Source organism: Mustelus asterias, unplaced genomic scaffold, assembly GCF_964213995.1.
Source record: "Mustelus asterias unplaced genomic scaffold, sMusAst1.hap1.1 HAP1_SCAFFOLD_523, whole genome shotgun sequence".
Taxonomy (NCBI): domain Eukaryota; kingdom Metazoa; phylum Chordata; class Chondrichthyes; order Carcharhiniformes; family Triakidae; genus Mustelus; species Mustelus asterias.
Genome location: NW_027590474.1, coordinates 54,806 through 314,955, shown reverse-complemented (window position 1 = coordinate 314,955; position 260,150 = coordinate 54,806). Strand labels below are relative to the sequence as shown.

Here is a 260,150-nt window from a genome sequence, read left to right as displayed (position 1 = left end):
TCGCCTTCTGCCAATCAACGCTCGTTAAGACTGAGAAATGGCATCGGGCCTGCTGGAGTTCGCAGAGATGCATTTCCCATTGACACCTGATCCCAAAAATTCTGGTCTATAGCTTTTCCCCAACCATTGCGTTCCTCATATTCTAATCCCTTGTGTGGGCATCCTCTCCATTGTGCTGCTTGAGTCATAGTCACAGTAACTTCCTTCCTAAAACTCTCTGCCTCCCCCGCCTTCCTTTTGGCAAATGTTCTCAAGATCCATCTCCATGACACACTTCTTATTCTTAATTTCTCTTTCCCTGACTATCAATTCATGTTCCATTTCTTGTACAGTATGGAACCCTGGGGTATCTGTTCATGCTTAAAGAAGGGTTTATTTATTGAACAGCAATAGGAAAGATATTTAAATAGCAACCACTGGCATGTGCAAAGGGAATGAAGTGAGACAGTAAATAGATTATTGTGACTAGAAGTAATGTTCGCAGCAAATTTCATTTAGCTCTTGCTGTTTGATCATTTGCATGGTTACTTTGAACATTTGAAACAAGACAATGGATAGATAATTCATCTTGTGGTTCCTACTGATGCTATAAAAAGCAAGTGGGGCGGCACGGTGGCACAGTGGTTAGCTCTGCTGCCTTAGAGCGCCAGGGACCCGGTTTCGATTCCCGGCTTGGGTCACTGTCTGGTGGAGTTTGCACGTTCTCCCCGTGTCTGCGTGGGTTTCCTCCGGGTGCCCCGGTTTCCTCCCACAGTCTGAAAGACGTGCTGGTTAGGTGCATTGACCTAACAGGCGCCAGAGTGTGGCGACTAGGGGAATTTCATAGTAACTTCATTGCTGTAGCCTTACTTGTGACTAATAAATTAACTTTAACTTTTAGATAGCAGCGCTTTCTATTCAAAGGACACTTCTGTTTTTTGTTAGAACAAAATCATAAATCATAAAGAATCATAAAAACCCTACAGTACAGAAAGAGGCCATTTGCCCATTGAGTCTGCACCGACCACAATCCCACCCAGGCCCTACCCCCATATCCCTACATATTTTACCCACTAATCCCTCTAACCTACGCATCTCAGGACACTAAGGGGCAATTTTAGCATGGCCAATCAACCTAACCCGCACATCTTTGGACTGTGGGAGGAAACCGGAGCATCCGGAGGAAACCCACGCAGACACGAGGAGAATGTGCAAACTGCACACAAACAGTGACCCGAGCTGTGAAGCAGCAGTGCTAACCACTGTGCTACCATGCCGCCCATTTGTGCTACCGTGCAAAGGGGGAGAAAATAATGGATGTTCTAAGAGAGCCTTTGTTGTTTTCATGAAATGATCAATCTCTCTTGGCATGTAGATCCCTCTCAGCTGGAATCTTTCCTTCCAAAAGAGAAAATGCTGGAAAATCTCAGCAGGTCTGGCAGCATCTGTAAGGAGTGAAAAGAGCTGATGTTTCGAGTCCAGATGACCCTTTGTCAAAGCTGAAAGGCATAGAAAGTGGGAGATATTTATACTGCAGGGTGAGGGAATGAAAGACGAGTCACAGCCACAAAAATAAGGGGAAAGGTTGCTCATGCCAGCCCATAGAGAGAATAGAAGGTGTGAATGGCCAAACGGCAGAGAAGCTGAAATCAGAGGGTAAACGTTGACAGATGAAGACATGGGGGGAGGGGAGAGATGGGTGGGAGAGAGGGAAAGTTGATAAAAAGGGGGAAAAGAGAAGCAAAGGGGGAGAAAAGGTTATAAAAGGGGGGATTAAATAAGGGGAAAAGAGTGGGGGTTAAGAAAAATAAGAAAAGACAATAAAGAAATAAAAGGTAGAGAACAGTTAAACATTAAATAAAATGAAAACAAAGTGGTCGAGGTGGGGTAGAGCGAATCAACTGAAGTTGTTGAATTGGATGTTGAGACTGGAAGGCTGTATTGTGCCCAGCCAGAAGATGAGATGCTGTTCCTCCAGTTTGCATTGAGTTTCACTGGAAGCTTCTGTCCCACCCCCCCCCCCCCCCCCCCACTCTTTCACCCTATTTTATCCCCCCCGCCTTTTCTTACCTTTTCTCCCCTTTTGCTTCACTTTTCCCCCCTTTTCTCAATTTTACCTCTCTCTCACCCATCTCCCCCCTCCCCCCACTTCTTCATCTGTCACCGCTTACCCTCTGATTTCAGCTTCTCTGCCGCTTGGCCATTCACACCTTCTATTCTCCCCATGGACTGCCATTAGCAGCCTTTCCCCTTGTTTTTTGTGCCGATGACATATTTCATTCCCTCACCCTGCAGTATAAATATCTCCCACTTTCTCTGCCTTTCAGCTTCGACAAAGTGTCATCTGGACTCGAAACGGCAGCTCTTTTCTCTCCTTACAGATGCTGCCAGACCTGCTGAGATTTTCCAGCGTTTTCTCTTTTGGTTATGATTCCAGCATCTGCAGCAATTTGCTTTTAATCCCCTTTCCTTTATATGTGCTCAGATCAAATAGCAGGGGCAGGATTTTACTATTTGAGATGGAGTCAAGTGCGACATTAATTTTGGTTGCAATGGCCAATTAGTAGCCAGAGAACAGGCTTGCCATCCAACGAAGGATGGCGCTGAAGGAACGGGTAATGGAGAGAGAGAGAGAGCACCTCCATCTCAAGGCCCCTGGTCAATACTTTCAAAATATTCTAAATGTAAAATGGCCGCACTGTGGAAGAGAAACCACAACCAGTTGTCAGAAAGTGTACAGGGACTGTTAGAGTGGAGTTGTCCTGAGTATTTTTCTGAATCCCTCTCACCATGATGGAGAAGTGCCTATCTGCTGCCACTCACATTTTCATTGCTGGGTATTTTAATTCCATTACATGAAGGGTGTTGGCTGAATTAACTGTTGTGCAATATTCAGTACTCACTTACTTACAACTTTTAAAAAAAACATTCACAGGCTATTAAACCAATTGGGTGTGGCTTTGCGAAAGTAGTTGGTGTATCGGAACACTTTTGACATATACAAGTTGGTCCCCTATCCTTTCTTTGTTTCAGTCCTTTCACCCACGATGAAGATTCACATTAGGCATTGCTAATACAACAGAATCGTAGAATCCCTGCAGTGCAGGAGGAGGCCATTCTGCCCACAACTAATTCTACAGTACACCCCAAGGACCTCTGTTCATGCACCCTCTTTAAAATTGTACAGGAAGTTCCTATTTTAAACTGTCTCATCGAGCATATTAGTGTCACCGATATGATTGTGTCAGTATGCGCACTTAGCGCTGGGCCTTTTGCTTTAGTGGCTGTTGAGTCAGTCACAACACAACACTTGTGATCCAATCTGCGCCATTTTGGAATGGCCTTTCCTGTTTCCCGAGACTCTCTCCCACTGGCCAAGACTCTCTCCTGGTCCCAGAGACACCCGATGGCGGAGATTACCTTTCGCTTCCTAATCTCACTTTCTTTCTCTTGTTGACTCTCTCACACTGCTTCCCTCCACCCCCGATCCTTCCACGCCTAGCTCCACCTGTTTCCTCGTTCACTTCCTCCCTATTGCTGTCCCTGTCTGAACCTTCACTCATTGCGAGGGTTTGAGAGAGGAAGTTGTTAGTGGGAGAGTCAGGCAGGGAAGCAGCAAGTGAGGGAGACTGTCAGACTGCAAGAGATAAGTAAGTTTAAGTTTCTTCATTAGTGTCAACATTACATTAACACTGCAGAACATTGCAGTTACTGTGAAAATCCCCTAGTAGCCACACTCTGACACCTGTTCGGGTGCACTGAGGGAGAATTTAGCATGGCCAATGCACCTAACCAGCACGTCTTTTGGACTGTGGGAGGAAACTGGAGCACCCGGAGGAAACCCAAGCAGACACAAGGAGAATGTGCAAATTCCACACAGACAGTGACCCAAGATGGGAATTGAACCCGGGTCTCTGGTGCTGTGAGGCAGCAGTGCTAACCACTGTGCCAATAAGTAGAAGAAGCAAGCAATATTTTTATATTTTAAAATTTATATTCTAAAATTTATTTCATTCACAAGTATCAGAATTTAGGTTTGTACAGTATTTCAATTTAAGAGTGCAATGTTTTTATTTTTCAGTGATGGGAAAGGTCTTACAGAACATAACTACAGCAATGGGAAAATTTGATTCACACAAAGTTGTTACACCCGAAATTTCTTTTTGTTCATTTCTATTACTCGCTTTCTCAAATCAGTTCTTTCTGCAAAATATTAGTGGGGTTATGCTTAAGTATATGAGCATCACCTCACTCAATAGAATGGTTCAAATCAGGCATCAGCATTTGCAATGGAAATATCTAATCCACATATAAAGTTGTTTCACTTGAAGTTTATTCTTATTGGTTTCTATTACCCACTTTTTCGAATCAGTTTTTCCTTCAAGGTATTAGTGAGGTTTTACCGAGAATATCAGCATCATTTCATTCAATAGAATGGTTCAAATCAGGCTTCAGCAGAGCTGACAATATAAGCAAACAAAGACAGAAAATGCTGGAGAAACGCAGCAGGTCTGGCAACAACTGTGGAGAGAGAATAGAACCAACGTTTCGAGTCTGGATGACCCTTCGTCAGAGCTGAAGGGAAGGAAAATCGGACAAGGTTTATGCTATGAAACCATAAGACTATAACACCATAAGACATAGGAGCAGAATTAGGCCATTCAGCCCATCGAGTCTGCTCTGCCATTCAATCATGGCTGATATTTTTCTCATCGCCATGAAGGTGCGTGGGGGGGAAGCTGTAATTGGTCAAAGGGATTGTGAATGATGATGATGAAGGCTGGGAAAGGTGCTAAAAGTGTCCATTAGGTGATCAGAATGTGTGAATGGCCGAACAAAGGTACAGATCATTGGGGAACTGCCTGAAGAATGTGACAATTGACCCTGGTGGGAAGGCGTTTGGGGGAGGGGGAGGTTGGAGACTAGATGGTGAGTGAATGCAAACATACAAATTCAGACCAGGAGTAGGCTCTTCAGCCCCTTTGACCCTGCTCTGCCATTTAATAAGATCATGGCTGATCTGATTGTGGTCTCCCCTCCACATTCCTGCCCGATTTCCTCTGACTCCCTTGTTAGCCAAGTGTTTATCTACCCCTGCCTTTAAAAAAAATCAATGACCCTGCCTCAATTGTCTCTGAGAAGAGAGTTCCAAAAACTCACAACCCTCTCTGAGGTAAAAAAATTCTGCTCATCTCCATCTTAAATGGCCGACCCCTTATTTTTAAACTATGTTCCCAGTTCAATCCACATGCTCTTCATCCACCACATGGGATGTGAAGATATTAGATGCCACCTTTAAATGATCACCTTCACGTAACACCTCTCAATGCCTCACAGGGCCAGGGATCCCGGGTTCTATTCCCAGCTTGGGTCACTGTCTGTGTGGAGTTTGCACATTCTCCCCATGTCTAAGTGGGTTTCCTCTGGGTGCTCTGGTTTCCTTCCACAGTCCAAAGATGTGCAGGTGAGGTGGATTGGCCATGCTAAATTGCCCCTTGGTGTCAGTGGATCTAGCTAGGGTAAAGGCATGGGGTTATGGGTATAGGGCCTGGGTGGGATTGTAGTCGGTGTAGACATGATGGACCGAATGGCCTCCTTCTGCACTGTACCTTGCTTTGATTCTATGACAGCACCCACGAATTTGAAGAGACTCTTTTTATATTTTAGGAGATTCAATTAGGTCAAAGCTTATTTGATCGATTGGCCACTTTAAACATAGATAATAATACTTACTACTCTACGGGCCATAAAAATAGGAATATATATATTTATTAAACAGGAGACACTGGAATAATAAGTTCAAAACTTAACACTGAACTGAACTTATTTTTTTACAAAATAAAACCATCGAGTTTTAAATCAGTTTGTTGTCTCTCAAAAGAGTGAAATCTACTTTGGTCAGGGAAATTGTGAAGGGGAGAGGTATTTAAAATAGTTCTCAGAAAATATTGAAAATAAAGTGTTCTCGCTTAGTCATTCCAAATGTGGAACTTTGTCATATTGATGGGTGACCACTACTGAAACATGAAATAGTTTGAGTGCGAGAACCAGATTTTATATCAGCATAATCTATTCCCATACTTCCACCCCCCATTTCTCTTCATATTATTTCAAATTTGGACATTTTCTATTGCACATTTTTCTCCTGAGCATTCTGAATCACACCTGCTGATGTTTCATTCAAAGATGAAATATTTTCTGGTATTACGATAATCAAAAGTGAGCATGGCACTTGAAACTACTCTCCAAACTGCATGGCCTGGGGCTCGACTCCTGTGACTGGATCCTAGACTTCCTAACCCACAGATCGCAATCAGCAAGGATAGGCAGCAACATCGCCTCCATGATTATCCTCAACACCGGTGCCCCACAAGGCTGTGTCCTCTGCCCGCTACTATACTCCTTACACACCTATGACTGTGCGGCCTAATTCCCCTCCAACTCAATTTTCAATTTTGCTGATGACACCACTGTGGTGGGTCGGATCTCAAACAATGACGAGACGGAGCACAGGAAAGAGATAGGGAATCTGATGAATTGGTGCGATGACAATAATCTCTCCCTCAATGTCAACAAAACAAAACAAAATAGTCATTGACTTCAGGAAGCATAAGGGAAGACATGCTCCTGTATGCATCAACAGGGATGAAGTGGAAATGGTCAAGAGTTTCAAGTTTTGAGGTGCCCAGATCACCAACAAACTGTCCTGGTACCTCCATGCCAACGCTATAGTAAAGAAGGCCAACCAGCACCTCTACTTTCTCAGGAAATGTGGCATGTCTGCTATGATTCTCACCAACTTTTACAGATGCACCATAGAAAGCATTCTTTCTGGTTGTATCACAGCTTGGTATGGCTCCTGCTCTGTCCAAGACCGCAAAAAACTACCAAGGGTCTTGAATGAAGCCCAGTCCATCACGCAAGCTAGCCATCCATCCATTGACTCTGTCTACACTTCCCGCTGCCTCTGAACAGCAGTCAGCATAATTAAGGACCCGACGCACCCCGAACATTCTCTCTTCCACCTTCTTCTGTCGGGAAAAAGATACAGAAGTCTGAAGTCATGTGCCAACCGACTCAAGAACAGCTTCTTCCCTGCTGCCATCAGGCTTTTGAATGGCCCTATCTTATGTTAAGTTGATCTTTCTCGACACCCTAGCTATGACTGTAACATGACCTTCTGCATCCTCTCCTTTCCTTCTCTATGACCGTATGCTTTGTCTGTATAGCAAGCAAGAAACAATACTTTTCACTGTATATTAATACACGCTTCAATAATAAATCAAATCAAATCAAGGAGTGGCTTCTCCTGAACATATTAGGATTCCTAATCCTCTGCTCTTGGCTACATAGCTCAAAATCTGATTGACTCTATTGACTGGATACATGACATTGATTGGTGCATTGAGTCTCCGACCCCTTAATTTCAACTTCAGTCTTAGCTTGTACAACATTGATGCATTTTTTTCCTTCTTCACTTTTGATTTCTTCACACAGAATTTTACACAGTGCTGTTAAATTTAATCTGCCACAATGGCAGTGTGGTTAGCACTGCTGCCTCACAGTGCCAGGGAACTGGGTTCAATTCTGGCCTTGGCTGAGTGTCTTTGTGGAGTTTGACGGTCAAAATGTCATATCTCGGGCATCTTGGTGTCCTTGCTGAGCAACATCCACGCTGTCAATGCCAGGGTGACGGGGGCAGGACCAGGTTGGCACTGCCAGGAGCTCAATAGACAGAACCTATATAGTCCATTGGGGGTGACCCCATATTACAGAATCACAGGATACTACAGTGCAGAAGAGGCCCTTCGGCAAGATCAAGTCTGCACCGATGCATGAAAGGCCCTGAACTGCCCACCCAATCCCACTTGCCAGCACTTGGCCAAAGCCTTGAATATTATGGCGTGCCAAGTACTCATCCAGGTACATTTTAAAGGATGTGAGGCATCCCGCCTCCACCACCCTCCCAGGCAGTGCATTCCAGACCGTCACCACCCTCTGGGTAAAAAATGGTTTTCAAATCCCCCTAAACCTCCCACCCCTCACTTTTAACTCGCGTCCCCTCGTAACTGACCCTTCAACTAAGGGGAACAGCTGCTGCCTATTCACCCTGTCCATGCCCCTCATAATCTTGAGCACCTCAGTCAGGTCACCCCTCAGTCTTCTCTACTCCAGAGAAAACAACCCAAGCCTATCCAACCTCTCTTTATAAGTTAAATATTCCATCCCAGGCAACGTCCTGGTGAATCTCCTTTGCACCCTTTCCACATCCTTCCTATAATGTGGCAACCAGAACTGCGCACAATACTCCAGCTGTGGCCTCACCAAAGTTCTATACAATTCCATCATGACCTCTCTGCTTTTGTGATCTATACCCCGATTGATAAAGGCGAATGTTCCATATGCCTTTTTCACTACCCGATTAACCTGTTGTTGTGCCTTCAGAGATCTATTGTAATGTCTCTCTTGTGGGGGTGGGATGAGGCCTCTGCCTGGGGGGACGGGGGCGGGTGATAGGAAGAAAATCCGCTCCTTTTCATGCTTGTGTGATGCCGGTGGGGGTTGCAGGGCTGGGAGGGGGGGCGGGGACAGTGGGGGGGGGGGGGGGGGAGACGGGACACCCATACCCCGTACATTTAGCGTTTGGGGGAGGATTGTCCCTCACTGGTTAAGGGATTAAGTATTGGGGGTGCTCCCCTGTTTGTCGGGGTCACCATTTCCATGGGGGGTGGGGAGAAAAGCCCCATGCTCGGCTTGCCGGACAAGTTCCCCGTTGGGGATTTCTTTCCCAACAGAAGATGGTGGAGTCTCACCTCGGCAGCCCTACCAGCACCAGCAGGAAACGGGAAAAACTCTGGTTTTCCCGTTGGTCAGAGCACTTCGTTTTATTCTGAAGAATCACAGCCCATGTGAGAGAAAAGCATCGTTGAATATCAAAGAACAAATTAAATTATTTTGCCTTCAGAAATTCCTTCTTACAATTACAGATGCTTAGTTGCTTGGATTACTTGGTGAGGAATAACATTATGTGGGGAGTAAATACTTTGACCAAAACCCTTGTTCACGACTGGGATTCCCCGGTGTCGCTGAAAGTGATTGGAGTTTTGGCTGAAACACTAAATTCTCCGTTCTTCCTTCCAGTGAGGCGGGCCATGGATAAGATCGGAGAGTCCTGCCCTCTGCAAAAACTAGTCTCGAGTTGGCCACTGCATATCTGGACAAAACCTCAGCTGAATGTAAACCAGATTGCGTTGGAAGATAACCAAAAAACTGCATTGGACGTCATCTTTGTTTGACACAGCATGACAAGTTGGGTGGCAGTGTAGAAGATGTTTCTGCTGAACCAGGACAGGAAAACTAGAGGATCTGATTGCCAGATAAGGAAACCACAAACCACGCAGCTTAAAGGGACTCGCATAAAACACTCAAGAAGCGTTTAACCTTTTTGTGAATCCAAATTTGCAAATAACATTGTGATGGAAGCAACACACCACTTTTCTCATTCACAAACATTAAGATACTTGCCAAGCAAGTTTTCACATTATTCACACGACTCTGAAAACTAGTCTAGCCCAAGGACAGCTAATCATAGAATCCCCATAGTGCAGCAGAAGCCAGTCGAGTCTGCACCAGCTCTCTGACAGAGCGGTTGGAAGTCTACCACCTCGCCCGCCATGGAATCGGCGCAGGCGAGGGTCCGACAATGGACATCTCCATTGACCTCGGCAGGAATTTCCGGTCTCACCCGAGCGAGGCCATAAAATCCCATCCATAATCTTACCCAAGGCCCCCTCCCCCGCCCTATCCCCATAACCCCACACATTTACCATGGCTAATCCATCTAACCTACACATCTTGGGACGCGAAGGGGCAATTTAAAATGGCTAATCCACCTAACCTGTCGAGTTTCAGACTGTGGGAGGAAACCAGAGCACCCGGAGGAAACCTATGCAGACACGGGGAGAATGTGCAAACTCCACACAGTCACCCAAAGTTGGAATTGAACCCGGGTTTCTGGCACTGTGAGGCAGCAGTGCTAACCACTGTGCCACCATGCTCTCCATTAGTCTATGGGAGATAGACCACAACTTCACAAAATAATAGGCAGATGCAAATACAGCCATCTAAAAACTAACTATAATGTTTCTGATTGAACAGCCATAAGTAAGTTCAGGGGAAAGTGATCTGTACCGCCCTTGAACATGGACCTGACAGGCGATAACAAATGGATTGCATAATTATATTAATCCTTCCATTTAACATTCAAACTTCTTGCACATGCGTTCTTTTAATGTTGCTCTATTCGAGCATTTTCTTCTGCCTCTAATGTAATTGGAGCAAACCAAGTTGTGATTCAAGGGATTCATCAATCAGAATTCAAATCTAAACAAGCAAGTTTGGGGCAGCATGTTGGTACAGTGGTTAGCACTGTTGCCTCACAGCGCCAGGAACCCAGGTTCGATTCCCGGTTTGGGTCACTGTCTGTGTGGAGTTTGCACATTTTCCCCGTGTCTGCATGGGTTTCCTCTCTCAGTCCAAAGATGTGTGGGTTAGGTGGATTGGCCATGCTAAATTGCCCCTTAGTGTCAGGGGGACTAGCTGGGTAAATGCATGGGGTTATGGGGATGGGGCCTGGGTGGGATTGTGGTCAGTGCAGACTTTAATGGGCCGAATGGCCTCCTCCTGCACTGTAGGATTCTATGATTCAGGCATGTTTGTATCAATGAATGTATTCTTTCATGAGATGCAAGTGTTTCTGGCCTGGCCAACATTTGTTACCAATCACTAATTGCCCGCGAACTGACATTTCAGAGGGCAGTTAAGGGTCAACCACAATACCCGCAGTCACAGGTAGGTCATCCCAGGAAAGATGCCCTTCCTTGAAGGACATTTGTGAACCCGGTGCCTTTTTAATGACAATTGACGATAGCTTCAGGCTCACTATTCGTGGGACTATCTTTCACTTCCAGATTTTAACAAACGTTTTTAAATTCCACCTGTTGCTGTGGTTCAGCCTCAGAGCAGAGGCCTAGACGTCTAGATTATCAGTCGGGTAAGATTACCACTATCCCAACCTCTCTGCTGATGGTATGTGAGGCGTTTGACACTATTGACCAACGTAATTTACTCCTGAAGCAATTTCAGCCTCGGTATTCAGGGATGTAAAATCACAGGATCGTAGAATCCCTACAGTGCAGAAAGGGGCCAATCAGCATTGAATCTGCACCAACTCAGCATCTCACCTGAATTAACCTATAGATACCATAAGCAAGTCTGTATACTAATACGTGTGACAATAATAAATCAAATCAAAAATTAAAGAATTCAAATGATCTAGCCAGGAAACAAGAACATGAGTTGGTCTTAGCATTGTTGGCAAGACAGGAAAACGATTTGGGGACAATAATTGTAATGAAAACTTGATTGTTAACTTAAACAAGGATTCCATTTTAAAACCAAGTATCCAGTTGACATGAGGCCAGCAACAATGTTAGCAACAAGCTAGGAGGCATCTTGAGCATACTGAAATTTATGGTGGAATTATACTTAGATCCAAGACCACATGTTGGCAATGTCACATACTGGTTGGATTATGCATTTGTAATGAGGGTGAAACTTTCATAGTTTGCCGTCATTACTCAAACTGACAGCAACTTTCAAAGTCTGCACATGTACAGAATAACATGGAAATCCAGGGGCTGCTGTCTGTCATTCTACACTTCTGCACAGAGTACTGAGGCACCCCCATTCTGCTATCAGCAGGGAGTCTCTTGAAAGCGTAAGAATGTGCACTCTTGAGCTATTAGTCTTGCTATTAAAAGCTTGAAAAATTGCATCTTGGTGGATGAGATATAATTGGGTTTTTAATCATAGAACCTCGACAATGCAGAAGGAGACCATTTGGCCCATTGAGTCTGCACTGACTCTCCAAAAGAGCTACTTACCCAGACTCAACCTCCCCTCCATATTCCTGCAACCCTGTGCATTTACCATGGCTAATCCCCCTAACCTACATATCTTTGGACACTAAAGGGCAATTTAGCTTGGCCAACCCACCTAACCCACACATTGTTGGACTGTGGGAGGAAACCGGAGCATCCGGAGGAAATCCACGCAGACACGGGGAGAACGTGAAAACTCCACACTGATGGTCACTTAAGCCTGAAATCGAACCAGGTTCCCTGGCGCAATGAGACAGCACTGCTAACCACTGTGCCACCTTGCTGCCCTCAGAGACTATGGGTGGAATTTTCCCTTCCCACCCACCACAGGAATCATAGTGGGCAGGATAGAAAATTCGGCAGACCATGCAAAGGTCCATTGACCTCGGGCAGGAATTTCCGGAGTTGGGGTGAGCGCGGCCGGAAAATCCCGCCCTCTGTGAACATTGTTTTTATTCATTCGTGGAACATGGGCATCGTTGGCTGGCCAGCATTTATTGTCCATTCCTTGTTGCTCTTGGAGGGCAGTTGAGAGTCAACCAGATTGCTGTGGCTCTGGAGTCACATGTAGGCCAGACCAGGTAAGGATGGCAGATTTCCTTCCTTAAAGGACATTGGTGAACCAGATGGGTTTTTTCCGGCAATTGACAATGGCTTCACGGTCATCCGTAGATTCTTAATTCCAGATATTTTTTATTGAATTCAAATTCCACCACCTGCCATAGCGGGATTCGAACCTGGATCCCCAGAACATTAGCTGAGTTTCTGGAGTAATAGCGACAATACCACTGGGCCATCGTCTCCCCTTATACATTGCAGTATACCACTGGTATATGAGATAACATTCAAAGCAGACATAGACTGCAGCTTTACAAGGTTATTTTTGAGGCTGGGAAATCTATCAAGAAAATGTTCTTAGTCATTTCAGCTTTTGCTATTCCCCTGCTTCAGCAAATTGAACAAAATCAGTAAGTACTCAACCGTGAGACTTCTACGCGGTTGACTGGGTCTCTCTCTTGAATAACCTTTGAGCATAACCATGGCAATTTTAAGAATACCCAATTCTATTATTTCTACGGTCCGCAAAACGCCGCATTCCTGGCAGGTGCCCACCAGTCACAGAAGTCCTCAAACGTAACTGCAAACGCCGTCACACTCCTTCATAGGACCATCCAGGCATGGACAAGGCCGCAGAAGAGAGGCAGTGAGGTAGAGCAACCATGTCGAGAATCGGACATACATCAGTGACTGCAAATGCTCCCAGGAACAGACCAAGTTAAGGAGTGGAACCTTTTTTTTCAAAAACGTTTTTTTGCCCCCAGTCAGAATTAGTGGCTCCCGATTGGACACAGGAATGTAGATATTTTATCATAGATCATTTTTAGATAAAATCATGGATTATTTGGGATAATTATGTCAAATTCATCATAAGTTTGTGAATTATTAAGGGATGATAATACAGATTTAAAAACATTACTGCTCTCCTTAAATATTGACAAAATGTATCAGTGGCTGAAAATGTTGGCACTTCATTTAAGGTCTGTAGGGTCTACGAGAATATTCGTTGTTGTAAAGGCTATTTGGTGTTTCACGGAGAGGTCCGGTGGATTGTATGGTTAAACATAAACCATTTATTGTTAATCTATAACTATGTACATGTTCAAGATAATGCCCCGCAAGGGAAGTCTCCATGTTGGCTCCTTCCAGACTCTTCTTCACAGTCTACTATTACATGACTCGCCACATCACTATGTGGATAGTACTGTTTTCCAGTCGTAATCCTCCCTCTGCCAAACACCCCTCTATTATAGTCCCCTAACACTCTCACCCGTCCATTAGGTTTTGCACAAGTGCTACATTTCTTGTTCTTGTGAACCACCTCTCCCATCTGTACCTACAATCATGGATGGCCAAAGCATTGTCCCTTGACCCAATGTCAGCACTCTTGCTTCTTGCGCCAGAAGATCATGGGTTCAAAGACAACTCCGAAGACTTAAGCACATACTTCAGACTGACACCTCAGTTCAATACTGAGGGTAAACTGCACTGTTGGAAGCACTGTCTTTTGAATGAAATGTTAAACCAAGGTCCTGTAATGGCCCTGGCAGGTAGATGGAGAAGGTCCATGTCAATGTTGAAGAGCATTCTGGTCAATGTTCACCCCACCCCACGCACGACAAACATAAAAATCTGGGCATTATACCTGTTTGTGGGTTGTGATTTTTCACAACTGGTTATCACTTTTAAGATGTGGAGATGCCGGCGTTGGACTGGGGTAAGCACAGTAAGAAGTCTAACAACACCAGGTTAAAGTCCCACCTGCCGTGGGACAACCTGCTGGACTTTAACCTGGTGCTGGGAGACTTCTTACTATTACTTTTAGCCAAGGACATTTTCAGTTTTGTCCGTTGTGTGACCCGTTGCGAGCGCGGATGGAAAATCTTGGGTGGGATTTTCCAGTCGCGTGTGCCTCAAGGCCGGAAATTCCCGCCCGAGCTCAACGGATCTTTACATGGTCCGCCAAATTTTCAGTCTCACCCACTACGATTCCCGTGGCAGGTGGGACAGGAAATTTTTAGCCTTGGTGTTCTAGCCAAGACTCAACTGTGGCACCGGAAAATCCCAGCCGCAAACAATGACGGCAGATTTTGGCCATTATGTTGGTTATAAAGAAAGTGCGTCGGGACATCCTAGGGTCATGAATATCAGATGCAGGTTCTTTGCTCTTTAGATCTCAGATGTCATGCCATCAGGGGAGGAGGTGGCGCAGTGATATTGTCGCTGAACGAGTAATCCAGAACCAGGGTAATGTTCCATGGACTGGGGTTCGAATCCCACCATGGCAGATGGTGACATTTGAATTCAATAAAAATCTGGAATTAAAGGTCTAATGGTGACCATGAAATCATTGTCGACTGTCATAAAACCCCATCTGGTTCACTAATGGGAAGAAATCTGTTGTCCTTACCCGGTCTAGCATACATGTGACACCAGATCCACAGCAATATAGTTGACTCCCAAATGCCCTTAGGCAATAAATGTTGTATAAATATTACATATGTAATAGAGTGCCCTTTATTCTGCCCCATTATACTCCAATCATCAAAGAGCAACTCTTACTCGGCTAGTAAAACACTTAACTTTCTCACATCTCCTTGAGTCTGCCTTGTCAATGCCCAATAGTGTGAGCTGCTTGCAACAACGCAAAACCTTGATTCAGGTTTTCCAAATCTAGATCCATTTTTTCTGCACAAGCTCAAATGATGTTTGCAGCAGGCAAGTTACAAAGTCTAGAAGCACAGCATCCTGGACTAGATTCAACCCAAAGTTCTGAGCTAAATATACAGCATTCACCAAAAACAAAAGCACTTCAGAGAAATGGGTGGGAGCATCTGAATATTGGAACTAGACCCAACATCGTGAACTGTTCACAGGCCAGACACATCCTGTTATGTTCCAGTCCCTTTCTTTATTTCACTGTCATGAACCACAAGTACACTAACTGGACCAGTGTTTTGAATCTAGGCTGAAAAGATGCTCTGTATTCATTTAAGCTTTGGACTCCTCGAAGACTCCCACCACACCCCATGCCAGCCGCAGTCCAACAGGGCTACAGGTAAACGCTATTTTATTCAATGGCTCCAGGGGTCGGCCCATGGTGGATGCCGGGTGAGGTTTTTTGTTATTTGTTCATGGGATGTGGGCGTCGCTGGCTGGGCCAGCATTTATTGCCCATCCCTGAGGGAATTTGGGAGTTAACCACATTGCTGTGGATCTGATGTAACATGTATGCCAAACCGGGTAAGGACAACAGATTTCCTTCCCATCAGTGAACCAGATGGGGTTTTGCAACAATCCACAATGGTTTCAAGGTCATCATTAGACCTTTAATTCCAGATTTTTTATTGAATTCAAATTTCACCATTTGCCATGGTGGGATTCAAACCCGGGTCCACAGAGCATTACCCTGGGTCTGGATTACTCGTCCAGCGACAATATCACTCTGCCACCGCCTCTCCTGTTGGCATGACATGTGTAATGGCAGCGAAAAGGAGATACATTGAGGCATGGGTTGGCACTAAATTGGCATAAGGGCTATAAAGGGCCACAGGGGGTGGTCATAGGGGCATAGGCTGGCTTGTAAGGTATGAGGGATAATGTGGGGTGGGTGGAGGGCATAAGGTGGCATAAGGTGGCATGGATTGGGCATTGGGAGGGGTGGTGAGATAGTAAGTAGTCTCACAACACCAGGTTAAAGTTCGACAGGTTTATTTGGTAGCTCGAGCTTTCGGCGCACTGCCCCTTCATCAGTCCAACCCCAGTCCAACACCAGCAACTCCACGTTATGAGGATAGAGCGGGCAACAGACCTGGGTAAGGTACTTTGAAAGAGAGAGTCAGGATTCCAAGATTCTAATTAGGCCAAATGACCTATTTCTGTGCAATACTCAGTGTGACTCAATGAACCAGGGTAACAGTGTTGGAAAGTGATTTGAGCACGACAAGACAAAATGAAATGGACAACAATTTGTGCAGAAACAAGAATCAATTCCAATCAGATGAATTTTGAGGTTGATGTTCCAACATTAGTTAGGAACGACAACAATGGGTGTTTACCAATTAAATCCTTTGCATAGATGTATGATAAATGATGGTAATTCACAATAACCTTCTCAGCTTAGAAGGTATTAGAAGCTCAGCATCTCAATGAAGTAAATACATTAAGAGAAGAAAGCAGGATCACAATTGAGTTTTTAAACAGTACGTGACAATTTAAGTCAATCCCCCTGATCAACTATAAAAGCTGCAACTAATGCAGGCAGAGTATTGAAATTATTGTAGCTATTACCTGATCAGACTCAAAGTTGAGGTCTTTACATTTCCCCTTCATCCACTGAATCCCTCCGTTTCCAGTCACAACGATGGTCGTAAAGATATCCTCTCCTGAAGGTCCGCATACCGGCTCCTTCACTTCAAAATACTCCGAGAAAAAGGCCGGCTGCAGCGTCTCCATGTTAATCAAATACTTCAGCTTCAGATCTCGAGCGCTTGCGTTGCACTGGCTGAATTGCTGGATAAACCTGTAGAATCTATAGCGAATCCGCTTCCTGGTTACAAAGTGGTAATTTTGGATCTGCAGGCGAATATTTATCGGCAGCAACGACTTGTAACTAAAATTGAAAAAACAACATTACTGACACGGGTGGGAACCATTTTAAGATCGAAATCTGCTGCAAAATCTTTTTGTCAGTTCAAATGGGTTATGGTTAATAGAACATAGAACAGTATAGCACAGAACAGGCCCTTCGGCCCACGATGTTGTGCCGAGCTTTATCTGAAACCATGATCAAGCTATCCCACTCCCTATCATCCTGGTGTGCTCCATGTGCCTATCCAATAACCGCTTAAATGTTCCTAAAGTGTCTGACTCCACTATCACTGCAGGCAGTCCATTCCACACCCCAACCACTCTCTGCGTAAAGAACCTACCTCTGATACCCTTCCTAAATCTCCCACCACGAACCCTATAGTTATGCCCCCTTGTAATAGCTCCATCCATCTGAGGAAATAGTCTTTGAACTTTCACTCTATCTATCCCCTTCATCATTTTATAAACCTCTATTAAGTCTCCCCTCAGTAGAAAATAAACAAAAGGCACAGTGGTTAGCACTGCTGCCTCGCAGCGCCAGGGACCTGGGTTCGATTCCCAGCTTGGGTCATTGCCTATGCAGGGTCTGCACGATCTCCCTGGGTCTGCACAGGTTTCCTCTGAGTGCTCCGGTTTCCTCCCACAGTCCGAAAGACATGCTGGTTAGGTGGGATTGGCCACTCTAAATTGCTCCTTAGCGTCCCAAGAATAGTAATTCACAGTGGCGGTGGCATAGTGGTATTGTTACTAGACTGGTAATCCAGAGACCCAGGGCAAAATCTGGAGACCCAGGTTCAAGTCTGACCACGACAGATGGTCAAATTCTCCCTTCCGAACAGGCGACGAGGGGATTTTCACAGTAAATTCATTGCAGTGCTAATGTAAGCCTACTTGTGACACTAACTCTCTTTCTTCCCTCAGGCCCAAAGAAACTCATCACAGTGCAGGATAGGAACGTAACTGCGAAAGCCACAAGCTCGGCAGATTTGTAGTGGCAGCTTATTGGTAGCATTTTTTGCTTCCAAGTCAGAAGGTGCACAGTTCAAACCCTGCTCTGGACAGTGCAACTGAGCACGGACCAGATTGGAGCTCTGCCTTGCAATTCAGGGTTGACATCCTGTGGGATCCTCATACCCAGTGGATGTGGGCGCAACACTTCTCGCTCCCCCGCCCGCCCCCCCCCCCCCCCCCCCCCCGCCGCCCCCCGTCCCGCCATCCCCCAACCTCACCCCTCACAATAAGAGTTCACAATTAATCTCTCCATCCATATAGACTAACCATACAATCACTATGGTTATGACCATGGAAGGATTGTTCCGATTGTGGCCTCCGAGATTAAATAACGCTGGAGGTCCTTCACACTACTCTCTAGGGAGAGTGTGAAGCGAGTGTGAGGGAGAGTGGTACATGCGTTTGACAATGCCTTGTCAGGCTGCTGAAGTGAGAAGATTTTTTAAAAAACTTGTAAGCAACACTTTCAAAATTCACAGAGATTTCTGCACATTCTCAACAAACACAAATCCTATGGCCCTTTCTTTTCTTAGGTATCTGAATACTTCATAAATGAGGGAGACGGGAAAATGATAACATTTCTCTAAGCTCTTTCCCGATGGACCTTTCCCAGCTGAAGTTTTTGCCAGATACTTTTTGAAAGTCACGAGTGAATCTGTTTCCATCAGCCTTTCAGGTACTTCATTTCAGATTATAACACTAACGTCAACTATAATTTATATAATTCTGGCACCTAAAACACCACATGGCACTTCACAAAAGCATTACAGAACAATATATGGTGCCAATCCACACAAGGAGATATTTGGTCGGATGTCAAGAAGTTTGGTCAAAGAGGAATATTCTGTGGACTGTCTTAAGGAGGAAAGTGAGGCAGTGTGCTATAGGTGGAATTCTCAAGTCAGGGCCCTAGGGGACAAAGCACAACCAGCAATGGTCAAACAATTAACATCAGGGATACTCAAAAGACCAGAATTAGAGGAGTGCTGATATCCGGAAGGTATGGCGGGGGGGGGAGAAATTAGAGAGACAGTATGGGGCAAGGCCATGAAGAAATTCAATGATGATGCTTAACTGGGAGCCAGTGCAGGTCAGTGAGCACATGGGGGTGAACATAAGAACATAAGAACTCGGAGCAGGAGTAGGCTATCTGGCTCCTCAAGCCTGCTCTGCCATTCAATAAGATCATGGTTGATCTTTTCGTGGACTCAGTTCCACTTAACCGCCCACTCACCATAACCCTTAATTCCTTTACCATAACCCTTAATTCCTTTACTGTTCAAAAATGTATTTATCCTCGACTTAAAAACATTCAATGAGGTAGCCTCAACTGCTTCACTGGGCAGGGAATTCCACAGATTCACAACCGTTTGGGTGAAGAAGTTCCTCCTCAACTCAGTGCTAAATCTGCTCCCCCCCTTATTTTGAGGCCATGTCCCCGAGTTCTAGTTTCATAGGGGATTACAATTTGATGCAAATTATGACATAGACTATAGGTTTTTGGATGACATGGCAGGTAGAACGAGAGACACCAGCCTGGTGTGCTCGAATAATCAGGTCTAGAGGTAATAATGGATTGACTGAGGGTTTCAGCAGCAGATGAGCAGAGACAGGATGCCTATTTGTTCTTGCATACAAACTAGTCTTTGCTTGATTGATAGTGCATCAATTTTATTCGCAAAAGATTTGGAGCACACCCATGCTGATGAACTGGTCCGGCGACTGAGGCAGGGGGGTTGGGAGCAGTCACCTTTATACCTGGACCAGGGGGGTAGGGGTCTCGGGCAGGGCCGGCAGGGGCATGCCCAGGCATATCACATACACACAGGCAATAAGCTTAACAGTGGTTTACCACACCTCTTGCCTCCCCAAAGCCTGTCCACCATCTGCCAAGCACAAGTCAGGAGTGTGATGGAAAACTCCTCATTTTCCTGGATGAGTGCAACTCCAACAACACTCAAGAAGCTCAGCACTAACCAACATGAACAGCCTGCTTGATTTGTCAGGCCATCCACGACCTTCAACATTCATTCCCTTTAACACTGATGTGGCACGGCTGCATCACCATCTATAAGTTGCACCACAGAAACACATCAAGGCTTCTTCAACAGCATCTTCCTAATCCACAATCTCCAGCACAGGCTGCCATCCCTACAGCCACTCCTTTCCCAACCCATGAATACCAACTACCTCCGCTCCTTCTCCCCACCCCTCACATACCCCACACTCCAACACTACTGTCAACCCCCACAACCGGCCACTGTCTTTTCCATCCAACCAACGTCGAGCAGTTGCCAGCTCTTTCTCCTACTGACGAGCACAAGACCGCCCCACTCCCTGCCAGTTATCCATTTCTCGGCTGCCATTTCCCATCTGATGAGCAGACAGCTTGTCAATCTGGTTAGGTGTAGGGTGGAGAACCAGCACAAACGGTTTAAAAGATTGGCATTTCCTTCTTTCTCATCCAAACCTCCTGCCACCATCAATACCTTCCCTCCCAACACGTCTCCCCATTAACATTAGGCCCCATGCCTCTATTTACAAAGCCAAGGAACCCATACGACTTTTTAATAGCTTTCTCAATTTGTTCTTCCAGCATCAAAGACTTGTGCACATACACCCCAGCTTTGTTTCCTCCCACATCCTCTTTAAAATCGTACCATTGATAGAGAACTCCCTCTTTCTTCTGACCAAGATGAACCACTTTATACTTCTCTCCATAAAATCTCACCTGATAACTGCCTGCACATTTCACCAGCTCTGCCTCCGCACTGGTTACTACATTTCTGAATTGCACATAATCTTCAAACCTTGAACATAGTTGCATAGTGGACAGTGAAGAAGGTTGTCTCGAATTGCAATGGGATCGTGATCAAATGGGCCAGGGGGCTGTTGAATGGAGGGTGGAGTTTAATTTAGATAAATGCGAGATGATGCATTTTGTTAGATCGAACCAGGGCAGGACTAATTAATTTAATGGTAGACTGTTGGGGACAGTTTTAGAAGAAGGAGATCTAGGGGTACAGGTTCATAGCTCCTTGAAAGTGGAGTCACAGGCGGACAGAGTGGTGAAGAAGGCATTCGGCATGCTTGGTTTAATTGGCCAGAACATTGAATACAGGAGTTGGGACGTCTTGTTGAAGTTGTACAAGACTTTGATAAGGCCACACTTGGAACACCGTGTACAGTTCTGGTCACCCTATTATAGAAAGGATATTATTAAACTAGAAAGCGTGCAGGAAAGATTTACTAGGATGCTACTGGGACTTGATGGTTTGAGTTATAAGGAGAGCCTGGATAGACTGGGACTTTTTTCCCTGGAGCATAGGAGGCTTAGGGATGATCTTATTGAGATGTATAAAATAATGAAGGACATAGATCAGGTAGACAGGCAACATCTTTTCCCAAATGTAGGGGAGTCTAAAACTAGAGGGCATACGTTTAAGGTGAGAGGGGAGAGATACAAAAGGGTACAGAGGGGCAATTCTTTCACTCAGGGGGTGGTGAGTGGCTGGAACGAGCTGCCAGAGGCAGTAGTAGAGGCAGGTACAATTTTGTCTTTTAAAAAGTGTTTAGACAGTTACATAAGTTACATGGATATGGGCCAAACGTGGGCAATTGGGGCTAGCTTATTGGTTAAAAAAAAGGGCAGCATGGACAAGTGAGGCTGAAGGGCCTGTTTCCATGCTGTAACCTTCTATGACTCTATGAACGAAGTAAGAAGACTCACAACACCAGGCCCTGTGTACGCCAGTCAAGGTAACTACTATGCATTCATGAGAACAGTGGTCCATACACCAATTCCTGGGGGCCATCACTGTCTACTTCCCTCCGGTCTGTAAAACAACCATTCATCTCTACACTCTATCCTTCTGTCCCTTAGCTAATGTGTCATCCACAGAGCTGCTGCTCCTTTAATCCTATAGCCACCGTTTATTCTTTGAAACAAGCTAATTCAATGCACCTTCCATTATTGACAGGTGTTCGGGGGAAAAGAGTGCTGTTTGCACTGACCCGTTCCTGTCCATAGCAGATTAATGGTAAACTTTAGTCGGTCCTTCTTTATCTGTATCCATCTTGTGATTATTGGGAATGAAATCCAAGTAACATCTTATTTGATCACATGCCCATCGTAATTGCAAAGAGTTCAAGTGACTTCTAAGTTTAACCACCACGGAATCACAACTTTTTCCTGAACACAAGTTATTGATCTCTGATCTCCTGCCTGCAAAATTAGTTGAGGAAAAATGTATTTTGCGGCATGAATGGCGAGGAGCTAGAATGCATTGTCTGAGGTTGTGGCGGAGCCAGATTCAATCATGGCTTTTGAAAGGACATCATATCATTACCCAAAGAGAAAAATAAAATGCAGTCCAAAGGGGAAAGGTGAGACTAGGTGATTTGTTTGCACAGCAAGTTGAGCTGAATGGCCTCCTCCTGTGTTTGACTAATCTATTTTCCAATTCCATAATTCTTTGCAAGGTTAACGGGAATGGGAGTTACAATGGGAATGGGAGTTACAATGGGAATGGGAGTTACAATGGGAATGGAAAGCAATTAAAAATCTTTGCCTTCTTACCTGTTTGAGTGATAGATGTCCGCAGGAGATTGGTCCTTCTCCTTTGCCATTCTCATTATATCGAGCACTGCCATACCAAGACATTCCTCTTGCGTTTCATGTGTAACTGGCACTTTAATCCATCCATTAATGAAGTCATCACGCCACTGTGAAAGAAAAGCTGTAATTAGATGCTCACCCTTCACTGCGTCATCTGGTTTCAACAAATCACAGAACCTTTACAGTGCAGGAGGAGGCCATTCGGCCCATCGAGTCTGCACTGCCACGCTGGAAGAGCATTCTTCCAAGTCCCACTCCCCTGCCATATCCCCGTAACCTTGCACATGCACCTGTCATATATCAATGGGGACGAAGTAGAAAGGGTCGAGAGCTTCAAGTTTTTAGGTGTCCAGATCACCAACAGCCTATCCTAGTCCCCCAATGTCGACACTATAGTTAAGAAAGCCCACCAAAGCCTCTACTTTCTCAGAAGATTAAGGAAATTTGGCATGTCTGCTATGACTCTCACCAACTTTTACAGATGGACCATAGAAAGCATTCTTTCCGGTTGTTTCACAGCTTGGTATGGCTCCTGCTCTGTTCAAGACCGCAAAAAACTACAAAGGGTTTTGAATGAAGCCCAGTCCATCACCAGCAAACCAGCCTCCCATCCACTGTCTACACTTCCCGCTCTCTCGGCAAAGCAGCCAGCATAATTAAGGACCCCATGCACCCTGGACATACTCTCTTCCACCTTATTCTGTTGGGAAAAGGGTGCAAAAGTCTGAGGTCACGTACCAACAGATTCAAAAACAGCTTCTTCCCAGCTGTCATCAGACATTTGAATGGACCTACCTCGCATTAAGTTGAGCTTTCTCTACACCCTAGCTATGACTGTAACATTACATTCTGCACTCTCTCCTTTCCCTCCTTATGAACGATATGCTTTGTCTGTATAATGTGCAAGAAAGTACTTTTCACTGTATACCAATACATATGACAATAACAAATTAAATCAAAGCAAACAAGTTGCTCCCACGCCAAAGCAATTAGTTGGCCAACACTCCATCCTTTCCTCTTGAAAAGCAAAACAACTCATTAGGTAACTGAATGATGTTTAACTGGCAGTCAAACAGCCCTCCCATCTTTTCAATGTTTCCATCCGGTAAAGAGAAATGTTCAAAGAAAATGACAAAAAAGAAACAATCTTTTTTAATTTATCAGCTGGCACAGTGGTTAGCACTGCTGCCTCACAGCACCAGGGACCCGGGTTCAAGTGCGAGCTTGGAGTCCGTACGTTCTCCCCATGGATTTCCTTTGGGTGCACCGGTTTCCTCACACACTCCAAAGATGTGCAGGTTAGGTGGATTGGCCATGCTAACTTGCTCCCTCAGTGTCTCAAGATATGTAGCTTAGGGGGATTGGCGGGGTAAATCCGTGTGGTCACTGAGATAGGGCCTAGGTAAGATTCTCTATCAGAGAGTCGGTGCAGGCCCGATGGGCTGAATGGTGTCCTTCTGTACTGTCGGAATTCTATGAAGTTCCCAATGATTTTCTCCAGCAGTGTCCTGGAGATTGATCTTTAGTTCCTGGCTGCTTTTTGTTTTTTTTAAATCAAATTGTTTAAAAATTGGCTGAGAGGGCATTTTCTAGTTGAGGCACTCACTTTCTCATCTTTACTACAGCCAGGTGCTTTCCTGAAGCTAGAAGGACTCTGACTGGCTCGCCAGCTTTGACAGTCCATTCTCTGTCCTTAAGTGAACTGGGAACTTGTCTCTGAGCCAATTAAGGGAGCTGCCAGGTCAAAATTCCAACCAGTGACTGCTTTCCCTCGAGTGGAGAAAGTGAGTGGCAGGGGTAATTTGGGACCCCAATCCTTGCTACATTCTCTAAAACGAAGTGTTAGTACCTCCATTAGCCTTTCCTCCATCTACCAGCCAATATTGGCTGGGAAAATGCAACAGAAGCAAAATAAGCCAGTCCCTATATATATTGCCATTGACTCAGCTGCAATCCAGGCAAGAGGCATTGCAGGGGGCAGTGGGTAAATGTGGATTGAGGATCGGGAGATTGAGAGCTGAGGAAAGAGGTTAAGGGGAACTAGAGGTCAAAGTTCCTGGGATTGTGATGCCAATTATGGATTAAAAAAAGTGGGTGACGTTTACAGTTGTTCTTCCCAGGGACCAAAGTGAAGCATGCACTTCATGAAGGTATTACAATTCCCTCAAATATATACGCAATGTATAAGTTCTTTTACATCTATATACAAAGGTTAAATGCCAGCTTCCGATGTGGTAAAGAACATCTCTTGTTTAGTCTTGCCAAACATAGTGTGGGTCATTCTTCCAGTCAGGTGTTGCTGTGCTGATGGGCAGAGGGGTTACAGATTGGAAGGGCCTTCCACCGGGCCCAGGAAAGGCCAGAACTCCCCACTTCCCATCAGAAGCCTGAGCATGGAAACCTGCCGGGTCGGTCACTTGACGTCAGCCCGTCCTGCAGCTGCTTGAATACCAGCGATGGTGGGATGAGGCCCTTAAGTGGGCACAAATTGTCAGGGCCACAGTTGGCCCACTGGTGCCCCATGCCACACCTGCCGTTGGTATAACTGTGAGGGGAGGGGAGAGGGGGGCGGGGGGGGGGGTGTGTGGTGGGTAGACGGGTGACAGGCAGGCCGGCCACTGGATCGATTGTGGGGCCCCCACCCTCCAAACTCTGCTGTGGGGAGTATTAAATCCAGCCCATCATCAGTGACTGAGGAAATGGGTTTGGTAACATGTAAGATGCAAAAAATTATTAAAACTTGGAATTTATTTTTGTCATAGTGTGAGGCAGTAAATCTAATGAATAAGCGAAGTGGGGGGAGACATAGGACTATAAAGGGGGTGTGGTAACATGGAATAAGTTTTGAATTGTTCCAGCGAGGAGAAAGCACAAACATTATGAGCTGAATCCTTGCTGTAAGTTTATATTGTTAATTTGAGGGTCATTATTGTTTAGTTAAAAGGAATCGCTGTGTACAAAATTGTATTGGCACAATGAAAATGTATACCCCCTGTCTTAAATACAGTTACTCATCAATATATCAAGATTTCCCTCGGTGTAAACCAAATAGAACCAGCCCTACATTTATCTTTCAAACTGAACATTGTCTGAACTACATTATCTCCATGACAGGACAGGTCAGATTTCTACTGATGTATACAATTTCAACTTCTGTGGTGTAATACGAATCCATTAATTTATTCAAAGGTCATTCCTTCTTTAATAGCATCACTTAGCTGTACAAATGTAAAGGGATGACTCAATCTCGGGGCTTAATACAAAGGTTTATCACATTACACAGTTAAACCATTTATAAGCTGTGTATGAACATCAGGTCAACACTTGCTCTACGTACATCAATGCAGTAAATCTAAGCTCCAACACCTCTTTTGTCGTCCGGAATGCTACTAAAGTGAAAATCACTGGCTGAAAACATGTCACAGATTGTACCTGAGCAAAAAGATATGTCATAATAGTATCATCGATAAAAGGGCTCTCTGCACCCTTGGTAACACCATAGCGGTAGGCTCTATTATTCCCAGGACTATACCAGTGCGGAAAGTAGAATCTGTGGAGATAATATAAGAAGGGTTAGTTTTGCAATTTGATTAAATTTTTCATCAATATAGTCTCCAGACCATCAAGTAAATCTAACTGCATACAAAATGTGTGGGTTAGGTTGATTGGCCATGCTAAATTGCCCCTTAATGTCAGGGGAATTAGCAGGGTAAATACGTGGGGTTACAAAGATAGGGTGGAACTGCTGTTGGTGCAGATTTGATGGGCTGAATGGCCGCAATGTGCTGTAGGGATTCTGTGATTCTATGAACACCCCTTCAGCACAAAAGGATCTTTCCCTTTACTCAGCTTCCTTCTGATCTGTGAGCATCTCGCATCTAAACAAGAGAAACTGAATGGTTCCAAAATTTGTAACATGGTCCCCACTGCTTGTGGCAAATCTGGTGATGTGCTCACAACTCATGGTGGCCAGTAAGATACAGTGGTGTATTCCCACATAGCAACGAGACTGGAGAAACATGGCCATCGTTCTAAACATTCTGTAGGAATGGATCCTGCTGAAGAAAGTAGTGAGAGCTGGGACATCTTGTTGCAGTTGAACAAGACATTAGAAAGGCCACACTTGAAATACTGGGTACTGTTCTGGTCACCTTATTATAGAAGGGATATTATTAAACAAGAAAGAGTGCAGAAAAGATTTACTCGGATGCTACCAGGACTTGATGGTTTGAGATATAAGGAGAGGCTGGATGGACTGGGACTTTTTTCCCTGGAGCGTAGGAGACTTCGGGGTGATCTTATAGAAGTCTATAAAATAATGAGGGGCACAGATCAGCAAGATAGTCAACATCTTTTCCCAAAGGTAGGGAAGTCTAAAACTAGAGGGCATAGGTTTAAGGTGAGAGGGGAGAGATACAAAAAGGTCCAGAGGGGCATTTTTTTCACACAGAGGGGTGGTGAGTGTCTGGAACGAGCTACCAGAAGCAGTAGTGGAGGCGGGTACAATTTTGTCTTTTAAAAAGCATTTAGACAATGACATGGGGAAGATGGGTACAGAGGGATATGGACCAAATGCGGGCAATTGGGGCTTGCTTAGTGGTAAAAACTGCGCGGCATGGACAAATTGGGTCGAAGGACCTGTTTCCATGCTGTAAACCCTTTTCGCTTTGACAAAGAGTCATCTGGACTCGAAACATCAGCTCTTTTCTCTCCTTACGGATGCTACCAGACCTGCTGAGATTTTCCAGCATTTTCTCTTTTGGTTTCAGATTCCAACATCCACAGTATTTTGCTTTTATCGAACAATTGGTCAAGACTGAGGGCAGGATTTTCTGGCCGCGCTCACTCCAAAAGCCGGAAAACCCCGCCCAAGGTCAATGGACCTTTGTATGGTCCATGTCCAACCCACTACGATTCATGTGGCGGGCGGAATGGGAAAATTCCACCCTGAAAGAGCAAACACATTTTCATTTATCTAGCGTTTTCATGTCCTTAGCCTGTGACCAAGCAATTTGCAACCAATGAAATGCTTTGAAGGGCATTATCATTGTCATGAGGGCAGGATCAGCAAAGTTGCACAAACAGGAATGTAATAGATAACCAGTTAATCTACTTGAGTGGGGTTGGTTGAGGGATAAATGTTGATCAAAACACAGGGAGTTCCACTGCTCTGCCACGGGTAATGCCCCGGGATCTTATGTGCTCACCCGAGATGACAGATGGGCTACATTTTAATATTTCTGTTGAAAGACAGGGGTTTCCATTTGATTGAGCTGGTTAGTTTATAGTGCAACTTTCCTGATATCAGTGCCGCTAATATTAATTGAAGAATCCTGCTTTAGACACTATGAAGGAGGCTTTGTGGTTTTTGAGTATATTAATAGCAAGTCTCTATTAACAACTCATAAATATGTACATATATATGGTAGAGCAGTGGTCTCCAACCTTCTTAAGCACAAGATCATGTTTAGCATTAAAATGCAGCACGAGACCTACTCTTAATTTGACTTTACTAAAACCTCCCAATTAACAGACTTTGTATCCTTTTTCTCTTGAACCAAAATCACTCCAACCCCTCCTGTTCCATTATTCTTGCCAGTCTACCTGTTCTGTAGCAAGGGGAATTATTTGCCATTTGTATCTAAGAATAATCAGTGTACCCTCAACACTTAGTGCGCAAGTACAGATGTCACAATCTGAGAGTGCTGTGAAGTTTGGGACGTAGTTTGAGCTGGCCAGTCTCATACAGTCCATCTGTGAGACAAGTGCGATACTTGGACTTGATGATTTTCATCTGGGAAAAGCCACCCCACAGAGGTATGTGGAACCAAAGTAGGCCGTCACATCGAGTGCACAGGATGTCAGAGAGGGTACTTCTCTTTGTTTACAAGTCATCAAAAGTCTTCGTACCTTGAACGTATTTTCAGCTCTATGTCATTCTGCATGGTGATTATTTCCAGGTCAAGTCCACTGCTTTATTCGCACACCTGCTCAAAATGTGCTGTCAGTTCTCCAATGTCCACTTGAGGGAAAGCATTTGAGGCAAACATAATAATTTGTTCCATCTTGTCTAACTCCTGAAATCGTGTGTTGAATTCCTTTTCAAATTTGTTCAGGTGGTCACAGGATTTGTTTGACGGGAACCCTTTCTGTTTGACCTGGTGTTGAACTTTCTCCAGATTTGGGAAGTGTTCAGTAATTTGCTTCTTTAACTGGAAGGAGTGCACCCCCACTTTTCAACTTGAACGCATTTACTGCACTGATCATGTGTGACAAGTCTCTCTCCCTCCCCTCTAGTTCATGGTTCGGCTCATTTGATTTTGCACTTGCCCGTTAGAAATGCCAAGTCTAACAATCGCAAATAGAATCCTACAGTGCAAAGGGAAGCCATTCAGTCCATCGAGACTGCATTGACTGCAATCCCACCCAGGCCCTATCCCCATAATCCCATGCATTTACCCTAGATAGTCCCCCTGACACTAAGGAACAATTGAGCATGGCCAATCCACCTAACCCGCACATCTTTGGACATGATCTGACAGCTCGCTGTACATCGAATTTCTTGATTTGAGAAAGGTGACAATTTCAAGGAACAGATCTAAAAATCTCTGGAGGACTTTTCCTCAACTTAACCACCTCAGATCCTCATGAAGGAACTACAGGTGGCATCAAGCTCATTGAATAATGATGGTGCAGAGCTCTCGCATATTGAGTTGACGTTCTTGACCAAACCCATAATTCCATGAGATAACTTTGCTCACTAACCCTTGTTGGTGGATAACAATGGTGATTAACAAAGGAGGGACATTCAGGATCATTTGGCAAAGTGCAACAAAGGCTGCATTGACACCTGGCATTGACGGTGCACTATGAGTTGTGATTGAAACCAGTTTCTTAATCGGAATGTTTTTCTCAGTCACATGCCTTTAACATTTGTTTTAGACATTCTCGCCTCTTGTCCTATCTTAAGTGGCAAAAGAGAGAGGAAGTTCTCCTTTGTTGTCGAGTCTTTGAATGTCATGAGAGCGAAAACAAGAAGCTGGGCTGGATCCATCATGTCTACTGACTCATCAAACTAAAGTGAGAAACATTCATAGCCTGATAAGTCTTGGTGTATTTGCTGAGACACATCCTTAGACAAGGGGCGGCACGGTAGCACAGTGGCTAGCACTGCTGCTTCACAGCTCCAGGGACCTGGGTTCGATTCCCGGCTTGGGTCACTGTCTGTGTGGAGTTTGCACATTCTCCTCGTGTCTGCGTGGGTTTCCTCCGGGTGCTCCGGTTTCCTCCCACAGTCCAAAGATGTGCTGGTTAGGTTGATTGGCCATGCTAAGAAATTGCCCCTTAGTGTCCTGGGATGCGTAGATTAGAGGGATTAGCGGGTAAAATATGTAGGGATAAGGGGGTAGGGCCTGGGTGGGATTGTGGTCAGTGCAGGCTCGATGGGCCAAATGGCCTCTTTCTGTACTGTAGGGTTTCTATGATTTCTATGACAACAAAGCCACTTCTGGCTACTGTTAAAGTATCAAGCGGCATGCTCTTGATGGCAGTCATAATCTCGTCTTTGTTTGTAAAGTCTTTGAACAAGATGTCGGCAGCAACCATCAGAGCCCCCTTGATAACTTCGCCATCAATGAACGGTTTCTTATTTTTTGCCAGCAGATGGCTGATGTGGAAAGATTCCTCATTGCGAGCCTTGCCTTTAGCCACAGGTTTTGAAAGAGTGACTGTTGAGCTTGCAACTTTCTCTTCAACTCCCCAACTTTCTTTGTCCAAATGGCACTGTTTAAAGGGAAATTTTCCAGACATTTTGCATGCATTGTCCTGTGATGCCATTCCAAGTTACATCTTTCACTCAAGACTATGAATGGTCTTCCCTTTGACATTCGTAAAAAAAGCTCACTTTGCCATCCCTGGTGTAAATGGCAGGTTTTTGCCCTCTTCGAGGTCCCTGGCTCCTCACTTCTCATTTTGTCTTTGATCAGCTTAGTCCATATTTTGGTGCCTGCGGTTCGGCAATCAATGAGCTGGTTCACAGCCAATGACAATCAAATTTCCAAGACTCAAGGATCGACCTTCAATCGCGACTGACTATTTGAAGAGAACTGTGGGAGGGGCGCAGGTACGGAGCCGACACCATCCTCAGCCTTCGCCCTTCTCTAGACTGACCCTGACTCCAGGTCATGCGTCTCCTCACATCACTGTGTGGTCGGTACTGTATTGAGCCCCACAGTAACCCAGATGCTGCTACTGATAATGATTACCAACTTTTAAGTACAAATTGCATTTAGTGCAACTCGTGTTTCAGTCGTATGATCAGTCGAAAGCCCTGCCCACAGAATTCTCCACACATTTACAAAGTGTGAACTCTTCACCAGTGGGAGTTCTGTCTAATTGTGCGCATTTCTAAGCCTTTGAAGAGACTTTGAATATTATGCTGGATCTTTTTGGCACAAGCTCACTAATAGACAATTTCTGAAAGACTTTGAATGAATTATTTGATTTGATTTATTATTGTCATACTTATTAGTATACAGTGAAAAGTATTATTTCTTGCACACTATACAGACAAAACATATCGTACATAGAGAAGAAAGGAGAGAGTGCAGAATGTAGTTTTACGGTCATAGCTAGGGTGCAGAGAAAGATCAGCTTAATGTGAGGTAGGTCCATTCAAAAGTCTGATGGCAGCAGGGAGGAAGCTGTTCTTGAGTCGGTTGGTACGTATGCTCAGATTTTTGTATATTTTTCCTGACGGAAGAAGGTGGAAGGGAGTATGTCCGGGGTGCACGGGGTCCTTGAATTATGCTGGCTGCTTTTCTGAGGCAGCGGGAAGTGTAGACAGAGTCAGTTGGTAGGAGGCTGGTTTGCGTGATGGACTGGGCTTCGTTCACAACCCTTTGCAGTTTCTTGCGATCTTGGGCAGAGCAGCAGCCATACCAAGCTGCGATACAACCAGAAAGAATGCTTTCTATAGAGCATCTGTAAAAGATGGTGAGAGTCATAGTGGACATACCAAATTTCCTTACTCTTCTGGGAAAGTTTTCAAAACTTTGCTGAGGAACTGTCTAATCATATTGCACGAGGAGGTGCTTCAAAGTTAAATATGTTTCGTTTTGTGGAAAGAGAGACAAAGAATTAACGTTTTGAGTGTCTGCGGCCAATAAAATGCTTTGTTCATTTTCAGTTTTGATTTCGGATTTCCAGCATCAGTGTTATTTTGATTCTGGGTGTTCAATTTTGCAGAAGCAATCCATGTGTCATGGCTTTGCTCAGTGAGGAATTGATGTCATTGTCTTCAGAGGGCTTAAAAATACGTTGCTTTCAGTTGCCTTTCTCTCTATCAATGCCATACAGACATTGACAGCATGTATGATTCATACATTCCAGATATACATCAGGCAACAAAAGGAAAACTTTAACCGTTTCACGCAAAGGGACTTGCATGCCAAGGCAGTTTAAGGATTGAAAGCAATAGTGATAAAACCTGCTGGGTTTTTCCGGCATTCTCTGTTTTTATTTCCATTCAAGAGGTGATTTGCTGAAAGAAGTATCTTGTGAACTCACTCTGCGTTGTGCTGTTTCAAATTTTTTCGCCAATGCTTTTACAGATGCACCATAGAAAGCATCCTTTCCGGATGTATCACAGCTTGGTGTGGCTCCTGTTCTGACCAAGACCGCAGGAAACTACAAAGGGCTGTGAACGTAGCCCAGTCCATCACGCAACCAGTCTCCCATCCATTGATTCCATCTACAATTCCCACTGCCTCGGAATAGCAGCCAACATAATCAAGGAACCCGGACATTCTCTCCTCCTCCTTCTTCCATCGGAAAAAAGATAAAAAAGATTGGAAGCACGTATCAACCGACTTAAGAACAGCTTCTTTCCTGCTGCCATCAGACTTTTGAGTGGTCCTATCACCTATCAAGCTGATCTTCTTCTTTACCCTGCCTGTAACTGGAACACCATATTCTGCACCCTATCCTTTTCCCCGATGTACTCTATGAACGGTATGTTTTGCCTGTATAGTGTGCAAGAAACAATACTTTTCGCTGTATCCCAGTGTACGTGACAATAATAAATCAAATCAAAATATCCTTTTGCTTCTATGGGCCGTAACTTCCAACTCATGTTGAAAAGTGACGGCCCTCAGGAATTAGGAGAATGGAAAACTCGGAGCTGCTGGGGACCTGCATCGAAAGGCAGCGAGTGGGTCCATGGGATGGTCGGGGGTGGGGGTGGGGGTGGGGTTCAGGTCAGATCCACAAGTCGAGGTGGGGTCTGTGAATGGAGGCCGTGGGGAGGGGGAGAGGAGGTGGGGGGAGTCCGTGGTCTTGGCATTTAACTTTTCTTCTCACTGTTTCCGAGCAACTATTAGCATAACACTAGCTAGAACCAGAACCATCTGAAGTTTACCATTAAATCACATTTTCGGATGGTTTTCAGCTTGAGCCAATTGACCAGAGGAAGTTTGCACTTCTGGACAATTGTCGTGCAAACCCTTACCTGCGAAGTTCTGAGGAAGATTTCTCACTGCATCTTTAGGGTAACCCCCAAGTCAAATGCTGGGGAACTTGGAAGTCAGGGCCTGATATATTATTTTATCTGCATTCAAATCTGGACAGAATGATTAATCTATGTCCACTTGCCTAATGCTGTTTGGTACTTTTGGTTGACTGACTTCAAAGGAGAAAATGGTGGGTATCTTGCACTAAAATCCTGGAACACCCTCACAAACAACACTCCTAGGGTGAACTTTGGACTAAGTATGGTGGTGGGCAGGAAAATCTGCATCTATTCCATCAGTTGCAATAGAATATTTTCACACCCAATCCTGCACTTCTCGCCTCATTAAGTACACATCAACTTCGTATCACAGGCCGGAGGTCCGTGATTTGCCTACCCCGCCCTGGCTTAAGCAGGAGCTATCATAGAATCCTGCAGTGCAGAAGGAGGTCATCTGGCCCATCGAGACTGCACTGACCACAATCCCACCTGTGCCCTATCCTCATAACCCCATGCATTTACCCTAGCTAGTCCCCCTGACAGCAAGGGGCAATTTAGCATGGCCAATCCACATCTTTGGATGGTTGGAAAGAAACTGGAGCACCCGGTTTCCACGCAGACACGGGGAGAATGTGCAAAGTCCACACAGACAGTGACCCAAGCCGGGAATCGAACCCGGGTCCCTGGCGCTGTGAGGCAGCAGTGCTAACTACTGTGCCACCATGCCGTCCAATTTTTGTCATATTTAAACCACACCCGTACACTGCTTTCTGTCTACAGAGTAAGAAGTTTAACAACACCAGGTTAAAGTCCAACAGGTTTATTTGGTAGCAAAAGCCACACAAGCTTTCGGAGCTCCAAGCCCCTTCTTCAGGTGAGTGCAGACTCACCTGAAGAAGGGGCTTGGAGCTCCGAAAGCTTGTGTGGCTTTTGCTACCAAATAAACCTGTTGGACTTTAACCTGGTGTTGTTAAACTTCTTACTGTGTTTACCCCAGTCCAACGCCGGCATCTCCACATCATGACTTCTGTCTACAGCCCAGGAAATCAGCGTGATCTTTTGATCTAATGTGGGGACATGAATCCCGACGCTGCCTTGATAACGAGCATTCATGATATTTAAATATATCCAAGTTGCATTCCCAATATGACACAGAGGGAAATGTCCACCGCCATTGAAGTCCGGACCAGACTATTTTCACGTCGATGTAGACCTAACTGTTGCGCTTCCGTGATACTTCCCCCCTCCTGTCCACCATTACACCAGCGGAAATGCCCATCCTTAGGGTGCACCTACACACACTGATGGTAGCAGTTCAAGAAGGCAGCTCACTGTCCCCTTCTTAAGGGCAATTAAGGACGAGTAATAAACACTGGCCTTCCCAGAGGCACTCACATTCCATGAACACGTACAATTTATTACAAACAAGGTTAGTTATTAAAACAGTGTATAACCTCTATCCAATGGAGGTTCCCAACATTAGTAGCAGCATCCACTTTGGGCCTCAGCTGAAGCACTGTATCCAGTTCAGGACACCACTCTTTAGGAAAGATGGCAAGCCTTTGAAGAGGGCATCATGGATTGACTAGAATGGTCCCTGGGATGAAGGACTTCACTTATGTGGAGGGATTGGAGAAGCTGGGATTGTTTGTCTGATAGCAGAGAAAGTTAAAAAGAGATAACCTCTATCCAATGGAGGTACTCAAAATTATCCGGATGCTTAATTAAATGAATAAAGGAAAACAGATTCCATTGGGAGGTTTGAAAACTAGAGGACAAATATCTTGGGTAATTGGCAAAAGAACCAGAGGCAAGATAAGGAGAAAAAAAACTTTCTGCAGTAAGTTCTCATGAGATAGAAGATGCTTCCTGAATGGATGGTGGAAGTGGATTCAGTAATAATTTTCTAAACATAGTTGGCAATATACTTGGGAGAGGAAACATTTGCTAGGTTATGGGGGAAGAGATAGGTAGTAATACAAGCTGGATAGCTCTTAGAAAGAGCTGGCAAATGGCCCCCATTACTTTTTATAGAATCATAGAATTCTACACTGCAGAAGGAGGCCATTCGGCCCATCGAGTCTGCACTGACCACAATCCCACCCAGGCCCTATCCTCATAACCCCATGCATTTACCCTAGTTAGTCCCCCTGATATTAAGGGGCAATTTAGCATGGCCAATCACCGCACATCTTTGGACTGTGGGGGGAGGCCGGAACACCCGGAAGAAACCCACGCAGACACGGAGAGAATGTGCAAACTCCACACAGACAGTGACCCAAGCCGGGAATCGAACTTGGGTCTCTGGCGCTGTGAGGCAGCAGTGCTAACCACTGTGCCATTGTCCTGCCCTTTTTATATGCTGGACCCAAGGTTCCATTAAAAGTTAAAGTTACTGAATGACCCAGGTAACAAGAATGGGGTCACTTGTTATCAGCAGTACAACACATAATTGAATATGTTTGAGATAAAGTTGGGTTAAATATTAGCACTCCTTCAGATGTAGCCCACATCATACAATCAAGTTCTTCTTTAGGGTTTAGTCAGTGATTGAACATGTTTGGTGTTGCAAAATCAGTGACAAAGAGTTTTCACAAGAAAAGCTCCTGTCTTTGTTTTTACAGAGGAAGACGCGATTTCTCGACTATTGATATTAACGCTTGGACATTTCAACCTACCTCAGTCGAAAAATAATGGATTCCTCGGCTGAGTCAGTCACAACGAAGACGTGGTTTGGCGGATACCAAGAGCGTTCTGTCTCATTCATCAGAGCAAAAAGGGTATAGTGCACTGGCGGAATACCTATTGAACCAAAGGCATATAAGGTTAGCACAAGGAAAATCGGAGCCTCAACTTTTAAATAGTTTTTTTGTTTTAACGATTGCTATATTCGGCCAGCATGAGAACTGTAAAATTACTGATACACTGAAAGGAATTTTCCGTCCGCTCTCACCCCAAGACCAGAAAATCCCACCCGAGATCAACAGACCTTTGCATGGTCGATGTCCCACTTGCTATGAAGGTGGACAGGACAGGAAAATTCCACTCTCTGAGCGTTATTTTTAAATTGCAATTATCTGTCATCTCTGACATTATGATTGTGTGCATCCCCACAAATATTATTATTTCATGCCAATCTAAGAATGACCTGTGAACTTCAAGGTGTGTGAATACCAGACCGGTGAACATTGTAGTATAGAATGTACTTTACACCAAACCAAATACTGACAGGTAGAGTCCCAGATATATATACATACACACACGCAGGCACACGGACACATGCAGATGCACGCCGGCACATGGACAGACATAGGCGCACATGCAGGCACACGCACGCACATGCAGGCACACGCACACACATGCAGGCACACGCACACACATGCAGGCACACGCACACACATGCAGGCACACGCACACACATGCAGGCACACGCACACACATGCAGGCACACGCACACACATGCAGGCACACCATTTATTGTTGCTAAATTACAGCAGTTGAGGGCAAATCAAACTGCACATTAGTACTTCATGCATTTACACGCACAAAGACACAATGACTCCAACTTAAACATTTCTCCACCCATAAATTTTAAGCCTGCTTCATGCGCGGAACCATGGTTAGAAATTTGGCAAAGGATTGGAGGAGAATGATATGGCTCGGTGGCACAGTGCCTCACAGCGCCAGGGACCCAGGTTCAATTCCGGCCTCGGGTCACTGTCTGTGTGGAGTTTGCACATTCTCCCTGTGTCTGCATGGGTTTCCTTCGGGTGCTCCGGTTTCCTCCCACAGTCCAAAGATTTTGATTTGATTTATTACTGTCACATGTATTGGTATACAGTGAAAAGTATTGTTTCTTGCGCGCTATACAGACAAAGCATACCGTTCATAGAGAAGGAAACTAGAGAGTGCAGAATGTAGTGTTACAGTCCTAGCTAGGGTGCAGAGAAAGATCAACTTAATGCAAGGTAAGCCCACTCAAAAGTCTGACAGCAGCAGGGAAGAAGCTGTTCTTGAGTCGGTTGGTACGCGACCTCAGACTTTTGTATCTTTTTTCCGACGAAAGAAGGTGGAAGACAGAATGTCCGGGGTGTGTGGGGTCCTTAATTGGGGTCCTTAATTTTTAAAAAAGATGTGCCGCTTAGGTTGATTGGCCATGCCAAATTGACCCTAGTGTCAGGGGGATTAGCAGGGTAAATATGTGGGGTCACGGGAATATTGCCTGGCTGGATTGTGGTCAGTACAGAATCGATGGGACGAAAGGCCTCCTTCTGTACTGTAGGGATTCTATGAATTGCCCCTCCCCCTACAAACCAAAAATATATCTGCATATCAAAACATGAAACGCCGCTCTCGACTGATTAACAAAAATGACAGGCTGCTCAAAGCAGAGACCTAGCTGGCTTCGGCCCCAAGTTCTGTTGATAGTCATATCTTAGCTGGGCAGTCAGATATGGTACCGAACAGAATGTGGAAGAAAGTACAATGTTAATGGTGGGAGAAGAAGTAAAGAAGACCTCATGGCTACAGTTATTGTGGAACAACTGAACCACAAACTACACTGGCAGCATACTACAGGGATGGGCATGAAGTTCTCTCGGTTTGAGCACAAAACCGTTCTTATTAAAAAGAGGAATCACAGCGAGATAAATAGGTTTAAAATTGCAGCGTACATTTTCCTCATGTGCTCATTTCAAACGATTATAAGCAAGAATTACCCTGTCTGCAGCCTCATTGCACTAATTAAATAGCCACAACACTTCCCCTGCCTACATGAAGCTCGGTACTTTGGAAGAAATGTCTTCTTGGCACGTTATTACTTGGCATAGATCCAGGAAGAGCACCACAACTGGCTAAAAAACTCCCCTCTGAAATACTACGCTTAAAATACATCCTCCATCTTTCTTGCGTCTTCAAATTGGCTCACGAAAAATAGACAGGAAATAAAAACATCAAAGCTTGACCCATCAAGCTAACTCCACAGTTACTATCAGGCTAATCACCTTCTTATGCGCTCTATGATTTAATCAAAGAATCATAGAATCCCTACAGTGCAGAAGGAGGCCATTCGGCCCATCAAACCTGCACCGACAACAATCCCACCCAGGCCCTATCCCGGTAACCCCACATATTTACCCCACTAATCCCCCTGACACTAAGGGGCAACTTAGCATGGTCAATCCACCTCACCTGTGCACTTTGGACTGTGGGAGGAAACCAGAGCACCCAGGGAAAACCCACATAGAATGTGCAAACTCCACACTGACAGTCATCTGAGGCCAAAATTGAACCTGGGTCCCTGGCGCTGTGAGGCAGCAGTGCTAACCAATGTGTCACCCATTAATTTTATTTTTGATTTGATTTATTATTATCACATGTATTATTATACAGTGAAAAGTATTGCTTATTGCGCACGATACAGATAAAGCATACCGTCCATCGAGAAGGGAAGGAGAGAGTGGAGAATGTAGTGTTACAGTTATAGCTAGGGTGTACAGAAAGATCAACTTAATGCGACGTAGGTCCATTCAAAAGGGATTCAGCAGGGAAGATGCTGTTCTTGAGTCGGTTGGTATGTGGCCTCAGACTTTTGTATCTTTTTCACAATGGAAGAAGGTGAAAGAGAGAATGTCCAGGATGCATGGATTTTAATTTTACTGGCTGCTTTTCCAAGGCAGTGGGAAGTGTAGACAGAGTCAATGGATGAGAGGCTGGTTTGCGTGATGCATTGGGCTACATTCACGACCTTTTGTAGTTTCTTGCAGTCTTGGTCAGAGCAGGAGCCATACCAAGCTGTGATACAACCAGAAAGAATGCTTTCTATGGTGCATCTGTAAAAGTTGGTGAGAGATGATGTTAAGCTTGAAGCAGAATGCATGTCATTGGCTGAGAGCCTGAAACACTACTAATATAGGGATTAAGATAACGTGCAGCACACGGAAGCTGCTTTCTCTTCGAAAAGTTTGTGCTTTCAACACTTTGGATGTGGGTCACTCAGGCAAGAAACATGAATCCACAAGCTCAAGTCAACCCATCCTTGGAAAGCCACAGGCAGCAACCTATTGATTGCTAAACTAAATCGAGATATGAGGGGCATTTTAGTTTGAAGCATAAATTAGAGGTTATGCTGAGATGACCTCTCCCTTTACACCATCAAAATATTATCAGTACCACGAAATGTGGGTGGCACGGTAGCACAGTGGTTAGGTGGGTGGCACGGTAGCACAGTGGTTAGCACTGCTGCTTCACAGCTCCATGGACCTGGGTTCGATTCCTGGCTTGGGTCACTGTCTGTGTGGAGTTTGCACATTCTCCTCGTGCCTGCGTGGGTTTCCTCTGGGTGCTCCGGTTTCCTCCCACAGTCCAAAGATGTGCGGGTTAGGTTGATTGGCCATGCTAAAATTGCCTCTTAGTGTCCTGAGATGCGTAGGTTCGAGGGATTAGCAGGTACATATGTAGGGATAGGAGGGTAGGGCCTGGATGGGATTGTGGTCAGTGCAGACTCGATGGGCCAAATGGCCCCTTTTGGCACTGTAGGGTTTCTATGATTCTGTGAAATAAAAGAATAATAAAGTTAGGATTGCTCAACATGGTGGGAAATCTCGATCCTCCAAACCTCTGATTCAAATCCAACGCATCTGGCAAGAAGGTTGTTGGGTCTGATTCCCAAACTGCAGCCTGACTCATTTTACACTCATTAACTTCAGCTTATACTTCAAGTGCACAGTGGCACAATGGTTAGCACTGATGCCTCACAGCGCCAGGGACCCTGGTTCAATTCCCAGCTTGGGTCACTCTCTGTGCAGTGTCTGCACATTCGCCCCGTGTCTGCATGGGTTTCCTCCTACAGTCCTAAAGACGTGCTGGTTAGGTGCATTGGCCATGCTAAATTCTCCTTTAGTGTAACCGAGCAGGCGCCGGAGTGTGGCGATTAGGGGATTTTCACAGTAACTTCATTGCAGTGTTAATGTAAGCCTACGTGTGAGACAAATAAGTAAACTAAACTGAACTGAACTAAAGTGTGTAGAAGTGTAAATCAGACATCTGACACCGTCCCACTCCAATTTCATCAGTTGGATCAGGGTAAAATCAAGGCCCCTGTCGGATAGCAGAATACAATAGGCAGAATTATACATTCCCTGCTGCAGGAAGGAGTGCGCAAATTCTTCAGATGGCCTTCCCATTGCACTGCCTTCTTCCCGACCTCTCCACAATTTCAGGGTGGCGGTCATAATTGCGTGGAGCAGGCCGGTTAGAACAGGAGTTGTTTCCCTTCCCACCAGTGTTTAGGACTTACTAATTCAACAGTTTTCTTTTTCTTGCAAGAGGGCATTAAAAAGAGGCAGTAACATAATAAACCAAAACTGTATTTCAAAACTTGGAGGAGGTGGAATCCAAGCACTGAGGCAACAATGTGAAATATTTTATAGTGGTTTCTGTTCCCAAATTTCCAAAGTGCCAGTAATTGCGCAATAGACAGTTGATTGTTAAACATGGGTATGGAATGAGTGAGTTAGTCATCTTGGATTAATCTGCCTCCAAGGTCCATTTGTAGATCACTGGGTTTAGCAAGGGAAAGAGACGACAGCAGAAAACAAGGGACCAAATTGCCATGTATTCTGTCAGGAGAGGAAAGAGTATTGTGTAATATCGATGCCTCATGCACAATGATAAGCCTCCAACATTGAGGATGCATGGCAACGTTCTCTTGGGTACTAGGTTTGGGAAAGGCAGAAAGGAGTTGACCAAGAATACTGTGCAAGTTGAGGATTGGCTGACAACATGCACAGGAAGTAGCAATTATATCGCTTTCAGCATTTACAGAACCATTTTATCGACACGCTTTCACCCCGCCTGCCTTTTTTCTGCATCCTGGCAGCCTGATTGGATGGGAGGGTTATTCTCCCACGTAATTAAGGCCCCAATCCGGGGAAAATCACTGCCAGTTCCGCCTTCAGGACAAGAGACCAGTTTGTGACCAGGAATTGAACCTACCTCCCATTTCCCGTCTCCCACGTGAAACATCAAGTGCTAGGTTTTCATTTGTCAGGGAATCCAAAACGGAAGGACATAAATAAAGGATAATCCCTTAAACAAAATTCCAGTAGGGAATTCAGGAGAAGCTTCTTTACTCTGAGAGTAGCGAGAATGTGCAATTAACTACCACATGGAAGTGGTTGAGTTGTTTTGGCGGCACGGTGGCACAGTGGTTAGCATTGCTGCCTCACAGCGTCAGGGACCCAGGCTCAATTCTTGGCTTTGGTCACTGTCTGTGTGGAGTCTGCACCTTCTCCCCGTGTCTGCGTGGGTTTCCTCCAGCTGCTCCGGTTTCCTCCCATAGTCCAAACATGTGCAGGTTAGGTTGACTGGCCGTACTAAATTGCACCTTAGTGCCAGAGGAAATAGCAGGGTTGATGCGTCAGGTGAAGGGATAGGGCCCGGGTTGGATTGCTGTCTCTGCAGACTCAATGGGCTGAATGGCCTCTTTCTGCACTGTCGGGGTTCTATGATCTACTAGATTAATAGAAGGAGAAGCTAGGTGGGAGTAAAGGAATGAAAGAACAGGTGGATAGGTTAAGATGAGGCAGCTTTTGTCCACCATGAAGACTGATGTGCACCTATTAAACCAAGCGGCCTGTTTGCATACTGTACAATTCTATGTAAAATTTGCTTAAGAGTAGGGGGCGGGGGTGTGTGGGTCAAACAAAAGTTTGAGTAACCAACCATACTCGGAACTTCTGCTTCAACCCAAAATAAACTGACTGCTGCAGAAGGTATATATCCGCTAAATATTCTCAGATCATACGAATGATCTGAATCTGTGCAACCTCATTGTCCGTAACAGTGAAAGGAGGCACTCAAGTAACTTCCACCAGCAAATATCTAACTGTTTACTGAATCATTGAACTCCTCCACTTGTGACCCGACCAATTCTTTATATCTAATTTTTTACCTAGTCCAAAAAGCCTTTGCTCAAATCAACCATCTTCAAACTTTTGGGGGGTTTTCAACCTCTTCTGGGGCTTTTCTGGTTCTATACTTAATCATATTATTCACACCGTAACAGGAAGTTTAATGGCCTCTTGTCAGTTTAAAACTGAGGAGTATGAAGGGAGTCGTGAGCAAAATTATCATGTTGTCAGAAAAATATTCAATATTTCAGTCGGTGGCAGTCAGAGTGCATGCATTAAAAAATTCACACATCCTCTCCTCTTTGGGACTGTAGTGATTGATAATACAGCAGTCCAAAGCATTGCACATTCAAATCCATGTTCACGTTACCCATCTCATCCAAGCAATGCTGTACACACAGCTGTAATGTCGATCCACGCTGCTGTTGTGTGTCAATCCCTAATGTTGCATATTGGCCATAGTTTATTTTAGATGAGATGATTTATTCAGGGGTGGCACGGTGGCACAGTGTTGCCTCAGTGCCAGGGACCCGGGTTCAATTACCAGTTTGGATCACTGTCTGTGCGGAATCTGCACGTTCTCCCTGTGTCGGCATGAATTTTCTCCTGGTGCTCCGGTTTCCTCCCATAGTCCAAAAGATGTGCTGGTTAGATGCAATGGCCATGCTAAATTCTCCCTCACTGTACCCGAACAGACGCCGGAAAGGGAGTTTTCACAGTAACTTCATTGCAGTGTTAATGTAAGCCTAAATGTGACATTAATAAATAAACTTTAAACTTTATCTTTGCCTGAGGCTTTGCTTTCTCTACAGCGTCATTTGGATTTTAAAAAATTTATTTATTACTCACAAGTAGGCTTACATTCACACTGCAATGAAGTTACTGCAAAAATCCCCTAGTTGCCACACTCCGGCGGCACCTGTTCGGGTACACTGAGGGAGAATTTAGCATGGCCAATTCATCTAACCTGAGCATCTTTGGGCGGAAACAGACGGGGAGAATGTGCAGACTCCACACAGACAGTGACCCAAGCCGGGAATCGAACCCGGGTCCCTGGCGCTGTGAGGCAGCAGTGCTAACCACCGTGCCACCTTGCGATCTCTTGGTGATGTTGTTGATCCACGGCAGCCCATACCGGTGGCTGCCTTTGTGTGGACAGGTTGCCAGCCCTCTAACGTGAGGACGCAAAAAACTCTCCCCCGCCAAATCCAGCAGCTTACCACAAGAGGCCTCTAAAAAACACTGCAACGCACTTCCAGAGACTTTGCAAAAGCTGAAGTTATTGAGAAAGTGGACTCGCTATCATAGGGAGTGGTCGAGGCACATTGTGTAGATGCAGTTAAGGGGATATTAGATAAGCAGATGAGGGAGAAGGGAATAGATGGTTGCAATGGCAGGTTTAGATTATAAACAACGGGAGGAGGCTCAACTGGGAGCATCCACACCAGCATGGGCTGATTGATGTGATCTGGTTGATTATTGTCACATGTATTAACATACAGTGAAAAGTGTGGTTTCTTGCGCGTCATACAGACAAAGCATATCGTTCATAGAGAAGGCAACGAGAGAGTGCTGAATGTGGTGTTACAGTCATAGCTAGGGTGTAGAGAAAGATCAGCTTAATGCTGAATGGATTTTTGAAGTCCAATCAAAAGTCTGACAACAGCAGGGAAGAAGCTGTTCTTGAGTCGGTTGGTACGTGTCCTCAGACTTTTGTATCTTTTTCCTGAAGGAAGAAGGTGGAAGAGAGTATGTCCGGGGTGCATGGGGTCCTTAATTATGCTGGTTGCTTTGCCGAGGCAGTGGGAAGTGTAGGCAAAGTCAATGGATGGGAGGCTGGTTTGCGTGATGGATTAGGCTACATTCATGACCTTTTGTAGTTCCTTGCGGTCTTGGGCCGAGCAGGAGCCATACCAAGCTATGATACAACCAAAAAGAATGCTTTCTATGGTGTATGTGTAAATGTTGGTGAGAGTCGTAGCTGACATGCCAAATTTCCTTAGTCTTCTGAGAAAGTAGAGGCGTTGGTGGGCTTTCTTAACTATAGTGTCGGCATGGGGGGACCAGGACAGGTAGTTGGTGATCTGGACACCTAAAAACTTGAAGCTCTCGACCCTTTCTACTTCGTCCCCGTTGATGTAGACAGGGGCATGTTCTTCTTTACGCTTCCTGAAGTCGATGACAATCTCTTTCATTTTATCGACATTGAGGGAGAAATTATTGTTGCCGCACCAGTTCACCAGATTCTCTATCTCATTCCTGTACTCTGTCTCATCATTGTTTGAGATCTGACCCACTACGGTTGTGTCGTCAGCAAACTTGAAAATCGAATTGGAGGGGAATTTGGCCGCACAGTCATAGGTGCATAAGGAGGCTGAGAACACAGCCTTGTGGGGCACCGGTGTTGAGGATGATCGTGGAGGAGGTGTTGTTGCCTATCCTTACTAATTGTGGTCTGAGAGTTAGGAAGTTCAGGATCCAGTCACAGAGGGAAGTGCTGAGGCCCAGGACACGGAGTTTGGAAATGAGTTTCATGGGAATAATGGTGTTGAAGGCTGAGCTGTAGTCAATAAATAGGAGTCTGACGTAGCTGTCCTTGTTATCTAGGTGTTCCAGGGTTGAGTGCAGGGCCTGGGAAATGGCGTCTGCTGTGGACCTGTTGCGGCGGTAGGCAAACTGCAGTGGATCCAGGTAGTCCGGGAGGCTGGAATTGATTTGTGCCGTGACTAATCTTTCGAAGCACTTCATAATGCTGGATGTCAGAGCCACCAGCTGATAGTCATTAAGGCACGCTGCTTGGTTTTTCTTAGGTACCGGGATGATGGTTGGGTCGAAACAGCTGTTTTATGCTAAATATCAAATGTCTGTATCCCTACGTAAATCCCCTGCCTTGCACGTTGGGAGCCATATTCTTTAACTAATACTCATGCTGGGCCCCTCTCGCAGTTGAACGGATCTGCACGGTCCAAGTTAGGAATTAGATCGTCAAATCAGTTCGTGCCACTGTTTGATATCTTAACGGCAGCATGTGCAGGACTTCCATCGCACAGAGGGGACAGCCAGATGAGTGCCTTTCACAGCATGAGATACTAACTAGTCATCACCAGAAGCAGCTGGAGGTTCTGTACCCGTCTGAGGAGGATTCGATTTGGATACCTTCAGTAAGTTGGACCAGAAGGCAAGCTTCTGTCCTTGTACATGAATCACAAAAGTTGGTTTGCAGGTGCAGCATGTAACTAAGGCGGCAAATAGAATTTTGTCCTTCATTGCTAGAGGGATGGAGTTTAAAAATAGGGAGGTTATGTCGCAGCTGTACAAGGTGCTAGCAAGACTACATCTGGAGTACTATGTACAGTTTTGGTCTCCTTACTTGAGAAAGGATATACTGGCACTGGAGGGGGTGCAGAGGAGATTCACTGGGTTGATTCCAGATTTGAGGGGGTCGGCTTATGAGGAGACACCGAGTGGGCTATACTCATTGGAATTCAGAAGAATGACGGAAGACCTTATAGAAACATATTAGATTATGAAGGGAATAGATAAGATAGAAGCAGGGAGGTTGTTCCACTGGCAGGTGAAACTAGAACTAGGGGGCATGGCCTCAAAATAAGGCAGAGCAGATTTAGGATTGAGTTGAGGAGGAACTTCTTCACCCAAAGGATTGTGAATCTGTGGAATTCCTTGCCTAGTGAAGCAATTGAGGCTACATCATTGAATGTTTTTAAGGCAAGGATGGATACATTTTTGAACAGTAAAGAAATTAAAGGTTATGGTGACCGGGCTGGTAAGTGGAGCTGAGTCCACAAAAAGATCAGCCATGATCTTACTGGCAAGAGAGGCCAGATGTTCTTATGTTCTTCTCTGAAATTCAGGTAGAGGACCCAAAGATTGAGCCACCTTCTCTTTAAAAACATTGTCAGATTATGTTTCAAACTTTAGAGAGAGATTAAACTAAGGCTAGTGAGTTGGCTGGACAACATTTAAACGTGGCACAGCATGTGATGAAAACTGATCATAGTTTTGTTAGTGGGAAGAAAGTAGTAGTATTATTACCAGTGGTAGGTGAACCATTAAAAGCAAGGTTTAGCAGGCCTTATAAAATTGAAAGAAAATTGAGTGAGGTGAATTATTTAATAAGAATGCCAGATGCTCAAATGGTACTTTGATAGGGAAGGAAAGCATAAGGGGGATGTGTTGGTTGTTACAGAGTGGGGTCTAGTCTGGCTTCCTAATCTAGCTTAGGGTTCTGGTCCAGCACCCAAACATTATCTACCCAGCAGTTACATATGAAAAAAACTCCAATGAATTTGTTAAACATGATTTCTCTTTCATAAAACGACACTGACTCTGCCTAATCTTTTTATTATTTTCCAGGTGCCCCTGTTAACACATTCTTATTTATAGACTCAAGTGTCATCCAGTTGACTGATGTGAGGCTAACTGGCTTTGTGTTTCTGATTTCTTTCTTCCCCTCTGGCCTCCTTTCTCGAAGAGCGGTGTTATACTTTCGGCTTCTCAATCCACTAGGGATTTTGGAAGATCGCAATGAGTCCATCCACTAAATCTGCAACTACCTCATTTAGAATCTTAGAATGTAGGCCACCAGGCCCAGGAGATCCCCATTAATTCATCCAGTACTTTTTCTTTACTAATACTAATACTCCACTGGCTTTAAACTTCTCTGGCATGCTTTTCATATCTTCTACTATAAAGACAGACACAAAGGCCTCACACACCACTGAGATATTCCAGTACTGCTGAAAGTCAGTGGACCATTGGCTGGCCCAAGGCACCTTCCACAGCGGGTCCCTCCCTGGCAGAGCAGAAACTTCCAACCAAAATATCTCCATCATTTTCTTGTCCTCCATCATAATTTCTCCTATCCCATATTTTAAGAGTCCATGTCTACTTTCTCTGTTCTCTTCCTCATTACAGACTTGTAAAAAGCTCTTACAATCTGTTTTTATATTTCTTGCTGGTTTAGTCTTACCTTTTCTTTAACTTTTTTTTATTTAGTCACAGATGCATCCATTTTCCTACTATATTTTTGTTTATCAACGAATGTACACTCACTGGAATATTTCTAAAAATGTTCATCTGTGGTCATATTTTTAATCTCGGTTTCCAATCTATTTTAACCCATTCGCCCCACATACTAATGCATTGACTTTATTCATTTTCAATAGTCTAGTTTTGGACTTGTGTGCCTCACTCTCGAACTTAAAACTCTATCATTATGATCACTCTTTCCCAGGTGACCTTTATTATGGAATTACTAATTGGCCTTGTTTTATTACACACAATAAGATTAAAAGTATCCTCATTCCTGGTTTGTTGCACAATGTACAGTTCGAGGAAACTGTTTTGAATGTGTTCCATGCATTCCATACAGAACGGAACAGTAGCAGTGAAAAATTCACACAAAACTCCGCAATTCTGCGATTGTTGAATTGTTTGTAGAGTTGTCTTGTTCTTCTAAATTGATCAATGCCTTTCAACAGCATACCACAGTTGAGTCACAATGTGGAATCTCAAAACATAAGGGGAGATGGTGGCATAGTGGTAACATCACTGGACAGTAATCCAGAGACTGGGGCTCATGCTTCGGAGGTATGGGGTTCAAATCTCACCATTGCAGCTGGTGGAATTGGAATGTGGTCAATAACAAGTCAGTGATGGTGACCATGAAATGATTATAGCTTTTCATCAAAACCCATCTGGTTCACTCATATCCTTTAGGGAAGGAAATCTGCCGTCCTTACCCGGTCTGGCCTACATGTGACTCCAGAGCCACAGCAATGTGGCTGACTCTTAAATGCCCTCTGAAATGGCGTACCAACCCTCTCAGCTCAAGGGCAGTCAGGGAGGGCAACAAATTCTGGTCTTGCCAGCGACACTCAGATCCAATGAGAGAATTTTTAAAATTACAGGTCAGCATTTATGAATCAAATGAACCAAAGGAAATATCAAAAGGTGCAATTTCCTAACCCAGTGTCGCTTCCACTGCTCGCAGCATCGTTGGGAGAAATTTAATGTTGGCATTGAGAATTTCATCCATCAGCTGGCGAATTGGCAGGAAACCCATGTTGCCTTCACTGGGGAAGTCGCAACCCAATTAAGTGCCCATTAGACACTTAACCAGTCAGCCCCATGCCTTCTCTGAGAGCAAGGGCCAGCAGCTTTCCATTGCTCAGGTGCAGTGGCTGCTGGTATCCACCAGAGGCCCAGGATCAAGGAGGGGCCCAATCCACAGCTGAGTAAGGGCAGGATGGTGATTGCAGAGAGGGGTTGTTAATGTAAAGGGGGAAAGCCAGGGTGGTCAAAAGAAAGGCCCGGGGTACCATTCTCAGTGGGTCGCCCTTTCCCTTCCTAGTGCTGGATTCCTCAAACTGGCACTGAACACCTTCTAAAGAATCCACCCTCCACCCCTGCACCACCCCACTCCCTCCCCCCCCACAAACTAATCCAATCGGGTTTGTTTATTGAGCTCCCCACATGGGGATGGCCCTGCCTGCCCAGAGCTGAATGCCATGAATTGCCCACTTAAGGTCATCAAATAGCATTCAGGCAAGGAGGCTGTCCACAAATTTTCCCGATCTGGGTTTCACCGGCCAGAGGTGGGGAGGCAGCAGGATAAACACCCTGTGCTCTCCTGCCTAATGAAATGCTCCCCCAGCACACATCGCCCCCCCCCCCCCCCCCCGCCCCCTAACTTGCCACCGGCATTAAATTCCACCTATTGATTGAAAGCAACCTGATCCGTTTTCAACTCGGACACAGCCATAGTCCCTTGAAACAAGTAGGGGGAATACCTTTCTCCATTCCCTCGCCATACCTAACTTTAAGGTACAGAAAGGTGAGGATAAGACAATTTAGGTTAAGAACTGATTTACTGTTCCTCTCTGACGGGTGGTTGCCTCATGAGTAGCGGAGGGTGAGGCCAGAAAGGAGGCTTCATCATCTTCAGAAATTACCTGGCATGGCAATAATCACAAATCGGGAAAACACCAAGAAAGTACCTCAGCTCATGCTGTAAAAATATTGCTCATTCAACCACTGGTTGAGGTGACTAAGATCCTTGCAAAACCTATCTCAATGTGACCATGATAACAGAAGGAACAGAGAGAGCGAAAATCAGAAAGATAATGACGTCATTGTGATCTTCTCGGTTTGCTATCTCCGCTACCCCCTCCCCCCCAGAAGTTTAAAGTTTATTTATTAATGTCACAAGTAGGCTTACATTAACACTACACTGAAGTTACTGTGAAAATCCCCACTCTGGCACCTGTTCGGTTACACTGAGGGAGAATTTAGCATGGCCAATGCACCTAACCAGCACGTCTCTCGGACTGTGGGAGGAAACCGGAGCACCCGGAGAAAACCCACGCCGACACGGAGAGAAGGTACAGACTCCGCACAGACAATGACCCAAGGCCAGGAATCAAACCCGGGTCCTTGGGCGCTGTGAGGCAGCAATGCTACCCACTGTGCCATGAGGCTGGGATTAAAACTGGATTAAAAATATACGGATGATACACACTGAAAGAAAATAAATTGTACAGATGATTTTAGGAAAGGAATTGCCTTCATACGCACAGACAATTTTGTTTCGGAAGCAGGGAGAAATCTTAACCAACTAATTGCCAGCTTTTTCTCAGTCAAAACGTGTAGTGCAATACTTGATCAACTCATAATCAGGAACAGCTGAAGATCACGACAGTGCACATCAAATGCAAACATTCAGATAGTCACAGAACAACATTCGAAGAAAGATCTAAACATCATGAAAGTAAAACCAAGTGCTGTAAACCAATACAATCTGATAAGAAAGTCACCGCTGGGTTGTAAAATGTGGAGTTTTATAAATTGTCGAACATTACAAGGTTTCTCAGAGTATATTCCAGAAACTATTGCAGCAATTCAAAACAGGAAAACAAAATGCAAACACCCATTGTTGAGAATAATAGGCTTGCCCTCACATAGCAAAAGATATGGGCCCAAATCGGAAGGCCCCAATTTTATCATACCACATTCAATTAGCCGATCTAAAGTTTTAAGTTGAAGTTAGTGTCACAAGTCGGCTAACATTAACACTGCAATGAAGTTACTATGAATATCCCCTAGTCACCACACTCCAGTGCTGTTTGGGTACACTGAGGGAGAATTTAGCATGGCCAATGCACCTAACCAGCACGTCTTTGGACTGTGGGAGGAAACCGGAGCACCCGGAGGAAACCCACACAGACACGGGGAGAACGTACAAACTCCACACAGACAGTGACCCAAGCCGGGAATCGAACCCGGGTCCCTGCTGCTGGGAGGCAGCAGCGCTAACCACTGCGCCACCGTGCAGCCCTCCCGTCTATCAGCACCTGGTTAGCCTGAGACATGAAAACCACCCATTTGAACATATCGGAGAGTTTCTGGAAGCATGCCATCACAAGGAGTCCATTTTCTTTTTAATATATGGAGGGGGTTGGGGGGGGGCGGTGGTGGTCAGAAGGGAGAGAAAGAGGAAAGGGGAGAAAATTAGTAAGAGACAGAAAGAAAATAATCAACTCCCACCAGTTTCATTTAGAACCGTTTCCCATGAGAAACGACACAATCGTTTCCTTGAAGCTATTAAAATCTGCACTTTCCATTCCCTTTTTACATCAACACAACCAAGAGTATCAGATTTTGGGGAACCTCTGGTGTGCACCATCCTGTCAGGCTAACATGTTTGGAACGGGAAATCACCAGAAACCGAAGTAAAAGAAATCACTGGACAAAATCTCATGAAGGCAATGGGGATCTCGGTCGCTGGCTTACGAGTTGACGAGAGCCCTCCATCACCTCTTTTCGGGTAGGCCCACTACCTCATTTGTCACTCAGGCACTTGACAGGATAGCTGCGGATCTTTCCCTGGAATTAAGGATCCAGAGCCGTGGAAGGACGGGGGTTAGGAGGCCTGCGGGCCAAAATTTGGTGGCCAGAGACTGGTAGCTCAACTGACAGGTGGCGCCACTGAGGAAGCGGTGGCTACTGCTGGCATGACACCCACCTGAGGCCGACCTGAGTCACTGTGATCCAGACCACAGGTAATTGATATGGGGGTGAGGGAATGCAGGGGCCTCAATGGGCCCTTCCCTACCTGACGCTGGGTCTCTTGATCAGGTACTGAATGTCTTTGAACAAGGGACCCTCGCCAGGAGCCCACAGGCAACCCCGCACTGCCTTGTTTGTCATGCAGTAAGAAGTCTCACAACACCAGGTTAAAGTCCAACAGGTTTATTTGGTAGCAAATACCATAAGCTTTCGGAGCACTGCTCCTTCGTCAGATGGAGTGGAAATGTGCTCTCAAACAGTGCACAGACACAGAAATCAAGTTACAGAATACTGATTGTTTGTCATGCTACAGCCAAGATTAGGCCCCAGTAGAGTCCCTGGCCTGCCATTGGTGTTACCCCAAAGGCTATATAACCGATCATGAACTTGCAGATAGTGAGGAACATTGTCTGATAGGCTGGAAATTTGGGCAAAGAAATGGCAGATGGAGTTCAATCCAGATAAATGTGAAGTGATGCATTTTGGTAGAACTAACGTAGGGGGGAGCTATACGATAAATGGCAGAACCATAAAGGGTGTAGATACGCAGAGGGACCTGGGGTGTGCAAGTCCACAGATCCTTGAAGGTGACGTCACAGGTGGAGAAGGTGGTGAAGAAGGCATATGGCATGCTTGCCTTTATAGGACGGGGCATAGAGTATAAAAGTTGGGGTCTGATGTTGCGGTTGTATAGAACGTTGGTTCGGCCGCATTTGGAATACTGCGTCCAGTTCTGGTCGCCACACTACCAGAAGGACGTGGAGGCTTTGGAGAGAGTGCAGAGGAGGTTTACCAGGATGCTGCCTGGTATGGAAGGGCTTAGTTATGAGGAGAGACTGGGTAAACTGGGGTTGTTCTCATGGGAAGACGGAGGATGAGGGGTGACCTAATAGAAGTGTATAAAATTATGAAAGGCATAGATAGGGTGAACGGTGGGGAGCTTTTTCCCAGGTCGGTGGTGATGTTCACGAGGGGTCATAGGTTCAAGGTGGGGGAGCGGGGGGGGGGGGGGGGGGGAGGTTTAACACAGATATCAGAAGGACGTATTTTACACAGAGGGTGGTGGGGGCCTGGAATGAGCTGCCGGGCAAGGTGGTGGAGGCAGACACACTGGGAACGTTTAAGACTTATCTAGATAGCCACATGAACGGAGTGGGAATGGAGGGATACAAAAGAATGGTCTAGTTTGGACCAGGGAGCGGCGCGGGCTTGGAGGGCCGAAGGGCCTGTTCCTGTGCTGTATTGTTCTTTGTTCTATCATCATTTGGTACTTCTTATATTCCACATTACAACAAATAATATTTGTTAATATGCAAAAGATCTTCGTAAAATCGCAATGTGAACACTATCATGAAATAAATGTCATTACTCAATGCCAAAGTGACTTTTTTTTTTAAACACATTGCATTTTGCTCTATTAAATCCTTGAGATATTTCAAGGCCTCTCATAATCAGCAGATTATTTTGGAACTGTAGTATCGATTCAGCACAACAGTGCTAACCACAGAAGCGGTTAGCACTGCTGCCTCACAGTGCCAGAGAACCAGGTTTGATTCCCGGTTTGGGTCACTATCTGTGTGGAGTTTGCACATTCTTCATGTGTCTGCGTGGGTTTCCTCCGGGTGCTCCAGTTTGCTCCCACAGTCTGAAAGACGTGCTGGTTAGGTGCATTGGCCGTGCTAAATTCTCCCTCGGTGTACCCGAACAGGCTCAGGAGTGTGGCAACTACGGGATTTTCACAGTAACTTTATTGCAGTGTTAATGTAAGCCCATTTGTGACACTAATAAATAAATAAAAATTCCTTGCAGCTAATTAGTACACATCAGGATCCCACAAACAACAATGATATGAATGACAGGCTGTTGTAAACATGACTATTTTATGTAGTGCCTTTTGAGGGAGGAATGGAGGCCGGGGATTTGGACAACTCCTGACCTTTCCCTATCGGATCTTTGAACATCACATGAGCGGGCAGCCCAGGCCTTGGTTTAATGAAGGATGGCAGCTCTGGTGAGATGTCACTCCCTCAGCCCTGCAGCCTCGATTCTGGATTCCGGTCCAGGACTGGGACTTATACCATGCAATCTCCAACTCGGACTGAGCCTAGCGATCACCCCAAAACATCAGCTTCAGTGGCCGGAATTCTCCGATCTCGCACGCCCCGTCACCGCTGTCAAAGAGAAAGGAGAATTTGACGCTGGATTCACTGCAGCGGGATCGGAGAATCGCAGCCGCGGGCAAGTTCAGGGAATTCCAGCCAATATCTCTGCTAAAATATTGCACTAGAAATTTTATCTTTAATTTCTTTGCTTCACTTTTCATTACTTTCATCCCACCATTGTTTTTATCAAGATGTTACTGGACCTGCTCTCACCACAGATGCAATTTTCCTTGATGAAGTACTCACCATACTAATTATTTTTTTAAATTCTTCCTTAGGATGTGGGCTTCACTGACAGGGACAGAATTTGTTGCCCATCCTAATTGTCCCTTGAACTGAGTGGCTTGCTAGGCCAGAGGGCAGTTATCACTGTGGGTCTGAAGTTACACGTAGGCCCGATCAGGTAAGGATGGCAGATTTTCTTCTCTACAGGGGATTAGTGAACCAGATGGGCTTCTACAACAATCAGTCATGGTTTCATGGTCACCATTACTGAAACTTGCTTCTTTTACATTTCAGGTTTATTAATTGAATTTCAATTCCATTAGCTGCTGTGGTGGGATTTTAACCCATTTCACAGTGGTTAGCACTGCTGCCTCACAGCACCAAGGATCCAGGTTCAATTCCAGCAGCAGGTAACTGGGTAGAGTTTGCATGTTAGAATCATAGACACACAGTGCAGAAGGAGGCCATTCGGCCCATCGAGGCTGCACCGACAAAATCCCACCCAGGCCCTATCCCCGTAACCCCACATATTTACCCTGCTACTCTCTCTAACCTATGTATCCCCGGATACTGAGGGGTAATTTAGCATGGTCAATCAACCTAACCTGCACATCTTTGGACTGTGGGAGGAAACCGGAGCACCCGGAGGAAACCCACGCAGGCACGGGGAGAATGAGCAAACTCCACACGGACAGTGACCCAAGCCAGGAATTGAACCCGGGTCCCTGGAGCTGTGAGGCAGCATTGCTAACCACTGTGCCACCCCAATGTTCTCCCACTGGTCCGGTTTTCTCCCACAGTCCAAAGATGTGCAGGTTAGGTGGGTTGGCCATGCGAAAATTGCCTCTTGTCAGTTGGATGAGCAAGGTAAATATGTGGGGCTACGGGGATAAGGCCTGGGTGGGATTGTTGCCAGTGCAGCTTGTTGGGCGAATGGCCCCTTTCTGAAACGTAGGGATTCTATGATTTGATGACCCTATGAACATTAAGATAAAAGCAAAATACTGCAACTGCTGGATGAAGGGTCATCTAGACTCAGAACTATTCTCTCTCCACAGATGCTGTCAGACCTGCTGACATTTTACAGCATTATCTGCTTATGTTCCCAGAACATTAATCTGCACTTATGGATTTCTAGTCCAGTGACATTCCTACCATCCACCACCTCCCCATGGTGTAAGTTCACAATTAAATAGCCACTATCTGTTACTTTACTGGCTTGCATTGCTAACCAACTGATTGATCTGATAAAATTGCTAGAATTTTGCATGTTTCACCATTTGGAAGTCACAGCTCCAGTAACGTCTCAAAGCTGTCACACATCCAACAAAAGCAGTGCATCTACCATCATTGGCCAAAGTCCAACAAAACTTATCCAATGAGAGGATCTGAGCATGAACAGTAAGGGTAATCTGCTGGCATTTTATCCTTCAGCTGATATATGCCTTAATCACATCTCTAAAAACAATTTAGGTCAAGTTCCTTTAGGACAGAGATATGAACAACTTAAAATGTCACAATGATTGTTTCCAATGGAAAATCCTTGCCAAACAATGGGTGGCCAGCAAGTGTGATGGCACAGAAATGAGCACTGATGGAGGGGGGTTAGTCTTTGGGATTCAATAAATTTATGTAAGGCTGAGTTAGATAGATTATTGATGGATAAGGGAGTCAAGGGTGATGGGGTGAAGAAGGGGATTCCTAACCAGCTAACAAAGATTCATAGGCAGAATGCAGTCTTCAAGAGGACAGGGGATCAGTAAAGGGTTAAATGATTATTAGGCAGGCTAACACAAACAGCTTACACATATGTGAATGCCGTAAATGAATCAGAATAAGTTGTTATGATTTTTAAAAACATACATACTAATGTTTTAAATGTATTTTAATATATTGTTCATTTTGGTCAAAGTTACCGAAAGGCATGGTGGTAAATGACATTATTTTAAAGCCAAATGTCTGGGAACTGGTTAGTCAGCATTAGTCTTATGAGGAGAATTCCTATGAGGGCACATATTCTGCAACATTAATGAATAGATGCATTCACTGCCCAGACACAAGGATAGATATGCCCCTGGATGCAGGAACACATGTCTACTCAACATGGCAGTGAGCCGGTTGGAACATCCATTTTGATCTTGCGGTAGTGTTTACTGTTACCAGGCAACAGGGATATACTGAGAGCCAAGAAGGGAGACTACATCCGTATTAACTTGGCAACTGTGATATCACCATGCTATTAAGTATCATATGGTTGGCTGAGGTACTTGACAGAGGTTTGTATTTATGTATGACTGTTAAATGAAATTAATTTTAAGCTAATGAAAGGCTGAACTATTGATTAGAAAAAAGTATAATTGATCTGTATTTAACTATGTATTTTAGATCTTTTGCAGAGGTTCTGTCACTCTATTCATAGACCTATTTAACCCTCTGGAAGTCTCCAGTCGGCTGTACATTTGTCTTGTTTTGTTCTATGTTTTATGTTAAATACATTTTGTTATGTCTATTGCACAGAGATATTTGCCTTGCGTGTTTTGAATTTTCTATGTTAAGACACAATTGGCCCTCTTGAAATTTCCCCACAACATGGGGGTAGACAGGAAACTGGAGTTGAGACCACAACCAGTTGAGCCATGATTGTATTGAATGCTGCAGCAGGTTCAAAAGGGCCGAATGGCTAACTCATCCTCCTAATTCCTACGTTTCTAACATTCACATCGCATGATTGCCGGGCATTGATCATCTCCAAACAAAAAGAGAGTATCTAACCATCACCGCTTGACAATGGCATCACCATCACGAAACTCCCCCTAGTCAACGTCTTGGCAGAAACATAACTGAACCAGTCATAGAAATACACTGTGTTGTCACATGAAGAGGAAGAACCTGCACGGTTGAGGGAGAAAAGGGGGAAGTCTCACAAAGCAACCTTCTCGTTCGGAGAGCCAGTACAGGCATGCTGGGCTGAATGGCTTCCTTCTCTGCTGTAACGAGTCTGTGACCACCAGGACAGATTAGTGGCTAGGAATGCTGTGGTGACTTGCTCACCGCTTGGTTCCCTAAAGCCTCGCCACCAACTAACGACAAGGCCCAACTACTTGCCGGGATGAGTGCTACTCCAACAACACTTGAGAAGCTGAACGCCATCCAGGGTAAAGCAGCCTGCTTGGTCCATACCCCATCCTCCACCTTAAAAATTCACTTCTTCCACCACTGGCATACAACAAAGATACTGCAAAGCTTTCTCTGACAGCACAGCCAAACCCGCAACCTCTACCACCTCAAAAGACAAAGGCAGTAAATGCATGAGAACACCATGACTTTTTAAGTTTAAAGTTTATTTATTAATGTCACAAGTAGGCTTACATTAACACTGCAATGAAGTGACTGTGAAAATCCCCTAGTCACCACACTCCGGCGCCTGTTCAGGTACACTGAGGGAGAATTTAGCATGGACAATGAACCTAACTGGCACGTCGTTTGGACTGCAGAAGGAAACCAGAGTACCCGGTTGGTTGTGCACCCACGAGATATTGAAGCTGAGCCCGATTCTGTCCTCAGGAGATGTCAGCACCTCCCTTTTCTGGGAAGGGGTTGCTAATCTAGAGCTGGAACTTGGGTTTTGATACCTTTTTTTAAGCTCCTTTCCCTAGAGCCCAGAATCACATAGGTTGCCAATGATAGCAAGGCCTATTTGAATCATTGTGCACAGCGGTGGAAAGTGGGATTTCATGGCTGAATGATGCAAGCACTCATTCTCTGAATCATTGCAAAGGTTTTGAGCCTCTGCTGTCTGGTCTTCACAGAAGTGCTTAGTTCTAATGAACCAATGGTTCATAGCACATGCCAGAAACATGTACAGTAAGGGCCCTACAGAAAGAGAAACATTCATCCCTAATTGCTGTGGTTTACCAGCCACTCCAGTCCCATGCCAAAGGTTGACTCTTAAATGTCATTGGTGTGATGAATCACACACACGTTAAAATAGTATATATTTCTTGGAATCGGGATGTTGCTAGCTAAGCCTGCATTTGTTTCCCATCACTAATTGCCCTACAGAAGATGGTGGTTAGTCCTCTTCTTGAACTTCTGCAGTCCATCTGGGTGGAGGTACACCCACAGTGCTGTAGGGAAAATAAGTGCAAGGTTTTTAACCCAGTGACAGTGAAGGAACCGTAATATAATTCCTAGTCAGGATGGTGCGTGGCTTGGAGGGGGATTTGGAATATGAGTGGTACGGTGGCACAATGGTTAGCACTGCTGCCTCACAGTTCCAGGGACCCAGGTTCGATTCCCGGCTTGGGTCACTGTCTGTGTGGAGTTTGCACGTACTCCCCGTGCCTGCGTGGGTTTCCTCCGGGTGCTCTGGTTTCCTCCCACAGTTTGAAAGACGTGTTGGTTAGATGCATTGACCCGAACAGGCGCCGGATTATGGTGACTAGGGAAATTTCACAGTAATTTCATTGCTGTGTTAATATAAGCCTACTTGTGATGAATAAAAATAAACTTCAAACAATTTCTGGATTCAGGTTCGAAGAACGACTGTTTTGGCTGGACATACAGGGGTGCCCCTCATAATGACAAGTCAAGCTCTAAAACATTACCATCTTTAGAACAAACACACAAGGGAGAGACTTGCAAGAACAGAAGGAAGAAAAACAAATAGATACAGGGGCCTTGGGTCCAAAGGCAAATTCTTCAACACAAATCTTTTGGTTCACTTAATTTAATTACTCATATGTTTATTTTAACCACGTTCAAACTCGCACTCCTCAGAAGTCAAGGCTTGTTTTCTTCAGAGTTTCTCCTCCCCTCACCGAACACTCTTGTTATGCTTTGTGAAATTGTGAATAAATGTTACAGCTGCAGCGCAGAATAGCTGAGGAGCAGGCTTTCTCTCGGTGGCTACTCTCTTTAGATCGAGTCGACCTGACCAAAGCTAGCAGACTTTCTCAAAAGGTAATGACAGCCCCCAAGCTGTGAACAATTACTAAGCTGCTGACATTGTGTGTTGTGCTTGGATTGAGCATTATGGCTACCGCTGCTGATCAAGTGTTATCTCAGAAACTGCTGAGCCCCTGGAGCGGCACGGTGGCACAGTGGTTAGCACAGCTGCCTCACAGCGCCAGGGACCCGGGTTCAATTCCCGGCTTGGGTCACTGTGCAGATTCTGCATGTTCTCCCCGTGTCTACATGGGTTTCCTCCCGGTGCGCCGGTTTCCTCCTACAGTCTGAAAGACGTGCTGGTTAGGTGCATTGGCCATGCTAAATTCACCCTCGGTGTACCCGAACAAGGGCTGGATTGTGGTGAATAGGGGATTTTCACAGTAACTTCACTGCAGTGTTAATGTAAGCCTACTTGTGACACTAATAAATAAACTTTAATATATATACCAGGATCACGCAACATGGTTGACCATCCCTTACATTAAAGGACTCAAAACATTTGAGATTTTCACTGTTGCTAGACCAAGGGTGACCCTTTGTAATAAGTCCTCAGAGGCAGAAGTCCCTTCACCAGAATTCCTTTATTTAAAGATCCAACAACACTATACAGTGTGCTCTCACTAAGCAGTCTCCATCCGGAGTCCCAGAGGAACTGACACTTCTGTTTAAGTACAGAGCATGGGGCTCTGGACCAAGGGACTTCATAGTCAAGCAGGCCAACTTCAATTGCCTGATTAAAGTCATTACACCCAAAACAAGGAGATTAGGGATCACGTTGGGTCGAGGGCTTCCTTTACAGAACAAATCAGGCAGAACTGAGCAGTCAGAAATTAAAAAAAGCTGGGAGAACTCTGCAGCACCTTTAGAGAGAAACAGAGTTAATGTCTCATGGGAATTCTAACAAAAGGTCACTCAGCCAGAAATGTTGGCTGGAATTTCCCAGCCCCTCCACCAGCAGGATCTTCCGGTCCCGTCAAAGACGACGGAGATTTGAATGGCTTGCTGCATCTGCCGTGGGGGTACTGGAAAATCTCAACCATTAACTCCATTCCTTTCACAGATGCTGAATGAGGTGAATAGTTTTTCCAATGCTTTTTTTTGTGTTTTTATTTCAGATTTCCCATGCCTGGAGTATTTTGCTTCCGCAGTAGTCCGGAACGTTACAGATGGGAAAGGTTAAGCTTCAATCCTTGCTCTGTGCTTAATGAGCTAGATATATGATGGTAGGAACTGATAGTTGTTGGAACTGTACCGGCTTGGGAGAGGACAAAGTAATTAAACTGGCCAAGTGACCTTTAGACCCTTTGTTCACATAAATGAAGGCTGCGGGGTGACTTGACTGAGGTGTACAAGATTAAGAGGGGAAGGGATAGAGTGGACGGGATAAGACTGTTTCCCTTGATGGAGAATTCTAGAACCAGGGGCATAGATTCAAGATAAGTGGGAGTAGGTGTGGAGGGGACATGAGGAAGAACTTTGTTACGCAGAGGGTGGTGGGTGTCTGAAATTCGCTGCCCAAGTCAGTGGTGGAGGCAAAGACCCTAAACTCTTTTAAAAAGTACCTGAATCTGCACCTTAAATGCTGTAAGCTACAGGGCTATGGGCTGTGTGCAGGAAGGTGGGATAAGAGCACCTGGGTACCCTCGTGCTGTCATGGACAAGATGGGCCGAATGGCCTCCTTCTGTGTTGTAGCCTTTCTAAAAGATCTAGGGAGAAAAAGTTACCTTTGATTTTTTTTAAACAAACTTTTACTCCCACACGAAGGAAAAGGCATTGAGAGGAAACGTGGTGAACTTGCTCAGTGGGAGTTGTTTTCCCCCACAGACTAAATAGGCGTTTGGCTTGGCTAGTTAATCAAATGAACACCCATTGTGTTGCAATATCCTTTGAACACATTCTGTAAACGAAGGGAGATAAAAAGAGAAACAGTCACGCAGAGGGGTTTTTTGAAACAGGAAAACAATGAGGCCAGGCAGACAACGTGAAAATGAAAACCATGAGATCAGTCGCTGAGGGGAAGAAGTTGGGGAATGTCAGAAAATACCAATGATTAGAAAAAGCCAACATGCTTTAATCAATCGTTTACAGATTGTGTTCAAAGGATATTGCAACACAATGGGTGTTCATTTGATTAATTAGCCAAGCCAAACGCCTATTTAGTCTGTGGGGGAAAACAACTCCCACTGAGCAAGTTCACCACAGTTTTCCTCTCAGAGACTTTTCCTTCGTGTGGGAGTAAAAGTTTGTTTAAAAAAAATCAAAGGTAACAGCTGGCAAAGTGTGTTCTTCACTTAATATATTGTCAAGGAAAGATAATTTGTTTGGATGGACCAAATTCATTAAGTGAGCCTGGCCATAATGCCCGTTCGTACGTGCACCTTATTGTGTCATGAACATAAGGAATAGGAGCAGGAGTAAGTCATTCTTTCCCTCAAGCCCATCATTCAAAGAAATCATGATCTCCTACCTCAACTGGGGCAGCACGGTGGCACCGAGTTAGCACTGCAGCCTCACAGCACCAGGGACTGGGATTCAATTCCCAGCCTGGGTCAGTGTCTATGCCGGGTCTGCACTTTCTACGTGCATTTCCTCTGGATGCTCCGGTTTCCTCCCACAGTCCGAAAGACGTGCTGTTTAGGTGCACTGTTCATGCTAAATTCTCCCCGAGTGTACCTGAACAGGCACCGGAGTGTGGCGACGAGGGGATTTTCACAGTGTTAATGTAAGCCTACTTTTGATTTGATTTATTATTGTCACATGTATTAGCATACCGTGAAAAGTATTGTTTCTTGCGTGCTATACAGACAGAGCATACTATTCATAGAGAAGGAAAGGAGAGAGTGTAGAATGTAGTGTTACAGTCATAGCTAAAGTGTAGAGAAAGATCAACTTAATGCGACGTAGGTCCATTCAAACGCCTGATGACAGCAGGGAAGAAGCTGTTCTTGAGTCGGTTGGTACGTGACCCCAGACGTTTGTATCTTTTTCCCAAAGGAAGAAAGTGGAAGAGAGAACGTCCAGGGTGCATGGGGTCCTTGACCAAGGTAGCAGGAAGTATAGACAGAGTCAATGGATGGGAGGCCGGTTTGCATGATGGACTGGGCTACATTCACAACCTTTTGTAGTTCCTTGTGGTCTTGGGCAGAGCAGGAGCCATGCCAAGCTGTGATATAGCCAGAAAGAATGCTTTCTATGGTCCATCTGTAAACGTTGGTGAGAGTCGTAACCGACATGCCAAATTTCCTTAGTCTTCTGAGAAAGTAGAGGCGTTGGTGGGCTTTCTTAACTATAGTGACTGCATGAGGGGACCAGGACAGGTTGTTGGTGATCTGGACACCTAAAAACTTGAAGCTCTCGACCCTTTCTACTTCATCTCTGTTGATGTAGACAGGGGCATGTTCTCCTTTACGTTTCCTGAAGTCGATGACAATCTCCTCCATTTTGTTGACATCGAGGGAGAGATTATTGTTGCCGCACCAGTTCACCAGATTCTCATTCCTGTACTCTGTCTCATCATTGTTTGAGATCCGACTACGGTGGTGTCGTCGGCAAACTTGGCGACAGTCATAGGTGTATAAGGAGTATAGTAGGGGGCTAGTAAATAAACTAAAAAAAACCCACAATTTTCCAACACTATCCCCGTAACTTTTAGTGTCTTTTATATGGCAAGATGTGTCACAACACCAGGTTAAAAGGTTAAAAGTCCACCAGGTTCATTTGGAATCACGAGCTTTTAGAAAGAAACATAGAAACCCTACAGTACAGAAAGAGGCCATTCGGCCCATCGAGTCTGCACCGACCACAAACCCACCCAGGCCCTACCCCCATATCCCTACATATTTACCCATTAATCCTTCTAACCTATGCATCTCAGGACACTAAGGGCAATTTTTAGCATGGCCAATCAACCTAACCCGCACATCTTTGGACTGTGGGAGGAAACCGGAGCACCCGGAGGAAACCCACGCAGACACGAGGAGATTGCAAACTCCACACAGACAGTGACCCAAGCCGGGAATCGAACCCAGGTCCCAGGAGCTGTGAAGCAGCAGTGCTAACCACTGTACTACCGTGCCGCCCTTTTGGAGCGTTGCTCTTTCATCAGGTGAGTGTAGAGTATGTGAGTCTTTAATATGTGGAGATCTATTGAGTTCCGTCTTGAACAGAGTCAGCAGCTGAGCCTCCGCAGCCCTCTGGGGCGGAGAATTCCAAAGATTCACCATCTTCCTCATGAGGAAACACCTCCTCAAGTTCTTCCTAAATGGTTGCCATTTCAGTCAAAATGGTTTGCTCCTTATTCAGAGACTGTGTCCGCTGGTTCAAAACCACCACCCCTAGGCCAGTGGAAACATCCATCCTTCCATCTACCTTGTCAAGCCCTGTAAGAATTTTGTAAGTTTGTATGAGATCACTTCCCATTTTTCAAAACTCAAGGAGGTCTGAACAAGTCACACTTAGCCTCAACTCACCGAGTTGCTAGTTAGTTTCCAGAGAGGTTGTAAATGTGTCACAGACTCAAAATAAGCACTGAGTTCAGGTCACAATGGAGTACACCTGTTAACCCTTCAAACCATGCCATTATAAGAAGTGATAAAGGGCAGAATCAACACACGCCAGACAACAAATACACTCTGATCACTCACAAAAACAACCAATGCTCCTTCTTGAAGTAACATAAAAATTGTAACACAATTCATATTGAAAATATGAACTTTTAAAAAAATGACTGATAAAGAACCGCAGAACAGACTTGTACTTTCATGACATTAAAGCATCAATGACATCATGGATACAAAATTGGCTAAGAGACAGAAAGTGCCGGTGAACGGTTGTTATTCAGATTGAAGGCAAGTTAGTGTTATAGAAACTAGAAGCAGGAGTAGGCTATTCAGCCCTTCTAACCTACTCTGCCATTCATTTTGATCATGGCTGATCATCGAATTCAATATCCTGATCCCCCCTTTCCCCCTTGATCCCTTTAGCCCCAAGAGCTATATCTAATTTCTTCTTGAAATCAGACGTTTTGGCCTCAACTGCATTCTGCGGTCGTGCATTCCATATATTCACCACCCTCTGGGTGAAGAAATTTCTCCTCACATCAGTTCTAAAAGGTTTATCCCTTATCCTCAAACTATGACCCCTAGTTCTGGACTCACCCAACATTGGGAACGTTCTCTCTGAATCTACCCTGTCTAACCCTGTTAGAATTTTATACTTTTCTATGAGATCCCCTTTCACCCTTCTAAACTCCAGTGAATGTAATCTTAACCGACTTAGTCTGTCCTTAGACATGCCCTGGTATTAGGACCTCTGGACCAGATTCTGGGCCAATGTTTTGTTTGTTTGTTCCATTATCACTCCCGTTGCACTTTGCTTCATGGTATCTTTGTCGTGTACTCTCTCCTGCTCTCTGACCTACCCCTGATCTCCCTCTTTGTTCTACTCCTCTTGCCCCCTTTTTCAATAATGTAAAAAACCATCACATTTCTACCTCTCTTCAGTTCTGAAGAAGCGTGATATTGACTCAAAACATCCACTGGAATTTTACTGTCCCACCCACCACAGGAATCGGAGTGAGGGAGGGGAGGAACGTGGAAAGGTCCATTGACCTCGGGCAGGATTTTACGGTTTTGGGACAAGCGAGACCATAAAATCCCACCCATCAACTCTGTTTCTCTCTCCACAGATGCTGCCAGACCTGCTGAGTTTTTCCAGCATTTCCCGTTTTTATTTCAGATTCCCAGCATCTGCAGTATTTTGCTTTTATTTGAGAGCTAATAAGTGTTGTTCAATTTTCTGAAGGAATTTTATGGAGAAGATGGGGAAAACGTACTTTTTGGTGGCAAAAGAATCAACAACCAGATAACACATATTTAAATGGGTGGCACGGTGGCTCAATGGTTAGCACTGCTCCTCATAGCACCAGGGACCTGGGTTCGATTCCAGCCTTGGGTGACTGTCGACATGGGTTTCCTCTGAGTGTTCCGGTTTCCTCCCACACTCCAAAGATGTGCAGATTAGGTGGATTTGCAATGCTAAATTGTACCTTAAGTGTCCAAAGATGTGTTGGTTAGAGGAATTAGTGAGGTAAATATGTGGGATAAAAGGAATAGGGCTCTATTTTTCGATGGGCCAAATGGCCTCCTTCTGCACTGTGGGGATTCTGTGCTTCTAAGATAATTGGCGCAATACACAGAGAAGAAATTTTTTCTGGTAGCAAGTTGTTGCAATCTGGAAAGTTCTGCGTGAGAGAGCGGTGAAAGCAGATCAAAACTAACTAAAAGATCAAAAAGGATAAACTCGAAAAAGGATTGTAGGGCTATAGGTAAACCGACTCAAGAACAGCTTCTTCCCTGCTGCTGTCAGACTTTTGAATGGACTTACCTTGCATTAAATTGATCTTTCTCTATACCCTAGCCATGACTGTAACACCACATTCTGCACTCCCTCGTTTCCTTCTCTCTGAACGGTATGTTTTGTCTGTATAGCGCGCAGGAAACAACACTTTTCACTGTATGTTAATACATGTGACACTAATAAATCAAATCAAAGGGCAATGTGGTGGACAAATTGGCCAGGTTTTTCAAAGAGTTTGCACAATCATGATAGACCAAAAGGTCTTCCACCGTGCTACATCATTCTATGAAAAATAAAATAAGTGGAGCAGGCCACCAAACATAACAATTCATTAGGGTCACATGTGGGATGAAATAACTTGGTTATGAAGATACACTACTAAAGTTGAACTAATCAATCTGAGACAAGAGCTAAGGTTAACATTTCATCCAATCCAAAAGATGGCGCCTCCCACAATACAGCATTTCTTCAGCACTGCACTTAGACATCAGTCCAGATATGCTTCTGACTCCATTACAGAACTTGAATTTAGAACCCCCTAACTCAGAAGAATTCTACAACATTGGCATTTAATTAAAAGTAAATCCGTAAAAGTCATCAACAGGTTGCTCTAATACAAAACGCAGTGTAATACACAGAGAAGTTTTAGATAAATTGATAATCTTTAAAACGGAGGTACAATATATATTGGGGAAGCAAGGGTATTAAAGACATGGAATGAAGGCAAGAAACCGAGGTTAAAAAATACCAGCACACAAACAACAAAAGCAGAAAATGCTGGAAAATCTCAGCAGGTCTGACAGCATCTGAGGAGAGAGAACAGAGCCAATGTTTCGAGTCTGCATGACCCTTCGAACAGTCATCCTGACTCAAAACATTAGCTCAGTTCTCTCTCCACCAATGCTGTCAGACCTGCTGAGATTTTCCAGCATTTTCTGTTTCTGTTTCAGATTCCAGCATTCGCAGTATTTTGCTTTAATCTGACAATCTGTACCTGGACACAACCAGGGACTACCTCCCTTCTTTAGTGACTCAAAAGACTTAACCTCCGGTATTTTGACTCTTTCTACTTAACAATCAAGAGAAAGTATCAGCATTTTTAGAGAACCTTTCACACCCTTACAAATCAACATACTCATTATTTTGTAAGCATTCTTGACAGCGAATCTTCTGTGTAGCAGTGTCCCACAAGCAGCAGTGAGTCAATGAGTTAATAGTTTACTAATTGGTGGTGTTGGTCGAGGGAAAGGAATCTTGTAATTAAAAACAAAATTGTTGGAATGTTTCGAGACCATATGATTCATCTTCAGAAGGATACTCCCTGCTTTGCTTTGAAAAAGGCGATGGCATATTTTTGGCATGTCTGTAATGTCCAATTTATTGCTGTCATGCAAACACAAGATCTTTTGATTTGATTTATTATTGTCACATGTATTAACATACAGTGAAAAGTATTGTTTCTTACGCGATATACAGACAAAACATCTTTTTCTCCATTGAATCTCAGTGTTCAGGTGAGTTGCCTTTGAAAAGGTGGGTCTTTGTCTCAAATCCTACATGCAGTCCATGTAGCAGAGGTCCTCCCATAATGCTAAATAGAGGCTTGCAGAAAATTGACTCTGTGACGATGAAAGAAAGGTGATTCACGCACTAGTCAAGACAGCACTCTCTCCTCCTTATGGGTGGTAAAGGTTGTATGTTTGGGAAGTGTTGCCACAGAAACATTGGCAATTTGCTGCCATGCCTTCAATCAATAGCACACACTGTCACCTATGTTGTGAGGTTTTGATTTGATTTATTATTGCCACATGTATTAACATGCAGTGAAAAGTATTGTTCCTTACGCGCTATACAGACAAAGCATACCGTTCATAGAGAAGGAAACGAGAGAGTGCAGAATGTAGTGTTACAGTCATAGCTAGGATGTAGAGAAAGATCAACTTAATGCAAGGTAAGTCCATTCAAAAGTCTGACAACAACAGGGAAGAAGCTGTTCTTGAGTTAGTTGGTACATGACCTCAGACTTTTGTATCTTTTTCCCGATGCAAGAAGGTGGAAGAGAGAATGCCCAGGGTGCGTGGGGTCCTTAATTATGCTGGCTGCTTTGCCGAGGCAGCGGGAAGTTTAGACAGAGTCAATGGATGGGAGGCTGGTTTGCGTGATGGATTGGGCTACATTCAAGACCTTTTGTAGTTCCTTGCGGTCTTGGGCAGAGCAGGAGCCATACCAAGCTGTGATACAAGAAAGAATGCTTTCTATGGTGCATCTGTAAAAGTTGATGAGAGTCGTAGCTGACATGCCAAATTTCCTTAGCCTTCTGAGAAAGTAAAGGCTTTGGTGGGCTTTCTTAACTATACTGTTGGCATGGGGGGCCAGGACAGGTTGTTGGTGATCTGGACACCTAAAAACTTGAAGCTCTTGACCCTTTCTACTTCGTCCCCGTTGATGTAGACAGGGGCATGTTCTCCTTTACTTTTCCTGAAGTCGATGACAATCTCCTTAGTTTTGTTGACATTGGGGGAGAGATTATTGTTGCCGCACCAGTCCACCAGATTCTCTATCTCATTCCTGTACTCTGTCTCATCGTGTTTGAGATCCGACCCATTATGGTGGTGTCGTCAGCAAACTTGAAAATCAAACTGGAGGGGAATTTGGCCACACAGTCATATGTATATAAGGAGTATAGTAAGGGGCTGAGGACACAGTCTTGTGGGGCACCGGTGTTGAGGATGATCGTGAAGGAGGTGTTGTTGGTTATCCTTACTGATTGTGGTCTGTGAGTTAAGAAGTTCAGGATCCAGTTGCAGAGGGAGGTGCCGAGGCCCAGGCCATGGAGTTTGGAGATGAGTTTCATGGGAATAATAGTGTTGAAGGCTGAGCTGTAGTCAACAAATAGGAATCTGACATAGGTGTCCTTGTTATCTAGGGTGTTCCAGAGTTGAGTGCAGGGCCAGGGAAATGATATTTACTGTGGACCTGTTGCGGCGATAGACAAACTGTAGTGGATCCAGATAGTCCGGGAGGCTGGAATTGATTTGCGCCATTCGAAGCACTTCATAATGAAATTGTTTGAACCAGCAGGTGAAGTGTTGACCTTGAAGGTGCTTTCTCCTGGTGTCAGTTTTTTTGAATGTTGTTGTAACTGCGCCATCCAGACCAGGGGAAAATGCTTTACATACGTCACGGGTGAATTTTCCAGTCCTGGCCACCATGGGAATCGTTGCGGGCAGGATGGAAAATTCGGCATACCATTTAAAGGTCCATTGACCTTGGGTAGGAATATTCAATCTGGGGAGAGCATAACCAGAAAATCCTGCCGCATATTCTTGATGTTGGGAGAAATTTTTGGCTTATAGAAAGTGGTTACTAAATGTCCAACCTCTGACCTGATCCAACTGCCGTGGCATTAATGTGGCTAGCCATTTGAGTCTCTGACCAAGATGACACCCAGCATATTTATAGTAGAGAACTTTGTGAAAATAAGCTCTTGAATATCAAGGAAATTGGTTAGGCTCCTTCTTGTCAGAGAGAGTCGTTGCACAGTAGTGTGAATGTTACTTGTTTATTTCCCAGAGCACGGTGGCGAGCATTGCTGCCTCACAGTGCCAGGGACCCGGGTTCAATTCCAGCCTTGGGACACTGTCCGTGTAGAATATGTATGTTCTCCCCGTGTCTGCGTGGGTTTCCTCCGGGTGCTTCACTTTCCACCCACACTACAAAGATGTGCGGGTTAGGTTGATTGGCCATGCTAAATTGCCCCTTAGTGTCAAGGGAACTAGCAGGGTAAAAATGTGGGGTTACTGGGTGGAATTGTTGTCAGTGCTGAATGGGCTGAATGGCCTGCTTCTGCACTGTAGGGATTCTATGATTTTTTATGATTAACATCGAATCTTGACACACACTAAGCCTTGAATAAAGTAATATTGGATATATTTCTGCAGATTATAGCAACTGATTCAGTTCAGATTTCTACAGAATACATGGAAAATTTCTCCATTAATGATGCAATTTTGGAACTCAGGCAGGTCAAGGTCCTGCAACCACATTTTAAATCATATTAAGCAAAAATATTTAGCTGTATAGTGCGCAGCTTTGTTCCTGAACATCTCAAATACAAAGCATTCATTTATGCCACATTAACTCTCTACTTCAGTGAATCTGGCTCAGTCACATCATAGCAATGTTTTCTGAGGCAAGGCAAACATTACAATGTTTTGGGCATCTTGCCTCTCTCTCTCAAAATATTGCTTTCACTGCCTCTGCACCTCAGAACTAACAAATTTCGTGGGGAGTTATGGCATCAAAAAAATTTATGCTGTTCTTTCGAAACACACTCTAGGATGTGATGAGTAAAGTGAGGATGTAGTTGTAGGCTTGGTGAGTGGGAACAGTGGATGTGGCTTAAGTTGAACTTTCAGAAGACTTTCGACAAAGTCCAAAATAAGAGATTAGCGCGTAAAATTGAAGCGCATGGGATTGGAGGTAGTGTATTAAAATGGATAAAAAACTGATTGGTGGACAGGAAACGAAGGGTAGGGTTTTATGGCCTTGCTCATTCCAAAACAGTAAAATCCCACCCAAGGTCAACAGACCTTTCCATGGTCCGCCCCTCGCCCACTTTCATTCCCGTGGTGGGCGGGCCAAAGAGCAGGGATAAACTGATCTTTTTCCAAAAGGCAGGCAGTGACTAATGGGGTATCACAGGGATCAGTGCTGAGATCCCATATATATATATAGATGATTTCGATGAGGGAACTAAATGGAATATCTCCAAATTTGCAGATGACACACAGTTGGGTGGGAGGGTGAACTGTGAGGAGGATACAGAGATCCCCTTCAGTGTGATTTGGACAAATTGAATGAGTGGGTAAATGAATGGCAGATGCTGGTTGCTTTGCCGAGGCAGCGGGAAGTGTAGACAGAGTCAATGGATGGGAGGCTGGTTTGCGGGGACTGGGCAACATTCACGACCTTCTGTAGTTCGTTGCGAGCTTGGGCTGAGCAGGAGCCAAACCAAGCTGTGATACAACCAGAAAGAATGCCTTCTATGGTGCATCTGTAAAGGTTGGTGAGAGTCGTAGCTGACATGCCAAATTTCCTTAGTCTTCTGGGAAAGTAGAGGCGTTGGTGGGCGTTGGTTGTGCAATTGCTGATGTGGCTCTGAACCACACATACCCCCAGCATTTTGAAGTTAAAATTCAGGCTTAGGCTAAATTAACTGAATTAATGCAGGATGGGATTAAGCCAAATTTAGGAAAAGGAAACAAATCATTCACAAAACCCTGTCCAACTCATGCCAAAAGAAAACCTGATACAATAAAAGCAAAGAAAGAGCTCACAAGCACATGCAGTCAAAATATCAAATGGATGCTCACCGCAGGCTTTGGCAGCTGCTATGCAGATCTCTTCTGCCACATACTCATCTGGGGGAAACGTGAGGCTGTTGTTATCTGGCTTGCCAGGAGTGGGATAAAGTTTTACCCGCAGTCCCATTCCAGGCTGCTTGGGTGCTCTTGAGCTTTGATGTAGATCTCCATTCTGGAGTTGGATTGATCCGGTGTCCATGTCGGTTACTGTAATGCAGGCCATCATTTTGCAACGGTGTATAAATTTTCTTCCTCACCTCACAACTACAGAGCAAACAAAAAATGAAATAAAGGCAAATTACAATCCAACAAAAAAAGCAGGGGCTTTTAAAACTTTAAAACATTCCCTGGCAGATGTTTCAGCTGGCTGACAGGGTGGGAAACTGGCAAAGAACAAAGAACAGTACAGCACAGGAACAGGCCCTTCGGCCCTCCAAGCCTGCGCCGATCATGATGCTTGCCTAAACTAAAACCGTATGCACTTACGGAGTCCATATCCTTCCATTCCCATCCTATTCATGTATTGGTCTAGTTGCCCCTTAAATGCCGCTATCGTACCTGCTCCCACCACCTCCCCAGGCAGTGCGTTCCAGACATTCACCACCCTCTGTGTAAAAGATTTACCTCACACATCTCCTCTAAACTTTCCCCGTGCACTTTAAACCTATGTCCCCTAGTACTTGACTTTTCTACCCGAGGAAAGAGCATTTGACTATTCACTCTGTCCATGCCAGAGGTCCATAACCTCTGTTAGGGCACCCCTGAACCTCTGTCGTTCCAGTGAGAACAAAATGAGTTTATCCAACCTCTCCTCATAGCTAAAAGCATTGCAGAGCCACTGAAATGAATTAAGGAGCGGCACAGTGGCACAGTAGTTAGCATTACTGCTGCATAGCGACAGAGACCCGGTTCAATTCTGGCCTTGGGTCACAGTCTGTGTGGAGTTTGCACGTTCCCTCCCCCCCTGCCCTATGCTAAATAGTGTCAGGGGGACTAGCAGGGTAAATACGTGATGTTACGGGGATAGGGCCTGGGTGGGATTGTTGTCGGTGCAGACTCGATGGGCCAGGTGGCCTCCTCCTGCACTGTAGGGATTCTGTGAAAGCAGGTTGATTCTGTAATGGGTGGCTGACCACAACAGTATTCTGCCCAGACAGCAAGTTGAAAATCCACCTCTGTTCTCACACATTAAGCAGAGTTTGACGGCCCCACACCTGACCTTTGTCAAGCTGGAGGTGCTTGGCCAGTAATGCAAATGTAACATCAGGCCCGATATTTGAATTCAGCCCCCTCAGGCTGTAGGTCAAATATTGTGTTGTCGACTGGAATTCATCAGTTGACCTTATAAATATTCACACAATATTGGACTTGCTATCGATAACCACTTGGACCAAGAGTATGGAGCCTATGTCTGATTAAGCCACATTTAATGTCATTGGCATTTTTCCACAAGGTTCTCCTCTGACTTTCACTCATTAAACAGCAACAATACTTCAGTTCCTGTCACATCAACAGGAAATGGCCCAGATGCCAAGTTCTCAAATGGGTCCTTGCCAATAATCAAGCATACCAGTAGCGACATGCACTGCAATCACTTCCACATTCTACCCACTCTCTAAATAGAGAGATTTCTCCCAAATTAGGTATTTGATGCTTTGCTTGTATTTGCAATTGAGTAGAGTTTTACAAATATTTGTTTATTTAGCTACTCTTATTGCTCCTTCACAGATCATTGTCCTGGAACATCCCTGCTCCAGAACCAATTTTTCTTGATGTTACTAGCCGGTCTAATTGCTTGTCTCAGAGAATACTAATAACAATAACAGAGTTGAATTTTGCCACAAAAGTCAAAGAACAAAGAAAATTACAGCACAGGAATAAGCCCTTTGGCACTCCAAGCCTGCACCGACCATGCTGCCCATCTGAACTAAAACCCCCTACCCTTCCGGGCACCGTATTACTCTATTCCCATCCTATTCATGTATTTGTCCAGACGCCCCTTAAAAGTTACTATCGTATCTACTTCCACTACATCCCCCAGCAGCGAGTTCCAGGTACCCACCATTCTCGGTGTAAAACACTTGGCTCGTACATCCCCTTTAAACCTTGCCCCTCGCACCTTAAACCTATTCTCCCAAGTAATTGAGTCTTCCACCCTGGGAAAAAGCTTCTGACTATCCATTCTGTCCATGCCCCTCATAATCTTGCAGACTTCTATCAGGTCGCCCCTCAACCTCCGTCATTCCAGTGAGAACAAACCAAGTTTCTCCAATCTCTCCTCATAACTAATGCCCTCCATACCAGGCAACATCCAGATAAATATTTTCTGTACCCACATTACGAACAGAGGCACTTCCTGATAAAAAAAATTCCACTCAAAGATAGCAGTGGAGAGTAAATAATCCTGCAAATTTTACAAATATGTTTTCTTTGGGAAGAACAGATCATATCCGATCATAGAAATCATAGAATCATAGAAATCATAGAAACCCTACAGTGCAGAAGGAGGCCATTCGGCCCATCGAGTCTGCACCGACCACAATCCCACCCAGGCCCTACCCCCACATATTTTACCCGCTAATCCCTCTAATCTACGCATCCCAGGACTCTAAGGGGCAATTTTTAACCTGGCCAATCAACCTAACCCGCACATCTTTGGACTGTGGGAGGAAACCGGAGCACCCGGAGGAAACCCACGCAGGCACGAGGAGAATGTGCAAACTCCACACAGACAGTGACCCGAGCCAGGAATCGAACCCGGGACCCTGGAGCTGTGAAGCAGCAGTGCTAACCACTGTGCTACCATGCCGCCTTGTGTGTTCTGTATTCTCATTTCCCAAATTTTCTCTACTAACCGTGAAGGCAGCTGGCAACCCTGCCGTAGCTCTCCCACATTGCAGTTTTCTTGCCAGACAGCCCTACATAACAAATGTTAGCATGCTTTTACAGCCAGTTCAATGTCACAAATTGATCTACTTCAGGAAATCCCCAAAGGTGGGCACTATGAGTAGGAATCTATCACCAGCTATTGCATCCCACAGCACAAAGGGCAGCACGGTGGCACAGTGGTTAGCATTGCTGCCTCGTAGTGCCAGGGACCCAAGTTAGATTCCCAGCTTGGATCACTGTCTGTGCAGAGTCTGCACGTTCTTCCCGTGTCTGCATGCATTTCCTCCGGGTGCTCCGGTTTCCTCCCACAGTCTGAAAGACGTGCTGGTTAAGTGCATTGGCCGTGCTAAATTCTCCCTCAGTGTACCCAAACAAGCGCCGCGGTGTGGCGACTGAGAGATTTTCACAGTAACTTCATTGCAATGTTAATGTAAGCCTACTTGTGACACTAATAAATAAACTGTAAAGCTTTAGAAACATAGAGAAAAGGAGCAGGATTCGGCCAGTTGGCCCTTCCGAGCCTGCTCTGCCATTCAACCTGATCATGGCTGATTCTCTATCTCAAATGATGTGGAGATGCCGGCGTTGGACTGGGGTAAACACAGTAAGAAGTCTCACAACACCAGGTTAAAGTCCAACAGGTTTATTTGGTAGCATAAGCCACTAGCTTTCAAAGCGCTGCTCCTTCATCAGGTGAGTGGGAGTTCTGTTCACAAACAGGGCACATAAAGACACAAACTCAATTTACAAAATAATAGTTGGAATGCAAGTTTTTACAGGTAATCAAGTCTTAAAGGTACAGACAATGTGAGTGGAGAGAGGGTTAAGCTATCAGTCTCTGCCAAGTTCCACACACATGAGGACGGCCTCAACCAGGATCTTGGCTTCATGTCACACTATCTGTAACCCCCACGACTTGCCTGGGCTTGCAAAATCTCACTGACTGTTCTGGCTGGAGACGATACACATCTCTTTAACCTGTGCTTAACCCTCTCTGTTTTGGGGTCTCTGTCCGACCCCAAAAACCTAACCAGTCCACAGAAGGTATGTTTAGGTTGATGGCATTTTGTGTGTAGAAGTGCGCTTTGGTTATTTTTTAAAAACTCTTGGGTGGCACGGTGACAAGGTGGTTAGCGCTGCTGCCTCACAGCGCCAGGGACACGGGTTCCATTCCCGGCTTGGGTGACTGTCTGTGTGGAGTTTGCACGTTCTCCCCGTGTCTGCGTGGGTTTTCCCTGGTGCTCCGCGTTTCCTCACACAGTCTGAAAGACGTGCTGGTTAGGTGCATTGACCCGAACAGGCGCCAGAGTGTGGCAACTGGGGGAATTTCACAGTAACTTCATTGCAGTGTTAATGCCAGTCTTACTTGTGACTAATAAATAAACTTTACTTTAAACCTGTTGTTTTGTGCCAGTTTGTCCAGGAAATTAATGTGTGTTTCCTTGCGTGTTACGGTTTCAAGTTTAATGGAAGGTTAATGATTATTAAGGACATTAATGAACTCTTCTAATTATTCTGCCATGCGAGTCCAAATGCCCTATGTGGCAAGAGAAATACAGAAAGTAATGTTACAGAATGACTGAATCACCTTATAAAGGAGTTAGTGAGAACTGAAAAAGAGCCACCAAAAACCCAAAAATAGCCCCCCTGAAAATGATTAGCCCTCGAAAGTCCCACCCAGCCTCTCTCATATGGGAATGGGAATTCAGCCCTTATGGTTGCAAGACAATAATTTTCAGGCTGCCACACTGATTTGACATTCAAAAATGAAAATGAGATCGATTTCTTTCAGATAAAATAGTGCACAAGTAATTTGAGGCATCAAAGTAAAATACTGCGGATGCTGGAATCTGAAACAAAAACAGAAAATGCTGGAAAATCTCAGCAGGTCTGGCAGCATCTGTGGGGAGAGAATAGAGCCAACGTTTTGAGTCTGGATGACCCTTCGTCAGAGCTCGTTTGAAGCATGCTGTGTAAGTGTGCAACGTTTGGAAGGAAGAAAAGAAACTCTGGACCTTTGGTTCCCAAAGTGCTCTACTATTTGGGTTTCCTGATCCTACATCTGCCTCCTTTGTAGACTAACTGATTGGAGAATGATTGCAATGATCCATCAACAACTCCATCATCATTTTATCGTGTGACGATCAGAATGGTAGAAGGTGACAGAGATGGCTCCAAGTATTCTTTTGTCCGGCATTTCCTATGATTACATAATCCATTTATTCAAAGAACAAAGGAAATTACAGCACAGGAACAGGCCCTTCGGCCCTCCAAGCCTGCACCGACCATGCTGCCCGACTTAACTAAAAACCCCCACCATTCCGGGGACCATATCCCTCTAATCCCATCCTATTCATGTACTTGTCAAGACGCCCCTTAGAAGTCACTGCCGTATCCGCTTCCACTACCTCCCCCTGCAACGAGTTCCAGGCACCCACTACTCTCTGTGTAAAAAATCTGCCTCGTACATCTCCTTTAAACCTTGCGCCCCTCGCACCTTAAACCTATGCCCCCTAGTAATTGACTCTTCCACCCTGGGAAAAAGCTTCTGACTATCCACTCTGTCCATGCCTCTCATAATCTTGTAGACTTCTATCAGGTCTCCCCTCAACCTCTGTCGCTCAAATGAGAACAAACCAAGTTTCTCCAACCTCTCCTCATAGCTAATGCCCTCCATACCAGGCAACATCCTGGTAAATCTTTTCTGTACTTTCTCCAAAGGATCCACATCCTTCTGGTAGTGTGGCGACCAGAATTGAACACTATATTCCAAGTGCAGCCTCACTAAGGTTCTATAAAGCTGCAACATGACTTGCCAATTTTTAAACTCAATGCCAGGGCTGATGAAGTCAAGCATGCCGCAGGTGTTTCAAGTTGGGGCACCTTGCAGATAACATCAGTGTGGTTCGTGGAGCAGAGTGATGCCTTCAAGCCGATATCCGATTTTGACATGAGCCATGAAGTAAGGAGGAAGGATAATTCCTTACCACATTGTTTTCACTCGAGCTAAATTTCAGGTTTTAGGGTGTCTGAACTGGTTCCATGGCTGAAATATTTCATGATGTGAAAATGCCGGCGTTGGACTGGGGTAAGCACAGTAAGAAGTCTTACAACACCAGGTTAAAGTCCAACAGGTTTATTTAGTAGCAAATACCATAAGCTTTCGGAGCACTGCTCCTTCGTCAGATGGAGTGGGAATGTGCTCTCAAACAGTGCACAGACACAGAAATCAAGTTACAGAATACTAATTAGAATGCGAATCTCTACAGCCAGCCAGTTCTTAAAGGTACAGACAATGTGGGTGGAGGGAGCATTCAACACAGGTTAAAGAGATGTGTATTGTCTCCAGACAGAACAGCTAGTGAGATTCTACAAGCCCAGGAGGCAAGCTGTGGAGGTTACTGATAATGTGACATAAATCCAACATCCCGGTTTAGGCCGTCCTCATGTGTGCGGAACTTGGCTATCAGTTTCTGCTCAGCGACTCTGCGCTGTCGTGTGTCGTGAAGGCCGCCTTGGAGAATGCTTACCTGAAGATCCAAGGCTGAATGCCTGTGACTGCTGAAGTGCTCCCCCACAGGAAGAGAACAGTCTTGCCTGGTGATTGTCGAGCGTTGTTCATTCATCCGTTGTCGTAGCGTCTGCATGGTTTCCCCAATGTACCATGCCTCGGGACCACAATATCTTCACCTTCAACAACCAGTTCTTCATCCAGACACACGGAACAGCCATGGGGACAAAATTCGCACCTCAATATGCCAACATCTTCATGCACAGGTTCGGACAAGAGTTCTTCACCTCACAGGACCTTCAACCGATGCTATACACTAGATACATCGATGACATTTTCTTCCTTTGGACTCATGGTGAACAATCACTGAAACAACTATATGATGACATCAACAAGTTCCATCCCACCATCAGACTCACCATGGACTGCTCTCCGGAATCGGTTGCATTCTTGGACACACGCATCTCCATTAAGGACGGTCACCTCAGCACCTCACTGTACCGCAAGCCCACGGATAACCTCATGATGCTCCACTTCTCCAGCTTCCACCCTAAACACGTTAAAGAAGCCATCCCCTACGGACAAGCCCTCCGTATACACAGGATCTGCTCGGATGAGGAGGATTGCAACAGACACCTCCAGACGCTGAAAGGTGCCCTCATAAGAACAGGATATGGCGCTCGACTCATCGATCAACAGTTCCGACGCGCCACAGCGAAAAACCGCACCGACCTCCTCAGAAGACAAACACGGGACACGGTGGACAGAGTACCCTGTGAAATATTTCAGGAATTGCAGATCTTACGATGAGCAACATAAGATCACCCTCCAGATGGTATTATGTTTGCACCATGCATTACCGGCAAAGCAAGTAGGATAACTGTGTGCAATATATAAACAGTAACCATGCTGGATTAATGCTTCGTGACTCAAGGGTGTTTGTATATTGCACACAGTTATCCTACTTCACTCATAAAAGTTAAAGAGCAAGCCCACCAAATGCAATTAATTCCAATACATTCTTTTTCATTTTACTCTTCCTTTTCATTTCTGTCCCTGCTTTTTTCCCCTCTCTCTTAATCAACTTGCAATATGGCAATCTTTAATTTTACTCTCATTTATCTAATTCCCTCTTTAACCCTTTGCTCGGTTCCTTTCTGTGTCCTTTTGCTTCACCGCTTAGAGATAGATCATTGGTCACAAACGTCTTCAGGTCAACATTGACATTGCTGCGTTCTTATAATTTTGCCTTGCCGGCAACGCATGGTGCAAACATAATACCATCTGGAGGGTGAGCTTATGTTGCTCATCGTAAGATCTGCCATTCCTGAAATTTTTCAGCCATGGAATCAGTTCAGTCACCCTAAAACCTGAAATTTAGCTCGAGTAAAAACAATGTGGTAAGCAATTGTCCTTCCTCCTTACTTCATGGTTCATGTCAAAATCGGACATCAGTTTGAAGGCATCACTTCTGCTTCACCAACCACACTGATGTTATCTGCAAGGTGCCCCAACTTGAAACACCAGTGAATGGTGGTGTATAGTTATGTATTTGGAATGGGTGTGAGGATCACATAGAACCCCAGTGAGAAGAAGCAATCCTGTCACCGTATAACAATCATTATTGATTATTTAATGAATTAAAGACAAAATACACAGGAATGGGACTACAATACCCTACGACAATTAGGTCCCTGAATCACTAAACACACACACAATATGTAGAAATTACCCCAAAATATATCTATGATCCCTGAATTCCTTAAGACTTCCCTCTTCCCAAACATCACCCAAATTAAATAAATCTACAAGTCAAATCCAGGTTATAGTTACTACACAATACAGGGTTGAGGATCAAGTATGGGAAACATCTTTTCCTGGTCCAGCAAAGATACTTTACTGCCTTTATGGAAATTTCCGAACTGCCTTGGCTCTAAGACTCAGATGTGGGCCTCGCCTTCCAGCTGGGAGTTGTAGATTGGCCTCTGAGGCAGTTAGATGTAAACTGGGCTGCTTGCTTCTGAAGGTGCTGGCACTTATACCATGTTTCCTCTTTGATTCTTCCTGCTGTGCATTTGGATGTCTGCACCGCTCAAATTCCTTGCCTCTAGAAATTAGCATGTGTCTACCTCCATTGATCTCTCGGTCATCTAGGTAAGCTGTTTCCAAACAATCGGGTGATTTGCGCCTGGTTCTGTCTAGATGCCTGCTAATCCCGTTACTGGGAAAGTCACATCACACATGCCTTTGGAATGCTGGCTATTGATGTCGCTGGGCAGAACTCTGCCTGCTGCTGGGCAGATCGCATTCTATCATCCCTTGCTAAATTCTTGTTACTGCTGTTACAGATCCATGACACACTACAGTACTGCCAAATCTTCCATATGCATCCACCATGGTCTAAGACATTTTAAAATACTGCTCTGTCATCCAACACATAAATGAATACATCATTCTGCTTCCTACCTCCTTTTGGAATTATGACTGACAGAATAACCACCGGGAAAGGATTTGTTTCGGAACCTCCTTTACAAGAGGCAGGGTCCAAGGTGAGAGGGGGAAAGTTTAAGGGTTATGTGCAGGGGAAGTTTTTCACGCAGAGGTGTGGGTGCTTGGAGCGCGCTGCCAGAGGAGATGATGGAACATTAGCAACATTTAAGAGGCATCTGGACAGGTACATGAACAGGGAGGGAATAGAGGAATACAGTCCGAGTGAGAGATTTTTTTTTAGTTTAGTTAGAGCATCATGATCGGTATGGATTCGGAGGGCCGAAGGGCCTGTTCCTGTGCTGTACTTTTCTTTTTTCTCTGCGCTCTCCTATACAGACCAACTTGTCACTGCTTGACACAGGTAGTCAGCATTTCATGGGCACTCTCTGCATTAACACACTCGGTCATTAAAAAAAATAACTCCACTCTTGGCCTCCTGTCATCACGTCTTGGCTTCAAAGACGTCACTAGCTTACAAATTCTATTTAATGTTTTCTCCCCGTGCTGCCAAAAAGTCCCATTTATTTGCTGATTCCAGTGATACTATTAAAGTTCACTGGTGTAGGTCAAATATTAAAAGAGTAATCGAAACTGCTCACGCAGACTGCAGGAAGCCAGCAAAGGCAATGAGATCCAGGTCAGGGTTCTCGGTTGCTCACACCTCCTATGCCAACCCAGGCAAGTAGAACCGCTCTCTTTTTAAGTATTTTTTATGAAAAAAGTTTGCCTTTGAAATCTGGGCCCCTCTCAGTCTCACTTGAGGTAGATACAATATTTTGGGCTTCCTTAATGCCTCTCAATCTCATTTGGGTGGTTAGAACTGTTTGGTAAGGCAGCAAGGGTCAACATTGTCTTAACTTCCCCCAACCAGTCTGCAATGTTTCTTACTACAGAGTAACTCCATGATTGCTTTCTTCATCTGGCAGCACAGCGGTTAGCACTGCTGCCTCAGAGCGCCAGGGACCCGATTCCCGGCTTGGGTCACTGCCTGTGTGGAGTTTGCACATTCTCCCGGTATGGGTTTCCTCCGGGTGCTCCGGTTTCCTCCCACAATCCGAAAAATGTGCTGGTCAGATGGATTGGCCATGCTAACTTCTCCCTCAGTGTACCCAAACAGGCGCCAGAGTGTGGCGACTAGGGGACTTTCACAGTAACTTTATTGCAGTGTTAATGTAAGCCTACTTGTGACTAATAAATAAATAAACTTTTTACGTTCGCATTGCAGATGGTTGAAAATGATTGGAATCTGCTTGTTTGTAATAAAACATGTTCATGTTGACTTATTCCACGTGCTTCTGTGGTTACTTAAATTTGCCTTCATTTTTCTTTAAGCATGGCGTCATTGCTGACTGTGATCCACTTCATCATTACATTTTCAATTTTGGCATCATCTCTCTGATGCATGGGACTTTGGAGAGGGTCCAAAGGAGGTTCACGAGAGTGAGCACGGGAATGAAAGGCTTGACGTATGAGGAGCATCTGAGGACTCTGGGTCTGTACTTGATGGAGTTTAGAAGGATGATAGAGGGGGTGTCTCATCGAAACTTACAGAAGGCCTGTATAGAACGGACGTGGAGAGGATGTCTCCATTAGTAGGAGAGACTAGGCACAGCCTCAGAGTAAAGTGACAACGCTTTAGATCCAAGATGAAGAGGAATTTCTTCAGCCAGAGGTTGGTGAATCTGTGGAATTCATAACCGCAGAAGGCTGTGGAGGCCAGGTCATTGAGTGTATTTAAGACAGAGATAAATAGGTCTTTGATTGCTCAGGGGATCAAAGGTTATGGGGAAAAGGCAGGAAAATAGAGTTGAGAAATGTATCAGCCATGATTGAATGGCGGAGCAGACTCAATGGGCCGAATGGCCTAATTCTGCTCCTATATCTTATGGTTTTACTGTACAGTCACACTCACTTCATTCTCTCCAGCTGTTGAAAATTATTGTGGAAGATTGGCTGATAGGCTTGAGTGCCTTTTGGGTAGATTTGTTCTTTATGTCACCCTTCTATGACATGGAGCCAACATAACACATTAGTTGCATGCATCATTTGTCCCATTCCCAAATTTGGGCGCCAAGTACTATTCTGTATAAACACTGAAGAAATGTCTTGATACACATCAAACTCAGTTCTCTTTCAGAATATTACAGAGATTCACTGTACACAAACAATAGGATAATTTACGCAGAAACAGCAGATAGCACCTTATCTGCCAACATTTCTTTGTGTTGTCATTCCACATTATTACAAATGAAAAAAAAGATGCACTCTAGATGCAAGGAGTGAAAGCAACAACCTTCAAAAGATTAAGCAACAATGTGAAACAACATAATTATAGCATGATGACAGGAAACTTAGAAATCAACCTTTAATGTCACAAGATAACCACAGACATATTGAACTGTTTAAAGGAGACTTGTTTTAAACACAATACAAGAAAAGACAATGACCAAAACTGGCTTCCACGAGTCACCTGATGTCTGATACTGTAAAGCTGACCACTTCTATGTAAAAGTTCCGACATTAATTACATTCTAACTTGTTGCATTGAATTTCACACCTGCAGGGGTGTCAAGGTCCACTTCAAGGGAACTATTTTGAAAGGAAGGCATTAAAAGTGCTAGGTGCTGCACTTTGATCAACTGTAGTTCTATAAAGACAATGGAAACTGTTAACCAGCCAGAGTGACATCACACATTCAAAACTCCCTCCGGAGTACAAAATAACCTGATCTCCTGTTGATTTTGATCTCAAATGGTTCAAAACTTTTGGAGATTAAAAGATCAAAGAATGGGAAACCAGGAAACCACCTAACTTCAAATAGCTGCAAAGCTCAACAATCTATGCCTCAAATCAAAGGACTTAAGTTTTAAGTTTAAATTTATTGATTAGGGTCACAAGTAGGCTTACATTAATACTGCAATGAAGTTACTGTGAAAATCCCCCAGTCGCCACACTCCGGCGCCTGTTCGGTTACAGTGAGGGAGAATTTAGCACAGCCAATGCACCTAACCAGCACGTCTTTTGGACTGTGGGAGGAAACTGGAGCACCTGGAGCAAACCCAAACAGACACGAGAGGGCGGCACGGTTGCATAGTGGTTAGCACTGCTGCTTCACAGTACCAGGGATCCGGGTTCAATTCCCAGCTTGGGTCACTGTCTGTGTGGAGTTTGCACGTTCTCCCCGTGTCTGCGTGGGTCCCCTCCAGGTGTTCCGGTTTCCTCCCACATTCTGAAAGTGCTGGTTAGGTGCATTGACCCGAACAGGCGCTGGACTGTGGCGACTAGGGGAATTTCACAGATACTTCATTGCAGTGTTAATGTAAGCCTTACTTGTGACTAATAAATAAATTACTCACAGACACTGACCCAAGCCGGAAATCGAACCTGGATCCCTGGCGCTGCGAGGCAGCAGTGTTAACCACTGTGCCACCTTGCTTTTAACAAGTCAGATACTTATTAAAACTTTTTATTGAACCCTAACTCTCTTACCTCTGAGTATGTGTTGTCAGGTCTTCATTATTTTTTTCTCAGCTTTAGTTACAAATAAACTTACACTTTTATTGACTCAACTTGGTTTGATTGCTCCTTATTATAAATAAATACATTTGGATTGGAAAAGGCATCTACAAGGAAAATACATTTTAAAACCATTGTTGCGACAATCTGAGTAGGTTGAAATGAAGGGGAGCCCAGCTCATTCCTCCTCACCTGCTCATAATAATTGGGTGATTGGGTTACCTGCCATGAAAGTTATTGTTGTATACAGACAGGCTTAGTATGAAATACATTTATTTAACTGAGCAACATTAGCCTGTTCAACAGCGTACAGGAAATTCTTAGGAATACCTATTAGACCATGGTGTTACTCTTTATGGACATTACAACAGTCTATAAAGGAGGAAACGATAACCAGATGTATCTGTTGAGTAATGTAATTTGTCGGTTCATGATTGATGGTGAATAAATTGGTTAATATCAGCTTTGGGGCTGAAACAGGTGACAGAATTCCTTGTTGAACATACATGCTGAATGTTAATATAATGGAATATAAAACACCCCAAATAGGCGTTCTTCCAAATAATGTTCTGAAAGGTACCAAAAAACAAACTTAAGATAGTTTTCCAATACAATGAATGAATGCGTCAAGAAGTGCAAAGCAAGTGAGAAGACGACTTGTTTCAATGTTTAATAAAACAGTGCAGTTCCTGTTCCCATTGCTCCCTGTCCTATTTGGTCAAATGAAAATGGTACTCGTTCTTTTATTTAAAATTAATAAAAGAACCTTTAATCCTCAAGTTCTTTCAAATGAAAAGCAAAATTGGTGCAAGCTTCAGTCAGAAGTCGTGGGGTGGCACAGTGGTTGGCACTGCTGCCTCACAGCGCCAGGGACTCGGGTTTGATTCCCGGCTTGGGTCACTGTGCCTGTGCGGGTTTTCTCCGGGTGCTCCGGTTTCCTCCCACAGTCTGAAAGACGTGCTGGTTAGGTGCATTGGCCATGCTAAATTCTCCCTCAGTGTACCCGAACAGCTGTCGGAGTGTGGTGACTAGGGGATTTTCACAGTAACTACATTGCAGTATTAATGTAAGCCTACTGGTGACACTAATAAATAAACTTTTAAACTTAAAAATCTGATGTGGAATTAAGGAATGAAAAAGAAAACTGAAAAAAATGTAGCTTTGCCAGAACACAATAAACCTATCACGTTCCATATGTTTTCAGCCAGAAATAGAAAGCTTATAAAAAAGAACAACTTAAAAGACTGCTCACAAAGAGCGACACTCACGCTGGCCAATACCAAGTTACTCCATTCCAATTCGAGTACCAGTTTGTAGGCTGGCTTTTCCACCCGTTTTATCGGTTACTGTAGACATCCCACCATAAAGTTGGAGAGGTACAGACCAACTGCTATGCTCAAACAGGAGAGAACTTGGTTCAGTGATCAGGTCTGTCTTCACATGCTGGAGGAAAACAGCATGTGCTAAAACCACAGTAAACAACCAACCCTCTCCTCGTATCAGCCTACAACATTCATCTTGAAGAGATTAGCGAGCTCATACAGCAGTTCCCCCTCCCTTCTTTTAACAACCATCCTCTCAAACTGGACAGTGCATTCTTCAAGCATGTTTTTAACCACATTTTAACCTCACTTCTCTTTGTGAGCAATCAGAAACTGATGTTAAAACAGGAACGACATTTCGAAAGTACCTCACTGCCTGTGAAATGCTTTTGGGAGCTCGGAGGATGAGAAGGGCACTATATAAATGCAAGTTCTTTCTCCCCACCCCCTAAAATGTGTTGTGCATTTTGGTGCATCGCAATGCTCAGTCCTGCAAAGTACATCATATTTCCAATGTATTCTTACATTTGTTACAGCTCTATATTCTGGAGCAAAAAAGTGCAGGTTCTTCTGTTCCTCTCGACATGTTTTCAAATGGTTGTTAATTGTATCAGGTGCGACGGACCCAATTTTTATAAGACCATTATGCTGGATGAATCCAGGGGCGGCACGGTAGCACAGTGGTTAGCACTGCTGCTTCACAGCTCCAGGGACCTGGGTTCGATCCCCGGCTTGGGTCACTGTCTGTGTGGAGTTTGCACATTCTCCTCGTGTCTGCGTGGGTTTCCTCCGGGTGCTCCGGTTTCCTCCCACAGTCCAAAGATGTGCGGGTTAGGTCAATTGGCCATGCTAAAATTGCCCCTCAGTGTTCTGGGATGCGTAAATTAGAGGGATTAGCGGGTAAAATATGTAGGGATATGGGGGTAGGGCCTGGGTGGGATTGTGGTCGGTGCAGACTCGATGGGCCGAATGGCCTCTTTCTGTACTGTAGGGTTTCTATGATTTCTATGAATAAGGCAAGGATATAGAGCCACAGATACTTGTGCCTGGGAGTGTTTGCTCTTGACTGCCTGTCATTGGGTATTCATATTAATAATATGAACTTGGGAAACGTGGCCATCGTGTTCAATGGAGGAATGCATATGCAGAAGCATTAAAAACAGCACAAGGTAGGATTCATTATTAGATCACTGCAGTTTGGATTTACTTTTTGGTTTTGTGGGTACTTAAACTGCAATTTCAAAACTTCAACCTATTTAACACTTCGATTTTAACATTCTTCATGAAACGTCAAATCAAATTTTATATCGGTTTGTTTCCTCATTTTTCGCAATTCCTCACTGATTCCTTTCGAGGTCTGGTATCATGGCTGCTGGTAGTACAGGTTTTGAACCTGGGACTTTAGGTCTGACGGTGATAGTAATGCACTGTAGACTGCCTTTAGCTACTAGAATGGTCCCATATCGATCATCTATTGAAATATTTTGCATTTGTGGGCAAGACTTGTGAATCCTTTGTTCTACACCGCTGTGGTTCTGAAAGGAAGAGTTTCAGAGGCAGAAGGCGCAATATTCCAAAACCGACCGCCGCTGAAGCCAAGATGTGCACATCTTGCTTTGCGGAAACAGAGGCAGCCTGCCATTGGCCGGCAGCAAGATCTTCCAGCCCCACCGCTGCCAGCGGGCTTTCCCGTCATTTGCACCCTCCACCACCGGGGAACCCGTGGAGGGGGCTTACCGTTGATGATCCCATTGTAAAATCCCACCCGTAGGCCGGAATTCTCTGGCCATTCACGCCCTGTTGTCACTGCAAGTGAGGATGGAGAATTTGGAACTCAGCCAAATTTTCATTCCCTGCAGCAGGAGCAGAGAATCCCGCTGGCGTAAACAGCCAGAAAATTCTAGCCATAGTGTCTGAACAGTAACTATCTATTTTTCAAACATAACCATGTACAGATATTCAAGACAGTCAACTTCTTCAAACCAAGCCATGAGCTTCCTCGATTCTGATTACTACCACACTACTACTAGTTGTGTGGCTCCCTTAATATCACCATTTGGAGGGTACTCTTTCACCTGGCTCACATGAACGATTTGAATCTTGAAGATCCTAATACTACATTCTCTTGCCAAGTTCTATCCAAATATATTTAGATTTACATTCTACCCCTTCTCTCCACCAAGTCTCTGCCTTCATAAGGAAGGTTTCACGACCTCTCCTTGATTGTGATGATATGAAGTTTGGGGGATTGGTAACCTCAACACTGGATTTTCTTGTTCTGACTTGTCTGCTCTTCAGCAGAAGTTGCAGCATTTGTTGTTTGAGATTGAACACTTAATCCTTTTCTCCCTCTCCTTGCTGTTGTCCTTTTCCTTAGTAATAGTTTCCCTTTTGTGGTTAGATGTTACAGGTTTATCCCTTTCTTCACCTTGGCTCTGCATCCTATCCTTGTTCATCGAACTGTGCCGATTCTTTTGAACAATTCCATCTGCCATGCTTTACCTTCAGACTCCTGAGGTTTTGGGGAATCCTATATTGTGGTCACTAGAGATGAGGAAGGCATTTGATTAACGTCTTGCTGTCTTCTCTCCAATTGCAGTAACTCCAATGTAGTGGTAAGGTCAGTATCCAGTAACATCGACAAGGTGGATATCATCTGATTGGGCCTTGTTTCTGGTTCTGAAACCATTCAGTTATTTACATCCTGGGCTACCAGTTCTGGTGAATGGATCAATATGGATGCACTTACTAAGGGGTCAGTATAGAAGGTGAATGCAGGATGGTACCAGCGTTTCCTATCACCTGCGTTTCGATTTGACTGATGATTTGCTGAATGATAAAATCACACTCGGGTATTCATTGAACCAACTCGTCCATTTCCTCTTGCAGGTTGAAGAATGTTACCTTCAACTGTTTAGAAAGGAGCCAGATTATCTACCTCAGCAAAGAAAGAAATGGTCTTAAAAAATCTCCACTGAAGTCCCAGTACTAGGTCATCAGTACCAGAATCATACAATCCCTACAATGCAGAAGGCGGCCATTCGGCCCACTGAGCCTGCACCGACAACAACCCCAGCCAGTGCTTCTTCAGAAGGAACTGTTCAAAATGCAGCTCATGAAAATACAACAAAACTTACTCCAACTTATAAATCAAAGAAAGGGTTTAATAAAGAAACATCATTACTCCAAACTTGGGGCCTCGCCCTGGGCCACTCCAAGCTCCCCACGATTCTGCATAGTTCCTTATTCATAGTGAATCAGCTGGTCAGCTGACTATTACATTATTCTGTAATTGGTTCCATGGTTTACTGGGGTCAGCTGACCCTTACATCTTGTTCCCATTGGTCACATTACATCCAATACAAAGTTGTCACCGATTACATTCTAACACCCAGCCCCTATTTCCGTAACCCCACATATTTACCCTATTAATCACGCTAACCTACACATCTTGGGACACTAAGGGTAAATTTAGCATGGCCAATCAACCTAACTCGCACATCTTTGGACCGTGGAGGAAACCAGAACACCCGGAGGAAACCCACGCAGACACAAGGAGAATGTGAAAACTCCACACAAACAGTCACCCAAGGCCAGAATTGAACCCACGTCCCTGGCGCTGAAGGCAGAAGTGCTAACCACTGTGCCGCCCTGTCCGTGTTGGACAGTTTGGTGGTCTACCACTTGTTATATACTCAATGACTGCCTGTTCTTTGACATCTTCTGGGCAGCACAGTGGTTACCACTGCTGCCTCAAGCGCCAGGGACCTTGGTTCGATTCTAGCCTTGGGTGATTGTGTGGAGTTTGCATGTTCTCCCCAGTGTCTGCATGGGTTTCCTCCGGGTGCTCCGGTTTCCTCCCACAGTCCAAAAATCTGTAGGTTAGGTGGATTAGTCATGAGAAATGTGCAGGATTATGGGAATAGCAGGGAATGGAGGGCCTGGGTAGGATGCTCTTTCAGAGAGTCGGTGCAGACTTGATGGGCCAAATGGCCTCTTCGTGCACTGCAGGGATTCTTTGGTTCTGCTCCTTTGATGAGGTTGGGGGCAACACTGGCATCTTGGCTCAGGAGAGAAAATTCCTGATTATCACAGAGCATCTCCAGTATCTACTGTTCCTGTGTTGGAGCAATTCTATAAGTGTGTCTTGTTATGGTAAAATCAAAGTGATGGACACAAAATGGTTATCTGGCACACAAAATGGACACTGGGAAGGGACATTGAGAGGCACTGACTTTGGGCACAGACAGTTACACAAAGAGTTAAAACTTATAGTGTCTAAATTGCTGCAGGAAACTGGTCAGACCTTGAGGCACCTTAAGACTTGAGATAAGAGCAGACCCAGAACAATGAGTTTGATAACAAGATCAGCCACTGACGGGGACATAAATGCATAAATGTAACGAGATCAGCCACTGATGGGGGCATAAATACATCAATGTATATATCGAAACCAGTCATTGATAGAGGACATAACTGCATAAATGTATCCACTCTATCTACAATGATGTGTTAACTGTCCATGTCCGTACCTGTCTGCTTGTAACAATGTGTTAACTGTCGATCTACTCAGATGTGTTAACGGCTAATATCCGTACTGCCTATTGTCTAAAAAGCATAAGAGATGCTCAACTACCAATGTGTAGTTGAGAAGGTAGCTGCCAAGTACTGCGGAGTACCAGTGCTTTCTCCCAAAGCTTTGTCCGAAATAAAACTGTTTTGGTGAACCTCCGAGTCTGACTCTGAAGTGGTAAATTTCCCACAACAGTCTATAAGTGGGAGATTGATCCGTCCCGGGACATACAGTGCTGAGTCTGCTGTCCGCAGCCAGAGGTTGGCGAGCCACAGTTCTCTATCAAACAGGACTGTCACACTTGCTCCTGTGTCCAATTTAAAATTGGTAACGTACCCATTAACACATATGTCAGCATTCCGGTAGGTATATCTGGGGTCTCTGAACGCGTCTAGGAAACATTGTCCTTGGTGTGACTCTTCCATTTTGTAACCCTCTGTATGTTGCGAGTTTTCAAACTGTACATTTTCCCAAAGTTTCCCAGACTTGTATATTGGATGCATTCTGCCATGCTTGCAATACACTGTTCGCACCCGTGAGGCTTTTTGACACCACAGTGCTGATATAGCTTGCTGCCATCTTGAATTTTAATTACATACAATCTTCTTTGCCCTGGAGTGTCTTTTGCATTTTGTTGTTTAATAAACTGAACAGACATGGTTGGTGTTCTGCAACACATCTTCCCTTTCTCAATATAGCTCGATTTTGTTGACGGAACTCAAATTAGCGACCATTTGTAAAACCTTCTCCAAAGTGAAATCTTTGGATTGAAGCTGGTCAGAAAGGGTAGCGTTTGTTACCCCAACTACTATGTGATCTCCTATTGGCACTCAGACTGAATATTATCGCAGTCACAGCCTTCAAACAAATGATACAATTTTTAAAAATTTATTCATAGGAAATTGGCATCGCTGGCTGGCCAGCATTTATTGCCCATCCCTAGTTGCCCCAGAACAGTTGAAAGTCAACCATATTATTGTGGTTCTGGAGTCACACGTAGGCCAGACCAGGTAAGGACGGCAGATTTCCTTTCCTGAAGGGCATTACTGAATCAGATGGGTTTTTCCGACAATCAACAACGGTTTCATGGTCATAAGTAGATTCTTAATTATAGGTTTGTTTAAAGTTCCACCATCTGCCATGACGGGATTCAAACCCGGGTCCCCAAAACATTAGCTGAGTTTCTGGATTAACAGTCTTGCGATAATACCACTACGCCATTGCCTCCCCAAATTACTGATGAAGATGTCGCCAGGGCTTGTAGACCCTTCAATTAAACCGCTCTTTCCAAAATGTTTTTACTTTATAGGACGTGGTCTTTTGAAATTTGTCAGATGATTCATTAATGTCTGTTCACGCTATCACATTGTCAGCAACTGCACCAATCGAATACAATGTTCTCTTAACTTGCTTAGCCTCTGATTGATTATTCCAATTCCATGGGTGGGATTTTTCCATCACGGGAATTGTAGCGGGTGGGACATGGACCATGCAAAGGTCCGTTGACCTCGGGTGGGATTTTCCGTCATTGGGGTGAGTGCGGCCGGAAAATCCCATTCCACATCTTAAAAATCTCCTCTTCCACAATGTCCAGTTCTGTGTCTCATCTGTCCATCTGTCCAAATTGTTCTGGGAAAGTACATTTTTAATCCTTTGCTCTTCTCAGCGCAGGAGATCTTTGCTTCACTTTTTTTTTTGAATGGTGTTGCCGTATTCATGTTTTCCTGAGCTGATCAGATACCTGTCATACTTACCGACCCATTTCAAACCTTCTCCGAATCTCAGGAAAAATAGTTAAAATAATTATGAAGGTCAGTTAGTTACATCGGTGTGGCTGGGGTAATCGAAATTAGTTGCCGATTCTTCTTCCCGTTGGGCACCTATGGGCAGCACGGTGGTTAGCATTGCTGCCTCGCAGCACCAGGGACCTGGGTTCAATCCTGGCCTCGGGCTGTGTGGAGTTTGCACCTTCTCCCCTTGTCCGCGTGGGTTTCCTTTGAGTGCTCTAGTTTCCTCCCACAGTCCAAAGATGTGCGGGTTAGGTTGATTGGCAATGCTAAATTCACGTTAGTGTCAGGGGGGTTAGCAGGGTAAATATGTGGGGTTACGGGAATAGGGCCTGAGTGGGATTGTGGTCGGTGACTACTTGATGGGCCAAATGGCCATGTTCTGCTTTGTAGGGATTCTATGATTTTTGTTCACCACGTGGTTGCCACACACGACACTCCAAATCACAGTCTTGATAATCTTTTTAAGATCATTACGTATTTCTAGGCTGAATGATTCGACGGCCAGAATTTTCCAGCCATTCTCGCCGGCAGGATCTTTGGTCCCGCCTCTGGTGAACTCCTGCCGCGTGTTTCCCAGCGAAGGAGATGCATAAAACGGGAAGGCTTGTTGGCAGCGCCGCCAGCCAACAGCAGGCCACCTCCGCAGCCATGGAACACACCACAGGGCCTTGCGGAAAGTCCCGCTCTATGTGTTTGGAGAATGTCACTGCTACTCCAGCCCTGATTTCTTTATAACAGCAACCATCTTCTGACAGGATGTTGCTCAGGTACTCAGCAGCTGTTGACTATTTATCTTGATCTCTGCTTTCCTACCATGATTTCATCCAAGCTTCATAATTTCATTGTTTGTACATTTGTTTTCATTCTGTAAGCGTTCAGCACTGTATCTGGAGATTTTCTGCCTTGCTGGTCACCTACAAATGTTGTGGCACAGTGGTTAGCACTACTGCCTCACAGCGCCAGGGACCCGATTCGATTCCTAGCTTGGGTCACTGTCTGTGTGGAGTTTGCACATTCTCCCTGTGTTTGCGTGGGTTTCCTCCAAATGCTCTGGTTCCGTCCCACACTCCAAAGATGTGTGATTTCGGTTAATTGGTCATTCTAAATTGCCCCTTAGTGTCAGGGGGATTCACAGGGTAAATGCATGGGGTTACGGGGATAAGGCCTGGGTGGGATTTTGTCAGTGCGGGCTTGATGGACCGAGTGGCCTCCTTCTGCACTGTAGTAACTCTATGATTCTAAATCTCATTACCTTCACTCTTTATACTTCATCCCGTGATTATTTTATCCAGGCTTGCATATCCTGGCACAGCATAACAATGGTGATAGTCGATCCCCTTGTCCCACACCCAATTAGACCAGTTTCAATTTCACCAAATACAACCACAGAATCCCCACAGAGCAGTAACAGGCCATTCAGCCCATTGAGTCTGCACCCACTCTCCAAAAGACCATGCTACCCAAGCCCTGCCCTTGACTCTATCCCCATAAACCCTGGAGAAGTAACATGGCTAATCCCCCTAACCTGCGCATCTTTGGACACTATTGGGCAATTTAGCATGGCCAACCCACCCAACCTGCACATTTTTGGAGTGTGGGAGGAAACCAGAGCACCTGGAGGAAACCCATCCAGACACAGAGAGAATGTGCAAACTTCACACAGACAAGTGTCGGAATTGAACCTGGGTCCCTGGCACTGTGAGGCAGCAGTGCTAACCACTGTGCCACCAAGTCGCTGTGGCACAGTAGTTAGCACTATTAATTAAATACTTGCCTGATTGCAATTTTTTTTTCTAGTGTACAGAACTGAAATCTTTTTAAATTTCTCCAGTCTACTCTGATCACCTCTGGGCACTTTGAACAGTGTCACCTGATCAAAAGCTTTTTCGTAATTCACACAGCAAGTGTACAATTCGTGCTAGTATTCTGAACTCCTTTCATCATTGTCATTGCTTCTCTACTTCCACAACCTGAGACTGCAATAGTCACAGCCAACATAACGACCAAGCCCAAAACGGCACAGACCACATGAGTTTGGTCACATCTGTCAATTACATGGGGCGGCATGGTAGCACAGTGGTTAGCACTGCTGCTTCACAGCTCCAGGGTCCCGGGTTCGATTCCTGGCTCGGGTCACTGTCTGTATGGAGTTTGCACATTCTCCTCGTGTCTGCGTGGGTTTCCTCCGGGTGCTCCGGTTTCCTCCCACAGTCCAAAGATGTGCGGGTTAGGTTGATTGGCCAGGTTAAAAATTGCCCCTTAGAATCCTAAGATGCGTAGGTTAGAGGGATTAGCGGGTAAATATGTGGAGGTAGGGCCTGGATGGGATTGTGGTCGGTGCAGACTCGATGAGCCGAATGGCCTCCTTCTGCACTGTAAGGTTTCTATGATTCTATGATTCTACATCATTACGCACAGAAAGACATTAATCGAACAGAAAACTTCCTATTTGATGTCTGTTTAGATTTCATCAAATTATCTTGTGGAGCTAACAGACATCTGATAGTCGTCACAAAGATGTAACAACTCGATTGCACTGGGGCACTGAAAAAAATGAACGGCATTCTTCAGTGTCACTCAGAGTGACCCGACAGAGCGTCAGAGCAGATTGGTTCTGCTAGCGTAAAGGTTGTCTATCTTAAAAGGTTTAATTGATGCTAACTCTGTGAGGTGACCAAACTTCAATGGTCCACAGGATACAGCTCTTTAGTGGACAATCTATCAACACGATAAGTATACATCCTCTCCCTCCATGGCTCGTCACCTTGGCATGGGGGAGGGGCTGATGGGCTCCAATGACCCTTTGAGCTCCTTGCTCCTGATATGGCAGCAAGGTTGGGGTTGAGGTGCCAGACAAAATGCAATCCAAAAATGTTCTCAACAGCAGGACAAGCAAATTAAGGTTGTTTTGGGGTGAGTGTGGCCAGAAAATCCCACCTCCCTGACCGCAAAAGCAGAGTATGTAGCGCCAAAGCGGTCCCGGTCAACTTGGTGACCAAATTCTGACCACCAACCCGTCAAGGTCACGTGGACAACAACCGCATCCAAAGAGGCCAGGGTGGCACAGTGGCTAGCACTGCTGCCTCACAGCGCCAGGGAGCCGGGTTCAATTCCTGCCTTGGGTCACTTGTGTGTGTGGAGTTTGCATGTTCTCCCCTGTCTTCGTGGGTTTCATCTGGGTGCTCAGGTTTCCTCCCACAGTCCAAAGATGTGCGGGTTAGGTGGATTGGCCATGCTAATTAACCCTAGAGTCAGGGGAATTAGCAGGGTAAATAAGAGGGGTTACAGGAATAGGGCCTGGGTGGGATTTTGGTCGGTGCGGACCAAATGGGCCGAATGGCCTCCTTCTGCACTGAAGGGATTCTAAACAAAGTTATGAGCAGGTTTCTAGCAGCATTCACTTGCCGAGTTTTTCATTATTTATCTTTATTGTCCCACAATGCAAAGCAGATAGGCACAGTATTAAAAAACAAGAACAGCAACAACATCAGACCATACACATTATATTTCTGACAAGTCTTCTAAAAATCACTGCATTTTCAGCATTCACAACAAAATCAGGCGAAGGATTCCAAGTATCAATAACGCTGTGTGAAAAAAGTTACGAATATCAAGACGTGGGCCAAATCTCTGCAGTTTACACTGATGACTATGCAAAATATCATCATTGAGAGTAAAGAACTTGAGATAGTGAGGCCATGGCCAGGATTTTACGACCTCGCTCGGGCGAGGCTCGTAAAATCCCACCCCAGGCCAACGGAGAATTCTGTTCTGCGATCCGCGCCCACCCTGATTCCGGGGCAGGTGTGCCAGCAAAATTCTGGCCCATGGTGGCACGGTAGCACAGTGGTTAGCACTGCTGCTTCACAGCTCCAGGGTCCCGGGTTCGATTCCCGGCTCGGGTCACTGTCTGTGTGGAGTTTGCACATTCTCCTCGTGTCTGCGTGGGTTTCCTCCGGGTGCTCCGGTTTCCTCCCACAGTCCAAAGATGTGCGGGTTAGGTTGATTGGCCAGGTTAAAAATTGCCCCTTAGAATCCTGAGATGTGTAGGTTAGAGGGATTAGCGGGTAAATATGTGGGGGTAGGTCCTGGGTGGGATTGTGGTCGGTGCAGACTCGATGGGCCGAATGGCCTCCTTCTGCACTGTAGGGTTTCTATGATGATTTCTATGTTCTATGTATCAAGTTACAAAATTCAACTGAATCAAAAATCAGTCTTCTCTTCTTCAAAGATTGTGATCCAAGAGTACTCAAACGCCACTGATAAGGTATTCCCTCATGCATTCCACTTTCCTGGTAAAGGTAAGTTGTGTGGTGATGGGGACAGGGCTTTGAGCCTGAGCGTCCCTGGCCAAGAATCTGGCCACCACATTTCCACTCCATCTGACGAAGGAGCAGCGCTCCGAAAGCTAATGGTATTTGCTACCAAATAAACCTGTTGGACTTTAACCTGGTGTTGTTAAAACTCTTACAAGAATCTGTACGCAGGCGACAGATGCGCAAAGGTCAGTGGACACCAGTCTTGGGACAGTCATATCTTTGGGTAGGAGCATCAGTGACTGAGCTGTCCTCTTCTACATGCCCTCTGCTGAGCCAAATGTTGGGGGATGGGACGGGGGAACAGGAGGCGGGGGAGAAGCAAGAAAAGATGCCCCAGAAATAGACCACTTCACCTTCTCCTGGCGGGGAACATCACCTCTGCAGGACGGCAATCTTTGCAATCGAAGAAAGAAAACTTTACTAATAAATAAAAACAGAAAATTCTGGAAAAACTCAGCAAGAGTTGCAGCAGTTGCCGACAGAGTAACTTGATTACTATTCCAAGTCCATATGACTCTTATGCTGAAGAGGATACGGGGCAGCACAGTGGTTAGCACTGCTGCCTCACAGCTCCAGGGACCTGGGTTCAATTCCCGGCTTGGGTCACTGTCTGTGTGGAGTTTGCATGTTCTCCCCGTGTCTGCGTGGGTTTCCTCCGGGTGCCTTGGTTTCTTCCCAAGGTCCAAAAATGTGAGTTAGGTGGATTATCCATGCTAAATTGCTCCTTAGTGTCAGGTGGATTAATAGGGTAAATATGTGGGGGTTATGGGGATAGGGCCCAGGTGAGATTGTTGTCTGTGCAGGCTCGGTGGGCCAAATGGTCTCCTTCTGCACTTGTAGGTATTCTATGATACGGGCTCAAAACATTCACTGTGTTTCCCTGTCCGCAAACACCACCACTCTTGAGTTTTTCCAACATTTTGTGTTTTCATTTCAGACTTCCAGCATCTGCAGTATTCCACTTATATTTTAAGAGAAAGCTTTAAATGTTCTAAGTTGGAACGTTAGAACCCTCCTGGATAATCTCAAGTGTGTATTGATGGTGCACATGGTTTCCACTGTGCCCTGCTTCTTGAATGTTGGAGGAGTTGCACTCATCCAGGCAAGTAGAGAATATTCCATCACGCTCCTGGAATTGCACCTTGCAAATGGTGGACAGGCTTTGGGAAGTCAGGAGATGAGTTACTCACTACAGGATTCCCAGGCTCTGATCTGCTCTTGTAGCCACAGCATTTGTGTGGTTTGTCTGGTTAAATCTCTGGTCAATGGTAAGCCGCAGGATGTGAGTGGTGGGGATTCAGCAATAGCACTGCTGTTGAATATCAAAGGGTGATGGTTAGCTTCTCTCTTGTTGGAGATGGCTATTGGCTGGCATTTGTACAATGCATGTATAGCTTACCACACTTCAACTCAAGCCTAAATGTGGCTCAGGTTTGCTGCATATGACACATACTGCTTCAGTATCTGAGGAACCGAGAATATGCAATGCAGCAAATAACCCCACTTCTGACCTTATGATGGTGAGAAGGTCACTGATCAATCAGCTGCTGGTTGTTGGGCCTAGGACACTACCCTGAGAAACTGCTGAAACCATGTCATGGGGCTGATTGGCCTCCAACAATCACAATAGTCCTCCTTTGTGCTAGGCATGACTCCAATCAGCGGAGAGTTTCACCCTGGATTCCCAGTGACTTCAATTGTGCTCGGGCTCCTTGATGCCACCCTCAGCCAAAATGCTACCTTGATGTCAAGGGCATCCACTCTCACCTCACCCCTTGAATTCAGCTCTTTTTGTCCACTTTGGACCAAGATTGTAATGAGGTCTGGAGCCAAGTGGTCCTGGCAGAACCAAAACTGAGCATCAGTTATTGCTGCGTTAGTGCCACTTGATAGCACTGTCGGCAATCGCTCCCATCACTCCTGGCACGCTCTCCTGCACTTCTCATTGAACCAGGGTTGGTTCCCTGGTTTGATGGTAATTATGGAGTAAAATATATTCTGGAACCTTTTTCCTACATTACAGCACTGACTATACTTCACTACAAGTACTTGGGAAGTCCCGAGGATGTGAAAGGCACTATATAAATGCACATTTTCCCTTTTTATCTATTGAAAGGAATCCAATATCATAGAATAGAAACCCTACAGTACAGAAAGAGGCCATTCGGCCCATCGAGTCTGCACCGACCACAATCCCACCCAGGCCCTACCCCCATATCCCTATATATTTTACCCACTAATCCCTCTAACCTACACATCTCAGGACACTAAGGGCAATTTTTAGCATGGCCAATCAACCTAACCCGCACATCTTTGGACTGTGGGAGGAAACCGGAGCACCCGGAGGAAACCCATGCAGACACGAGGAGAATGTGCAAACTCCCCACAGACAGTGACCCAAGCCGGGAATCGAACCCAGGTCCCTGGAGCTGTGAAGCAGCAGTGCTAACCACTGTGCTACGGTGCCGCCCAGGTAAGTAGTCTGGTGCTGACGGGTAAATCTACATTTTATAGACAGGGCACTTGTAAATTCAAAAGCAAATAATTCATTTTATCAAAAGCTTGGACATGCTGGCTGTGCTTAGAGGGTAATTATGTCTGAAAAATGAACTGAATAGCTCTTGCGCGCAGGTGGTACAATTTTACTTATGCTGTCTGCGAAAGTGATCATAAAATTTTACCATGTCATGTAAATAATAGGTTACATTGCAAAATTAATATTCATCTATTATTTGATGTTTATGTCAAGCATTCTTTTTATCCCAGTACACTAGCCCACTTCTGGAAGATAAAACCAAGGATTAAAGCAACAATTTCAACCCTACACTCAAAATATGGGCAATAACCCAAAACTCTCTTTCCTTTGTCAGCCTGCAGGGCTGCTTTTTAGTGTATTGTCAGCTCTATGCTGCCCCAAAGTAATATGAACAATATAGTTCCTCTATGGGCTCCATTCTTGTTGCTAAATAGTGTAAAATTAATAGTACACCTGCACTATTAATTTTTCTGTCACTTCACCTGAAGATTCCCTGTGCCACCGTTAATCGGGCAAGATGTATAAAGCACATTTATTTGCAGTTGACAACTTTTAAAAGCGCATTCCACGCACGACACTGGCACAGTGCTTAGCATTGCTGCCTCACAGCGTCAGGAACCCAGGTTCAATTCCGACCTTGGGTCACTATCTGTGTGGAGTTTAAACCTTCTCCCCGTGTCTGCTGGAGAATGGGGTTGAGAAGCTTGTCAGCCATGGCGAAGCAGACTTGATGGGCTGAATGGCCTAATTCTACTCAGATATCTTATGATCTCCTCCGGGCGCTCCGGTTTCCTCCCACAGTCCAAAGATGTGCAGGTTAGGTGGATTAGCCATTGAATATGCACAGCCTTATGGGAATAGATGCTCTTTCGGGGAGTTGGTGTAAACCCGATGGGCTGAATGGCCTCCTTCTGAACCATGTTGATTCTAAATTGCCTCTCACTGTCCCAAGATATTTAGGTTAGATGAATTAGCCAAGGGAAATGTGTGGGGTTACCGGGATAGTGTCAGGAAAAAGACCGGGGAAAGATACTCTGTCAGAGAGTTGGTGCAGACTCGAAGGGCCAAATGGCCTCTTCTGCACTGCAGGGATTCTATGGACACAGCAGCATACAGGTGCTGCAATTTCATGCCAATATTTATTTGAGACATTGCGCAATACGTTATATTCACTTTATACAGGTCACTATGTAATATATAAAGAGTTTTCAAGGGGTTAAGCAGTCTTTATTAACTGAGAAATGGTTAACGACTGAAACTCAATAATGGTGGGACATAGGTCGATGTTTTTCTATCTGATGCAGGGACAGTGGTGAAAGGGACTCTTGTGGATATCAGCGGAGGCTCCAGAGCCCCACTAACTTCAAAAAAAGTGTAATTCACCAAATGGAAACTAGGGTGGTACAGTGGTTAGCACTTCTGCCTCACAGCCCCAGGGACCGGGTGCAATTCCCAGCTTGGATCACTGTCTGTGTGGAGTTTGCACATTCCCCCTGCGTGGGTTTCCTCCGAGTACTCCGGCTTCCTCCCACAGTCCAAAGATGTGCGGGTTAGGTGGATTTAGCCATGCTAAATTGCCCCTTTAGTGTCAGGGGGGACCAGCTAGGGTAAATGCATGGGGTTGTGGGGATAGGGCGTGGCTGGGATTGTAGTCGGTGCAGACTCAATGGGCTGAATAGCCTCTTTCTGCACTGTAGGGATTCTATGATTCTTGTTCTCAGTAGAGGAAAAGCATTACATTCTTTTAGAAAAAAATGCATTCGGCAACCTAAGTAAATCACTGGGACCTCATGAAATGCGGCATGATCCACAGGGCTCAGTTTGAAAGCTTATGTTACCCCTAATTCCACACAGCAGACTTTTCTGTTGAAACAGCACGGATTTATTACAGGGGAACTGTATCGTGCACACAATGCTCTGCAACTTAACTGCTGCTTTAAATCATTTCAGAATATTCAGTCAGGAAATGTATAACTTCCCGATTTGTCATCGCAGCGCAGTGGTGAAACAACACTTGGTTTTCGGTTGCCGATGGACCAGTTAGTGCCTTTACTACCCTCCGCTACACTCCGTGGTAAAGTCGGGAATGCAATCACCCTGTTCCCCAGAAGTAAGCCCGGCACAGAGCATAAGCTTGCAACACTCCTGAGATAGAGGACAGGCACAAGGTCCGTGTCTGAACAGAGATGGGTTTGAAAATACTGAACTAAACTTGTGCACATACCTTTTCTTAACCGAATCATTGCTGCAGGACTGAGGTACGAAGCATGTCGCCTCTGACAAACAAATCTCGAGCAGTCACGTCGTTCACAACTCCCCTGCTGCCAACGCACTCATTCGCAGTTGGCCACTGAAGTGCCCGTCCATTTTACACAGCGGCAGATTTTTTTGCGGGGGGAGGGAAATTGTTACAAACAATTTTTTTATGCTGCACTGACAGGTTAAGACACGAGTGTGACGAACCTCTGCTGCTCACAGGAAGACTGCCCTTCATTCACATCCTGACAGGAAACTTTCAGTGTGAAGGCTCCTCCCAAGTCATTCAGGGTTACATGGTGGAACTATGCTTCAAGGCACATGCTGCATTCAGCATTTTACTATGAGACAGAAAACTATACTCCTTATTTTTGAGCTCTTAGGGGTGCTCATGGGGAACCAGACAATGAACTTTAAGGTTTGGCGCTACATGGAAGCAATGTAAGGCTTGTAATTTTCTTCAGCCCTGCAGCACTTGCTCAAGTAACAAGTTACTAGTATTGCCTGCATAACACAGTGGACGGGATTCTCCGTGCTCCCGTACTGTGTTTCTTGGTGGTGGTGACAAGATGGGATCTTCATCAAATTCACCAAATGGAAACTAGGGTGGTACAGTGGTTAGCACTTCTGCCTCACAGCCCCAGGGACCGGGTGCAATTCCCAGCTTGGATCACTATCTGTGTGGAGTTTGCACATTCCCCCTGCGTGGGTTTCCTCCGGGTACTCCGGCTTCCTCCCACAGTCCAAAGATGTGCGGGTTAGGTGGATTTAGCCATGCTAAATTGCCCCTTAGTGTCAGGGGGACTAGCTAGGGTAAATGCATGGGGTTGTGGGGATAGGGCGTGGCTGGAATTGTAGTCAGTGCAGGCTCAATGGGCTGAATAGCCTCCTTCTGCACTGTAGGGATTCTATGATTCTTGTTCTCACTAGAGGAAAAGCATTACATTCCATGCACCACCCTCTGCCAGGAAACCTACAGCGGGGCTTCACCACTGGTGGGACTGGAAGATCCCGCCGCCGAGAACAGTCGGAATATTCCAGCCAGTAAGAGTGCTGAAGTCCCTCCACAGCCTCGCACCCCACCCACCCTCGTAATCTTGAGTTCCAGAGCACACCAAGAATTCTGCGTTCTGTCAACTCTGGCCCCTCGTGCATTCCCCACTCCCTCTGTATAGGTTCCGAGATAACGCCGGAGCGTGACGACTTCTTGCAAGCTTTGTCCTGCATAGCCTCTAACTCTATCTCATTCTATGCTTTTAAAACTCTACTCTAACTACTATAAGCTCTCTAACAATGCTCTTTCTCTACAGCCTAGCTATGACTGTAACACTAGATTTTGCACCCCCTCCTTTCCTTCTCTATGAACAGGATGCTTTGTCTGTATAGTGCGCAAGAAACACTACTTTTCATTGTAAACAAATACATGTGATAATAATAAATCAAATCAAATCAAAAGTCCTACCACTGGAAGATGTAGCAAACATCTGGTAGGAACCTTACCTCTTTAATTTCCCAAACCCACTAAACCTCTACATCCCTCCATTTACCGTCAAGAACCTCGTTCAAAAACTATTTCTCTGAACAAGCTCTTAGCCACCCTTTCTAATACCCTCTCTTTGATTTGGTGTCTATTTTCAATGCTAATGGTTCTCTGAAGCATCTTGGGATGTTATCCTATTTTAAGGGCACTATATAATTTACAAGATTTTAACTACACTTTGTTGGTTGTTAAGCACTTCAGGGTGTCCTGAAGTTATGGAAGGTGCGATGCAATTATTTATTTAAATAAAGAGGTTTGTTGATGACTAGACTTCAAAGTAACCCATTGGCAATTGAGTGGCTGTGAAAGTCCTGAGGATTTAATGCGCTGACATACAATTGCAATTGTTCCTTCCTCCACATGCTTCTTAAAACAGACGGAGCAACAGGAACATTGAGACAAGCAATGAAATATGGAAACCTGTACACACTCCATTTCTTCCTGATCAGAAGGACAACAGGGGAGATGGTAAAAAGTGAACTGATCTGAAAGAGAGAAAGACTTTCTCGGGAATTTTACCGTCCTGCCCATCATGGAATCGGAACGGGCGAGGGACAGACAATGGAAATGTCCGTTGACCTCAGGCAGGATTTTATGGTTTCAGTTCGAGCGAGGCCATAAGATCTCGCCTGGGTGGGAGAACAGTTAAAATCCAGCAGGAGAATTTCCTGTCATTGTCAAACTTCACCAACACTTTAGGACAGGCAGCTAAGCAGCCTGCTCAAAGCTAGTGGGGTCCTCCTCTAAATATGCAGATCTAAGTCCAATATGACAATCAGGCCCAGATTGCAATTTTAACTCCATCTGAAGTGGAAAGGCCGCTTAGCATCTTGTGGGATAGCCACTAAGCTCTGTAGACAAATGGCATAGTGATTAGCACTGCTGCCTTACATTGCCAGGGACCTGTGTTCAATTCTGGCCTGGAGTGACTGTCTGTGTAGAGTTTGCACATTCTCCCCGTGGTTGCGTAGGTTTCCTCCCAGTGCTCCGGTTCCCTCCCAAACTCCAATGATGTGCACTTTAGGTGGATTGGCCATAGTAAATTGCCCCTTAGTATCAGGGGGATTAGCAGGGTAAATACGTGGAGTTCTGGGGATAGGGTCTGGGTGTGATTGTTGTTGGTGCAGGCTCAATGGGCTAAATGACCTCCTTCTGCACTGTAGGGATTCTTTTCTATTCAAATCAAAGGTGAAATGTTTAAGGCAAGCGAAGCAAAGCTTTATATGGCTGACTGAAAGATAAAATACAAAGTTAGTGTATTTTCTACCCAACTAGCTACTATTGCTCTGCTTTGGTTTACCTGGTTAATGTTTGTGCCAGTTAATGCATGCCACTGTTCCTGTCTGTCCAACACCCTCGGGTTCTGTACGCATCAAAAACGTTCCTCTTCTCTGCAAGCTATAGCCGATAAAATTTCAGCATCATGATTTTCTGAGGCCAAGATAAACCTTCTAAACAATTAAATATGCAAGTGAAGAAACATTTTGGCCATAAAGGATTGGACGTTTTGCCGCTCGTTTATAAAATAGTTCTCGATCTTTGCAAAGCTGACAGTTACTCCAGCAGTCATCGTTATCTGTGCCATTATCTCCATAACGTCACCAGACTCTGTCCTGACATTAGCTCATTCACTGTCGAAACACTTAACTGTGCCAATGTTACCTCCAGGCTTGGCAACCCCGATGCACTCCTGGCCAACCTCCTGTTTTCTGCCTTGTGCAAACTTGAACTCGTCCAAAACTCTGTTGCAATGTCTTAATGTGGGCGGCACGGTGGCACAGCGGTTAGCACTGCTGCCTCACAGCGCCAGCAACCTGGGTTCAATTCCAGCCTCAGATGACTGCCTGTGTGGAGTTTGCACATTCTCCCTGTGTCTGCGTGGGTTTTCTCTGGGTGCTCCGGTTTCCTCCCACAGTCCAAAGATGTGCAAGTTAGGTGCATTGGCCACGCTAAATTGCTCCTTAGTGTCAGGAGGACTAGCTAGGGTAAATGCATGGGGTTATGGGGATAGGGCCTGAGTGGTTTGTGGTCAGTGCAGACGATGGGCCAAATGGATTCCTTCTGCACTGTATGATTCTATGATTAACTTGTACCAAGTTCTGTTTACCCCATACCCCTGTGCTTGCTAATTTCACTAGGTCTCAATTTTAAAGTTCTCATCTTGGTGTTTGAATAAGCACCTAAATGAATTTATGAAGGCTTTATCAAATGACTTCGCACCACGCTCCAGCCACTGGTCGGCCAACACATTCACCCTTGTGACGCACTGCCTTCCTATCCCAATTGGAAAGCAACAGACTCATTTACCTAAACTGATGATGCTTAATTTGTCAACCAGTCTTTATCTCTCATTTTTATATCTGGTAAACAGAAAATCTCATGGAAAATGACAAAAGAAACCGTGTTTTTAATGCCCCTGTGATTTTTCTCCAGAGTTTCACACGGGAGTGTCCTGGAGATTGGTCTTCAATTCCTGGAACAGTCAGGTCAATCCAGGAGCACTGGCAGCGCTCCTCCATGACCTCGCTCCTCCCTGTCTCTACAACCTCCTACTGTCCTGAAGTGCTCTGGGGCCGGATCTCCACTAAATGCGTGAAATAACTCCTCAGAGGCTGGGGCCCCTTTACCAGATTCCTTTTATTTACAAACTTATCTCCACTGCTAAGTGTGCTTCAGGTACAAAATCGGAATCTGGAATGTCAGTAGCTCTGACATTCCTCCTAATATTCACAGGTGAGACTCCCCGATTGGGCAGGTAATCATTATCTCAATCAGGGAGCTCATACTCCAAGAGGCCCACCTCATGGGCCTTGTTGAGGTAGACACGAATACTTCCCCCACTCTTTTTGCACCATCCTTGGCAGCCATGTCTTGCAGCACTTAAAATGTGGAGCATTCTCTCTAACCATCTCAGTCTTTACACACATTGTCCTTTGAGACCATTCTCAAAACTTGCAGCTTTGGCCAAATGTTTAGATACCTGTCTTAATTATCACACTTTTTGGCTGAGTGTCTTATCCCAATATGTCGCTGCTTAGCACCTCGGTACATGTTCCTCTATTAACTGTGCTTTATAAATGATCTGTATTGTTGATGGTTTTCTTTGCCATGGTTAAGGTAAGCAAGAGCAGAATGAAGCTCTATTTACAGTAGGTTGGGGAAGAGAAGGCTATTATCTGGTCTGGATTCAGGAATGGTGCTAAGCTCTTAAAAGGGATCCTGCAACACTGCTTACGCCTTCCTAGCTCAACAGTAAGTTGGAGGATCTGATGCTTTCTGGAGGAGAAGTTTGCAGCCGAGACTGGGGTCTAGTGCCTGGCTTTCCTCTCTAGTGATTTAAAGTTTATTCATCAGTGTCACAAGTAGGCTAACATTACATGCAATGAAATTACTGTAAAAATCCCCTGGTCGCCACTCTCCAGTTTGCGTACACTGAGGGGGAATTTAGCTTGGCCAATGCACCTAACTAGCACGTCTTTCGGACTGTTGGAAGAAGCTGGAGCACCCAGAGGAAACCCACGCAGACATGGGGAGAACGTGCAAACTCCACACAGTGACCCAAGCTGGGAATCGAATCTGGGTCCCTGGCGCTGTGAGGCAGCAGTGCTAACCACTGTGCCATAGGTAAGATTTCAGCGCGTTTTTCTTTTACAAAGCTCCTCTTATTTTCTACTTTTCTCTCCTTTCTACCGTCTTTTTTGATTCATTTCCCCATCTTCTTATGTATTGATTTTTTTTTGTTTATTGTCTTTACAAAGGAGGGATTTGGGGACGTGGCCATGTAAGGAACGGGTTTGGAGTACGGAAAAGGCAGATTGACAGGGGAAGTAGGTGGGCACAGAAGAAGCAAAACAGCAAAATAAAACTGCACAATAATTGCCTAAAATCCATCACTGGTTGAACGCGGGGCACAACCTGGTTCCTTAAGTGGCCACACTTTGAGATCCCTCCTTCGTAAAGGCAATAAACCAAAAAATCAGTCTGTAGGAAGACGGGGAAGTGAATCAAAAAACACAGCGGAAAAGAAAGAAAAATGGGCAATAAACAACAGACGTTCACTGTAATAGATCAAAACTCAAGGGAACTCAAGTTCTAATACTTGGGAAGGAGGAAAAACAAATCCCAAGCCACATAGGACAGGTGGGGTTTACAAAGGAAGGGCAGCATTAGAGGCTGAAACAGATTTCTATGTATGAGGACGATAATCTCTGATGCAATTGCATAATTTTGAAGTGTTATGTTATAAATGTTATTTATATGGCTATATATTCAGCTGAAAATTCAATATATTGCCATATAAAAGCTGAAAGTTGAAAGAAAAAGTCTTTTGGATACACTGAACGCAATGGTCACAATCTTCCCGATTGGCTCAGGTGAGAAATTCAGTGCGAAGCTTGTAGGTGCACAAGCTGACTTTTCTGGTCATATGAAATGACGCTCTGTCCAATTTCAAAAGGGAAGCAAGATCCACACAGTCAGCTGGAGAGGCAGGGCCGATGAAAGCCAGCAACGCTGGGAATCCCAAGTCTCCCGAGTGTAAAAGCCCATCACGAGCCCCACAGAGAAGGGTAATCCTTCCCCCACGGCCACCCACCCTTCACAGTTATATGGAACCAGCCACCCCTCACACGCAGTTGGGGATCCTCTCCCCCCTCTCATGGATAAGGGGAACCTCTACACTGGAGCTCTGCAGAGAACCCCCTGGCAGTGTTCCCTGGCGGTGCTCGGGGGCAGTGCCAGAGGGCACTGCCAAAGTGTCAAGGGGCAATATCCAGGCATATCTTTCACCACCGAGAGGCGATATACCTACCTGTGCGCCCCTGACGTGGTCACATGTGTGGTTTTCAGTTTTGAAAACTACAGTGATTCGCACCAGCATGGCGTCTGGTCGGCTGGGCGGGAAGTTACGAAGAGGGCTGAAGTAGCCTCATCAAGCCTGCTAAAATAAAACTAATTTATGCTTTATGCCAATCAGGCTCACGGCCTTCTTGGACGTGAGCCTCATTATATAACTGGGGAGGATTCTGGGATCTCGCTGGTGCAAATCCTGTTTTTGGCCTCTCGTGAGATTTAGCAGCCATTATGGGATTTGTACCAGCAGCTAACGGGGCCATTAGATGGCGGCCAATCAATTCAGTGAATGAGTTAGTTGAAATTCTATGCATTTGGAAGAGGCATCTTCCTTGTGGGATCTAAGTTATAACTAATCTGTTACAAATAAGATGATTATTTTATCTCGTGAAAACAAAGCATGACATTTGATTTCTTTTTCCCTGACATGGACTGATTTAATGTGCCACCCACATGTGACGCACTATATGTAAAGATGATTACATAGATATGGGTCATTACATACATGTTGAACAAATGAGTCAGAGTAAGAATGTCAAACCAATTCAATAAATTATTATAACAACTGTAAAGTCCTTTTTGGCAAATATTAAGGTTCAGGATTAGAATGTTGTGTTAACAAAATTACGCATGCGGAGCTTCCATCTAGTTTTCTGATGATACATCTGCATTTGAATGGAATGCAAGTTCAGACCGATCAGAAATTGGATGTCAAATTATGATGCTCTTTTTAAAAAAAAATCTTGTGCTAGATTCTTGTCACTATGCTGCATATTATTCAAAACTGAAGCGAAGAGATGGCTTTGATTCTGGAGTTGAGAGGGTCGGCTTTTGAGGTGAGACTGAGTAGACTGGGGCTATACTCATTGGAATTCAGAAGAATGAGGGGAGATCTTGTAGAAACCTATCACATTACGAAGGGAACAGATAAGAGAGAAGCAGGGAGGTTGTTTCCACTGGCGGGTGAAACTAGAATGAGGGGGCATGGCCTCAAAATAAGGGGTTTAGGACTGAGTTGAGGAACTACTTCTTCACCCAAAGGGTTGTCAATCTGTGGAATTCCCTGCCCAGTGAAGCAGTTGAGGCTACCTCATTGAATGTTTTTAAAGCAAGGATAGATAAATTTCCGAACAGTAAAGGAATTATGGGTTATGGTGAGCGGGCGGGTAAGTGGAGCTGAGTCCACGAAAAGACCAGACATGATCTTATTGAATGGCGGAGCAGGCTCGAGGGGCCAGATGGCCTACTCCAGCTCCTAGTTCTTATGTTTCATGAAATATCAAATGCAGCGATCCCAAAATTGGAACGCTTATATTCACGGAGAGAGAGGACCTAAATTAACACAAAATGCTTTCTTTAAAAAGAAACTTGACAGTCGAAAAACTGCAAGTGAACTGATTAATCTCCAAAAAAACCTGTTAAGAACATCTCTTTACGCACACTTACCCAAGTCCCAAACTTTTATTATAACATCTGCGATCCTGAATCATAGAATCATAGAATAAAATCATAGAATCCCTTCAATGCAGAAGGCGGCCATTTGACCCATTGAATCTGCACCAACTCTCCAACAGAGAATCCCACCCAGGCCCTATCACCATAACCCCACATATTTACCCTGCTAATTCTCCTATCCTGCACCTCTTTGGACACTAAGGGGCAATTTAGCATGGCTAATCCACCTAACCTGCACATCTTCTGGGGGGGAAACTGGAGCATCCAGAGGAAACCCAAGCAGGCACGTGGAAAACGTGCAGACTTCACACAGTCACTCAAGGCCAGAATTGAACCCGGCTCTTTGGTGCTGTGGGCAGTAGTCCTAACCAGTGTGCCACCATGTTGTCTGTTTGAGTATCGCTAAATTAGATTAAATAATTGTGCGATTGACCTGGTTTCGATTCCCGGCTTGGATCACGGTCTCTGTGGAGTTTGCACATTCTCCCCGTGTCTGCGTGGGTTTCCTCCGGGTGCTCTGGTTTCCTCACGCAGCCCAAAGATATGCAGGTTAGGTGCATTGGCTATGCTAAATTGCCCCTTAGTGTCCCGGAATGCACAGGTTAGAGGGATTATTGAGGTAAATGTGGGGTTACAGGGATAGGGCCTAGGTGGGACTGTTGTTGGTGCAGTCTCGATGGGCCGAATGGGCTCCTTCTACACTGCAGGGTTTCTATGATTCTATGAAGTACCCATAAATTAATAAATGCAATACTTCTGACTTCAAGGCGTAATAAATAAATGTTGTTTTTTTAATATATTCCAAACAATTTATTATAAAATATGTTTGCAGAAGTCGATCTGCTTTTCAGATTGACTCAAAGGATGAATAGGGGAAGACTGTATCCTCTGATTGGGGAAGTCCGTGCTGAAGATTCATCAAATTAAAATGACATTTGTTTTGGTTCACCGTTCGTTCACGAAGAGACATCTTCTAAGGGTAAAATGGACAAACAGCGGAAGCAGAAAACAATGCAATAAGATAGTTCGGCAGCGAGATTAGCTTTCAATCACTCTTGCACAGGGCAAGCAGAGCAGGCAAAGGCACGGCGGCCTGAATGGCCTCTCGGATTCTTACTTCAATTTGAGTCAAAAGCTCATGGCACCAGATTCTGATTATCGATTAGAAATAAAGGTCACAAAGTGTCATAGATTATTTGTCATGAAGATAAATTAAAAACAAATGGAAACAGGATTGAGACACATTTAGTGTTCGACCACCATGGTTGCACTCTGATTCTGATTATTACCTTGTGAGGTTAACGTTATTTTTCTACTCAACTTCAAAATGAAGACAAAAATTCCTCCAACAGATCCTTTTGGGAGCAATTATCCACTGAGCTATTGACAGGAGAACTTTCACATCAGTCTTTAGTGTGAGAGGTGACCAACAGTTGAATTCTTTTAGTAATTAGAAATGGAACTGCTATATTCACATGACCTTGCCAGGAAGGGGGAGTTGAATACATAGCATTGCCCACTGGGCACCCTGGCACTGATCAGCGATTCCGTCCTTAATCTACACCCATTTCCTCAACATTTGTTAATCCTTTGAGTATTTCATCATCAGCGTCAAAATGTCTGTATTATCACTCTTTATCTTTTCAGTGCCACCTCTGTATTTTCAGTGTTTGTTGAAACATTGGCCTGAATTCTCCCGGTCTCATACGCCCCACCATTGCTGCCAGCGAGAATGGAGAATTTGGCACTCAGCCAATTTCCATGCACTACAGCAGGACTGGAGAATCCTAGCCGCGGACGAGGTTGGAACATTCTAGCCATCATCTTGGCCCAAGTTAAAAAGCGTTTCTAAAATGGTCTGTCATGAAATAACTAAAGGGGTTTTTTGGTGATCCTATTCAGTTATTATATTTTCTATTGAAACTGTTTTGATTCTGTTGTTGTTCTCGTAAGAAGAGCGCTCAATGAGTCAGGTGGTTCAGTTCATAGTGTCAATCGTGCTTTTCTATTTGCGCAATGTGTTGAAGGTGGCTCTTTTTTTCCACTTTATGGCATCACAATGTTCATACACCTCTACTGTCAATATCATATTGTGTGTCTGACTCATAATTGTGAGGAGGATGATAGATGAAAGGCTTTTTATGGTCTCTTTCTTGCAGCACTGGTTCTTCTTGCTTTCTGTCACTGTCAACTTTTTTACTCAAGTCGTTTTATCTCCCCTGGTTTTGTATACCATCTGTCAATTTCCCTTACCAAGTACAAACATACAATGTCTCAGAACATTACTTACATGAAACAAATATAATGTGTGAAAAAAAAAGCAAAAGCAACATGAAAGAAAGTCAGGGATTTATGACAGAATTTGTCACATTATGTTTGTAATGTATGGCTAAGTTGGTTAAAGTGCATCTCAGTTACGATGTCAGTGGGGACACAAGTGTAGGCAACACCAAGGGATCCACTGTTCGCATGCCAAAAACCCTCCTGGTTGCTGTGGATGTTAATGCCCCTTTGACATATCCTTTGGTCCAAGGAATCATCCGCATCAAGTTTGTTTTCCTCAAGAGATCCAATTATGGAGCACCGGACTCGCATGGTTTCTTCCCTATATTTCCCAGTAAATCGTTTGCACTGGCTTACCCTCCACTACCTCACCATCATGAACTCTGGTCAGCACCAGGGCTTCAATCTTGGCTCTCCACTATTCCCCAACGACAAGAGAAGGAACATAAGACCATAAGACACAGGAGCATAAGATACAGGAGCATAAGACCATAAGGTAAAAAACAGAATTAGGCCATTTGGCCCATCGAGTCTGCTCTGCCATTCAATCACGACTGATATGATTCTCATCCCCATTCTCCCTCTGCCTTCTCCTCATAACCCTTGATCCCCTTATTAAGAACCTATCTATCTCTGTCTTAAAGACACTCAATGACCTGGCCTCCACAAGCCTCTGTGGCAATGAGTTCCACAGATTCACCAGCCTCTGGCTGAAGAAATTCCTCCTCATCTCAGTTTCAAAGGAGCGTCCCTTCACTCGGTGGTTGTGCCCTCGAGTTCTAGTCTCTCCCACGAGTGGAAACATCCTCTCCAAGTCCACTCTATCTAGGGCTCTCAGTATCCTGTAATTTACAATTAGATTCCCCCCATCATCCTTCTAAACTCCACCGAGTATAGACCCAGACCCCTCAACCGCTCCTCCTATGACAAACTCTTCATTCCTGGGATCATTCTTGTGAACCTCCTTTGGACTCCCCCCAAGGCCAGTACATACTTCTTTAGGTATGGGGCCCAAACTGAGCCCTAAGCATGAAGTCTACTTTGTGCTGATGATATCCAATTTTACCTGTCCACCACTACTGCGCTCGCTGCCATGACTGTTATTGCGCTGTCTAAAATCAAGCCATGGCTCAGCCAGAACATATTAGCAAGATTGAAGCCATCCCATTCAACGCCCACCAGAATCACTTCACCTTCATCCCTATCCCATCCTTTCGAGCTCACACTAAAGGTGTGGAATTTTAATATTCTTTTGAACACCAAGCTACATTTCGAATCCCTGATTCAGGTCCTGCAGTACGGCTGGAAAGAAAGGAAGTGGCTTTCGTGATCATAGGACATCCCAAACTGCTATTCAGAATGAATGAACTAGATTCATACCTGGAACAGGTAGACTGTCTTATGAAGAAAGGTTGGACAGGCTGGACTAGTATCCACCAGAGTTTAGAAGAGTAAGAGGTGACTTGATTGAAACAGAAAAGATCCTGAGGGGGCTTGACAGGGTGGATGTGAAAATTGTTTCCTCTTGCAAGCGAACACAGAACTCAAAGTCATTGCTTCAAAGTAAGGGGTCATCCATTTAAGACAGGGATGAGGGAAACTTATTTCTCTCAGAGAGTTTGTAATATCTTTAAGGCAGAAGTAGATAGATTCTTGATAAAAGAAAGGGATGGTAAGTAACCAGAAATGTAAAGTAAAGTTAAAGTTTATTTATGAGTGTCACAAGTAGGCTTACGTTAACATTGCAATGAAGTTACTGTGAAAATTCCCTAGTCGCCACATTCCAGCGCCTGTTCGGATACACTGAGGGAGAACTTAGCATGGTCAATGCACCTAACCAGCACGTCTTTCAGACTGTGGGAGCAAACTCAGTGAAAATAATTACCTGTTTAAAGCTCTCATTGCTCATTTCCTTGCAATTGACTCAAAGGAGGAATGATTTCATAGAATTCTTACAGTGCAGAAGGAGGCCATTTGGCCCATCTAATCTGCACCAACTCTCTGATAGAGCATCCTACCTAGCCCTATCCCCATAACGCCACATATTTACCCCACTAATTCCCCTAATTTACACATCCTGAGACAAGAAGAGGCAATTTACCCATTAACCTAACCTGCAGAGCTTTGGGCTGTGGGAGGAAACCGGAGCACCCGGAGGAAACCAACAGAGACACGGGGAGAACATGCAAACTCCACACAGTCACCCAAGGCCGGAATTGAACCCGGGTCCTTGGTTTCGTGAGGCAGCAGTGGTAACCACTATGCCACCCCAATTAATGAAAGATCACTCAATATTAATTGATGCTTAAAAATATGATGCAAGTTGAGTATTACAAATCGACAATTATAATTGGGGCGACATGGTGGCACAGTATTCAGCACTGCTGCCTCACAGCGCCAGGGACCCGGGTTCAATTCCGGCCTCGGGTGGCTGCACGTTCTCCCTCTGTCTCTGTGGGTTTCCTCCGAATGCTCTGGTTTCCTCCCAGTCCAAAGATGAACAGATAAGGTTGATTGGCCATGTTAAATTGGCCCTTAAATGTCAGGGAGATTAGGAGGGTAAATATCTGGGGTTATGGGGATAGGGCCTAGTGGGATTGTTGTCAGTGTAGGCTCGATGGGCCAAATGGACTCCTTCTGCACTATAGGATTCTATGATCAAGCACTAGAGTGGTAGAGGTGAATTAGGCTTCAATCCCAGCTAATAGTTCTGGGTGTGGATAATATAGTTAATTGACCCATGTGGGGAATAGTATAGCAAATTCTATGGTGTGCTCAAATCAGATTAAACTGTTTAGCATATCCGCATAAGAAAGAAAGAATTATTAAGTGAATCAGCCCTTGGATTGTTGGAAAGTGCAGGGAAATTCCATGATCCCCAGCTTGTTTGAGAGAAACTTTCCATCTCATTACATTTTTTACACCTACTCAAATGTCAGGAGCAGCCTTATCACAATATTAAGACTAAATTAGAAAGAGAAAAATATATTTTTTAAGCTTTAAATGTAATGCTTTCCTCTCCGATTCTCATAACTGTTGTCATTTAACCAATTTTTCCCCACTTACCAAATTGTATCTGTTTTAACTCTTTTTAAAAAATATATATATACATACATAAATAATTTAAAATCTGGAATGCCCTCGCTTTCAGTTTCCATGATCCATCTTGTAGGTCGAGGCAGCTTGCAGAAAAAAATAAAGTTTGAGGTCAGTAGCTGTAGCTAAGTAGAAGCGTGTCATGGGGCGGCATGGTAGCACAGTGGTTAGCACTGCTGCTTCACAGCTCCAGGGACCCGGGTTAGATTTCCAGCTTGGGTCACTGTCTGTGTGGAGTTTGCACGTTCTCCCCGTGTCTGCGTGGGTTTCCTCCCACAGTCCAAAGATGTGCGGGTTAGGTTAATTGGCCATGCTAAATTGCCCATTGGTGTCCTGGGATGCGTAGGTTAGAGGGAGTGGCGGGGTAAATATGTGGGGTTATTGTCAGTACAGACTCGATGGGCTGAATGGCCTACTGCTGCATTGTGGGGATTCTATGGATTTTATTCTCTGGAAGCTAAAAAATATGAAGACAAACATGGCTGCTTCGGAGGTGATCTGATTCAGCTCGGAGGAGTAAAAATGCAATAAATCAGGATTCTCACGGGAACTTCATTGCAGTGTCAATGTAAGCCTACTTGTGACACTAATAAATAAACTTTAAAGAAGTGATACGCACGTAAAGCAAGGGAACATGAAGTGAGGTGCACGCTGATTGCACATGATGTTGAGTGTGACAGCCTGTGCGTCCAATTAAGCGAAATATTTATTTTTAATTACTTGAAGTTGATGACAGTTCTATTTATTTATAAATGATTGAGCATTTTCTATAACTTGTTATTCAGCGTGTATTAAATTTATTTAATCTTATTCAAAGGTCGGAGTTAGTGAACAAGCCCGATTTTAATCTCGCGGCCCACAGAAATGAAGGAGGGCCACTCATGTGGCCCACACACTAGCCTAGGTTGCCCATCACTGGGCTAAAGTCTAACCAATACAAATGAATCTCAAATAGGCTAAAGAAAACACTAATTGATGGTGCAGAGGTTGCTCCAGAGCACTTTATGAAATCCAGTTGGACAGTACAATGGATTTACGCTGCATATGGCCAAAATGCAGTTGCCTACCCTCCTGGATTGGCCTGGAGTCTCCAATCACTGAAGTGTAATCTTCAAAACATTGCTGCAAGCAACTAGTATTAAAAATAAATGGTGCATTTTTTCCCCATTTGCTTTCCACACTTCTGCTTACTAGTTAGAGATGAGGTAAAGTAGGTTACTTCAGCTGAGAGTCAAGAATCCTCCGACATGATAACTGATGTTAATGTTTTCATTAAATTGTTCAGACACACAGGTGAAGGCTGTTGTTTAATTAAATACTTTGAGCACTTATAAAGAGAGGCTGCTAGATACGTTTTATTCAGAGATTTATTCTGTTACTGTAATAAGTCTTCCGAGGCAGAAGTCCCTTCACCAAAATCCCTTTATTTACAATTCCAATAGCAGGACACAGAGGTTATCAGTCAGCAGTCTACCTTCGGGAGTGCCAGAGGAACTGACATTCCCGGTTAAATATAAGGAAAAGCCTCCCTGATTGGCCTATCAATTGACTCCTTAACCAGGGAGTTCATATTCCAATAGGCCAACTTCAATGGCCTGATTGAAGTCATTACAGTTACAGTGCCCTTTAAGGTCTTATCATTTTAATGTGATTTGTTAATTTGTCCACCAGTTTATTGTTGATCTTAAGAGAGAATAAAATGAGACTATTGATACTCTGGGTTCCGACATATGTAACGCTACATTCTCCAAATAAGCCAACTATCAAGAAAAGTATTTGTGATTAGTTTCATACTTCACCAACTGGTTTAGGATCAGCTTGATAAGGAAAATAAGGAACATGATAAGGAACTTTCACCCTGGTGTGAACTGGAAGGTACAATTGGATACAGGTTGTCACGTACTGAAACCTCGAAGAAAAATGTTAAGGTGTTCTGAATGATCCGCCAAAATCTTCACACTCTGTTCAACTTTGATTAGTTTTGAAAGAACAACTGTTTGGCAGGTATGTCCAGGCTGTGGTACTTGCACAACCTTAATCAACAACAAAGAAAAATCCCCATGCACCTCTTAGCCTTTCCACTTGTTTTTGTGGCTATGACTCATCTTTCATTCCCCTGCCCTGCAGTGTAAATATCTCCCACTTTCTCTGCCTTTCAGCTTTAACAAAGGGACTGGACTCGAAACATCAGCTCTTTTCTCTCCTTACAGATGCTGCCAGGCCTGCTGAGATTTTCCAGCATTTTCTCCTCTGGTTTCAGATTCCAGCATCCGCAGCAATTTGCTTTTATAATGAAAAATCCCCCTTCGTTTCTGACCCAGCAAGGGAATTTTTCTTTTCCCCCACAGAAGCCAAAGAGATGTTTGGATGCAGGTGAAACTAAAATGTATTTTAAAATTTACACCGGGACTTTGGTAAAACTTAATAAATGGACTTCATCTCATGTGAAAAGCGCTACACTATACAAAACCGTGTCACAAAAGCTGACAGTTAACAGGGCTACACAGACAGTCTTATAGCCTGCCGATGAACTATTTAAAGCAAATATTACGTTAACAATTTCAATATTTATTTATAACCGGTCACTGTGCATTGCAACTTCATTTAAGAATTTCTGCTCTTCCTGCCAACATTGCTTCAAAGGCCAACTCTTTTTGTTCCTCTTTTAAAACCTTGATCTTCGCAGCTGTAGCACAGATCAGCATAAAATCAGGAGATCTGTACATGCTAAAAGTTAATTCAATCGTTTAAGTGCTCCTGTTAACTGCTTGAAGAACAGATACTTCCCCTGCTCCACCATCTCACAAACAAAAATAATCATGTTTTATGCCATTAAATCACTTAATCAATAACGGTCGTAACACAAACACAAAGTGTGGGCTTGTAACCTATCACCCGTGCAACACACTTTTGAACCTTTACAATTTCACCCAGATTGTAGAAATAACCTTGCGAATATATTTCATAGAATCCCTACAGTGCAGAAGGAGACCATTCGGCCCATCGAGTCTGCACTGATAACAATCCTACCCAGGCTCTATCCCCTTGACCCCACACATTTATGCTGCTAATCTCCCTGACACTATGGCCAATCCAGCTAACCCGCACATCTTTGGACTGTGGGAGGAAACCGGAGTAAACCCACATAGACAAGGGAGAACATGCAAACTCCATACAGACAGGGCGGCACGGTAGCACAGTGGTTAGCACTGCTGCTTCACAGCTCCAGGGACCTGGGTTCGATTCCCGGCTTAGGTCACTGTCTGTGTGGAGTTTGTGAGTTCTTTCCGTGTCTGCGTGAGTTTCCTCCGGGTGCTCCGGTTTCCTCCCACAGTGTGAAAGACGTGCTGGTGAGGTGCATTGGCCATTCTAAATTCTCCCTCAGTGTACCCGAACAGGCGCCGGAGTGTGGCGGCTAGGGGATTTTCACAGTAACTTCATCGTGTCTGCGTGGGTTTCCTCCGGGTGCTCCGGTTTCCTCCCACATTCCAAAGATGTGCGGGTTAGGTTGATTGGCCATGCTTAAATTGCCCCTTAGTGTCCTGAGATGCGTAGATTAGAGGGATTAGTGGGTAAAATATGTAGGGATATGGGGGTAGGGCCCGGGTGGGATTGTGGTCGGTGCAGACTCGATGGGCCGAATGGCCTCTTTCTGTACTGTAGGGTTTCTATGATTCTAAAAGACAGTGACCCAAGGCCGGAATTGAATCCCTGGCGCTGTGAGGCAGCAGTGCTAACCATTGTGCCATCCCGCCACCCCATTTCACGGCTATTTGTCTGGAAGTTGGGAGTTGATCCAAGTAGGGGTGCAAAATCGTTACATTATTTTACAATTGCACCCATTTCTAAGTGGAAAATATGGTTAACTTTAAGGGGCTTTACCTAGGCACTCTTAACGCAGAAGGATTCTTTCTCACTCACCTCCCCAGGACGTCCGCCCAGATATTTGCTTAACAAGTGTGGTCAAGTGTTAAGCAGCAGGAAACCGCAGTTCACGTGTTAATGGTAACGCAGCACTAACAAAGACAACTCAGAAGATGTAATGTCTTCAGTGTTTTTCTACAAAGTCTCGCTTTAAACACTATAAAAACACCAGAATACAAAAATAAACTCTACTGAGATTGCTTTTCAACACCAGCACTTACATTCTGCTGCTTTCACGGTTTGCGAAATGCAGACAGTGCAAATTTCACAGCGAAACACCAATTTGGTGGATTAAGATAAAGGGACCAAATGCAAACAATGTACCATGCTGGCTCTGAAATTTGAACCACCTTGCAACAAACAAATAGGAACAGCTGTGGATAATTTAAAGTGGGATTATGTACTAATAGCTCCCAGGCAAAGGCCAGTGATATGGCAGTGAGATATGGGTATGGAGAGCACAGATTATATTGTGACCGGCCCAGTAAGGACATAACACAAGTTGTTGTGTAACATGCATTAGCAACACACCATGACCTCAATATATTTGGAAAAAATAACTGCAACTCTAATCTGGTTCAAGACCACTCTTTCAAAATGTTCTGCCTCCTGAATCCAATTCTTTTGGTCAACGGGATCCCAACTCTGGCTCACCTGAAGAAGGGGCTTGCAGCTCCGAAAGCTTGTGTGGCTTTTGCTACCAAATAAACCTGTTGGACTTTAATCTGGTGTTGTTAAACTTCTTCCCAGGAATACAAACATCTTGAGATTGTGATCTGTTAGATTTAGACCTGGTTCAGGATTCTCTTCAGGTTAACATGCAGGTTCAGTTGGGAGTTAGGAAGGAAAATTCAATGTTAGTGTTCATTTCTAGAGGGCTAGAATACAAGAGCAGGGATGTACTGCTGAGGCTGTATAAGGCCCTGGTCAGACCCGATTTGGAATACTGTGAGCAGTTTTGGGCCCCAGACCTAAAGGAAGGATGTGCTGGCCTTGGAGGAGGTCCAGAGGAGGTTCATAAGAACGATCCCTGGAATGAAGGGTCTGTCATGTAAGGAGAGGTTGAGGAGTCTGGGTCTATACTCGATGGAGTTTAGAAGGATGACGGGGGGATCTAATTGAAAATTACAGAATACTGAGAGGCCTAGATAGAGTGGACTTGGAGAGGTTGTTTCTACTCGTGGGAGAGACTGGAACTCGAGGGCACAACCTCAGAGTGAAGGGACGGTCCTTTAAAACTGAGATGCGGAGGAATTTCTTCAGCCAGAGGGTGATGAATCTGTGGAACTCTTTGCCAAAGAGGGCAGTGGAGGCCAGGTCATTGAGTGGCTTTAAGACTCAGATAGATAGGTCCTTGATCAATAAGGGGACCAAGGGTTACGGGGAGAAAGCAGGAAAATGGGGATGAGATTATCAACCATGATCGAATAGCGGAGCAGACTCGTTGGGCCGAATGGCCTAATTCTGCTCCTACATCTTATGTCTTATTCCTAGCAGTTAACAGTTCAAAGCTTGTCATCTCGGCACGGTAGCACAGTGGTTAGCACTGTTGCTTCACAGCTCCAGGGTCCCAGGTTCGATTCCCGGCTCGGGTCACTGTCTGTGTGGAGTTTGCACATTCTCCTCGTGTCTGCGTGGGTTTCCTCCGGGTGCTCCGGTTTCCTCCCACAGTCCAAAGATGTGCGGGTTAGGTTGATTGGCCAGGTTAAAAATTGCCCCTTAGAGTCCTGGGATGCGTAGATTAGCGGGTAAAATATGTGGGGGTAGGGCCTGGGTGGGATTGTGGTCGGTGCAGACTCGATGGGCCGAATGGCCTCCTTCTGCGCTGTAGGGTTTCTATGATTTCTATGATTATCTCTCTAACGTCTGCTACTTCCCACTCACCCCCCGCCTCCGCCGCCCCCCCCCCCCCCAAACAACCAGCCAACTATTTTGTGTTGCGTCTGATTCCCCATGTGTTTGTTTTAACTTAATTTAGTTTCTTTCAGCCCTTCTTCCATATGTGCCTCTTCAAGCCTTACTTCATTTGACCATATCAATGTATCTGGTTTCCTCCTCCTTCATGTATTTACCTAGCTTCCCCTTAAATATATAAATGTTATTTACTTCCTCGATCCAAGTTACGCATTCAAACCAATTTCTCCCGAATTCCTTATGAGGTTTATATTAAGCTCATAACCCCTGGTTTGGTACTTTCCAAAAGTGGAAGCATCCGAGTGAACCCTACCACAATGTCAAAGAATTTGATCTCACCTTGGCTTTTCCATACAAAGGAGCCCCAATCTGTTATCACAACTTCTCAGTTGTATCATTCCCAAAACATTTTTGCATCTTCTCCAGTGCCTCTATATCCTCTGTATAGAGGGCAGAATAGCACTCCAAGCATAGCCGAAGTTTTGTACAGGTTTAACATAAAAACTTTTCTGTAATGTTTGGAACTATTTATGCTTATTTATGGGCAGCACAGTGGCACGGTGGTTAGCAGTGCTGTCTCATGGTGCCAGGGACCTGGGTTCAATTCCCGGCTTGAGTCACTGTCTGTGTTCAGTCCAACCCCAGTGTTTACCCCAGTCCAACGCCAGCATCTCCACATCATGTGTTCAGTCTGCACATTCTCCCCGTGCCTGTGTGGGTTTACATAAGAACATAAGAAATAGGAGCAGGAGTAGGCCATGTGGCCCTTCGAGCCTGCCCCGCCATTCAACAAGATCATGGCTGATCTGAAGCGAATCAGTTCCACTTACCCGCCTGCTCCCCATAACCCCTAATTCCCTTATCGATCAGAAAACTATCTACCCGTGATTTAAACATATTCAACGAGGAAGCCTCCACCACTTCAATGGGCAGAGAATTCCAGAGATTCACCACCCTCTGAGAGAAGAAGTTCCCCCTCAACTCTGTTCTGAACCGGCCCCCCCTTATTTTGAGGCTGTGCCCTCTAGTTCTGGTTTCCCTTCTAAGTGGAAAGAATCTCTCCACCTCTACCCTATCCAGCCCCTTCATTATCTTATATGTCTCTATAGGATCACCCCTCATCCTTCTAAACTCCAACGAGTACAGACCCAATCTGTTTAATCTCTTCTCATAAGCCACACCCCTCATCTCCGGTATCAACCTGGTGAACCTTCTCTGCACTCCCTCCAAGGCCAATATATCCTTTCGCAATTAAGGGGACCAAAACTGCACACACTACTCCAGTTGCGGCCTCACCAGTGCCTTGTACAGTTGCAGCAAGACCTCCCTACTTTTATATTCTATCCCCCTCGCGATAAAGGCCAACATTCCATTTGCCTTCTTGATCACCTGCTGCACCTGCAGACTGAGTTTTTGCGATTCGTGCACAAGGACCCCCAGGTCCCTCTGCACAGTCGCGCGATGTAATTTTTCTCCATTTAAATAATATTCCAATTTACTATTATTTCTTCCAAAGTGGATAACCTCACATTTGCTAACGTTATATTCCATCTGCCAGATCCTCGCCCACTCGCTCAGCCTATCCAAATCTCTCTGCAGACTTTCCGCGTCCTCCACGCAATTCGCTTTCCCACTCACCTTCGTGTCATCAGCAAACTTGAATACCCTCCATTCAGTCCCCTCCTCCAGATCATCTATGTAAATGGTAAACAATTGAGGCCCCAGCACCGATCCCTGCGGCACGCCACTGGTCACCAACTGCCAACCAGAAAAGCACCCATTTATCCCAACTCTCTGCTTCCTGTTTGATAGCCAATCCCCAATCCACGCCAACACCTTACCCCTAACTCCGTGTACCCCAATCTTCTGCAGCAACCTTTTGTGAGGCACCTTATCGAACGCCTTCTGGAAATCTAAAACCACCACATCCACCGGTTCCCCTCTGTCAACCGCACTAGTGACATCTTCATAAAAGTCCAGTAGATTCGTCAAACACGACTTTCCCTTCATGAATCCATGCTGCGTCTGCTTGATCGAACCATTCTTATTCAGGTGCTCTGTTATTTCCTCTTTAATAATGGACTCCAGCATCTTCCCAACTACGGATTTCTTCCGGGTCCTCCAATTTCCTTCAACAGTCTGGAAGACGTGCTGGTTAGGTACATTGGCCATGCTAAATTTGCCCTCAGTATACCCAAACAGGCACCGGAGTGTGGCAACTAGGGGATTTTCACAGTAACTTCACTGCACTGGTAATGTAAGCCTACTTGTGGCCAATAAATAAACTTTAAACTTAAGCAACTAGCATTACAACCCAAACAAACAGGGCTATAAACCTTAAGAAAATATATTACTCATTCATTATGTTAGCCTCATTAAGTGGTCACTTACTTAACAAGACTTGCTTAACACGTCTGTGGAACTATTCCAAAAATACCAGAGGATATATCTCCATCTGACTCAGAAGAAATTCCAAGGAAACACATTTTGCAGAACCTCCTCCGGCTCCCCCACTGCAACTCTCACCCCCGAGTCAGAAAACGTGAGAGCAACTGGGATGAATTCGTTCCAGTGAAACCACAAGTGGCATCATCAATTCCCTCACGCCCCACACACTGTACAAAATGCTCGCCACAATAGAACCTTACGCCTGACGCCGTGTTACAGCCTGGAGCAGTACAGTGCCCACACTTTGGCCAAAGAGTGTTGGTACGACGCCATAACACTGAATCCTCACTCAGATCCACAGACCAAAGCACAAATGCAAAAATGTAATTAAACCTTACTGCAGCAAATATGAAAATCATCAAAGAGAGAAAAACAAGCGGTTGGATTTTCCTGTCCTTGATAAATTTACTGGCCAATTTTCCAACTCTTTTAATGACATCCAGTTTCTGCACCCACCAACGTTTCTTAGTTCTTGATAGTGCCCACATTCAATGTAATGGTTCAATCGTGTAGGTAGTTTGGTGGAATTACCAACCACCCACATTAGTTTGAAGAGCCAAGCAAACTTTCATTGGTGACTGATTTATGGCTATGTTGAATATTCGTTTGATAACTGTTTCTCTTCTTTCATTTTATCATGGGGTGGCACAGTGGTCGTCACTGCTGCCTCATAGCGCCAGGGACCCGGGTTCGATTCCCGGCTTGGGTCACTGTCTGTGTGGAGTTTGTAAGTTCTTCCCGTGTCTGTGTGGGTTTCCTCCGGGTGCTCCAGCTTCCTCCCGCAGTGTGAAAGATGTGCTGGTGAGGTGCATTGGCCATGCTAAATTCTCCCTCAGTGTACCCGAACAGACGCCGGAGTGTGGCGGCTAGGGGATTTTCACAGTAACACAATCGCAGTCTTAATGTAAGCCCACTTGTGACATTAATAAATAAACTTTTTCACGGGTACGCTGAATGATATCCGTGTTGTTATGCATGACTACAACTCTGTAAAGACATGGAATAATACATTCTCCTCCCCACGCCATATTGAAAGACCCTAATGCAGCCATAAATGGTTTAAAAACAAGTGCTCAGCAGTGGGACGCACATACCTGGTATACCCATTACCTTAAACTGCTGGAAAACTTAGATCTTTTTTGAAATAAACTCAATTAGAAAATAAATTCCACTTACCCCACGAGCCTCTACAGATCCACAGAACACGCGAGATGATTCTACCCCGTAGATCTGAAATTGGAAAAATGTAAATGTTCACTCAAATGCGACTGTGCCCACAACCCAAATAAAATGACCAAAACCGTGATATACTTAGCTGTGCTTTAAATAAAAAGTTTACCATAAAAATGTAAATTAAAATTTCAATCTGTTGGCAAGACTACCATTCAACCACAACCTTAAGATTCACAGAAATGCAACAACTTGATCTGTTCTTAAAACTGTGACGCCAGTTTTGCGTCTTCTCGGCCTAAACCAGGCTTTCCAGATGGTCACAGTATGAAGTCTCTCAACACCAGGTTAAAGTCCAACAGGTTATTTGGAATCACGAGCTTTCGGAGCGCTGCTCCTTCATCAGGTGAGTGGCCCACTCACCTGATGAAGGAGCAGCGCTCCGAAAGCTCGTGATTCCAGATAGACCTGTTGGACTTTAACCTGGAGTTGAGAGACTTCATACTGTGACCACCCCAGCCCAACGCCGACATCTCCGCACCATTGTTTCCAGATGATGGAAGCAACCTGGCGAAGGTGGGATTTTCCCCATGGCTTCCTTTCATGGCTGCCTTTTCTGGAGTTCAGATGATGATTTTGCCGCACTCTCTTTGTCCTGCCAACATTTTCCACGCATCATCTCCCAGTTGTTGGACTCTCCACTAGCTGTTCCTGCCACCGTCTGTTTTCAGCATTGTGGCTCTTGGGGGGGGCTGTTCATGAGCTGGACTGACAGGTACTCGAGGAGGCAAGGCAGTTGGTAAACTTTCCCTCTTAATGAACATTACACTAACGGTGTACAACATTGGAATCTGCAAATTCACAATTGAAGTTGCTCTATTACCAATCCCTATCACGGAGGGCCTGGGGTTGGAAGAGATGACAGATAGGGAGAGGTAGAGGCCACAGAGGGTTTTGAAAACAAGGACGCAAATTTTCAAATAACATTGATTTTAGGTAAACGGCATGGATTTAAGGCGAGGGGCAAGGGATTTGAGGACCATCTTTTTCACCCCGAGGGGTGTATCTGGAACTCATTGCATGAAAGGGTGGTAGTGACGGGGACTCTCAAAGCATTTAAGAAGCATTTAGACCAGAGAGTCATAGAATCCCGACTGTGCAGAAGGAAGCCATTCAGTCCATCGAGCCTGCATTGACAACAATCCCACCCAGACCCTATTCTCTTATTTACCCTGCTAATCCCCCTAACACTCAGGGGCAACTTAACACCTAACCCCACACATCTTTGGACTGTGGCAGGAGACCAGAGCATCTGGAAGAAATCCACACAGACAGGGGGAGAACATGCAAACTCCACACAGTCACCCAAGGCTGAAATCGAACCCAGATCCCTGGCGATGTGAGGCAGTAGTGCTAACCACTGTGCCACCATGCTACCCATAAGCACTTGAAACACCATCACATACAAGGTTAAGTACCAATGGAAAATGGGTTTACAATAGATGGAAGCTTGATGGCCGGCACAGACACGATAGACCAAAGGGCCTCTTTCTGTGCTGTAAAATTCTATGACTATGACATTGCTTGACTGTCAACCAATGCAGGTCAGCAAGTGCAGAGGTGATAGGAATATCACAGGTCCAGATAGGAGGACCTCTAATCTGAGAGTTGGATCCCATTCAGTCTGACCACAACTGCAGTGTCTAGCAACAAGGCAGCAGTCAAAGATAAAGCTCCAGTTGTCGGAATCTGAAGCAAAAAACGAAAAGCATTGAGGGAAAGTACAAACATTTGTTTATGTAGTGAGAGAGAGAGAGAGAGTGACTTTTGTTTAAATAGCCTCTTTCACAATCTCAGGATATCCGTGACTGTCTTGCAGCCAAATGTCAAGGAGACATTATCAGCAAAACAACATCCAAACTAACGCTGATTATTTAAAGCAGATTAACACGGACACCTGTGCTGACTATCTCCCGACCATTCTATAAGAGTTCAGCAGTAACGTTTTTAAACATGTGCAAAGGTCCATCCCCCATCTTGGCATCATTGGAAAGCTCAAAAAGCAAACACCAGCTACCAATATCGAAACGCAGAATACTGCGGATGCTGGATGTCTGAATTATAAAACAGAAAATGACTGGAAATACTCAGCAGGTCAGGCAGCATCGGTGGAGATTTCATCAGAACTCAAAATGCGAGCGATCTAATGGGTTTTGGGTGAGGCAAGGGCAAAAGGAAGGTCTGTCATAGGATGGAAGTCAAGAGAGACTGAATGACAAAATAGTCTTCGAGGGCAAAGACATAATAAGAGAGGGGGGACATTTCCACCCCATTTGTATTCATTTAAATACACTTAGCGGACTAGCCCCACGTGAGGAATTCTCCCCTTGCCAGCTGACATCACATGGGCAGGATTCACAAAAACTCTGCACAATCGGAGACCTGGCAAACTGTCCCTGCTGGGTGCGCAAAAGTAAGTACAGTCCCCCGAGGGGAGAGGTTCATGCTCAGGCAGTACCCTGGCACTGCCAGGCGGCACTGTCCATGGTGGGAGGGGAGGTTCAGGTCAGTGGGGGAGATCCCCCGGGAGAGGAGGGGTTCCCTTGTCTATGAGGTGGTGAAGGTTCCCTGACGGAGAGCGGGGGTGGGGTGTATCCCTGTCTATGTGGGAGAGGATCCCTTTCATTTTATTTCTCCCTTCATGTTTGTTTCTTTCAAATTGGGGCACTGATTAAAAACGGCACATCAATGTGTCAGGGCCCGTGGTTGCTGGCAGGGTGGTTCACACAGAGCCTGTCCCACCAGTATGATCACCCCCCACATTTCCATTTTTTTCCGATGTGTTTGCAAAGCTGGCGGGAAAAGCCAGGAAGCCAATCGACGGGGCTGCCCTCTGCTTTTCCTGCGCAAGTCGACACACAAAGAAAAACATGGTAAAATTCCAGCCAAAGATGATGGGGTGTGGAAAGGATAACTCTGTTTCTCTCCACAGATGCTGCCTGATCTGCTGAGTATTTCCAACATTTTCTGGTCTTATTTCAACTGTTGAACGCGCATTTCATAAAATCATAGAATCCCTACAGTACAGAAGGAAGCCATTCGGCCCATCGAACCTGCACCGACAACCATCCCACCCTATCCCCATAACCCCACATATACTTAGCCTGTTAATCCCCCTGAAACTAGGATCAATTTAACATGGCCAATCAATCTAACCTTTGGATTGTGAGAGAAACCGGAGCACCCAGAGGAAACACACACGGGGAGAATGTGCAAACTCCACACAGACAATGACCCAAGCCGGGGATCGAACCAGGATCCCTGGCACTGTGAGGCAGCAGTGCTAACCACTGTGCCACCGTGCCACCCCAAATTTCAAAAGGCATAATGAAGAAGTTCCCGGAGTTTTATTGGGCGTTAGGAATTGAGACATTATTCATTTGTGGGACGTGCTGACCTGTCGCCCAGTCTATTTCATTTGTCCCTGCCAACTAGTCTCATCCTATCCAAGAAGTGAGCAATAAAGAATACCGACAAGATAGCTCTTGCACTCTCTGACTAATCCTCAGGTCAGCAAACCTCTCAAAATTGCACTGATGCTCAAGAAAACCAGAGTCAATGAGCGGGAAGTGGTTAGCCACAGAAGCCATTGGAGGTAGGCAACTCCAACAGGTCCAAAAATGAGTCATGACCTGCGCTCAGAAAAATAAGAGTCAAAACTCTTTACGCAGTTTCCTGAAACCAAAATAAGCGTAGTCAAAAAAAGACCAGAAGCAAAATACTGTGGATATCTGAAATAAAAACAGCAAAGGCGGAATATACTCAGCAAGTCTGACAGCACCTGTAGAGGGAGAGAGAAAGAGTCAAAGGGAAACTAACACTTTTAAGTTGGTCATAATGTTGAAAAAAGGTCAACCTGAAACATTAATTCTCCCTCCACAGATGCTGCCTGACCAGCTGAGGATTTTGAACATTTATTGTTACGTAGAAACATAGAAGATAGAAGCAGGAGGAGGCCATTTGGCCCTTCGAGCCTGCTCCATTATTTATTCCGATCATGGCTGATCATCCAACTCAAAAGCCTAATCCTGCTTTTTCCCCATAACCTTTGATCCCATTCGCCCCAAGTGCTATATCCAGCCGCCTCTTGAATACATTCAATGTTTTGGCATCAACTACTTCCTGTGGTAATGAATTCCACAGGCTCACCACTCTTTGGGTGAAGAAATGTCTCCTCACCACTGTCATAAATGGTCTACCCTGAAATCCTCAGATTGTGACCCCTGGTTCTGGACTCCCCCACCATCGGGAATATCCTCCCTGCATCTACCCTGTCCAGTCCTGTTAGAATTTTATAAGTCTCTATGAGATCCCCCCTTCATTCATCTAAACTCCAGTGAAAGCAATCCTAACCTAGTCAATCTCTCCTCATACATCAGTCCCTCCATCCCTGGAATCAGCCTGGTAAACCTTCACTGCACTCGCTCGAGAGCAAGAACATTCTTCCTCAGAACAGGAGACCAAAACTGCACACAATACTCTAGGTGTGGCCTCACCAAGACCCTGTATAGTTGCAACAACACATCCCTACTCCTGTACTCGAAACCTCTCGCAATGAAGGCCAACATGCCATTTGCCTTCTTTACCACCTGCTGCACCTGCATGCTTACCTTCAGTGACTGGTGCACAAGGACATCCAGGTCCTGCTGCACACTCCTCTCTCCCAAATTCTGATGGTTTTAAAATGAGAACAGATTATGACCTGAATGGCTGTCGTAATCTGTTCTCACTTCAAAACCATCAGAATTTGATTCTAATGGAATTTCTGGACACTGGTAGAGCCTTATAAAGATTTTCCCCCAGACAGTTCAAAAGTTCATAGAGTCATATTGAAATTTTGAGAAAATAGTCATCATTCACCTGCAAACCTGGATAAGAGAATGTTGTCAATAGCAAGTACACCCACTTGCCTACTCTTGATTGAGGGGGTAGGAAGTTTAAGGTTAACAGGATCTGTCATTTTAGACAATTATATGAAGGATGCATACACACGATGGCACACGTTGCCATTGCTGCAACTTAAGATGAAGAATTTGGCACTCAGCCAAATCTCCGTTCACTGCAGCAGGAGCAGAGAGTCCCACTGGTGCGAACAGCCGAAAGTTCCAGCCCACATGTCGGCTGTTAGCACAGTGCGACCAGTTTTCTAAGTCACCACAATGATAGCGATTGCGATGCTTGTATCTGGAGTCGGGGCTCAATCTAATACTGGAGGGAAGTCTTGATTTAGATTCACTTCTGGGTAACACTGCTTCACTCTCGAAATGTAACCATAGATTCCAGTCTCAAGAAATGATCGAGTCCGTACAACCTTTTGATCTCAAAAGTGTAACGAAATGGGCAGGAACAAAGGGCATAAATCAAAATGTAAAAACTGATTACATTCCTCCAGGACAAGGATGATGATTAAATAGTTAATAAACAGTTAAGGTGAGAGCAGAAAAAAAAAGGAAAAGAAAAATCAGAATTAAGTATTTTTCAGACAATGTGTAAACATAAAGTGACATTAGAAGGCTCAAAGAACCCAGTTGTGTAAGGAGAAAAGTTAAGCACATTGCACCAAGTCTTCCAATATTCTCAGAAGACTAAGGAAATTTGGTATGTCAACTACAACTCTCACCAACTTTTACAGATGCACGATAGAAAGCATTCTTTCTGGTTGTTTCACAGCTTGGCATGGCTCCTGCTCTGCCCAAGGCCGCAAGAAACTACAAAAGGTCGTGAATGTAGCCCAATCCATCACGCAAACCAGTCTTCCACCCACTGACTCTGTCTGCACTTCCCGCTGCCTTGGCAAAGCAGCCAGCATAATTAAGGACCCCATGCACCCCATACATTCTCTCTTCCACCTTCTTCTGTCGGGAAAAAGATACAAAAGTCTGGGGTCACATACCAACCGACACAAGAACAGCTTCTTCTCTGCTGCCATCAGACTTTTGAATGGACTTCCCTTGCATTACTTTGTCTTTCTCTACACCCTAGCCATGACTGTAACACTACATTCTGCACTCTCTCGTTTCCTTCTCTCTATGAACGGTATGCTTTGTCTGTATAGCGTGCAAGAAACAATACTTTTCATTGCATGCTAATACGTGACAATAATAAATCAAATCAAATCAAAGGAAACATAGGCCCTGAAATTACACCATTGAATAAAACTATCGAGAGTTGAATGAGACTGCATGAAATTTCTCTCCTCATCATGGCGGCGATGCTGCCTGTGTAAAATTATTGGTGAACATCTCCACTAAAATTACATAGGGAGGAATTTCATACAAACACACTGTGCAAACACACAATCACAGCATAATTGTAGGCCACAGTGCAAATGTGAAATACTTGCAAAATGTTGCAGGCAGGTCAACAAGCAAGGGTCAAAGCTGAATTCAATTCATAGCACAAAAAAGATTGCACAATCACAGCAGACTATACGAGTTGAAATTGCAGCTCCTTAAATGGAGAAACAATATTTGCATTTAAAATTTTCAATTTCAACCAGAAGCTCAAGATTGCTGATCGCTATTTTGTTATTCTCACATGATACACTTTCATGGGCTGTGGGCTTCACTGGCAAAGCCCAGCATTTGTTGCCATCCCTAATTGTCCTTGAATTGAATATTTAAAGTTTAATTTTTAAAGTTTACTTATTAGTGTCACAAATAGGCTTACATTGACACTGCAATGAAGCTACTGTGAACATCCCCTGGTCCCACACTCCGGCGCCTGTTTGGGTAAACTGAGGGAGAATTTAGCATGGCCAATGCACCTAATCAGCGCATCTTTCGGACTGTGGGAGGAAACCAGCGCACCTGGAAGGAACCTACACAGACCCAAGGAAAACATGTAGCCCCCACAGAGAGAGTTACCCAAGCCGGGAATCAAACCCAGGTCCCTGGCACTGTGAGGCAGCAGTGCTAACCACTGTGCCACCGTGAATATTTCAGAGGGCAATTGAGAGTCAATGATATTGCTATGGCTCTGGAGCCACATGTAGGCCAGACCAGGTAAGAACGGCAGATTTCTTTCCCTAAAGGACATTAGTGAATCAGATGGGCCTTTACAACAATCGATAAGAGTTTCACGGTTACCATTACTGATGTTAGTTCTGTACTCCCAGATGAGGCTTTACAACAAAGAGAGTTTCATGGCCACTATTACTGAGACGAGTTTAATACTCCAGATTTATTAATTGAATTTAAATTCTACCAGCTGCTGTGGTGGGATTTGAACCTATGTCTCCAGACATTGATTATCACCATGCAACGATCCCCCCACAGTACTGAATCCACTATGCCAAGTAAAGCCACCTCGTGCTACCAAAAACCACAGGGTAAATTTTCTGGTCTCGCCTGTGGCGGAAATTATCGCAGGCAGGGCAGACAATTTGACAGATCATTTATAGTCCGGGTGACCTTGGGTGGGAATTTCTGGTCTCGGGGCGGGTGCCAAGGTCAGAAACCTCTACCTGACAAATCTGGTAAGAAGTCTCACAACACCAGGTTAAAGTCCAACAGGTTTATTTGGTAGCAAAAGCCACTGCCAAATAAACCTGTTGGACTTTAACCTGGTGTTGTGAGACTTCTTACTGTGTTTACCCCAGTCCAACGCCGGCATCTCCACTTCATGACAAATCTGAACAGAGGTGCTGCAGCTAGCTGAACATAATGGATGCTTTAGAGAACTCATCAATAATATGATAATGACTATTGGGAAATGCAATTACCCTTGTCTGGATAAAGTAGAGAAAGTAAGATTGCTCATGATAGCTCAGCTTGGTACATCTCTAATGAGCTAAGTGGTATTCAGTCAAAATTGCACTTTACTCATGGCCAGACAAGTCCATTAATGTTGAGTACCTTCAAGAGAAAGGTACAATCGAAGGTCAGGCAGGCAAGTAGGTGAATGGAGTTGCATTGGCGTAATAGCCATCATGATCCAATGCACATTACAGCTAAAAAAAAAAGTACTTATTTTTTGAGATAAGGCAAAATACTGCGGATGCTGGAATTTGAAACAAAAACAGAAAATGCTGTAAAATCTCAACAGGTTTGACAGCATCCGTGGATAGAGAATAAAGCTAACTGGATCACCCAGACTGGGAACATGAGTTCTATTCTCTCTCTACTTCTTTTCTGAGGTCTAGTCTTTGTTGTAAAATGTTACAGCCTCTCACCAGTCCCACAAACAAAAATGTTAAACGGATAATCTGCTTTAGGTGTTGGTTGAGGGACAAATATTTCCCACCACCTTTCCAAATACGCCCACAGAATCCTTTCCGTCTGCTTACGTTGACAACTTATCTGGAGAAGTTCTCTGTTACCTCACGCACATGTAAACCCATTCCACTTTGCTGAAGTCATCTCAGCCAGCCAACGTCTGTTACACAACAGTTTGGAATTTTCTATAATTTAAGAGCTCAAACTGATGATTTCTGCATGTCTACACCTGAAAAGTGTGAGCATCGAACCACAAAAGGAACACATAGTAACAGCAGGAAGCCAGTAATCCTCTCAAATCTGTTCCCCCATTCATTGGAATCGCGGCTGATGTGTATCTTAACTTAACTTCATCTTTTGCTTTGCATCCCTGAATATCCATGGCTAGCATATTGATCTGAGATGTAAAATTATTAACTGACTTAGCATCTATTGCTTTTTATGGGAGACTTCCACCAGCCTTTGTGCAAAGCAATGCTTCTTAGCTTCTCTCCTGGGCGACCTGTGGTTTAAAGTTAACGGCATCTTGTCCTGCTCTCCCCCATCAGTGGAGAAAGATTCTCTCTACTTCCCAAATCAATTGCTTTTGGAACTTAATTAAAAACCTCGTACAAGTGCATAGAAGAATCATAGAATCCCTACAGTGCAGAAGGAGGCCATTTGGCCCACCTAGTCTGCACCGACAACAATCCCACCCTTATCCCCGTAACTCCTCATATTTACCCTGCTAATACTCCTTGACACTAAGGAACAATTTAGCTTGGCCAATCCACCTAACCCTACATCTTTGGACTGTGGGAGGAAACCGGAACACCTGGAGGAAACCCACACAGATATGGAAAGAATGTGCAGACTTGCACAGACAGTAACCCAAGCCGGGAATCGAACCCGGGTCCCTGGCGCTGTGAGGCAGCACTGATAACCACTATACCAAAGCCACCGACCTCAATCAATTGTCCCTAAATCTTCGCTACTCCATGGAATACAAGTCAATGCAATGTCATAATTTCATGTTTACGGCTCTGTGATGTTCTGGAGGTTCTACGCTGTACTCTTTCCAGGGCTAATATCTTTCTAAGGTGTGGTACCTAAAACTGTACACAGTACTTCAGATATGATCAAACCAGAGTTTTGTATAACAAAAGATCATCTCTTTTATATCCTAATCTTCGTAATCCAAAGGCCAGTATTCCATTAGTATTTTAAAAAATTTTTATGGACCTGTTCATGATATCTTAAGGATCCGTGTACCTGATGATCCCTTAGCAGGGATTGGATGTTGTAAGGCTTGAGCAGGTTAGAGAGATAGTGTGGAGAAATAACTTGGAGGGATTTTGAAATTGAACCATTGTTCAGGGTGTAGCTCAAGGTGAATGGGACTTGGTACAAGTAAGGATACAGCAGATTTTAAATGGACTCAAGTCTGTACAGGGTGGAAACGTTGGAAGAGTTGAGTCTAGAGGTAATGGATGACGGTTGCACAGCAGATGAGCCAGTGCTAGACAGAGACAGTTGATGTAATGGAGGTGCAAGTAGGTTACCCAATTATATGACAGGATAATTTTATTATTTAATTAATAAAATACCTCCTGGTCATCTAAACTGGATATCATCTTTCATATATAAATATGTATGTGTATTTGCGGAGGCGATGACCGAGTGGTATTATTGCTAGATTTATTATTCCAGAAACTCAGCTAATGTTCTGGGGACCCGGGTTCAAATTCCACCACGGCAGATGGTAGAATTTGAATTCAAAAAAATGTATCTGGAATTAGGAATCTACTGATAACCATGAAACACAGCGCCAGTGGCCCGGTTCGATTCTCAGCTTGGGTGACTGTTTGTATGTAGTTTGCACATTTTCTCCATGTCTGTGTGGGTTTCCTCCGGGTGCTCTGGTTTCCTCCCACGCTCCAAAGATGTGCGGGTTAAGTTGTTTGGCTATGCTAAATTGACCCTAGTTTCGGGGGGATTAACAGGGTAATTATGTGAAGTTACGGAGATAGGGGTGGGATTCTTGTCAGTGCAGGCTCAATGGGCCGAATGGCCTCCTTCTGTACTGGACGGATTTTATGATTCTATGAAGCCATTGTCGATCGTCAGAAAAACCCATCTGGTTCACAAAGGTCCTTTAGGAAAGGAAATCTGCTGTCCTTACCCTGGTCTGGCCTACATGTGACTCCAGAGCCACAGCAATGTGGTTGACTCTCAACTGCCCTCAGGCAATTGGGATGGGCAATAAATGCTGTCCAGCCAATGCCCATGTCGAACGGATGAAAAAAAAATCTGTCTTTCCCTGGTATGCTGAATGTCATAAACAACACATTAAGTTATTTTATTTTGCAGACAGTTAGTGAACAAAGACAGACAGTAAGAATCTAAATCCAAGTTATTTCACTTCAAACCCAAAGAAAGAAAAATAGAACATACCACATTATCACAGCTTAATAAGTAAACCTAGTTTTTCCTGGACACCTTTCTGGATCTAAGTGGCAGGGAGTTTATATTAGAGAGTCCTCTCTGGTGAGGCCAGGCCTCAATCCTAGGCCTAACTGGGATAGCAGCCCCCTTGTTTCCCTGTGCTCAGAGAAAGTGTGAGAGCTGCCCCCTTGACTTCTTCCCCGTCCTGTAATTCCACCCAAAAGAACGGTAGACCGTCCAGGATACTCAAGAGTATTATCCCAAATTAATGGCCTGCGGGCAAGCTGGAACATAACGTACCCCTGCATGTGGTGGCAAAAAGTAAAAGTAGCTGGTTTATCAGAAAATCAATCCCCTTTTAATCGCAGTACGATAACATAGGAACTAGAAGTAAAAGTAGGCCATTCGGCCCTTCAAGGTTGTTCTGCCATTCATTTTGATCATGGCTGATCATCAAAATCAATATCCTGATTCCCCCCTTTTCCCCATATCCCTTGATCCCTTTAGCCCCAAGAGCTAGATCTAATTTCTTCTTGATATTAGGCAATGTTTTGGCCTCAACGACTTTCTGTGGTATGGATGGGAAGAGAATGTTGAACCACTACTGATCCTTTTAGCCATAAGACCACAAGACATAGGAGCAGAATTAGGCCACTCGGCCCATCGAGTCTGCTCCACCATTCAATCATAGAACAGTACAGCACAGAACAGGCCCATCATGGCTGATATCTTTCTCATCCCCATTCTTCTGCCTTTATAAGCCTTAAAACCTTTTTCTATCCACAGTTTTCCAAGTTTTACAAAAGAAAAAAATGTATTCCCCTCATTACCAAAAAATTAACTCGACGATAATTCATTGATGCACAAAAATATTCCAATTCACCAATTTGCTTTTATGAAAATAACACTATTGGTGAGCTTTTGAATACTTTGACACACTGAGGTGGCATAGTGGTTAGCACTGCTGCCTCACAGCACCAGGCACCCGGGCTCAATTCCGGATTTGGGTGACAGTGTGGAGTCTGCACGTTCTCCCCATGTCTGCGGGGCTTTCCTCCGGGTGCTCCGCTTTCCTCCCACAATCCAAAGATGTGCAGGTTAGGTGCATTGGCCATGATAAATTGCCCTTAGTGTCTCAAGATGAGTAGGTCACGTGGATTAGCCGTGGAAAATAAAGTTTTTAAAGTTTATTTATTAGTGTCACAAATAGGCTTACATTAACACTGCAATGAAGTTACTGTGAAAATCCCCCAGTGGCCACACTCTGACGCCTGTTCGGGTACACTGAGGGAGAATTTAGCATGGCCAATGCACCTAACCAGCACATCTTTCAGACTGCGGGAGGAAACCGGAACACCGGAGGAAATCCACACAGACACGGGGAGAATGCACAGACTTCATACAGACAGTGACCCATGCCAGGAATCGAACCCGAGTCCCTGGTGCTGTAAGGCAGCAGTGCTAACCACTGTGCCACCATGCCACCCTACAGGGATAGGGGATAGGGGAGGGGAGGGCCTGGGTGGGATACTCTTTCAATGGGTCAATGCAGACTGGATGGGCCTGATAGCTTCTTCTGCACTGTATGGATTTTATGGTTCATTACATATTAGTAGGTGTTTCTATACTGAGCTAATCAAAGAATACAAAGGGCTGGTTGCCTGTTTTTAAAGTTCACTGATAAGGGGAAGTGATTTGTCTAACAGCACTTATTACTATGCCCAGAATAGGAAAAGTTTAATTAATCCCCTTCCATCACCAGCACCATGCCAATGAACACAGTGTTTACAGTGAGTAAAGCAACTCCAACATAATATGGAAATAAGACCTCGATCTACTTTCATGTTTCCAGGCAACAAGTGAGACTTGCGCAGTGGCTTCTAGCGAGAGCACTGGGTGACTTCACTCCCTGCGTCACAGTTAATTTTCCAAAGTCTCAGGGTGGCCTCATACTGTGACTCAGTGAACCCGATCATTTGCTTATGCAAAAGCAAATTAGCTGTTGATTTTAGAAATTATGCTGCATTGTCACCAAGATGTAGTGCAGGCTAGGAAGAAAACAAGTGCCAGTAATTTGGAAGGCCCCTGATTCTCCTCACGTGCAACCAGTTCGCAATCAGCTCAAAACACTCAGAGGGTTTCGTAAACACATGCTAATTCAAGATGTCAAATATTATCGTACAGAAATCTATAAAAGTCTACTTTAGATTGCAGTTTTATAGACAGGTTTACTTCTCCATAGAAATGTAAAGAAAATACTTTTTTTTCTTAGGACTTGGGAGCAGGAGTAGGCCATTCAGCCCTTCAAGCATTCTCCGCTATTCAATCATGGTGGATCAGGTGTGTTTTAACTCCACTCTGTGTCCATCCTCCATAACACTTGACTCTCTCATCTATCAAAAAGAGCCTTTACTGGAAAGATGTGCATTCATATATAGTCATTCATAAGCTCAGGACATGCCAACAACTGTACAGTCAATAGAGTGTTTTGTTTTGAAGTCTAATAACTGTTTCAACATGGGAAACACGGCGCTCAGGTCTGCATCAGGCAAGATCCTGCGAACTGCAATGTGATAAAGGTTTAAATGTTAAACATGTCAATATATGGGCCAGAATTTCCAGTCGTTCCCGCCGGCGGGATCTTCCAGTCCTGCCAACGGAATCCCACCACTGTGGGTTTCTCAGTGGAATCCCCATTGACAGTGGCGGGATCAGAAGGTCCCACTACCGGCCAATGGCGGGACACTTCCGCCACCATGAAAAACGCGGTGGGAGGTGCGGAAAATCCCATCCATGTTCTATGCAGCATCAGTGATGAAGGATCACATGATAACAAAGTATGGCGAAAGATAGCTCTTTGTCAAGCTTCATGCAGAGTCTGACTGGTAAATGGTTGGCATAATGTTCAATAAAAGATAGAGTTTGCTATCAGCAAAAGGGGAGGCAATGGTTTAGTGATATTATCACTGGATTATTAATCCAGAAAAGCAGCCAACGTTCTGGGGACCAGGGTTCAATTCGTGCCACAGTTGGTTGTGGAATTTGAATTCAGTAAAAAATATCTGGAAATGAGAATCTACTGATGACCATGAAACCATTGTGAGGGGGTGAGCCGAGTGAGAAAGCTCAGGTGGTTAGGGGCTGTAAAAGACTGGGCCTTGTGATTGGGGACTCCACAATTAAGGGGACAGATAGGAGGGTCGGAACTAAAGGTAGGGACTCAGGGTTGGTGTGTTGCCTACCAGGGGCTGGGGTCCGGGATGTGTCTGACAGGGTATTCAGGACTCTTAGGGGGGAGGGAGATAAACCACAAGTTATTGTACATGTGGGGACACACGACATAGGGAGGATAGGGGAAGGGGATATTAGGCAGGGATTTATGGAGTTGGGGTGGAAACTAAAGGCCAAGACTGACAGAGTGGTTATCTCTGGACTCTTGCCTGTACCACGGGATAGTTTAGAGAGGAATAGGGAGAGGGAAGGTTTGAATTCATGGCTGAGGGGATGGTGCAGGAGGGAGGGGTTCAGGTACTTAAGCAATTGGGGCTCGTACTGGGGAAGGTGTGACCTCTATGAGAAGGATGGTCTACACCTTAATCAGAAGGGGACCAATATCCTGGGGGGTAAATTTGCTAAGGCCATGCAGGGAGGTTTAAACTGATTCGGGGGGGGGGAGGGATCCTGAGTAGTGGGGCTGAAAGTGAGGGATGCATGGATGGGGACTGCAATGCACGGCATTGCAGAGGTGGGGTGGAGCAGGGTTTGAAATGTGTATACTTCAATGCCAGGAGTATTCGCAATAAAGTGGGTGAACTTGCAGCGTGGATCAGTACCTGGGACTTCGATGTTGTGGCTATTTCAGAGACATGGATAGAGCAGGGGCAGGAATGGATGCTGCAGGTCCCGGGGTTCAAATGTTTTAGTCGAAGTAGGGAAGGAGGTAGAAGAGGGGGAGGGGTAGCATTATTGGTCAGAGATTGTATCACAGTGTCAGAGAGGAGGTTTGATGAGGACTTATCTGTTGAGGTAGTATGGGCGGAGATTAGAAATAGGAGAGGAGAGGTCACCCTGTTGGGAGTCTTTTATAGACCTCCTAAAAGTTCTAGAGAGGTTGAGGAAAGGATTGCGGAGTCAATCCTGCTTAGGAGTGAAAGTAATAGGGCAATTGTTATGGGGGATTTTAACTTGACTAATATTGACTGGAATTGTTATAGCTCTAGCTCGTTAGAGGGGTCAGTTTTTGTTCAAAGCGTGCAGGAAGGTTTTTTGACTCAGTATGTAGACAGGCCAACTAGAGGTGAGGCTATATTGGATCTGGTGCTGGGAAATGAGCCAGACCAGGTGCTAGACTTGGAAGTTGGTGTGCATTTTGGTGATAGTGACCACAATTCGGTTACGTTCACCTTAGTGATGGAAAGGGATAGGCATGAACCTCGGGCCAGTGGTTTTAGCTGGGGGAAGGGTAATTATGAGGCTATTAGGAGAGAATTAGGAAACATAGGTTGGACTAGGAGATTACAGGGACTGGGAACGTCCGACATGTGGAGTTTTTTCAAGGAGCAGCTACTGCGAGTCTGTGATAGGTATGTCCCTGTCAGGCAAGGAGGAATTGGTAGGGCTAGGGAACCGTGGTGCACCAAAAAAGTTTCTTTGTTGGTTAAAAAGAAAAAGGAGGCTTATGTTCGGATGAGACGTGAGCACTCGGGTAGTGCACTAGAAAGCTTTAGATTGGCTAAGAGGGAGTTGAAGAGCGAGCTTAGAAGGGCTAAAAGGGGACATGAGAAGACTTTGGCGGATAGGGTTAAAGAGAATCCTAAGGCGTTCTATAGGTATGTCAAGAACAGAAGGTTGGTTAGGGCAAGTTTAGGGCCAGTTATAGATGGCAGAGGGAAGTTATGTGTGGAACCGGAGGAGATTGGTGAAGCATTGAACCAATATTTCTCTTCGGTGTTCACGCAAGGGGACATGAATATAGCTGAGGAGGACACTGGGTTGCAGGGGAGTAGAATAGACAGTATTACAGTTGATAAGGAGGATGTGCAGGATATTCTGGAGGGTCTGAAAATAGATAAATCCCCTGGTCCGGATGGGATTTATCCAAGGATTCTCTGGGAGGCAAGAGAAGTGATTGCAGAGCCTCTGGCTCTGATCTTCAGGTCGTCGTTGGCCTCTGGTATAGTACCAGAAGATTGGAGGTTAGCGAATGTTGTCCCATTGTTTAAGAAGGGGAACAGAGACTTCCCCGGGAATTATAGACCGGTGAGTCTCACTTCTGTTGTCGGCAAGATGTTGGAAAAAATTATAAGGGATAGGATTTATAGTTATTTGGAGAGTAATGAATTGATAGGTGATAGTCAGCATGGTTTTGTGGCAGGTAGGTCGTGCCTTACTAACCTTATTGAGTTTTTTGAGAAAGTGACCAAGGAGGTGGATGGGGGCAAGGCAGTGGACGTGGTATATATGGATTTTAGTAAGGCGTTTGATAAGGTTCACCATGGTAGGCTTCTGCAGAAAATGCAGATGTATGGGATTGGGGGTGATCTAGGAAATTGGATCAGGAATTGGCTAGCGGATAGGAAACAGAGGGTGGTGGTTGATAGTAAATATTCATCATGGAGTGCGGTTACAAGTGGTGTACCTCAGGGATCTGTTTTGGGGCCACTGCTGTTTGTAATATTTATTAATGATCTGGATGAGGGTATAGTTGGGTGGATTAGCAAATTTGCTGATGACACCAAAGTCGGTGGTGTGGTAGACAGTGAGGAAGGGTGTCGTAGTTTGCAGGAAGACTTAGACAGGTTGCAAAGTTGGGCCGAGAGGTGGCGGATGGAGTTTAATGCGGAGAAGTGTGAGGTAATTCACTTTGGTAGGAATAACAGATGTGTTGAGTATAGGGCTAACGGGAGGACTTTGAATAGTGTGGAGGAGCAGAGGGATCTAGGTGTATGTGTGCATAGATCCCTGAAAGTTGGGAATCAAGTAGATAAGGTTGTTAAGAAGGCATATGGTGTCTTGGCGTTTATTGGTAGGGGGATTGAATTTAGGAGTCGTAGCGTTATGTTGCAACTGTACACAACTCTGGTGCGGCCGCACTTGGAGTACTGTGTGCAGTTCTGGTCCCCACATTACAGGAAGGATGTGGAGGCTTTGGAGAGGGTGCAGAGGAGGTTTACCAGGATGTTGCCTGGTATGGAGGGGAGATCCTATGAGGAGAGGCTGAGGGATTTGGGATTGTTTTCGCTGGAAAGGCGGCGGCTAAGAGGGGATCTTATTGAAACATATAAGATGATTAGAGGTTTAGATAGGGTGGATAGTGATAGCCTTTTTCCTCTGATGGAGAAATCCAGCACGAGGGGGCATGGCTTTAAATTGAGGGGGGGTAGTTATAGAACCGATGTCAGGGGTAGGTTCTTTACCCAGAGGGTGGTGAGGGATTGGAATGCCCTGCCAGCATCAGTAGTAAATGCGCCTAGTTTGGGGGCGTTTAAGAGATCCGTAGATAGGTTCATGGACGAAAAGAAATTGGTTTAGGTTGGAGGGTCACAGTTTTTTTTTTTAACTGGTCGGTGCAACATCGTGGGCCGAAGGGCCTGTTCTGCGCTGTAATGTTCTATGTTCTATGTTCTATTGTCGATTGTCAGAAAAACCCATCTGGTTCACTAATTTCCTTTAGGGAAGGAAATTTGCCATCCTTACTTGGTCTAGCCTACATGTGACTCCAGATCCACACCAATGTGATTGGCTCTCAACTGCCCTCTGAAATGGCCTGGCAAGCATTCCAAGAAGGCAGCTCACCACCAACTTCTCTAGGGATGGGTACTAAATGCTGGCCAGCCAGCAACGTCCATGTCCCACGAATAACTTTTCAAAAAAGCATCACTGCCAACATTGTCTGAAGTCCCAATCCACGTCTACAACTGCTAAGACCAAAAAGAACAAAACAGAAAAAGAACCAAGCAATCTTTTTCTAGATGCTGATTGAGAGATCAATATTGGGGAGCAGTGCCGGATTTAGGCATAAGCTAAACAAGCTACAGCTTAGGGCCTCACAATCCGCAGGGGCCTCACAAAACTTCAGAGGGTTTACAATGAAGAGAACATTTAAGAGCGGATACCAGAAAAGAAAAAGAAAGCACCAGCTCGAAGAGCAACTCAAAAAATTACCAAAAGTTGACAGTTACTTTATTCCAGAAACAGATAAGGATCCACAAACCCAAGGTGATCAGCAAAGTCCAAAACAACCACAACCTAGTGCCTCTGCTACTGAGACAACAGAGTCTGGAATCTCAGCTGAGGAAAACACTGGAAGTTGCAGAGCCGACATCCACAGTTGAAACAACAAAATTCACGAAACTCAATGCTGTAGGTCTTAACCGAGGATGAACTCTCACACTGGATCCTTAAGAGTCCTTCAGAGTGTCAACACTGGAACGGCCCATTTGAAAACTCAAAGCAGTCACGGCACGGTAGCACAGTGGTTAGCACTGCTGCTTCACAGCTCCAAGGTCCCGGGTTCGATTCCCGGCTCGGGTCACTGTCTGTGTGGAGTTTGCACATTCTCCTCGTGTTTGCGTGGGTTTCCTCCGGGTGCTCCGGTTTCCTCCCACAGTCCAAAGATGTGCGGGTTAGGTTGATTGGCCAGGTTAAAAATTGCCCCTGAGATGCGTGGATTAGCGGGTAAAATATGTGGGGGTAGGGCCTGGGTGGGATTGTGGTCGGTGCAGACTCGATGGGCCGAATGGCCTCCTTCTGCACTGTAGGGTTTCTATGATTTCTATTCTATGATTTCAGTCATTCAAAAATCAAGATAGATATTATTCAAAAGGTCTTTTTCAGTCCAGTTTTCTGATTTTGCAAACGATTTCATTATTACTTATATTAATAAAAGTGATCCTGATTACTTATTTTGTCAGCATGTTGTATATATATTAATGTATCTTAAAATTATTTTTAAAATTACATTTAAGTATTGTTTCCAGGGTGTACTATATTGTACAGTCCAAAGATGTGCGGGTTAGGTTGATTGGCCATGCTAAAAATTGCCCCTTAGTGTCGTGAGATGCGTAGGTTAGAGGGATTAGTGGGTAAAATATGTAGGGATATGGGGGTAGGGCCTGGGTGGGATTGTGGTCAGTGCAGACTCGATGGGCCGAATGGCCTCTTTCTGTACTGTAGGGATTCTATGATTCTATAATCTATGAGAGAGATCAAGCCAGCCAAATGATAAATATGTAATCAGTAAATGCATTCATTTGAAAATAATTTGTATTTTTCACTTTATCTACGCTGCTATTAAATAATTAAAAGGCATAATTATGCTTTCAATTTTTTTGTGGCGACCCAAGGTCCTGTTTTGGTACGCAACTTTGCGAGACCTTTTGGTGTAACTTTTTAACAAGGGGCCTGCAAGCTTTATATAGCTTAAGGCCTGACCAAGTCTAAATCCAGCACTGTTGAGAAGGAAATGGTGGGAGGGGAGTGCTCTGCTGTTCTGCAAAAGTGTGCAATAGGCTCTGGAAATTGCACACACACACACCCTCCTCCCCCCGCCCCCCCCCACCACCACCTCCCCCCCCCCCGCCACCTCCCCCCCCCCTTGCTGGCACTGTGAGGCAGCAGTGCTAACCACTGTTCCACCATGCCACAATACTCTGGATCAGAAAGTAGAGCGCCAACGTGACAGATACACTGAGACCTTTAAATGGTGAATGTTATGGAGATTTTGTTTTGTCAAAACACACAACTGCTTATCATATTACTACAAACTGCAATTATCACGAACCTCAATCTAGAAAAGACGATATTTTATCTCACATGCAAATTATGTTTACATCAATAAAAACGTTGGTTGAAGGCTGTGTGACAGAATCATACCTTCACAGGTAAAGTTTTTTTCATTATTCACAAAGTTGAGATACAGATCACTTCCTTGTAGAATGTACAATGAGCAACTTTTTTCAAAATTGATGTTGGATATTTGGTGTTGTGCAGAATAAAGACAAATCAATTTCTTGTAGTCTTTCAACTAACTTTCACCGAAACCAACTCTCGGAATGTTTTAGACAGCGTTCATTTTCAATTATTCCTGGTTTTCAAATTCATGGCAATTAAGCCAAAAACTACCCACTGTTCAGTAGCCTTGGCCATACAAATAATTGAATATTAATTACAAGAGATCAACAGCAGGTGCAAGTACAGCTGAACGGCGGCACGGTGGCACAATGGTTAGCACTGCTGCCTCACAGCGCCAGGGACCCGGGTTCGATTCCTGGGTTGTGTCACTTCCTGTGTGGAGTTTGCACATTCTCCCCATGTCTGCGTGGGTTTCCTCTGGGTGCTCCCACTGTCCAAAAATGTGCAGGTTTGGTGGATTGGCCATGGTAAATTGCCCCTTAGTGTCAGGAGGACTAGCCAGAGTAAATGCAAGGGGTTATGGGGATAAGGCCTGGATGGGATTGTGGTCGGTGCACTCGATGGGCCAAATGGCCTCCTTCTGCACTGTAGGGATTCTATGAAAAAAAGATGCAAATATAAAAGAAGTTTACGTCTTTATCCTGCGTTAAAGATTTATACATGGGTATTGCTGAAAAAAGTCATCTTGTCGAAGCTTTTCATCTTGCACTCATCAGGACAATCGCAAGAACACCAATGTCAGGGGATACAACAACTATATGCTGTTTGAGAAAGATTGGTTGGCATGTGGACTCTGATAGGTAGAGGTGTTGCCATAGAAAATGCACTGGTTGATAGGGACTGACAGCTAACTGTGAAGCATTGTTTGAAAATTAAACAAGGCAGCTTCACTCTGATTTGTCAAGGCCTTGAGGCGTGAACTGGCAAATGGTTGTCACTTATTTTGTTTTGCTGAAACAGGCGCAATGTGTGTATATGTTCTTTCTGTCTGCAAAGAACAGGGCTCTGTGTATTAGTATATTTAACTCCAGTACATGCAAATGCACCACACCGCAAGTCCGACTAATAATCTTAAATTAGCAGCGTAATTTGACATACTGAGGGGTAATTAGCAACTTTGTCCAATCACAGAATTGGCCATGATAAATTCTCCCTCGGTGTACCCAAACAGGCACTGGAGTATAGCTTTTGAGTTTTGCAAGCATGGGCTGGTTGGGTACAGTCTGCATCTTGCCCGTTGAAAACAGTGGAAGGGACATGCTGTTCGATACAGATCTAGCTGTCTTTGGGATATACAGCCTACATACCAGGCATCACACTGGCACTGAAATTCATACATCATATTTGTGTGATTGCCAAAATGTCCTATTGGTTTGGCAGCAACATCCTGTTGCTGGCGAATATCACTTGCATTGCTACTCACCGTGGGTTCAATCCCTGTCTCAGCAATGCTGGTTCATTAAGGTCTGTCTTCTTACCTTTCCCCACGTACTGAATGTGCAGTGGTCCCCTCAAACTACACAACCAATTGCCTTTCTCCAACGATCCTTTGTAGACTTCAGCTAATTAAGTGATGTTGACAAATAAAATATTAAAAACTGGCTTCAGATACCAAAATCTGGGGGAAAAGAAAGCTCAATCTCTGGAGAGGAGAGGAGTGGGAGCGAATATGCAAACTCATCTCAATTCATCCATTATCTCAATAGAACTCGCCAAGTTTCATTTGTTCATGACAGGAGTTGAATACAGAATCTAATATGGCCAGGCTTATTTGATGGTCGGCCCACTTTTTCTTTGAAATCGGAGTGCGGAATTTTACTAACTCCTAGGTAGTTGGGGGATGGGGGGAGGGGGAGGGGTGCAGCAAAATAGTCTTCCCATTGCCCTCCAGTTGTTGGGGAGCTGTCCCAATGTAGTGGCTTGTGAGCTGATTCGCTGCCTGCTCCACCAAGCCAGTAACCAATTTGAATAATCACTTTATTTATTCGTGTCACAAGTCGGCTTACATTAATACTGCAATGAAGTTGCTGTGAAAATCCTCTCATCGCCACACTCTGGCACCTGTTCGGGGACACTGAGGGAGAATTTAGCATGGCCAATGACCCTAACTCAGCACATCTTTCGGACTGTGGGAGGAAACCGGAGCACCGGAGGAAACCCACACAGATACGGGGAGACGCCGCACAGATAGTGACCCCAGCTGGGAATCGACCCGGGTCCCTGGCGCTGTGAGGCAGCAGTGCTAACCACTGTGCCACCGTGCTGCCCTACGGACCCAATTATAGACCCAGTTCAAGGCCATTTTACACATTTTGCCAGTGGCTCCACACACTGTGCTGGGGGCATGAAGTGTGACCCATGCAGCCCAAGGGTGTTGGGAGTCCTGGCGCTTGGTACAAAATTAAGCCGGTCATCTTTGTAAAGTTGTAGACTGGAAAAATATAGATCCATTCTCTTCAATCGTCATTTGGAAGATTGGTAATATGTCAAGGTTAATCCATGGGGTCGGAAAGGCTTCATTTGGCAATACAGTACTCAGTTTCTGGAATTGATACTCTAACCAATACAGTGGGAAAATAATTGTCTTATTCATATACAGACCACAGCAGGAAGTCTATGAAAGAGAGCTTCCTCTATAAATCTTTCAGATTATCAGAATGTTGAAGGAATACTTTCTATCTGAATCCCATGCGGACAAATTCAACTTTCTAGGCATTTGTCCCACCTGTGTCTTGATGCATCTCTCCGCTCACTTGTAAATGGGTTTTGATTTGAACTTATTAAATGTTAAAAAGCAACAAGATATTAACTAATTTTTCAAAATAGACAGGAGAGCGTTCCATGCAGTTTCTAGTGTGTTATTTAAAAGAGTGATTATTAGTAACGTGGCACACAATCCCATTCAATAGACACACACCAGCAGATCGCAGTTCATAGGAGACAGATTTCTGTAAAAAGTACAAGGAGAAAGCACTGACTGTAGCAGTGATAATCGTCTGCAAACTTTCACTTTGTTTGCTTGCCAAATTCCATTACGCAGAATTAACTGGGGGAAATGTTCCAGGAGATATATTACACATATAGATGGTCTTTCATTCCATCTGCCAAATGAAAAAATAGCACAGAACGGATGTTGTTGTGCTCTGGGGTTCTAGTGTACACTGAGGACAATTGGTCTTCGATCTTACTTCAACACATAGTAATTAAGGTATGCAAACACAGTCCGTGCCCAAACAACATCTGGCTCTTGTCCTTAGAAACTGTAACAGCTCTGACTACAGCAGGAGTATAAGCTCTGGAAGGGTCTTCAACTTGGGCGATAACATGGAAACCAAATCCAGAGCATCTAAGATACTGCTGGTTTAACTAGCTAAAACTACACAGCATGCTGGTATAGAACAGTAGTTAAAGCTTCCATGATTTCCTTTGAAGCAGCCTATAAATATGTCAGGGTACTGATTTGTCGGATTAACTGGAGCTGGTTAGGAAGAACCTCGGTCCCAAATGACAAGTCAATGCATGCAGAGTGGTCAGAACTACTGTTCAATCATCAATGTTGATAGTGGCACAGTGGTTAGCACTGCTGTCTCGCAGCACCAGGGACCAGGGTTCGATTCCCAGTTTGGGTCACTGTTTGTGAAGAGTCTGCGCATTCTCCCCGTGTCTGCCTGGGTTTCCTCCGAGTGCTCCAGTTTCCTCCCACAGTCTGAAAGACATGCTTGTTAGCTGCATTGGCCGTGCAAAATTCTCCCTCAGTGTACCTGAACAGGCGCCGGAATGTGGCGACTAGGTGATTTTCACAGTAACTTCATTGCAGCGTAACGTAAGCCTATTTGTGACACACTTAAATAAATTAACTGTGGACCTACGGGGCTTAGGTATTTAATCACCGAGTTTGTCTAGGCTGTTGATTGTTGGACCTACATTTGCCATGTGCAACTATTGTGACTACAATCCGAAAGTTTCAAACAACAATGCTCTTTGAGATAACTTCTTCCTTTCTCGTATCCTATGGCTCTTGTGGCAGAATCACTGCCGCATTTGCTAACAGTTACTCGGCCTCAAAAAGGTCATGAATTGTGTGACGTGCTTTGAGAGCTCTTTACACAGCAAGTGAATACATGTTGCTGTTGGTGCCCAGTGCAGCAAAGCAACCCAAGGTGTTTCACACTGATGATGTGGAGATGCCGGCGTTGGACTGGGGTAGGCACAGTAAGAAATCTCACAACACCAGGTTGAAGGCATTCAGCCTCTGATCTTCGGGTAAGCGTTCTCCAAGGCGGCCTTCAAGACACACGACAACGCAGAATCGCCAAGCAGAAACGGATAGCCAAGTTCCGCACACATGAGGAGGGCCTCAACCAGGATCTTGGGTTCATGTCACACTATCTGTAACCCCTCCATGATTTGCCTGGGCTTGCAAAATCTCACTAACTGTCCCGGCTGGAGACAATACACATCTCTTTAACCTGTGCTTATCCCTCTCTCCACTCACATTGTCTGCACCTGTAAAGACTTGATTACCTGTTAAGACTCGCATTCCAACTATTATCTTGTAATTGAGTCTGTGTCTATATATGCCCTGTTTGTGAACCAAATCCTGCACTCACCTGATGAAGGAGCAGCATTCCAAAAGCTCATGCTACCAAATAAACCTGTTGGACTCTAACCTGGTGTTGTGAGACTACTTACTGTTTCACACTGATGCGACCAGATTTAGAAAACGCCACCCAGCTAAACGAGGAGTTATCAGCTAGTCAACAGCTTGATCAAGGCAGTGGATTTTAATGAGATGGAGGTGGAGTGGCTGAAGAGTTCAGCGAGGGAAATTCCAGAGTGGGTGGGGCCTGAGTGGTTGATGACAGGACTGATAACGATGGATGGAGATGCGGTAAGGAGGAATGGTGTAGCTAATCTAGTTAGAAACAGGGAACCTGAGGGTTCGTGGAGGTTGTGGTTTGGAAGAGGTTGATCATAACAGATAAGGAAACAGACACTGTGGGCGCGATCTTACCAGCCATTCACGCCACCCTCCCGCCGCAGCGAGGTCAGAGAATGTGACGGCCAGCTAAATCTTCATTCAGTGCAATGGGATGGGAAACGGAGGTAAGATTCCGGTCTGTGCTTTGCAAGAACTGATTAGGAACAGTGATCAAAGGTTTTGTGGAAAAGATAACTTTTGAGTAGATTTTTTAAAAAGTAGAACATTTTCAAGGAGGACGAGTTTGAAGGAAGTGAGACAAAGTGCGCCCAATGTTGGGATGAAGAGATTCAGATATGTACAAAATATCTGATTCAGAGAACAGAACAATATAGGAGGAAATATTGTCTGGGAAAAGTTGCAGAGATAGGATAGGGTGCAGCTGGGAACTTAAAATAGGTTGAGCAGATTTTTATATAAATTACTCCTCCTCACGCACACAGTGAGCATCTTCACTGAATTATTGATCGGGGTTAGAATTCACCACTTCATATTTTGCTTACATCACTTGTTACTGCTATGTGTGTGGTCTGCTGTTGAAACTAATAGAAAACCATGAGATCAGTGGTTGTAAACTAAACGAACAGTTTATTTACACTTCTTAATCAGCACCAGATAGCCTAGGCAAGATCCACCCAGGGTGGAGCTCGAGTCATGGGTGGAGCTGCTCTCTTAAAGGGACATGCTCCCAACATACATAACAGTTATAGTGTGGCTTTACGCCGGCTTTGCATTATTTGCAGTTTGCCCTCTCAAGATCTTTCAAACACTGCCGTGAAAGAGATAAAAAAACTATCTGCATTTTACCTAAAGAATCCTTTTGCTGATTCTGATGTATCGTTTCCAGAATCAGGGATTTATTTTATTTTTATTTATTTATCGCAAGTAAGGCTTACATTAACACTGTATTGAAGTTACTGTGAAATTCCCCGAGTCGCCACACTCCGGCGCCTGTTCGGGTCAATGCACCTAACCAGCACGTCTTTCAGAATGTGGGAGAAAACCGGAGCATCCGGAGGAAACTCACGCAGACACGGGAAGAATGTGCAAACTCCACATAGACAGTGACCCAAGCCGGAAATTGAACCCCAGGATCCCTGGCGCTTTGGGGCAGCAGTGTTAACCACTGTGCCACCATGCCACCCTTAATATATACATATAAATTATTAGGATTTCTTCAGACGTGGAGGGTGGGATTCTCCGGCTGTTCAAACCCACGAGCACCAGTGAGAATAGAGAATTTGGCGTTCAGCCAAACCTCCATTCACTGCAGCAGGACTGAAGAATCCAAGTTGCAGGCGACGCTGAAGAATCCGACCCGGAATAAAATGTGTTATAAAATGTTTCCTGTTGCACAGTGTTACAAACCCTGTGGAGACCGATAACTGATTCAGAGCGATGAATTTCCCAGCAAAGTTGCTGCATTGCTGTTTTAGCGAGAAATGTGTATTGGTGAACTATTCCATCAATGACTGCAGAACGTTCGGGAATAAATGTCAACTTGGCGATCCGCCAAATAGAAGCATGCTCTCCCTCACTGCCCACCAAACACAATGATCAGATCCCTGGTGCTTAGTGTTAATGTTCATTAATTCTGGTTCATGAATGACCACAATCTGAGTTTGGGAAAGTTTGAATTTATTTATTGGTGTCACAAGTAGACTTACATTAACACTGCAATGAAGTTACTGTGAAAATCCCCTAGTCACCACACTCCAGTGCCTGTTCGGGTACACTGAGAGAAAATTCACCAGGGCCAATCCACTTAACCAGCACGTCTTTCAGACTGTGGAAGGAAACCGGAGGAAACCCTTGCAGACAAGGGGAGAACGTGCAGATTCCACACAGGCAGTGACCCAAGCCAATTTGGATTTGGGAACTCAGTTTAAGGTCAAGGAAGACTTTTTTTTATATGTTAAAATTCCTCCAAGTGAATAACCAGCTTCTACAAGAGAAATAAAAGATGTTCCTCAATTATTTCACAAGTTGAATAATCGATTAATTCAATAAAAAAAAGCTTTGAAATACGTGGAATGCGCAGAATTGAACAGGCTGTGCAGAACATATCTGTTTTAGTTTCCTTGGTTTCTGACTCTAGGTGCTGTATCCCCTTTCAGTAATGCCGCATACATTAGCCACTATTTATTTAATGATCAAAAGAGATAAACAATCTTCAAATTTGGACTTTGGAACTTGGTTTCAGGTCATTACCGTCTTCACATCAGGAAGAAGCAAATGTATTTAACTATGAGCAGCAACAAAGCACCTTTGTCATGTGAGCAGAGAACATAAACAAGATTTCAGAGCATCACAAAAAAAATCAAAGTAATTTGCGTTTGTTGTGCAACAGTCATCTCGGTGGAAGCTGCACTCTCATAACTCTGCTGTTCAACCACATCTTGACTCATAGCATCTCCTTTTGCCTGCCTAAAACAGCATGAAGATGGGCAGTCATCTCTTCGTAGCACTCACCTTAATGTATTTGATATGGGTGCACTATTGCCGGGTCACATCTTATACACGGAAAAATAACTTGAATGACTTGTGTGGACCACAAGCTCTGCCGCTATGCAACCAATCACACCACTGTCTACTACAGGGGCGGCACAGTAGCACAGTCGTTAGCACTGCTGCTTCACAGCTCCAGGGTCCTGGGTTCGATTCCCGGCTCGGGTCACTGTCTGTGTGGAGTTTGCACATTCTCCTCGTGTCTGCGTGGGTTTCCTCCGGGTGCTCCGGTTTCCTCCCACAGTCCAAAGATGTGCGGGTTAGGTTGATTGGCCAGGTTAAAACTTGCCCCTTAGAGTCCTGAGATGCGTAGGTTAGTGGGATTAGCGGGTAAATATGTGGGGGTAGGGCCTGGGTGGGATTGTGGTCGGTGCAGACTCGATGGGCCGAATGGCCTCCTTCTGCACTGTAGGGTTTCTATGATGATGATTTCTATACATACAGCTAACCAATGTGTGAGCAAGCTGGCCTGTTTGGTGAAGCCAATTTTCAGGCCATGCACATTAGAATCTTCATCCGTCGTACCACACTCTTCTAACACACACTGCTGGTACACTGTTCAAAAAGGAGACTGGGAGGATGCCGAGAGAAGTTGAAAGTCAAAATCTGGAGGTCGAGAGGAGGAATTTGTTGTGGACCGAGAGCTGGAAGCCACAGGGAATAATAATAATTAGGATCCTCGAATTGAAGAAGAAATTGAAGATCATGGCAAAAGAAAATGGTGCAATCTTTATACCGTCTGTGAGAATAATGACTGGGGTTGCAGAAATCATAGAATCCCCATAGTACAGGAGGAGGCCATTCAGCCCATCAAGACTGCACTGACAACAATCCCACTCAAGCCTTATACCCGTAACCCCACATATTTACCCTGCTAATCTCCCTGACACTAAGGGGCAATTGAGCACAGCAAGTCAACCTAACACGCACATCTTTGGAGTATGGGAGGAAATCGGAGCACCCAGAGGAAACCCTCGCTGACACAGGGAAAACGTGCAAACTACACACAGATAGTGACCCAAGGCTGGATTTGAACCTGGGTACCTAGGGCTGTGAGGCCTCCTTGTTTCCAAAAGTCCAATGGGCTGACTCAGACCATGGCAGGCAGAGGAATCACTAATTGTGGTGACCAGAAGGAAGCATTTTAAAGAGCAGCTACAGGCACACAGAGGGAAAGACAAGCATTCCTTTGATGCTGCCCTGATTCTGGAATCTTACATGGCAAGCTTATTGCTACTCTGCCTAAAACTAAGTGTACAAATGCCAAGAGTAAATTGAAGAATGTGTACATGGTAAACTCACCACTACCCCTGGATTGGATAGGGAGCTGAGAAATTAAATTTAGAATGTTTTGCTAGGGCAACCAGCACCATGACAGGAAGAGTGGACTCAACCTGGGATAAGATTGCTACGACTCCATGTTGAGAAAGTTACATCAAGGAAATATCAAGTGTGGCAACAATATAAACATTTCCATCAAGAAACAACATTTTAAACATTCAAATGTATTAAAAATATATTAGAAATGAACACTAATCACAATTACAAGAGTGGTTAGGTAAGATTACAGCCCACATATGCCACTTTCAATAAAATCTATTAATGCAGCTTTCTCAAATGGACTCATTACAATAGGTAAGGACATAGCCCAGAATCTTACCACTGTTCACGCTGGCAGGATTTTCTCACCCTGTCACACTTTATTTTATTTATTAGTCACAAGTAAGGCTTACATTAACACTGCAATGAAATTACTGTGAAATTCCCCTAGTCACCACAGTCCAGCGCCTGTTCGGGTCAATGCACCTAACCAGCACGTCTTACAGACTGTGGGAGGAAACCAGAGCACCCGGAGGAAACCCACGCAAACACGGGGAGAATGTGCAGGCTTCGCGCAGGCAGGGACCCAAGCCAGGGATCGAACCCGGGTCCTTGGCGCTGTGAGACAGCAGTGCTAACCACTGTGCTACCGTGCCGCACTTATGAAAGAGATGGGGTTTTCTGCCCAGTTAACAATGATTGCTCAGCCATTAAGAAACAACAGATTAATTGGTCAATTATCTCATCATTGCTTGTGGTATCTTGCAGCTTGCAAACTGCCAAGTTTACTGACTTAATAAGTGATACATTTCAAAGAGTATATCATTTATCCACAAACCTTTCAAGATTAACAGTGAACAGAGATTTGGCTGGCCGCCAAATTCTCCGACCTCGCTGCAGCGGGAGCGTGTCACGAACGGGTGGTAAGACCACACCCTAATAGTCTACGCTGTCATTTCAGAGCAGTACCGAAGGGTTACTGCACTGTTGGATGTGTCATCTTTCAGATAAGGTACCAAACAAAAAGGTCTTGTCTGCCAAGGCAGATGCCAAAGGTCCCGCTGCATTTATCAAAGAGATGGGGTTTTCTCCTGTCCCAGTTAACAGCAATTGCTCAACCAACATGAAACAACAGATTAATTGGTCAATTATGTCAACACTGCTTGTGGTATCTTGCAGCTTGCAAACTGCCAAGCTTGCTGACTTAATAACAGTGATACCTTTCAAAGAGTAAATCATTTACCCGCAAACCTTTCAAGATTAACAATAAGCCCTGGTTTATTTTATACTTTTCAAAACCTGCAGAAACCTAATTTAAAGAGAACAGCTTAATGCCCTTCTAATCCCTAAACACGTTTTAAAAATTAAGTGGATTGCATTCATTGTTTGAGAGATGGAGACAAGTCACTGTTCCGAGGTGTTGTCTAAGGAGCCTTGGAGAGTTGCTGCAGTGCATCTTGTTGCTGGCACGCACTGCTGCCACTGTATGTCAGTGGTGGAAGGAGTGGATGCTTGTGGATGGGGTGCCAATCTATGCTTCATAAAGTGTGTTGGGGAGGGTAGCGTTGTGAACTAATAGTCCACCTGATGAGGAGGAGAGAGTTGTGAACTGATAAGACCAAGCATTTGGTTTGTGAAAAAAACTGATAATCGAGCCACTGTGCTACATATCTGAGGTTAAAATTGGGGACCTTAACCTCGATTTTTCTAAAATGCAATTAGTGAAATAGGGCTAAGGTGAAGGACTGCGCTCCACGGAACTCTGCATTCCTGTGACGATTAACTAAATTAATGGCAATAACCTCAACATACAAGAACCTGTTGTGAAGAGGTAAATGCATGCAGCGCAATAATTAGTGGGAACATGAACTACAGTTCTGTACAGTTACAATAAAAGTCTTGTGTATGAACTGATAGGATGAAAGCCTCCATTGTCTGCTGACTGTAAGGGGTCTATATGAAATGTGTCCGGACATGGCCCACAGCACAAGACTAATTCAGCAATCTTGCGCAAGGGCCCACAGTGTAGCTGCTATGGGAAATAGAAAAACTCTTACACCAGTACGGTATGGGGAACTCTTCTGGGGTTAATGTTGGGGCTGCGGCACATTGCCCGAGATTCATTACCTAACATGTAATCAAGCTATCTATTTAGGGATACTGAAATTGGGTTATTAACCAATTCCCCTCATCTTGATGGGTACAGTTTACCAATGAGAAAAAGACAATGGTTAGCAAAGCTACCTCACAGCGCCAGGAACCCGGGTTCAATTCCGGCCTGGGGTCACTGTCTATGTGGAGTTTGCACGTTCTCCCTTTGTCTGCTTGGGTTTCCTCCGGGTGCACTGGTTCGCCCCCACAGTCCAAAGATGTGCAGGTTAGGTGGATCGGCCATGCTAAATTGCCCCTTAATGTCCAGAGATGTGTAGATTAGATGGATTAGCCGTGGTAAATGTGTGGGGTCATGGGGATAGGGAAATGTGTGGGGTGGCAGGGATTGGGTGGGGGCAAGGGCCTGCGTGGTATACTCTGTCAAAGAGTCGGTGCAGACACGGTGGGCTGAATGGCCGCTTCTGAATTGTAGGGATTCTATGATGGCTGCAACCAGTCAAGCGTTAAAAAATAATTTATTTGGTATATCACTGTGATTTAATTTACCCTTCTAGATAACAAAATTCAATATATATGATCAACTTTTAAGCACTATCAAACGTTTTGCAACAGAAAATTTGAATGAGAGGTTCAGCTGAAATAATCGTAGTGAGGAACCAGGTTGTATCTTGTTTCAATCTTTCTTTCGGGTGGCATGGTAACACAGTGGTTAGCACTGCTGCTTCACAGCTCCAGGGATCTGGGTTCAATTCCCGGCTTGGGTCACTGTCTGTGTGGAATTCGCACATTGTCTGCGTGGGTTTCCTCCGGGTGCTCCGGTTTCCTCCCACAATCCAAAGATGTGCGGGTTAGGTTGATTGGCCATGCTAAAATTGCCCCTTAGTGTCCTGAGATGCGTAGGTTGGAGGGATTAGCAGGTAAATATATCGGGATATGGGTGGGATTGTGGTCGGTGCAGACTCGATGGGCCAGATGGCCTCTTTCTGCACTGTAGGGTTTCTATGATTCTATTCTATGAACAAAGATTTGTTTATTCATTCCATTTCTGCTGTGAGATTTGGTACGTTTATTAATCATTGTACTCAGTGCGTGGAGCACATCTGGATGTTTCAGTATGAGGCATGTTTAGTATCAACTGTGGCCTAGTTGGCAAGACTCGCATCTCAGAGTCAAAAGGTTGTGGGTATGAGTTCCATCGTGAGAGCGGAGCACAAAATTCAAGGCTGACACTTGGTGCCTTTCGGCTGTTCTATTGAAAGTGCCATCTTTCAGATAAGATAATAAATCAAGGCGCTTTCTATCCTTTCAGGTGGACGTGAAAAATTCAAACACTCCTTCAAAGGAGTGAAGGAGAGGGATCCCCAGTGCCCTGGACAATATTTATCTCTCATTCGACATCACAATGTGGTCATTATCACAATGCCACTTGTGCGCAAATTGATGCTCTGCTTCCTGCATTTCAACAGTCACTACACTTCTGACGTACTCCATTGGACGGAAGGAACTTTGAACTGTAGAATCCCTACAGTGCAGAAGAAGGCCACTCGGCCCATCGAGCCTGCACCGACAACAATCCCACCCAAGCCCGCATATCTACCCTGCTAGTCCCCCTGTCACTAAGGGGCATTTTTGCATAGCCAATCAACCTAATCTGCACATCTTTGGAGTGTGGGAGGAAACCGGAGCACCCGGAGGAAACCCACACAGACATGGGGAAAATGTGCAAACTTCACATAGACAATGACCGGAGGCCGGAATTGAACCCAGGTCCCTGGTGCTGTGAGGCAGCAGTGCTAACCACTGTGCTGGGATATTGGAGGTGGTGTAAAGCACTATGGGTGGTGTAAGATACTAATGTGGTCAACTTCACTTGTACAGCAAGACAAAAGGATGAAAACGTTGCCACACGGTGGGTTACTTAACCAGCCAGTCGAGCTTTATTAGATAGGTGCTGCTTGCTTACAACCTAAGATGGAAGAGAGGAAAAAAACCACAAGTGTCTCTGATGATGTCACATAACTAATCTGAGGTGCATTGTTTACAATATATAACAGGTGGGATCTTCCAGTCCTGCCAATGGCATCTCCCTGCCATAGGTTCCCGAACAGCGGAGAGTGCCAATAACTGGAAAACCCATTGACCTCAGCGGGACCTGAAGATGTGGCCTAGCCAATGGCGGGCCACATCTGCAGCCACAAAACATCCTGGCGGGAAGGAGCAAGCAGCAAATCCTGCCCTTTATGTACTTTCTCAGAAGACTAAGGAAATTTGACATGACAGCTACAACTCTCACTAACTTTTACACATGCACCATAGAAAACATTATTTCTGGTTCTATCACAGCTTGGTATGACTCCTGCTCTGCCCAAGACCGCAAGGAACTACAAAAGGTCGTGAATGTAGCCCAATCCATCACGCAAGCCAGCCTCCCATCCATTGACTCTGTCTACACTTCCCGCTGCCTCAGCAAAGCAGCCAGCATAATTAAGGACTCCAAGCACCCCGAACATTCTCTCTTCCACCTTCTTCCTCCGGGAAAAAGATACAAAAGTCTGAGATCATCTACCACCCGACTCAAGACAGCTTCTTCCCTGCTGCCGTCAGACTTTTGAATGGACTTACCTTGCATTAAGTTGATCTTTCTCTACACCCTAGCTATGATTGTAACACTACATTCTGCACTCTCTCATTTCCTTCTCTATGAACGGTATGTTTTGCCTTTATAGCGTGCAAGAAACAACGCTTTTCACTGTATGTTAATACATGTGACAATAATAATAAATCAAATCAATTCTTTATAAATGCATTTCCAAAAAAATTAAAGAGAACAAATTATATTTTTCTAACCGGACACATCTCATGTCATAAATCCTTAGCTCAAAAAACAAAACTCTCACTATTATTTTAAAAAGTCTCTTACGCTGGAAAAGTTCCCTGGTTCAGCTAAAATTACCATGTACATGCAATTTGAGAAAAAATTCCCAGGGATATTCACCACAAAAAAATTCCTTTTCAAAGAAAACCCTTGTTCCAAAATTAAAATTTCATTACTTGCTATTCAGAAATTCCATTCAAGCCTTTGCCAGTTAAAATGAGTCAGATTCATGATCCCGATACTTTTTTTGACAAATGAGTGTTTTTTTTAAATGTCAAGTTCAGCGCCTCATTTTTTTCTTCTTTTTGGATATAAATGGAACCTTTGCCTCAATGGCTTTGTCTCAGCGATAAAATTTAAATGATCAAATTCACAGGTAATGTGAAACCATAAAGGCAAGTTGCGCTGAAGGAAATGCAAAACTCCTACACGAATTTTGGTGGGATTTTCCAGCCGCACTCGCCTCAAGTCTGGGAAATGCCGCACAAAATCAACGGACATTTTTCATGGTCCGTGTCCTGCCGGTTATGATTCCCGTGGCGGGCAGGACAGGAAAATTCCGCCTGAAGTGTGGAAAATCAACAACCATCAAGAAGCAGTGTCATGCCAGTAAACGTTTAAAAGAGGGCTGTGTAACCGGGACAGCATGGTGGCACAGTGGTTAGCACTGCTGCCTCACAGCTCCAGGGACATGGGTTTGATTCCCGGCTTGGGTCACTGTCTGGGTGTCCTCCGGGTGCTTTGGTTTCCTCCCACAGTCCAAAGATGTGCAGGTTAGGTGGATTGGCTATGCTAAATTGCCCCTTAGTGTTAAGGGGTACTAGTTAGGGTAAATGCATGAGGTTATGGGGATAGTGCCTAAGGGGGGGGGAATTGTGGTTGGTGATGGGCTGAATGGCCCCCTTCTGCACCATAGGAATTCTATTCTATTCTAAACCCAAAACTTGTATCTGGAAAGATGTTCCTGATGGCCTCTATTTCCTCACAGCAAGTGTCTGCAGTGATCTTTTGCGAGGATGCCAACTAACAGTCAGCTTGCATTCGTGATTTCAAATTCTGTTAACAGAAAAAATGGTCACCTTGCAAGCATCACTGCTCCTCTTTCCCAGATGCAGCAAGGTATGGCGAGGTATTACTTAACAATACAGGCAGCAGCTATACACATTAAGCAACTGCATCACACATTAGTAGATTCAGAATGGGGACAGGCCAGCAGTGAATGCATCCCACACACAATTAGCAGTTTAGACTAAACAATGATGATACAGAACCTAGGCCTTAAGTACGAGCACAACTTAATATTCATGTTCGGGACTTGATGGTTTGAGTTATGAGAGGCTGGATAGACTGGGACTTCTTTCTCTGGAGTGTAGGAGGCTTAGGGGTGATCTTATAGAGGTCTATAAAATAATGAGGGGCATAGATCAGCTAGGTTGTAAATATCTTTTCCCAAAGGTAGGAGAGTCTAAGAGGACATAGGTTAAGGTGAGAGGGAAGAGATACAAAAGGGTCCAGAGGGCCAATTTTTTTCACACAGAGGGTGACAAGTGTCTGGAACAAGCTGCCAGAGGTAGTAGTAGAGGTGGGTACAATTTTGTCTTTTAAAAAGTGTTTAGACAGTTACATGGGTAAGATGGCTATAGAGGGAAATGCCCAAACGCGGGCAATTGGGACTAGCTTAGGGGTTAAAAAAAGGGCGGCATGGACAAGTTAGGCCAAAGGGCCTTTCCATGCTGTAAACGTCTATGACGTTCTGCACGTGGTGAAAATGCCCCTCTGTAAACTCACAACAAACAGTGGCGATCTTTTGAACATAAATCATTGAAATAGTCAGGTCTTATAACTGAACCCTGAGTTCTATGGACTCAAAACGTTCGCGACAATCTTCGTCCTCATTCGTGGCTGGGATTCTCCGGCGCCGCTGAAAATGAATGGATGTTTTGGCTGAAACGCCAAATTCTCCATTCCCACGGGCGGGTACAGACAAGATTGGAGAATCCCACCCTTTAACACTGCTTCTCTCCCCACAGATGCTGCCAGACCTGTTGAGTTTATTCAGCATTTTCTGTTTTTGTTCGAGTCTTTTGACTAGCTGGGTTTGACTGAACTTGATTTTTATGACAATGATTTTGTAAATTTTTTTCCACATTTGCTTTGTCTGGTCACTTCCCTATTGCTTGATATTTCGGTCGCAGTATACATAGAAACATAGAAACAGAAAAACTACAGCACAATACAGGCCCTTCAGCCCACAAAGTTGTGCCGAACATGTCCCTACCTTAGTGATTACTAGGCTTACCTATCACCCTCTATCTTACTAAGTTCCATGTACTTATCTAAAAGTCTCTTAAAAGACCCTATCGAATCTGCCTCCACCACCGTTGCTGGCAGCCCATTCCACGCACCCACCACCCTCTGAGTGAAAAACTTACCCCTGACATCTCCTCTGTACCTATTCCCCAGCACCTTAAACCTGTGTCCTCTTGTGGCAACCATTTCAGCCCTGGGAAAAAGCCTCTGACTATCCACTCGATCAATACCTCTCAACACCTTATACACCTCTATCAGGCCACCCCTCATCCTTCGTCTCTCCAAGGAGAAAAGGCCGAGCTCACTCAACCTATCCTCATAAGGCATGCTCCCCAACCCAGGCAACATCCTTGTAAATCTCCTCTGCACCCTTTCTATGGCTTCCACATCCTTCCTGTAGTGAGGCGACCAGAACTGAGCACAGTACTCCAAGTGTGGTCTGACCAGGGTCTTATATAGCTGCAACATTATCTCACGACTCCTAACCTCAATTTCTCGATAGATGAAGGCCAGTACACCATACGCCTTCTTAACCACAGCCTCAAACTGCACAGCTGCTTTGAGCGTCCTATGAACTCGGACCCCAAGATCCTTCTGATCTTCCACTCTGCCAAGAATCCTACCATTATTATATTCCGCCATCCTATTTGACCTGCCAAAATGAACCACCTCACACTTATCTGGGTTGGACTCCATCTGCCACTTCTCCGCCCAGTCTTGCATCCTATCAATGTCTCACTGCAACTTCTGACATCCCTCCACACTATCCACAACACCTCCAACCTTTGTGTCATCAGTCTTATGATACGTCTTATGAATCATCACTATTTAAACAAGGAATGTCACATACTGGCAACTACTCAGCCAGGTTCATATCCAGCATGTTCTGGTAACTGTTAATACATTCTCAAGTTTCACTCACGTAACTCAATGTGCTACCAGACTATTGCTTTGTCACCAACCATATAGAAACGCAAAATGGTGAGAGCAACTCTTCTTCATTTTTGATCTATTGTTTTGCTGTGACCTTTATTCTAATGAACAGTGATAGTCAAAGATAATATGGAATCATTTCGTGCACAAGAGGCCCTTTGGCCCATTGAGTCTGCACTGACACACGAAAAACACCCAACCTCCCACCTAATCCCATGTACCAGCACTTGGCCCATAGCCTTGAATGTGATGACATGCCAAGGGCTTATCCTGGTACTTTTTAAAGGATGTGAAGCAACTCGCCTCCACCACCCTCCCCGGCAGCGCATTCCAGACCATCACCACCCTCTGGGTATAAAGGTTTTTCCTTACATCCCCCTTAAACCTCCTGTCCCTCACCTGAAATCTTGTGTCCCCTTGTCTCTGACCCTTCAACTAAGGGGAACAACTGCTCGTTATCCACTCTGTCCATATCCCTCATAATCTTGTATACCTCAATCAGGTCGCCATTCAGTCTTCTTTGCTCCAACAAAAACAACTCAAACCTATCCAAACTCTCTTCAATAACTTAATGTTCCAAACCAGGTAGCATCCTGCTGAATCTCCTCTGCAACCCCTCCAGTGCAATCGCATATCCTTCCTGTAATGTGGTGACCAGAATTGCACACAGTACTCTTGCTGTGGCCTCACCAAAGTTTTATATGACTCTAACAAGACTTGTAATCTATGCCTCGACTGATAAAGGCAAGTGTCCCATATGCTTTTTTCACAACCCTACTAACATGCCCTTCCGCCTTCAGAAATCTATGGACAAAACACGCCAAGGTCCCTTTGTTCCAGAGAACTTCCCAGTGTCATGTTGCTCATTGGATACTTCCTTGTCAAATTACTCCTTCCAAAGTGTATCATCTTACACTTTTCAGGGATAAATTCCATCTGCCACTTATCTATCCATTTGATCATCCTGGCGATATCTTCTTGTAGCCCAAGACACTCCGCCTCACTGTTAACCACCCAGTCAATCTTTGTGTCATTCGCAAATTTACTAATCCTATTCCCTGCATGGCCATCTATGTCATTTATATATATCCTCACTGAAGGATTAAGGATCGAGTCGCAATCAATGTCATTTAAATCTCCAGATGATGTCAAAAAGAGCTTCTTTCATATCCTTTGATAACATTTGTTTTTGGGTTTGCCTGTCCTGCCCCCAACCAAGCACCCACCTTCCCCAACATCCATTCCCTTCTCCTAGCAACCACTACTGCATCCCCTATTTCCTCATATTTAGAAACTCAATGTAAATGAGCAAATCCACGGGTTATATTAAACTATACAGGAGATCGCGAGGGAGGCATTCTGTAAAAATCTTCCAAAATGGGTGAAGGTAACATGCCCTTCCACCTTCAGAGATCTATGAACAAACACGCCAAGGTCTCTTTGTTCCACAGAAGAAATCATAGAAATCATAGAAACCCTACAGTGCAGAAGGAGGCCATTCGGCCCATCGAGTCTGCACCGACCACAATCCCACCCAGGCCCTACCCCCACATATTTACCTGCTAATCTCTCTAACCTACACAGCTCAGGACTCGAAGGGGCAATTTTTAACCTGGCCAATCAACCTAACCCACACATCTTTGGACTGTGGGAGGAAACCGGAGCACCCGGAGGAAACCCACGCAGACACGAGGAGAATGTGCAAACTCCACACAGACAGTGACCCAAGCCGGGAATCGAACCCAGGTCCCTGGAGCTGTGAAGCAGCAGTGCTAACCACTGTGCTACCGTGCCGCCCCAACTTCCTAGAACTTCCTAGTGTCATGCCATTCATTGAAAAGGGGGGTCTCAATCGTACAGTAGAGATGCTGCTGCAACGGGATGAAGCGAAGAAGGACTGAGGCGGTCATTCTCATGATATGAGCAAAACCAACAGTTATTGTTCTTTCCTCATTGTCCTCCAGAAGTGGGTAAAACTGAGCGGCTCGTGTGGGACTGGATTTGTGTGAGGCCACTCTGGGAAAAGATGGTAGATTTCCTTTCCTAAAAGGGATCGATGATCCAACCGCATATTACAAAACAAAAAAAAAGAAACTCGACACCTCTTTGGTCAATTTTTAAAATAAAATCGAATTGATACTAGCTTTTCATTTCCTGATTTCTTTTCAAAGCAGAATTCAAATTTGCATGGTAGGATGGGGATGTTAACAAACAAAACATTTTTTAAAAATTAAGCAATCAAGTCAGAGTTTGTAAACATATCAGTACATAGAATTTGGAGCATTTAGAGTACAGGAACAAACTAAACAATCTATGCCATGTTTATACACAACATAAGCCTCCCTAACTGCGTATCCATCTCTTTCTCCCTCATGCACTTATCATTCTTCCCTTAAATGCACAATGCACTTCTGCATTACAACTTCCTCATTCTAAACTATGATTTCAGTTCAAGCTTGTGTTTGCGAGTAATCTACACCCAAAAACAGTTCATTAGCAAATGGGGTCAGTGCTGTTTGTTTCTCGAGTGTTGTTTAAAAAAAAACCCCGCAACACTTCCTCTACGTTACACTTCCACAGTTACTTTCATCTGTTGACATACTGTGTCAGCTCCACCAACAGGTTCGCCAAGAATAAAGTGTCCAACCCACTGTATTTTCGTCATCTAGCCTTTTCACTCCGCCCACATCAGAAAGCCTCATGTAAAAGAATTAGTGGGGGAGGACAGGGGGGGTGGATAGTGTTGGCAAACCTTCCCTCTTCACTGACTAAGTTAGCACGCTGGGAGGTATGGATTTAAAATGGCTAACCCTGCAAAGGGGCAGGGTGACCAGTGCCCATTTGTTTCCCTGCATGTTAAGTTTCTCCTGTCTTTAGTTATAAACGATCAATGCATTCACGAGCTGAACTCATCAGCACGGGGCCTGATATCGCAAGCGGCTGGTGCAGCATTTCCTGAACTATTTTCCAACACAACCCCATTTTAACACTTCGAAAATTAACATGGCCCCAGATGCCAGCAAAAACAATAAAGCAGCATTGTAACATTCATTATGTAAATTATTAAAGGTTGCAAATTTGCAGTCAATATTTAATAATACATCATATAAACATGAAGATCTGTTTTTAAAATACTTTATAAAAATATTATTTTATGTGCGGGTTAGGTTGATTGGCCATGCTAAAAAGATTGCCCTTAGTGTCCTGGGATGCATAGGTTAGAGGGATTAGTGGGTAAATATGTAGGGATATGGGGGTAAGGCCTGGGTGGGATTGTGGTCGGTGCAGACTCGATGGGCCGAATGGCCTCTTTCTGTGCTGTAGGGTTTCTAAGATTCTAAGATGTACTTATTACTCGTGTACACATGGTACTCATGGTATTGAATTCTGATTGGCAAGTATTGTTGGTGGACAATCATCGCCCCTTGACATTCGATTTGATTTATTATTGTCACATGTTTTGGGATACAGTGAAAAGTATTGTTTCTTGCGCGCTATACAGACAAAGCATACTGTTCATAGAGTACATAGGGGAGAAGGAAAGGAGAAAGTGCAGAATGTAGTGTTATTGTCATAGCCAGGGTGTATGGAGAGACTTAATATAAGGTAAGTCCATTTAAAAGTCTGATAGCAGTAGGGAAGAAGCTGTTCTTAGTTGGTACGTGACCTCAGACTTTTGTATCTTTTTCCTGACGGAAGAAGGTGGAAGAGAGTATTTTCGGGGTGTGTGGAGTCCTTGATTATGCTGGCTGCTTTTCCAAGGCAGTGTAGACTGAGTCGATGGATGGGAGACTGGATTGTGTGATGGACTGGGCTACGTTCACAAACCTTTGTAGTTGCTTGCGATCTTGGTCAGAGCAGGAGCCACACCAAGCTGTGATACAACCAGAAATAATGCTTTCTATGGTGCACCTGTAAAAATTGGAGAGAGTCATAGTGGACATGCCAAATCTCCTTAGCCTCCTGAGAAAGTAGAGGCATTGGTGGGCTTTCTTAACTATAGCATTGGCGTGGAGGGACCAAGACAGGTTGTTGGCAACCTGGACAATGGTAATGCCATCGCTGAACCCCCGTCTATCAACGTCCTACATAGAAACATAGAAGATAGGAGCAGGAGGAGGCCATTTGGCCCTTCGACCTGCTCCGCCATTCATTACGATCATGGCTGATCATCCAACTCAATAGCCGAATCCTGCTTTCTCCCCATAACCTTTGATCCGTTCGCCCCAAGTGCTATATCCAGTCGCCTCTTGAATACATTCAATGTTTTGACATCAACTACTTCCTGTGGTAATGAATTCCACAGGCTCACCACTCTTTGGGTGAAGAAATGTCTCCTCACCTCCGTCCTAAATAGTCTACCCCGAATCCTCAGACTGTGACCCCTGGTTCTGGACTCCCCCACCATCGGAAACATCCTCCCTGCATCTATCCTGTCTAGTCCTGTTAGAATTTTATAAGTCTCTGTGAGATCCCCCCTTATTCATCTAAATTCCGGCGAAAACAATCCTAACCTAGTCAATCTCTCCTCATACATCAGTTCCGCCATCCCCTGAATCAGCCTGGTAAACCTTCGCTACACTCTCTTGAAAGCAAGAACATCCTTCCTCAGAAAAGGAGACCAAAACTGCACACAATACTCTAGGTGTGGCCTCACCAAGGCCCAGTATAGTTACAACAACACATCCCTGCTCCTGTACTCGAAACCTCTCGCAATGAAGGCCAACATGCCATTTGCCTTCTTCACCACCTGCTGCACCTGCATGCTTACCTTCAGTGACTGGTGCACAAGGACACCCAGGTCCTGCTGCACACTCCCCTCTCCAATTTACAGCCATTCAGGTCAGAATCTGCCTTCATGTTTTAGCTTCCAAAGTGAATGACCTCACATTTATCCAAATTATACTGCATCTGCCATTGATTTTGCCCATTCACCCAACCTGTCCAGAACACGCTGAAGGATCTCTGCATCCTCGTCACAGTTCACCCTCCCACCCAACTTGGTGTCATCTGCAAACTTTGAGATGTTACATTTTGTTCCATCAGCCAAATCATTAATATATATTGTGAATAGCTGGGGTCCCAGCACCGATCCCTGTGGCACCCCACTAGTTACTGCCTGCCAACTTGAAAAGCACCTATTAATTCCTACTCATTGTTTCCAATCTGGCAAGCAGTTTTCAATCCATCTCAATACACTTCCCCAATCCCATTTGCTTTAATCTTGCTTTAATCCTGGGGGTTACCATTGACCACAAGCTGAACTGGACTAGTCATCTAAATACTGTGTCTACAGGAGCCATCTGAACCACTTCAGCTCCGAGACCATACCTCATACGGAGGTTGGGTTTAGACAGACCACAATTCAGCAATGGAGGCATCACCACCGGATTCACAGCTGATGCCAGGCTTTGAGCCTCAGCAGAGCAGCCAAGGAAACCGAGAGATGAGTCGGCAAGGCAGGGCCACACACCACCAGGGCAGAGTGCAGCCTCAGGAGAGGGGAAGTTCATGATGATACATGCTGTTTCTGCAACTCCCAAGGTGCACTGCAGCCACAAGAAATGGAGGCCGCTTTCTGAAAAGTGAATCCAGGCTGTATCGTACTGTGAGGTTTGGCCGAAAATGTAAGAGTGAGCGTCAAGATTTTTCAGACAGTGGTGTGGAGGTTTTGGTGCAAAATGTGCAGAGGAGAGAAATCTTGTATCCCCAGGGATACACGGGGCCCTTCAGGCAAGTGCACAGGAGGCAGAGGAATCGAGTAGTGATGGAGGTAAATGGCAGGAACTTTTCTCCAAGAAAATGGCAGGGGAGTTAACAATCTCACACAGGTTGTCAAGGTAACCGAGATCATCGTCAACTGTCATATCCTATCAATTGCACCACTAACCTCAGTGCACGCCCATCTCTTTCTTTTATTTATTCAAGGGACATGGGCATCGCTGGCTAGGCCAGCATTTATTGCCCAGCCCAAACTGCCCTTTTAAAGGTAGTGGTGAGCTACCGCTTGAACCACTATAGTCTGTGTTCTGTAGCTACACCCACAGTGCTCCAGGATTTTGACCCAGCGTCAGTGAAGGAATGGCGATATATTTCCAAGTCAGGGTGGTGAGTGGCTTGAAGGCACAGCTCCAGGAGGTGGTGCTCCCATGTAATCGTACTTCTAGATGGTAGTGGGTTTGGGAGATGCTGTCTAAGGTGAGTTCTTGCAGTGTATCTTGTAGATGATACACACGGCTGCCACTCTATGTTGGTGGTGGAGAGAGTGAATGTTTGTGGATAGGGTGCTAATCCAGCTTTGTTCTGGATGGTGTCGAGCTTCTCGAGTGTTGTTGGAGCCGCACTCATCCAGGCAAATGGAGAGTATTCCATCACACTCTTGACTTGTGCTTTGTAGATGATGAACAGGCTTTGGAGAGCCAGGAGGTGGCTTTCCTCGACTCTTGTAGCTACAGAATATGGTTAGTCCAAAGATATGGTTAGGTTGATTGGCCATGTTCAATTACCCCTTAGTATCAGGGGGACTAGCAGGGTAAATACGTGAAGTTAGGGGAAAGGGCCAGGGTAGTATTATGGTTGGTGCAGACTAGACTCGGTGGAACAAATGGCCTCCTTCTGCACTGTGGGGATTCTATGATCCTAGTCCAGTTCAGCTTCTGGTCCATGGTAACCTGCAGGATGCTGATAAGTGGGGGTTCAGTGATGATAATCCACTGAAGATCAAGGGGCAATGGTTGCTGAATCAACAATCCTTACCAATCAGCAGTCAACTCTACCATTCACACACTTTTACCTTACCCTTATGCACTTCGCACTGTTGCAAGCTCTCACCCACAAATCACAGTTCACAGTATTCATGGAAGCCATGTCACTCAAAGTTACTGCATGACTCACACAGGCTGACTTTCCCCTTTCTTGCAAGAGAAGTTGGTGCACAATAGGCAGCAGCCGCAAAGAACCTTTTTGATGGAGATATTGCTGGCAAGGTCAGCATTTACTGCCCAACCCAGTGTTTCTCACCCGATATATAGTGGCAAAGGGACATTCCCTTTTAATGGTCAGGTTTTGCAACATACTACCACAAACCCTGATACTTGTTTATCAGCGTGTTGTCCTCCCTGGCGATCTAGGCAGCAGTTAGTCACAGTCTCCAGTGGAATGCTCCATGGAATTTCTCAGAGGCCATATGGGTTTACTCCTGTTCCTATTTCATGGTTTTTTAATTTATTCTTTCACAAGATGAGGGCATCGCTGGCAAGGCTGCCATCAGACTTTTGAATGGTCCTACCACATATTAAGCTGATCTTTCTCTTCACCTTATTGGTAACGGCAACACTACATTGTGCAACCAAAAGAGAAAATGCTGGAAAATCTCAGCAGGTCTGGCAGCATCTGTAAGGAGAGAAAAGAGCTGACGTTTCGAGTCCAGATGACCCTTTGTCAAAGCATTCTGCACCCTCCCCTTCCTTCTCCCCCTGTGTAATCTATGAACAGTATGCATTGTCTATATAGATCACTATAAACAATACTTTTCACTGTATCCCAATACATGTGACAATAATAAATCAATTCAATTCAAGGCCAGCATATATTACCCCTGAATGGAATGGTTTGCCAGCCATTTCAGAGGGTAGTTAAGATTCAACCACATTGTCGTGGGTCTGGAGTCACACGTAGTGATTTATAGAGAAGTTGAATTTCCAGCACATAATATGTTGGCATCGTATCTTAGGTCAAGTAGTAGTTTGTGTTACAGCAGTCAAAACAGTAAATACATCATCATTTTTAACGCCAGTGTTCATCACTTCCCCCCCGCCCCTCCAGGCCAACAGGCACCTTGATATTTGCTGCATGAAAGGCAGTCTTGTTTCGGCATCGCAAACATTGGAACTAAACCAAATTAATCAAGTGTCACAAGAAAATGAAGATTCACAAAGATAGTCCTCGATTGTAGCCCTGAAGCAGTTTTGTCACTGCCTTGAATCCAACCTTGCCATCTGCCTTTGGCAGTAAAAATGTGCTTGCATGGAGACCTCCAATAATTCACCTGCCTCGCATGTGGTTAGCACTGCTGCCTCACAACGCCAGGGACCTGGGTTCAGTTCCCAGCTTGGGTCACTGTCTATGTGGAGTCTGTACGTTCTCCCAGTGTCTGCGTGGGTTTCCTCCGGGTGCTCTGGTTTCTTCCCACAGGCCAAAAGACGTGCTGGTTAGGTGTATTGGCCGTGCTAAATTCTCCCTCAGCGTACCCAAACAGGCATCGGAGTGTGGCGACTAGGGGATATTCATAGCCACTTCATTTCTGTGTTAATGTAGGTCTACTTGTGACACTAATAAATAAACTTTAAACAAGTTTAAAGTTTTAGTAGCAATAAGGAGTGACTCAGGAATACCATCAGCCCACTCACCAACTTGCTTTCCCGCTAACTGCACTGAGAATTCCAGTCACACAGGTAAAGTTAAAGCAGTCTGTTTTACCCTTCACTGTAAGAAGTTTAACAACACCAGGTTAAAGTCCAAAAGGTTTATTTGGTAGCAAAAGCCACACAAGCTTTCGGAGCTCCAAGCCCCTTCTTCAGATGAATGGGAATTCTGTTCACAAACAGGGCATATAAAGACACAGACTCGATTTACATGAATAATGGTTGGAATGCGAATACTTACAGCTAATCAAGTCTTTAAGATACAAACAATGTGAGTGGAGAGAGCATCAAGACAGGCTAAAAAGATGTGTATTGTCTCCAGACAAGACAGCCAATGAAACTCTGCAAGTCCAGGCAAGCTGTGGGGGCTACAAATAGTGTGACATGAACCCAATATCCCGGTTAAGGCCGTCCTTGTGTGTGCGGAACTTGGCTATCAGTTTCTGCTCAGCAACTCTGCGCCGTCGTGTGTCGTGAGGGCCGCCTTGGAGAATGCTTACCCGAATATCAGAGGCCGAATGCCCGTGACCGCTGAAGTGCTCCCCAACAGGGGAGTGGTCACGGGCATTCGGCCTCTGATATTCGGGTAAGCGTTCTCCAAGGCGGCCCTCACGACACACGACGGCGCAGAGTTGCTGAGCAGAAACTGATAGCCAAGTTCCGCACACACGAGGACGGCCTCAACCGGTATATTGGGTTCATGTCACACTATTTGTAACCCCCACAGCTTGCCTGGACCTGCAGAGTTTCACTGGCTGTCTTGTCTGGAGACAATACACATCTTTTTAGCCTGTCTTGATGCTCTCTCCACTCACATTGTTTGTATCTTAAAGACTTGATTAGCTGTAAGTATTCGCATTCCAACCATTATTCATGTAAATTGAGTCTGTGTCTTTATATGCCCTGTTTGTGAACAGAATTCCCACTCACCTGAAGAAGGGGCTTGGAGCTCCGAAAGCTTGTGTGGCTTTTGCTACCAAATAAACCTGTTGGACTTTAACCTGATGTTGTTAAACTTCTTACTGTGTTTACCCCAGTCCAACGCCAGCATCTCCACATCATGATTACCCTTCACTGCCATAGTATACTTGATCATCCATTTATGTCCAAAAATAATCGCCCCGTAGACTGAATTGACATCCGAATTGTCCTGCTCGCTAAACTACAGCAGCTTAATTGAGCTGCAACATGAGAGGCCCACTCAGAGGGTTCTCCAACATTTAGAATGTCTCAAATGTTGCAAAAGAAATTGGGAAAACTTTATATTTGGGTGACAGCTGCTATGTTTCAGACTAGTGTGCTAAATATTATGCTCTGGTTCCACAACTGTACTCAGATGCCAAGTTCCCTGGAAAACAAAGAGTGTTCACATCTGCCAAAATCCATGAAAATGTAGCAAAATTATGCTTTCAAATTTTACATGAACTTTAGCTTATATAATTCCCCACAAATGTGACATGGTCATCTGCAGTATGGAACTTAATATGCCTCATCACAACAGTTCAAGGTTTCTCCTTTAAGTCATAAGATAAATTTACCTGGCATTAACTGGATACATGAACCTTGCATTTAATTTTAAGTAATTTACAATTATTATTCACTTCAAACTGTCAAAAATGATGTTTCTTTTGAGCTACTGCTCACTGGAAAAAGAAATAATCCTCGCAATGTAGTTGTTAGCATCTTCCATAGTGAAATACCTGGTGGGCCTGGTGTTGTGACACTTCTTACAGTGAAATACAGCAGCAAAGGCACTTTCAGCTCACTCTCTCGACTTCCGACTAATGCAATGGATGTGTATGCTTAACAACAGGAGCCCATAGTTGGAAGATCCAGACAAGGGTTGTTCATCACAGCGATTACACTGGGACTGTGCTACACACAAGTTGTCAATCAAAATCACTGGGTGTAATTCTCCGGCCTCCAGCCGCGTGTTTCTCGGCAGCGGGGGGTGGCGTGCTGTCCGCGGGATTTTCTAGTTCCACTGCTGTCAATGAGATTTCACATTGTTTTCCCCATATGCCACCAAACTCCCTTCTCAGAAGACAAAGGAAATTTGGCATTTCCGCTACGACTTTCATCCACCTTTACAGATGCACCACAGAAAGCATTCTTTCTGGTTGTATCCTGCTCTGCCCAAGACCACAAGAAACTACGAAAGGTCGTGAATGAAGCCCAGTCCATCACTCAAACCAGCCTCCCATCCATCGACTCTGTCTACACTTCCCGCTGCCTCAGAAAAGCAGCCAACATAATTAAGAACCCCACCTACCTTGGACATACTCTCTTCCACCTTCTTCCGTCGAAAAAAAGATACAAAAGTCTGAGGTCACATATCAACTGACTCAAGAACAGCTTCTTCCTTGCTGCCATCAGACTTTTGAATGGATCTACCTCACACGAAGTTGATCTTTCTCTACACCCTAGCTATGACTGTAACACTGCATTCTGCACTCTCTCCATTCCTTCTCTATGAACGGTATGCTTTGTCTGTATAGCGCGCAAGAAACAATACTTTTCGCTGTAAATACATGTAACAATAATAAATGAAATCAAATCAAAGTCACAATACGCGGGAGGGAGTGCGCTATCAGCAGGAGAGGAAAGTCCCACCGGTATGAATAGCCGGAGAGTTCCCCTGACCATTGCAAGATTCCCCCCAGATGTCAACAACTGAGATTTGACCCAATCCATTTTAATTAATAGCAATTGCCGATTACATATTGTTCAGCCAGCAAGCGAGGGCTGTATTATTGCTTCATTAACGACTTTGTGCTTGTTTACATTAGCATGTTACACACCCCCTTGTTCAACAGGAACCAAGCCTCAAACAAAAATTACAATTGAAGTACAAAGCACGTAGGCTGAATGAGCCTACTAAAAGTCTCCTGATTTCCTTGGAACCAGAAGATCTGGCTAGTGGGCGGGGCAACACAATTCCAGCCACAATGCTTGTATAAACTTAGAGCCATTGGCGGGAATTTTACCGGCACATCCGCCCCAGAATTGGGGCAGACAAGGCTCGCAGAACGGCATTCTCCGTTGGCCTCAGGCAGGCTCTTACGAGCCTCGGGCGGACGTGGCAATAAAATTCCGGCCATCGAGTCATAAAGGCACAGAAGGAGGTCACTTACCCATCGGCCGATGCTGCCTCTCTGTGGAGCAATCCAGTCAGTCCCATTCTCCCGTTTTATCCCCATAGCCTGCAACTTTATTTCCCCCAAGTGCCCACTCACCCGATTTCCCTTTGGAAATCGTTGTCTATCCCTACCTCCACCACACTCGAGAAGGCAATGAGTTCCAAGACATTACCACTCACTACTGAAAGAAAATCCAAAAAAGAAATCTTTAAGGCAAAAATATTTTTCAAAGAATATCTCTATGTCCACAACAGATGAGAAATTATCTACCATCTACTGCATGAGATCCTGCGGTTACTTCAAGATCAGCCTTTCTGCAGAATAAATTTCAGATGTTTGTGCAACGAATGGATTGTAATATGTAATATGCATGAATGATTTATATTTTGATGGTACAAGTGAACCTGAAATAGTGCAATGTGTTCCTGACCTCACCAATAGGCGAAAACCAAGGTAAAATACATTTCAAGCTTATTAAAAATATATGTATTTCCAGCAAAATTATAGAAAATTCTTATATTTGTTTGATTCATGTTTTTGGTTTTCTGGGAATAATACCATAAATAGTTTCTGAATTGGAGTTTTATTCCCCACCCACCACCAACTAATGCAAACAATAAACCAGACACTCCCGTCCAGTACTGAGGGCGTGGTCCAGTACTGAGGGCGTGGTCCAGTACTGAGGGCGTGGTCCAGTACTGAGGGTGTGGTCCAGTACTGAGGGCGTGGTCCAGTACTGAGGGCGTGTGCATTGTCAAAGATGCCATCTTTCAGATGAGGCTCTAAACCAAGATCCCAACTACCCTGCAGGTGGATGGCATTATTTTTGAGAAGAGCGGAAAGTTTGCCCCGATGTTCCAATCAATATTTATCTCACAGTCAACATCACAAAACCTATTGGGCAGCATTCTCTGGCTGCGCTTGCCCCAAGACCGGAAATTCCCACCCGAACCTTTAAATGGTCCGCCGAATTTTCTGCCTTGCCCGCTACGATTCCCGCGGCGGACGAGACAGGAGAATTTTGGCCATAGTCATGCTGCCCTTTGTAGAAGTTTGCTTTCCTTATTCATTCGTGGGACATGGGCATTGCTGGCTGACCAGCATTTATTGCCCATCCCCAGTTGCCCTTGTTCAGAGGGCAAGGAACAAAGAAAATTACAGCACAGGAACAGGCTCTTCGGCCCTCCAAGCCTGCATCAACCATGCTGCCCGACTGAACTAAAACCCCCTACCTTCCCGGGTACTATATCCCTCTATTCCCATCATATTCATGTACTTGTCAAGACGTCCCTTAAAAGTCACTACCGTATCCGCTTCCACTACCTCCCCCAACAACGAGTTCCAGGCACCCACTACTCTCTGTGTAAAAAATCTGCCTCGTACATCTCCTTTAAACCTTGCCCCTCGTACCTTAAACCTATGCCCCTACGCAACCTTTGCAGTTGAGAGTCAACCAATTGCTGTGGCTCTGGAGTCACATGCAGGCCAGACCAAGTAAGGATGACAGATTTCCTTCCCTAAAGGACATTCGTGAATCAGATGGGTTTTTTGGACACTCGACAATGGTTTCATGGTCACCAGTAGACTCTCATTTCCAGATTTGTTTAGATTGAATTCAAATTCCACTATCTGCCATGGTGGGATTCGAACCCAGGTCACCAGAACATTAGCTGAATAGCCTTGTGATAATACCACTAGGTCATCGACTCCCCATACTGTGCATAAATTAGCTGTCACTATTTTGAGATAACACTTCAAGTTCTTCAGTAGTTATTGCAATTTTAGAAGTCCAATGACCAAGAAAAGTGTTATATAAATATGTCCAACTCTTCAATGTCTTTCAATGTTTGGAGTCAACTCTAGTGCTAGTTGAAATAGTGGAAGGCTGCCAGTGCCCATGCAATCGTACCCTACCTTGACAATTCAGGAAAGGGTGACACATAAAGCAAGTAATTTTTCACTTAGCTTTCTGTCAAAACAAACTGTTGAGAGCAGCAACAACTGATAACTGCATATTATCAGTTTCAAGAGTGAACACAGCCTTCTGTTGGAAACTCCCCAAAACAATGTGTAAAGGGAAGCTAAAGGGAAATTGAAGAGCATAGCGTACAAGTGCATTGTACAGTGTTAAAATTAAACACTGAAGGTTAAACTCTATAGTTCAACACACAAATAATTTTAACGATCTGTGTAAGAGACAAAATGTTCTTTCTGTTGTTACTGTGCTCAGAAAAAAGCAAACTTGAAAAACAAGTTTTGACTATGCATGTTTCAGGGTGGCACGGTGGAATAGTGGTTAGCACTGCTACCTCACAGAGCCAGGGACCCGGGTTCAACTCCGGCCTCGGGTGACTGCGGCAATTTGCATTTTCTCCCCATGTCTGCCTGGGTTTCCTCCGGGTGCTCCGATTTCCTCCCACAATCCAAAAGGTGTTTAGGTTAAACGGATTGGCCATGGAAAATAGTCCCTTTGGAGAGAATAGAACCAACGTTTCGAGTCTGGATGACCCTTCATCACAAAAGGTCATCCAGACTCAAAACGTTGGTTCTATTCTCTCTCCACAGACGCTGTTAGACCTGCTGAGATTTTCCAGCATTTTTCTGTTTTTATATTATATATTGTCCCTTAATGTCCAGAGATGTGTAGGTTATAGAGATATCGAGTCATAGAGATGAGGTGGATTGGCCATGGTAAATGCGTGAGGTTATGGGGACCCCGGGCAGCATATGAAGAGAATGGAGACATACTAATATTTCAGCCCTTCATTGGAATGATAATCATGCACATCTTAGGAGGGAATATAGTGGGGAAGGGAACTCTGCGTACAGAATAAAACTGATTATGCAGAGAACAAGGGCTAGTTAACTAATAGGACGTATACTGCAAGCCTAAAGGAAGTGCAATGAGAGAAATAAAAATGTATGAGACTTAAAGAATGTGTGAATTGTTACAGTAGGTTGTAAATGCCAGGATGGGTACACCAGAGTTTATGGGGAGGAAGAGACCTGATGCTTGGATCAAATTTCATCATCTGTACACTACCGGTAAGATTGTTTGTACATCTGATACTGAACCTCTTCTTCCACCAGATTCAGGCCACTTTCCCAGGTTAATTTATGCTCAAATTCATTATTAAGGAGCTTATAGAAGGATATTCAGAAAATCATTATTTGATCAGGCAGTGTCAACATGTGAAAGGGAAATTGTGTTCAACTAATTTATGAGTGTTTTTTTTGAGGAAGTGACAAACAAAATGGACAAAGGGCAACCTGGATATGTGCTGTAATTGGATTTCGAGAAGGCATTTGATGAGATGCCACATCAAAGGTTACTTCACAAGATCAAATTACATGGTGTAAGTGGTAACATATTAGCATGGATAAATGATTGGTTAGCTAACAGGAAGCAGAGTGTAGGGATCAATGGGACTTTATTGGGTTGGCGAGGTGTAACCAGTAGAGTGCCAACATTCCATTTGCTTTCTCTATTACCTGCTGAACTTGCATGCTAGCCTTCTGTGATTAATGCTTGAAGACTCCCAAATCCCACTGCAGCTTTCTGCAGTCTTTCTCCATTTAAATAATATTCAGCTCCGTTATTCTTCCTACCAAAGTGCACAACTTCAAATTTACCTCCAGTCTATTCCAATGGCCAAGTTTCTGCCCACTCACATAACCTGTCTATATTCCTCTGCAGACTGTGTGTGTCATCCTCACCGCTTGCCACTTGATTATTTTGTATTTTTGCAATGTTTTTAGTATCTTCTACCATGAAGGTTGGGCCTACTGCAGTTTAGAAGAATGAGAGGTGATCTTATTGAAATCTAGTCCTGAGGGGACTGAATAGGGTAGACACCAGGAAGATGTTTTCACTTCTGGGGTGTATAGAAAGAGGGGACGCAGTTTAAGAATAAGAAGTCTCCTTTTTCAGAATCAGCGAGATCATGCAGACGCTACGACAACGGATGAACGGATACCGCGCAAAAATCGCCAAGGAGAAATGTTCCCTTCCAGTTGGGAAACACTTCAGCAGTCAAGGGCATTCAGCTTCCGATCTTAGGGTAAGCGTTCTCCAAGGCGGCCTTCAAGACACACAACGCAGAATCGCCGAGCAGAAACTGATAGCCAAGTTCCGCATGGAAGAGGACGGCCTCAACCGGGATCTTGGATTCATGTCACACTAGTTGTAACCCCCACCGTACTGCCTGGGTTTGCAAAATCCTACTAACTGTCCTGCCTTGAGACAATTCACACCTCTTTAATCTGTGATTATCCCTCTCTCCATACACACTGTTCGTACCTGTAAAGACTCGCATTCCAACCATTCTTCACATTCCAATCTGGAATTATCTTACAATTGTGTCTTTGTCTATATATGCCATCTTTGTGAACCTACCTCCACTCACCTGATGAAGGAGCAGCACTCCAAAAACTCATGATTCCAAATAAACCTGTTGGACCTTAACCTGGTGTTGTGAGACTTCTTATCATAGAATCATAGAATCCTTACAGTACAGAAGGAGGCTTTTCGGTATATCATGTCTGTACCGAACATAATCCCACCCATGCCCTATTCCTGCAACCCCATGCATTTACCCTGCTAATCCCCCCAAATACCAGCGTCAATTTAGTATGGCCAACCAACCTAACCCGCACGTCTTTGGACTGTGGGAGAAAACCCTTGCAGACACGGGGAGAATGTGTGAACTCCACACAGACAGTGTCCCAAGACTGGAATTGAACCTGGGACCTTGGCGCTGTGAGGCAGCATTTATAACCACTGTGCCATCGTGCCGCCCTTACTACCTTTTTAGAAGGAAGAGAATTTCTGTCTCTCAGAGGGTGGGTAGTACGTGGAATTATCTTCCCCAGAAAGCAGTGGAGGTTGGGTCGGTGAATTTATTCAAGGCAGAGTTAGACAGATTTTTGATAGACAAGGGTGTCCAGGGTTATGTGGGGCAGACAGGAAAGTGGAGTTGAGGCCACAACCAGATCATTTATGATCTTATTGAATGGTAGAGCAGCAGGCTTGAATGATCTACTCCTGTTCTTAATTCCTATATTCCCCCTCTCCAACTTAGACAACCTCCATTAACAATTCACACATTCTCTGGGTCACGCATAGACCCTTCATCACTCTCTTCATAGAATCCCTACAGTGCAAAAGGAGGCCATTCAGCCCATCGAGTCTGCACCGACCACAATCCCACCGAGGCCCTATTCCCATAACCCCACGCATTTTACCCTGCTAATCCCCCTGACACTAACAGACGATTTAACATGGCCAATCAACCTAACCCGCACATCTTTGGACTGTGGGAGGAAACCGGAGCACATGGAGGAAACCCACGCAGACACGGGGATGATGTGCAAACTCCACACAGACAGTGACCCAAGCCCAGAATTGAACCTGGGACCCTGGCGCTGTGAGACAGCAGTGCTGACCACTGTGCCACCCATCTTCATCCCTCCTTTTCTCCTATGCTATTGCCATTTCTGTCAGTTAACCGTCTCCTGTCCTTCCCTTTGGGGCAGCACGGTAGCACAGTGGTTAGCACTGCTGCCTCACAGCTCCAGGGACCTAGGTTCGATTCCCAGCTTGGGTCACTGTCTGTGTGGAGTTTGCACATTCTCCCCGTGTCTGCGAGGGTTTCCTCCGGGTGCTCTGGTTTCCTTCCACAGTCCAAAGATATGCAGGTTAGGTTGATTGGCCATGTAAATTGCCCCTTGGTGTCTTGGGATGCATACGTTAGAGGGATTGGGAGGGTAAATATGTGGGGTTACAGGGATGGGGTGGGATATTTATCGGTGCAGGCTCGATGAGCCGAATGGCCTCCTTCTGCACTGTAGGGATCCTATGATTCCTGTAACTATTTTACAGCCATTTCCTATCCTTATTTTGTTTACCTGATTCTTCCCTCCCTCTGTTTTTTATAAACTGTTCGTCTGAAACATCTCCTAATTATGATGAAATACTTGCAGACTATGCTCCCCTGTCCACTCTGAAGGACTGCAAATCCCAATATCCATTGGACAACTACATAGTCTAGTTAATCCCAATAGTCAAATTTATTTACAAGTAAAAATTACACTGAAGCAGAAAAAGAGCATGTTGACTGTAAAACTAAGTAAAATCAAAGGTTAAATCAACCCACAGGAGATTCAAACAGCCACTTTCAGAGCATGTGTTTAAGCAGTTGAACAATCAACAAGATTTATAGATAAATTTAACCTTTGCTGACTGCCTGATGTGACGATTGGCCATTGATGTGATGCCCCTGTCTGCATGATATGTGATTCTGAGTATCAATTATATTGATAGGTTTCAGATCATGTCTCAACTTGAACACTTATCTGCTGTTGAACAATAAGGAAGATCTTCAGGTCAGAACAAACATTCCATGTCACGGATTGAGAGCGGCAAGTCAGAACGAAAGGTTAAAAAAAATTTAAATCTCCAACAATAATTAAATCCTGAAGGAATGAGTTGGAGACAAGGTGATGTCTGACAGAACTTAAGGCAGTCAGGAGCATTTTAAACAGTCTCCTCAAACCCTGTCAAACAGAAATCATAGCTGAAACTGCATCAAAGTCTTCTGATTAAAATAGGATTCTTCAGTAAAATGCAACAAGAGGATAGCTACTTAATATCAATCATGCGTGAAAAGTCAATCCGTGTCACTTATAGCAGTGTGATCTCGAAGCTTGACTGAACCAGGGCCTCATTCAATCATCGCCATTCAGGCTAGAAATTATGGCATCATTGTATACAGCCATATCTAACCAGTGTAATATAGTGTCATTGTGCACAGCCATAACTAACCAGTGAATCAGTGTGTCACTGTATATAGCCACAACTAACTGGTGCATCAGTGTATATTAGTATCACTATACACAGCCATAACTAACCAGTGAACAGGTGTCACTACATACAGCCATAACTAACTAGTGTATACCCATGTATCACTCTTCACAGCCATATTCGGATATCATTGCCAAACCTATTGGTGAGATACTGGTCCAGCAAAGCTTATGGAGGAGCAGTGGAAATTAGATCGCAACCTCCCAGTTTCACGGGTTAACAGCACACATGCAGACAGAGGTTGTTGCCCTATTTACTCCATAATAACAGTGAGTGCTGATAGCATCACTGATATTCCTCTCACAAAGTCTTACCAGATCAAAGTTCTGCAGTCCTGCACAGCAGTTCCAAAATTAGACTAAACGGAGGAGGAGGAGGCTGCATGAACATCCCCATTTATAATGGGATAGTCCAGCACTTTAGTATTAAGGACAGTTTGAAACATGCGCCACTACTTTCAGTCAGAAGAGTCTTCAGCTCTTCACCAATTATCTTTCCTCCAAAATAAGGTCAGATGTGGGGATATTTGTTAATGATTGCACAGTGTTCAGTTACATTTGCAACCCCTCAGACAATGAAACAGTCTATAGCCACAAGCAGAAAGAGTTGGACAATGTTCCAGCTTGGGTGATAAATGGCAAGTAACATTCACATCACACAGGTGCCAGGCAATGATCATCTCCAACAAGGGAAATTCAATACTATTAGCCTCATTGATTCACCTACCAACAACATTCTGGGGGTCAGCAGTGACCTGAACTTTAACTGAACCAACCATATCAACACAAGTCAGAGCCTGGGTATCCTACAACTCCCCAAAGCCATTGATGGCATAAATCATGAACATGACAGCATATTCTCTACTTCTCTGCTTGAATGCAGCTCCAACTATGCTGAAAAAGCTAGATACACCTTCGGCAAAGCAGATGTTTTGACTGGTATCCTATCCAACATCTTCAACATTCACTGTTTCCACCTCTGGCACACAATGGCTGCAGTGAGTACCATCTACACAACCCAATGCTTCTTTGATAAAGCCTTCCAAACCTCGACTACCTGGAAGAGCAAAGGCAGCAGGTACCTGAGAACACCAATACCTCTGAGTCACCTACCATCCTGACTTGAAAAATTGTTCCTTCATTGTCAATGTGTCAAAATCCTGGAACTCTGTACCCAACAACAGTGTGTGTACCTACACCACAGAATTGCAATGGCTCATGAAGGCAGCTCATCATCAATTGTTCAAAGGCAATTAGAGAGGGATAATAAATGTGGGACTTGTCAGCAAATCCCAACATTCCCCGAGTAAATATTTTTTAAAAATCCACGCCATTAGCAAGTAGCTCTTGCTCAATTTGAGCCAAATATCAAGTAATCTGCCAAAGCAATTAATTTCTTAATGCAAGCAACCCAAATTCCTGGGGGAACTACCATGGACAGATGACGAGAATTGAAAAATGACTAGAACTGAAAAAAAAATGACTGAATTCAGAGTTCCGGTGCTTTAGCTGTTTCTTTGAAAGACAAATCTAGTGAATCCGAAACCAAAACTTTCTTTATAAATTCAGATATCGTAAGGAAGACTACCGCAAGTGTGATTTGCCCATTATTTACGATTGCCAGTATAGTGTGGGAGTTGAGCAGTTGCTGATAAAAGTTTCCAGCATTACAGAGTGTCAGAGAGGACATGTTTGGTTTGTAGATGGTTGCCTTTCAGGCTCTCTGTTACTGCAATGCAGGGTTCGGTGTAAACAAGTCTTGTGCGTGGCTTAGTGCTGTTTACATGCCTGAAATTGCAGAGCGTAGCTCTGTTTCAGACTGGGCTCCAGCAAGACTTGTTGCTGCAAATAAATGACAGATTGGAAAATGACAAGTGATGCAAGAATATTTGTTACCAGATAACTCTCAGATCTGGGTCACTTATTACAACTGAGGCGACTGCAAGCCCAAATTCACCGGAAAGGTAGAAGAATTCTCACGCTTTACTTTTGTCAGACCTTCATGAGGGGAAACCTACCAGTATAGCCATGTTGCTTTTGGTGAAGGATTCTCATTTCAAAATATAAAATATTCAAAGAAAGTCTGCATTACCGAAATGCCATGATCGTAATGAATGGCAGAGCAGGCTCAATGGGCTCAGTAGCCTACTCCTGTTCCTATGTTCCTTTCAATAAGGCTCTTAGGCAGCACAGTGGCACAGTGGTTAGCACTGCTGCCTCATAGCGCCAGGGACCCGGGTTCGATTCCCAGTTTGGGTCACTGTGCAGTCTGCATGTTTTTCCTGTGTCTGTGTGTTTCCTCCGGCTGCTCCAGTTTCCTCTGAAAGATGTGCTGGTTAGGTGCATTGGCCAGGCTAAATTCTCCCTCAGTGTACCCAAAGAGGTGCCGGAGCAAGGTGACGAGGGGATTTTCACAGTGTTAGTTCACATTGCAGTGTTAATGTAAGCCTGCTTGTGACACGAATAAATAAACTTAAACTATAATCAACAGACCACAATAGAATATTATTTGGGGCCGATTTTACCAAAGCGGCTCTAAGCGCCGGGTGCAGTCGTAAATCACACCCGCGCCCGGCAGCCGCGCCCCAGCGCCCCATACACCTTTTCTCGGCGTGGGTCCAGTGGGCGGGGCCTAGCGCATTTGCATCTGTCGGAGCACCGAATTGCGCATGCGCAGTTCGAAGCCGACAGCACTCAGCGCGCCCGAGCGCGAATGTCAAAGGCAGCGCTGACAGCACTGCTTTGACGTCTCTTCCCAGGAGTGGGGGGGGCAGGGGGGAGGGGGGGGGGTGGGATCTGACATCTTTTCCCGGAGGGGAGGGGGGGAAATCGGACGTCTCTTCCCTGAGGGGGTTGGGGGGGGGGGGGGGGGCAATGGGGTGGGGGGGGATGTGATGTCTCTTCCCTAAGCGGGGGGCCGGGGGGTGATGTGATGTCTCTTCCCTGAGGGGGGGGGAGGTATGTGATGTCTCTTCCCTGGGAGGGGGGGGCGGGGGGGGCATGTGACATCTCTTCCCTGAGGGGGGGTGTGGGGCATGTGATGTCGTCCCCCCCAGGGAAGAGATGACACCTCCCGCCCTCCCCAGTGAAGAGACATCATCCTACCCATCAGGACCCCCGGAGCAAGGCCAGGATCCAGGATCGCAAGATGCTTTCGACGGACGCCAGCAATCAAGGTAGGTCAGGAGGGTCCAATCCCAGGGGTTTGGGGGGGGGGGGGGGGGCGGGCGGCTGCTGGCGGGGCCTGCGTCCCAGGGTGGTCCGATCGGGGGGGAGGGGTGGGCTGCCGGGGTGGTTCGCGGGGGCGGTCCGCAAAGGGTGGTTGGGGGCGATTCGGCGGTTCAGTTGCTGAGTTGAAGCCCTATTGGCTTGAATTCAGCAACATGGTAAATGCGCGGGCGTCGATCGGATCGGAGCCTCGTAAAGTGGGAATCCTTGGGTAAGTTGGGCGCGGGCTTCATTATGCCGATTTAAATGCATGCAAATGCATTTAAATCGGCCCGCTGGCCGATTCGCCCGGATCAGCCATTGGTAAAGGCGCGATTGGCCTTGGGTCGGGTCTGGACCGCGCTTTAGGCCCGATGCCCAACTTTACCACGATTTCGCACCCAAAACTTTGGTAAAATCGGGCCCTTTGTCTTTGTTCTCGCATTTGGCAACTTCTATGGAGCTTCAAACTAGTGAGTAAATATAGCTGTTTCGGATTGGAATAAACAGAGCTCTTAAGATGCTATCAACGCAACTTCAAAAATGAAGGTTGTACAAATGGTTAATGGTTTTCACTTCTTGGCTGATATAAGCAATTTTCAGAATCTGAATAAATGCCTACTCTGGTATGGTTTAACATGCAGATTGCAGCCCAGTCCAAAATTCTAACTCTGAACTTTGGTCTGTGCTGAAACAGCTGATCCCCATCAGGGGAAGGAAGGAAAACATTAGCCAGCGTGCTCCCAAACACACCAGCTTACAGTTTCCTCCACATTTGCACTCAAGGGGCACTCTTCATTGGGGGACCAACCAGTCACTGATTTAAAAGCTTGCAAAATTTTGAGTTCAGTGGACTGAAATTTAAAATGTCATCCTTAAAAAAAATCATATAGGTGCCTCTTTGCCTCTTGGTTCCTGAATTTCAGAGGGAACAATACCCACTGTAACACTCATCCCCCTGTACAGTCAGTGACCTTCTCACTTTTCCTTGGTTTCCATTCATTTTCCCAGCCAAGCAACTTTGAGAAATAATAACACAGCTGATTGTATTGAAATTCATTAACGTAAAATAATTCAAAGTTAGACACAGATGTATTCAGTTCAGAGCTTAAAAAAAAACACACCTCTTGAGAGAAAATGCTGGAAAATCTCAGCAGGTCTGGCTACAGCTTTGACAAAGGGTTATCTAGACTCTAACGTCAACTCTTTTCTCTCCTTACAGATGCTGCCAGACCTGCTGAGATTTTCCAATATTTTCTCTTTTGGTTTCAGATTCCAGCATCCGTAGTAATTTGCTTTTAAAACGCACCTCTTCCTCATCGCTGGGTTCAATGTACAATTTATGCAGAATGAGTACAGAAAAAGTACGTGCACATACCTTTGTGCATGACTGATATTCATCCATAATGTCACTGGCTGACCAAACATATACTGAACTGTTTAAAAAGAACTCGAGAAAAGACGGCGGGCGGTCCAGCAGCAAGCACTGCTGCCTCACAGCACCAGGGACCCAGGTTCGATTCCAGGTTTGCGTCACTGTCTGTGCGGAGTTTACACGTTCTCCCCCTGTCTGCGTAGGTTTCGTCCGGGTGTTCCGGTTTCCTCCAACAGTCCGAAAGATGCACTGGTTAGGTGCATTGGCTGTGCTAAATTCTTCTTCAGTGTACCCAAACAGGCGTCGGAGTGTGACGACTCGAGGATTTTCACAGTAACTTCATTGCAGTGTTCATGTAAACTTTAAAACTAAAGATGGCTTCCAGAAGTCACCTGATGTCTGGCATTGCCAGTAACCAGTTTCTAGAAAGTTCCAGCATAGAATAAAATTCAGACATGCACCTTTCTCTGCAACTGCATGCCCGAGGATGTCAATACTAACTTCAAAGGGATATACTGAAAGGTTCTGGCATAATATTTACAGGTCTCAGGAGGCGAGTTACCTGGGGACTGAGTTCACAGAAAAATCAAAGAAGCTGCACACCATTGCTGAAACCCCAACTCTGTCAGCACACAGAAGTATTGGGTGAGTAATGTTGGACACGGATACTACCAAAGAAATTGACACAGTTCCTCTTTCTGATAATACAATTAAACCCAGTGTTGATAAAATGTCAATTGATGTTGAACATATGCTTCAACAGAAATTGGGTGGAAAGTTTGGCCCTCAAATTGATGTTTCCACAGATTATTAGCGGACTCTGCCAACTCTTAGCCAATGTCAAGTACGTGACGGGGTTTCTATCAAAAAGAATTTCTTCTTTTGCAAATTCACGTGAGCGGAAAGGAAATCTTTCCTGTCACAGCTGTTTATCTGGAGGGAAACAAGCTCAACTGGACCAAGTGCAATAGCATCGGCGCTGATGGAGCAGCTTCCATGATGGGAAAAGTCAAAGGAGTCGTGAGTATCCAGGTCAGCCACTGCATCCTGCACCGTGAGGCCCTTGTTGCCAAAACAATGCCATCGGAGTTAACTGCGGTGTTAGACCAAACAGCAAAAATCATGAATGAGGTGAAATCATGTCCTTCAAAATTGTGCTTGTTCATTATGTTGTGTGAGGAGATGGGAGCCAAGTATTAGGGTTTGCTCGTGGACATAGATGACAGTCTCGGGGGGGTCCTCTCCTGTGTTTATGAGCTCCGTAACATGCTTTAAGAATCTTCTGCTCTGCATGAATTGTCACATAAAGGTTTAATATGTGATGATTCTTGATGTGCTAAGCTTGCATATCTTTCAGATATATTTATCCATTGAATGAGCCAAATGTTAAAATACAGGGAGAAAGTGAGAACTTTATGAATGCCACAAATAATTTCCAATACTTCAGATCAAAACTGACACTTTGGCAGGAAAAAAATGGAAAGTGGGTCGGCTGAGGTGTCCAAGCTGGCATCAGCAAATCCTGCTGGCAAAACCATACTCATACCTCATCTCCACACACTGCAAGAGAAGTTTGAATGCTCCTTCCCCTCCACAAGTATAGAAGACTTTCACAGAATTCATACAGTGCAGAAGAAGGCCATTCAGCCCATCGAGCCTGAACTGACAACAATCCCCATAACCCCACTTTGACTGGGTACATGATCCACTCAGTTCACTTTCTTTTGAATGATCAAAGAAGTGCTGCTCACAGTATTACAGCATGTTTGCTTTGGTTCATATCAACAAGTTTTTAAAAAATCAATGAGAACTTTTCTCTATTGCATCATAAACATGAACTTACACTCTTGAGAAATGCAGGCTTCAAAAACTGAAAATAATTGAAATCATTGATGGGAAACATTGTGTACATTTTCTATAATAAATGTTAAAAAATAAACAAAATTGCATTTGACATGCCACTCATGATAGGGCTTTCATTATAAACTACTTAAACTAATGAAAATCGTATTGGATGGTGACTCAATGTGTCGACGTGTTCTTAGGAGGTCTTAGAGATGGAAGGCTTTTGACAGAGAACTTGTAGAAAATAAAGAGGTGTGCCTCAATTTATTTTTATGATAAAGTAAAAGTTTATTTATTAGTCACAAGTAAGGCTTACATTAACACTGCAATTAAGTTACTGTGAAATTCCCCTAGTCCCCACAGTCCGGCGCCTGTTTGGGTCAATGCACCTAACCAGCACGTCTTTCAGAATGTGGAAGGAAGCCGGAGCACCCGGAGGAAACCCACGCAGACACGGGGAGAATGTGCAGACTCCACACAGACAGTGACCCAAGCCAGGAATTGAACCCGGGTCCCTGGCGCTGTGAGGCAGCAGTGCTAACCACTGGGCACAGAAAAGTGTGCTGCAACATACACTGCTGTATGCATACAAAAACTAACCGGACTGCTTTCAAGGTCTCAATCCTAGCCCTGCCAATATGCGGGATCAGTTAAAAAGAGAAATAGAAGAGAATGGACGGCATGGTGGCACAGTGGTTAGCACTGCTGCCTCACAGCTCCAGGGACCTGGGTTCGATTCCCGGCTTGGGTCACTGTTTGTGTGGCGTTTGCACATTCTTCCTGTGTCTGCTTGCATTTCATCCGGGTGCGCCAATTTCCTCCCACAGTCGAAAGATATGCTGGTTAGGTAGATTGGCCATGCTAAATTGCCCCTTGATGTCAGGGAGATTAGTAGGGTAAAGTTTGTGGGGTTACAGGGATGCCTGGGTGGGATTGTTGCCACTGTAGACTCGATGGGCCAAATGGCCTCCTTCTACACTGTAGGGATTCTATGAAGAGAGGGTAAGACATCCTCACCTATCTGTGTCCACTTCAAGCAAATATCCACTCTACAAAATTACCAGAGAGCGCTCTTGACTACGTGGCCCACAAAGATCAAATTAACATAGAGTCATAGAGGTATGCAGCACAGAAAAAGGCCCTTCGGCCCATCGTGTCTACACCAGTCAAAACTAAGCCACCAAACCATTCAAATCCCACTTCCCAGCATTTGGCCCATAGCCTATGACATTGAAAGTGCACATCTAAATACTTCTTCAATGTTATGAGGATCTCTGCCTCCATCACCTTTTCGGGCAGTGAGTTCCAGACTTCCACCACCCTTCTTTTTGGAAAACATTTTTCCTCACATCCGCTCTAAAGCTCCTGCCCCTTAGCTTAAATCTATGCCCCAGGTCATTGATGCCTCCACCAAAGTGAAAAGCTTTATCCTGTTTATTCTACCTATGCCCCTCATGATTGTATACATCTCAATCATTGTCCCCTCTCAGTCTCCTTTGCTCTGAAGAAAACAACCCCAATCTATCCAATCTCTCATCACTAAAAATCTCCAACCCAGGCAACATCCTGGTAAATCTCCCCTTCATCCTTTCCAATGCTATCATATCCCTCCTACAATGTGGATTCCATAACGGGATCTGAACGAGTTTGATTGTCAACATTTATTGCCAACTGACTGAATTATTTGCGGCTGAAGGTAAAGTTTGCTCTGAAACTTGCATCTTCCTGATGGAAGCGGGCTGAATATTGTCTGCCTGGTGTCCCCAAACCATATATGATGAAGAGGCATGGCTTTTGACAAGTCTGCAAAGGCATCTCATTGCCAATGTAGGTCAAAGTAGAAGCTACTGACAGGAAATTTATGGTCCTTTAACCATGTATCTAAATTCAAAAAGTACACAGAAACTCTTGGCGCCACATTGCACGGCATTACTGCAATAGGCTTTTGGCAGTGGGAGTTTCAGGGAACCCTTCAAAAAAATCACAAAAGGAATTGCCAAAGGAAATGACATCATCTGGTTCTCTGCAAACAGGTGACTGAACACAAACTGAGGCAGTTTGCAGTTAGTCATTCAGTCCCAGTGCTTCACGCTGTCGACGAAGGTGATTCATGGGATTTTTGTTACAGTTATCAAACATGTGTCAAAAATCAATGCTAAATAGTACCGGAAGTTTAAGTAACATTCCCAGCATTTAACTCTCGCATTTCTTTCGGTAACCAAAGATAACAGTCAAGCCCGCTACTTTGTGTTACAGTAATTAAGCTGTAAATGAAGTTGTTATTGTAGGTTCACAGTGCACAGGGATCAGGGCTGAAGAGGCTGGGTTGTTAAGAATGTTCAAGGCTGAGATAGACAGGTTTTTTAATCAGTAAGGGAATCAAGGGTTATGGGGATAAGGGGGGAAAGTAGAGTTGAGGATTATCCTATCAGTTCAGTCATGATCTCATTGGCGGAGCAGACTCAATGGGGCCGAATGATCTACTTCTGCTCCCACATCTTATGGTTTTATCAGCTTTGGGAAGCAGCACCTCTCAGACACGAGCTGGTTCTTCCTGTCCCACACAGGAGGAAGAAATTTAAATGTTTGGGAAACGGGGGAAGGCAGGATCTCTTAAACATTTAAAGTCAGGTGATCTTAGAAATAGTCCACGGGTTTCATACAGAATTCGTTGAGCTCTTTGCAAACTGTTGTTAGAGCCACTTGCTTTGCGCAACTGCTAAATGGTTTTGAGATACATCCCATTCCTGATCATGATACAAGCTTTCTCCATTACGCGCAATCTGTAATCCCTATGGTTAATTAATACATATTCCCTTCATTCGGGAAATATAATACAAAATGAAAGCAGGAGGTTATGTAAAACAATCAATGGCAGCAGGCAATATATGATGGGCCATGATTGAGATGAGTCATTCTCATCCCGTTTGTTTTCTTTAAGTCAACATTATCTGGATTCCATTCTGACAATACTCAAGATGCTCAACTCCATCTCGTACAAAGCTGCCCATTTGATTGCTACCCCTTCCACAAATATCACTCCGTCCATCACCGACGTATGGTGGCAGCAGTGCGTGCCATCTACAAGATTCAGTGCAGGAATTCACCCAGCCACGCCTCCCAAACTCACGACCGCTACCATCTAGAAGGACAAGAGAAGCTTGGGAACACCACCACCTGGAAGCACCCCTTCCAAGTCACTCACCGTCCTGACTTGGAAATACGTCGCTGTTCCTTCACTGTCACTGGGTCAAAATCCTGGAACTCCCTCCCTAACAGCACTATGGGTGTACCTCAGCCTCAGAGACTGCAGTGGTTCAAGAAGGCTGCTCACAACCACCTTCTCAAGGGCAATTCAGGATGGGCAATAAATGCTGGCCAAGCTAGCAGCACCCACATCCCGCAAATAAATATAAAAAATAATTTACTACTCTAGGTGTATTTTTTGGCAGCTCCATGTAAACTCCTACTGGGTTCCAACATTTTTAATTAATACAGGCAATTATTTGCATTGGCAAAGGACATAAGGCCAGATATGCTTCTTAAAGGACTTAGCATCTGTTTCACATAAATCAAATGCAAATATTAAGGCCCTCCCGCATCATTTTGAAAGTGCTTTCCACTATTTCTCATCACAAAGTCTATCATCTGTTTTCCCAAGTTATTTTTTAAATGTCAGAGTTGATAATGATGGGGAAATAAAAATTTTCTGCTGAAAATAATTTAGCCAACTCACTCGTGACTCGCACGTTTATCCAATGAATAATGAGGCTGTAAAGAGCAGGAATTTCCCAGCTTTGGTCTCTAACGTGTGCTGTGTTACACAATCTCACTCGGTGTCGTGGTCGGGACATTACAATTGGCTTTAACTAAGAGTTAAGTGAGACAACATTGAGCAAGATTTGCACTCTTGAACACCATCCAGCAACCAGCCTGACATTCTAGCGCAGTGCTGAGGGGCAGCTGCATTGTTGGCACTGCTGTCTTTCAGGTGAATTGTCACCGTCAAGTGGACATAAAAATCTCGAGACACTATTTCGAAGAATAACGGAGTTACTGCCTTTGACCTGGCAAATATTTATCGCTCAATCAACAAAAAGCATTATTTGGTCATTATCACATTGTTTGCAAATTGGATGGCCCATTTGTTACATTTCAATAGAGACTGCACTTTAATCTCTCCCTCAATGTCAACAAAACGAAGGAGATAGTCATCAACTTCAGGAAGAAAAGTGGAGAACATGCCCCTGTCTACATCAATGGGGACGAAGTAGAAATGGTCGAAAGCTTCAGGTTTTTAGGTGTCCAGATCACCAACAACCTATCCTGGTTCCCCCCCCCCTTCATGCCGACACTATAGTTAAGAAAGCCCACCAATGCCTCTACTTTCTCAGAAGGCTAAGGAAATTTGGCGTGTCCACTACGACTCTCAACTTTTACAGATGCACAATAGAAAGCATCCTTTCCAGTTGTATCAGAGCTTGGTTTGGCTCCTGCTCTGTCCAAGACTGCAAGAAATTACAACGGGTCGTGAATAGTCCAGTCCATCATTCAAACCAGCCTCCCATCCATTGATTCTGTCTACACTTCTCACTGCCTCGGAAATGCAGCCAGCATAATTAAAGACCCATGTACCCCGGACATACTCTGTTCCATTTTCGTCTATCGGGAAAAAGATACAAAAGTCTGAGGTCACGTACCAACCGACTCAAGAACAAGCTTCTTCCCTGCTGCGATCAGACTTTTGAATGGACCTACCTCGCACTAAGTTGATCGTTCTCGACACCCTAGCTATGACTATAACATTACATTCTGCACTCTCTCCTTTCCTTCTCTGTGAATGGTATGCTTTGTCTGTATAGCACGCAAGAAACAATGCTTTTCACTGTGACAATAATAAACCAAATCAAATTAAAAGTACTCCACTTGCTGTAAAGTGTTTTGAAATATACTGCGATCATGAAAAACACTTTATAAATTCAAGCATTTTCTCTTTGTATGAGAATACATGGTGAAGGTTAATGTTTGGGGTGGGGGGTGTGACAGGTGGAGGGATTGGGTGGAGAAGGGGGGCAGAATTAAGCTCAGTTGTGATGCTACCCTGCTGACATAGATCACTGACATTTACTGCCAAACAGGGGCCGAGTGGCTTGCTCCTAATTAATATGTTCCTATAATTATTAATTGTTAAATAATCTGCTTAATTAATCAACTCGTGAGCTTCTCTGAAGAATTGTGCCTCATCAGAAGATAACATTGTTTGTTAATAAATATTTGCCTCTGTTAAAATTAAAATCTGTTAAATTCAAAACAAAATAAGTACCAAAATAAGTACTAAATATGTAGCTATATACATAGAAACATAGAAGATAGGAGCAGGAGGAGGCCATTTGGCCCTTCGAGGATCCTCTGCCATTCATTACAATCATTTTTGATCGTCCAACTCAATAGCCTAATCCTGTTTTCTCCCCATAACCTTTGATCCCATTCGCCCCAAACTTTTGAATGAAAAACTAATTCCTCTACAAACTCAATGCCAGTCCATGAAAAATTCCACTGTGACAATGGCTTTTCATGGCAACATGTTGACATCTTGCTGAACAATCCAGATGAATGAATGAATGCAATGTTCAGCTGATAATTTAAGACATTTCTACAACCACAAGGTGCATTTCAAAAATAATTGAATTGAATGGGTTCTCGAGTTCTATTTAGCACAAAGGAACGTAGACTGTGCAATGCAGCAAGTTGAACAATCACATCTAGCACATCATATGTTATTGGATTTTATCTTGCAGGCTAAGGAGGAACATCATAAATTTCATTTCCTGTAGTTGGACCTGGCTTACGTGTAGTTGGCTGATCAATGATTTAGCGTCCATGAGATGAAAGTCACCTTAGTCCCAGGGGCTGCTCTTCCCCTTTTTGAGCGAGAGAACTACTGGTAGCGATTTAACCCGAGGGTCACCACACCTCAGATGAGGGGCAGGGTTGAGAAGGCAGGCCTTCCTGAATAACCTCAGCCAGTAAGGGAATCAAACCCGCGCTGCTGGTGTCACTTCACATCACAACCAGCCAACTGAGCTAAACCAGCCACTTAGCATCCAAGCGAATGCAAATTCAATACATTCCATAGAAAGTTGAAGAGCTTGGCCCATATTGAAATCATTTCTTGTTTGACACACTGATTTTGTGGTTACTGTTTGGGAGCATATTTGGTTTCAGAAAGCCAAGGCCAGTGATATTGAGTTTTGCTGCAAACACGGCATCATTTTTGAGTCAGGGAAAGCAAAGCACCGCACACATAAGCAGTATTGTCTTAACCAATAAACGCAGGAATAATTTAATTATTAGTGAGCAGCAGAATTCCTTTTAACTTCTTTACCAAAGTTAAAAAACATCCAGTTGCTCCAGTGCGTTAAGTCCACGGTTCATACGTTGAGGAAGAGACAAATCTGGACCTCGTCTTTTCTTTAACACAGGTCTATTCACAAACCCATAGGGCACAGACTCCCTTTTCCTGACCCTACACTAGTGTAAACTAGTTGTTACAGTTAATTCCTTCATGTTTTCCCAATTCATGACAGCTGCTCACACTTAAGCATGTACTTAAGTGTAACAGGATTCCAACATTAACAGATTCCTTTCTTTCTTAAAACAAATAACAAGAGCATTTTTATTTTAAACACACATTTGAGCCTTACATCATGAATTGTCCTTCTTCTAAAACACCCAGTGATTTCTCACTGGAAGCATTCCTTTTGGGAAAATGATACAATACCTGATGGCTTGTATTGAGCCATTTGAATTTGGAGATTTCCTTTTACTCTACCATTGGTTTTAAACTTGCAATGCCAATCCCTAATCTTTTTTCATTTGTACATTTGGTGGAGAGCATATTCTTTTTCCCCGACGGAAGAAGGTGGAAGAGAGTATGTCCGGGGTTCGTGGGGTCCTTAATTATGCTGGCTACTTTGCCAGGCAGCGGGAAGTGCAGAGTCAGTGGGTGGAAGACTGGTTTGCGTGATGGATTGGGCTACATTCACGACCTTTTGTAGTTTCTTGCGGCCTTGGGCAGAGCAGGAGCCATACCAAGCTGTGATACAACCAGAAAGAATATTTCCTATGGTGCATCTGTAAAAGTTGGAGAGAGTCATAATGGACATGCCAAATTTCCTTAGTCTTCTGAGAAAGAAGACGCATTGGTAGGCTTTCTTAACTATCGTGGCAGCATGGGGGGACCAGCACAAATTGTTGGTAATCTGGACACCTAAAAACCTGAAGCTCTCGACCATTTCTACTTCATCTCCGTTGATGTAGACAGAGGCATGTTCTCCACTATGCTTCCTGAAGTTGATGACTATCTCCTTCATTTCCTCCTCCTGGGATTTTGAGGTCTAACATTGATAGGTTGTATAAGAGATTTGACAATGTTCATAATATACTCTCCCATGGACTGACTGTCTTCTTAAATTTATTAAAAGATGATCAAACTTCGTAGGCCTCCAACAAATCACCTTTCCTGTAAATCTTATCCATAAATTGTAACAGATGATTTAATCCTTCTTTGGTATCCAAGTCACCCACATCCAACTCCGAAAATACTTTATTTCTAATGTTATATTAAGAACATAAGAAATAGGAGCAGGAGTAGGCCATCTAGCCCCTCGAGCCTGCCCTGCCATTCAATAAAATCATGGCTGATCTGATAGTTGTTTAGTTCCACTGACCCGCCCGCTCATCATAACCCTTAATTCCCTTATTGATCAGAAATCTATCGACCTGTGACTTAAACATATTTAACAAGGTAGCCTCCACTGCTTCAATGGGCAGAGAATTCCAGAAGTTCACTACCCTCTGAGAGAAGAGGTTCCTCCTCAACTCTGTCCTAAACTGACTCCCCCTTATTTTGAGGCTATGTCCTCTAGTTCTTGTTTCCTTTCTAAGTGGAAAGAATCTCTCTGCCTCTACCCTGTCTAGTCCCTTCATTATCTTATATGTCTCTATAAGATCTCCCCTCAGCCTTCAAAACTCCAACGAGTACAGGCCCAATCTACTCAATTTCTGCTCATAAGCTAACCCCCACATCTCCGGTATCAACCTGGTGAACCTTCTCTGTACTCCCTCCAAGGCCAATATATCCTTCTGCAAATAAGGGGACCAAAATTGCACACAGTACTCTAGTTGCAGCCTCACCAGTACCTTGTACAATTGCAGCAAGGCCTCCCTGCTTTTATACTCCATCCCCTTCGCGATAAAGGTCAACATTCCATTTGCCTTCTTGATCACCTGCTGCACCTGCAAACTGAGTTTTTGCGATTCATGCACAAGGACCCCCAGGTCCCTCTGCACAGTAGCATGTTGTAATTTTCCACTATTTAAATAATAGTCAATTTTACTATTATTCCTTCCAAAGTGGATAACCTCACACTCGTCAACGTTATACTCCATCTGCCAGATCCTCGCCCACTCACTTAGCCTATCCAAATCTCTCTGCAGACTTTCCGCATCCTCCACACAATTCGCTTTCCCACTCATCTTTGTATCATATTCTCCTTGGAATGACAAGCCAAGCCATGCCTTGTTTCCTCCAGGATAATGAAGTAACCCATGTCAACATTTACACCTCATATGGTTCAAATGCTGAAAAAAGCAGCGGATAATCAATCAAAGGTCGAGAATTTGCATCAGACCTCAGCCATTTTGCACCCAGGGCGTTGCCATTTTGTAATCGTAATATATTTCAGGTGTAAATATAGCAGGGTAAATATGTCGGGTTACGGGAATAAGGCTTGGGTGGGATTGTGATCGATGCAGACTTGATGGGCTGAATGGCCTCCTTCTGCACTGTCGGGATTCCATGTATTTCTATATTTTTTCCTCTCAGAAGATAGTGACAAAGAAACACTTTATTCAACTTCCAATCACCATAGAACCATAGAAAATTACAGCTCAGAAACAGGCCTTTTGGCCCTTCTTGTCTGTGCCGAACCATTTTTTTGCCTAGTCCCACTGACCTGCACTTGGACCATATCCCTCCACACCCCTCTCATCCATGAACCCGTCCACATTTTTCTTAATAGAACCAGAGCTCAATGTTCATTCTCTGCTGCCATGTTAAATTCACTGTTCCTACACTGGGGAAAGAGCAAACTAGGAGCCCATCCTTTCCTTAACATGGGTTTGTTCACAAAACTATAAGCATAGTCCCCCTTTTCCCGCCCCCTTCACCAGTGTAAACTATATGCTTAAGAAGAATTCCCCAATTAGTAACAGTTGCTCTCACTTACAAACTAAAGCATGCACTTTACTGTAACAGGATTACAACATTAAAATAGAGGGGGCTATGGTGGTGCCATTGAGAAAGATTTATTGCCCTCACCAGAAATGTTATAAGATAAGGCAGGGTCCCAATCTCATGATGGCAGGGCTCTAACTATCGCGTGCAGTTTGCATCAATACAAAAGTCATTGGTGCACAAAGAAAAAGTGTAAAACCTGCAAGCATAACCTTCTGATAAATTCTTATCAGAAAAGTATCTGTTGCTGTTTTCAGTAGAACATAACGTACTAGCCAGATCAAGTGCATGCAAGATAAGAGTAATTCTGGCTGACTGAATTCCAGGCTTATGGGCTAAACCCTGTGGGATGGCACTGCCCGAAATGTGCTGCAGCCCATTTGTGCTATGAGGTGTGATTTAAGTTGCATAGCCCAACCACTGCATTATTCTGGCCGTCAATTAAAATTGCAGTCCCTGCAAAGATCGATGCAGATTATTGTGTCTTATCATGCTAAACAATGCAAATCGATTTAATCTGTTCAACGTATTTGTTTTTAAAAAGGCGAAACATTAATTCTAACCAGTGACTGATTAAAGTTAAAGTTTATTTGTTATTGTCACAAGTAGGCTTACATTAACACTGCAATGAAGTTACTGTGAAAATCCCCTAGTCGCCACACTGAGGGAGAATTTAGCACGGCCAATGCACCTAACCAGCACGTCTTTCGGACTGTGGGGGGAAACCGGAGCACCCGGAGGAAACCCACGCAGACACGGGGAGAACATGCAGACTCCGCACTGACAGTGGCCCAAGCCGGGAATCGAAATTGTGCTGTGAGGCAGTACTGCTAACCACTGTGCCACCGTGTCACCCTTGGATTAAGATAGTATTAATAATTTTTGAAAAGTTCATTATTTTTAAGCCTCATTACATTTCTGAACCCGCACCCCCCCCCCCCCCACCCCCCCCCCCCACCTCCATGCCCGTTATTAAATCCAGAACTTTTAACTCGAAGCTGATTGCAATTCTTTTCTTCAATAAGATCATTCACCTGCTAATTTGCTGGTCTAAACCGAAGGCTAATTATATGACTAGCGTAGTGGTGGACAGCAAGGGGCTTGCAAGCCTCATACTGTTGCTCTGCTACTCACCTGAGGCTGTTTAACCTTTCCACAAAATGGGCAGTGGTGTTACTCTCAGGCTGATATTGGGTGGCTGGAGCAGTCGGGTTCACAATACAGTAGGTGTTGGAAATGCCATGTTTTTTTTGGAAAGCATTTTTCATCGGAGTGGAATTGGTGCAAGGCCAGCTTTTAGAAATAGGACAGGAGCAGAACTGGCTTTTTCTGCAGAAAACAGGAGCCAATGTGGCAGCAAAGATGTATAATCATAGTATCCTACAGTGCAGAAGGAGGTCATTCGGCCCATCGAGTCACAATCCCACCCAAGCCTATCCTCATAACCCCATGCATTTTACCCTAGCTAGTCCCCTTGACACTAAGGGGTAATTTAGCATGGCCAATCCACCTAACCAGCACATCTTTGGACACCAATGGGCAATTTAGCATGGCCAATCCATCTAACCCACACATCTTTGAACCGTCGGAGGAAACCCACGCAGACATGGGGAGAATGTGCAAGCTCAACACAGACAGTGACCCAAGGAGGGAATCGAATCCAGGCCCCTGGAGCTGTGAGGCAGCAGTGCTAATCACTGTGCCACCGTGCCACCCCTGGTGACTTCGCTTTGGGTTGATATCCAAAAACCTGATAATCAAGTGGGGAATTTCAGGCATAATAACACCAAAATTTTGAACTGCCTAACTTGATTTTTTCAGGGAATGGGGTAGTGAAATAAAGTTTTCTGTAGAATAACAGCACTTAAACGTGAGCTGTTCTTAGAATAGGAAATGGCTGAATTTGACAAAACGGGTGAAATTATGAGGGGTATGGATAGAGTGGATAGAGTGGATAGGGGAGGCTGTTCCCCTTAGCTGAAAGGTCAGTCACAAGGGGACATAAGCTCAAGGTGAGGGGCAGAAGGTTTAGGCGGGGAATGTGAGGAAAAGGTTTACCGAGAGGGTGGTAACGTTCTGGAGTGAGCTGCCTGGGAAGGTAGTAGAGACGAGTTGCCTCACATCCTTTAACAATACCTGGATCAGCACTGGGCACATCCTAAGATTCAAGGCTGTGGGTCAAGTGTTTGGCAAATGGGATTAGATGGGAGTTCAGGTGTTTCTGGCATGTCAGTGCAGACCCGATGGGCCGAATGGCCCCTTCTGCACTGTATGATTCTATGATTCTAAACGAATGCAAGTTGGGCTACCTGGGGGCAGAATTCCAAAAACCAAGATCACTGCGCTCTGTATGATTTTAATATTCACTCATGTCCTATTTGTGCCTAATCCCTTTTTCTTCCCCTTCTTCAATGTTATATGCGAAAGAGTCCTACTCAGACATTTTTGTACTTCCATGTGGAATACAGTGTTCACAAAAAGAAGAAACAAATGTCAAAACTTGCACTGATTAGCAGATAGCACTGCAAGTACATCTTTGTTGCAGTTAGTAAGCATATCAAAGTACATGAATTTTACTAATAGAAGTCAGACTGGATCATCATCAGAAATGACTGATTTTTTAAAAAATCTTGTTATCTGTTATGATTACTGCATTTCCAATCAAAAAGATTGGAGTTTGCAGACATGAGGGACATAAGGTTTCAATGAAATTATTTACCTATATAAGAGAATATTTTAATTTATAACACTTTTATTGCACCGGAGTTTACTGATCTGTGGTTCTTAAGTTGGTAACAGCTTACATTAATCAAAGTAAATGACTCGACATCTGTATAGTCAAGTGTGGCAGAGATCTAATTTTGCATCAGCCTACCAGGAACTGACATGTAAGGAGAGGAACAGACACAACTCTTTCTCAGGTTAAAGTATAGAATCTAACTCATGAGCTTTAAGGGCTTGGTGGTCAGACGGTATCATTTTGTTTCAATTAACTTGGATTCTAGCAAAACTGCTGCTTAACTTGGAGTCATGCCTGGCACAAAGGAAGATGGTTGTGGTGGTTGGACGTCAATCATCTCAGCTCCAGGACGTCACTGCAGGAGTTCCTCAGGGTAGCGCCCAAGACCCAATTATCTTCATATATCGCCATTCCCAACTGTCGTGGGGTTAAAATCCTAGAATTCCCTCCCTAACAGCGCTGTGGGTGTACCTACACCTCAGGGCCGGCTTGGTTCAGGAAGGCAGCTCGCCACCATCTTCTGAAGGGCAACTGGAGATGGGTAATAAACGCTGGCCAGTGACACCCACATCACATAAATGAACTTTTAAAAATTTAGATTTAACCCACATAGCTCAGAAATGCTTCAATTTCCAGTATACACAATTTTCAAAACAAAACAAAATCATTTATATTGCACACAAAATATTTTTTCGGCCTTACTTCGCATTTTTATGTAGAAAGTACATTGTATTGCTTTAAACATTACAAAAAATATTTCATACACGGGAAGTCTCGGTCACCCAAATTTGTCGCCACTTATTAGACAGCATGTCATACAGGACATCTTCTTAATTGTTTCATGGGATGTGGGCATCGTTGGCCAACATTTGTTGCCCATCCTGCATTGCTCCCAAACTGAATATTTCAGAGGGCAGTTGAGAGACAACCACAGTGCTGTGGGCCTGGAGTCACATGTAGGCCAGCGAGATAAGGATGGCAGATATCCTTCCCAAAAGGATATTACAATCGCTACACTGGCAGAAAGAGACCATTCAGCCCATAAAGTCTGCACCGACTCTCCATCAGAGCATCTTACCCAGGCCCGATCCCCGTAACCCCGCTAATCCCCCTGACCTGGGGCAGCATGGTGGCACAGTGGTTAGCACTGCTGCCTCACAACACCAGGGACCCGGGTTCAATTCTCGGCTTGGTTCACTGTCTGTGTGGAGCTGCATGTCCTTCCCGTATCTGTATGGGTTTCCTCCGGGTGCTCCGGTTTCTTCCCATAGTCCAAAGATGTGAGGGTTAGGTTGATTGGCCATGCTAAATTGCCCCTAAATGTCAGGGGGAACTAGCTAGCGTAAATACATGGGGTTATGCGGATAGGGCCTGGATGGGATTGTGGTTGGTGCAGACTCGATGGGCTGAATGGCCTCCTTCTGCACTGTAAGGATTCTATGATTTACAGTCCTTGGGACACTAAGGGGCAATTTAGCATGGCCAATCAACCTAATATTATTGAACCAGATGGATTTTTACAACTTTTGTTTAAAGTTTCCAGGTCATCATTACAAAAAATAGCTTTATATTCTAGATTTATTCATTGAATTCAAAATGCATTAGCTGCCATGGTGAAATCCAAACCCATGGTCCCCACAGCAATTATTCTGGGCCTCTGGGTTAACAGTCCTGTGGCATTACCACTTCACAGTCTCCCCAACAATGCTCGCTATGCTATGCAACCTATGATACAAGGTGAAGAGAGAGAGAAAAATGGCTAAACTGAGAGTGCAGTAGTACAGCTGTTTAAACAGGGAAGTGTTTGAGTAGACTTTTACAGGAGTCCATTTACTTTCTACCATTCCGTACATCTGGTTGATTAATCGGATTATGGACATTGAGGGTGGATTTCCCCTGGATGGGGAATTCCGGAACACAAGGGCTGATCATTTCAGGCTGACATGAGAAGAAATTTCTTCACTCAAAGGTCTGTGAATCTTTGGAATTCTCTAACAAGGAAAGCTGTGGATTTTCCATCATAGGGCGCACGGTAGCACAGTGGTTAGCACTGCTGCCTCACAGCACCAGGGACCCAGGTTCGATTCCCGGCTTGGGTCACTGTCTGTGTGAAGTCTGCACATTCTCCCCGTGTCTGCATGGGTTTCCTCCGAGTACTCTGGTTTCCTCCCACAGTCCAAAAGACGTGCTGGTTAGGTACATTGGCCATGCTAACTTCTCCCTCAGTGTACCCGAACAAGCGCCGGAGTGTGGCAATTCGGAGATTTTCACAGTAACTTGATTGCAGTGTTAATGTAAGCCTACTTGTGACACTAATAAACAAACTTTAAGCTGAGATGGACATAAGTTTTGGTCTCACAGGATCAAAGGATCCAAAGAATCAAAGGATATGGCAAGTGGGCGGAAAATGGTGTTGAGGCTGAAGATCAGCCATAATCATACTGAATGGCGCAGCAGGTACAATGCACCCTGTGGTTTATTATGCTTTTGTTTCTTGTGCTCTTAATACACCTGCTCCCAGCCATTTGCCTTGTAAACAACTGCTATGATTCAGCAAGGCAGATCAAGATAGACAGCCATTCCTGACATATAAAGGTTTATGGTAGTCATGATGTGGAGATGCCGGCGTTGGACTGGGGTGAACACAGTAAGAAGTCTCACAACACCAGGTTAAAGTCCAACAGGTTTATTTGGTAGCAAATACCATAAGCTTTCGGAGCACTGCTCCTTCGTCAGATGGAGTGGAAATGTCTTGTCTGCTTTCTTGCATGTTTGTAGAAACTTGATGTCTGTGTCGATATGCGCGATCTTCTTGGAGATCCTCTCCACTCCATTTCCACTCCATCTGACGAAGGAGCAGCGCTCCGAAAGCTTATGGTATTTGCTACCAAATAAACCTGTTGGACTTTAACCTGGTGTTGTGAGACTTCTTAATATGAAGGTTTAACCAGAGCAAAATCGAGAGCACAGATCAATACATTAATCAGTGCAGTTTCACTCTTTAAAATCTGAATTTGAATGCAGAGTAATGCGGAGCCTACAGAGTAATGCAGAGACAGAATGGTAAAATGCAACTTCAAGACAACAGAAACATTTATCAGAATGACTAAAATGAGCAGGTGAACCCACCGGCACTTGGTTTGATTTGCCATTTTGAATCATAGAATCCCTACAGTGGAGAAGGCCATTCAGCCTATCGAACTCTGCATCAACAATGATCCCACCCCAGGCCCTCTCTCCGTAACCCCATGTATTAACTCTGCTAATCCCCCTGACGCTAAGGGGCAATTTAGGACGGGCAAGCAACCTAACCCGCATATCTTTGGACTGTGGGAGGAAATGGTGGCACAGTGGTTCGATTCCACTGCCTGTGTGGAGTTTGCACATTCTCCCCGTGTCTGCGTGGGTTTCCTCCGGATGCTCCCGTTTCCTCCCAGGGTCTGAAAGACGTGCCGGTTAGATGCATTGACCCGAACAGACGCCTGAATGTGGCGACTAGAGGAATTTCACAGTAACTTCATTGCAGTGTTGTGAGCCTTACTTGTGACTAATAAATAACATTTTTTTAAAACGGAGCACCTGGAGGAAACCCACGCAGACACGGGGAGAATGTGCAAACTCCACACAGACAGTGACCCAAGCCGGAAATCGAACCCGGATCCCTGGCACTGAGAGGCAGGGGTGCTAACCACTGTGCCACCGTGCTGCCCTTTTCGGATTTGGGGGAAATTTATGGATAAAAAGCCAAAGGCAAATTTCTGAACGATTCTATTCATTCAGCTTATTAATTCCTCCTACATGACCCCATCTCCACTCCACCCACTCTGATCTGAAACATGGAACCTCATACATTGCTGTACTCTGCACCACTAGGGTCTGTGGTCATCAAATGTTAGTGTTTCCCAGCAATCTTTGTGTGTTTTGCATGCCATCGGCATGCAGTTCAGGGGAGATTTACCAGAACGACACCAGAAAAGATTCACCTCAGTTCTGTGGAGACTGGAGAAACTGGGACTCTTCGCTTTAGAGCACAGAAGGTTAAGGGGAGATTGAATAGATGTGGTCAATATTACAGGGGGACTTTAAATTGAGCAAATAAACCTGAGTTTCCATGTGGTGGGTGGTTTGTGAATCAAAGGACACATTTAAAATTAATCCTAAGAACCAGGAGAGAGATTACAGAATGCCTGCAGTGCAGAAGGAAGCCATTCAGCCCATCGGGCCTGCACCAACAACAATCCCACCCAAGCCCTATCCCCTTAACCCATATCCCCCGATGTCAGGGGTACTTTGGCACGGCCAATTAACCTAACCCGCACATCTTTGGAGTGTGGGAGGAAACCGGAGCACCCGGAGGAAACCCATGCAGACACGGAGAGAACGTGCAGACTCCGCACAGTCACCCAAGGCGGGAATTGAACCCGGGTCCCCTGCGCTGTGAGGCAGCAGTGCTAACCACTGTGCTGCCCGCGATGTGAACAACACCCCCACCTGTTCACACAAGTTGAAAGGCACTACCTATAAGTAGATTTAACGTAAAATTTATTTATTAGTCACAAGTAGGCTTACATTAACACTGCAATGAAGTTACCGTAAAAATCCCCTAGTCGCCACACTTTGAGTAATCTGAGGGAGAATTTAGCATGGTCAACTCACCTAACCAGCATGCATTTCGGACTGTGGGAGGAAACCGGAGCACCCGGAGGAAACCCACGCAGGCACGGGGAGAATGTGCAAACTCCACACAGACATTGACCCAAGCCGGGAATCGAACCCAGGTCCCTGGTGTTGTGAGGCAGCAGTGCTAACCACTGTGCCAATTCAATGTTAATTTTAAAAAGGAAATTGGACATACATTTGCAAAGAAAAAGACTGCAGAGCTATCGGGAAGAAACAGGAGAGTGGGACTAACTCATTAGCTCTTTCAAGGAGCAGGCATCGGCATGATGAGCCAAATCGCCTTCTCCTGTGCCCCAATAATGTGATCTGTTACATATAAATACAAAACTATTTATTGAGGGAGGGAAAGTTTGAAGGAAGGGGTCCTGGGAGGACATAATATTTGAAAGGGTTTTAAGGCAACCCTTCACATTAAAAAATGTTTGAAAAAAATAATCACTGCTACACACTCTTTAGGCCTCAACCACCACTCATCAGGGTTTTTTTTATTATTCCCTGAGCACAAGGCACATCCACGTCTCTCTGGAAAATCCCTTTGGAAAATCCCTCCTAAGAATTACAAGTCAGCTGAACAAACCCCAGGAAGTGGCTGACAAGACTCTGCGTCACGGACAAGTTAAACCTTCCCATTAATTTGCAACACAAAGCCTGGCCTTAAGCAGGAGTCTCGAATCAGAACCAAAGCTCCGCCACAATTAGTGAACATTTCACTCCGAAACCGCGCAACAAGTTATCAAGTGGGGGGAATAAAATCAGATACAGAATGACAACGCAATATTTTTTCAAAAAAAGGATATCAGAACAAACACCAAAACAATTGTCAACCCAATTGGGATCTGACATTTATAAAAAGATTATGAAATGAAGCATTGTAGTCATTTTAAATCGACTATCCCAGCCACCAGCTAGATAGGGATATAATAATTTTAAATCGACTATCCCAGCCACCAGCTAGATAGGGATATAATAATTTTAAATCGAGTATCCCAGCCACCAGCTAGATATGGATATAATAATTTTAAATAGAGTACTTCAGACACTCGATAGATGGGGATATAATAATTTTAAATATTGTATATCAGCCACCAGGTACAGAGTGGTACAATCATTTTAAATAGTCAGACACCAACTAGATGGAGATATTAATTTTAAATAAAATATTTTAGGTACCAGATAGATAGGGATGTAACAATTTTAACTACAGAGTATCTCTAGGGTGATATATATTTTAAGTGCATATATATTTTAAAGCCTTAAAGTTGAGAATGTCTGATTAGGCCTCACTGGTCAAATCCCTCAGTCAAATGAAAAGCATCGAATACACAAATGGATAGAACTTAGTTTCTTATTCTAAAAGCAGGGGATGGGTGGTGAAGAGTGTTTAAGGAAGACGGGACTTACTGGCTGGGTGGTCTCAGTGACACTTGGCACCTTCCGATCCTCTCCGCTGTGAAACTGCATCCGCTACAATGTCACCAAAAGGCGAAGTTGCGGCCGCTCCGGGGACTCATGCTGAGTATTTGTTACTGTGCTTGTATTTCCTGCTTGCCCAGCCTTCCCGCTGCTGCTGCTCTTTCACTTGGCTCAGGAAAAAATGGTCTGGCAGAGCTGGAGCCGCGAGTCGAGCAAGAGAGAAAGTCAGACATTTGCTGCAACCTCGCCCTCTGTGTGCCCAGCGCTGGTGCTGAGAAATTTCTCCTTTCTCTGCCTCACACTCGGAAAGTTTACAATCAAACCAGAGCAGAAGAGGGAGGAGAGAAAAAACAAATAGATTCTCCTTCACCCGGAACTAGTCTGCCAAAAGCAGCAGACGGATCAATGTTTGGTGTCTGTCTCGCTTCCAGTTGCAAAGCCATGTGTGAATACAAACTCCCCATATATCCTTACCCAGCAGATGTCAGAGCAATACAACTGGGGAACAGCTAACAGATTATTTTTTATTTCAACAATATACTTTATTAATATACTTTATTCACAAAAAAACCTCTCAAATAAAACATTGCAAAACGACAGATCCAGAAGTTACAAACAGTGCAAAAAGGAATCATTTTTACAGTACAATACAGTGCTTATTTACAAAACATTACATTCATTACATTTCATTACTTAAAACTATGTACATACATCAGAATTTACTGTGTGCTGTTATTTTTCAGGTTGGCACAGTTACCGGACCCTCGGTCTGCCTCGGTTGAAAGGCTTTACACGGTGGCCTTTCCCCATTGTGCCTTTGTGGCGGCTGCCCCAAGCTTGAGCGCGTCCCTGAGCACGTAGTCCTGGACCTTGGAATGTTCCAGTCTGCAACACTCGGTCGAGGACAATTCTTTCAGCTGGAAGGTCAGCAAGTTTCGGGCGGACCAAAGTGCGTCCTTCACCGAGTTGATGACCCTCCAGCAGCAGTTGATATTTGTCTTGGTGTGCGTCCCTGGAAACAGCCCGTAGAGCACAGAGTCCTGCGTCACCGAGCTGCTCGGGACGAACCTCGACAAATACCACTGCAGCTCACTCCAGACCTTCTTTGCAAAGGCACATTCCACAAGGAGGTGTGCGACCGTCTCATCACCCCCGCAGCCGCTTCGAGGGCAACGTGCGGTGAGGTTGAGACCTCGAGCGTTCATAAAGGATCTGACGGGGAGTGCCCTTCTCACCACCAGCCAAGCCAGGTCTTGGTGCTTGTTTGTAAGTTCTGGTAATGAGGCATTCTGCCAGATGACACTGACAGTCTGCTCAGGGAACCATCCGACAGGATCCGCCATCTCCTTTCCCCTCAGGGCCTCAAGGACATTACGTGCTGACCACTGCTTGATCGCCATGTAGTCAAAGGTGTGTTTCCGGAAAAATCTCTCCACGAAGGACAGGTGCTGAGGTACGGTCCAACTACTTGGAGTGTTCCGCGGCAATGTGGCCAGACCCATCCTCCACAACACTTGGGACAGGTAGAACCTCAAAAAATAATGGCACTTGTTGTTAGTGCACCGAGGACCTACACACAGCTTGATGCAGCCGCACACAAAGGTGGCCATCAGGATGAGGGCGGCGTTGGGAACGTTTTTCCCTCTGTTCTCTGGAGATTTGTGCATCGCCTCCCTCCGGACACGATCCATCTTTGATCTCCAGATAAATTTGAAGATGGCCTGGGTCACTGCTGCTGAGCAGGATTTGGGGAGAGGCCACACCTGCGCCACGTACAACAACACGGACAGAACCTCGCATCAGATCACAAGGTTTTTTCCAGTGATAGAGAGGGAGCGTTGCTCCCACAATCCCAATTTTTGTCTGGCTTTGGCGATGCGCTCCTCCCAGTTTTTGGCGCGTGCCCCTGCCGCTCCAAACCATATCCCCAGCACCTTAAGGTAGTCTGCCCTGATGGTGAAGGGGACAAAGGATGTGTCAGGCCAGTTCCCAAAGAACATGGCCTCACTCTTACCCTGGTTGACTTTGGCTCCCAAGGCCAGCTTGAACTGCTCACAGACTTGGAGGAGCCTGCGAACAGACGAGGGGTCCGATCAGAAGTCAGCCACGTCATCCATGTACAGGGAGGCTTTGACCTGCGTGCCTCTGCTGCCTTGGATTGTGACCCCTTTGATGCCTGGGTCGCTTCTGAGGGCCTCGGCAAAGGGTTCAATGCAACACACAAAAAGGACGGAGGAGAGAGGGCAGCCCTGCCTGACTCCAGACCTGATCTGAAACATATCTGATTCCCACCCATTGATTGAAACTGCGCTACTGATGTCTGTATAAAGCAGTTGGATCCAATTGCGGATTCCCTCCCCAAAGCCCATTTTGGAGAGCACATCCATCATGTAGCTGTGCGATATTCTGTCAAACGCCATCTCCTGGTCTAGGCTGATGAGGCAGGTATCCACCCGCCTGTCCTGCACGTAGGCGATCGTATCCCTGAGTAGCGCGAGGCTACCAGAGATCTTCCTGCCGGGTACAGCACAGGTTTGATCAGGATGGATCACTGACCCCAGAACAGACTTGACCCGGTTGGCGATGACCTTGGCCAGAATTTTATAGCTAACAGATACTGAGCTGTACAGTGATACAGCTCACACACAGCATTACCCAGTACACACACAGCATTATACAGCTCACACACAATTACACACACACCATTACCCAGCACACACACAGCATTACACAACATACACAGTATTATACAACTCACACACACACCATTACCCAGTACACACACATTACACAACACACACAGCATTATACAACTCACACACAATTACACACCATTACCTAGCACACACACAGCATTACACAACATACACAGCATTATACAGCTCACACAATTACACACACCATTACACAGCTCATACACAGCATTACACAACACACACACAACCATTACACAGCACACACACCATTACACAGCACACAAACCATTACACAACACACACCATTACACAGCACACAAACACCATTACACAGCACACACACACCATTACACAGCACACAGACACCATTACACAGCACACACGCCATTGCACAGCACACACACCATTACACAGCACACAAACCATTACACAACACACACACACCATTACAAAGCACACAGGCACCATTACACAGCATGTAGACACACCATTACAGAGCACATGCATGCCATTACACAGCACACACACACACACCATTACACACCACACAAACACCATTACACAACACACACACACCATTACACAGAACACACACCATTACACAGCACACAAACCATTACACAACACACACACACCATTACACAGAACACACACCATTACACAGCATGCACACACACACCATTACACACCACACAAACACCATTACACAACACACACACACCATTACACAGCACACACACCATTACACAGCACACAAACCATTACACAACATACACACACCATTACACAACACACACACACCATTACACAGAACACACCCCATTACACAGTATGCACACACACACCATTACACACCACACAAACACCATTACACAACACACACACACCATTACACAACACACAAACCATTACACAACACACACACACCATTACACAACACACACACACCATTACACGGAACACACACCATTACACAGCATGCACACACACACCATTACACACCACACAAACACCATTACACAACACACACACACACCATTACACAGCACACACACCATTACACAGCACACAAACCATTACACAGAACACACACCATTACACAGCATGCACACACACACCATTACACAGCACACAAACACCATTACACAACACACACACACCATTACACAGCACACAAACCATTACACAACACACACACACCATTACACAGCACACAGGCACCATTACACAGCATGTAGACACACCATTACACAGCACACACACACCATTACACAACACACACACACCATTACACAGCACACGCACACCATTACACAGCGCACACACACACACCATTACACACCACACAAACACCATTACACAACACACACACACCATTACACAGAACACACACCATTACACAGCACACAAACACCATTACACAGCACACACACACCCATTACACAGCACACACATACACCATTACAGGCATGAATGTAATAGATGCAAAAGATGATCAGGACAGTCCACAGAACCAGGGATGTAACATTGCATTTTGGTAAGTTTGAGTGTTCTGTTTTATTTCCCTGTTTCAATCTTCAGTTCAAGAGTAAAATGACTTTATCTTCTTTCCTTAGTTTTTTCTTGGGATGTGGCTGACTGGCAAGGCTGCATTTTTGCTCACCCTCATCCCCCTGAGATGGCGACCATTCACTCGACTGATACCTGGAGCAGGGGTGGGCTGCTTTATGGGGAAAGGTTGGACAGGTCAGGTCTGTATCCACTGGTGTTCAGGAGAACGAGGGGTGATCTTGTTACGACATATAAGATCCTGAGGAACCTGACAGGGTGGATGCTGAGAGAATGTTTCCCCTTTTTTGGGGAGACTAGAACTGAGAGACACAATTCAAGAACGATTTAAGAACGAGAAGAGGAGAATTTCTTTCTCTCAGAGGGTCACTAGTCTGTGAAACTCTCTTTCCCGGAGAGGGGTGGAGGCATGGAGGTGGAAGCAGATAGATTCTTGACTAACAAGCAAGTCAAAGAGTATCAAGGTAAGCAGAAAGTTGAGGCCACAATCGAAATAATGCACTATTCTATTAGAACTATAGAATCCTACGGTGCAGAAGGAGGCCATTTGGCCCATCGAGTCTGCACTAACCACAATCCCACCCAGGCCCTATCCCCATAACCCCATGCATTTACCTTAGCTAGTCCCCCTGACACTAAGGGGCAATTTAGCATGGCCAATCCACCTAACCCGGACATCTTTGGATAATTCATATGTTCATAAGTTTGTATGATCTACGCCTTGAGCCCCAGCATTTCTCGTATGGCTCCAATGATGGCATTAAGCAGGGAATTCCAGGATACTAGCCCAGCAATGATAACTGAATAGGAATATATGCCTACACAAGATGGAGCTTGACTTGAACAAGAACTTGGCGGTAATGATCCTTGTATAACATTGCTGTTCTTGTCAATGGCAACCAAATGCAAACAGTATGAAGTAATCTTCGTGAGTTGCTACAAAGTATCCTATTGAGTTACTCAATGCAACCACGGTATGATTGCAGTAAAGGTGGTGAGTCTCTACTTACTTTCTAACCAATGATGGGAATAAAGATTGTTTTTTTTCTCGATACAATCCCCCCTGTAAAGAATGAAGATAAAACGGAACGGAAACATGTCATTGGTGCACCAATTACTTTGTTTATTCTATCTGAACTCTTCATAATTTTATACACCTCTTTCAGATTTAATCTTAAAGCTCTCCACTCGAAGAAAAACAAGTCCAGCATCTCCAGGCTATGTTTGTAACTGTAGCCCCTGATTCCCTGAACCATTCCACCAAGTGGAATGGGGTGGCACGACGGCACAGTGGTTAGCACTGCTGCCTCATAGCACCAGGGACACAGGTTCGTTTCCGGCCTTGGGTCACTGTCTGTGTGGAGTTTGCACGTTCTCCCCGTGTCTGCGTGGGTTTCCTCCGGATGCTCCGATTTCCTCTCACAGTCAAAAGATGTGCAGGTTAGGTTGATTGGTCGTGCTAAATTGACCCTAGTGTCATGGATTAGCAGAGTAAATATGTGGGGTTATGGGAATAGAGCCTGGTTGGGGTTGTGGTTGATGCAGACTCGATGGGCCGAATGGCCTCCTTTTGCACTGTAGGATTATATGATTCTATGATTCTAAGTCTCTTCTGTCCCCTCACCTCCAAGTCATTTCCGATACATGAAAGCCTGAACTGAATACAAGATTTCAGCTGGGGACCAAGCTCAGGTTTTATATTGATTTATAATAGCTTCCTAGTTCTTGTAGTCTGTGGCGCTAATCAAAAAGACCAGCTTTCCATAAGTTGTATTAACTATTTTGTTAACCTGTCCTGTCACCTGAAATGGTTTGTGTGCCAACAACCTTTTGCAACCCCTTTAAAAATGTACCATTTACAATATATATGGGCTGATGAATGGCAGATAGAGTTTAATTTAGATAAATGCGAGGTGATGACTCAGTTAATGGTAAGGCATTGGGGAGAGTCATAGAACAAAGAGATCGAGGGGTACAGGTTCATAGCTCCTTGAAAGTGGAGTCTCAGGTGGACAGAGTGGCGAAGAAGGCATTCAGCATGCTTGGTTTCATCGGTCAGAACATTGAATACATTAGTTGGACGTCTTGTTGAAGTTGTACAAGACATTGGTAAGGCCACAGTTGGAATACTGTGTATTATTATAGAAAGGATATTATTGAACCAGAAAGAATGCAGAAAAGATTTACTAGGATTCTACTGAGATTTGATGGTTTGAGTTATAAGGAGAGGCCGGATTGACTGGAACTTTTTCCCCTGGAGTGCAGGAGACTTAGGGGCAATCTTATAGAGGTCTATAAAATAATGAGGGGCATAGATCAGCTAGATAGTTAAAATCTTTTTCCAAAGGTAGGGGAGTCTAAAACCCGAGGGCATAGGTTTAAGGTGAGAGGGGAGAGATATAAAACGGTCCAGAGGGGCACTTTTTTCACACAGAGGGTGTGAGTGTCTGGAATAAGCTGCAGAGGTAGTAGTAGAGGCGGGTACAATTTAGTCTTTTAAAAAGCATTTAGACAGTTACATGGGTGTGATGGGTATAGAGGGATATGGGCCAAACGCGGGCAATTGGGACTAACTTTGTGGTTAAAAAAAAGAATGGCATGGACAAGTTGGGCCGAAGGGCCTGTTTCCATGCTGTAAACCACCATGATTCAATATTGTGTCATGAAGAGAGTGTTAAGAGAGGGAGAGACATTTCTGGTAACCTGCAGACTTTGAAACTCATGATGTGGAGATGCTCTGAAAGCTAGTGGCTTTTGCTACCAAATAAACCTGTTGGACTTTAACCTGGTGTTGTGAGACTTCTTACTTTGAAACTCAACATTATCTAAGGAAGATATTAAAATGTGAAGTTGTGGATTTTAATCACCTGCAATCTAAGTAAGACAATTGGGAACTGCTAGTCAGCCGGGAGACGCTACTTGTGCCTCAGGCAAGTGGAAACAGACACTCAAACTCCCCTGTGGAGTGTGGAAAAACAGTAAGGAGTCTAACAACACCAGGTTAAAGTCCAACAGGTTTATTTGGTAGTGTGGAAAAACCCATCTCCTGTTGGCTTTTACTATTTGAAATGCATCAACAGTTTCTGAGATGAAATATCAAACAACATGATAACCTGTTCCACAATAAATGTGGTAATATAAACAGGGCCTAGTTTTAAGGCTGATAAAATTGGATATCTTAAATTAAAGAATTGGGCATATTAAAATCAAACACAGTCAAACGTCGGGCAGGCCAATTGTACAAATACACAAACATGTCTGGGCCTGGCCCATCAATCACCCATCAAAGGTCGTTGCACCCTACTGATACTTAGCAGGAGATTATTGCACCCCATTGAGATGCACCGGCCTATTGTTAGAAGCCCAGATCAGACCAGACCTATCAGGCAGACATCAAGAAACCTGTCCTGTCAGGCAGACATCAAGAAACCCACTGGGTTTTGGAACCCCCTCCTGGGACCTCATTGGCCGAAAGCCAGAGAAGTTTCTGGAAAGGCAAGCAGGCAGGGGGATAAAGGGACACACCAGCAGCGAAGACCCGACGAAGGAGGCGACCTTGACCATCTGGAAGACTGACCAGAGAAGGAAGAAAGGAAGAAGCTGCCATCGAAATTCACCTTCGTGACGACAGACCAGAGGGACTCAGAGAATTGAGCCTGCAGTTTAACCAAACCATCTTTGTGGGTATTATACTTGAGTCTGGGGTATCATCTTGTTTTATGTGTGTAATTTAAGGGTTAATAGTGTTATTATTAATAAACTTGTTGAACCTTTACTTGTGTTTGTCCTTTGTCCATCTTGCAAATAAGGACACCGGGGTAAAACCTTAGAGTTAGCAAACTGGTCAAAAATATCTGAGAATTAACAGGTACAACACTGGCGTTGGACTGGGGTAAACACAGTAAGAAATCTCACAACACCAGGTTAAAGTCCAACAGGTGTATTTGGTAGCAAAAGCCACTAGCTTTCAGCACTCCGAAAGCTAGTGGCTTTTGCTACCAAATAAACCTGTTGGACTTTAACCTGGTGTTGTGAGACTTCTTACTTTGAAACTCAGCATTATCTAAGGAAGATATTAAAATGTGAAGTTGTGGATTTTAATCACCTGCAATCTAAGTAAGACAATTGGGAACTGCTAGCCAGCCGGGATACGCTACTTGTGCCTCAGGCAAGTGGAAACAGACACTCAAACTCCCCTGTGGAGTGTGGAAAAAGTAAGAGTTTTAACAACACCAGGTTAAAGCCCAACAGGTTTATTTGGTAGCAAATACCATTAGCTTTCGGAGTGCTGCTCCTTCGTCCCTTCGACGAAGGAGCAGCGCTCCGAAAGCTAATGGTATTTGCTACTAAATAAACCTGTTGGACTTTAACCTGGTGTTGTTAAAACTCTTACTGTGTTCACCCCAGTCCAACGCCGGCATCTCCACAGTGTGGAAAAACCCATCTCCTGTTGGCTGTTACTATTTGAAATGCATCAACGGTTTCTGAGATGAAATATCAAACAACATGATAACCTGTTCAGGCACAGTAATCAAATTCCTCTGGAAAATACAGCCAGCAGGGCTTAAAGAACTGGAAAAGTCATCATCAGGGAAATCTTTGAAAATACTTCAGCAGGGAAACAAGCCGAAGAGATCTCTCTCTCTCTTCTGGAACAAGTACAGAACTTGGTTCAAGAATTCAACATATCGAAATCTATGAATGAACAGGGGTCTTGTAAGAATTGCAATACTTTCTACATCTGATTGGATCCAACAAACCAGCTAAGTTTAATTGGCTGCAGCATTTAAGAATCTATGCCACAAGATCAAGCAAAGGACACTTAACCATATATTCTTTTAACTTTTTATTGTGATTCTCACTCTACTTATTCCTGATACCTGTTGTATCTTTAATTATTTTACTTGGGCTGAGTGGCTAATAAACATGCTCTTTCTTTGTGTAGCATCCTATGTTAGGGGTTGTGGGTTTTACACAAAATGAAAAGAAGTGGTTTGCACTTGTCGATTCAAACTAACAACAAAGTTTATTGAAAGAGATGGGCCCATAACTTCCAGTTGCCAGTGTACTCTGCTTTGTGTACTCTGAAGTACTAGAAAAAGAAGCATTGAGTACAGTTTTGGAGTATGAAGGTGTCATCATTATGTATGTGATCATCAGTTCACATTATTGACTATTCTTCAACCCTTAACTGCAATTTTGGGCCATATAAAAGCATACAATTGTTAGCTGCTAGCCAACTGCAAAGATGGTCACTGGTCTTATCTACACACTCTTGGGATATAAAGTATTGTCAGTCAAAGTGCCATGCTAATGGTGATGTATTATCGTGCTTACCTTTCCCAATTGAGCAGATGCCATCAACTATTTTTGCTAGTATTCTTTATTTTTTGCAAGTAGATCATTTGCCTGTGACAGCTTCTCAATTTCAGAGACATACAGGAATGATCCCGTGATGGGGAAGGTGATGGGGATGGTATTGAAAGGAATAGTAGCTGGCATGCATCGTACGCATCCTCATTTGAAACCATATGTGTAAAGAAAGCTCGAGTGGACTGTCCAAGGTGAGTGTCTATTGTGGGGAATCCAAGTGATCATTTCTCCTAGTCTGCTTGAAACAATTAGAAACATAGAAAACTACAGCACAAAACAGGCCCTTCGGCCCCACAAGTTGTGCCGAACATATCCCTACCATTTAGGCCTCCCTATAACCCTCCATCCTATTAAGTCCCATGTACTCATCCAGGAGTCTCTTAAAAGACCCTATTGAGTTTGCCTCCACCACCACTGACGGCAGCCGATTCCACTCTTGAACAATTCTTGAACAATTACATGAAGGACATCCTGGTATAGTCCCAATGATGGAATTAGCACAAAGTTATTTTGGTGACCAGATCTGGATGCTCAGATTGAAGAAAAAGTGGGACAGTGCCAATCCTGTGCACGACGAAGAAATAAGGGTCTCTCTCTCTCTCTCCCTGGTTTTTGGATATTCTGTTGGTCATCTGAAAGATGTCTTTCTGAAGGGGGGAATCTGCTGTTGTTGGCTTGTCAAACTGTTCTGAGTCTATCCAGAGAACTGCAGATTTCATCCAAAGGACTCAATTCCAGTATCACGTGAGCATTAGTCTATGCTGTATTAAACCTGTTTGAAGGGTCATGTTTCTGGGATTGTTTTGATTGGGACAGCTCCTATATTTGTTAAGGGTTATACATTATCGTGGTTGTTTTGCTGTTGTTTGTAATTGACAGAAGTTATTGCTAATATTCTTACTATACATGTTAACTATATTCTTAAATAAACTTTGATTGATAAAAGCTCCCTAGTGAGCCATTTGAATCATACCTGAGGTGAAACATGTCATGCTTATCCTAACCAAATTCAAGATGCAAAACTTATGATCCAGATGGGCTTCATAAAACACTTTGGAGTTTCTGACCTGAACCATAACACAGACCATATGTTTGAAGACATTCTAAAGTTGTTTCTAAATTATTCAAGTGCTCCCGTTCACTGGACCCTGTAATTAAAATATCATGCAGGTAACATTGTACACCAGGGAGACTACTCAAAATCTAATAACTCAATCTTTGGAATATGGCTGGAATGGATGTTATTCCAAAAGTCCATCTTTTAAGATAAAAAAAGATCTTGATGAGTAACAATGGTGAGCAATAGTTGCGATTCAGTGACTCCATTCATCTGTAAATGTGTTTGTGAAAGATCACTCTTAATTTTTTCTTATACTTGAGTCTTTCTTCACTGGCACTTCGATCTTTATTCCTATTGTTGTTTCTCCCAGCCTTCTAATATTCAAAGTGTGAGGACCCACAATGTTTTTTTCTTTCCTTAGGATCTTTTCTCAATGCTCTCGACGAAACAAAAGCCCAATCCATCAATTTTCTTTTTGCAATATCCTAACTGTGTTAGGGGTTGTGGATTTTATGCAAAAAGAAAGGATGTTCTTTTCATACGTAGATTCAAAATAACAAGGTTTATTGCAAGAGATGTTCTCTGCACTACACAGAACAGAAAGTGAAACTAAACAGCAGCCTGTGCAACACCCTAATGATATCACCGTCAAATCATGTGATCAGCTCTTAAAGCCATCATGAAACTTAAATATATAACTCTTTGACTCAAGGGAACCTTATTACACTGTTTACTGTGTAGGGAGTAAAAAAATACATTTTGGATTCGGAAAAGACAGCCAAGTCTCCCACAGGTTCTTCAAGGGTTATAGTGGATCAGCAGTGGGAGGTGGCAGAACATGCAGATTCCGCACAGACAGTGACCCAAGCCGGGAATCAAACCTGGGTCCCTGGCGCTGTGAGGCAGCAGTGCTAACCACAGTGCCACCGTGCCACCCGTCCACTCCTGCCACTCAAAAGAGAGGAGGATAAGAGACGAGGATGTCTGCAACAAATTTAAATGGTAGGTGAACACCTGAACAAATAGGAAAAGAAGTTCAACAGGCGATTTCAGGAGTTAGATAAGATGGAACAAATCATTATGTGTGTCTCAAATGCTTTTCTTCAAGTGGACATTGGAGAACTGACAGCATATTTTCAGCAGGTTTTCGAACAAAGCAGTGGACTTGACATGGAAATAATCATCATGCAGAATGACATAGAGCTGAAAGCTAGGTCAAGGTACAAAGACTTTTGGGGGCTTGTAAACAGAGGGAAGCACCGTCTCTGACATCCTGTGCACTCAAGGTGAAGGCCTACTTTGGTTCCACATACCTCTGTGGGGTGGTTCTTCCCAGATAAAAATCGTCAGGTCAAAGTATCGCACCCATTCTCACAGATGCCCATCTGATGGACTGTATGAGACTGGCCATCTCAAACTGTGACCCAGACAGCACAGCACTCACAGATAGTGTGCAGGTGTCACACTAAAAATAAGTGAGTGTTATGCATTTTGGGGGGTTTTAGTAAAGTCAAATTTTTAAGTGTATCTCGTGCTGCATTTTATGTTAAAAGTGATCTTGTGCTCAAAAAGGTTGGGGACCAATGCCCAACATTGTACACATCACAATATTTCAGTTCATGGTGACATCAATTCAGCATGATTGACTAAAATAAAAGCAAAATATCTTGGATGCTGAAATGCTGAGATAATAAAAAAACAGGAATTGTTGGAAATACTCAGCAGGCCTGGCAGCATCAGTGGGGAGAGAATCAATGTTAATGTTTTGAATCAAATATTCTTCAGAAGAGGAATCATATTGGACTAGAAACATTGGCCAAAATTCTCCCATCTCGCCTGCCACTAGAATTTTAGCGGCCAGGTTGTGGAGAATGTGAAACGCCATTGACGGTCGAGCGGGAATTTCGGGCTTTTAGATCAGCGCGGCCGGAGAATTCCACCCATTAGCTCTGTTTCTCTCTTCACAGATGCTGCCAGATCTACTGAGTATTTCCAAAACTCCATTTTTATTTCAGCATAAATAGCCGTTTATGTGTGAATTGGCAAGTGTGATATCTAATGTCAGCGGGTGTGTGGGATAATCACATCTCTCCATCGCTCCCCCTCCCATGGAAGCTTCCACACTGCTGATCCCTAACACCTGTTCCTCCACATTGGTCAATGTGGCTAACATTGCAGATCAACCATCCCAGTCTCAGTCTCCATCTCTCCCTGGAGTTGTGCACCCACCTCCTGCTATGAGGGAAAACAGTGATGAATGTGAGAGGTGGAATGTGTGGTGAGAACCCTAAGGCCATAGGACATAGGAGCAGAATTAGGCCACTCGGCCCATCAAGTCTGTTCTGCCATTCAATCATGGCCGATATTTTTCTCATCCCCATTCTCCTGCCTTTTCCCCATAACCTCCGATCCCCTGATTAATCAAGAACCTATTTATCTCTGTCTTAAAGACACTAAGTTCCATAGATTCACCACTCTCTGGCTGAAGAAATTCCTCCTCATCTCTGTTCTAAAGGGTGACAATATTTGTGGAGGGTGACGGTGAGATGTTAAAATGATGAGTGGTGTATGAGAGTTGGTTGTTCAGATGGGGACTTTCTTCAGAGAGAACAATATGTGGATATTGCGAGGTTTGTTGTTTTAGGGATAGCTCTGCAGGATTGTGCTGGGGAAGTTAAAAGTGGGGATATTGGCAGCTGAAAGTGTCATGTCATTCACTTTTCTTGCCCTAAGGAGATCATTATACCTCTTGCTGCACTGGGTAGGATTTTACGGCCTCCTTCATCTCGAAACCATAAAATGCCGCCCAAGATCAACAGACCTTCCCAATGTCCGCCCCTCGTCTGCTCTGATTCCCATGGCGGGAGGGATGGTAAAATTCTAGCCATAGTATTCAGTGGTGAGTGAACGGGCTCCTGATACTCACTGCATCTGGTGCCTCGTGCCATGCATAGTTGGTTTGGGTGGTTAATCTCCCCGTTCTGTCTGCAGGAACAGAATTTCTCTTCTAGCCCTCACTGTCTCTGCCATCATCTGGCTATGTCGAGGGCATCCTGAAACCCATTGTACAAAGAACCCCCAGCTTTTGTCGCGACACTACGGACTTCCTACAGAAAATCCACGCACATGGAGCAGTTGAACCAGGAGCACTCCTTGTCACAATGGATGTCTCGGCACTCGACACCAGCATCCCCCACAATGATGGCATTGCTGCAACGGCCTCAGTACTCAATGCCGACAACTGCCAGTTTCCAGATACAATTTTACAACTCATCCGCTTCATCCTGGACCACAGTGTCTTCACTTTCAATGACCAGTTCTTCATCCAGACACACGGAACAGCCATGGGGACCAAATTCGCACCTCAATATGTCAACATCTTCATGCACAGATTCGAACAAGACTTCTTCACGGCACAGGACCTTCAACCGATGCTATACACTAGATACATCGATGACATTTTCTTCCTTTGGAGTCATGGTGAACAATCACTGAAACAACTATATGATGACATCAACAAGTTCCATCCCACCATCAGACTCAACATGGACTACTCTCCGGAATCGGTTCCATTCTTGGACACACGCATCTCCATTAAGGATGGTCACCTCAGCACCTCACTGTACCGCAAGCCCACGGATAACCTCACGATGCTCCACTTCTCCAGTTTCCACCCTAAACACGTTAAAGAAGCCATCCCCTATGGACAAGCCCTCCGTATACACAGGATCTGCTCGGATGAGGAGGATCGCAACAGACACCTCCAGACGCTGAAAGATGCCCTCATAAGAACAGGATATGGCGCTCGACTCATCGATCAACAGTTCCGACGCGCCACAGCGAAAAACCGCACCGACCTCCTCAGAAGACAAACACGGGACACGGTGGACAGAGTACCATCCGTCGTCCAGTACTTCCCCGGAGCGGAGAAGCTACGGCATCTCCTCCGGAGCCTTCAACATGTCATTGATAAAGACGAACATCTCGCCAAGGCCATCCCCACACCCCCACTTCTTGCCTTCAAACAACCGCACAACCTCAAACAGACCATTGTCCGCAGCAAACTACCCAGTCTTCAGGAGAACAGTGACCACAACACCACACAACCCTGCCACAGCAACCTCTGCAAGACGTGCCGGATCATCGACACGGATGCCATCATCTCAAGTGAGAACACCATCTACCAGGTACACGGTACCTACTCTTGCAACTCGGCCAATGTTGTCTGCCTGATACGCATGATGTGGAGATGCCGGCGTTGGACTGGGGTAAACACAGTAAGAAGTTTAACAACACCAGGTTAAAGTCCAACAGGATTACTTGATGGCAAAAGCCACCACTTTGGTGGCTTTTGCTAACAAATAAACCTGTTGGACTTTAACCTGGTGTTGTTAAACTTCTAACTGTGTTTACCTGATACGCTGCAGGAAAGGATGTCCCGAGGCATGGTACATTGGGGAAACCATGCAGACGCTACGACAACGGATGAATGAACACCGCTCGACAATCACCAGGCAAGACTGTTCTCTTCCTGTGGGAGAGCACTTCAGCGGTTACGGGCATTCAGCCTCTGATCTTCGGGTAAGCATTCTCCAAGGCGGCCTTCACAACACACGACAGCGCAGAGTCGCTGAGCAGAAACTGATAGCCAAGTTCAACACACATGAGGACGGCCTAAACTGGGATCTTGGGTTTATGTCACACTATCAGTAACCCCCATAGCTTGCCTCCTGGACTTGCAGAATCTCACTGGCTGTCCTGTCTGCAGACAATACACATCTCTTTAACCTGTGCTTAATGCTCCCTCCACTCACATTGTCTGTATCTTTAAGACCTGGTTGGCTGTAGAGATTCACATTCTAATCAGTATTCTGTAACTTGATTTTGTGTCTCTGTATGCCCTGTTTGAGAGCAGATATCCACTCCATCTGACGAAGGAGCAGCGCTCCAAAAGCTAATGGCATTTGCCACCAAATAAACCTGTTTGACTTTAACCTGGTGTTGTTAAAACTCTTACTCTGCCATCACATCCAGGGAAGAGTCAGAGAACTAGGGGTCAGCCTTCCCACATCTTCTCTACATTATTCATCTTCCGATAGCCTTCAAAGGCAATGCACTATGCTTGCCTTCTGAACCCATCTCGGCCTCTTTAAAATGAGGGCACAGTGGTTTGCACAGCTGCCTCACAGCACCAGGGACCAGGTTCGATTCCAGCCTTGGGTGACTGTTGCATGGAGTTTGCACATTCTCCCTGTGTCTGCGTGGGTTTCCTCCAGGTGCTCCAGTTTCCTCCCAAAGTCCAAAGATGTGCAAGTTAGGTGGATTGGCCATGCTAAATTGCTCCTCAGTGTCCCAAGATTGCCCCTCAGTATTCAAAAAGATGTGTTGGTTAGGTGGATTAGCCATACAAAATGCATGGGTTTACGTGGATAGGGTTGGAAGTGGGCCTGGTGTGACAACAATAATCTCTGCCTCAATGTCAACAAAACGAAGGAGATTGTCATCGACTTCAAGAAGCATAAAGGAGAACATGCCTCTGTCTATATCAACGGGGACGAAGTAGAAAGGGTTAAGAGCTTCAAGTTTTTAGGTGTCCAGATCACCAACAACCTGTCCTGGTCCCTCCATGCCGACACTATAACTAAGAAAGCACACCAACACCTCTACTTTCTCAGAAGACTAAGGAAATTTGGCATGTCAGCTACGGCTCTCACCAGCTTTTACAGATGCACCATAGAAAGCATTCTTTCTTGTTGTATCACACCTTGCTCTGCCCAAGAATGCAAGGAACTACAAAAGGTTGTGAATGTAGCCCAATCCATCACGCAAACTAGCCTCCCATCCATTGACTCTGTCTACACTTCCCGCTGCCTCAGCAAAGCAGCCAGCATAATTAAGGACCCCTCACACCCCAGACATTCTCTCTTCCACCTTCTTCCGTCGGGAAAAAGATACAAAAGTCTGAGGTCCCGTACCAACCGACTCAAGAACAGCTTCTTCTCAGCTGCTGTCAGACTTTTGAATGGACTTACCTTGCATTAAGTTGATCTTTCTCTACATCCTAGCTATGACTGTAATACTACATTCTGCACTCTCTCATTTCCTTCTCTATGAACAGTATGCTTTGTCTGTATAGCGCAAGAAACAATACTTTTCATTGTATGTTAATACATGTGACAATAAATCAAATCAAAATGCTCTTTTGGAGGGTCGGTGTAGACTTGATGGACTGAATGGCCTCCTTTTGCACTGTAGGGATTCTATGTGAATTCTATGGAATACTTGTCATCATGCCTACATTCTGTGATTAGTTAGAAAAACTCAAAATGTGATGCTAATGCGGTGGTTGCGTCAAAAATCCACAGCAAAGTTGCAGCTGAAACAAAGAGATTCCTGACACATTGTTTGCCCCGACCCCCTCACTTATAACAGGGGGGTCTGTTGAAATATAATTCCGCCCTTTCTCTCATTCTCCCAGGAACATCCACTGCTTTCCTATTGCTGCAGTTATCGAGTCCAGTGTGTTGCCTGCTAATCCTCCTGTAAACTCGTTTCAGCTATTGAGCTGGAGAAAGAAATACTTTCTGATCTCTATTCTAACAATAGCTTCTGCTTACAAAGCATGTTGAAAGAATCGAAACATCCCAAGGTACTTTGCATATTGCTGATTGGGTACCAAACAGGAAATGGGAGACAAGTTAAGTCAGTTAACAAATAACCTACCCGAAAATGTTGACATCATTTTTGCTTTCATTTGTACTCAATGCTCTCAATTATAACTTGACATCAATAGTTTTAATTTGGAATGAATTTGATATCAATTTTCATAGCGCCCAAAAGTTATTTATGTAATTATTTACTGAAATAATATCTGAAAATTTATTCAGTTTTTCATTTGGTCCATAAAAAATGCTCTGCTTTACACTAAAACTCGAGTGCCGCATGATCAGCTTCAGTTTTTAATTTACTTTAGTCCCAGGGTCAATCGTGGAAACTATTGACCCTGGGACTAAAATTAATTAAAAACTGCCAGGTTTCATGGTCTAAACTGCACCCACCTCCCCATGCACACGCAACCACCCCTGGCCCCAGTCTCATCTCTAAACTCTCCCCCCAACCTCCACACTCTCAAATTGTACCCCTACTTTCAGCCTCTCTCCCTCCCTTCCCCTCATTTCAGCCACTCTCCCCTCGCTCCAGCCACACTCCCCTCCCTTCCTCCAGCTACTCTCTCCCCCTGCCCTCCCCTCCCTTCAATCTCCAGGCCTTGGAGCCTCCAAAGTCATGCTGTGCCTCTCCACTGAACCTTAGCACAGGGCCTTTCCTCCGAACGTGAGCACTGGGCCTTTCCTCTGCACCCAAGCCCCGGGCCTCCCTTCTGAACCCGAGCCCTGGGCCTCTGACTTTCCTGGCACTCATTCCAGGATGCCCAACCTGCTCCGATTTTAAATCTTCACAAACATCATTTCCAATTTCTGGCCTGCCCTGTAAACAGTTACAGAGGAAAGAGAGGAGGGGATGATGGGAGAAGGAGAGGAAGGGAGGGGAGGGAAAGAGGGAAGGAGTGGAAGGGGAGGGGAGGAGAGACAGTGAAAGGAGAGGGGAGGGGGGAAGGGAGGAGAAAGGGGAGTGTGAGTGGTGTGTGACGGGTAATAAGGAGTATAATGGGAGGGAAGGGAGAGAGAGAAAGGACAGAGAGAATTTAAGTGACCCTACATACTGCATGCCTAATTAACTGGGGCTTAAGAAAATTTTATATAGTCCCATTTTGTCATGATCACTGCAGGACGGCAAACTGATGACAATGAAGGCAGTTGGCAATTATAATTTGACATCATAAGTAGAGTTGTGTGTGAAAATAACAACTAAATAGTCAGTTCTGAGAGAAAATGACAGCCAGATAATTGCTTGTGAGTGCAAGTGATGTCAAATGATGACAAATGAAAGCTGCTGAAAGAAAATGATATGAAAACGTTCAGGGAGAGTAATGGCCAAAGTCAAGACTTTGGGAGTTGGGGAGAAATATGGTAAGGTAATAGAACTTAGTAAGATCATTTAAAATGTAGGGTTTGGGATTTGGTCACAAATCACAAACCTGAACTTGTTTCCTCTTCTCTTACTCCCTTTATGTTTTCAAAATACTCCAGAATTTATTTATTTTCTCAAACTATCTAATATAACTTCATAAAGTAATTGCTGAGACAATACTAAAACTGAAGGGATATAGTTTCCTAACCAATCCTCCTATTCTTGCCTCTGAATCGGTATAAACATTTTCTGCAAGATCTCCAAATTCTAACAAATACTGAGAATGAAAGGAATGCATGGCAGCCTTCCCAGTTACTTAGCAGTTCAGCATGACCACCAGAAATTTGAACTCAACAAAACTGGCAATATAATTCAGTCTCTTATTTCATGGTCTACACCTTTAGATCAAAATGGAAAGGGCATAATTGAAACAGCCACCTGTACTCTGCTGTTAATTTGATGAGTTCATAAAATCCTTACGGTGCAGAAGGAGACCATTCAGCCCATCAAGCCTGCACCGAAAGCAATCCCACCCATAGCCTATCCCCATACCCCCACGTATTCACCCCGCTAATCCTCCTGGCACTTACGGGCAATTTAGCATGGTCAATCAACTTAATCTTTTGGACTGTGGGAGGAAACCAGAGCACCCGGAGGAGACCCACACAGACACGGGGAGAATGTACAAACTCCACAACAGTCACCCAAGGTCGGAATTGAACCCTGGTCCCTGACACAGTGAAGCAGCAGTGTTAAAACACTGTGCCACCGTGCTGCCCAACATTTTTTTTTTGTGAAGCAAATATTGAGATGACAATGTTTAGCTGGTCAATGTCTAGTTACTGCTCTGTAACCATGTGTGTGTGTGTGTGCGGGGGAATCTTGAGCAGATGGCCAATGTATGGGAAACAGATAAGGAAGCGAAATCTCTGAGAATGTGCAAGGCAATGTATAAATATGTTTGTGGTCAGCACTGAGGTCAGGGGAACAAGAGTCTGTGGACTTGGGAATCACAGTAAGAGTTTTAACAACACCAGGTTAAAGTCCAACAGGTTTATTTGGTAGCAAATTCCATTAGCTTTCGGAGGCCTGCTCCTTCGTCAGATGGAGTGGATATCTGCTCCCAAACCTTTGGGAGCAGATATCCACTCCATCTGACGAAGGAGCAGGGCTCCAAAAGCTAATGGAATTTGCTACCAAATAAACCTGTTGGACTTTAACCTGGTGTTGTTAAAACTCTTATTGTGTTTACCCCAGTCCAACACCAGCATCTCCACATCATGACTTGGAAATCAACAGACTCCGAAGGATTTTCAGTAGTTAGAGATGGAAAAATATCTGCAGAATGGAAGATAGCTGGCATTTACTGAAGTCAATTGTTACAACACTAGAATGTTAATACAGGGTTAGTTCAGCAGCCAGGTTCCATTCACTCAAACAAATGTTGTACGGTTCATATAAAGTCAAGGTGGCAACTGGGGAGTTACCATTACCCAGAAGTGATGAGAATGGGTACATAGCCAGAGAGCCTGCTTCCAGGCAGTGAACTGCATTAAATCCCCCAGAGAGAGAAAGATATTTCAATTTCTTAGATACTGTGGGCTGGATTTATACATCATGTATGGGAAACAGCAGTCCTGCCCCCAGGGGGATAGCACTCACTCCTTTCGATGTTCGCAAGAGACGCCCACTTAAATGGCATGGTGACAGGTTCCCTGCTGTGGCCAAATGGAACACCTAAGATGGCAGTTTGCAAGAGCATGCTGGGCTAATTGGACAAGCACTGAAACAGACAGGCTGCAGCCTCAACAGAGATAAACAGGCTGCAGCTGCAGGCGCTGGAATAGACAGGATATGGGCCATCTCCAGGACAAAGGACACTTTCTGGTCAAACTGGGTTAGACACAGGGACACCTTAACCCCTTATTTGGAGGGAGGTATGTGACGTATGTGCTTCCAGCAGCCAGAGGCATGGCCGTTGGGTAGACACCCAGAGATCGGTGTGGCAGCACCTAATTGGAGTCCACCGATCAGGGTGATTAAGCCCTGATCGATTGATTGGCAATGGCCAAAAAGGGCGTGAAACCAACAAGGTACAAAGGGTGCTGCACAACAGAAGAATCTCTCTCTCCCTTTCTCTCTCCCCAATGAACAAACCACAACAATGGTGACCATTGTGCTTTCAAACAAGCACCATGACCTGGCTTGGCTGGTGGTGAGAGGGGCACTTCCCGTCAGATCCTTCATGCACGCTCGAGGTCTTAACACCACCACACTCAGCCCTCGAAGTGGCTGCGGGGGTGATGAGACGGTCGCACACCTCCTTGTGGAATGTGCCTTTGCAAAGAAGGTCTGGAGTGAGATGCAGCGGTATTTGTCGAGGTTCATCCCAAGCAGCTCGGTGACGTAGGACTCAGAGCTCTACGAGCTGTTTCCGGGGACGCACACCGAGACAAATATCAACTGCTGCTGGAGGTTCATCAACTCGGTGAAGGGTGCTCTTCGGTCCGCCTGAAACCTGCAGATCTTCCAGTGCAAAGAATTGTCCTCGACCGAGTGTTGCAGACTGGCACATTCCAAGGTCCAGGACTACATGCGGAGGGATGTGGGGGTAAGGCCTGGGTGGGATTGTGGTCGGTGCAGACTCGATGGGCCGAATGGCCTCCTTCTGCACTGTAGGGATTCTATGATTCTGTAGGGATTCTATGATGCCCTCAAGCTTGGCACAATGGGGAAAGTCCTCCACTTAAAGCCTTTCAATCAAGGCAGACCGAGGGGCCAGAAACTGTAGAAAACCCTCGGACTGCATAACTGTGTGCTAATCTGTTAAAACAACAGCACACAGTGAAATGTGATGAATGCATATAGTTTGTTGAAGAACTGAACTGTAATGTATGTAATGTCTTGGAACTGAGCACTGTAAAATATTGAAGTTAAGGTAATTGTAAATATGACTGTTTTTGCACTGTTTGTAATGATTGGAAATGTTGTTTTGTAATGGTTTATTTCAGAGTATTTATGAATAAAGTATATTTTTGAAATGAAAAAAAGGTGACCATCGCCAGCGACGACCAGCACAAGGAGAGGCACCCAAGAAGGAAGGAAGACCAGAGCCAGAGTATCAGACTAGACCGAAGGACCAGACTACGCAGACGGTGATGGAGCCAACACGCGGATAAAGGCCAATATCTGCCTGGGTACTTGCCAGTCACACAAAAGTTAAGTCAGAGTCTAGTATTGGACTTGAACTTTAGTATTCTGTAAGATAACTTGTTTTTGATTGGGTGGGTGATTAATAATTGTGTGTGAATAACTATTATTGTACTAACAAGAAGTCTAATCGCAATTTGTTGTCCACCGTATAAGGGTTAAAATAGACTGTACAGCAGGCACAACACTGCTTAATTAAGGAAGGCTTTCAAAGCTGGAAGCTCGACCAGATTTTGAATTAAAAAATGGATAAAGAGGATATGGGGAACAGGTGGAAAGGTGGATTTGAGACCAGGGAGAGATCAGCCATGATCTGATTGAATGGCGGAGCAGGCTCGAAGGGTTGAATTTGCCTACTTCTGCTCCTAATTTCTATGTTCCTATGTTTGAGCGGCTTTCCAGCTTAAAAGGTGCAGCCTGAAATGGATGTCAAGTAAATGAGAGTGTTGTCCGAGGTATTTCTAATTTCCTGCAGACTCACTCAACCAGCGCTGTGTATAATAGATTTTACTCAAACACCCCTGCTTATATCAGAAAAAGGACTACGCACTTGAACCAATAGTAAAAAGCCAAGTCTCAACTTTATTCCAAACAGTAAAAGACTTAAGTTTTATAACTTTAACAATTCTCTCTCTCTCTCTCGCTAATTGATCATTTAGAAATTTGTATACTGCCCCCGATCCTCGTGATTCCGTCAGTACATTGAACTCTCAAGTCTCTCTCTCTCTCTCTGGTCTGGAGGCGAGCTGTGCTTGTCGCTGCCGTGTCCTGACCCGCTTCTGAGGGAAGCTGGAGAGGTGGATTTTCTCAAACGCTGCAAGCATAGGTTTCTAATACCTGTCTGCCTACCTTCTGGAATCTTCCGAGGATTTGGCCTATGAGTGCTTAAGTCTGATTAGTTTGACATCATTGTTGATGGGTCTCAATGGGTGTTAATGAGTTTCAATGGTGGACCCTTTGTGTTTGTGTGCTACATACCTAGATATCTAGTTTCAGCTTCTAATATGCATTGAATCTTTTGTTTCACTGATGCATGTCTGTCCCATGTATATAATGGTGATTTGTTTCTCAGGAACTGTATAACTGTCCTTTTACACATGCTAATGTGTCCTGCTGTATTTTTGGTTTTCAATTGTCTAAGCTCGAATCTTGCAGACTGTTTGGACTGAGGTAATCCCAGCATACCTTGCTCTTAGGCAAATTTCAATGTCAGTTTGTACGTCATTTTGCTGTGCCTGTACCCCTGGCATGATGCTCATCCGCAACTGGCCTCCCTCCAATGATTGCATCCTACTCAAGCAGTCACAGGCTGCTACAGAGGGCATTTCACTTGGAGGTGCCCTGTCAACAGCTTTGTCACAACTTTAAATAAAAGCAGACATAGTAGTCAAGCCACCAGTGTGGGAAAATAATCCTTCTCGAGGTCTCCAGCAGCACTTGCACCCAGGTAGGCAGGGAGGGTCTCAAGACTTGTCTGGAGTAGTGCCACCATTTTTCCTCCCCCACCTGCTACTGAGTCCCCAGCTCCAGGTTGTTAAACCGCCCTCTTCTGGGTTGGGAAATTGGAGGCTGACTGGAAAATCTCAGTAGGCCTCCTTTCAGTGCGATGAGCAAGGCTCTTCCTGAGCCTAATTAGACCACCTTGTCAGGGTAGGTCGTCCTGCCAGCTCCAAAACCAACTCAGCAAAAATGTCCGTTGCCAGGAAGGGAGTCAGGAGATCAGCATGCCAGCTGGCCTCAGTATTTTTGGGCGCTGTCGCCTCTATTCCTAACCTCGGCAGAACTTTAAAATTCAGCCCTATATCCCATAAGTTAAGTTTGCTCCATCACCTTGTTCTGTCCATACAATCACTATTCCATATTTTGCTGGAATATTTGGAATTTCTATTAACAAAAACTACATCCCAAACTCAAATTATATTTCAAAACACCACATTAAGTTGACTTCATAGAATCATAGATTTCTCCAGTGCAGAAGGAGGCCATTCGGCCCAACATGTCTGCACTGACCACAACCCACTATCCCCATAACCCTATGCATTTACCCTAGCTAGTCGCCCTGACACTAAGGGACAATTTAGCATGACCAATCCACCTAACCCGCACATCTTTGGACTGTGGGAGGAAACCGGAACACCCGGAGGAAACCCATGCAGACTTGGGGAGAATGTGCAAACTCCACACAGACAGTGACCCAAGCCGGGAATCGAACCCGGGTCCCTGGCGCTGTGAGGCAGCAACTGTGTCACCATGCCACCCATGCCTTACATTGCTTAGAGATGATGAGGAATGAGTCAAAGGGTATCTCGATGATGTGGCAGCTGGTATGAAAGCTTTATTTCCTTGTGCCACCGTAGGTCTCCCTCAACTTCTTCATACCCCCCACTCCCCTCCAGCCCAGGATGACAAATCTCGTTTGTTTGCTTCCAATATCCAGAACTTTGCATTTTGCCTGTATTGGACTTCATAGTCCACCATGCATTTTTGTCAAACTCCATTTTTTGTCACTATTACAAGGGGGCATAACTATAGGGTTTGTGGTGGGAGATACAGGACGGATATCAGAGGTAGGTTCTTTACGCAGAGAGTGGTTGGGGTGTGGAATGGACTGCCTGCAGTGATAGTGGAGTCAGACACTTTAGAAACATTTAAGCGGTTATTGGATAGGCACATGGAGCACACCAGGATGATAGGGAGTGGGATAGCTTGATCTTGGTTTCAGATAAAGCTTGGCACAACATCGTGGGCCGAAGGGCCTGTTCTGTGCTGTACTGTTCTATGTTCTAGAAGAGAAACCTGAGTTCAAAGTTTCTCGCCTCTCTCCAAACTTGGCAGCAACTGAAAATTCAACAATCTGGTATTGGGGGTGTACATTCCAGGTAATTTATACAAGAGGAGAAAAGGGTGCTGATTGATTGGCAAGCCAATGCTGATTGGCCAAGGCATTGCCGTGGTGAAAACAATGACTCCTGGGTAATCCAAAATAGGGGCAAGGCTTCAATATATTCATTTTGTTTGTACAGAATATAATGCATTACAAGCCTAAGAGAAATACAAATTTGCCCTACAATATAAATTATTCTGTTTTGTGTGAAATTTGGCATTCTTGCATTTATCTTTCTGAGCACAGAACTGTAAAGGTTGCTCCCACTTCCCCTCAAAGTGAATTTAGGATTTTATAAAGGACAAAATGGCACAGGCATGGGGTTTGGCTAAACTGCAAACTTGTTCATTTAGGACCTAATACAAAGAGCTTGAAACTAGAGTAAATTACACAACAGAAATTTATTTGATTAGTCGGATTTATCATAGAATCCCACAGTGCAGAAGTAGGCCATTTGGCCCCAGCGAGTCTGCACTGACTCTCCAACAGAGCATCTTAACCAGGCCCGCTCATTCCCTATCGCCTCAACCCCATGTAATTATCCCACTAATCCCCCTCATATCCAGGTCTGGGTGAACTTGTTGTGAACCTCACCGACTTGATACGAACATAAGAACTAGGAGCAGGAGTCGGCCATCTGGCCTCTCGGGCCTGCTCTGCCATTCAATAAGATCATGGCTGATCTTTTCGTGGACTCAGTTCCACTTACCTGCCCGCTCAGCATAGCCCTTAATTCCTTTACTGTTCAAAAATTTATCTATCCTTGCCTTAAAAACATTCAATGAGGGAGCCTCAACTGCTTCACTGGGCAGGGAATTCCACAGATTCACAATCCTTTGTGTGAAGAAGTTCCTCCTCAACTCAGTCCTAAATCTGCTCCCCCTTATTTTGAAGCCTGCCCCCTAGTTCTAGTTTCACCTCACAGTGGAAACAACTTCCCTGCTTCTATCTTATCTATTCCCTTCATTATCTTGTATGTTCCTATAAGATCACCCCTCATTCTTCTGAATTCCAATGAGTATAGCCCCAGTCTACTCAGTCTCTCCTCATAAGCCAACCCTCTCAACTCCAGAATCAACCTAATGAATCTTCATTGTACCCTCTCCAGTGCCAGTATACCCTTTCTCAAGTAAGGAGACCAAAACTGTACACGATACTCTAGGTGTGGCCTCACCAGCACCTTATACAGCTGCAACATAACCTCACTGTTTTTAAACTCCATCCCTCTAGCAATGAAGGATAAAATTCCATTTGCCTTCTTAATTACCTGCTGCATCTGCAAACCAACATTTTGTGATTCTTGCACAAGGACACCCAGGTCCCTCTGCACAGCAGCATGCTGCAATTTTTTACCATTTAAATAATAGTCCATTTTGCTGTTATTCCTACGAAAATGGATGACCTCACATATACCAACATTGTACTCCATCTGCCAGATCCCTGCCCACTCAGTTAGACTATCTATATCCCTTTGCAAACTTTCAGCATCCTCTGCACACTTTGCTCTGCCACTCACCTTAATGTCATCTGCGAATTTTGACACACTACACTTGGTCCCCAACTCCAAATCATCTATATAAATCGTAAACAATTGTGGTCCCAATACTGATCCCTGAGGCACACCACTAGTCACTGATCGCCAACCAGAAAAACACCCATTTATCCCCACTCTTTGGTTTCTGTTAGTTAACCAATCCTCTATCCATGCTAATACATTACCCGTAACACCGTGCATTTTAATCTTATGCAGCAGCCTTTAAGAACATAAGAACTAGGAGCAGGAGTAGGCCATCTGGTCCTTCGAGCCTTCTCCGCCATTCAATAAGATCATGGCTGATCTTTTTGTGGACTCAGTTCCACTTACCCGTCCACTCACCATAACCCTTCATTCCTTTACTGTTCAAAAATTTATCTATACTTGTCTTAAAAACATTCAATGAAGTAGCCTCAACTGCTTTACTGGGCAGGGAATTGCACAATTCACAACCCTTTGTGTGAAGAAGTTCCTCCTCAACAGTCCTAAATCTGCTCCCCCTTATTTTGAGGCCATGCCCCCTAGTTCTAGTTGCACCCGTCAGTGGAAACAACTTCCCTGCTTCTATCTTATCTATTCCCTTTATAATCTTATATGTTTCTATAAGATCTCCCCTCATTCTTCTGAATTCCAATGAGTATAGCCCCAGTCTACTCAGTCTCTCCTCATAAGCTAACCCTCTCAACTCCAGAATCAACCTAGTGAATCTTCTTTGTACCCCCTCCAGTGCCAGTATATCCTTTGTCAAGTAAGGAGACCAAAACTGTACACAGAACTCCAGGTGCGGCCTCACCGGCACTTTATACAGCTGCAACATAACCTCGCTGTTTTTAAACTCCATCCCTCAAGCAATGAACGTCAAAATTCCATTTGCCTTCTTAATTACCTGCTGCACCTGCAAACCAACTTTTTGTGATTCTTGCACAAGGACACCCAGGTCCCTCTGCACAGCAGCATGCTGCAATTTTTTATCATTTTAATAAAAGTCCATTTTGCTGTTATTCCTACCAAAATGGATGACCTCACATTTACCAACATTGTACCAGATCTGCCAGACCCTCGCCCAGTACTTAGACTATCTATATTCCTTTGCAGACTTTCAGCGTCCTCCGCACACTTTGCTCTGCCACTCATCTTAGTGTCATCTGCGAATTTTGACACACTGCACTTGGTCCCCAACTCCAAATCAGCTATATAAATCATAAACAATTGCGAGGCCAACACTGATCCCTGAGGCACACCACTAGTCACTGATCGCCAATCAGAAAACACCCATTTACCCCCACTCTTTGGTTTCTGTTAGTTAACCAATCCTCTATCCATGCTAATACATTATCCGTAACACCATGCACCTTTATCTTATGTAGCATTCTTTGGTGCAGCATCTTGTCAAATGCATTCTGGAAATCCAGATACACCTGATCCACAGGTTCCCCATTGTCCACTGCGCATGTAATGTTCTCAAAGAATTCCACCAAATTAGTCAAACATGACCTGCTCTTCATGAATCCATGCTGCGTCTTTCCAATAGGACAATTTATATCCAGATGTCTCGCTATTTCTTCCTTGATGATAGATTCAAGCATTTCCCTACTACAGAAGCTAAGATAACCGGCCTCTAGTTACCTGTCTTTTGTCCATCTCCTTTTTTAAACAGTGGCGTTTGCTGTTTTCCAATTTGTGGGAACCACCCCAGAGTCCATCGAATTTTGGTAAATTACCACCAGTGCATTTGATATTTCCCCCGCCATCTCTTTTTGTATATTGGGATGCATTCCATCAGGGCCAGGAGACTTGTCTACCTTTAGCCCCATTAACTTGCCCAACACTACCTCTTTCGTGATAATGATAATTTCTAGGTCCTCACCCGCCATCGTCTTCTTGTCATCAATTTTTGGCATGTTATTTGTGTCTTCCACTGTGAAGACCAACACAAAATAACTGTTCAATGCCTCAGCCATTTCCTCATTTCCAGTTATTACATCCCCCTTCTCATCTTCGAAAGGACCAATGTTTACTTCAGCCACTCTTTCTCATTTTATATATTTGCAGAAATATGGAGGTTTGAAAATATGGTGAGGTCTCAATATATAAAAAGGGGGTCGTTAATTTATTAATTAATTTATATTTATTAACATGTATTAAAAGCATTTAACCATAAACCATAATAGGCATGAACCTGATTACATCGCTGGCGAGGTGCGGCGAAATTCAGAAATTGCAAGCGAGATTTGCAATTTCCGGGTTTCGCCAGATCCTGAGCCCTCGCCGTCATTCCCACAGATGAAGAGCGCAGCCTGAACATCACCCCTGTTCTTTCAGTGTATTATCAATGAATAATGGAGCATTTGCATCACTTGCACTGCCATCATCTCCAGATGTGGAGATGCCGGTGTTGGACTGGGGTAAACACAGTAAGAAGTCTCACAACATCAGGTTAACGTCCAACAGGTTTATTTGGTAGCACAAGCCACTAGCTTTCGAAGCGCTGCCCCTTCATCAGGTGAGTGGGAGTTCTGTTCACAAACAGGGCATATAAAGACACAAACTCAAATTACAAAATAATGGTTGGAATGCGAGTCTTTACAGGTAATCAAGTCTTAAAGGTACAGACAATGTGAGTGGAGAGAGGGTTAAGCACAGGTTAAAGAGATGTGTATTGTCTCCAGCCAGGACAGTTCGTGAGATTTTGCAAGCCCAGGCAAGTTGTGGGGGTTACAGATATCTGTAACCCCCACAACTTGCCTGGGCTTGCAAAATTGCACTAACTGAACTGGCTGGAGACAATACACATCCTGTTCATGTCACACTATCTGTAACCCCCACGACAAGCCTGGGCTTGCAAAATCTCAATAACTGTCCTGGCTGGAGACAATACGTATCTCTTTAACCTGTGCTTAACCCTCTCTCCACTCACATTGCCTGTACCTTTAAGACTTGATTACCTATAAAGACTCGCATTCCAACCATTATTTTGTAAATTGAGTTTGTGTCTTTATATGCCCTGTTTGTGAACAGAAATCCCACTCACCTGATGAAGGAGCGGTGCTCCGAAAGCTAGTGGCTTGTGCGACCAAATAAACCTGTTGGACTTTAACCTGGTGTTGTGAGACTTCTTACTGTGATCATCTCCAGAGCCATGAGCCAACAGCTGGAAAATGCGATTAGTGCGGTCAGACCTTTGTTGACCGGTGTGTACAGATGGGCTGAGAGGCCTCTTTCTGTGCTGTAAATGTCTATGAATCTAAAATCATTTTTCAGCCAAACCCCAGAGCTCCTGCACATTTCTGACCCGATCACGGGCATTCGGCCTCTGATATTCGGGTAAGCGTTCTCCAAGGCGGCCTTCGCGACACACAACAGCGCAGAGTCGCTGAGCAGAAACTGATAGCCAAGTTCCGCACACACGAGGACGGCCTCAACCGGGATATTGGGTTCATGTCACACTATTTGTAACCCCCACAGTTGCCTAGACCTGCAGAGTTTCACTGGCTGTCTTGTCTGGAGACAATACACATCTTTTTAGCCTGTCTTGATGCTCTCTCCACTCACATTGTTTTGTTTCTTAAAGACTTGATTAGTTGTAAGTATTCGCATTCCAACCATTATTCATGTAAATTGAGTTTGTGTCTTTATATGCTCTGTTTGTGAACAGAATTCCCACTCACCTGAAGAAGGGGCTTAGAGCTCCAAAAGCTTGTGTGGCTTTTGCTACCAAATAAACCTGTTGGACTTTAACCTGGTGTTGTTAAACTTCTTACTATGAAATTGGTTTGCAGGGTTCTGTCTATTCTCTCTTCTACCACCACACAGCTGCAGTCTGTATCTCTGTGGAGGTAAAAACTCTGGACTCTGCTTGCCTAAAAGTACAGACTGCTGCAGTTTCCAGTGAAAGTGCCACACATCCCATTGACATGTGCAATGGAGGAAAAGCTTTCCTGATGTTGCTAAAGTGAGAGCTGCAGGCCCGAGAGTGACACCTGTCAGTTGCTGCACATCATGGCGGAATTTTACAGCCTCGCTCGAGCGAGACCGCAAATTCCCATCCGAAGTCAACGGACATTTCCGTTGTCCATCCCTCGCCTGCTCCGATTCTGTGGCGGGTGAGGCGGTAGAATTCAGGTGCACCGGAGGGAGACTGCAGGCAGGTACGATGCTCCTTGAACAGCCTTCTCTTCAGGCAAGTGCCATGAGTTGGGGGTCCTGCAGTTTTATTCATTCCACACTCCTGAATTTCCTCAAGCTCAGTGAATGCTTAAATCCACCCCCCGCAGGTGACAAAATCTGAACTGAAGTGAAGAAACAAGTAGTGTAAGATGTGAGTTTGAGAAAAGTGGTTCAGTGGAACACAGGACAAGTTTCTGCAGGAATTCATGGGGTCTTTGAATCCAAATTTATCCATGTCTTCAACATTATCCTTTCCTTTTTCTTGGTAGTGGTGGCCATAAACTAATAAAATACATTAGGAATAAAGTTAGAATCATAGAATTCCTACAGTGCAGAAAGAGGCCATTTGGCCCATCAAGTCTGCACCAACTCTCCAAAACAACATCTTACCCAGGCCCACTTTATCCCCATAACCTCGCACATTTACCATGGCTAATCCCCTTAACCAGGACATCTTCGGATACTAAGGGGCAATTTACCATGGACAATCCACCTAACCTGCAAATTTTTGGGCACTAAGGGGCAATTTGCCGTGGCGATTCCACCTAACCCACACATCACTTTGGATACTAAGAGGCAATTTAGCATGGCCAATCACATCTTTGGACTGTGGGAGGAAACTGCAGTATTCAGAGGAAGCCCACGCAGCCATGGGAAGAATGTACAGACTCCACACAGGCAATCTCCCAAGGCTGGAATCAAACCTGGGGTCCTTGGCGCTGGGAAGCAGCAGCAAAGTTAATGAAATAAAGATCTTGAGTTATTACATAAAAGATCAGGAATTAATTAAAGACTGAAACCAGTCATCAAAATTAATGGAAGATTAAGATATCATTGTGTTCAAAATATTTATAAGTTGCAACTGTTGTTGGAAAATTAATTAAATAAAAAATATGGAGCTGGAGATCTTAATTAGATAAAGATTGGGGCTATTATGGAAAAAAAAGACCAAAGCTATTCTAGCTAGATTTAATTAAATATTAGGATACCCCTGAGAAAATTAATTAGTTAAGGATTGGAATTATTCTGACAGAAACAAATTTAATAAGAATTTGGGCCATCGAATGGTTCACTTTTTCTTATGGAATGCCTTAACTCTTTCACACCCATTGTAAAAGAAACATTCCCTCCCTCTAATATTTATCCTCGAACATAACAACACATCAGTCCTTTTTGCTGCTCCGTTTCACTGGAAAGACAAGGGCTGAGGGGAGACCTGATAGAGGTCTACAAATTAATGAGTGGCATCGACAGGGTGGATAGTCAAAGGCTTTTTCCCCTGTGTAGAAGTGTCAATTACAAGGGTGCACAGGTTCAAGGTGAGAAGGGGGAAAGTTTAAGGGAGATGCGCGGGGGAAGTTTTTCACGCAGAGAGTGGTGGATGCCTGGAACGTGCTGCCAGAGGAGGTGGTGGAAGCGGGTACATTAGCAACATTTAAGAGGCACCTGAATGGGTACATGAATCAGGAGTGAATAGAGGGATGGGATCGAGTAAGGGCAGAAGATTTTTTTACATTTACATCGGGCATCATGATTGTCATAGGCTTGGAGGGCTGAGGGGCCTGTTCCTGTGCTGTACTTTTCTTTGTTCTTTGTTCTTGACTGTACCAATAGTCATGACCTGATCACATCAGCACTGAGTGACTGATCTCCATCCTTTCGGTCTGCAGACTTCCATGGACAGAAAACATGACAGAAGTGGATATTCTATTTTGTTTCAGCCCAAGTCCAAGGTGTTTACACATACCTTCTTTCTCGGACTTCTACTAGATGTGAACTGAAAGCCAATATCAGCAAAAGTGGTTGGTTCTCCATGCTTTGTCAAAGGGTCATCAGAATTGAATGGTTCTCTTCCCATGGCATTTGGTTGCTGCCAACCAATGCTTCAATGAACATGAAAATGAGTTAACCCAAGAATGTGTAACATCACCCATTTATCCAAACCATTAGCGGATAACAGCAATGCACATTTGAGATCAATGTTTTCAGTATGTACTGATAAGTCAATTCAAATAAGCTAATTTAATTTCCAAATTCATCTAAATTCAAGTATGTGAATCTAATATCTTATTACATAGAACATAGAACAGTACAGCACAGAACAGGCCCTTTGGCCCACGATGTTGTGCCGAGCTTTATCTGAAACCAAGATCAAGCTATCCCACTCCCTATCATCCTGGTGTGCTCCATGTGCCTATCCAATAACCGCTTAAATGTTCCTAAAGTGTCTGACTCCACTATCACTGCAGGCAGTCCATTCCACACCCCAACCACTCTCTGCGTAAAGAACCTACCTCTGATATCCTTCCTATATCTCCCTATAGTTATGCCCTCTTGTAATAGCTCCATCCACCCGAGGAAATAGTCTTTGAACGTTCACTCTATCTATCCCCTTCATCATTTTTTAAACCTCTATTAAGTCTCCCCTCAGCCTCCTCCGCTCCAGAGAGAACAGCCCTAGCTCCCTCAACCTTTCCTCATAAGACCTACCCTCCAAACCAGGCAGCATCCTGGTAAATCTCCCCTGCACTCTTTCCAGCGCTTCCACATCCTTCTTATAGTGAGGTGACCAGAACGGCACACAATATTCCAAATGTGGTCTCACCAAGGTCCTGTACAGTTGCAGCATAACCCCACGGCTCTTAAACTCCAACCCCCTGTTAATAAAAGCTAACACACTGAAGTCGGTAAATATACCTCTTGAGGCTGTTATGAGTCAAAATAGAGTAAGCTTTATTCTCACAAGCTTGTGGGAGAACCTGACCCCTTGAAAGCGGAAGCCAAAGTTCTCTCTGAACACAAGAAGCGTGGACATTTATCCATCAGGGTTCCCAATACAAGTCATAAAGCAAAGTCCAGTTAACAGTCCTTGATCGTAAATTATAGTTCCTTTAACAGCTTCTGATAGTCTCTAACCATGATCCAGAGACTATCTGGTATCCTTGGATCATAAAGCACAATTCTCCTGGTAGTTGCAGTCAAGGTGCCACCTCTGGTCCCTGCTCTTCCCGCAGCTTTTCCTTTGAAGTGACTGTGTGCGATTGCAGCTATCCCAGTGGGAGTCCTCCTTCAAACGGCCATTCTCGCACTCTACCATTTGGTAGCTGCTTCCTTTGTTTAAATCATACACAAGCCTACGGAAAAAGTAAGACTTACAACCCTACATCTACATTTAACTGTCTGTTTTATCAGAATGATATAAACAAGCGAGGGAACCATGAACAAATGGCTTATACTACTAAAAGTAAAAGATGAAACCAAGAACAAACGGCTCATACTACTACCAGGAGCAATATAAACAAAGGGGAGACTAGCCATAAGGAAGGGTTATGTTTATGATACATTCCAGGTACAAACAAAATACGTTAAGTACAAAAAAAACATTAACCCTTTCCCTTCTTCACACACTATAGGCCTTCTTCACAGCTCTATCCACTTAAGTGGCAACCTTTAGAGATCTGTGGATATGAACCCCAAGATCTCTCTGTTCCTCCACAGTCTTCAGAACCCTACCTTTGACCCTGTAATCCACATTTAAATTAGTCCTACCAAAATGAATCACCTCACATTTATCAGGGTTAAACTCCATTTGCCATTTTTCAGCCCAGCTTTGCATCCTATCTATGTCTCTTTGCAGCCTACAACAGCCCTCCACCTCATCCACTACTCCACCAATCTTGGTGTCATCAGCAAATTTACTGATCCACCCTTCAGCCCCCTCCTCTAAGTCATTAATAAAAATCACAAAGAGCAGAGGACCAAGCACTGATCCCTGTGGCACTCCGCTAGCAACCTGCCTCCAATCCGAAAATTTTCCTTCCACCACCACCTTCTGTCTTCGATCAGACAGCCAGTTACCTATCCAATCGGCCAACTTTCCCTCTATCCCACACCCCCTCACTTTCATCATAAGCCGACCATGGGGGGACCTTATCAAACGCCTTACTAAAATCCATGTATATGACATCAACTGCCCTACCTTCATCAACACACTTAGTTACCTCCTCAAAAAATTCTATCAAATTTGTGAGGCACGACTTGCCCTTTACGAATCCGTGCTGACTATCCCGGATTAATCCGGATCTTTCTAAATGGTCGTAAATCCCATCCCTAAGGACCTTTTCCATCAATTTACCAACCACCGAAGTAAGACTAACCGGTCTATAATTACCAGAGTCATTTCTATTCCCTTTCTTAAACAGAGGAACAACATTCGCCATTCTCCAGTCCTCTGGCACCATCCCCGTGGACAGTGAGGACTCAAAGATCAAAGCCAAAGGCTCTGCAATCTCATCCCTTGCCTCCCAAAGAATCCGAGGATATATTTCATCAGGCCCAGGGGACTTATGACTGTGATGATAGTAGTGCAATTGATACAGCTGTATACATATATTTTTTATGTTTAAGGGGAATATTTCAAAATTCAGCTTTATTCTCAAGGCAGTCAGTATGTTGGAGGGAATACAGCTCAGATGTTGGGAGAGCAGGATAATTATTCATTTTAGCCATGTCGTGCTTATTTAGGATAGAGCTGATGGACTTTTGTTTATGGATGGAGATTTCCCCTGGGATTTGTGATTAGGTTGATTGAAAGGGTCATGATTTATCAAACAGGTGATGCTGTGGTAATAGGAGGAGCTAGCTCTGTAGCAGCGAAAGACTGAACACTTGCTGTTGGAGGTTGAGAGGCTTATATAAGCTATTCCTGAGAACTCACTCTCTCTCTCCACAAAATCTCTGAAAGCTTCAAGACAATTTTTAGCAAGTATGTCTGGGTTTGCGAAACGTATTTTTTAAAAGTGGATTTCTACTATGCATGAATGGGGCTTACATGGAACTGGAACAGTCATAAGCTCTGAAGTAAAGTTGCTTCCTTTTATTTTTAAAGATTGTTGAACTATTAATGGTTACGCTGCTTCATTTGTTAAAGTTATATTTAAACTGTATTACTAACTAAAGTTTGTTTTACTGTAAAAGATCCCTACCTTGCCAGTGGAATCATTTGTGGAGAGAAATATTTATGCCTAAAAGAAAAAAAAATTTGGGGTCTCGTCTAGCTTCCTAATGTAAATTGGAGTTCTGGTCCAGCACCCTAACATGACTAAAATCTGTTTCATGCAATGACTTTCAGCTCCAGGAGAATTTGTATTACTGAGAAATAGTGCAAGATTTTAACCAGCTTCCAGGATTTCAGGATCCCGATCACCAACAACCTGTCCTGGTCCCCCCATGCTGACACTATAGTTAAGAAAGGCGACCAACGCCTCTACTTTCTCAGAAGACTAAGGAAATTTGGCATGTCAGTGACAACTCTCACCAACTTTTACAGATGCACCATAGAAAGCATTCTTTCTGGTTGTATCACAGCTTGCAATGGTTCCTGCTTTGCTCAAGACCGCAAGGAACAACAAAAGGTCGTGAATGTAGCCCAATCCATCACTCAAACCAGCCTCCCATCCATTGACTCTGTCTACACTTCCCATTGCCTTGGCAAAGCAGCCAGTATAATTAAGGGCCCACCCAATCGGGCCCCACCCACCCCGGACATTGCTCTTCCACCTTTTTCCATCGGGAAAAAGATCTTTCTCTGCACCCTAGCTATGACTGTAACACTACATTCTGCACTCGTCTCATTTCTTTCTCTATGAACAGTATGCTGAGTCTGTATAGCGCGCAAGAAACAATACTTTTCACTGTATGTTAATGTATGTGACAATAATAAATCAAATCAAATCAAATCAAATTTGGCATCTGTGACCTAGTGTTGCCCTTGTACTGTGAATGCAAGTGGTTACAGGATCATCAAATGTTCAACGTAGAATGTTTCCTCCATGTAGGTAGAAATATGAATGATCACTAAATAGCATCTCCTCTCATCAGCATTACACTGGGATAATTTCAGATGGTTTAAATTGTGAAACCCCATGGGCAGAATTTTCCAGCTGCGCTCACCCCAAAACGGGAAAATCCCATTCGAGGTCAATGGACCTTTGCATGGTCCGCCCCTCACCCGCTACAATTCCCGTGGTGGACGGGACGGGAAAATTCCCCCCATAAGTCTGTTTGGATGTCACCAAGAGGAAAAAACTCAACATTTGTCCCAATAAAGAGTAATTCTATAATATTTTAAAATCAGTACAAGGTTACTCACACCACAACAAAGACTTCTGAAAGAAAGGCTTCCATTTTTATAGCCTTTTTCACAATCTCAGCAAATCCCAAGCATTTTACAGACAATTAAATACTTTTGAGGTGTTGCCATGCAACAGCCAATCTGTGCACTGCAAGTTCCCGCAAAGCAACGTGATATAGATCATTGTTTTTGCAATGTTGATTGAGGGATAAATATTGGCCAGGACAACAGGATTAATCCCCTGCCCTTTGAAACAGTAAGAAGTCTCACAACACCAGGTTAAAGTCCAACAGGTTTATCTGGTAGCAAATACCATAAGCTTTCGGAGCACTGCTCCTTCGTCAGATGGAGTGGATATCTGCTCTCAAACAGTGCACAGACACAGAAATCAAGTTACAGAATACTGATTAGAATGCGAATCTCTACAGCCAGCCAGGTCTTAAAGGTACAGACAATGTGGGTGGAGGGAGCATTCAACACAGGTTATAGAGATGTGTATTGTCTCCAGACAGAACAGCTAGTGAGATTCTGCAAGACCAGGGGGAAAGCTGTGGGGGTTACTGATAATGTGACATAAATCCAACATCCCGGTTTAGGCCGTCCTCATGTGTGCGGAACTTTGAAACAGTGTCACAGGATCTTTTACATCTACCTGACAGGGCAGAGTAGACAAGCCCTCTTTTTACATCTCATCTGAAACACCGCACTTTCAATTAGTGCAGTACTTCCACACCCAGAACAAAAAAACAGTTCAGACCAGTATTCTTATTTCCCCGTTTTACTTTTTTTTTTCCTTTTGGGCAGTACTGCACTGGAATGTGAGCCTGGATTTTTTTGGGGAGGGGGGCTCAAGTCCTGGAGTTGGATTTGAACCCACAATCGTCTAATCCAGAGGCGATACTACTACCAACAAGAGCACAGTTGAAGCAATGGAGGATATCCATGTTAAAGATTTTACACTGACTGTTTATGCTTCCCTATGATGTCTGTGATGTCCATAGGTCAAATTTCAGTAATTCCCTCCTTATACCTTTCTGCCTAGCAAACTCACTTTCCTCCTGTAAAACCTACCAATTGTCCAAACTTTTCTTCATCTGATCTAATATCTCCTGATGGAGCTTAGTATAATATTTGCGGACCATAAAAGAGAATCATAAAATCCCTACAGGGCCGACAGAGGCCTTGGGCCCATTGAGTATGCATCAAATCTCAGAATGGACATCTCACCCAGGGCCCTCCCTTCCACCCTATCCTCATAATCCCACTCATTTACCCTGGCCAATCCACCTAACCTAAACATCTTCGGACACTAAGGGACAATTTAGCATGGCCAATCCACCCGACCTGCATATCTTTGGACTGTGGGAGGAAACCAGAGCATCCGGAGGAAACCTACGCGGGGAGAGTGTGCAAATTCCACACAGATAGTCACCCAAGCCCAGAGTTGAACCTGGGTCCCTGGCACTGGGAGGCAGCAGTGCTAACCACTGTGCCACCATTTTGTTTTATAGTACTCTGTGGAGTGTCTTGGGGCATTTTATTATGTTAAAGGCATTATATAAATTTTGTTGTCAAGAGGTGCCAGCCAAATAAGATGTTCCATCTTATTTCTTCCCCCACAGAATTGATTTCTTCCTCTCTTGACTCCATTATTTTTCTCCCCATGTCCTGTCCTGTCCCACCTTACTCTTTCAATGTCCTCCGCCACTTTAACAGTTTCCTAGCCCCAAATGTTTTCACTTAACCATGGACAGTTCCTCTACATCTCCATTCCCCACCGGGACAGCCTGATGGTTCTTTGTTTCTCCCTTGCCTGGAGGCCCAACAAGTTCCCAGCGCACTATCCGCCTCCTCCTCCCAGCTGAACTTGTTCTGACACTGAGCAACTTCTCCTTTGACTCTGCTCACTTCCTCCAAGTAAAACATGTTGCTATGTGAAACCTATATGGGCCCTTGCTGTGCCTGTCTTTTTGTAGGATATGTGGACCATATTGTTCCAGTCTTAGAGTCATAGAGTCATAGAGGTTTACAGCATGGAAACAGGCCCTTCGGCCCAACTTGTCCATGCCGCCCTTTTTTTTTAAACCCCTAAGCTAATCCCAATTGCCCGCATTTGGCCCATATCCCTCTATACCCATCATACCCATGTAACTATCTAAATGCTTTTTAAAAGTCAAAATTGTACCCGCCTCTACTACTACTATTTCTGGCAGCTTGTTCCAGACACTCACCACCCTCTGTGTGAAACAATTGCCCCTCTGGAATCTTTTGTATCTCCGTCTCACCTTAAACCTATACCCTCTAGTTTTAGACTCCCCTACCTTTGGGAAAAGATATTGACTATCTAGCTGATCTGTGCCTCTCATTATTTTATAGACCTCTATAAGATCACCCCTCAGCCTCCTACGCTCCAGAGAAAAAAGTCCCAGTCTATCCAGCCTCTCCTCATATCTCAATCTATCAAGTCCCTGTAGCATCCTAGTAAATCTTTTCTGCACTCTTCCTAGTTTAATAATATTCTTTCTGTCATTGGGTGACCAGAATTGCACACAGTATTCCAAGTGTGGCCTTTCCAATGTCTTGTACAACTTCAGCAAGATGTCCCAACCCCTGTATTCAATGTTCTGACCGATGGAACCAAGCATGTCAAATGCCTTCTTCACCACTCTGTCCACCTGTGACTCCACTTTCGAGGTGCTATGAACATGTACCCCTCGATCTCTTTGTTCTGTAACTCTCCCCAATGCCCTACCATAACTGAGTAAGTCCTGCCCTGGTTCAATCTACCAAATTGCATCACCTCGCATTTGTCTAAATTAAACTCCATCTGCCATTCGTCAGCCCACTGGCCCAATTGATCAAGATCTCGTTGCAATTGGAGATAACTTTCTTCACTGTCCACTTTGCCACCAATCTTAGTGTCATCTGCAAACTTACTAACCATGCCTCCTGTATTCTCATCCACATCATTAATATAAATGACAAATAACAGTGGACCCAGCACTGATCCCTGAGGCACACCGCTGGTCACAGGCTTCCAGTTTGAAAAACAACCCTCTACAACCACTCTCTGGCTTCTGTCAGGAAGCCAATTTTGTATCCATTTAGATACCTCACCCTGGATCACGTGAGATTTAACCTTATTCAACAACCTACTATGCGGTACCTTGTCAAAGGCCTTGCTAAAGTCCATGTAGACAACATCAACTGCACTGCCCTCATCTACCTTCTTGGTTACCCCTTCAAAAAACTCAATCAAATTTGTGAGACATGATTTTCCACTCACAAAGCCATGCTGACTGTTCCTAATCAGCCCTTGCGTCTCTAAATGCCTGTAGATCCTGTCTCTCAAAATACCTTCCAACAATTTACCCACCACAGATGTGAAGCTCACTGGCTTGTAGCTTCCAGGCTTTTCCCTACAGCCCTTTTTAAACAAAGGCACAACATTTGCCACTCTCCAATCTTCAGGCACCTCACCCATCCATTCAGTTCCATTCAAAAGTCTAACAGCAGCAGGGAAGAAGCTGTTCTTGAGTCGGTTGGTACGTGACCTCACACTTTTGTATCTTCTTCCCGAAGGAAGAAGGTGGAAGAAAGAATGTCTGGGTGCGTGGGATCCTTAATTATGCTGGTTGCTTTGCCGAGGCAGCGGGAAGTGTAGATAGAGTCAATGGATGGGAGGCTGGTGATGCGCGATATAACTCACGAGGCTAGAGATGCTCGAGGAAATAAAGGCTTTTTTTTTTAACGACGAGAGTTCAATTAGTAGTCAATAAAATTGGCTACTACAATAGAGCTCCCATATATAATACACGATCCCAGACTCATAGTACTGGCCAGACCCTGGCTCAGTACTACCTGGTGGGAACCAACGATGGTTCACCACAGCTGGTTTGCATGATGGATTGGGCTACATTCACGACCTTCTGTAGTTCATTGCGATCTTGGGCTGAGCAGGAGCCAAACCAAGCTGTGGTACAACCAGAAAGAATGCCTTCTATAGTGCATCTGTAAAGGTTGGTGAGAGTCGTAGCTGACATGCCGAATTTCCTTAGTCTTCTGGGAAAGTAGAGGCGCTGGTGGGCGTTGGTTGTGCAATTGCTGAACCACACATATCCCCAGCACTTCGAAGTTAAAATTCAGGCTTAGGCTAAATTAACTGAATTAATGCAGGATGGGATCAAGCCAAATTTAGGAAAAGGAAACAAATCATTCACAAAACCCTGTCCAACTCATGCCAAAAGAAAACCTGATACAATAAAAGCAAAGAAAGAGCTCACAAGCACATGCAGTCAAAATATCAAATGGATGCTCACCGCAGGCTTTGGCAGCTGCTATGCAGATCTCTTCTGCCACATACTCATCTGGGGGAAACGTGAGGCTGTTGTTATCTGGCTTGGTCCCGAGGCATGGTACATTGGGGAAACTATGCAGACGCTGCGACAACGGATGAATGAACACCGTTCTCTTCCTGTTGGGGAGCACTTCAGCGGTCACGGGCATTCGGCCTCTGATATTCGGGTAAGCGTTCTCCAAGGCGGCCTTCGCGACACACGACAGCGCAGAGTCGCTGAGCAGAAACTGATAGCCAAGTTCCGCACACACGAGGACGGCCTCAACCGGGATATTGGGTTCATGTCACACTATTTGTAACTCCCACAGTTGCGTGGACCTGCAGAGTTTCACTGGCTGTCTTGTCTGGAGACAATACACATCTTTTTAGCCTGTCTTGATGCTCTCTCCACTCACATTGTTTCGTTTCTTAAAGACTTGATTAGTTGTAAGTATTCGCATTCCAACCATTATTCATGTAAATTGAGTCTGTGTCTTTATAAGCTCTGTTTGTGAACAGAATTCCCACTCACCTGAAGAAGGGGCTTAGAGCTCCGAAAGCTTGTGTGGCTTTTGCTACCAAATAAACCTGTTGGACTTTAACCTGGTGTTGTTAAACTTCTTACTGTGTTTACCCCAGTCCAACGCCGGCATCTCCACATCGTTATCTGGCTTGCCAGGAGTGGGATAAAGTTTTACCCGCAGTCCCATTCCAGGCTGCTTGGGTGCTCTTGAGCTTTGATGTAGATCTCCATTCTGGAGTTGGATTGATCCGGTGTCCATGTCGGTTACCGTAATGCAGGCCATCATTTTGCAACGGTGTATAAAGTTTCTTCCTCACCTCACAACCCACGAGCCTCTACGTCTTACTCAAGCCCTCTCCTTCACCTCCTTTTCCAGTACATAGATACATGTAGCAATGCCAATCCCCTGCTCTCAGTCCAAATTAGAAAATTTCATCAACTTCACATCCAATCTTTCCTTGCTTTCACATAGCCCATATCCAACTCTTCCCTTCCCTTCCTTGAACTTTCTGCCTACTTTTCTGGCAACAAGCTATCAACTAACTTTTAAAAATAAGGGGTCACTCATTTAAGGCAGCGGTGAGGAGAATTTTTCTTGCTCTCAGAGGGTTGTGAGTCTCTGGACCTCTCTTCCTCAATAGACAGTGAAGGCAGAGTCATAGAATGATAGAACTGCTACAGTGCAGAAGGAGGCCATTTGGCCCATCAAGCCTGCACTGACAACAATTCCACCCAGGTCCTATTCCCATTATCCCACATATTTATCTGGCTAACACCTCTGACACTAAGGGGAAATTTAGCATGGCCAATCAACCTAACCCCACACATCTTTGGATTTGGGAGGAAACCCTCGCAGACACAGAGAGAAAGTGCACACAGACAGTCACTCAAAGCTGGAATTGAACCTGGGTCCCTGGCACTGTGAGGCAGCAGTGCTAACCACTGTGCTACTGTGCCACCCCAATATTTGGGCGCGATCTTACCGGCCATTCATGCTATGCTCCTGCTGCAGCGAGGTCAGAGAATTTGTCACCCAGCCACATCTCTGTTCACTGCAGCAGGATGGGAAAATCCCGCTGGCGTGAATGGTGGTAACGTTGAATATTTTTAAGGCAGAGCGAGATAGATTCTTGTTATCGGGGTAGGCTAATGTTCCTAGTAGATCAGTCAGCATCTTATTGAATGGCAGAGCAGGCTCGAGGGGCTGAATGGCCTCCTCCTGCTTCTAATTCATAAGTTTGCCTGTCTAATTTCCACAGTAAGTCGCACAAAAGCCTTGACTTCAAGTCCTCCATTTTATTCTCTGTAAGGGCTATATTTCATTCCCTCAGCTTCTCTCAGTTGCACCTGTTCTGATGGTGCAACCTTCGATACCAGCACTTCTGGTATGCCTTCCTCTTTCCACAGCTGAGGATACCCACACAATCCTCCAAACATAGTTGACAGGATTCTCAACTTTGTACGCGCTTCTCTCTCCCAGAAACATAGGGGTTCCCCTTGTCCTCACCTTTCACCCCATCAGCCTTCACATTCAAAGGATCATGTTGCATTATTTATGCTACCCCAGTGTGATATCGCCATCTTGTTCTCCCCTGTGTTCAGTATTCTCACTGAGGTAGCCTGATCCACTCCTCAATCACTCTTAATCCCTCCCCACTTCATCCTCTGCGCCCCCTTTTTCCCACGGTACCTCCCCATGTAAGTGCAAGAGATTTAAGACCTTCCCTTTTAGTTCCTCTCTTCCCACTGTCCAAGGGCCCAGTCAATTCTTCCAGGTAAATAGTAATTCACTTGTACGCCTTTCAATGTAACATGCCGTATTCACGGCTCACAGTGCAGTCTGCCCTACATTGGAGAGACGAAACACAAATTTAGTCCACAAGCATGACCCCCCAAGCTGTCAATCGCCTGCCATTTGAACTCCCTGCTCCACTCCCACCTCTTCACCCTCGGCTTCCAGCACCGTTCCGATGAAACTCAACAGGTGGGGTTTTCCGGTCCCCCTGCGGCATGTTTTCCGGTGGCGAATGCGGCTTGCCGTTGGCCGCCGGCGAGATCTTCTGGTCCCGTTGATGTCCATGGTGTTTTGCGTGGCTCGCCTGTCCTGCTGCTGGGGACCAGCAGATCCCATCAGCGGGAAAGGCCAGAGAATTCAACCAACATAAACTCCAGGAAAGGCATCTCATCTTTCAACTGGACACCTTACAACCTTCTGGGCTCAGCACTGAGTTTAACAGTTTACCTCTGTCTCCATTCCTTTCTGTGCAGTGGTTGTTCATGATGAATCTGCTTTTCCCAGTTACACCTCCTCTAGACCTATCTATTCTTTCTTTACGTCCTCATCACCTTTTCACCAGTACACTCCCCCGCCCCTTGTGTCACTTCATCTCTCCTGCCTTCCATGTGTCCTATCACAAACCTTCCTCCTTGCTTTTCCCAGCCTCTAAACTTGCTTAAAACCTCAGGTGGAAATGCCAGCGTTGGACTGGGGTGGGCACATTAAGAAGTCTCACAACGCCAGGTTAAAGCCCAACAGGTTTATTTGGAATCACAAGCTTTCGGAGCGCTGTCCCTTCATCAGGTGAGTGAAGGAGCAGCGCTCTGAAAGTTCATGATTCCAAATAAACCTGCTGGACTTTAACCTGATGTTGTGAGACTTCTTACTGTGCTTAGAACTTGTCACACACTGAGAGTTTTTCAGCACTGACAGTAGGTCATCCACTTGAAACATCAACTTCTTCTCTCTCCTGTCTCCCCACAGATTCTGCCTGACCATTTTCCGCTTTTAATTCCATTAACTGCTGTCACCTCTTCACTTGGCTAAAACTTTCCTCTGCAGTATTTTTTTGTCGAATGTCATCCGTATGAAAGAGCTCCACCTGCTGCCAGAAGCAGGTACATTTTATTTTTGCCTTGTAACATTTTAAAATTGTCTTTTCGATGAATATATTTTAACGTCCAGCTCTTTGCTGGCCAGTCCTGGCATTCCCTTCCTGCGCGCAGTCCAGTCTCCCAGACCCTACCTCTTCTTGCTCAGCCTGCTCCGTGACCTTCCAATAGTCGGGCTCTGATCCCAGTCCTGGTGCTGATGATGTGGAGATGCCGGCGTTGGACGAGGGTGGGTACAGCAAGAAGTCTCACAACACCAGGTTAGAGTGCAACAGGTGTATTTGGAATCACAAGTTTTCGGAACACTGCTCATCACTCACCTGATGAAGGAGCAGCGCTCTGAAAGCTCATGACACCAAATAAACCTGTTGGGCTTTAACCTGGTGTTGTGAGACTTCTTACTGGTGTTGATACACCCGGCACAATCCTAACTCAATTAAACCATTTGAACACAGGTCCTTGTAGTGTCGGCACTGCTGGTCTGCTAACTCTCAGCCTCCAACTTTTAAAACATTCTTTCTTGGAATGTGGACATTGCTGGCAATTTTGCCAATTTCTAGTTGCCCTGATTGATTGATTGATTGATTATTGTTACTGTTTTAATGTTTAAGTGTCACAAATAGGTTTACACTAATGCTGCAATGAAGTTACTGTGAAAATCTCCTATTCGCCACACTCCAGCGCCTATCTGGGTATACTGAGGGAGAATTTAGCATGGCCAATGCCATGGCGACATGTCAATGGAGAATGAAGTGAGTGAGGGAGAAATATATAGTGGGGAAGCCTTTTAATTAAATTTAAATTTATCGAAATGAAGTTCCTGCCCTTTCTGGGCAGGAACCTCGTTATGTCACCGGCCGAGGGTGTGGAAAATTGGAAAATGAGATCTTGCTGCCGAGAATCTTGTTTACCTATTCACGGGAGATTTTGCACCCATGTTTGTGCTCAGGACGAACACGGGCGGGGGAAGGAACGCCCCACTTGCCTCCAACTCCATTCCTACCCAAACCCCCTGTCCAAGCTTTCTCATCAATGTAATACTCCCTGGGTCCTCAAAATCAAATTCTCTGATCAAGTAATGAATCCACGGCATGGTGGCACAGTGGTTAGCACTGTTGCCTCACGGCACCCAGGACCCAGGATCAATTCCCGGCTTGGGTTACTGTCTGTGCGGAGCCTGCACGTTCTCCCCATGCCTGCATGGGTTTCCTCTGGGTGCTCCGGATTCCTCCCACAATCCGAAAGACGTGCTGGTTACATGCATTGGCCATGCTAAATTCTCCCTCAGTGTATCCGAACAGGCATCGGAGTATGGCGACCAGGGGATTTTCACAGTAACTTCATTGCAGTGTTAATATAAGCCTACTTGTGACAATAATAAATAAACTTTATTTCCTCCGATCAAGCCTCAGTAAGATGACTTGCTTCATTTTCCGACATTACAGAAAGAATATAAACACGCTTGGCTGTTATTCTTTTATGTCCTTTTATAATTTACTGCTTGATATAACTGCTGGTTTATTATCATCAGGAAACCTGAATAAACTCCCCTGCTATTGCTAAATTCAGGTCATTTGAATAAAATGGAAGGCTAAGGCCTCAGTACAAATCCCACGGGACACCACTTATCCTGGCTTTTCAATCTGTGACTGACCGTTCTATCTCAAATGTTCCTCCTACATTCCAACTAGTTTCCTATCTTTGTCATAAGACTTTCTCCACTTCTTTGTGCCTCATTGTTAACTAACATTCTCATCCTATCTTTCTGAAAACCTAGGGGAACAATGTCTGTTATTTCTTGTCTATCCACCACCTCGTTGACTATCAAAGAATCCTAACAAGATTGGTTATATATGACCTACTTTCACAAAACCATGCACATTCTTCCAAATTAGCTTATATCATTCTAGGTGCTTACTTACTCTGTTCCTGATGATGGATTCATAGAATCATAGAATCCCTACAGCACAGAAGGAGGCCATTTGGCCCATCACGCCCATACCCACAACAATCTCACCCAGGTCCCATCCCATAACCTCACCTATTTACCCTGTTAATCCCTTTGACACTAAGGAGCAATTTAGCACAGCCAACCAACCTAACCCGCACATCTTTTGGAGTGTAGGAGGAAACAGGAGCACCCGGAGGAAACCCACGCAGACAGGGGAAGAACCCCACAAAGATAGTCACCCGAGGCTGGAATTGAACCCGGGTTCTTGGTGCTGTGAGGCAGCAGTGCTAACCACTGTGCCACCGTGTCGCCTCACATTGCAGCAACAAATAATAGACACACTGGCCTGAATGTACTCAGCTGTAATTCCCTTTTTTGCAAGTACAATGTTTGATACCTTCTAATCTTCTGATATAATCAGGGGTTGAAACTGTGGGCTGGAAGGTTGCCAAACCAAATCTTATATTTTTTATTCTCTCATGGGATGTGGGCAGTGCTAATGAGACCAACAATCATCGCCCATTCCTAATTCCCCTTGAGATGGTTGGTGGTGATGATTTGCCTTCTTGAACCGCTGCAGTTCACGTGGTGTTGATACCAGAATTTAGTTAATACAATTTGTCCGTAAAATTTTTTAAAGCCAAGTTGCTTTAGAGGGCATCAGTATGATGGGACTTGGGGTGAGGGAGGGGGAGAAGACAAGTACAAAGGAAGGAGATCAGGGAATGTGCTGTCACCAACCATGATAGTGTTCACTGAGGTGGGAATTTCAGCCCATTCACTCTACTCCGGGACAGGAAAACACTTACCAATCACAATGTCAATAGCCGCTGAGACTGATTTTTCATGGAAACCTTGAAAGTCTGCACAACTCGTTCCACCAACCCATTCGAGGCAGAATGGTCCGGAGCTGACCTGACATGATGAATACCATTAGACTTTATCATTATCTATCTTGACTTCCAAAAGGCCTTTGACAAGGTGCCTCACGGGAGACTGCTGAGTAAAATAAGGGCCCATGGTATTCGAGGCAAGGTACTAACATGGATTGACGATTGGCTGTCAGACAGAAGGCAGAGAGTTGGGATAAAAGGTTCTTTCTCAGAATGGCAACCGGTGACAAGTGGTGTCCCGCAGGGTTCAGTGTTGGGGCCACAGCTGTTCTCTTTATATATTAACGATCTAGATGACGGGACTGGGAGCATTCTGGCCAAGTTTGCCGATGATACAAAGATAGGTGGAGGGGCAGGTAGTATTGAGGAGGTGGGGAGGCTGCAGAAAGATTTAGACAGTTTAGGAGAGTGGTCCAAGAAGTGGCTGATGAAATTCAACGTGGGCAAGTGCGAGGTCGTACACTTTGGAAAAAAGAATAGAGGCATGGACTATTTTCTAAACGGTGACAAAATTCATAATGCTAAAGTGCAAAGGGACTTGGAAGTCCTAGTCCAGGATTCTCTAAAGGTAAACTTGCAGGTTGAGTCCGTAATTAAGAAAGCAAATGTAATGTTGTCATTTATCTCAAGAGGCTTGGAATACAAAAGCAGGGATGTACTTCTGAGGCTTTATAAAGCACTGGTTAGGCCCCATTTGGAGTACTGTGAGCAATTTTGGGCCCCACACCTCAGGAAGGACATACTGGCACTGGAGCGGGTCCAGCGGAGATTCACACGGATGATCCCAGGAATGGTAGGCCTGACATACGATGAACGTCTGAGGATCGTGGGATTATATTCATTGGAGTTTAGGAGGTTGAGGGGAGATCTGATAGAAACTTACAAGATAATGAACGGCTTAGATAGGATGGACGTAGGGAAGTTGTTTCCATTAACAGGGGAGACTAGGACGCGGGGGCACAGCCTTAGAATAAAAGGGAGTCACTTTAGAACAGAGATGAGGAGAAATTTCTTCAGCCAGAGAGTGGTGGGTCTGTGGAATTCATTGCCACAGAGGGCTGTGGAGGCCGAGACGTTGAGCGTCTTCAAGACAGAAATTGATAAATTCTTGATTTCTCGAGGAATTAAGGGCTATGGGGAGAGAGCGGGTAAATGGAGTTGAAATCAACCATGATTGAATGGTGGAGTGGACTCGATGGGCCGAATGGCCTTACTTCCGCTCCTATGTCTTATGGTCTTATGGACTTGATGAAAGTCTGAAATTCTTCAGCTGTCAATGCTGTGCTATTGTCTGATGCCAACACTTCAGGAAGACAGTGGATTGCAAAGATCTGCCTCAGTTTATCAATAGTAGATGTAGCTGTGGTGGATCTCAAAAGCTTAACGTCCAACCACTTGGAATGGGCATCTACTAGGATCTGGAACATGTGACCAAAAAGAGGCCCAACAAGCTCTACATGATAACCACAACCAGGGACGGCCCAGCCACTCCCAGGGGTGCATGTTCGCTAGTGGTGGTAACGTTTGGAACAACTTTCACACCACCCAATCATTTGTTCAATTTCTCTGTCAATGCCAGGACATGTCGATTTATGTCTTTATATGCCCTGTTTGTGAACTGAAATCCCACTCATCTGATGAAGGAGCAGCGGTCTGAAAGCTAGTGGCTTTTGCTACCAAATAAACCTGTTGGACTTTAACCTGGTGTTATGAGACTTCTTACAATGCCAGGACACCAGACATAACTTCTGACCAATGCTTTCATTCTGCTCTGGAAAGGATGGGCATCATATAACTCTTGGAGCAGTCGCCATTACCCTGAAGGTGGTACGATGACATGGGCCCCCCTCAATATCACCCCATCTTCGCAGGTTATCTTGTCCCTGCAAGGCAAAGACAGCTTAATTTGCTCATGCACACCTTGCTCAGCGCACTCAGTTGCTTGAGCCGTCTCTACTGCTCTTTCTAGTGAGATCTTGGTTCCAGCAAGCAGTTTCTTTGAATGTTGAGGTTAATGATTCCACAAACCAAACTATCCCGCAACATGTCTCCCAATGAAGGCCCGAACTTGCAGTGCTCAGCCAGCTGTCAAAGTATTGCTTCAAAGCCAGAGACTGTCTCTCCTGAATCCATAACATTGGAGTGGAATTTGTGGATCTGCGTGATAATGGGGGGTGGGAGCAGGGGGAGGCTATGGTGATCCTTAACTAAATTGACTAACTGGTTGAAGGATTTTGTGTCTGGAACTTTGGGTGACGTTAAACTCCTCATCAGGTCTGTGGGCCGCAGACTGTGAATAGTATCACCTTCTGCTTCGCGTTGGTTGATATTTTGTTTGCTGTGAATAACAGTCTCTCAATATGCTGCCCCCAATTCGTGACTTTGTGGTCAAATGGCTCTATTTTCCCGAAAAGAGGAACATTTTAAACAAAGTCTGAACCGTTTCGCCTTTGAACTTCACTCTCCTCCTTCTCCAAATCTGCACTGTGGTCTTTCAACGACTGATCTGGTTTGTCCTCGTTGCCAGTGTAGTAACTCGAGGAGACTCGACGTGGCAAGTAACAAACTAAAAGATTTATTCACTGAGAAGAACTATGGACAACTAAGGGTTTAACAGCACACTATACAAGTCTACTCTTAAAAACTCCCAGACTCCAACTGGGAATCCATGCCCTTGTTCCTGATTGGCCCAGGTTCATACGCTTGGGCTCCATTGCTTCTCTCCTGGTCATGTGGCCTGTGAAGGGTTGCACATAAAGGGGGCGGCGCTACAACAAACTGAATACTAGTTACACCAGCAGGTGTGAGAGCTGAGAGCCTCATGGCAGCCACAGCCTAGCCTCATGACAGTTCTGTGTAAGATACATGACTGTGACATTGATGCCACTAGGTCGCTAACAGCTGTAGCTATGAGGATAGATTGGAGAGGCTGGGTCTGTTTTCCTTGGAGGAAAGAAGGTTGAGAGGAGACTTGATGGAGGTATTCAAGATCCTGAGGGGTCTGGACAGGGCAAATAGTGAGATACTGTTCCCCCTCAAGAGTGCATCTAGAAGTAGAGGGCACTTGTTCAAAGTCCCGGGCAAATGGAGTAAAAATGAAGTGAGGATTTTTGCTCACCCTGAGGGTGGTTGGAGTCTTGTAACGAACGTCCTGAAAGGGTGGTGGAGGTAGGTTTGATCAAGGTACACAAAAGGGATCAAAAACAGGAAATGCTGGAAAATCTCAGCAGGTCTGACAGCATCTGTGGATCGAAAGGGTCATCCAGACTCAAAACGTTGGCTCTGTTCTCTTTGATGTGGAGATGCCGGCGTTTGACTGGGGTAAACACAGTAAGAAGTCTCACAACATCAGGTTAAAGTCCAACAGGTTTATTTGGTAGCACAAGCCACTAGCTTTCGGAGCGCTCCGACAGCTAATGGCTTATGCTACCAAATAAACCTGTTGGATTTTAACTTGGTGTTGTGAGACTTCTTGCTCTATTCTCTTTCCACAGATGCTGTCACACCTGCTGAGGTTTTCCAACATTTTCTGTTTTTGTTCAGATTCCAGCATTTACAGTATTTTGCTTTTATCTTAGTATTCAAAAGGGAATTGGATTGCTATCTGAAAAGAAATAGTATGCAAGGTTATGGGGATAAGGCAAGAAAGCTCTTTCAGTGGGCCAGTGCAGACTCAATGGGTCAAATGGCCTCCTTCTGCTCCAACTCTATTTTCAGGTTTGCTGATCCTACCGTAGTGGGTCTGATCTCAAACAATGACTCTGGCTACAGTTCCCGCTGCCTCGGAAAAACAGTCAGCATAATTAAGGACCCCACGCACCCCAGACAAACTCTCTTCCAACTTCTTCTGTCGGGAAAAAGATACAAAAATCTGAGAGCATGTACCAACCAACTCCAGAATAGCTTTTACCCTGCTGCCATCAGACTTCTGAATGGGCCTTATATTCCCCCACCCCCACCCCCGTGTTCCATTGTGGAGAGCGGCTGCAGCTAACTATCTGCTCACTCATATTATCCTTCAGGAAGAATTGTGAGCAGGGCTGGAGGAGACAGGGAGCGAAGGTGACTGTTGGGAGGGAGGAGACAGGGAGGGAAGGTGACTTGTTGGGCTGGAGGAGACAGGGAGGGAAGGTGACTGTTGGGAGGGAGGAGGGAGGGAGGGAAGGTGACTGTTGCGGGGGAGGAGACAGGGAGGGAAGGTGACTTGTTGGGCTGGAGGAGACAGGGAGGGAAGGTGACTGTTGGGGGGAGGAGGGAGGGAGGGGAGAGTTTTAAGTTTGAGTTGTAAGTTTATTTACTGGTGTCACAAGTAGGCTTACATTAACACTGCAATGAAGTTACTGTGAAAATCCTGCAGTCGCCACACTGTTCGGGGACACTGAGGGAGAATTTAGCACGGCCAATTGACCTAACCTGCACGTCTTTCAGACTGTGGGAGGAAACCGGAGCACCCGGAGGAAACCCACGCAGACAAGGGGAACTTATATTCAGCTGATCTTTCTCTACACCCTAGCTATGGCTCTAACGCTATATTCTGCACACTCTCTTTTCCTTCTCCCCGATGTACTCTATGAACGGTATGTTTTTGACTGTATAGAGCGCATGATGTGGAGATGCCGGCGTTGGACTGGGGTAAACACAGTAAGAAGTCTCACAATACCAGGTTAAAGTCCAACAGGTTTATTAGTGCAAGAACCATAACTTTTCACTGTACCCAAACAGTCCAGAGATGTGCGGGTTAGGTTGATTGGCCATGCTAAATTGACCCTAGTGTCAGGGGGATTAGCAGGGCAAATATGTGAGGTTGTGGGAGTAGAGCCTGGGTGGCATTGTGGTCGGTGCTTACTTGATGGGCTGAATGGCCTCCTGCTTCACTGTAGGGATTCTATGTGACAATACAATCAAATCAAATATATAGAATTTATGTGCCACACACGTACAAGAAATGAATACCTGTGGGGGAAAAATCATTGAGTTCATAAGAAGCAAATAACCGTTTAAAATGTTCACATTCCCGTAAAAATCAGTAATACTTCAGGCAGACTTTACTGGTATCCATCATGACCAAGTGTTACTGCTCTGCGCCATGTGGGAACTCCCCACTGGTCAGAGAACACAACGCAGCAACTCAGTCACCTCCCGCCCACCTGCTCTGTGGGTGGCCTCCCAGAGTTCGAATGACGTCACAATGGGTACAGCGCGTTTGCGTCACAAAAGATCAGCGTCAAGACCGAGCCCGCCTCACGCATGCCGATTGCGTCAAACGCACACGCAAAGCGTCACCGGCGACCCACCTGGCCCCGCCCACTCCGCCCCGGCCCCCCTTTGCCGGGCCGCGATGCCTTGTGGGTATCGCTCCCCTGCCGCGCTGCACGCCGGGAAGGTTCGGAGTCGCGTCCCTGTTGCCGTGGAAACGGGAGAGGAGCCTCAGGGCAAAGCAAACCCAGGCATGGCGAGTCACACAGCCCAAAGTGTGAGTAAACTACCTTCAACAACTCGGTACACCACACACACATGGCTGTGTGAACCCCACCCCCGTGTCCCATTGTGGAGAGCGGCTGCAGCTAACTATCTGCTCACTCATATTATCCTTCAGGAAGAATTGTGAGCGGGGCTGGAGGAGACAGGGGGCGAAGGTGACTGTTGGGGGGGGGGGGGAGGAGGGAGGGAAGGTGATTGTTGGGGGGAGGAGAGATTTTTAAGTTTGAGTTGTAAGTTTATTTACTGGTGTCACAAGTAGGGTTACATTAACACTGCAATGAAGTTACTGTGAAAATCCCGCAGTCGCCACACTGTTCGGGTGCACTGAGGGAGAATTTAGCACGGCCAATTCACCTAACCAGCACATCTTTCAGACTGTGGGAGGAAACCGGAGCACCCGGAGGAAACCCACGCAGACACGGGGAGAACGTGCACACTCCACACAGACAGTGACACAAGACAGGAATTGAAGTTGGGTCACTGGCACTGTGAGGCTGCAGTGCTAACCACTGTGCCACCGTCCATGCCCACTGTCGGGATGATGGAACTGGGTGGAAGGGAGAGAGGGTAGGATAGAGATGGGGGAAGGAGAGATGGGAGAGAGAAATGGGGAGGGGTGGGGCAAGAGGAATGGGGAGGGGTATGGTGAGAGAAATGGGGAGGGAGTGAGGGAGAGAAATGGGGAGGGGGGGTTTGCAGGAGAGGAACAAGGAGGTAGATTGGGGGAGAGGAATGGGGAGGCGGGTTTGCGGGAGAGGAACAGGGAGGTGGATTGGGGGGAGAGGAATGGGGAGGGTTTTTTGGGTTGGGGATGGGGGAGGAATGGGGGGGTGGGGGAGGAATGTGGAGGGGCGGAGGAATGGGGAGGGGCAGGAATGGGGAGGGTGGGGGTGGGGGAGGAATGGGGTGTGGGAGGAATGGGGAGGAATGGGGTGGGGGAGGAATGGGGTGGGGGAGGAACGGGGAGGGAATGGGGTGGGGGTGGGGGAGGAATGGGGTGGGGGTGGGGGAGGAATGGGGTGGGGGTGGGGGAGGAACGGGGAGGAATGGGGTGGGGGAGGAATGAGGAACGGGGAGGAATGGGGTGGGGGTGGGGGAGGAATGGGGTGGGGGAGGAACGAGGAACGGGGAGGAATGGGGTGGGGATGGGGGAGGGAGGGGGAGGAATGGGGTGGGGGAGGAATGGGGAGAAATGGGGTGGGGGTGGGGGAGGAATGAGGAACGGGGAGGAATGGGGTGGGGGTGGGGGAGGAACGAGGAACGGGGAGGAATGGGGTGGGGGTGGGGATGGGGGAGGGAGGGGGAGGAATGGGGTGGGGGAGGAATGGGGAGAAATGGGGTGGGGCTGGGGGAGGAATGGGGTGGGGGAGGAATGGGGTGGGGGAGGAATGGGGTGGGGGAGGAACAGGGAGGGAGGGGGAGGAACAGGGAGGGAGGGGGAGGAACGGGGAGGGGGAGGAACGGGGAGGGGGAGGAACGGGGAGGGGGAGGAACAGGGTGGGGGAGGACTGGGGAGGGAGGGGGAGGACTGGGGAGGGAGGGGGAGGACTGGGGAGGGAGGGGGAGGACTGGGGAGGGAGGGGGAGGACTGGGGAGGGAGGGGGAGGAATGGGGAGGGGGAGGAATGGGGAGGGGAGAGGGAGGAATGGGGAGGGGAGAGGGAGGAATGGGGAGGGGATGGGGAGGAATGGGGAGGAATGGGGAGGGGAGGGGGAGGAATGGGGAGGGGAGGGGGAGGAATGGGGAGGGAGGGGGAGGAATGGGGAGGGGAGGGGGAGGAATGGGGAGGAATGGGGAGGGGGTGGGGGAGGGGGTGGGGGAGGAATGGGGAGGGGGTGGGGGAGGAATGGGGAGGGGGTGGGGGAGGAATGGGGAGGGGGTGGGGGAGGAATGGGGAGGGGGTGGGGGAGGAATGGGGAGGGGGTGGGGGAGGGGGGTGGGGGAGGGGAGGGGGAGGAATGGGGAGCGGAGGGGAGGAATGGGGAGGGGAGGGCAGGAATGGGGAGGGGAGGAATGTGGAGGGGGTGGGGGAGGAATGGGGAGGGGGTGGGGGGGAATGGGGAAGGGGTGGGGGAGGAATGGGGAAGGGGTGGGGGAGGAATGGGGAAGGGGTGGGGGAGGAATGGGGAGGGGGTGGGGGAGGAATGGGGAGGGGGTGGGGGAGGAATGGGGAGGGGGTGGGGGAGGAATGGGGAGGGGGTGGGGGAGGAATGGGGAGGGGGTGGGGGAGGAATGGGGAGGGGGTGGGGGAGGAATGGGGAGGGGGTGGGGGAGGAATGGGGAGGGGGTGGGGGAGGAATGGGGAAGGGGTGGGTGAGGAATGGGGAGGGGGTGGGGGAGGAATGGGGAGGGGGTGGGGGAGGAATGGGGAGGGGGGGGAGGAATGGGGAGGGGGGGGGAGGGGGGGGGAGGAATGGGGAGGGGGGGGGAGGGGGGGGGAGGAATGGGGAGGGGGGGGAGGAATGGGGAGGGGGGGGGAGGAATGGGGAGGGGGTGGGGGAGTAATGGGGACGGGGTGGGGGAGGAATGGGGAGGGGGAGGGGTGGGGGAGGGAGGGGAAGGGGGGGGAGGGGGTAGGGGAGGGAGGGGAAGGGGGAGGAATGGGAGGGGGAGGGGGTGGGGCAGGAATGGGAGGGGGAGGGGTTGGGGCAGGAATGGGGAGGGGGTGGGGCAGGAATGGGGAGGGGGTGGGGCAGGAATGGGGAGGGGGAGCGGCAGGAATGGGGAGGGGGAGGAATGGGGAGGGGGAGTGGGTGGGGGAGGAATGGGGAGGGCGTGGGGGAGGAATGGGGAGGGCGTGGGGGGGAATGGGGAGGGCGTGGGGGAGGAATAGGGAGGGCGTGGGGGAGGAATAGGGAGGGCGTGGGGGAGGAATGGGGAGGGGAGGAATGGGGAGAGGGTGGGGGAGGAATGGGGTGAAGGTGGGGGTGGAATGGGGAGGAGGTGGGGGAGGAATGGGGAGGGGGAGGAATGGGGAGGGGGAGGAATGGGGAGGGGGAGGAATGGGGAGGGGGTGGGAGAAGAATGGAGAGGGGGTGAATGGAGAGGAATAGGGAGGGGGTGAGGGAGGAATGGGGACGGGGTGGGGGGATGGAGGGGGACGGGGTGGGGGATGGAGGGGGACGGGGTGGGGGAGGGAGGGGGACGGGGTGGGGGAGGGAGGGGGACGGGGTGGGGGAGGGAGGGGGACGGGGTGGGGGATGGATGGGGACGGGGTGGGGGAGGGAGGGGAAGGCGGTGGGGGAGGAATGGGGTGCGGGTGGGGGAGGAATGGGATGCGGGTGGGGGAGGAATGGGGAGGGCGTGGGGGAGGAATGGGGAGAGGGAGGGGAGGGTGTGGGGGAGGAATGGGGAGGGGGTGGGGGAGGAATGGGGAGGGGGGGAATGGGGAGGAATAGGGAGGGGGTGAGGGAGGAATGGGGACGGGGTGGGGGATGGAGGGGGGACGGGGTGGGGGAGGGAGGGGGACGGGGTGGGGGAGGGAGGGGGACGGGGTGGGGGAGGGAGGGGAAGGCGGTGGGGGAGGAATGGGGTGGGCGTGGGGGAGGAATGGGGAGAGGGAGGGGAGGGTGTGGGGGAGGAATGGGGAGGGGAGGGGGAGGAATGGGGAGGGGGAGAAATGAGGAGGAATGGGGAGGGGGAGGAATGGGGAGGCTGAGGGGGTGGGGAGGGGAGGGGGAGGAATGGGGAAGGGGTGAGGGAGGAATGGGGAGGGGAGGGGGAGGAATGGGGCGGGGGTGTGAGATGAATGGGGAGGGGAGAGGGAGGATTGGGGAGGGGGTGGGGGAGGAGGGGGTGGGGGAGGGGGTGGGGGAGGAGGGGGAGGGGGTGGGGGAGGTGGGGGTGGGGGGGTGGGGGCGGTGGGGGAGGGGGTGGGGGAGGAATGGGGAGGGAGAGGAATGGGGAGGGGGTGGGGTGGAATGGGGAGTGGGTGGGGGAGGAATGGGGAGTGGGTGGGGGAGGAATGGGGAGTGGGTGGGGGAGGAATGGGGAGGGGGTGGGGGAGGAATGGGGGGGGGGTGGGGGAGGAATGGGGAGGCGGTGGGGGAGGAATGGGGAGGGGGTGGGGGAGGAATGGGGAGGCGGTGGGGGAGGAATGGGGAAGGGGTGGGTGAGGAATGGGGAAGGGGTGGGGGAGGAATGGGGAGGGGGTGGGGGAGGAATGGGGAGGGGGTGGGGGAGGAATGGGGAGGGGGTGGGGGAGGAATGGGGAGGGGGTGGGAGAGGAATGGGGAGGGGGTGGGGGAGGGAGGGGGAGGAATGGGGAGGGGAGGGGGTGGGAGATGAATGGGGAGGGTGAGTGGCTGGGGGAGGAATGGGGAGGGGGTAGGGGAGGAATGGGGAGGGAGTGGGGAGAGGAATGGAGAGGGGATTGGGGTGGAATGGGAGGAGGTGGGGGAGAGGGTGGGGGAAAAGGGATGGAGAGAGGAGTCGGAGGATAGGGAGAGGGCTGGGGGGAAAGGGATGGGAGGGGATAGGGGGTGAGGGATGGGAAGGGAAGGGATTGGGGAGAGGGTGGGGTGGGAGAGGGGTTTGGGGAAGAAGCTGTGGGCTGGGGGATGGGGGAAGTGTTGGGGTGGGGTGGGAGAGGGGATGGGGTGGGGTGGGGGAAGAAGTGGGGGTGAGGTGGGAGAGGGGATCGGGTGAGGTGGGAGGGAGGATGGGGTGGGGTGGGGTAGGAGGGGGGGTGGGGTAGGAGGGGGGAAGGGGTGAGGTGGGAGGTGGGAAGGGGTTGGGGTGGGGTAGGAAAGGGGAAGGGGTGGGGTGGGTGTGAAGGGGTGGGAGTGGGATGGGGAGTTGGGCAGAGGGGTGGGGAAGGTGGGGGAGAGGGATGGGGAAGGTGGGGGAGAGGGATGGGGAAGGTGGGGTAGAGGGATGGGGAAGGTGGGGTAGAGGGGTGGGGAAGGTGGGGGAGAGGGGTGGGGAAGGTGGGAGAGAGGGATGGGGAAGAGGGAGAGAGGGATGGGGAAGAGGGGGAGAGGGATGGGGAAGGGGGGGAGAGGGATGGGGAAGGGGGGGAGAGGGATGGGGAAGGGGGGAGAGGGATGGGGAAGGGGGGGAGAGGGATGGGGAAGGGGGGGAGAGGGATGGGGAAGGGGGGGAGAGGGATGGGGAAGGGGGGGAGGGATGGGGAGGGGGGGGAGGGATGGGGAGGGGGGGAGAGGGATGGGGAGGGGGGGAGAGGGATGGGGAGGGGGGGAGAGGGATGGGGAGGGGGGGAGAGGGATGGGGAGGGGGGGAGAGGGATGGGGAAGGGGGGAGAGGGATGGGGAAGGGATGGGGAAGGGGGTAGAGGGATGGGGAAGGGGGGTAGAGGGATGGGGAGGGGGGGAGAGGGATGGGGAGGGGGGGAGAGGGATGGGGAAGGGGGGAGAGGGATGGGGAAGGTGGGGGAGAGGGATGGGGAAGGTGGGGGAGAGGGATGGGGAAGGTGGGGGAGAGGGATGGGGAAGGTGGGGGAGAGGGATGGGGAAGGTGGGGGAGAAGGATGAGGAAGTGGGGGAGAGGGATGGGGAATAGAGGGGAGAGGGATGGGGAATAGAGGGGAGAGGGATGGGGAATAGAGGGGAGAGGGATGGGGAAGGAGGGGAGAGGGATGGGGGGAGACGGAATTGGGAATAGGGGGGAGAGGGATGGGGAA

General features: G+C 45.2%; 1 protein-coding gene across 3 annotated transcripts; it reads right to left on the bottom strand.

The window, feature by feature from the left end:
• Positions 1 to 16,625: 16,625 nt before the first annotated feature.
• On the bottom strand, positions 16,626 to 202,111 carry LOC144486927 (tyrosine-protein kinase JAK2-like). Of its 3 annotated transcripts, XM_078204942.1 has the most exons (7): positions 201,771 to 202,111; positions 122,155 to 122,208; positions 70,275 to 70,529; positions 35,884 to 36,007; positions 26,131 to 26,248; positions 22,660 to 22,805; positions 16,626 to 17,091 (listed from the first exon to the last, which is right to left on the bottom strand). In XM_078204942.1, exons 3-7 carry the CDS (start codon positions 70,489 to 70,491, stop codon positions 16,731 to 16,733), a joined length of 966 nt encoding a protein of 321 aa, XP_078061068.1. In that variant the 5' UTR covers positions 70,492 to 70,529; positions 122,155 to 122,208; positions 201,771 to 202,111; the 3' UTR covers positions 16,626 to 16,730. The 3 variants fall into 3 exon arrangements, with proteins under 3 accessions (XP_078061068.1, XP_078061070.1, XP_078061069.1); XM_078204944.1 differs by lacking the exons at positions 122,155 to 122,208; positions 201,771 to 202,111 and adding an exon at positions 99,436 to 99,707; XM_078204943.1 differs by lacking the exons at positions 122,155 to 122,208; positions 201,771 to 202,111 and adding an exon at positions 83,940 to 84,113.
• Positions 202,112 to 260,150: the final 58,039 nt, after the last annotated feature.

What these genes read in the sequence shown, in the direction of transcription:
- LOC144486927 (XM_078204942.1), bottom strand. Translation starts at nt 70,491, where the DNA reads ATGATGGCCTGCATTACAGTAACCGACATGGACACCGGATCAATCCAA. An exon ending in TCCATTATTTTTCGACTGAG is followed by an intron (nt 26,249 to 35,883) that starts GTAGGTTGAAAT and finishes TTATCTCCACAG; the next exon opens with ATTCTACTTTCCGCACTGGT. An exon ending in GACATCTATCACTCAAACAG is followed by an intron (nt 17,092 to 22,659) that starts GTAAGAAGGCAA and finishes TTTCAATTTTAG; the next exon opens with TTACAAGTCGTTGCTGCCGA.